Source organism: Mobula hypostoma, chromosome 2 (assembly GCF_963921235.1).
Source record: "Mobula hypostoma chromosome 2, sMobHyp1.1, whole genome shotgun sequence".
NCBI lineage: Eukaryota > Metazoa > Chordata > Chondrichthyes > Myliobatiformes > Myliobatidae > Mobula > Mobula hypostoma.
This window is the reverse complement of record NC_086098.1, coordinates 28,277,256-28,565,613: the sequence shown is the minus strand read 5'-3', so window position 1 is coordinate 28,565,613 and position 288,358 is coordinate 28,277,256. Positions and strand designations below refer to the sequence as shown.

Here is a 288,358-nt window from a genome sequence, read left to right as displayed (position 1 = left end):
CATGGCACAGGCAGCAATCCCGAGATCACTACTCTTGAAGTCCTGCTTCTCTGTTTCCTTCCTAACTCCCTGTATCCTGTTTTCAGGACCTCTTCCCTTTTTCAACCTATTTCATTATCACCAATATGTGCCACGACTTCTGGCTGCTCACCCTCCCTTTTCAGGATATTGTGGATGCGTTCAGGAACATCACAAGCCCTGGCAACTGTGAGGCAAACCACCATCCATGTTTTCTTTTCACGTCCACAGAATCGCCTATCTGTCCCCCTGACAATAGAGTCCGCTATTACTTCTGCCATGCTCTTTCATTTCCTGCCTTTCTGAGCCTCTGTGCCAGAGGCACAGCCACTGTTGTTTCTACCAGGTAGGTCATCCCCCACAAGAGTACTCAAAATGGAGTACTTATCGTTTAGAGGAGCGGCCACAAGGGTGCTCTCCACTATCTGATGTTCTCCCTTCCCTCTCCTGACAGTCACCCATTTACCCGTCTCCTGTAGCCTTGGGGTGACTACCTCCCTGTAGCCCCTGTCTATCACGGCCTCACTTTCCCTAACACGGTCTCTAAGGAGCTGCATCTCGATGCACCTGGTGCAGACATGGCCACTGGGGAGGCTGGTAGTCTCCCGGAAATCCCACATCTGATACCAAGAACAGAACACTGGCTCTGCAGACGTACCTCCTGTTCTCTGAAGAGAGAATTTAGGAAAAAAGGAATAAGGAATGAACCTACTGACTTCCCTTGCCATTCGCCTGGTCTCGCGAAGCCTCGTCGAGAGAAGGGAGGAGGCAGCCTTACCTGGGACGGGGTCCCCAGTTGTTCAGATCATGGCTCGCAGCAGATCTAGGATGGAGGCGGAGATGAGAAAGTGCAGATGCTGGAAATCCAAGCAACACACTCAATATGCTGGAGGAACTCGGCAGGTCAGGCAGCATCAGTGGAAAACAACAGTCAAACTTTTGGTCCGAGACTCTTCATCATGGACTAGTTCCTGAGGATTGGAGGGTGGCTAATGTAACCCCACTTTTTAAAAAAGGAGGGAGAGAGAAACCGGGGAATTATAGGCCGGTTAGCCTAACATCGGTGGTGGGGAAACTGCTGGAGTCAGTTATCAAGGATGTGATAACAGCACATTTGGAAAGCGGTGAAATGATCGGACAAAGTCAGCATGGATTTGTGAGAGGAAAATCATGTCTGACAAATCTCATAGAATTTTTTGAGGATGTAACTAGTAGAGTGGATAGGGGAGAACCAGTGGATGTGGTATATTTGGATTTTCAAAAGGCTTTTGACAAGGTCCCACACAGGAGATTAGTGTGCAAACTTAAAGCACACGGTATTGGGGGTAAGGTATTGGTGTGGGTGGAGAATTGGTTAGCAGACAGGAAGCAAAGAGTGGGAATAAACGGGACCTTTTCAGAATGGCAGGCGGTGACTAGTGGGGTACCGCAAGGCTCAGTGCTGGGACCCCAGTTGTTTACAATATATATTAATGACTTGGATGAGGGAATTAAATGCAGCATCTCCAAGTTTGCGGATGACACGAAGCTGGGTGGCAGTGTTAGCGGTGAGGAGGATGCTAAGAGGATGCAGGGTGACTTGGATAGGTTGGGTGAGTGGGCAAACTCATGGCAGATGCAATTTAATGTGGATAAATGTGAAGTTATCCACTTTGGTGGCAAAAATAGGAAAACAGATTATTATCTGAATGGTGGCCGATTAGGAAAAGGGGAGGTGCAACGAGACCTGGGTGTCATTATACACCAGTCATTGAAAGTGGGCATGCAGGTACAGCAGGCGGTGAAAAAGGCGAACGGTATGCTGGCATTTATAGCGAGAGGATTCGAGTACAGGAGCAGGGAGGTACTACTGCAGTTGTACAAGGCCTTGGTGAGACCACACCTGGAGTATTGTGTGCAGTTTTGGTCCCCTAATCTGAGGAAAGACATCTTTGCCATAGAGGGAGTACAAAGAAGGTTCACCAGATTGATTCCTGGGATGGCAGGTCTTTCATATGAAGAAAGACTGGATGAACTGGGCTTGTACTCGTTGGAATTTAGAAGATTGAGGGGGGATCTGATTGAAACGTATAAGATCCTAAAGGGATTGGACAGGCTAGATGCGGGAAGATTGTTCCCGATGTTGGGGAGGTCCAGAATGAGGGGTCACAGTTTGAGGATAGAGGGGAAGCCTTTTAGGACCGAGATTAGGAAAAACTTCTTCACACAGAGAGTGGTGAATCTGTGGAATTCTCTGCCACAGCAAACTGTTGAGGCCAGTTCATTGGCTATGTTTAAGAGGGAGTTAGATATGGCCCTTGTGGCTACAGGGGTCAGGGGGTATGGAGAGAAGGCTGGTACAGGGTTCTGAGTTGGATGATCAGCCATGATCATAATAAATGGCGGTGCAGGCTCGAAGGGCCGAATGGCCTACTCTTGCACCTATTTTCTATGTTTCTATGTTTCTATGTCTGGAGAGAAGGATGAGATGTTAGAGCAAGAAGGTGGGCGGTGGGGAGGAAGAAGCACAAGGTGGTAGGTGATAGGTGAAACCAGACGCGGGGAAGGGGGGGGTGCTGAAGAAAAGAGCTGGGAAGTTGAAGTTGAAGCTGGTGAGAGCGATAAAGGGCTGGAGAAGGGGGAATCTGATAAGACGACAGAAGACCATGGAAGAAAGGAAAGGGAGAGGAGCACAGAGGGAGGTAAGAAATTACAGACAGAAAGGAAAACGGGAATGGGAATGGTGAAGGTGGGGTGGGGAAGTTTGATGTTTATGCCATTAGGTTGGAGGCTACTCAGACGAAAATAAGGTTTTACTCCTCCAGCCTGAGTGTGGCCTCATTGCGGCTGTAGAGAAGGCCATGAACTGACATATCAGAATGGGAATGGGAAGTAGTATAAACATAGGTGGCCTCCAGGAGACTCTGCTTTTTCTGGCAGATGGACCATAGGTGCGCAGTGGAGCAGTCTCCCTCCCAATCTACATCGGCTCTCCCCAGTATACAAGAGGCCACACCAGGAGCACCGGACACCGTATATGACCCCAACAGACTCACAGGTGGCGTGTCGCCTCACCTGGAAGGACTGTTTGGGCCCTGAATGTTAGTGAGGGAGGAGGTGTAGGGGCAGGTGTGGCACTTGTTCTGCTTGCAAGGATAAATGCCAGGCGGGAGATCAGTGGGGAGGGTTAAATAGACAAGCAAGTCGTGCAGGGAGCAATCCCTGTGGAAAGCAGAAAACAGGGTGGAGGGAAAGATGTGCTTGGTGGTGGAAGCCCACTGGAGATGGCAGAAGTTACAGAGAATTATGTGCTGGATGCAGAGGCTACTGGGGTGTCGAGAGGATAGGGTGAGGGCAGAGGTATGCGAAATGCAGGAGATGACGATGCAGGTGCCATTGATGGTGAAGGAAGGAAGGCCCCTTTCTCTAAAGAAGGACATTTAATTTGTTTTGGAATGAAAAGCCTCATACTGAGAGCAGATGCGGCAGAGACGGAGGAAGTGAGAGAAGGGAATGGCATTTTTACAAATGTCAGGGTGGGAAGAGGTATTGTCTAGGATGGAGACAAATTTTTCGAGGGAAGTGAGAAGGATGCTCCACAGTCCCTGTCGTATACTGCGTGCATTCAAATTCAACAACTTCAGTCCTGTATTCACCCTTTTTGATTTTGTCTGACTTTTTAACGTTGCAACTCATCCTACTGACTGCAATTTTGCCCTATCAACAGCCTTTCCTCACTGCACATTGCCTCTGTTTGTAAACCAGCTACGTCACCTTCAGCACAATTATCCACCTTTCCTACGATACTTCTTGTGTTGAAATACAGGGAGCTCCAGACACTAGTTGCACCATGCTCAACCTTTTGATTCCTAACTTTGTCTGAGGTTTTACCAACCACTGCCTCCATAACCTCTCCAGTAACTATTCTGGCACTCTGGTTCCCAGCTACCTGCAATTAGTTTAAGCACTACCATGCAGCATTATCAAACCTTCCCGCTGGGATATTAGTCTCCTCCAGTTCAGGTGCAAACTGTCTCTTCCGTACAGGTCCCACATTCCCTACAAGAGAGTCCAATGATCCAAAAATCTTATGCCCTCCCTCCGACACCAAATCCTTAGCCAACTCCTTATTAAATTGTATAATCTTCCTAGTTCTGGTTTCACCAGCATGTGGCATGGGTAGTAATCCTGAGAGCACAATCCTGGAAGTCTAGCCCTTTAAGTTAACATCTAACTCCCTGAACTCCCTATGCAGAACCTCATCACTCATCCTGCCCATGTCATTGGTACCTACATGGACCATGACTTCTGGCTGTTCATCTTCCCACTTTAGAATGCTGAGGACTTGATCACTTACCCAATATTGATTTGCAAGTGGTTCAGACAATCTCCCAACAAGTATCATCTTTGCAAAGCTTTTTAATTTGGATCTTAACCACTAGTAGTCCTTTAACGTCCTTGGATGACAGAAGAATTCTGTATGATAACACAAAGTGTAGAAACCTTAGAAAAACCACAGCATAGAAACAGGCCCTTTGGCCCTTCTTGGCTGTGCCGAACCATTTTCTGTCCAGTCCCACCAACCTGCACACGGACCATATCCCTCCATACACCTCCCATCCATGTATCTGTCCAATTTATTCTTAAATGCTAAAAAAGAACCCGCATTTACCACCTCGTCTGGCAGCTCATTCCATACTCCCACCACTCTCTGTGTGAAGAAGCCCCCACTAATGTTCCCTTTAAACTTTCCCCCCCTCACCCTTAACCCATATCCTCTGGTTTTTTTCTCCCCTTGTCTCAGTGGAAAAAGCCTGCTTGCATTCACTCTGTCTATATCCATCATAATTTTATATACCTCTGTCAAATCTCCCCTCATTCTTCTACACTCCAGGGAATAAAGTCCTAACCTATTCTACCTTTCTCTGTAACTGAGTTTCTCAAGTCCCGGCAACATCCTTGTAAACCTTCTCTGCACTCTTTCAACCTTATTAATATCCTTCCTGTAATTTGGTGACCAAAGCTGAATACAATACTCCAGATTCAGCCTCACCAATGCCTTATACAACCTCATCATAACATTCCAGCTCTTATACTCGATACTTTGATTAATAAAGGCCAATGTACCAAAAGCTCTCTTTACGACCCTATCTACCTGTGACAACACTTTTAGGGAATTTGTATCTGTATTCCCAGATCCCACTGTTCTACTGCACTCCTCAGTGCCCTACCATTTACCCTGTATGTTCTACCTTGGTTTGTCCTTCCAAAGTGCAATACCTCACTCTTGTCTGTATTAAACTCCATCTGCCACTTTTCAGCCCATTTTTCCAGCTGGTCCAAATCCCTCTGCAGGCTCTGAAAACCTTCCTCACTGTCTGCTACACCTCCAATCTTTGTATCATCAGCAAATTTGCTGATCCAATTTACCAAATTATCATCCAGATCATTGATATAGATGACAAATAACAATGGACCCAGCACTGATCCCTGTGGCACACCACTAGTGACAGGCCTCCACTCTGAGAAGCAATCCTCTACTACGACTCTTTGGCTTCTTCCATTGAGCCAATGTCTAATCCAATTTACCACCTCTCCATGTATACCTAGCAACTGAATTTTCCTAACTAACCTCCCATGCAGGACCCTGTCAAAGGCCTTACTGAAGTCCATGTAGACAACATCCACTGCCTTCCCTTCATCCACTTTCCTGGTAACCTCCTTGAAAAACTCCAATAGATTGGCCAAACATGACCTACCATGCACAAAGCCATGTTGACTCTCCCTAATAAGTCCCTGTCTATCCAAATGCTTGTAGATTCTGTCTCTTAGTACTCCCTCCAATAACTTACCCATTACCGACGTCAAACTTACCGGCCTATAATTTCCCGGATTACTTTTCGATCCTTTTTTAAGCAACGGAACAACATGCACCATTCTCCAATCCTCCCGCACCTCACCCGTAGACCCCAACATTTTAAATATAATCTGCCAGGGCCCCTGCAATTTAAACACTAGTCTCCTCCTGAGGGAATACCCTGTCAGATCCTGGGGATTTATCCACTTTAATTTGCCTCAAGATTGCAAGCACCTCCTCCTTTTCAATCTGTACAATTTCCATGATCTCACTACTTATTTCCCTTATTTCCATTGACTCCATGCCAGTTTCCTTAGTAAATACAGACGCAAAAAAACCTTTTAAGATCTCCCCCAGTTCCTTTGGTTCCGCACATAGCCGACCACTCTGATCTTCAAGAAGATCAATTTTATCCCTTACAATCCTTTTACTCTTAATATACTTGTAAAAACTCTTTGGATTATCCTTCACTTTGACCGACAAGGCAACCTCATGTCTTCTTTTAGCCCTCCTGATTTCCTTCTTGAGTATTTTCTTGCACTTATTATACTCCTCAAGCACCTTATTTACTCCCTGTTTCCTATACATGTCATACAACTCCCTCTTCTTCTTTATCAGAGGTGCAATATCCCTTGAGAACCAAGGTTCCTTATTCCTATTCACTTTGCCTTTAATCCTGACAGGAACATACAAGCTCTGCACTCTCAAAATTTCTCCTTTGGAGGCTTCCCACTTACCGATCACATCCTTGCCAGAGAACAACCTGTCCCAATCCATGCTTTTTGGATCCTTTCTCATTTCTTCAAATTTGGCCTTCTTCCAGTTTAGAACCTCAACCCTAGGACTAGATCTATCTTTATCCATGATCAAGTTGAAACTAATGGTGTTATGATCACTGGAACCAAAGTGCTCCCCTACATACACTTCCATCACTTGTCCTAACTCGTTTCCTAATAGCAGATCTAATATTGCATCCTCCCTAGCTGCTACCTCTATATATTGATTTAGAAAACTTTCCTGAACACATTTTACAAACTCTAACCCATTTAGACCCCTAACAGTATGGGAGTCCCAATCAATATATGGAAAATTAAAATCCCCTACCACCACAACTTTATGTTTCCTGCAGTTGCCTGCTATCTCTCTGCAGATTTGCTCCTCCAATTCTCACAGACTAATGGGTGGTCTATAATACAACCCCACGAATGTGTCCATACCTTTCCTGTTTCTCAGCTCCACCCATAAGGGCTCAGTAGACAAGCCCTCTAATCTGTCCTGCCTGAGCACTGCTGTAACATTTTCCCTGACAAGCAATGCTACCCCCCCCCCCCCACATTCCTCTGCCTCTATCACATCTGAAACATCGGAACCCTGGAATACAATCCACGCCCTCAACTCATCTGCCTTCCCCGCAATACTCCTAGCATTGGAATATATACACCTCAGAAGATTTTTACCACCACTCACCAACCTTTCTATTTGTGGCTTTGCTTGTACTTTTAACATCATTTATTTTCACCCCAGTCCCACTGTCAGCTCTGGCACTTTGGTTCCCATCCCCCTGCAAATCTAGTTTAAAGCCTCCCCAATAGCACTAACAACACTCCCTGTAGTTCAAGTGTAACCCATCTCTCTTGTACAGGTCCCACCTGCCCCAGAAGAGGTCCCAGGGATCCTGAAATCTGAAACCCTGCCCCCTACACCAGTTCCTCAGCCACTTGTTCATCCTCCAGAGCATCCTATTCTTACCCTCACTGGCACGTAGCACAGGTAGCAATCCTGAGATTAGCACCCTCGAGGTCCTGCTTTTCAACTTCCTACCAAGCTCTCTATACTCATTCTCCAGGACCTCCTCACTCTTTCTTGCTATGTCATTGGTACCGATGTGTACCACGACATCTGGCTGGTCACCCTCCCACTTCAGAATGTCATGCAAGTGATCAGAGACATCCTTGACTCTGGCACCCGAGAGGCAACAAACCATCCTGGATTCTCTGTCATGACCACAGAACCTCCTATCTGCACCTCTAACTATCGAGTCCCCTATCACTACTGCTCTCCTCTTTTCTCCCCCTCCCTTCTGCACTGCAGAGCCAGACTCAGTGCCAGAGATCCGGCTACTGCAGCTAGTCCCAGTTAAGTCACCCCCCCCACAACAGTATCCAATGCGGTATACTTGTTGTTGAGGGGAATGGCCACAGGGGAACCCTTCTCTCCCTGCCCTTTCCCCTTCCCTCGCCTGACGGTGACCCAATTTCCTGTCCTCTGCTCCTTGATAGTAACTACCTCCCTGTAGCTACTATCTGTAATCTCCTCATTCTCCCGAATGATCCGGAGGTCATCCAGTTCCTGCTCCAGTTCCCTAACGTGGTTTGTTAGGAGCTGCAGCTGGATGCACTTCTTGCAGGTGTCGTTGTCAGGGACACCGGAGGGCTCCCTGACTTCCTACATCCTGCAAGAGGAGCATTCCAACATCCTGCCTGGCATTCTCTCTACTCTAAACAAACTGGACAAAAAACTTATCGGAACCTATCCTGGCCTCTGCCTGTTCTCGCCGAAGCCTGTTGAGCCAAAGCCATCCCACTCTGCTCCCTCCCACTCCGCTGCCCACTCACAACGCTGCCCGCTGTATATGGTGGTCTGTTTTTAAACCTTGGCGCGCTACGTCACGAGCCTGCGCAGTGCAGACCCTTCTCCCCGAGCAGTGTTTAAAAAGAAAAGACTTTTTGTACCCGATTTCTTCACTCCCTTCTTCTCAGCTGCTTGCTTCGACTGAAACAAGAACCGTTGAAAATTCCTTTTTTTAAACCTTGGCACAGTTCTAGTATTTTCTTATTGTTCCCATTCTTCTCCTTTTTATATCAAAAAGTGTCATCTACAAGTAACAAACCTTCCTCACCATGCTTGGTATTCGGCTCGGCTGCCAATCCCATCATGGTCTCTGATGACCCTCATCCATCTCTGGCATTACTGTGATTCTTTTCCGTTCCTCTCCCTTGTCTAAAACTCAAAACATTCTTGTCTTCAAGCTGTCTAATTCTGATGAAAAGTCAAAACCTGAAATATTCTCAGATTCTCCCTTCCCACAGTTACCGCATGCCCCGCTGAGAATTAACAAATCACTTTTGCTTTCTTAAAATAACCTTGACTCTGTTATGCTTTGTTAAGTGATGTAGTGAATTTTTAAGAGTGCTGGAAGCTCTCAACAGGCAAGGAAGCATTTATGGAGAGAAAAATATAATGGTTTAGGTTGAAGATTCTTCAACAGATTTCCAACATCTTTTTATTTTCACAAGCTAATTTTATATCTGCTGTCAGTGAAACATTCTGAATGATATTTATACTTTAGCTTTTAACATTGTTTCTACCATTATCTCTGTGCAATGTTCCATATGTTTATTATATCCCTAACCTGTCTAATAGTTGCATTTTCTCTTTTTCCGTGGCATGTAAGTTGTTTAACGTGATTGGCTGTTCAGTCTAGTATCGTTGGATTCCAGAGATTTCTTTGATCTAGTATCTGTAAGACCATAAGACCATAAGAAATAGAAGCAAAAGTAGGTTATTTGGCCCATTGAGTCTGCTCCACCATTCAATCATGGGCTGATACAATTCGTTCAGTCATCCCTACTCCCCTGCCTTCTCCCCATACCCTTTGATGCCCTGACTAATCAAGAACCTATCTATCTCTGCCTTAAATGCACCCAATGACTTGGCCTCTACAGCCACTCGTGGCAACGAATTCCAAAGATTTACCACCCTCTGACTAAAGTAATTTCTCCGCATCTCAGTTCTGAAAGGACGTCCTTCAATCCTGAAGTCATGGGCTCCCCAATCATGGGAAATAACTTCTGAGATACCCCCTCATTCTCCTGAACTCCGGGGAATACAGCCCAAGAGCTGCCAGATGTTCCTCATACTGTAACTCTTTCATTCCAGGAATCATTCTCATAAATCTTCTCTGAACCCTCTCCAATGTCAGTATATTCTTTCAAAAATAAGGAGCCCAAAACTGCACACAATACTCCAAGTGTGGTCTCACGAGTGCCTTACAGAGCCTCAACATCACATCCCTGCTCTTATATTCTATACCTCTAGAAATGAATGTCAACATTGCATTTGCCTTCTTCACCACCATCTCATCCTGGAGGTTAACCTTTAGAGTACCCTGCACAAGGACTCCCAAGTCCCTTCGCATCTCTGCATTTTGAATTCTCCCCTATCTAAATAATAGATGGGGGATAAATAATAATAAATGCAGCCGTTCCGAATGAATACCGTATGTGTAACTAGGGGGCCGTGCACAATCCGGATTTGATGGAGACAGCCGTGAGAAGCGCAGAGGAACATCTGGAGTAACTTCTGAAATGCCTGCTTCGCTGCCACTGCTACTGTGCGATTGAGAATCTCCAGAGACGAAGGCCCCAAATCCTCGGGTTTGCGTATCGCCTGTTGCCAGGGCTGGGGTCGAAGCGCTTGGCAGAGATGGTGTTTGGTGTTCAGTGTCGAATAGGTGGTCGGAGGCTCGGAGTTTCTCGGATGGACTCGGAGTCGGATTGTGGTTGAATGCTTCTGGGATGCTGCATCGGCAAGTTGGCGGCGCTGGAGGTTCACCGTCCGTGTGAGATGATGGGACTTTCGAGAGACTTTGAGACTTTTACTGTGCCATGGTCTGTTCTTATCAAATTATGGTATTGCTTTGCACTGTTGTAACTATATGTTATAATTATGTGGTTTTTGTTAGTTTTTAAGTCGGTTTGTCATGTGTTTTTCGTGATATCACTCTGGAAAAACATTTTATCATTTCTTAATTCATGCATTACTAAATGACAATAAAAGGGGACTGTGTGTCCTCATAATCATAATAATAGTCTGCCCGTTTATTTCTTCCACCAAAGTGCATGACCATACACTTTCCAACATCGTATTTCATTTGCCACTTCTTTGCCCATTCCCCCAAACTATCTAAGTCTCTCTGCAGGCTCTCTATTTCCTCAACACTACCCACTCCTCCACCTACCTTTGTATCATCAGCAAATTAAGCCACAAATCCATTAATCTCGTAGTCCAACTCATTGAGATACATTGTAAAAAACAGTGGTCCCAATACCGACTCCTGTGGAACTCCACTGGTAACCGGTAGCCAGCCAGAATAGGATCCCTTTATTCCCACTCTCTGTTTTCTGCCAACCAGCCAATGCTCCACCCATGCTAGTAACTCCCCTGTAATTCCATGGGCTCTTATCTTACTAAGCAGCCTCATTTGCGGCACCTTGTCAAAGGCCTTCTGAAAATCCAAATACATCACATCTACTACATCTCCTTTGTTTACCCTGCTTGTAATTTCCTCAAAAAATTGCAGTAGGTTAATCAGGCAGGATTTTCCTGTCAGGAAACCATGTTCTCTTTGGCTTATCTTGTCATGTGCCTCCAGGTCTCCTCCCTAACAATCGATTCCAACAACTTCCTAACCACTGATGTCAGGCTAACAGGTCTATAGTTTCCTTTCTGCTGCCTCCCACCCTTCCTCAATAGTGGAGTAATATTTGTAGTTTTCCAGTCATCCGGTATAATGCCGGAATCTATCGATTCTTGAAAGATCATTGTTAATGCCTCTGCAATCTCTCCAGCTACTTCCTTCAGAACCCAAGGGTGCATTCCATCAGGTCCAGGACTTTTATCCACCCTCAGTCCATTAAGCTTCCTAAGCGCCTTCTCAGTCGTATCTTTCACTGCACAAACTTCACTTCCTTGACTTTCTTGAATGTCTGGTATACTGCAGATGTCTTCCACTATGAAGACTGATGCAAAATATGCATTCAGTTCCTCTGCCATCTCTGCACTTCTGGTTACAATATCTCCAGCGTCATTTTCTATTGGTCCTATATATACCCTCAACTCTCTTTTTCCCTTATATACTTAAAAGGGGTTTTGATATTAGTCAGCAGCAACCTTTCATAATTCATCTTTTCCTTCCTAAAGACCTTCTTAGTTTCCTTCTGCAAGTTTATGAAAGCTTCCCAATCCTCCATCTTCCCACTAGCTTTGGCTTCCTTGTACGCCCTCTCTTTTGCTTTTACTTTGGCTCTGACTTCACTTGTCAGCCACAGTAGTTCCCTTCTTCCATTCGAAAATTTCTTCCTATTTCTTCCTAGTCTTGCACTTCCCTCATTTTTTGCAGAAACTCCAGCCATTGCTGCTCTGCTGTCCTTCCTGCTAGTATCCCTTTCCAGTCAACTTTGGCTAGTTCCCCTCTCATGCCATTGTAATTTCCTTTTTTCCATTGAAATACCGATACACTGGAATTTAGTTTCTTCTTCTCAAATTTCAAAGTGAACTCGATCATATTGTGATCACTGTTCCCTAAGGGTTCCTTAACCTTAACTCTCTTATCACCTCCAGATCATTGCACAACACCTGATCCAGCACAGCCGATCCCCTAGTGGGCTCAGCAACAAACTGTTCTACAAAGCCAGTCTACAAATTCTCTCTCTGGTCCATTACCAGCCTGGTTTTCCCAATCCACTTTCATGTTAAAATCCCCAACGATTATCATGACATTGCCTTTTTGACATGCCTTTTCTATCTCCTGCTGTAATTTATAATCCACATCCTGGCTGCTGTTTGGAGGCCTGTATACAACTGTCACTAGGGTCCTTTTACCCTTGCCATTTCTTAACTCAACCCATAGAGGCTCTACACCTTCTGATCCTATGTCATCCCTTTCTAATGATTTAATGTTATTTCTTATACACAGGGCCACACCATCCCCTCTGCTTACTAACCTATTCTTCTGATACACCGTATATCCTTGGATGTTAAGCTCCCAGTGGCAGCGATCCTTTAGCCAAGTTTCAGAGATGGCCACGACGTCATACTTGCCAATCTGCAGCTTATTTCAAGATCGCCCATTTTATTTCTTATGCCGCGTGCATTCAAATACAACACTTTCAGTCCAGGATTTGTTGCTTTCTGTTTTAACTGCACCATGCCTCTATTGTTCTGTAACTCATCCCACTGGTTGTGATTATGCCTCATCTCCTGCCTGTCCTTTCTATCATCTCTATTGCGTTATCTCTGATTTATTTCTGTTTTCCCCTTCCTCAGCCCTATCACTCCAGTTCCCACCCCCCTGCCAAATTAGTTTAAACCCTCCCTAACAGCTCTATTAAACCTGCCTGCTAGGATATTAGACCCCTTTGGGTTCAGGTGTAACCTATCCTTTTTGTACAGGTCATACCTCCCCCAGAAGAAGCCCAATGATCCAGAAATCTGAAGCCCTGCCCCCTACACCAGTCTCTCATCCATGCATTAATATGCCTGATCATGCTATTCTTGCGCTCATCAGCACGTGGCACAGGCAGCAATCCTGAGATTACTATCCTGGAGGTCCTGCTTTTCAGCTTCCTACCTAACTCTCTGAATTCTCTCTTCAGGGCCTCCTTCCTTTTTCTACCTATGTCATTGGTACCAACGTGTACCAAAACTTCTGGCTGTTCACTCTCTCCCTTCAGAATATTCTGGACTCGATCCAAGACGTCCCGTACCCTGGCACCTGGGAGGCAACACACCATGTGGGTATCTCTATCAGGCTGACAGAATCTCCTGTCTGTTCCCCTGACTATGGAATCCCCTATGACTACCGCATTCCTCTTCTTCTTCTCTCCCTTCTGCACTATGTAACCAGGCTCAGTGCCAGGGACCCCATCGCCGTGGTCGTCCTCTGTCAGGTCACCCCCCTCAACAGCATCCAAAACGAGATAAGAATTACTGAGGGGGATGGGCACAGCTCTTCCCATCCCTTCCCTGACAGTCACCCACCTATCTAACTCTTGCAGCCTTGGTGTGACTAACTCTTTGTAGCTCCTATCTATCTCCTGCTCATTTTCCCTATGAGCTGTAGGTCATCAAGCCACAGCTCCATATCCCTTTTTCTCAGAAGCTGCATCTCGGTGCTCCTGACACAGATGTGGCCATCTGGGAGACTGCAAGATTCCCAGGATTCCCACATCTGACACCCAAAGCAAAGTACTATCCCTCCAAAAAAATGCAAAGAAAAAAATGAAGTCCACTTACCTCGAATGAGCCAAAGCCCTACCACCCTGCCTCAGACCACTCTGTTGATGACCGTTCTGCTAGTCAGCGTCTCCCATTTTATGCCTGAATCTTCCTGCTCTTCAACTCATGATTGGTGCGCCGGTTATAGCCGCTGATAGGCCACGTACAATGGACAAACGCTCTCAAAGCTCTCTTAGTTTGTCCATGAAATTCTGCACCCTTTTTTCTCTAAACATACCTTTGCTCATTGTGGACAAAAAATTCTATTTTAACTTCATCAGTCCACAGGACTTGTTTCCAAAATGCATCAGGCTTGTTTAGATGTTCCTTTAGTATGTTAAAGGGTGCTGAATTTCATGAAAAGAACACCTCTCCAGCATTAAGCACGGGGGTGGATCGATCATGCTTCGGGCTTGTGTTGCAGCCAGTGGCACGGGGAACATTTACTGGTCGAGGAAAGAATGAATTCAATTAAGTACCAGCAAATTCTGGAAGCAAACATCACACTGTCTCTAAAAAAGCCAAAGATGAAAAGAGGATGGCTTCCACAACAGGATAATGATCCTAAACACATCTCAAAATCCACGATGGACTACCTCAAGAGGGGCGAGCTGAAGGTTTTGCCATGGCCCTCACAGTCCCCCGACCTAAAGATTATCGAGAATCTGTGGATAGACCTTGAAAGAGCAGTGCATGCAAGAGGGCCCAAGAATCTCACAGAACTAGAAGCCTTTTGCAAGGAAGAATGGGTGAAAATCCCCCAAACAAGAATTGAAAGACTCTTAGCTGGCTACAGAAAGCATTTACAAGCTGTGATACTTGCCAAAGGGGGTGTTACTAACTACTGACCACGCAGGCTGCCCAAACTTTTGCTTCGGGTCATTTTCCTTTTTTGTTATTTTGAAACTGTAAAAGATGGAAATAAAATAAGTTTTCTTGCTTAAAATATTAAATAAATGTGTCATATTTAACTTTATGCCTTTTGGAAATCAGTTCATCTTTTACTCGCTTAGCTATTCACAGTAACAGAAATTTTGACCAGGGGTGCCCAAACTTTTGCATACCACTGTATTTACTGTATATGTGCCTAAGACGTTTGCACAGTACTGTACTGTATGTCCTCTGGTGGGGACGCCAGCACCCACGGTGGTGCTGGCTAAGTTTAAAAACCTCTGCAGATTTTTCTGATCCTGTGCAAAGGCACCCCCCCTCCACAGCAGGCAATGAATGCAAGCAGTTAAGATGCCCTCCACCGTACAGCTGCAGAGATTTGCTAGTGTTTGGTGACACAGCAAATCTAATCGAACTCCTAATGAAATATTCTTCTTAATTGCATCAATATGTTAAACCCAGGATAGATCTTCAGAGATGCTGGCACCAAGGAATTTGAAGCTGCTGACCCCACCACCCCTTGATGAGGACTGGTAAATGTTGCCTCAACTTCCCCTTCTCAAGTCCACAATCAATTCCTTGGTCTCTCAGTGGTTTGAAAGTTCTTCGGAGAATGCAGTGTGAATCATCCCCCTGGTTCTGGTCTAATCTGTTTATTGTACAGGTTTGAAGTATCTTCCCTGCTTCTGTACCCTGTATTTTAATGAATCACTGGATCCCAGATTTATTATCTTTTTTTTACAAACCATGGTCTCAATGTACCCTCTTGGTTTGAAGGATTTAAGCATGTGAAGGAAATTTCCTATCCAACTGCTCCTTTAATTGCATTAGCCTTATTTTATCTTTCTAACCAGCCTTTCATGCGGTCTGAAAATGTATGTCTATTATCTCTTCAGATTATTCAATTCAGTTAGTTAAACATAATTCACTTTGAGGAAATCTACACTGCATCAGCTGTATCAGCTCATTTTGGGAATTATACAATCTTGGATGGTGCAGCTGCATCATCAAAAACCCACCAGGATTTGATCAACAACACACATCAAAGTTGCTGGTGAACGCAGCAGGCCAGACAGCATCTATAGGAAGAGGCGCAGTCGACGTTTCAGGCCGAGACCCTTAAATTTCATAATGACAGAGAGGAGGCCATTCAGCCTATCGCGTCTATGTCAGCTCTCAGAATATTCCAATCAGTCTCAGTTCCCCATTTATTTTCAGTAACCTATTCTCTCTCACGTGTTCATTGTCTCCAGCCTGATTCTCCTGCCACTTGCCCACTCTAGGGGCATTTTACAGTAGCCAATTAACCCTCCAGCAAGTCTTTGCGTTGAGGGAGGACCTGGAGAAAACCCACAGGCAAATTCCACGGAGACAGGAACTGAGTTCAGGATAGAGCCCGAATCTCTGGAGCAGGGTAGCAGTATACTGGAGTGACAATATATAGTATTTAAGAGATTTATTCACCAAGATTATAAGGACCTACCTTTATTCTATGACTTCCAACACAAAGAACAGATTTTTTTTTATGGTAACAGGCCCTCCCGGCTCAATGAGCCCACACTGCACAATTACACCCATGTGACCAATTAACCTACTAACCCTTACGCCTTTGGAATGTGGGAGGAAACCGGAGCACTCAGGGAAAGCACACACGGTCACTGGGAGATCATACAAATTCCTTATAAACAGCAGCAGAATTGAACCATGGTCACCAGCGCTGTAGTAGCGTTTTGCCAACTGCTACGTTACCGTGCTGCCCCAAGTTAATTCATATTCCAAATGGCAGAATCCAGTTCCTTCAATTTTGGAGATAACACCCTAGCTGCTTACTATGGTGGGAGAGCCTAGGACCAGAATAGAGGGGCATCCTTTTAGAACAGAGATGAGGGGGATTTCATTAGCCAGAGAGTGGTGAATCTGTGAAACTTGTTGCCCCAGATGACTGTGGAGGCCAAGTCTTTACATATATTTAAGGCAGAGGTTGATAGGTTCTTGATTGGTCAGGGGATGAAGAGAAATATGGAGAGGTTAAGAGATTGGGGCTGAGAGGGAAAATGGATCATTCATGATGAAATGGCCTAATTCTGCTCCTATAGCTTATGGTCTAACAGTGCCTGTAGGTGCAAAGATAGTGTTGCTACAAAGAGCAGGCCTTTCAGGCCTTCTCAAAGCACCTGGAGACAGGAAATGGGCATGTTCACTTTACAAAAACATCATAAGTATGTTGCTCAGGTTCATCATTCAGTGATTTTGAAACAGCTTAATCAGAACTGGCAGCTGAAGCATTCTCCTAGAATCTGAAATCGAAACAACAATTTCATGCAATTGTCTTTCATTAATTTGAAAAATGCATCATATTCCATTACAATAAAAAATAATTTTCAAATCCAAATGAAGGATGAACCTGTGAGCTGAATGTATAAAAATAAAAATGAATCATACTGCAGCGTGCCCCTGAAATCCATTTATCACACAAATACTGAACTTGAACCTGAAGAAGTTTCTGCCTTTTGTTTTATCTCCACAACTGAACTATTGCTGTTATATCCTTGGTATAAAGGATATAATATCATCTTTAGCAAAGGAGGTGAAGAAATAAATCAGCATCACACACTCTGGGGATTTACACCTGCAATCTTTGCAGATGTGGGTTTGTTTTACTTTTTAAATAACACTTCACAGTACGTACAAATAACTCATATTTTAAGAATTTGCAGAGAGAAGTACTTCTTCCCTTCATGTATGTATTGCTTTTAAAAGGAAGTTTTAATTTTATTCTTTGTAACTCATCCTTTTAAGCATAAAAGCCCTTCGCCCACAGCCTATTTGTGTAACGCATTTCATCTTTTCACCTAAACCGGTTGGACTATGATAAATGCTTCACATTATGAAGTAAAGCATGGCCCAAGAGTCCATCAATAATTACATTATAGGTGTTGCTGCCAGAGTTCTGCCAATGTTAGGTTCACCCTTCTGACAAAATAGAAGCAAAAATCATTCAAGGTAAAATAATTTAACTATTCCTTACTTACTGCCCATTACGATGCTAGTGTTTAGGGCAGCAATGAAGGTCTTTCATCTTTGTCTGTCCATACAGTTACATGCAGATATTGAAGGATTCTTCATTGCTGTTTCCATAACAATTTAGTTTTACCAGTTAGGGTTGTCACCCTGAACATGGAGGATTGGGGGCCCCACTCTTGGTCTGGCCTCTACACTTCGACCTGTTAGGCATGGGTGACCATACCAAGAACTAAAGCACAAGGCCCCGACTCCAGAACATAGCTCTCCGGATCATTGAGGCACACAGGCCTCTAAACTTTACAACAAAGTTTTGGTCATCCTGGAGGCAACTATTCTCAATAGCAATAAAGGAATTTACCTGGAATGTAGGACTGTGGAAGGAAGGGAAAAGAGGGGGATTTATAAAGCAACACACATCAAAGTTGCTGGTGAACGCAGCAGGCCAGGCAGCATCTCCAGGAAGAGGTGCAGTCGACATTTCAGGCCGAGACCCTTCGTCAGGACTAACTGAAGGAAGAGTGAGTAAGGGATTTGAAAGTTGGAGGGGGAGGGGGATATGCAAAATGATAGGAGAAGACAGGAGGGGGAGGGTTAGAGCCGAGAGCTGGACAGGTGATAGGCAAAAGGGGATACGAGAGGATCATGGGACAGGAGGTCCGGGAAGAAAGACAAGGGGGGGGGTGACCCAGAGGATGGGCAAGAGGTATATTCAGAGGGACAGAGGGAGAAAAAGGAGAGTGAGAGAAAGAATGTGTGCATAAAAATGAGTAACAGATGGGGTACGATGGGGAGGTGGGGCCTTAGCGGAAGTTAGAGAAGTCGATGTTCATGCCATCAGGTTGGAGGCTACCCAGACGGAATATAAGGTGTTGTTCCTCCAACCTGAGTGTGGCTTCATCTTTACAGTAGAGGAGGCCGTGGATAGACATGTCAGAATGGGAATGGGATGTGGAATTAAAATGTGTGGCCACTGGGAGATCCTGCTTTCTCTGGCGGACAGAGCGTAGATGTTCAGCAAAGCGGTCTCCCAGTCTGCATCGGGTCTCGCCAATATATAAAAGGCCACATCGGGAGCACCGGACGCAGTATATCACCCCAGTCGACTCACAGGTGAAGTGATGCCTCACCTGGAAGGACTGTTTGGGGCCCTGAATGGTGGTAAGGGAGGAAGTGTAAGGGCATGTGTAGCACTTGTTCCGCTTACACAGATAAGTGCCAGGAGGGAGATCAGTGGGGAGAGATGGGGGGACGAATGGACAAGGGAGTTGTGTAGGGAGCGATCCCTGCGGAATGTAGAGAGAGGGGGGCAGGGAAAGATGTGCTTAGTGGTGGGATCCCGTTGGAGGTGGCGGAAGTTACGGAGAATAATATGTTGGACCCGGAGGCTGGTGGGGTGGTAGGTGAGGACCAGGGGAACCCTATTCCTAGTGGGGTGGCGGGAGGATGGAGTGAGAGCAGACGTACGTGAAATGGGGGAGATGCGTTTAAGAGCAGAGTTGATAGTGGAGGAAGGGAAGCCCCTTTCTTTAAAAAAGGAAGACATCTCCCTCATCCTAGAATGAAAAGCCTCACCCTGAGAGCAGATGCGGCGGAGACGGAGGAATTGCGAGAATGGGATGGCGTTTTTGCAAGAGACAGGGTGAGAAGAGGAATAGTCCAGATAGCTGTGAGAGTCAGTAGGCTTATAGTAGACATCAGTGGATAAGCTGTCTCCAGAGACAGAGACAGAAAGATCTAGAAAGGGAAGGGAGGTGTCGGAAATGGACCAGGTAAACTTGAGGGCAGGGTGAAAGTTGGAGGCAAAGTTAATAAAGTCAACGAGTTCTGCATGCGTGCAGGAAGCAGCGCCAATGCAGTCGTCGATGTAGCGAAGGAAAAGTGGGGGACAGATACCAGAATAGGCACGGAACATAGATTGTTCCACAAACCCAACAAAAAGGCAGGCATAGCTAGGACCCATACGGGTGCCCAGAGCTACACCTTTAGTTTGGAGGAAGTGGGAGGAGCCAAAGGAGAAATTATTAAGAGTAAGGACCAATTCCGCTAGACGGAGCAGAGTGGTGGTAGAGGGGATTCCAGACCTAATCAGTTCCCCTGAGTGGCGCCCCACACAGACTTCCAATCTGCGCCTTGTAAGGCATGAAAATGCCTGACGCAGGCCTCTCATGGTCTGAGTCGACGTTTTCTTTCCTTCCTTGGTCTGGCTGACATTGAGAGAGAGGTTGTTGTTGTGGCACCACTCTGTCAGGTGTTCAACTTCCCTCTGAGATGCTGATTTGTCACCATATTTGATTTGGCCAACGACAATGGTGTCACCAGCAAACTTAAATATGGCATTGGAGCTGTGCTTAGCCTCACAGTCACAAGGGTAAAGCAAGCAGAGTAGAGGGCTGAGCACACAGCTTTGTGGGGCATCTGTGCTGTTGGTGATTGTGGAGGAGATGTCGTTGCCAATCTGAACTAACTGGGGTCTGCAAGTGAGGCAATCCAGGATCTCGTTACACAAGGAGGTATTGAGGGCCAGACCTTTGAGCTTATTGATTAATCTTGAAGGGATTTTAGTACCAAATGCCAAGCAGTAGTCAATGAAGAGTTTGCGGATGACACGAAGCTGGGTGGCAGTGTTAGCAGTGAGGAGGATGCTAAGAGGATGCAGGGTGACTTGGATAGGTTGGGTGAGTGGGCAAACTCATGGCAGATGCAATTTAATGTGGATAAATGTGAAGTTATCCACTTTGGTGGCAAAAATAGGAAAACAGATTATTATCTGAATGGTGGCCGATTAGGAAAAGGGGAGGTGCAACGAGAGCTGGGTGTCATTATACACCAGTCATTGAAAGTGGGTATGCAGGTACAGCAGGCGGTGAAAAAGGCGAATGGTATGCTGGCATTTATAGCGAGAGGATTCGAGTACAGGAGCAGGGAGGTACTACTGCAGTTGTACAAGGCCTTGGTGAGACCACACCTGGAGTATTGTGTGCAGTTTTGGTCCCCTAATCTGAGGAAAGACATCTTTGCCATAGAGGGAGTACAAAGAAGGTTCACCAGATTGATTCCTGGGATGGCAGGTCTTTCATATGAAGAAAGACTGGATGAACTGGGCTTGTACTCGTTGGAATTTAGAAGATTGAGGGGGGATCTGATTGAAACGTATAAGATCCTAAAGGGATTGGACAGGCTAGATGCAGGAAGATGTTCCCGATGTTGGGGAAGTCCAGAACACGGGGTCACAGTTTGAGGAGAAAGGGGAAGCCTTTTAGGACCGAGATTAGGAAAAACTTCTTCACACAGAGAGTGGTGAATCTGTGGAATTCTCTGCCACAGGAAACAGTTGAGGCCAGTTCATTGGCTATGTTTAAGAGGGAGTTAGATATGGCCCTTGTGGCTACAGGGATCAGGGGGTATGGAGGGAAGGCTGGGGCGGGGTTCTGAGTTGGATGATCAGCCATGATCATAATAAATGGCGGTGCAGGCTCGAAGGGCCGAATGGCCTACTCCTGCACCTATTTTCTATGTTTCTATGTTTCTAAGAGCATCCTGATGTATGCATCTTCACTGTCCAGATGTTCTAGAGTTGAGCGAAGAGCCAATGAAATGATATCTGCTGTGGACCTGTTGAGCCGGTAGGTAAATTGGAGTGGATCAAAGGCACTTCCTAGGCAGGAGTTGATATGTTTCATCACTACCCTCTCAAAGCACTTCATCTCAGCAGCTGCAAGGATGATAGTCACTGAGGCAGGTTACCATATTCTTCTGAGGCACCAGTATAATTGAAGCCTGCTTAAAGCAGGTGGGTACCTGAGGTGAGAAGTTAAAGATATCAATAAATACTCCAGCCAGTTGATTAGAACAGTCTTAACCACTCAGCCAAGTTAAGGATGCCCTCACGTCAGCCTCAGCGGCTATAATCACAGGGGGGCTGTGGGAGCTCGTGTAGGTGCCTCCATGTTTTGAGGGTTAAAGCAAACATAGAAGGCAGTGAGCTTGGTTTCACTTTGTTGGAGGTGATAGCGTTCAGGCCCTGTTGCAGATGTCGAGTATTCTTCAGTGATTTCAGTTTGGTCCAGAATTGCTACTTCACATGTGAGTTGGCTTTCTGGAGATCATACTTAGATCTCTTGTATTTTACTTAGTCGCCAGACCTGAGTGCCGTTGACCTGGCCTCAGCAGATTGCAGATCTCATGATTCATCCAGGGCTTCTGTTCAGGGAAGAGACTGAATGATTTTGTGGGGATGCATTCATCTACCACTGTTTTTAGAAAGACCATGAGAACTATTGTGTATCCATTCAGATCCTTTGATGAGTCCTTGAACTTGCCACAGTCCACTGACTCAAAGCAATCCCATTGCCACTCCTCTGTGACCTCCTTTGTTCCTTGTCTCTGGTGTCTTGCTCCTTAGCCTCTGCCTGTATGCAGGTAGACAATCAGATTTCCTGAAATGCTGTTTAGGGATGGAATGGTGGACATTCCTAATGATGGTTCGTATGGACTCAGTGGGTTGAGGCCTGTTTCTTGACAATAATAGGCAGCTTCACCTAAACTGAGCTCTTAGTGCCACTTGAACAGATTCAACAAAGTAGGCAAGCCTGCACCAACAGGCACAATTCTGCAGAACCCAAGATATAAGACCAGAATTAGGCATTTTGTCCATTGAGCCTGCTCCACCATTTCATTGTGGCTGATCCATTATTCTTCTCAGCCCCAATCTCCCACCTTCTCGCCATATCCCTTCATGTCCTGACCAATCAAGAATCTATCAATCTCTTCTTTAAATATACATAAAGACTTGGCCTCCATAGCTGCCTGTGCCAAAGGATTCCACAGAGTCACTACTCTCTGGCTAAAGAAATTCCTCCTCGTGTCAGTTCTAAAAGGACACCCCTCTATCATTAGACTGTGTTCCCTAGTCTTAGACTCTCCCACCATAGGAAACATCTTCTCCACCATCCACCTTATCAAGGCCTTTCACCATTCAATAAGTTTCAATGAGGTCACCCTTCGTTCTTCTGAATTCCAGTGAATACAGGCCCAAAGCTATCAAACACTCTTCATTTGTCAAGCCACTCAATTATGGAATTAATTTTGTGAATCTCTTTTGAACCCTCTCCAGTTTCAGCACATCCTTTCTAAGATAAGTGCCCAAAACTGTTCATAATACACCAAGTGAGGCCTCACCAGTGCTTTATAAAGTCTCAACGTTACATCCTTGCTCTTATATTCTGGTCCTCTTGAAATAAATACTAACATTGCATTGGCCTTCCTCACCACAGACATAACCATGCAAGTTAAACTTTAGGGAATCCAGCACAAGGACTCTCAAGTCCCTTTGCACTTCAGAATTTTGTATCTTCTCTCCATTTCGAAAGTAGTCAACCCTTTCAGTTCTTCTACCAAAGTGCATGACCATACATTTCCTGACACTGTATTCCACCTGCAATTTCTTTGGCCATTCTCCCAATCTCTCTAAAGTCCTTCTGTGGCCTCCCTACTTCCTCAAAGCTACCTGCCCCTCCACCTATCTTCACATCATCTGCAAACTCTACAACAAAGCCATCAATTCCATCATCTAAATCATTGACATATAACTTAAAAAGAGTAAGTCCCAACACAACAAATTGGAAAACCACTTGATGTAGGCAAAAGGCAGGTAACTATAGGCCACTTAGTTTAACATCTGTAGTTGGGAAAATGCTTGAAGCTATCATTAAAGAAGAAATAACGAGGCATCTGGAAAGAAATGGATCCATCAGGCAGATGCAGCATCGACTCAGCAAAGGCAGGTCCTGTTTGACAAACTTGCTGGAGTTCTTTGAGGATATAATGAGTGCAGTGGATAGAGGGGAACAGCTGGACATTATTTACTTAGATTTCCAGAAGGCATTCGATAAGATGTCACATAAAAGACTTATCCATAAGATAAGGATGCATAGAGTTGGGGGTGATGTATTAGCATGAACAAAGGATTGGTTAACTAATAGAAAGCCAAGAGTTGGTATACATGGGTGTTACTCTGGTTGACAGTCAGTGGTGAGTGGTGTGTCACAGGGGTCGGTGCTGGGCCCGCTACTGTTCACGATATACATTAACGATCTGGAAGAGGGGGCCCAGTGCAGTTTATCTAAGTTTGCTGATGATACTAAATTGAGTAGAAAAGCAAATTGTGCAGAAGATACAGAGAGTTTGCAGAGAGATATTGATAGGTTAAATGAGTGGGCAAAGGTCTGGCAGATGGAGTACAATATTGGTAAATGTGAGATCATCTACTTTGGAAAGAAAAGTGGAAGAGGAGGTTATTATTTAAATGGTAAAAAATTGCAGCATGCTGCTGTGCAGAGGGACTTGGGCGTGCTTGTTCATGAATCACAAAAGGTTGGTTTGCAGGTACAGCAGGCTGTCAAGAAGGCAAATGGGATGTTGGCCTTCATTGCTAGAGGGGTTGAATTTAATAGCAGGGAGGTTATGCTGCAACTGTACAGGGTACTGGTGAGGCCACACCTGGAGTACTGTGTGCAGTCCTGGTCTTCTTACTTGAAGAAGGAGGCAGTGCAGGGGAGGTTTACCAGGTTGATTCCAGAGATGAGGGGGTTAGACTATGAGGAGAAATTGAGTTGCCTAGGACTGTACTCGTCGAAATACAAAAGAATGAAAGGAGGTCTTATAGAAACATATAAAATGATGAAAGGGATAGAACAGATAAAGGCAAGAAATTTGTTTCCACTGATATGTGAGACTAAAACTAGGGGACATAGCCTCAAGAGTTAGGGGAGTAGATTTAGGAAGGAGATGAGGAGAAATTGCTTTTCCCAGATAGTGGTGAATCTGTGGAATTCTCTGCCCAATGAAGCAGTGGAGGCTACCTCAGTAAGTATATTTAAGACAAGGTTGGATAGATTTTTGCATAGTAGGGGAATTAAGGGTTCTGGGAAAAGGCAGGTAGGTGGAGATAAGTCCATGGCCAGGTCAGCCATGATCTTATTGAATGGTGGAACAGGCTCAACAGGCCAGATGGCCGACTCCTGCTCCTATTTCTTATACTCTCAACCATGAGCTGCTCTAAAATGCCTTCTCATAGGTGTTCTAGAAATTCCCCCTCCTGGGATCCAGGACCAACCTGATTTTCCCAATCTCCCTGCATATTGAAATCCCCCATGACAATTGTAACATTGTCCTTTTGGCATGCAGTTTCTATCTCCCGTTGTAATGTGTAGACAACATCCTTACTACTGTTTGGGGGTCTGTCTACAACTCCTACCTGGGTTTTTACACTTGCAGTTCCTTAGCTCTATCCACAATGATTCAACACCTTCTGATCCTATGTCACCTCTTTCTAGTGATTTGATTTCATTTTCCTTCCCAGATTGTGTGTGACCTGCTTATTACTAGACCATGGCTTACTCCATGCCAGTTAAAATGTTCCAGAAGTAAATGGAAGCTATCACATAGGAACAGACCCCTTATGCTTACCATTCTGTGTACACAATTACTCCCCACCTCATCAAATGGACCTACTTGCTTTGACATGCTTTGCTTCTCCATTTCTTTATCCTCATAACCAATTTAGACTTGAGCATCAAATAGTTTGTGCCGAACATATTAGTGATGGAAGTGAGTCTCAGAGCCTCTCAGTTCTCTCTCCTTGTTCTAACCTTTAACTTTGCTTCTAAGTGACTCTCATTCTAGTCACCTCAGTCAATGGATAAAGTCAACTTCTCTCTTTCTTACATAATTCCGAAACATTTCTATGCTATTATTTTACCCCACTGTAAATCTGCATTATTCTCATGTTCCTGTTCCCAAATATTTCAACTCTTTTTTTCATTTTTATATTTCCTGTCAAAGGCAATTATTACAATGAGTTTGTTTTATACCCTGTGGACTCAGTGTTTTTTACCCATTAATATATCAGCAATATGTTCTTTTGGCAAAGAAGCCTCGTGTCATCAAAGAGAGAGTTAAAACATTGACAGCCATTGCTTTATTCCCACATTCTTCAGTGTTTACTTTTCAAAATAGCTTTGCCATGGAAACATATTGAATCAAATATTAGGATTAGGATTAAACTAAAACAGAATTTAAAATGCTGTCATCAAAGTATCTTCCAGGATTTAAAATGAATGTTCTTTTGATGGTGACAGTTTCTTGAACTGAGGTAAAAGTATGAACAGATCGCCTGCTGATGGAACTGCTTAGCCACTTTGTGATCAAACCCTCAGCCTTCTGGACATGCTGTCATTTGTATCTATAGCAACCAGCAATCTATTTTTCCCAAGACAAGTTTTGTATTTAAGGATTTAGAATGATGTTGTTCTGATTCCTCTGAAAATGTGACTCACACACATATTGGGTAAAACAGGAAATCACTTCTGAGCAGAAATAATCTCAGACTTGTTCATGGTTAGGTTTGAGCAGAACTATTTTTTCTCTCTTCAACCGCCTGGTAGGACCATCATGTCTTCACTTGCATTTTCTGTTTTAACTTTAAACCCATTGCATTTAGTGCTTCTTCCTTTTACGTTTTTCATTATTTTCTTTAAGTTGTTTTTAGAAGGGACTTCTTGCACAATTTTCATCCTTCTATAGAAGCTCACAGGGTTTTTAGCTCATTCCACCCTGTATGGGATGTATTCCAAAGCTGTGTAACATATGAGAACTTGAAAATGTTGATGCCCCGCCCCCAAGTTCTTCCCGTCCCTGGTAGTCGAGGAAATGCTTTTGGGAAATACTCCACCGTTAGCTGAGACAAGTAACTGCAGCGCATTTGGTATCTGGCACACAGTGCGCCCAGCATGTACAGTGCCTTGTCGTGCATGGTGAGGAGCTGCAGTCATTCGAGCAAGTGCTGAGAATTCTGTCAAGCTCTTTCAGCCTTGCAGATGGCAGATTGTGCTCAGCGCCAGCCAATGAGACACTTGCTGTGTGATACCCAGCCACTGACCTACTCTCTGCCTGAACTACTCATTCCCCTTCAATCCACAAAATTAATTCAAACACTCCAGCTTCAAAGGAAAACTTACACAAACTAAGATAAGAATTTGAGGCACCAAGGGAACAAGCTTTGAAGAAATTTATTGGATTGAAATCTAGAAATTTGAAGCAATTTAAAACACTGTAGCATATTTAGCAACATACATCAAAGTTGCTGGTGAACGCAGCAGGCCAGGCAGCATCTATAGGAAGAAGCGCAGTCGACGTTTCAGGCCGAGACCCTTCGTCAGGACTAACTGAAGGAAGAGTGAGTAAGGGATTTGAAAGCTGGAGGGGGAGGGGGAGATGCAAAATGATAGGAGAAGACAGGAGGGGGAGGGATGGAGCCAAGAGCTGGACAGGTGATAGGCAGAAGGGGATACGAGAGGATCATGGGACAGGAGGTCCGGGAAGAAAGACGGGGGGGGGTGACCCAGAGGATGGGCAAGAGGTATATTCAGAAGGACAGAGGGAGAAAAAGGAGAGTGAGAGAAAGAATGTGTGCATAAAAATAAGTAACAGATGGGGTACGAGGGGGAGGTGGGACCTTAGCGGAAGTTAGAGAAGTCAATGTTCATGCCATCAGGTTGGAGGCTACCCAGACGGAATATAAGGTGTTGTTCCTCCAACCTGAGTGTGGCTTCATCTTTACAGTAGAGGAGGCCGTGGATAGACATGTCAGAATGGGAATGGGATGTGGAATTAAAATGTGTGGCCACTGAGAGATCCTGCTTTCTCTGGCGGACAGAGCGTAGATGTTCAGCAAAGCGGTCTCCCAGTCTGCGTCGGGTCTCACCAATATATAAAAGGCCACATCGGGAGCACCGGACGCAGTATATCACCCCAGTCGACTCACGGGTGAAGTGATGCCTCACCTGGAAGGACTGTTTGGGGCCCTGAATGGTGGTAAGGGAGGAAGTGCATGGGTAGCCTCCAACCTGATGGCATGAACATTGACTTCTCTAACTTCCGCTAGGCCCCACCTCCCCCTCGTACCCCATCTGTTACTCTTTTTAATGCACACATTCTTTCTCTCACTCTCCTTTTTCTCCCTCTGTCCCTCTGAATATACCTCTTGCCCATCCTCTGGGTCACCCGCCCCCCCGTCTTTCTTCCCGGACCTCCTGTCCCATGATCCTCTCGTATCCCCTTCTGCCTATCACCTGTCCAGCTCTTGGCTCCATCCCTCCCCCTCCTGTCTTCTCCTATCATTTTGCATCTCCCCCTCCACCTCCAGCTTTCAAATCCCTTACTCACTCTTCCTTCAGTTAGTCCTGACGAAGGGTCTCGGCCTGAAACGTCGACTGCGCTTCTTCCTATAGATGCTGCCTGGCCTGCTGCGTTCACCAGCAACTTTGATGTATGTTGCTTGAATTTCCAGCATCTGCAGAATTCCTGTTGTTAGCATATTTAGCAAACTACTAGGCAAAGTTATTTTTTCTCCACATGCAACCTCATTGTTAGTACTTGGGATTTTGGGGACATTCTGCTGCAGGAGAGTTCGTTTATCCAGTTCCAATTCATTGGAAAGGATCTGTGCTTTAAGAAACCTCTGCAAACCAAGTCTATCAAAGAGAAGGAATGTATAAAAAGAGAAAATTGTTTTTAAACCACCAAATCTTTATTAACATTGATGACCTTTACTGTTTGAAAAGCTGGTTCTTTCTGATGAATTCAACCGGGCTGATCATCATATTGCTTCAAGTAAAATTTACCAGACTGACTGAAAGTCCCAGCAACACACATAAAAGTTGTTGGTGAACGCAGCAGGCCAGGCAGCATCTCTAGGAAGAGGTGCAGTCGATATTTCAGGCCGAGACCCTTCGTCAGGACCCAGCCATGAAAGTCCCAGCCATGATTTTCTCACTGTTCCCGTTTCACGGTTTTTTCTATGTCCTTTGCTTTCCTTATTCATGGGGGGATATTACAAGGTAGAATTTCACATCTGCCAGCTTCCCACACCATGCCATACCTAAGTATGCATTGCATGCATGGAGTGCAATTGAATCTGCCTGATTTCTCAACATGCCAGTCTATTGTTACCTGTTGCGGGTAAAGTCTAGTTCATAAAAAAAATAACAGCAGCTTTCCAGTTCAGTATGAATCAATGTTACTTTGCTTCAGCACGTTTATCCTCTAAGCCCGTGTGCTTGACCCAGAGTTTCTATTTTGATAATTCAATGGCATGTCAATTCAAAACAATTAACAACAATTCAGTGTTAATGAAAGTACAGAAGCCAGGCAAACAAAATCATTGTTATAAAATCCAGAGGAAGTAAGACATGGTTATCTTGAATAATTGGCTATTTCTGTTGAAGTGAAATTTACTTTATGAACGCTAGTAATCAGAGATAATGTCTTCTTACAAAGCAAACCCAAGAGAAGTTCAAGGTCTAAAACATGAACGATAAATCCTAGTTAGGTGTAACCTGAACTAACGTCAGATTTTGCAAACATGACACTTAATCATTCCTCACAATGAACTTAGGTCAGAAATGTGATCATTTGCACTAGACTTTATACCATAAAGCCTGTATATATATACACACACACTATATTTAGTAAGAGCTTAGATATACGCTATCTCTGCAGGAAAAAAAAGGAATAATTGCAAGACAGCAAATTGAACAATATGTTTTGTTCCAATGAATAGCACTTAAAATGCTCAAGAGACTAAATCAATTGATTCAACAGCAGATGTAATTAAAGCACTCAATAAACAAAAGGAATTATGGTTCATGCTGCACTGGTAGCAAGAGATGAGAATAAAACATGCATTCTCTTAAATGCATAAGAAACATTTCCTCCACCAGTTTTGTTTGGCTTTAACAAAGTAATAGAGAAGAATTGTAAAGAAATAGCAATAGATATCATATCTATTTATTAATTGACTTTCAAAAGAGTTAACCAGAGATGTACAGTACTTTATGCTTACAGCCACGTGAATCATTTTTTTTAAACCAAGAGCATGCTGGAGGAACTTAGCAAGTCAGGCAGCATCTATGGAAATAAATGAACTGTCAACTTTTTGGGCCGAGACCTTTCTTCAGGACTCGAGAAGAAGTCCCGAAGAAGGGTCTCGACCTGGAGTGTTGGCTGTCTATTCATTTCCCTAGATGCTGCCTGACGAGCTGAGCTCCTCTAAGATTTTGTGTGTGTGCTGTTTTGGATTTCCAGCATCTGTAGAATTTCTTGTGTTTATGACTAATTGTACTCCTGTTACATTATTGTGCTCACTTTGAGAATGGCACATTTTCCTTATAAGGAGAAGTTGTGATCACAGGCATTAGATTTAAGGTTAAAAAGAGCTAGTACGGTAATTGATCATCAGTGTTGGTCACATCTATGTTTGGATAGTGTTACCACTCTTATCAACTCTAGACACAGAATGATACATTTTAATTTTTTACATCACTTGTATCTCACACCTGAAAAAATACATAAAAATAAACCAGAAATTTCTGACGAGTGTTTCAGGTGTGGCATAGATGTTGGTACCTTTTTGCATTCCACCTGGCTATGTACGAAACTGAGATCTTTTTGGATAGATCTGATCTGGGGGAGGTACTGGGGAAAATTCTGGGGATGGATTTCCCTCTAGACCCAAAATTGTTTCTTCTGGGGAACTTAGCAGTTTTGAAAGTTAACCTCCCCGGGAATAAATCCAAATTTATTAAAATTGCGTTGTCAGTGGCCAGGAAATGCATAGCAGTAACATGGAAATCCGATTCCCTTGTACATATTGATCGTTGGAATAAAGAAATGCAAAGTTGTATACCCCTTGAGAAGATTACTTACACCCTTAGGAATGGATACACTATGTTCATTGAGATTTGGCAACCATATTTGAATTACTTAAATGCCCAGATTGTTTAATTTATTTATTTTATTTTTTTTAAATTAATATATCCCTTATTATAAGCTAGTTTCTTTAACTTGCATTTTAAACTGACTCTGAGAGCTGAATGCCTACTCTTCTTTTTCTTTTTTTTCTCTTTTCTTTTCTCTTCTCTCCTTTCTTTCCTCTGTCTTTTATGTTTTTTCTCCCTCCTTTTTTCTAAATGAGGGGAAATGGTGTTGGGATAGGTTTTTTTTCTCTCGGACTTATTAATGTATTTGAATTAATTTTTTTTCCAATATGTATTAATTGCATTAATTGAGTCCTTATATTTCTTCTTTAAAAAATTAAATAAAATACATATTTAAATAAAGAGCTAGCACAGTGGATTCCCTTTATCGAGAGCAATCTGTGCTTTTACAGGTAACCCTCACATAATGGTTGTTGGGTTACAGAAATTTGCCCTCACCAAATTCACTAAATCACAACTGAAAAATTTGAGATGTGGAATGCAGTTCACCTTCACAGAATTTATTGGAAAATAAATAAATAAACACAAAATTTGAACCTGCATTCCTTGGCACATGCACAGGACGATGCATTTTGCATTAAGGAAAACCGCAAAACAGACTTTTTAAGGAATAATGTGGGGGTCCAATAATGTGGGGGTTACCTGTAGTTAATAATATATAGTCTAGGATCTTTGGAGTTTACATGTCATCTGAAATGAGAAAAACTGAAAATGATAGAATTAGAAATTAATACGTATACTGCATTTGTTAAAAACAAGTGGAAGAGCCATTCATTAGAATCAAAGCTATGCCTTAGCGTTAGAGTATCATGGACTCACCTTTTTAGTCAACAGGTTATTCAATATCTGTTCAGGAGTTCTGTTATCGCAAACAGAAAGCACTTCATTGTTTTAACAAAAAAAAATCCTTTGTAGATTATTGTTCAAATGGTTTTAAGCCCTATAAATCTATACAATAAGGGCCCAGAGTCTGTTGGTTGTCTTAAGGCAGCTGGAACTAGATCTATATAGGGTTGCCAAAACCAAGTCAGAATCATAGAACACCACAGAACAGAAACAGGCCCTTCAGCTCATCTAGCCTGGCTAGCCCATTGCTCTGCACCAAACCACAGCCCTTCCTACCTCCCCCCTCCATGTATTTATCTAAATGTCTCTTAAATCTTCAAATCAACCCCACATCCACCACTTGTGCTGGCAGCTCATTCCACACTCTCACCACCTACTTAGTGAAGAAGTTCCCCCTCATGATCCCCTTAAATATTTCACCTTTCACCCTTAACCCATGACCTCTAGTTGTAGTCTCACTCAACCTTAGTGAAAAAGCCTGCTTGCATTTACCCTATCTATATCCCTCATAATTTTGTATCCCTCTATCAGATCTCCCCTCAATCTTCAACGTTCTAGGGAATAAAGTATTCAACCTTTCCCTACAACTCAGGTCCTCAAGTCCTGACAAAATCCTTGTAAATTTTCTCTGCAGTTGTTCAATCTTTCCTGTAGGTGGGTGACCAAAACTGCACACAATGCTCCAAATTAGACTGCACAAATGTCTTACACAATTTCAACATAACATTCTGACTCCTGTACTCAATGCATTGATTTATGAAGGACAAATTTACCAGAAGCTTTCTTTATGACTGTATCTACCTGTGACGCCACTTTCAAGGAATCGTGGATCTGTATTCACAGACATCTTAGTTCTGCCGAACTCCTCAGTGCCCTACCACTCACCATGTGAGACCTACCCTCGTTGGTCCTCCTGAAGTGCAACATCTTACAATTGTCTGCATTAAATTCTATCTGCCATTTTTCAGCCCAATTTTCCATCTGGTTGAGATCCCATTGCAGGTTTTAATAGTCTTCCTCCTGGTTCACTACACTGCCAATCTAGATTTGCTGACCCAGTTTAACACATCATCACCCAGATTGTTAACATAGATGACAAACAACAATGGATCTAGCGCCAATCCTTGTGGCACACTACTAGTCACAGGCCTCCAGTCAGAGAGGCAACCCTCTGCTACCACTCTCTGACTTTTCCCATGAAGCCAGTGTCTAACCCTGATGTTGCTCAGATGTGGCTGAACACAGTGTAAACACTGATTCAGTTAGGAAAGATCTTTGTATTCTTCTCAACTATCAACAGCTCCTCCATTCCCATTCTGATTCCTTGGAAGGCCTTTAGCAAGATGCCGCACATGGGGCCTTTAAACAACATTAGAACCCATGATATGACAGGAAAGACACCAGCATGAATGGAAGATTGGCAGACTGGCAGGAGGCAAAGAGTGGGAATAAAGGGGGCCGATTCTGGTTGACTGCTGTGTTCTCCAGGGGTCGGTGTTGGGACTGCTTCTTTTCACGTTATATGTCAATGATTTTGATGATGGAATTGATGGCTTTGTGGCCAATTTTGCAGAAGATACAAAGACCAGTGGAGGGGCAGGTTGTGTTGAAGAAAAAACATGTATGCAGAAGGACTTAGACAGCAGAATGGGCAAAATGAGCAAAGAAGAGGCAGGAGAAATACAGTGTAGGGAGATGTATAGTCATGCACTTTGGTAGAAGGAATAAAGATGTAGACTATTTTCTATTTGGAGAAAATACTGAGAAATCAGAGGTGCAAAGGTACTTGGGAGTCATCGTGCAGAATTCCCTAAAGGTTTACTTGCAGGCTGAATCAGTAGAAAAGAAGGCTAATGCAATGTTAGCATTCATTTTGAGAGGACTAGAAGATAAAAGCAAACATCTAATGCTGAGACGTTATGAGGCATTGGTCATATCACACTTGGAGTATTGTGAGCAGTTTTGGTCCCCTTATCTAAGAAAATATGTGCTGGTATTGGAAAGAGGAGTTCTCAGAAATGATCCCAGGGATGTCAGGGTTAACATATGAGGAGCATTTGATGGTTCTGTGCCTGTATTCACTGGAATTTAGAAGAATGAGGTGTTATCTCATTGAAGCCTATCAATTATCACAAGGTCTAGATAGAGTGGATGTGGAGATGTTTCCTACAGTGGGGGAGTCTAGGATCGGAGATCACAGCTTCAGAATAGAGGGGCACCATGGTAGTTTAACGGTTAGCACAATGCTATACATTTCAGGGCATCCTGGAGTTCTGAGTTCAATTCCACCACCATTCCATAAGGAGTTTATACGTTCTCCCCATGGAATGTGTGGGTTTTCCGCTGGGTGCTCTAGTTTCCAAAGGCTTAGCAGTCAGCTGGTTAATTGGTCATTGTAAAATTGTCCCATGATTAGGATAAGGTTAATCGGGATTGCTGGGGCAGCACAGCTTGAAGGGCTGGAAGGGCCTACGCCATGCTGTATAACAAATAAAAATTAACAGAAATGAGGAGCAATTTCTTTAGCTAGAGGGTGGTGAATCAGTGGAATTCATTGCCACAGGTGTCTGTAGAGGCCATGTCATTGGATGCATATAAAGCAGAGGCAGATAGTTTCTTGGTTAGCCAAAGATTATGGGAAGAAGGCAGAAGAATGGGTTTGAGAGAGATAATAAGTAAGCCATGAGAGAACGGTGGAGCAGACTCGATGGGCCAAATGGCCTAATTCTGTTTCCATATCTTATGGTCTTAGATTCAATGCACCAGCTGTCCCCATTCCTCCAGCTTCTCTCACAAACAAAACCATCAGACAGTCAACTGCTATTGGCAGATCTGACTTTCAACACCTCCCCCCCCAGGAGAATGATGACAAGAACACGTTCCAGAGCAAGCTCGCTCAGTCACTACTCTGCATGTGAGATCTGACCTAATAAATTTGCTGTCTGCTTCATGTCAATTTTGGTTAGAACACAGCAGTTTTGCCTCTGCCCTGTTCCATTGTCTGCTTACCCATTAGTTTATGCCAGCCACCTTCCTATAGCATCCACACAATGATTTCTACAATCGCCTTTCCCCATTCTATTGCTTGTTTCAGCAACCATCTTCCTCCAGTGTGAAATATAGTTCTTTATTTCTCACAGCCCACTCCTCTCTATTTTGACTGAACCCAGTGTAGATTCACTACACACTTCATGGTCAATATCAGAGAATGTATACTGTGTATAACCTGAAAGTCTTACTCTTCGCAGACATCCATGAAACAGAAGAAAAACCACAAGGAATGAATGACAGAAAAACGTTAGAATCCAAAAGCTGCCTCTCCCCCCACCCCCATGCAGGAGCAGCAGTGAAGTAACAACCCTCCCCCTCCCCCTCTGTCTCCCCCCCCCACCTGTAGCCTCCGACCTGATGGCATGAACATTGACTTCTCAAACTTCCGCTAATGCCCCACCTCCCCCTCGTACCCCATCTGTTACTTATTTATATACACACATTCTTTTTCTCTCTCTCCTTTTTCTCCCTCTGTCCCTCTCACTATACCCCTTGCCCATCCTCTGGGCTCCCCCCCCCCCCGGTCTTTCTCCCGAGGCCTCCTGTCCCATGATCCTCTCGTATCCCTTTTGCCAATCACCTGTCCAGCTCTTGGCTCCATCCCTCCCCCTCCTGTCTTCTCCTATCATTTTGGATCTCCCCCTCCCCCTCCCACTTTCAAATCTCTTACTAGCTCTTCCTTCAGTTAGTCCTGACGAAGGGTCTCGGCCTGAAACGTCGACTGTACCTCTTCCTAGAGTTGCTGCCTGGCCTGTTGCATTCACCAGTAACTTTGATGTGTGTAGCATAGGTGCCCACCACTCACCAAGCAGGCAACAGCAAGCCCCCAGAGAGCCCATAATCTGCAATCCAACAAAAAAAGCTACCCAGCAGTTCAACATGCCAAGGCTCTGTCTCTCACCAAAAAAGGGAAGAAATGTCACTCTTTCCATAATGAGAGAGAGAGACTAACAGATCACAGATCATTATCTCATGCTCTTGTAACTTATTGCTATTTATTTATATCTACATTTGCACGGTTTGTTGTCTTCTGCACTCTGGTTGATCTTTCATTGATCCTGTTATACTTAATATACTATACATTTGCTGAGTATGCCTACAAGAAAATGACAGTATATGGTGACAAAAATGAACTTTGATATAAAACTTAACTTTGAACTTTGAACTTCAGTTCGTCTGGAACTTAAACTTGAGCTGCTAGTCCAAGTTGCTTGATCAGTATTTGCTGCCTAACCCTGCTGAAGTAATAAATTCTGCAAACCCGAATGGTAATTCTAGACAGCACTAAAGAGTAGTGCCTGGTTTCTGAACACTGCCATCTAAAAATGTGATGTATCCCAGGATAAAACTGATGTATTCTTCTTAAACTTATGTACATAATAAACTCAATCTAAATAAACTCAGATCTATGTTAGAGATTACATCTTCCAGGCAACAATGACTGCAGTAATCCTTTTGTAACTGGGAAGTGCCAGGATCTTGCATGTGAGTTATAAAGTAATGGCAATGCCAGTTGCCTAGGAGATGTTATTTCTAACTAGATCTTGAAGCATGTTGGTGAATGATGCAGCCAGATACACAGTGAGAGAACAGGTCCAAGACCTGTGTCCCACTTTGCTGCCATAACTACTGCAGAACTAAACATCCAACCTGAGGTCATTCCAAGAACCTGACGCAATCAGATTTCCAGGGAAAAGGCAGTTTGCATTCCTTGCCGAGTTTGTACACACATATCATGGATCTGAGCCTACTGCACAAACTGTGGGACTAACTAACCATGCACAATTTGGGTCTGATTGTAATGTGTCCACTGCGGGTAAGCAGTAAGGTAAATCATGGCACTGATTTTAGTAATGCGTACTACGCATAAGGCACACCCAATTGAATATACTGCTGTAGATACAGCACAGGACTAACTGCAGTGTTCATTTTCATTAATTAAATAGTTCATTTCATAAACAATATATACAAATAGTATTAAGGTGGCAGGGTGGAGATACGTCTCTACCAAAGGAGGTGTAAGGTGCTCCTTCCCTCCGCTAGCCTGCGGGTCACCCTTGGGCAAGGTGTAGCACCTGCTTAGCCCTCCCTTCCCTGATCAGGGTCAAGTGAGGCCATGGGAGGAAGTGCTGGATGGTTGTATGAGCAGTTGGTGCGTATCACAAGTCCGGGTTATGCAACCATTGACGCCAGGCAGACAATCACTGAAAAGTACAGATAATGGCTGGGGTCACCCGTCTTGTAAAGACACTGCCCAGAAGAAGACGATGACAAACCATTTCTATAGAAAAATTTGCGAAGAACAAGCAACGGTCATAGAAAGACCATGATTGCCCACGTCATACAACATGGCATGTAACAAATGAACATACAGCATACATATAGACAAAACTCATGCAAAGTCTGAACTGTCACCACATTACTTCAATACGAAGGATACAGACGGACAGACAGATTAGAAGGTTGGACGGTGAGATTCCTGGATTTCACTCTTACTGTATTATGGGTGTGCCTTCACTGGAAGAACGGCAGTAGTTTGAGTAAGCAGCTCAGCACCACCTTGTCAACAACACACAGGGTCGAAAAACATATATATATATAAATAAAAGGAATGTGGATTTGAGAAATGAGGAACTATAAATCAGTGACACACACAAAATGCTGGAGGAACTCAGCAAGCCAGGCAGCATCTATGGAGAAAAGTAGACAGTTGACATTTCAGGCCAAAACCCTTCATCAGGAGTGAAAAGGAAGGGGAAGAAGCCAGATTCAGAAAGTGAGGGAGGGGAAGGAGCAAAAGCTGGCGGGTGATAGGTGGGACTAGGTGAGTTGGAAGGTGACTGGGTATGGGAGGGGGGTGATGTGAGAAGTTCGGACATGATAGTTGGAAGAGGTAAAGCGCTATGAAGAAAGCAGGTGTCTGGGGTTGAGTGGGATCCAGCATCAGCCATGATGGAATGACAGAGTAGAATCAATGGGCTGAATAGCCTAATTCTGCTCTTATGTCTTATGTTCTTATTAATGGGCAGGTGTTTCCCATGATGGGGGAGTCTAGTACAAGAGGGCATGACTTAAAGATTGAAGGGCGCCCATTCAGAACAGAAAAGCCAAGAAATTTTTTTAGCCAGAGGGTGGTAAATCTATGGAATTTTTTGCCATGGGAGGCAGTGGAGACCAAGTCATTGGGTGTATTTAAGGCAGAGATTGATAGGTATCTGAGTAGCCAGGGCATCAATGGTTATGGTGAGAAGGCAGGGGAGTGGGACTAAATGGGAGAATGGATCAGCTCGTGATAAAATGGCGCAACAGACTCGATGGGCCGAATGGCTGACTTCTGCTCCTTTGTCTGATGGTCTTATGGTTTTATGGTGTACAGGTGTACCTAATACAGTAGCCATTGAGTGTGAAGGGGCAAGGGCTAAGACCAGAAGATAGAATTTTACAAAAGCCTGTAGCAAGAACTAAAATATTAAAAAGAAGGAAAATAATTAATTATGAGAAAGACTGGCAGGTAATATAAAAACAAACAGCAAGAGCTTCTATCAATAAATAAAAAGGTTAGAGTATGCGTGGGATCTCTGGAGAGTATGATTAGGAAACCAATAACAGGAAACAAGGAAATGGTAAACAAGTTAAATCAATACTTTGCATTAGTATTTAAAGCTGAGAATGCTGCAAATATGTGAAAGATTTCTCACAGACCAATTTCAAATAGTGTGGAATAACTTGGAATAATCATTATTAAGAGTGACAAGTTAAGGAAGAGATTAATGGCACTAAAGGCATACGAGCTGCCAGATCTTGATGGCCATCATCCAAATGTTTTAACGGAAGCATCTGCAGAGACAGTGGATTCACTGGTTGAGTTTTTACACAGACCACTGGGATCTCAGAATGGAAAACTCCAATCAGGATTTCATTGTTCATGAAGGGACATGAGTAATCTATGCCTGTTAGATCAGCACCCGTCACTGCTGGGAGGATGTTGGACTCCAAATTAAGGAAGAAGTATCTAGTCAGGTAGAAAATCAAACTAAGTCAACACAATTTTGTGGAAGGCAGATCACGTTTTGACAAACTTGCTGGAGTTCTTTAACTAGCAGAGTTTTTAGAGGCGATCCAAGTGAAGCGGAATATTTGGATTTTCGGATGTTTTGACAAGATGCCACACACAAGACATGTGCTGACAATATTAGGAGATGTGTGCTAGTATGGTAAAGACGGGACATCAAGCGGAAAAGAAAGAATCAGAATACAGATATGTTTTTACGTTTCAAGGATGTAACTTGTGGAGTCCCCCTGGGATTAGTTCTTGGCTGTCAATTATTGACAATTTTCATGATAGACCTAGAGAACTGGGCAGGGTAAATTGTATCAGATTTGCAGAGGATGTGAAAATAAGTGGGGAGGCATGTTGCGATGTGGAAAATTAGATTCTGAAAACACAGTAGGATAAGATAGGTTGAGTGAATAGGCGAAAATGTAGCAAATAGACTCTAATGTAGGAAAGTGTGAAGTTATGCATTTTAGCAGGAGAAATAGAAGTGCAGAATACACATCCAAAATGTTGGAGGCACTCAGCAGGTTAGGCAACATCTATGGAAGTGAATAAGCAATCACTGTTTTAGGCTGAGACCCTTCACTGGCCTGCAATGTTGACTGCTGATTCACTTCCATAGATGCTCGATAACTGCAGAGTTCCTCCAGCATTTTGTATGAGTTGCTCTGGATTTCCAGCATCTGCAGAATCTCTTGCACATAAGTGCAGACTGGATAAAGTGCAGAAGGATCTAGGTGTCCACAAGCATGAATCACAAAATATAAGCAGGCAGATGTAGCAATGATGAGGTGCAACATACTAGGTAAGTGTGGAAGGTGAGATCACTTGGGATCCTGGGTGAACTAGCCAATTGGATATGCAGTTGGCTTGGTGATAGGAGTCAGAGGGTAGTGATGGAGGATTGTTTTTCCAGTCAGAGGCCTATTGTCTGGTATGCTGCAGGTATCAGCCGTTGTTAGAAACGTAGAAAACCTACAGCGCAATACAGGCCCTTCGGCCCATAAAGCTGTGCTAAACACGTACTTTCTTTAAAAATTAGCTAGGGTTACCCATAGTCTATGTTTCTAATCTCCATGTATCTATCCAGGAGTCTCTTAAAAGACCCTATCGTATCTGCCTCCACCACCATTGCCGGCAGCCCATTCCACACATTCACCACTCTCTGCGTAAAAAACTTACCCCTGACATCTCCTCTGTACCTACTTCTAAGCACCTTAAAACTGTGCCCTCTCGTGTCAGCCTTCGCCAGTATCCCACATGGTAGCCTGGTCTGGAATCCAGGAAGAGCTAGTTTGGTAGATTTGAAATAGGCTTGAGGGTGGGAAGCAGAGGGCGATCGTTGAAGATTGGTTTTCAGTTTGGAGGCCTGTGATTAGAGGTGTGCCACAGTGGTCTGTGTTGGGGCCCTTGTCATTTGTTCTTTATAGAAATGACTTGGACGCAAATGCACAAGGCTTGATCAGCAAATTTGTGGATGATATAAAATTTGGAGGTGTTGATTGCAAAGAATATTACCGTGAATTATGGGAGGATCTTGATCAGTCAGGGAAGTGGACGGAGGAGTAACAAGTACATTTCAGGTAAATTTGATGATGACTTTTAAAGTAAAGTCATCCGTTAGTCTTGCGAGACCATGGATCTGCGCCTGGAAAGTCTTCACTCTTCAGGGCACAGGCCGGGGCCAGGTTGTATGGAAGACCAGCAGTTGCCCATGACAACAATGTTGTCCAAGGGAAGGGCAGTAGGACCCAGACAGCTTGGCACCAGTGTCGTCGCAGAGCGATTAAGTGCCTTGCTCAAGGACACAACGAACTCGAACTCACGACCTTCAGGTAGCTAGTCCAATGCCTTAACCACTTGGCCACGTGCCCACACGTGACCTTTAATACGCTCTAATCTGTAAAGGGCTGATTATTTTGTTTATATTGTGCTATATTGTTAGATCTTGTTCAATGGGAAATGGGAAATGCTGTTAGCTTTTCAGTACTAATTTATTAATTTCTTTCAATTTATAGAACACTCCAATTAATTATAGCTTCATGTCCTGGCAGGCCAGCTAAATAATTAAAACCTTATCAGAAACAGAGGGTGATAAAGATTTGAAAAACTAGTTGTTTTTATCATCATTATGTGTTTGTACACATGACAAAACACTGAAGAAGCATCCATCAAGAAAGAATTTGGTATATTCTTTGAAATACAAAGCATGCACTTTAAAAAAAAAGACTTGTCTTTATGATAGAGCCTTTGATCACTTTAGATAATCTCAAAATGCTGTAAAGTCATTGAAATGCATTTTAAATATATTTATTATTACAATGTACGAAGAATTAGGCAGCAAGGTGGCATTCAACAGACACCCACAGTTACATGATAATTTGTCAGTTTGATTAAAAATTAAATACCAATCAGCATATTCAGGAAACTTCCTAATCTTTGACAAGGTACATGTGATCTTTTGCATTTATCCTAGAGCAGATAAGGCCTCTGCTAGGTGTCTCATGAGAATGATACGGAAGTACTCGATCAATCCTGAGCTAAAATGTAAGCCTAGAACTTTAGCCTAAGCATCTGAAATTGGATTTTAGCTTACAATTTCTGACTTGAAGCAACTAAGCCACCTGCCTAGCCACAGCTGGTGCGCTGAAGGTATAGTCATAGTCACAGAATCATACTGTAGGGAACATAAATGGTGGAAATGTACATAATTCACAACCACCAACATTGAGATGGGGTTTCACCTTAAGAGTCTGGTCTGGCATGATGACGTTATTACGTAAAGATTTTTTAACGAGATTTTGTGTTTAGGGTTTTGGAGTTCTATAAAATGTGCTACGGGTTTCATTAAACATAAAAGGCCTCATTTTGTTTTACTTACAAAAACCTACATTGGTGACTCCGATGCTTCAGGACGATTCCAGAGTTATTGAACATGTCAGTCATAAGGCCATAAGACATAGGAGCAGAATTAGGCCATTCAGCCCATCGTCTGCACCACCATTCCATCATGGGTGATGCCGGATCTCACTCAACCCCATGCACCTGCCTGTCACCATATCCTTTGATGGGGATGCTCCGACTGATCAGGAAACTATCAACTTCCATCTTAAATATTCCCACGGACTTGGCTTCCATCACTGTCTGTGGCAAAGCAATACCACAGATTTACTATTCTCAGCCTAAAAAAATTCCTACCTATCTCTGTTTTAAAGGCTTGCCCCTCAATTTTGAGGCTGTGCATTCTAGTTCAGGATACCCCCACCATAGGAAACATCATCTCCACATCCACCCTATCTAGTCCTTTCAACATTCGGTAGGTTTCAATGAGATCCCCCTGCATTCTTCTAAATTCCAGTGAGCACAGGCCCAAAGCTGCTGAACACTCCTCATATGTTAACCCCTTCATTCCCAGAATCATCCTCATGAACCTCCTCTGGACTATTTCCAACGACAATACATCCTTGGGCCCAAAATACATGGGGCCCAAAACTGTAGACAATACTCCAAGTGCAGCCTGACCAGTGTCTTATAAAGCCTCAGCATTATCTCCTTGCTTTTACATTCTATTTCATTTGAAATAAATGGCAACTTTGCATTTGCCTTCCTTACCAACTCAACTTGTAAATTCACCTTCTGGGAGCCTTGCACGAGCACTGCACCTTTGATGTTTGAACCTTCTCCCCATTTAGATAATAGTCTGCACCATTTCTCCTTTTACCACAATGCATTACCTTACATTTTCCAACACTGTATTCCACCTGCCACTACTTTGCCCATTCTTCCAATTTGTCTAATTCCTGCTGCAATCGCATTGCTTCCTTGGCACTACCTTCCACTCCACCTAACTTGGTATTATCCGTAAACTTTGTACAAGGCCGTTAATTCCATTATCTAAATCATTGACAAACAATGTGAAAAGCAGCGGTCCCAATACTGACCCCTAAGAAACACCACTAGTCACCAGCAGACAACCAGAAAAGGCCCCTTTTATTCCCACTCGCTGCCTCTGCCTGTCAGCCAGTCCACTCTCCATACCAGTACCTTCCCTGTAATGCCACAGGATTTTATCTCGTTAAGCAGCCTCCTGAATGGCACCTTATCAAATGCCTTCTGACAATCCAAGTAAATAACATCCACTGCCCCTCCTTTGTCCACCCTGCTTGTTACTTCCTCAAAGAACTCAAACAGATTTGTCAGGCAAGATTTCCCTTTTAAGCAACCATGCTGATTTTGACTTATTTTATCATTAGTGTTCAAGTACCTTGAAACTTCATCCTTAATAATAGACTCCAACTCTTTCCCCACCACTGAGGTCAGGCTAACTGGTCTATAATTTTCTTTTTGTTGCATTCCTCCCTTCTGAAAGAGTGGAGTAACATTTGCAAATGCAGGCACTGTGAAACTGCTGGAGTTTTGGAAGCAAAGTGCCATCTCTTAGGCCCAGTTTGCGCTGTGAGAAATAATCACTGACAACACCAAATATTTCTATGTGGTAGCATCCCTCAGCAACTCCACAGCTGTGAGAGTGATGAGTCCACTAGAACACCCGCCTAACCACGATAAATAGCGATCGCTGAAAACTCACCTTTTACAGGCTTTAGGCCCATCAGAGTCTGATCATGCCAAACAGTTGCTCTCATTGCCACCGACTCAGCAACACCAGGCCTTTAGAGCTAACGGACCACATGCTGTCTCTCCTGGGAAATCACCATCCTTGGTTTAGTTTTAAAGAACTCTGCAGCATGTGCCTAATGAAGTTTGCATAGCATCACTAATGCACCTGTGAAGGACTATAGACAGCTTGCTAAAATAGCTGATTGTCCACACTCAGCCGGGCAGCGGTGTGTCGTTCCTCCTCCTTTCCCTCCCTCAATAAACCTGGTCGGCAATGCCTCCAGCATAAGGACACCCACTGATGCACCATCAATAACTCCAAAAGACTGGAAGTGGAGTAAATACTGAAAGGCTTTTATTAGCAGTAAAATGTGACCTCCACCATGCTGAGTATCTGCCCCTGGACTGAGAGGAGGAGCAATGGCTCAATCACCTTTATTCAGGGTTCTGTGGGAGGAGCCACAGGGGCAGTCAGCAGCGGGGCGTGTCCAGACAGGTAACCCAGTTACAACATATATATGGTTTACCACACCCATGCCTGTGAAACAGATGATGCTGGGCCTGTGTTTGTACCATGCTCGATTTGGTACAAACGCTAGGAAGTGCCAATCGTCCTGTGGCTTCAACAGTGACAGCACATCAGGACATCAGAGGTCTGTGAACATCATGGGTTCCAGCTGCCAGGGTTGTCTGCTGCTCATTACAGACACCGTTTCAGGGCGACACTTCCTGTGAATGCGTTGCCGGCACTGCCCTGTTGCTGAAGAAGGCTAAGAGTGATGAAACTTCGCAGGGGACTGCCAACGGCAGCAAGAGCCAGACTTATGGCACAGGATGGGTGAAACTCTGCTTCTGTGGGCAACGTTAAACATGCTAATTTATCCTGGCTGAAGTGACTAGACCTCTGTTTGGTGCAGATTCCCTGCGCTCCCAAGGAGTTAGTCGACTTTAAGAACTGCCAGCTTGTGGGTGTCAAGACTCTGGGTCATTACCCTGCTCCACCTGTAAGTTCCCCACGACTCTGTCAAGCGTGTACCACCGCGCGTGAGTTTACTCGCCTGCTGGATGAACTCCCAAACCTCACCAAGCCCACATTCTCCACTACGGTCACAAAACATAAGGTTGAGCACTACATTTCCCACAACGTTCTAGTCCATGCCAACGGGCCTAGACTGGACCCAGAAAAGCTGGCAACCGTGAAGGCTGAGTTGGCCAACATGAAAAGACTTGGCAGTGTACATCAGTTGAATAGCCCCTGGGCTTCACCCCTCTGTATGATCCCTAAATCGGATGGTGGTTGTTGCCATGTGGGATTACCATTGCCTTAACCAGGCCACAACCCCCGGTCGTTACCCCAGTCCCATGCACCTAGGGCTTTTTGGCACGTTTAGTTGAAAAGTTAGTTTTGTGGAAAGTCGATCTAGCTAGGGGCTACCACTAGGTGCCTGTGTGCTCAGAGGGCATTTCCAAACCAGTTGTGATTACCCCGTTTGGCCTTTTTGAGTTTCTGCACATGCCGTTACGACAGAAAAATGCAACACAGACTTTCCAACGGCTGATGACTCTGTATTAAAAGACTTCGATTTTCTTTTTGTTCACACGGTACCTCCAAATTTGAAAATGTACCTCATCTCCACACTCTTTTCGAGCGTTTACTCCAACACAACATTGAATTGGGTTTCACCTTAAGTGGCTGGACTGACGTGATGACATTATTACATAAGTACTTTTAGTGTAATTTTTGTGTTTAGGCTTTCAAGTTCAATAAAATGTGTTATGGGTTTCACTAAACATAAAACACATCACTTTGTTTTATTTGAGAAAACAAATAATACTGGATGGAAACAGGTTTTTCAGTCCAATATGTTTCTACTGATCAAGATGCAGGTGTGCAGATGTGCTAAAGGTCCAGAGATATCTGCTATAAGGATGATTTGTGGAAGTGACAATTTGAGAAATTCTCTGTATTAACGTAACAGCTGGCTTTGTTTTTGGATTTGCAGTTGTGATAAACTATTTTCAATTTGCATTTTGTGACACTGTTGCACTTTCTGATGTTCTGATTTTGAAACCACATTTGTCTTTCCATATTTGTCAGACGCCATTCAGCCTTTACGCATCAAACCTAATAAAATTATGACATGCATCAATCTAACTGGTTGCTTTCTGACTGAGATTGGTCCTGAGCCAAACTCAAAGTCTTGTCTTTTATCAATTTTGGTGCATGACAATTATGTTTTTACTCAAGTAGTATTTCTGATACGGAGGGGGAGGAGGAGGGGGAAGGGAACGTCGATTCAGACCATGAGAGGCCTGCGTCGGGCATTTTCACGCCTTACAAGGTGCAGATTGGAAGTCTGTGTGGGGCGCCACTCCTCACACAGACACCAGAGCAATGTGTGGTTAAGTGCCTTGCTCAAGGACACAAACACGCTGCCACAGCCAAGGCTCGAACTAGCGATCTTCAGATCACTAGACGCACACCTTAACCACTTGGCCACGTGCCCAACGAAGATGGTTTATAATATATATATAAAATATAAAATGTGTATATATATATATATATATATATATATAGGAATTTGAGAAAACAATTATTTGAGCAACACTCACAACACGTTGGCCTTCATCAGGTTCCGGCCCGAAACGTTGACTGATTGTTTCCACGGATGCTGCCCGACCTGCTGAGTTCCTCCAGCGTGTTGTGAGTATTGCTTTGATCCCAGCATCTGCAGATTATTTTGTGTTAACAATTATTTGACAAGCATGCATTGAGCAAAATCTTCTATATGATTTAAAAATACTTTTTCTTTTTCACAGTAGTGTGATAATCTACACAGAATTAACATTTAGAACATTTATTCATGATGAAATATAAGTTGATTATAAAATATTCTCATGATATTTTAATAAAGCTACATGAACTATTTGATTGGTATCTTCATTTCTCATTACTTTTGCATTTTTCTCCTTTTCATATTCGCTTTTTATTCTTTTGCATTTTCTCACCTTTTTTTTTACCATTGAAATCTTATTTTCCTATCTGCTTCTGATAACTTAAATTCCCTTTATTGATCTTCACAAGCACAATCTAGTTAGTTAATAATTTCATATCATCCATATGTCACCCTTGGTTGTTACTTTTGGTCCCCATTGGACACCTAGTACTCATCTGTGGCTCCAAGTAGCTGTTTGCATGCAACAGTGGCCAGACGCCAGTACACTGCTTTGACAGACTGGCTAAACCAGGTGAGGGTAGCTAGCGGGTCTCGTACCCCGGTGAGATAGGGACATACCTGTCCTAGCATGCAAAGTTAAGTCCAGTCCTATTTAGGACAGAGCGAATGAGAGCTACAGTGAGATCTAATCGCCAGGAAGGTGGTTCTGCAACACTCCCTGGTGTGTGAAGGGCACGGCAAGGCACAGAAGAAGTCATCGTCATCCACAGCAACCAGAAAAGACCCCAGTTCGTGACAACTACTCATACCACTGAATGCGGACTTCCCAGGTCAAGAGAGTGGAACTATCCCAGTGTAACAGTTTCTCCACTGACAAAACTCTCCAGCACAGGTTCCCTGTCATTGTCAGATACAACAGCCAATCACCAGTAGGATTGGTAGTGTTCTAATCTGTCCTGCCTTTCATATAAATACATAATTCATTACTTAGTTAAATAGTTGTATGCCTTTTTAACTATTTCCATTAAACTGCTGCTTAATTGGACCAAAATCTACTGGGCCAAATGTCCCATTTAACCAGAATACACTATATAGCATTCCAGCTGAGGTTTCTCTAAAGTGTAGTACAAACTGGGGTGTTTTCCAATCGTGAATAACCCTTTGATCGTATCCCAGAGCTTTATTACCTGGAAATTAGCCGATGACTACAATGACTGGTTGGTCAATCAGTTCAGGGCAGGGCAGACAACTTCAGTCAAAGATATGTGGCTAGTAAATTTGGAGCCCAAGGTGTCCAAAGTGTCAGTAGTTAGTGTAAATGTCACGGTCCCGATCGTTAATTCCTTATCTTTCTCCTGATTTCCTTTGATTGTGCCACGGTTCTGACTGCTAATTTCCCATTTGCTTCTAATTCTCTTTGATGACGGCACATCTGGTTTCCATCAAGACCTGCAGCATTAGAACCCCGGCATTACAACCACTAGTCGCCAGATCGTTGGTTTTGCCTGTGTGGTAATTAACGTTTCCCGGCCGCTTAGGACCTTGTGTTTTAAGTTTTGCTCCAGTTTCAAGGTTTACCTATGAAACTCTCTCTCTCTCTGTCAAAGCTTCGTGTCAAGGCTTTGTGTCCAGATCTCTCCCGTTTGCTGTTCAACGTTCACGTCTGCGTAAGCATCCATACTCAATCTCCGTGCCTGTGTCCTGCACTTGGGTTGGCGTCATTCGCTCATTGCAACAGAACAATCTGGCCACAATGGACCCAGCAGAAACAAATACCCTGCAACAAGCCCTCACCCAGCCAGGGCTCCCTACTGGGTCTGCACAATCAACTTCTCCAGGATGTCATGGAGAATCTCCGTTTCCTGTCTGCTAACGTAACAAAGATCAGTGACCAGGTGGATCGTGTATCCACTCATTTTACCCCATTCACTCCTGGAACTCTGTCTAGCCAGCCCAGACTGCCTGTAGTGACACCCCCTACGTGTCAGCAACACCTCCGCCAAGAGAGCAGCACGTACCTAAACCGAAGAACTACACTGGGGATTTGGGGAAGTGCCGGGCCTTCCTTCTGCAATGCCCCTTGGTGTTTGAACAGCAGTCATCCACATACTCCACGGATAAGTCAAAGATAGCTTATATCATGGGGTTGTTGCGGGGAGGTGCTTTAGCCTGGGCTACAGCTGTTTGGGATAATTAACTGGATATCTGCTCTTCCTTCCCCACCTATATCGCAGAAATGAGAAAGATCTTTGACCACCCAGTCTGTGGTAAAGACGCCGCCAAGCGTCTACTCACTCTCCATTCATGTTCACGCAGTGTTGCCGAATATTCTGTGGAGTTCCGGATGTTAGGGGCCAACTCGAGGTGGAACGATGAAGCACTCCAAGAGGTATTTCGGGATGGTTCTAGCGACATGGTGAAAGACGAGTTGGCGGCAAGAGATGACTCCGACAGCCTAGATTCCTTGATCTCCTGAGCCACCAGGTTGGACAATCGTCTAAGAGAACGCCATAGAGAAAGAACTGGTTGTCCACCACCTTTGGCCAGTCCACGGCACTCATTACTGTCTCCCACCAGCACAAGTCCCTCTTCTCCTCCTGCTCCTAGAATAGCTCCCAGCCCGGCCATTTTCACCGCCCCGGGAGAGGAACCCATGCAGCTGGGATGGAACCGTCTTTCTCCCACAGAGCGACTCTGGAGAGTGAGAGAGCGGGAGTGTCTCTATTGCGGCCAGTCTGGCCACTTCCGTGCTACCTGTCCCCTTTGGCCTAAAGGGAAGGCTCACCAGTAAAAAGGGGGACCCTGGTGAACCAGACAACATTCCCTTCCATCCCCCGAACCCAGATGCAGATCCAAGCTATTTTACGTTACAACCAACAGTCCCTGCCTCTGTCAGCTCCAGTGGACTCCAGCGCTGAGGGAAACCTTTTGGATGAAAATATAGCTTCCCCAGCCGGAATTCCTCGGGAGCTGTTGAGTACGCCTCTGGAAGCCCGGACACTGGACGGTAGACTCCTGGCCCGAGTCACTCACTGCACACTACCCGTCGCTTATTCTCTCCAGGAACCATCAGGAATTGGTGCGACTTAACCTAATTTCCTCTCCTCAAGGTCCTATAGTTCTTGGGTACCCCTGGTTAAGCGGCCATAATCCCCACATTGACTGGTCCACCGGGAAGATAGTCAGCTGGAGTCCATTCTGTCACTCCACTTGTCTACAATCGGCCCTGTCCCTTGTGAAAGTCACCGCGACCTTGTCTGCCACTGAAAACCCTGGGTTATCCAGGGTTCCAGCAGAATATCACGATCTGGGAGAAGTGTTTAGCGAACAACGTGCTCTTCCTCTGCCTCCACATCGCCCTTACGATTGTGCTATTGACCTTCTCCCCGGAGTCCCTCTGCCCACCAGTCGGCTGTATAACCTGTCCCGGCCAGAAACGGAAGCAATGGAGGCTTACCTAAATGACTCTCTCAGGGCTGGTGTTATCTGACCCTCATCTTCCCCTGTAGGCGCAGGTTTCTTCTTTGTGCGGAAGAAAGACGGCTCACTGCACCCCTGCATTGACTACCATGGCCTGAATAGCATAACCATAAAGAATAAGTATCCCCTGCCCCTTATCAACTCTGCTTTCAAGCCCCTTCACTTCTCTAAGTAGTGCCTACCACCTGGTCAGGATAAGGGAGGGAGATGAGTGGAAAACAGCTTTCAACACCCCTCTTGGTCACTTCGAATACCTGGTCATGCCTTTCGGTCTCATCAATGGCCCTGCTATCTTCCAAGCCCTGATAAGCAATGTCATTAGGGACTTCATTAACCGTTTTGTTTTTGTTTATTTGGACGACACCTTAATCTTCTCCCGCAGACTTCAGGAACACACCCACCATGTCCGTCAGGTTCTGAAGAGGCTTTCGGAGAACAAACTATTCGTTAAGGCTGAGAAGTGTGAGTTCCATGCCCGTTCCGTCAGTTTCCCGGGATACATCATTGAGAGTGGGCAGGTGAGGGCAGATCCCGAAAAGATCTGGGTGGTGGTGGAGTGGCCAAAACCCACGATACTCAAGCAACTCCAGCAATTTCTGGGGTTCACAAACTTTTATCGTCGCTTCATCAGGGATTACAGCTGGGTGGCAGCACCCCTTACTCAGCTCACCTCTCCTGCGACCCCTTTCCACTGGACCCCCAGAGCGGTCTCAGCCTTATCGGAGCTGAAGAGGCATTTCACCTCTGCTCCCATCCTGGTCCAACCCGACCCCTCTCGCCAATTCATTATGGAAGTCGATGCCTCCGACTCTGGGGTCGGAGCGGTCCTCTCCCAACGCTCCGTCCCAGACCAAAAACTCCATCCCTGTGCCTTCTTCTCTCACTGTCTATCCCCTGCCGAACGGAACTACGACGTAGGGTACCAGGAGTTACTGGCCGTCAAGTTCGCTTTGGAGGAGTGGAGGCACTGGCTGGAGGGAGTGTGACATCCATTCATTGTCTGGACAGATCACAAGAGTCTCGCATATATCCAAACCGCCAAACGCCTGAATTCCCGCCAAGCCCGTTGGGCATTATTGTTTGGCCGTTTCAGACTCACACTCACCTCTCGTCCGGGGTCCAAGAAGGGGAAGACTGATGCTCTCTCCCATCAACACATCTCTAAGGAGGGCCTTCCTAACCCCAAGACCATCCTTCCACCATCCTGTGTAGTGGCTGCCCTCACCTGGGAGATCGAATCCATAATCAAAGAGGCCCAACGGACTCAACCTGACCCAGGCAATGGACCCCCCCCAGTCGCCTCTTCGTGCCTGACTCTGTTCGGTCTCAGGGTCTCCAGTGGGGGCACACTTCTCGTTTCGCCTGCCATCCCACAATCGATCGAACTCTGTCCCTTCTGAAGAGACATTTCTGGTGGCCCTCCATGGACGCTGACGCCCGTTCCTTCGTCTCTGCCTGTTCTGTTTGCGCCTGTGGAAAAGCCTCCCACTGACCACCTGCTGGGTTGGTTCGTCCCCTACCTGTCCCTAGGCGCCCTTGGTCTCACACTGCGCTGGATTTCGTTACGGGACTACCCCCTTCACATGGGAACACTGCTGTACTCACCATGGTGGACCGTTTCTCCAAAGTTGTGTGCTTCGTAGCCCTTTCCAAACTCCCTACAGTGCGAGACAGCTGACCCCCTTGTCCAACACATCTTCCACCTTCGTGGTATTCACTCTGACATTATTTCTGACCAGGGCCCCCAGTTCATCTCTCAAGTCTGGAGATCCTTTTGTCAAGCCCTTGGATCCTCAGTAAACCTGTCTTCCGGCTTCCATCCGCAGACTAATGGTCAAACAGAATGAGCAAACCAGGATTGGAAGCAGCACCGTGCTGCATAACCGCCAACAACCCGTCATCCTGGAGCACCCATCTCCGTTGGGTAGAGTATGCCCACAACTCCCTGGTCAGCACTGCCACCGGAATGTCATCTTTTGAACGCTTCCTTCGTTACCAACCCCCTCTGTTTCCTGCACATGGAGATGACATTGCTGTGCCTTCTGTTCAGGCCCATCTCTGCCGGTGCTGCAATGTCTGGAAGGATGCACGCACAGCCCTGCTCCGCTCAGCCGACCGCAACCGGAGGATTGCCGATCGTCGTCGAATTCCTGCACCAAATTATCAGCCTAGGCAGAAGGTTTGGCTCTCGTCAAAAGACATTGCCCTCTCAAGAATGAACCCAAGAAACTTGCCCCTTGCTACCTGGGACCACTCGAGATTGAGAGTGTCATCAACCCCTCGGTGGTCAGACTCCAACTGCCCGGATCCATGCTCATTCATCCCACGTTCCATGTCTCCCAAATGAAACCTGTATCTGTCACCCAGCATACACTATCCGGCAAATACTGGATGTGTGCCGCTGAGGCAGGAACCTCCAGTACCTGCTCGATTGGGAAGGATATGGCCCGGAGGAACGTTCCTGGATTCCCCGCTCCTTCATCGGGGACCCCTCCCTCATCCATGATTTCCATCGAGACAATCCGGACAAGCCTGGTTGTTTAGATATCCCTTTGCAAACTTCTGATGCTGAATTTTGTAGTGAGGATGCAGGAAAGGTTTTCTTCTGATGACTCTTCCTTGAAGGTCATATTTGTGCAGGTGTCACTGCACAGTAGAACAGTACACCACCACTCCAGAGTCTGCTAAATCTTCCTGAAGGTCTTTTGCAGTCAAACAGGGGTTTTGATTTGCCTTTCTAGCAATCCTATGAGCAGTTCTCTTGGAAAGTTTTCTTGGTCTTCCAGACCTCAACTTGACCTCCACCGTTCCTGTTAACTGCCATTTCTTAATTACATTATGAACTGAGGAAACGGCTACCTGAAAACGCTCTGCTATCTTCTTATAGCCTTCTCCTGCTTTGTGGGAATCATTTATTTTAATTTTCAGAGTGCTAGGCAGCTGCTTAGAGGAGCCCACGGCTGCTGATTGTTGGGACAAGTTTTGAGGAGTCAGGGTATTTATAAAGCTTTGAAATTTGCATCACCTGACCTTTCCTAACAATCATTGTGAACAAGCCAGAGCCCTAACAAGCTAATTAAGGTCTGAGTCCTCGGTAAAAGTTATCTGAGAGCTCAAATCTCTTGGGGTGCCCAAACTTTTGCATGGTGCTTCTTTCCTTTTTTTCATTTTAAAACTGTACAAAATAGAAATAATACACTAATCTTGCTTAAAATGTTGAAATGAATGTTTCATCTTTAATTTTACAACTTTTGGAGATCAGTTCATCTTCTACTCACTTAATTATTCATAGTAACAGAAATTTTGACCAGGGGTGCGCAAACGTTTGCATGCTGCTGTACTGTGTTCAAAACGTATGGCTCTTCTTTAACATCCTCTGCAAGTCTAGTGTCTTAGGTGTTTGCATCATTTAAATTTGGATGCATCCTAAGCTTCACGAGGAGGTTCCCAGTACTGAATACAGTGGTTGTTTCCTTGGTGTAACATGTTCAAATGTGTCTCTATGTGCGATCGCAAATTTATGTATGACTCCGTGCATGATTGTTAATGTGTCTGTGTATGTTGGTAGCTTCCCCTCTCTCTCTCTGTCTATTAGAAAGTATAGTATAGTAAAGCCTGATAGTAAAACTTCAGGTTGCAAATCCTGAGCCAAATCCCAAACCAGCATGGAATATTAGCTCTATTCCCTTTGGACTTACACAGAACCCCAGCTCCAGTGCTCTCTTCTGACTCACAGGGGCCCAATTCCCACACTCCCTTTCCACTTAATGAGGCCCTGCTTCCAGTGCCCCCTTTAAACCAGGGGATCTCAAACGGAGGTCCCTGGATTGGTTCCAGGGAGTCTATAAATCTTGTTATTTAATGCATTAATAAAGAAGCACATATACTATATCACAAATTTGTTTTTTTTAGTATTTTGATACCTGTGCTTGAACGTAATTGGTTTCTTTTGTAATCCTAGGTATTTTATTATATATATTTAAATACTTTATTTTGAAAATGAGTCCGTAGGCCACTTGGAATATCAGAAGGGTCCATGGCATAAAAAGATTGAGAATCCCAGCTTTAAACTCCCAGATTTTCATTCCCCTGCTTCCTTGAAACTTGCCAGGTCCTTGTTTCTGCACTTCATTTAAACTTATCCAGTTTAATGAGACATTTATCATTCTACAGTGTAATCTAAAATTAAAACTGAATTCGCAGTGTATTAGAGCATAGCATTTGTATGAGTAACAGCTGATAGTCCAGGAAATCTGCTAGTTTGGTACCATGAAAGTTCTGAGTGTGCTGGATTTTCTTGTCTCCCACATCATCAGAGATTAAGGTTTATTTGAGAAGGACTCAGAATGTTTTACCCAGCGTTTCATGATCTGTGAAAGACTCCAGAATCTTTTTTAATAAAATGCATTTTTTTCTCCTGTGACACCACTGCAGGATTCCCAGTGAAGGTCCAGATCATTTCTCATTGAATTCTGTCAACTAGATGATGGTCCATCTGGAAACCCCACTCCTCCTTGTCCTGAAATTCTTGACTTGGAAATTCACATTTCAGTTCACTTATAATGCTTTTACTAACTAAACCTTCTTCTACTTTGCTTTATTAAACTGTGATATTTTGAATTTAATAGGAAAATTAAAATCAATTTCTTTGATCTAACGTATTCTAACAAAATGCAACTGAGGTAATTTGAATGAAATCATCATTTATTTGCAATTTTATCAAAGAATATATTTTATTCATTGGATATTTAAATATATTACGGTGTAGAATCAAGTAGATTTATATTAAAGGTAATTTGATAAACAGAACATGAACATATAATACTCAGCCATTCAATGTGTTTTACTGCATAACTTGTTTATACAGATTCAGGGTTTCCATAGAGATCATATTCTCTTAAAGTGAATGTTGTTCATCATTTCCTGAGTAGTACCAACGACTGAAATCTGTCAGCAGTGGTTTATAGCAATGGTATTAACTGTAGAGAAGACAATAAGTTACTTGGATTTGGTAACGTTCAAAACAGTACCATGTGTTCAACGTAAGTCAGTGTTGGATTCTGATGTTAATCCTAGGTTCCTTCAGAAGTCAGGAAAGAGGCACAAAACGGTTTCTTCACAATCATTTTATTAAGCGGTGATAGAACCAAGGAACCAGGAGCAGAAGTTAGTAGCAGAAGGCTTAAAGACAAAAAAAGACAAAAATGTTAAGATGGCATCCAGTGTGGAACAGCTATTTTTATATTACAGAGATAACAAAAACTCCATTCAAATATGTAGATAAGTATCAACCAATGAGAAAGCACATTCAAATAACGCAGAACAAATAAGCTACCAGAGCTTTTCAGAATTTTACTTTGTATAACCACTAGAGGCTTATTAAACGGTTTATATATAAGAACTACTTAAAATACATGGAGATAATTAGTTGTTAAATTACAAAGAAAATGACAATTGAACAGTCTAATCTAAGAATTAAACAGTCAGATTCAACAAGTTCAGTTGAAGAAAATGATAGTAACACAGAAGGACAAAATAGTCCACCCACACAGATCCTTGCTTCTGTTTTAATAATATTGTAAACAAATCCACAGAAAGAAATGCAGTCTGACATTCAATTTTCTCTTTTGCATTTGAAAAATTATTGAAGAATAGTGTATATAAACTCAACTTCATTTGGCTAGTGGTCACAGAATTTACTTCCCAAGTGGTAATTATTTTCCATTAGCCAGTTTCTAATTTTTTTAACTGAAGGCTTACTTCAACTCAAAATTAATGTTTTCAGTAGACTGAACCAAAAAAAAATTATATAAATAAATCTTGAGTAATATCCTGATTAAGATTTTTACTGTTATATAGTAGGTATTTCATTTTAGCAGTTCTGTAAGAGCAGTCTGGTCTGCTTTCAGCCTGTTTGGGTTTGAGCTGAGATAAGAGGCTCTGTTGTTCATCTTACAAATGTGGTGTCAGCTAATCAGGATGGTGGAATTGGGAGAAGGTTCTAGAGAATACTGGGTGGGACAAGGTCTTTTTTGGCGGGAGCCGGGGGAACCCGGGAGGGAAGATGGCTGAGGGTGTCATCCCTGTTTCACAAGGTACTTTGTGCAGATGAATAGCTTCAAGGAGGAAGGACCGATACTCCCCTGGGAGACCGATGCTCCCACTTTCAAATCTCTTGCTAGCTCTTCTTTCAGTTAGTCCTGACGAAGGGTCTCGGCCCGAAACGTCGACTGTACCTCTTCCTAGAGATGCTGCCTGGCCTGCTGCATTCACCAGCAACTTTTGTGTGTGTTGCTCCCCTGGGAGAGCCCAATTGTTGGAGATGGATTTTCAGCAACATTCAGAAGGTGTTGTGTGCTTTCATGACTACCGAGGGTTCAGTGCGTGAGCTACTGACAACTTCAAGATGAGCTCCAACTTATATGCACATTTGACTGTTTAATTATAATGGGTCTTTTTTGTTTTTTTCCTTTCTTTTCTTTAATAACTCTTTGGTTAAGTTAACGTTCATAAATTTACTTTCTTTATAATTGTATGCAGTGTACTCGCTGTTATTTCTTGCCAACGGGCAATTATGGGGGCGGGGGGCAGTATATCACACAACAGTCACACAAACCAGGGTTTGGGTGGGCAAGACCTCCCAAACACATGGGTTTGGTGGGATCAAAGTTGTATACACCTTCGAATTAAGGAGCTGAGAAAGATGGTTTCCTCGCTGCAGAGTCCAGTGGCTGTTAGCTAGGGGCGAGACAGCTGCATTTCCAGAGACACCCAGTAATAAGGGGTTTCACTTGAAATCCATTTTAAAACTGAAGTTTAGAAAATAATACTTTGGATAAGCTAAATTCTGAAGGTTATTGAACATTTGTTTGTTAATTATTATTGTATGTGCTTAATCCTTCTTCAAATAATATGATTAATTGTGTTTAATTTGTCTCATAATAATGTGATTAATTTTGTTACAAACTATGAGAGTATTTTACAGATGTTAACACAAAATACTCTGCAGATGCTGGGGTCAAAGCAATACTCACAACACGCTGGAGGAACTCAGCAAGTCAGGCAGCATCCGTGGAAACGATCAGTCAACGTTTTGGGCCGGAACCCATCGTCAGGACTGAAGAGGGAAGGGGCAGAGGCCCTGTAAAGAAGGTGGGGGGAGGGTGGGAAGGAGAAGGCTGGTAAGTTCCAGGTGAAAAACCAGTAAAGGGAAAGATCAGGGGGTGGGGAGGGGAAGCAGGGAGGTGATAGGCAGAAAAGGTGAAGAAGGAATAGGGGAAAACACAATGGGTAGGAGAAGGAGGCGGAACCATGAGGGAGGTGATAGGCAGCTGGGGGAGGGGGCAGAGTGAAATAGGGACAGGGGAAGGGAGGAAGACGGAATTACCAGAAGTTGGAGAATTCAGTGTTCATACCAAGGGGCTGGAGACTACCTAGACGGTATATGAGGTGTTGCTCCTCCAACCTGAGTTCACAGATGTTTCTAGACTTACATCTTCTAGATAGCTCTACACTGAATTTTCAATAATATTAATGTTCAACAGTATATACAGCATTGAGAGCATAATATTTGTAACATAAATGCCAGTTCATTCTAAGAAATCATACAGCCGGAAGCCAACAACCCAGTCAATTGGCATCTGAGAATAGATGGAAATACAAACGTTGTATTTCGGAGAAAACTGTTTGACAGAGCTGAAAAATGAAAGGTGTTGGAGCAGCTTAACAGGTTGGAGTCCGCGGAATAGAATTGGCAGAAGCGATGCAATGCTGAAAATTCATGAGGGTAATAAAAATACAGAGAGCTGTGGCCATGAGTACATCACCAAAAGTCGGGGATAAAAACAAAGTCAATAGCTAGCTGATGATATGGTATTTTCTGCTGAAAATTTTGCAGACGTTTTGTAGACATGGAGCAAAAAAAGGTGCTGACAGGTGGAAAGAAAGTCTGAAGAGCTGAAAACACTGGCATAATATCACAGAATTGTTATGCCACAGAAATGGGCCATTCATGCTGGTTCTGTGAACAACAATCATTTCTATCCTCTTTCCCATAGCACTGGAAGTTATTTTCCCTTAAGTAGTCATCTAATTCTCTTTAGAAAAACCTTGTACTAATTTCAATATTTGAAGATGAAGTCCTTCATGCCTGAAACCATTTCAGTCAACATCTGCAGATTCAAGAACCAATATGTCCTACTTAAAGTGTGGTGACCAATTGTGGGTGAAGTCCTTCAGTTGTATTCCAACTGGTGTTCAAATATCCTCACTATTGTAACAGCAATGAAGCCCAGATGTTCTTTAGCAGCTCTGGCTACCTCCAACCATTTATGTACAAGTATAACCAGGTGTATTTGTACTTACGTATAGTTTGCTTTTGCCTCTGTTGTCTTGCTTTACTGGCTTTCATTCCTTCTTCCAAAAGTGAAGTTTCCTGCAGATTGTGGAGGTACTTACTGTAGTTCTATCAGAATGATTTAGGCAAGAGCTGAATGATTTCAAAAATCTATAATATGGCATATTGGAGAAGGAGGGAAATGATGACTCTTTTGCAAAGCTTCTTTCTGCTGTTTAACACCAGACTCTCCAGGCATGCTTAACACATGGGTAGCTCAAGACCAACTTGGCGGTGCTAGTGTTAAATCATTGTTGCATGAGGAATAATGTTATGGATTTCCTGTTAGGCACAGTATCAATGTGTGAGAGACAATTTTATGTCCTCCTATCTCAATTTGCAGTCCGTACTTATGATGAAAATATGCATATGTGATTCCATAAGACCATACGACCATAAGATAAAGAAGCAGAATTAGGCTACTTGGCCCATCGAGTCTGCTCCATTTTTTTTGATTCATACAAGAAACATTAATAAACATTTTAAATGGTCAAACAATGAACATTATGAAGCCCAGTTTCATCATCATTCTGGCTGTTGATTTGAAGCGGATTTCAAATAACTATTCAAATACATTTTTTGTTCCATCTTTTCTACAAGTTAATTTCATTCTGAGAGCACAAGGAAGAATGACAAATTAAGCAACACCTGAGGTCTGACACACTGAGCACAAAAGCAAAAAGCCACGTTTCACAGAAATAGGAAAATTCAAAATGAATAAAAGCATTGGTGAAGGATTTCTTGCAGCAATTCTTTTAACAGCTGGAGGATAATATGCAATTCTATGTTTCACGTTTGTTTTAAAATAAATACACATATTTTTCTGATGACTATGAAGGCAATCTGGATGATTTTGGACCTTGATATTCTTTCAAGTACCAACACTGATTTAAAGGCTTCAGTTTTTAAAATCTAACTTACTTCTGAAGCTGAGGAAGCAAAGGGGTACAATGGAAAACAGGCAAAGGGGCCACGATTTCAATGGGCAAAAGAAACAGTAAAATCTGCAGATACACTCTAACATCACAATGTGGAAACATTTCCAAGTTATCTCATTTTATATATATTTTCTAAAAGGTGTTACGTTTTAAATGGAAACTTATCTCAATTAAGCCCACTCTGCATTGACCTTGGTTTGCTCAAGCAAAGCTTAACTTACTGTGTTTCTCGTTAGACTATCAGAGGGCAAGATAAAAGAGTCAGTGGTAGAGCTGTTCACTGGTTGCAGATGTAACTGGATGGAGATGGATTTAATCTACAATGGGCTTTTATTAGTGTAGCTCAAAACCAGGCTGAAAATTGCTCTTCTAACTTGCAGCCTAAGAAAGACCTTTTGATGCCTTGATCTGTCAGAACATGTGACCACGTCCACTAATAACTTCAAGGATTTCAGGCCAGTTACATGAATAGATTTATTGTCAAACCAAAATAACCTTTTACGTAAAATGCAGATCAGTAAACTATTTAAGATTGATACATGTTAGAGTCTTCTCATGATCTAATTTCTTCCAATAAGGAAAATGGAATGTTAAAGATGGTCTTTTTTAAAATGCAAACTTAGAAATCAGGTTTTTGTAAAGTGAACCCCCATCCTCCCAAAATTTTTCACTGATATGCAGGGCTTCGGTTAATTAACGTTAATGCTGAGGGAATCAATGCTGTCAAGTACTGAGACATCTTGATTTCCCACTCTCAGACCATATCTATTTACAGCTATAACTCCCTCCACTCAGAATGAGATTCCTATTTTACTTCAGACATTAGAAGATATTCCTAGGTGTGCGTATTGGATTGGGAGTTTGGGAATCGGAAGCTGGATATTGTAGATGGTTCACTATGGTGGAGGGAATGAATGTTTACAAAGGTGGAAAAGGATGCCAATTAAGTGGGTTGCTTTTTCCCACTGACGTCAAACATCGCTGGAGCTTTGCTGGAGCTGCCTTCCATCAGAGAGATGTGGAAAGTTATTCCATTGTGTTTCTGTCATGCTTTGTAGGATAGGCTCTTACAACGGGTGTGGAGGGACAAGAGGTAAAGAAGTCCACTGCCTAACCTCTATTTGTAAACCTATTGCTTCTGATTTGTCCAACTGAATTTCAGGTCATTTGTGACCCCTGGCAAACTGCTGCTGAGGCATGGTACTGATAGTGTATGTCAAGGGAAGGTTTTATATGATTAATTTATTAGCGAAGTACATATATGTTACCATATACTACCTTGAAATTCACTTTCTTGCAGGCATTTACTGGAAAAAGAAAGAAGTACAATAGAATTTGTACTTCTATAGAATACAATAGAATGTCTCCCATCCACTACATAATGTACTGGGTGGGCACAGGAGTACATGCAGCCAGAGACTCATTCCACCGAGATGCAACACAGAGTGTCATAGGAAGTCATTCCTGTCTGTGGCCATCAAACTTTACAACTCCTCCCTTGGAGGGTCAGACACCCTGAGCCAATAGGCTGGTCCTGGACTTATTTCCATCTGGCATAATTTACATAGTATTATTTAATTATTTATGGTTTTATATTGCTATATCTATACTCTATTCTTGGTTGGTGCAACTGTAACGAAAACCAATTTCCCTCGGTATGACTATGATTATGAATTTAGAGAGATGTACATTACCAGAAAAAGACTGTCAAACAATCAATGTGCAAAAGAAGACAAAGTGTGGAAATAACAAAACTATAATAGCACTGAGAACCTGAATTGTAAAGGGTCCTTGAAAATAAGTCTTCAGGTCACAGAATCAGATCGGAGTGGTGGTAATTGAAGTTATCCTCATCGGTTCGGGAGCCTGATCGTTACAGGATAGCAACTGTTCCTGAACTTGGTTGTGACCTAAGCCTTCTGTACCCCAAGTAATACTGACCCAAGCCCCCTGTACCTTGTAATATCGACCTAAGCCTTCTGTACCGCATGCACAATGATACTAGCGAGAGAGGGCATGACCTGGGTGGTGGCTGTCATTGATGACAGATGCTGCTTTCATACGGCAGAGCTCCATGCACTCAATGGTAGGGAGGGCTTTAGGACTTTGCCTGTGACGGACTGGGCTGTATCCATCGCTTTCCAGAGCCTTGTCCTTTCCTGGGCAACTGTTGTTTCCATACCAAGCTGAGATGCAACAGTTAGGATAGTCACTGCTTGCCAGCTTTGTGACACGCTACTGTGTGACAAAGTAGACAATCCCCAAATGGCATCTAGGTCCCACTTCATGTAAGTATGTGCTGTTTCACTGGGGATATAACCTCATGAAATTATTAGCAAACATCTATACTTCTCTTCTAATTACAGAAGGTCACTGATGACACAGTTGAAGATAACTGAGCATAAGCATGTTACATTGATCAAAAAGGGCTGAGATGTTTGGGCTTATGCAGCAATAGCCACCCTTCTCACATGGCATCGGACTCCAGATATTGCAGTGTATTTTTTTTTTTACTTGATGCTTATTGACTTCAGTTTTACCAGGTGAAGGTAAACCTGAAGGGTTTTTCCAAGTATACTAAGAGTAAAAGGATAGTAGGGGACAAAATTGGTCCCCTAGAAGATCAGAGTGGTCGTCTATGTGTGGAGTCTCACGAGATGGGGGAGATCTTAAAAGTTCTTTTGCATCACTATTTATTCAGGAAACTGGCATAGCGTATATGGAAGGAAGGGGAACAAGCAGTAGTGTCATGGAACATATAGAGATTAAAGAGGAGGAGGTGCTTGCTGCCTTACAGCGAATAAAGGTAAATAAATCCCCCAGGCCTGACATGATGTTTCCTCGGACCTTGAGAGAGACTAGTGTATTGCAGGGGCCCTGGCAGAAATATTTAAAATGTCCTTAGCCACGGGTGCGGTGCCGGAGGATTGAAGGGTAGCTCATGTTGTTCCGTTGTTTAAAAAAGGCTCCAAAGGTAAACCAGGTAATTACAGGCCGGTAAGCCTGACATCAGTAGTAGGTAAATTATTGGAAGGTGTTCTGAGAGATCGGATATACAAGTATTTGGACAGTCAAGGGCTGATTAAGGATAGTCAGCATGGCTTTGTGCGTGGTAGATTATGTTTAATGAATCTTGTAGAGTTTTTCGAGGAGGTTACCAAAAAAGATGAAGGAAAGGCTGTGGATGTTGTCTACATGGACTTTACTAAGGCCTTTGACAAGGTCCCACATGGAAGGTTAGTTCAGAGGGTTCAGACACTAGGTATCCATGGAGAGGGTGTAAACTGGATTTGAAATTGGCTGTGTGGGAGAAGACAGAGAGTGGTAGTGGATGATTGCTTATCAGACTGGAGGCCTGTGACTAGTGGTGTGCCTCAGGGCTCTGTGCTGGGACCATTGTTGCTTGTTGTCTATATCAATGATCTAGATGATAATGTGGTAAATTGGATCAGCAAGTTTGCTGATGACACTAAGATTGGAGGCGTTGTTGTAGACAGCGAGCAAGGCTTTCAAAGCTTGCAGAGGGATCTGGACTAACTGGAAAAATGGGACAGAAAATGGCAGATGGAATTTAATGCAGACAAGTGTGAGGTGTTGCTTTTTGGAAGGACAAATCAAGGTAGGACATACACAGTAAATGGTAGGGCACTGAGGAATGCAGAGGAACAAAGGGATCTGGGAGTTCAGATACATAATTCCCTGAAAGTGGCATCACAGTTAGACAGGGTTGTAAAGAAGGCTTTTGGCATCCTGGCATTCATAAATCAAAGTATTGAGTATAGGAGCTGGGATGTTATGGGGAGGTTGTATAAGACATTGGCGAGGCCAAATTTGCAGTATTATGTGCAGTTCTGGTCACCTAACTATAGGAAGGATATCAGTAAGATTGAAAGAGTGCCGAGAAGATTTACTAGGATGTTGCCGGGTCTTCAGGAGTTGAGTTAGAGGGAAAGATTGGACAGGTTAGGACTTTATTCCTTGGAGTGTAGAAGAATGAGGGGAGATTTGATAGAGGTTTACAAAATTATGATGGGTATAGACAGAGCAAATGCAAGTGGGCTCCTTCCACTTAGATTAGGAGAGATAAATACGAGAGGACATGGCTTTAGGGTGAAAGGGGAAAGGTTTAGGGGGAACATTAGGGGGAACTTCACTCAGAGAGTGGTGGGAGTGTGAAACGAGCTGCCATCTGATGTGGTAAATGCGGGCTCACTCTTAAGTTTTTTAAGAATACATTGGGTAGGTACATGGATGGGAGAGGTCTGGAGGTTTATGGACTGGGTGCAGGTCAATGGGACTAGCGGAATAAAGTTTCGGCACAGACTAGAAGGGCCGAATGGCCTGTTTTTTGTGCTGTAGTGCTGTATGGTTCTATGGTACTTGATATCACAGTTGGTCAAGAACTGCCTTAATGCCACAGGGCAATCATTCTCACCTCAACTCTGGAATTCTGCCCATTTGCTAATGTTTACAACAGAGCTGTGATCCGGTCTTGAGGCAAGAGGTCTGTCACAGCCTGAAGTTGGTATCGGTTATCAGTGAGTATATACTGCCACATAGCACTGTTCAGAAAACCATCCGTCGTGATAATCAAGAGAAGACCACTTGAGTAGTAATTAGGCAGTTTTGATGTGTCTTACTTCCTGTGGGCAGGAATGTGGACAATTTTCCACATTGCCAGGTAAATATTGTTAGAGTGAATTTCTTTGGGTAGATGATTTGTTTACACTTAAGTGACTTTGGCCACCAGACTTCTATTTGACAAGTACTGTGGATTGAGTCCACAACAATGCGCTTCCTAAAAGGGTGTGAATACCAGATGCTTCTGGTGCCGTAGTTTGACCTGATGCTGTAGTTTTGAAGACAGTATTATCTATACATTATAAATATCAATTGTCTTCTATGTTAACATGGGAAATGTCAAATAAATGTATTGTAGACTTAACTTACATTCCTAAAGGCTGTGGATACCAACCCAGACATGTTGGCGTCGGAAGGAAAGGATGGTGTGATATTTTGTATGTAGCTTCTATAGGAAGCATTGTCTATGCATTGTCTATAACTTTTTAAGTAGTGATTGCCTTTGTGTTTAGCATATAAATATCGAGCCCACATTGGGCTAGCAGACCTTTCTCCTGAAACCGTTTCCGTCCGTATGAGGCCTGCTTGTTGTGGCGAATAAAGAAGCTGTTTTGTATCTACCAGTGACTCTGTCTCTCCCGTGATTTCATCCACACTACAACAAATATAGTTTTTGTAGCTGTACTGGAAAACTTGACAAGCATTACTGCTAGTGCCAGAGCACAACTTCAATACTGCAGATGGGGTATTCTTGGCTGCCACTGTGGCACCCAGTATTCTCAATCATTTTAAGATATCACGTGCAGAGGACCAGACTGGCTATAGTCTAGATTCTGTAGCAATGGGAGCCCAAGATGGATAATCCAATTCTGGCTAAAGATAGCTGCAACCCTTTCAGTTTTGAGTCCATTATTAAGATTGAGGTTTAGAGGTACTTGAAGGCACATGATAAAATAGGTCAAAGTCAGCATGATTTCCTAAAAGGGAAATCTTGCCTGACACATCTGTTGGAATTATTTGAGGAAATAACAGGCAGGATAGACAAAGGAGAGTTGGATGTTGTTTATTTGGAGTTTCAAAAGGCCTTGATAAGTTGCCACACATGAAGCTGCTAAACTAGAGCTCATGATATTTCATGGATGTACTATATGTACTAGGATGGACAGAAGACTGGCTGACTGCAGAAACCAAAAGAGTGGGAATAAATTAGACTGTCATGACTGCCAATGTTCTGCAAGGGTTGGTGTTTGGTCTACGACTTTTCACATTATGTAAAAGAATTGATAGTTGAGTAGCCAAGTTTGCAGATGATACAAAGATAGGTGGACGGACAGGAGTGTTGAGGAAGCAGGGAGTCTGCAGAAGGACTTGTACAGATTAGGAAAATGGGCAAAGAAGTGCCAGGTGGAATATAGTGAAGAGAAGTGTATGCTCATGCACTTTAGAAGGGGTAAAGTCATAAACTATTTTCTAAATGTGGAGCAATTTCAAAAACCAGAGTTGCAAAGGCACTTGGGAGTCCTAGTGCAGTATTTCTTAAAGGTTAACTTGCAAGTTGAGGTGGTAGTAAGGAAGGCAAATGCATTGTTACCATTCATTTCCAGACGACTAGAATATAAAAGCAAGGATGTAATGATGATCAGTGTAGACAGGTTAGTACGTCACAATTAGAAAGTGGTTTCCTTTCCTATGTTTGACAGGGTTTCTAACATTTATCTACAACTTTCTGACTGCATATCACAGAGCCACCATTTCCCGTGTGCAGGAAAAATTAAGACTCTGTGAGAATTCATTTGTCAGGCAGTTACTTGATGCGCTCATGGATAATTCTAATTTTAGATATTCATGAGAATTTTGTAGAATCAAATGCCCTTTGTCCAAATCCAACACTGGGAAGTGGATGCAAAATGGCCTGGCTGGCTTCATCTTTTATATTTAGTTGTACTAATACTGGTATAATTATACTTGTTTACCATTTCAAAGACAGAAGACCAATCACTTGGGCTTGGACCTGAAGTCACATAATAAAGGCTCATTTGCATGTATGTGCCAGATCTCCTTCTCTATATGCATTATTGAACCACAGAGATTTCCTACTGAAACAATCTCCTTATTTTAGATTATTTCATTAACTAAATGCAGATCCCCCAGCTCCTCTGTGGGATTTCAAGAGATTCCCTGGAATGAGTCCCAATTTCCTAAATTGTTACACTAGTAACAAATGACTGTTTTACTAACCTTGCTTCTTTTGAAACTTAACTCAATATGAACTCTATCTTATCTAAAATTCGTTTCCTCATGCCCTATGCCACACTAAGAATTATACTTCTGTTTTTCTGGGAACTACAATTACAATGCTCTGTCTTCCCAATATGGTCATCTGATTCTCTGCCTCCACAATCTTTTCTAGCCTTTCTCCCAAATTTACAATGCTATGAATTCACCTCTTTGCTCCCCCATTGATGACAGTGTGTTCACAGCACTGTACATTTTAATTCCAGAAGTCAGCAAATCCAGAGGTAGAAGCCCAAAGACTGAAGACTGCAGCCAGCAAGTCTGGAGATAGAGGCCTCAACGTTGAAGCACCTGGGTCAGCTTATCTGGAGGTCAGAGGCTCGATGTCTATGAGTCCGGGCCAAGGTCTACGAGATTGAGAGTCTGTGGTTAAGGACTGGAGGCCGCCTGACCTGGTGACCTGGGGCTGAAGGGTGAATGAGTGTGAGTGGGTGGGTGTGTGGGAAAGGGACTCGTTTCCCTGCTATTGTCCTGCAAGTTTGTTGTTGTCATTGCTGCTTGTTTTGTTCTGCTAAACACTGTGGGCATGCAACGCCCTCTACCTTGCTGAGGGCAGGCAACAACTCCCTGATACCTCCTCATACCTATTCCTTGAAGAGGACCCCACTCTGGATGAACAGAAAACTGCCTCTGACATCAGCACTGATCTCATTAATTCTGGAGAACTCCCATCCACTGCCACCAAACTCATAGTTCCCATACCCTGCACTGCCCACTTCTAGCTCCTACCCAAGATCCAAGACCCTGACTGTCCCACTGTGTCTGCCTGTTTCTGCCCCACTGAACTCGACTCCATTCTATCCCCCTTGGCTCAGTCCTTTCCCACCTATACTCACGACACTTCTCATGCACTCTATCTCCTCACTTTCATTTCCCTGGCCCTGACCACCTAATTACTACCATGGATGTTCATGCCCTATACTCTTCTATCCCCTATCAAGAAGGCCTTAAAGCATTCTGCTACTTTCTCAATTGAAGGACCAACCAGTTCCCCTCCACCACCACCCTCCTCCGTCTTGCAGACCTGGACCTCACCCTCAACGATTTTTCCTTTGGCTCCTCCTACTTTCTCCAGGCTCAAGGGGCAGCCATGGGCACCTGCATGGTCCACAGCTATGCCTGCCTTTTCATTGGCTACGTAGAGCAGTCCATGTTCCAAGCCTTCCCCGGAAATGCTCCCAGCTCTTCCTCCGCTACATTGACAACTACATTGGTGCTGCTTCATGCACCCATGCTGAGCTCGTCAATTTAATTAACTTTGTCTGTAACTTCCACCCTGCCCTTAAATTCACTTGGTCCATTTCTGACACCTCCCTCTGCTTTCTCAATCTACCTCCATCTCTGGAGACAAATTGTCAACCAACATCCTTTGAAAATCTACAGATTCTCAGAGTTATCGTGACCATTCCTCTTTCCACTCGATCTCCTGTAAAAATGCTATTCCATTTTCTCAGTTCCTTTGTCTCCATCACTTCTGTACCCAGGATGTGGCTTTCCTTTCCAGGACATCAGAGATATCCTTCCTTTTCAAAGAACAGTGTTTCCCTTCATCCACCATTGATGCTTCCCTCACCCGCATCTCCTCACTTCCTGAATGTCTATGCTCATCCCATCTTCCCACCACCTTAACAGTGATAGAGTTTATCTTGTCCTTCCCTACCACCTATGAGCCTCCACAGCCAACACATCATCCTCCACAACTTCTGTCATCTCCAAAGGGATTCTACCACCCAACATACTTTTACCTCCCTCCCTCTCTGCTTTCAACAGGAATTGCTCTCTCTGTGATTCCCTTGTCCATTTGTCCCTCCCCACTACTCTCCCTCCTGGCACTTCTCCCTGCAAGCAGCCAAAGTGCTGCACCTACACATTCACCTCCATTCAGGGCCCCAAACAGTCCTTCCAGGTGAGGCAACACTTCACCTGTAAATCTGCTGGGTTCATCTATTGTGTCCAGTGCTCCTGATGTGGCCTTCTCTACATTGGTGAGACCCATCGTAAATTATGGGACTGCGTCATTGAGCATCTTTGCTCCATCTGCCAAAAGCCCTCCGGACCCTCTCCTCCTTCCCTTTCACCTGTCGTCCATTCTCTTCTCCCATCTGATTCCTTCCTCTCCAGCCCTTTAACTTTCATACCCACCTGGCTTCACCTATGACTTGCTAGATCTCTCCCTTTCCCTTACCTTTTTATTCTGTAGTCTTCCCCCTTCCTCTGCAGTTGTGATGAAGGGGCTCGTCCTGAAATGTTGACTGTTTATTCCTTTTTACAGATGGTGCCTGGCCTGCTGAGTTCCACAAACATTTTTTTGTGTGTTGCTTTGGATTTCCAGCATTTGCAGAATTTCTCTTGTTTACATAATGTTGGCACCTGGTTGTTTGGCAACACTTGCAGCTGCCCCCAGCATATCCATTGTTGGTTGTTAATATAAATGACAAATTTCACTGTATGTTTCAATGTACCCATGATAAATAAATCTAAATCTGAATTAATTTTACTCATTTGACCTTCTGGTTTGCCCCTTCTCAGTTCTGTCACAAAAGCCATTTCAATACCTAACGGTATGATCATTCCTCTAATAAATTTTCCTAATTCTCATTTTATATCCTTTCTTTCCATGAAAACCAAATAGGGATGCTTTGCTTTGTTAAAGATATTATGTTGCTTATCTGTTGAGTTACTCTACCAGCGGGCTGAATGAGTCGTACAAATCATTTCCCAACACTTTCAATAGAAATCCAGTATTTATTTGAACAAACAAATTGTTGATTTCTGATTCTGTCATTTAAATATGCACATTTAATTTTAAACAATGAAGTTTGGAACATAACACTTATACGTATCGCAAAGGGAACAATATAAAGGCAAAGTGAATACAGTAGATTAGTCACATCGGGTTGGTGAGAGCAGACTGTGAAAAACTAGAACTAAATAATGCACCGTTAAACAAGACACCAAAATTACCATCTCAATATCAAATGCTGGAGTAGAATCAATTCTGTATGTACATTGAAACATTTTACATGAAATAACAAATCAAATGGTAAATATCTTCTCATATTTTAAAACAAGTAAATTATGTTACGTATTTTGCTTAAAAATTATTCAGGCACATTTTGTGAAAATTGAGCAAATTACTTGAAAACAAAATGATAAATAAAACCATAGTAAGGTTTATTTTAAATCAATTTGTAATCATACTTGATAAAAAAATTATAACTGATATCAATAAGCACATCACAAACCATACAGTAACTTTTATCTCACTGTAGCTGTAAGAATTTAACCACTAATGTGTTCTTTCTTGGTACTAATTCGAATCACTTCATATACAACACAAAAAAGTCTTTAAATTTAGTGATATAATCTGAAAACATACGCTATGAATTCAACAATGAAAAAACTATAAAAAGAGTGAAAAATATATGAGAACATGTTTGAATAATTATTTTGTTAATACAAGAATTCTCTTCACATCTATTAAAATCTGCCATGTGCATTTTATTCAAACAGATGTCTATTGTGCCTCTCTGCACCCTGAAATGTTCAGCTGGCTTACTTTGACCAGTGTCATTCCCAAATATCAAGAAATCTAAAAAAACCCAGCAGATTTATGCATTTTTCTCAGGTTCTTTATGCCATTATTTCTTTGGCTTAAGTAAATTAACTTTACAGTGCTTGTAGAAAAGAACTTAGTGAAAATAAATGAATATGAATCACATTGCTTTAAACAACTTGCCAAATCTAGTATCTGAATTACTTATACACTCAAAATAATACCAGAAATTACTTGTAAAAGCCTTTCTGACTGCTGACTGTGAAACATAAACTCACGCAGTGCTGCTCCTCAGAAGTGAAAATGACATTCAAAGGCCCATTGGAATACATCCTTGCTTAAATTCAGACAGTAGTTTAATCCTATTTTCTTGTTAGTTAGCAGCAGAGTGATTTAGGCTAATGACAATTTTAATATTAGTCAACATTTATAATTGCTTAAAATCAACATGTGAAATATAGTATATACTGGACCTGAAGTCACATGAAGGTAAGATTGCATATAGGTGTCAGATCTTCTTTCATAAATGGATCAGTGAACCACAAATGTTTCCTACTGATCATATAGTAGGAAATCATTTCTGTTAAATCGGTCTCCTTCAGTTTTTTGGTGTTTTCTTTCTCGTGGCCAGTTGGCAGGTGAGTGATTTGTTAATTCTGTGTGTGTGTGCATGTGTGTGTTGGGGGGGGGGTGTTGAGAGCTTTGATGCTACTGTCGCTGTTCTCTTCTGCAAGTGAGCGGATCAGGGATTGTTATTGTCACTGTTTTTTTCTGTGGGGGTTGGGGATTTGTTGCTATTGTTGCTTTTTTCCTGCAGGGGAGAAGTTGGGGCATATTGGGGTTTGCGAGCTTTGTTTTCCTTTTTCATGCCGGGGTGGGGTGTGAGTTGGTGTGTTTTCTTTGAACAACTCCCATGGTCTTTCTATATTTCATGGCTATCTGAAGAAGATGAATATCAGTATTGTATTGTACATGCATATTGTGACAATAAAATGAACTTTGAATAATTGTAAAATGAATGTTAAGATAGGATAAAAGATGATTCAGTGAAAATGAATTATGTTTGTTAATGAAATAATTTAAATATTGCCCCATAATGGATAAAAATCTAAGATTCTAGTTGAGTCACAGAAGGCAGACATCAGTTTTGTATTTGGTAATTGCATAGTCTTGAAAGGGCTGTTCTGCTTCAGTTTTGAATTCTTTGCTTTTATTTTATTTAGAGATACAGCACAGTGCCCAGTTACACCCGAATGACCAATTGACCTACGAACACGTACATCCTTGGAACGTGAGAGGAAACTGGAGCAAGCAGAAGAAACCCACATGGTAATAGAGAAAATGTACGAACTCCTGACAGACAGTGGCAGAACTGTATCTGGGTCACTGGTGCTGTAATAGCGTTATGCTAACTGCTAGGCCGCCATGTTTACCATATTTAACTTTTATTGAGATACAGCACGGAATAGCCCCTTCCAGCCCCTTGAGCCACGCTGCCAGTATTCCCCTGATTTAGACCTAGCCCAGTCACTGGACAACTTACAATGACCAGCCAACCTAACAACTAGTAGGTATTTGGGCCGTGGGAGAAAACTGGGGCACCGGAGGAAAGTCACATGGTCACAGGGAGAACCTACAAACTCATTACAGGCAGTGGCAGGAATTGAAACTGGGTCGCTGGTACTGTAAAGCGCTGTGCTAACCACTACGCAATTGAGGAAATGCCAACCGCACAAATACACGGGAGGCAAATGTTTCATATAGTCTTGAGTGGTAAAAATCATCTGTGATTCATTGCTGGGAATTTAATTTAGTCGACCATGGACCAGTAAAATCAGGCAGATTATATTTAAGTCATATTATCCGAGTAAAAACTTCAGACCTATTGATTAGTCCCAAATTAGCAATGCAAATTAGTCTGAAGCAAATGCAAATTAAATAAATATTCTTCAGAACAACCCTTTCCAAATATCTATGTAGGTGTAATTTATTTAGGTCAAACCAACTAAAAGCTGTTTTTCTCAGTTGATTTCTTACTGACAACAGTAAACTAATCAATGCCTGGCCAGAGATAGAAATTGAAGCATTCAATTTAATAATGTTTAGAAAAAAAGTAAAAGCAGTTTATATGTAGATAGATATACATGTCATCTATCTATATATGATATAAAGGAAATCAAAATTGATTCCAAACCATAATATTACATCCTGACTGAATTTTCAATAAAGCAATACTTAACTTTATACCTTCTAATTGAAGTAGTTTATGTTCAAAGTAATGATTATAAGAAACATGTTTAATATTAGGTGAACTCGATCCTCAATTTCCTCTGAGGATTTATTACTGTACTTTTTTCCATTTTACAAGTCATAAGAATCAATATTGACTGTTCTATCCTCCTGCTTATCACCGCTTCATTGCATTGTTTTTTACAGCTATTTCACTCCGTATTCTCATTTGTGTCCCTGGATGCGACAATACTTCTTTTATCTGATTAAGTTTGCACTGTACTGCAATGGTCTCTTTCTGCAGAGCATTCCTAATTACGTCTGAATCGTGTTTTTTTCCTGAAGAAGAAAAGATAGAAATGTGTTTCATTTAACAAAAGCTGATTTAATTCTAAAATTTATTCAAACTAAAAAATAAACAAAGTGTAGAGTTTTTCAACTGCACAACCATAATTATAAATAAATATGTAATATGCCCGTGTCCTAGAAGGTTCAGCTTACATGTAACAATTTTAAAATCTACATAGCTTATTCCAATAATTCAATCAGTTTTATTTGCAATCAGTTTAGATATATTCTATTTTATTGTGTTTTACTGTTTCTGTTACATCAATAATAAAAATAATTGTAAAATTAAATCAATGAAAATGGTGCCTTGAAGAAAAATCAAATCAACATTTATAGATACTTGAGGCCCTTTTATCACATTTGACATCCAGACACAAGCATTGAACAAAAGACCATTCTTTCCTTCGGTTGTTGCGTTGGAAAACCCCGGATGAATAAATTGTGAAGGTCTTGATTGTTCGTCATTTTGATTTATTATTTCTTCCTCAGCTTTTTCATCCTTGGAGCACTGAACATTTGATACAATGATCATGTGTATTCATTAAAGTTCTCTCCGCTGACGTTAAACACTTATTTTAAAATGTAACATTTTCACTTCTTGTTGCCATTGTTTGGGTCAGTGTCCGTAACACATTTTGAGCTGATGTTCTGCCCATTTGTGTTCTGTTTTGTTTTAGATTGTGTTTCCTCTAGATACTGTTGTACAGCCTTAATCACAGCAGTCTCCACTAGACGCTTACTCAGACTGACCAGTTCCTCCTCATCAGGTTCACTCTCATTCTTTTCTCCTACACACCACAACAAACAAAACAGATCAGGTGTCACCTTCTCATATAACACACCAAATCTTTACCACATTCAGTTGTCAACAACTTGCTTTTATATAGCACTTTTAAAGTGGAGAAGCATCCTAAAGTGCTTCATGGAAGTTTAAGATCATTCTATAATTCTGAAACCGTTTATATAGTCAACTTTCAGTTGAACAGTTTGCTTATTTTTCTCCGTGATCTATATTTCATGAGAGTCTGCTCAGATTTTTAGGTTTTTCCTTTTTAAAGCAAAAATCCCCAAAAGGACCTAATTTAATTCTCACCATGGTTGTGTTGAGACACACCAGTAATAAGGAATGTAATTCTTATTTTTTCAACCTCTAATGTTAATAGGGTCATGAATAATATTTCTCAACCCAACCACTAACAAACACTGACTCTTCAACCAATGGAAAAGATGAATTTATCTGGAATGATTTAAGTCACGGCTCCAGGTGGTAAAGGACATTGCATAATTTACTGTGCACTTCAAAATTTTCACCAATATCAATCAGCATGCTTGATTCAACATTCTCTACTGATGAGCGTATACCAGTCAATTTGACTAACATAGAAAACAAAGACTTATTGGGAAGCAACTTAAGAGACTGAGATCAATGATATGAGTTTACACCAAAGGTATACTAAAACGCTGGACCCTTTTTATTTTAATTAACAGGATTAAATGGACCATCATTCGCACCCTGAAAAGAGAGAACGGGGCGGGGGGAGAGGGGGGAAGAAAATCACAACTTTTTCAGTGATCTTGGTTGCAACTCGATGAAGAGTTAGCTGGTGAATGATCCGTACTTCAAAATCCTTTCCCCTTATGAAAGATAAAACAAGTTATTCTTGATGCTAGGTAGTCCAGATGTCACTTTCTGCATATTTACAAATACCATATTATTCAAACACAAAAATAAAACCTCTATTTTTTGGTTACTTGGGAAACAGAACACAAATGACTATAGAGATCAATTGCACAATTACGCCACAATAATTTCATCAAATTCTAAACCGGAGATGAAAACAGGATTGCTACTTCCCGGAATGTGTCTAGAAAACCAAATAGCTTTCTCTTTAATTAAAGTGGATCAGACATTAAGAGCAAGATTACCAAATAGGCAGTCGTTTTCTTAATGTACTGTAATGGCTTCAGACAAATAAGTACACAATTCTTCACTACAATGCAGTGCTGAAATACACACTACAACACAAAATGCAGTTTCTACAGGAGTTCAGTGATGGCCCAAGTGTACAGGGAGAGACACAGAGACGGAATGAACAGTTAATTGGGTTTTAATAAGAACTGTACAGAACAAAGAAAAATAATAAACAACACACACAAAATGCTAGAGGAACTCAGTAGGCCAGGCAGCACCTATGGAAAAGAGTACAGTCGACGTTTCGGGCCAAGACCCTGGTTTTAGCCTGAAGTGTCAACTGTACTCTTTTCCATGGATGCTGCCTGGCCTGCTGAGTTCCTCCAGCATTTTGTGTGTGTTGCATCTGATCTTGGTGTTGATTTTTTGAGTTAAGACAAGGAATTACATATTTAAGGTTATCCAAAAATATTTAAGCTTTTCACAGTCAATACCTCATGGAATTAAAGGAAGACTAACGGCATAATTTGAAAGCAGTCATAGATTTGCACAGCACACCACATTCACGCCACCTTTTTGTCCATCTGCATTAATCTCATTGGCTTGTAATGCAATTACCAGCAGGAGATAAAGAGAATTCATTTACTCAAATTGACTGGACGGGACTAATAGTACTGCAAATGGATTTGCGTTTGGGCTGGGGAGCCACATATCTAACTTTGTAAAGAAAAATTAGCTGAGTTAGGAGTGTAGAATTACAAAGAAATTTAATAAATGAAAGGTTAGTACACTAAAAGCAAATATATTTCTTTAAAGTGGAAAGGACAGTAAAATTGAAACTTAGCTGCCTTTTATTTGTTGTTTGTTGTCATCTATGGTCTTGCTCCTTCATTGATCCTGCTTATGGTTACTATTCTATAGATTTGCTGAGTACACCCACAGGAAAACGAATCTCTGAGTATTTATGTACTCTGAAAATAAATTTTACTTTGAACTTTATTGTATAGATGTTGAGAGTGGCTGAAGGGTGAAGGGAGGATGAGAGATCACCTGACTGCTTGGGGAGGAGACAGCTGGGGTCCAATGGGAGATCATGAAGCAGTGTCAAGGGAGGGGCGTGGTAGATTGCATGAATTGACTGGAATGGCTTGGATGTTTGTGGGACCATTTTAGAAACAGCATTGGCAAACCCACAGAATGTAGATATGCAATTTACTTTTTCTACAGATCTCCCAGATCATTGCTACAGTTTTAATGCCATGTTATTCCAGAAGTACCTAACAAACTGTGTGCCCAGGATAAAATTATTCAAGTTCCACTGTAATTGGAAATGGTTCTCAGAAAATAAATCCATATCACCAGTAACATCTTTTCCTGCTGTGATAATCAAGAAAGCACATCAGTGTATGTACTTTTTAACGTGCCTGAAAAGGATTAGCTTGTCATGATCATGAGGATCTTCTCGGATTTTCACAGATGCACAACAGCAAGTAGCCTGACAGGTTGCACCTTAGCCCCAGCTCTGCTGTTGACCACCTAAACCTGCAGAGAGTGGTGAACACTGCCCAGTCCATCACAGGCTTGGCCCATTGCTCCTTTTATAGTCGATATTCGCAGTGCGTTACTTCAGGAAGATGAGTAGAATTACATACAAAATGCTGGAGAGACTCAGCAGGTCAGGCAACATCTATGGAAATGAATAAACAGTTGACGTGTTGGGCCAAGACCCTTCTTCAGGACTGGAAACGAAGGAGATGATGACACAATAAAAAGGTGGGGTAGGGGAAGGAGTTCAAGCTAGAAGGCGATAGATGAAACCCAGTGTGCGGCGGAGGGGGGGAATGATTTAAGCTGTGAGGAGATAAGGGCTGGAGAAGGAGAAATCTGATAGGAGAGGAGAGTGGATCATAGGAAAAGGGAAGAAGGAGGGTCATCAGAGAGAGGTAATAGGCAGGTGACGGAAGAGGTAAGAGGCCAGAGTGGGGAACAGAAGAAGGAGAAAGGGGGAGGGGAAAATTACCAGTAGTTGGAGAAATCGATGTTCAGGTAGAGGCTACCTAGATGGAGCATGAAGTGTTGCTCCTCCAGCCTAAGAGTCACCTCATCCTGCTAGAAGAGGTGGTATTGACCAACATGTTGGAACGGGAAAGGAGATGGGAATTGAAATGTTTGGTGTCTGGGAAATTCCGCTTTGTGTGGATGAAGCTAAGGTGCTTGACAAAATGATCCCCAATCTACATAGGGTCTCACCAATGTAGAGGAGGCGAGTAGTATCATCAAGGATGCCTGCCACCATGGGTATTCTCTTTTCTCTCTTCTCGAAAGCCCGGGTGTTGTGACTTAATTCTCCACTGCTATCAGACTTCTCCACTGCCATGTTCTCAAATCCTTGGTTCTAACTCTTCATAGTTGTCACTTAAGCATTTCTTTTTGCACCATTCCAGAGTGTTGTGCTTGTTGCTGTATTTATTGTTGTATTTAGTATCACTATGCATACTGTTTACTCTGTGACATTACACAAGCAAGGATTATTATTGCACTCTGGTGAATATGATAGTAAACTGATTTGGATCTGAACCTGAATGAAATCATCCTATTCAAGACTCTCATAGTTGGATTGAAACAGTGACTACTGACAGGAAATGTCTGGTCACTATCACGTTTCATTCTGGGAAAACATGATGCTGAATGTAATTAAACATCCCAATATATGCCTCCTGGTTAACGTGCAGAATTTAAGGTACAATATACAGTATGTTGAATCACACAGGGATAAACCATATGTAAATATATTCTGCATATACAGTGGCACGCAAAAGTTTGGGCACCCTGGGTCCAAAATTTCTGTTATTGTGAATAGCTAAGTGAGTAAAAGATGACCTGTTTTCCAAAAGGCATAAAGTTAAAGGTGACACATTTCTTTAATACCTTAAGCTAGACTACCTTTTTTTAATTTCCATCTTCTACAGTTTCAAAATAACAAAAAAGGAAAAGGGCCCGAAGCAAAAGTTTGGGCACCCTGCATGGTCAGTACTTCATAACACCCCCTTTGGCAAGTATCACAGCTTGTAAACGTTTTCTGTAGCCAGCTAAGAGTCTTTCAATTCTTGTTTGGGAGATTTTCGCCCATTCTTCCTTGCAAAAGGCTTCTAGTTCTGTGAGATTCTTGGGCCCTCTTGCATGCACTGCTCTTTTGAGGTCTATCCACAGATTTTCGATGATGTTTAGGTCAGGAGACTGTGAGGGCCATGGCAAAACCTTCAGCTTGCGTCTCTTGAGGTCGTCCATTGTGGATTTTGAGGTGTGTTTAGGATCATTATCCTGTTGTAGAAGCCATCCTCTTTTCGTCTTCAGCTTTTCTGCAGACGGTGTGATGTTTGCTTCCAGAATTTGCTGGTATTTAATTGAATTCATTCTTCCCTCTACCAGTGAAAAGTTCCCCGTGCCACTGGTTGCAACACAAGCCCAAAGTATGATCGATCCACCCCTGTGCTTAACAGTTGGAGAGGTGTTTTTCTCATGAAATTCTGCACCCTTTTTTCTCCAAACATACCTTTGCTCATTGCGGTCAAAAAGTTCTATTTTAACTTCATCAGTCCACAGGACTTGTTTCCAAAATGCATCAGGCTTGTTTAGATGTTCCTTTGCGAACTTCTGACGCTGAATTTTGTGGTGAGGACGCAGGAAAGGTTTTCTTCTGATGACTCTTCCATAAAGGTCATATTTGTGCAGGTGTCGCTGCACAGTAGAACAGTGCACCACCATTCCAGAGTCTGCTAAATCTTCCTGAAGGTCTTTTGCAGTCAAACGGGGGTTTTGATTTGCCTTTCTAGCAGTTCTCTCAGAAAGTTTTCCTGGTCTTCCAGACCTCAACTTGACCTCCACCATTCCTGTTAACTGCCATTTCTTAATTACATTACGAACCGAGGAAACGGCCATCTGTAAACGCTTTGCTATCTTCTTAAAGCCTTCTCCTGCTTTGTGGGCATCAATTATTTTAATTTTCAGAGTGCTATGCAGCTGCTTAGAGGAGCCCATGGCTGCTGATTGTTGGGACAAGGTTTAAGGAGTCAGGGTACTTATAGCTTTGAATTTTGCATCACCTGGCCTTTCCTAATGATGACTATGAACAAGCCATAGCCCTAACAAGCTAATTAAGGTCTGAAACCTTGGTAAAAGTTATTTGAGAGCTCAAATCTCTAGGGGTGCCCAAACTTCTGCGTGGTGCTCTTTTCCTTTTTTTCACTCTAAAATTGTACAAAACAAAAATAATACACTGATCTTGCTTAAAATGTTGAAAAGAATGTTTCACCTTTAACTTTATGACTTTTGGAGATCAGTTCATCTTCCACTGACTTAACTATTCACAGTAACAGATAGCTTGCCTCAATAAATGCATCAAAACTTTTTGTGTCAACTATTCACTGAGGATGCAAATTCCATATTCTTACCACTGCTTAGATACCACAAAATTCTTCTGAGTTCTCTTCGGTACCAGCCACCTCTAGTTTCCTATGACTGGAAAAACTTTGTATCCATTGCAACAAAACTTTGCATAATTTCGTCGACCTATGCATTCGTTTCTCAAGAGAAAACCATCCGTTCATTATTTCCTGATATGTTCAGTCACGTTTTTGATTTAATCTACATAAATGTTCTCCATTTCCTCTGTCCTCATTATAACATGGTGATCAGTATTCCAAAGATGGCCAAAATGCAACATAAAGGAAGATGGCTTTGTGCCTTAATCCATGAAGCATTCATAATAAGATACATCTACCAATGGTACCAAAGCTACAAGAACAAATTCTGAGAACATGTTTGGGAAATCTGCCTAGAGACGAATAGGTACGAAGTGTTACAATTACAGAGACATAGCTGCAAGGGGATCGAGGATCGAGGCAGGGAACATCATATTCAAGGATTTCTGCTTTTTGAGGAGGAGAGGTTGGAAGGTAGAGATAGAAGAATAACATTGTCAAAAGGATCCAGAATCAACTTTATTCACCATATATTGTACAATTATATGTATTAGGAATTTGCATGTACAGCACCGATAAGAAGCATTCACGCCCCTTGGAAGTTTTCACGTTTTATTGTTTTACAACATTGAATCACAGGGGATTTAAGTTAGCTTTTTGACACTGATCAACAGAGAAAGACACTGTTGTGTCAAAGTGAAAATGGATCTTTACAAAGTGACCTAAATTAATTATAAATATAAAACACAAAATAATTGATTGCATAAGTATTCACCCCCTTTAATATGACACACTAAATCTTCAGTGGTGCAGACAATTGGTTTTAGAAGTCTCATAATTCATTAAATGGACACCTGTGTGCAGTCGAGCTGTATCAATCGATTGCAGTAAAAATACACATGTATCTGGAAGGTCCAACTGCTGGTGAGTCAGTATCCTAGCATGAAGACAAAAAACACCAAGCAACTCCACACAAAGGTTATTGAAAACCACAAGTCAGGAGATGGATACAAGAAAATTTCTAAGTCACTGAATATCTCTTGGGAGTACAATTAACTCAATCGTCAAGAAATGGAAAGAATATGGCACAGCAGAGCAGGCCGCCCTCAAAAACTGCGTGACCGTGCTACAAGGGGACTAGTGAGAGAGGCCACTAAGAGACCTATGACAACTCTGGAGGAGTTACAAGATTCAGTGGCTGAGATGGGAGAGACTATGCATACAATAACTGTTGCCTGGCTGCTTCACCAGTCACGGCTTTATGGGAGAGTGGCTAAGAGAAGGCCACTATTGGAAAAAAAAACTCACATGAAATCTCAGCTAGAGTTTGCCAGAAGGCATGTGGGATGCTCTGAAGGCAGCTAGAAGGAAGTTCTATGGTCTGATAAACCAAAACTGAGCTTTTTGGCCATCAGACTAAACGCTATGTTTCGCGTAAGCCAAACACCGCACATTACCAAAAGCACACATCCCTACCATGAAACATGGTGGTGGCTGTATCATGCTGTGGGATGCTCACTGCAGCAGGCTCTGGAAGGCTTGTGAAGGTAGAGGGTAAAATGAATGCAGCAAAATACAGAGAAATCCTGGAGGAAAACCTGAAGCAATCTGCAAGAGATTTGGGAGAAGATTTGTTTCCCAGCAAGACAATGACCGTAAGCATAAAGCCAAAGCTATACAGGAATGGCTTAAAAACAATAAAGTTATTGGCCTGGAGTGGCCAGTCAGAGTCCACCTCAATCTAATTGAGACTTTGTAGCTAGACTTGAAAAGGGCTGTCCACTTACAATTCCCATACAATCTGACAGAGTTTGAGCAGTTTTGAGAAGAAGAATAGGGAAAAATCGCAGTGACCAGATGTGCAAAGCTGATAGAGACCTACCCACACAGACATAAGGCTATAATTGCTGTCAAAAGTACATCTACTAAATACTGACTAGAAGGGGGTGAATACTTATGTAATCAATTATTTTGTGTTTTATATTTGTAATTAATTTAGTCACTTTGTAGAGATCTGTTTTCACTTTGACACGAAAAAGCCTTTTTCTATTGATCAGTGTCAAAAAGCCAAATTAAATCCACTGCGATTCAGTGTTGTAAAGCAATAAATCATGAAAACTTTCAAGGGGAGGGAGGGAATGAATACTTTTTATAGGCACTGTACATGTATATGGTGAATAAAGTTGAAGAAGACATTGTTCATATGCATACGTTCGAATACTGTTCATAGACTTCAGTTCAGCATTCAACACAACCATTCCTCAGAAACTGATTGGAAAGCTGAGCCTACTGGGCCTGAACACCTCCCTCTGCAACTGGATCCTAGACTTCCTGACTGGGAGACCTCAGTCAGTCCAGATTGGAAGCAGCATCTCCAACACCATCACACTGAGCACGGGGGCCCCCAGGGCTGTGTGCTCAGTCCACTGCTGTTCACTCTGCTGACCCACGACTGTGCCGCAACACACAGTTCGAACCACATCATCAAGTTTGCCGATGTCACGACCGTGGTGGGTCTCATCAGCAAGAATGACGAGTCAGCATACAGAGAGCAGGTGCAGCGGCTAACGGACTGGTACAGAGCCAACAACCTGTCTCTGAATGTCAACAAAACAAAAGAGATAGTTGTTGACTTCAGGACGACACGGAGCAACCACTCAACATCGACGACTCCTCCGTAGAGATCATTAAGAGCACCAAATTTCTTGCTGTTCACCTGGTGGAGAATGTAAGCTGGTCCATCAACACCAGCTCCATAGCAAAGAAAGCCCAGCAGCATCTCTACTTGCAGCGAAGGCTGAGAAAAGTCCATCTCCCACCCCCATCCTCACCACATTCTACAGAGGTTGTATTGAGAGCATCCTGAGCAACTGCATCACTGCCTGCTTCGGAAATTGCACCATCTCGGATCACAAGACCCTGCAGCGGATAGTGAGGTCAGCTGAGAAGATCATCGGGGTCTCTCTTCCCGCCATTACAGATATTTACACCACATGCTGCATCCGTAAAGCAAACAGCATTATGAAGGACCCCATGCACCCCTCATACAAACTCTTCTCCCTCCTGCCATCTGGCAAAAGGCACTGAAGCATTCGGGTTCTCATGACCAGACTATGTAACAGTTTCTTCCCCCAAGCCATCAGACTCCTCAATACCCAGAGCCTGGACTGACACCAACCTACTGCCCTCTACTGTGCCTATTGTCTTGTTTATTATTTATTGTAATGCCTGCACTGTTTTGTCCACTTTATGCGGTCCTGGGTAGGTCTGTAGTCTAGTGTAGTTTTTGTGTTGTTTTACGTAGTTCAATGTAGTTTTTGTATTGTTTCATGTAGAACCATGGTCCTGAAAAACACTGTCTCATTTTTACTGTGTACTGTACCAGCAGTTATGGTCGAAATGACAATAAAAAGTGACTTGACTTGTTAGGAAGAGTGTAGAGACTCCCTACGACTAGCCACAGAGTAGGAAAGAGCAGTGCAATAATTGTGAGAAGCTTGAAAGTCTACCAGCTGGGAAAGGGTAATTAAATGAATGAATTAATGCTATGGAGCCATCATAGATATGAGATTCTAGATGCTGGACATACACACACGCACACACACACACACACACACGCACACAAAATGCTGGAGGAACTCAGCAAGTCTGGTAGCATCTATGGGGTGAATAAAGAGTCGACGTTTCAGACTGAGACTCTTCATCATGACTGGAAAGGTGGGGAAAGCAGCAGCCTGAATAAGAAACTCGGGGGAGAGACGGAGTACAAGCTGACAGGTGATAGATGAAACCAGGTGACGGAAGAGATTGAAATAAGGATCTATGTGGAAGAGGTAAAGGTTTGAAGAAGGAGGAGTCCAACAGGACAGGACAGTGGACCATGGAAGAAAGGGAAGGAGGAGGAGAACCAGAGAGAGGTGATGGCCAGAAGAAGGGAAGAGAAGGAGTGAGAGGGTAACCAGAATGGGGATAGAAAAGGCGAGGGGTAGTAATTACTAAAAGCTGGAGAAATTGATGTTCATGCCATAAGGATGGAGGCTACTCTGGTGAGTTTGGCCTCATTGTGGCAGCAGAGGAAGTCTTAGGCAGACATGTTGGAATGGAAATGGGAAGCCAAATGAAAATGGGTACTTCAAAAGTCAAAGTTCAATGTAAACTTATCAAAGGACAAATATATCACCATATACTAATCTGAGACTTATTTTTTGTGGACATCTACTGTAAGTACAAAGAAACACAATAGAGTCAATTAAGACTGCACACACACAGAGGGACAAACAACCAATGTGCAAACGAGAACAAATGTTGCAAATGCAAACAAAAAAACCAAAAAGTAATAATAAATAAGTGACTAATAAATATTGAGAACATGAGTTGTCAAGTCCTTGAAAGCAAGTCCATAGTGTGTGATACCAGTTTAGTGTTGGGGTGAGTGAAGTTATCACCTCTGGTTCAAGAATTGAATTGGATTGACTTTATTACTTACATCCTTCATATACATGGAGAGTACAAATCTTTACGTTGCGCCTCCATCTAAATGTGCAATGTACAATTTATAGTAATTTATTATACAAACATAAATAGTATGTACAACAGGATAGTCAATATACACACGTTTGTAACATAGAAATACAGTTGTGTCAGCATGAGTTAATCAGTCTGATGGCCTGGTGGAAGAAGCTGTCCCAGAGCCTGTTGGTCCCGGCTTTTATGCTGTGATACCGTTTCCGGAATGATAGCAGCTGGAACAGTTTGTGGTTGGGGTGACTCAGGTCCCCAGTGATCCTTCGGGCCCTTTTTACTCACCTGTCTTTGTAAATGTCCTGAATAGTGGGGAGTTCACATCTACAGATGCGCTGGGCTGTCCACACCACTCTCTGCAGAGTCCTGTGGTTGAGGAAAGTACAGGCCTGGATGGCGGGGGTCCCTGATGATGGATGCTACTTTCCTGCAACAGAGCACCTTGTAGATGTTTTCAATGGAAAGGAGGGTTATACCGTGATGGACTGGGCCGTATCTAGTACTTTTTGTTGGCTTTTCCTTTCCAGGCCATGAGGGTTTCCATCCCAGGAAGTGATGCAACCAGTCAGTATACTCTCCACTGTGCATCTATAGAAGTCTGTCAAAGTTTTAGATGACTTGCCGAATCTTTGCAAATGTACAGGAATATAGAGGCTCTGGTACGTCTTTAATTGTAATTGCATTTACATGTGGGACCCAGGACGAATTCTCAGAAATGATAATACCGAGGAATTTAAAGTTGCTGACTCTGTCCACCTCTGATTCCCTGATAAGGACTGGCTCACGGATCTCTGGTTGGTTTCCTTCTCCTGTAGTCAATAATCAGCTCTTTGGTTTTGCTGACACTGAGTGAGAGGTTGTTGTGGTACCACTCAAACAGATTTTCAATCTCTTCTCATATGCTGATTCATCACCATCTTTGATTCAGCCAAAGACAGTGGTGTCATCAGCAAACTTAAACATGGCATTGAAGCTGTGCTTAGCCTCACAGTCATAAGTGTAAAACGAGTAGAGCAGGGAACTAAGCATGCAGCACTGTGGTGCACGTGTTGAAGGTGATTATGGAGGAGATGTTGTTGTCAATCCACACTGACTGGGGTCTGCAAGTGAGGAATTGAAGATCCAGTTGCACAAGGAGGCACTTTGGCCTAGGTTTTAGAGCTTATTGATTAGCTTTGAGGGGATGACAGTGTTGAAAGTCGAGCTGCAATCGATGAGGAGCATCCTGATGTACGCATCTTCACTGTCTGAGGATCTAGCATTGAGTGAAGAGGCATCGAAATAGTATCTGCAGTTGACCTGTTGTGACGGTAGGCAAAAAGTAAACTAAGCGACATACGTGACAACAAGGTTTAGTTCCCAGATGAGCTCAATGCCTTTTATGCTCACTTTGACTGATAAAGTATGGAGGCACCTTCATGAAATCCAACAGCCCTGTTATTTCAGTCTCTGAGGTTGGCGTGAGAGCGTCCTTCAGGAGGTTGAAACCATGGCAAGCATCTGGCGCAGATGGGTTATCTGGCTGAATACTGAAGACCTGTGCTGAGAGCTGGCTGGAGTATTCTCTGATATCTTTAAGCCACTCCTTAGGCAGTAGTTGATATGTTTCATCAACAAAGTCTCAAAACACTTCATCACAGTGGATATAGGTGTTACTGGATGATAGTAACCATGTTCTTCTTGGGTATGATTGAAGCCTGTTTGAAGCTGCTGGGGACCACATACTGCTGAAGTGAGAGCTTAAAGATATCAGAGAATACTCCAGCCAGCTCTCAGCACAGGTCTTCAGTATTCAGCCAGATACCCCATCTGCACCAGATGCTTGCCGTGGTTTCAACCTCCTGAAGGACGCTCTCACACCAACCTCAGAGACTGAAATAACAGGGCTGTTGGATTTCATGAAGGTGCCTCCATACTTTATCAGTCAAAGTGAGCATAAAAGGCATTGAGCTCATCTGGGAACTAAACCTTGTTGTCACGTATGTCGCTTAGTTTACTTTGTAGGAGGTGAGAGCATTCAAATCCTGCCACAGCCATCGAGCACCCTTTTGTGATTCAATTTAGTCCAGAATTGCCACTTTCTATGTGAATTGGCTTTCCAGTAGTCATTCCTGGACCTCCTGTCACCAGACCTGAACGCCACTGGCCCTCAGCAGACTGCAGATTTCTTGGTTCATCCAGGATTTCTGGGTAGGATAGACTCTGAATGATTTTGTGGAGACATTCTGATCCACAACTGTCTTTATAAAGTCCATGATCACTGTGGCATATTCATTCAGATCCTCTGATAAATTCTTGAACATAGCTCAGCTTTTCCATACACTGGGAGGTCCTACCTTTTGTGACAGACAGAGCGAAGGTGCTCGTCAAAATGGTCCCCCAATCTGTGCCAGGTCTCACAGATGTATAAAAGGCCACACGAGGAACACCAGGTACAACAGATTACTCCAACAGATTGACAGATGAAGTGTTGCCTAATGTGGAAGTACTGTTTTGGCTCTGACCAAATTGAGCCAACTGGGGAACAGGCTAAAATAAAAACAGAAAATGCTGGAAATATTCAGCAGGTCAGCCTATATCTATGGGAAGCAAAACCCTTTGACAGAACAAGGAACAGACTTTCTTGGATCTGGTGATGAGGGCATCAGATCCTTTATGAAGCAGTGTTCACGTTAAGACAGAGAAACTTGGGTTTGAAACGACTGTGCTTAACTTAAATAAAATGGCATTACAGTGGAACAAGGATACAGTTGGTTAACATGGACCATGCCAACAGATTAGTAGGAAAACCACCACAGCAGATATTTAGAACACAGAACATTAAACAGTACAGTGCAGCACAGGAACAGCCAACCATGTCAATAAAACTAATCTCATCCTCACACACATGATCTATATCCCTCCATTTTCTGCCCTTCTTAATTCTTCTTACATGTTACCATTGTATTTGCCTGCACCTACTAGCACATTTGTGGCTTCTACCATCCTGCATAATAAACTTGCCTTGCAATCTCCATTATACTTTCCCCATCTGTGTCCTCTTGTAGTTGACACTTTCATGATGGGAAATTGATTCTGACAACTCCTCTCATAATTTTATATACTCCCACGGGTTGCCTCTCAGTCTCCAATGTTCCAGGAAAAAAAACAATCTAAGATCCTCAACTCTCCTTTAATACACTCTAATCCAGGCAACATCCTGGTGAATGTAAAGTGACAGCGAACATTGCATTCAATCTATAGACTGCACAATTTCAGAAAAATTGGTTACATAATCAGAAATTCAACACTTGTTACATCTTTTGAGCAATGAACTTTGAGAGAGCACCCTTGAAATAAAAGCCACAGGACATCCTGCATGCATTTGAGAGGAGGGCCAGTGCCTTACATTCATGTCTCATCCAAATGCAGCATTACTGACAGTCCTCTTTCAGTGCACTGCTCTGAGTAACAATATATTTGCAGGGTTACATGGGAATAAAACAAAAAGGAATGGACTGAGAGGAGTAGTCTGTCTAGATGAGGGAGGATTATCTCAATGTGCCAAATAGCCTCCTTCAGTGCTGTTAATAAGCATGTGACCATATAGACACTGATGAGCAAGAGCATGTCACAATGGTGGGGGATTGTCATAATAGAACACATTACAGGCAAGAAGGATTTTCTGGTGAACTACAATATTTATTTTGCACCTTTAGCGAATGACATCATCCAAGCCACCTCACAGAAATGCAATCAAACAAAGTGTGACTCTGAATCATACATTAGAATGGCTGAAAGAAAACTTAGGAAAAGAGGTAGGTTTTAAGTGCATTGAAACAGAAAGAAGTAGAGAGATTTAGGGAACTATTTCATCATTGAAGTCAGGTGTCCATAAAGAGGGGGAACAAAAAAAAACAGGATAAGTAAAAAATTATCTTTGGCAAATAACTCAGATGGCTAAAAGGTTATAAATTACAGATGTGGTGAAACTGGGTGGATAGAACCATCGATGATTTTAAAAGCAAAGATGAAAATGTTAAAATTAAGATGAAGGTTGACTGATGAAAGTTAAAATAAGTAATTGGGAACACAGGAGAGGCTGATAGGAGGTAGCGCAAGTGGGATAAACTCAAGTTCATCCTACAGAACTGGTTTGAATTGGTGGTCTGGACTGTATTCAGGGATTCAGCTTCAAACCTGGATGAGTATGCTGCAGTTGTTGCCGACTTCAATAAAACCTGTGTGGATGAGTGTGTGCCTCCAAAGATTTGCCGTACTTTCCCAAATCAAAAGCCATGGAGGAACCAGGAGATATGTCGTCTGCTGAAGCCTAGATCTGTGACATTCAAGTCTGGCAACCCAGGATTGTACCAGAAAACCAGGTATGACTTGTGGAGGGCTATTTCAAGGGCGAAGAGACAATTCTGAATGAGGTTGGAGGCGACCTCGGATGCATGACAACTCTGGCGGGGTTTGCAAGACATTATTTCCTACAAAGCGAAACCCAATAGCATGAATGGCAGCGACGCTTCGCTACGAGATGAACTCAATGCCTTCTATACCCGCATTGAAAGGGAGAACACAACTACAGCTGCAAAGATCCCTGCTGCACCCGGTGACCCTGTGATCTCTGTCTCAGAGACCAATGTTAGGCTGTCTTTAAAGAGAGTGAACCCTCATAAGGAGGAAGGCCCCGAAAAAGGCTCTGAAACTTGTGCCAACCAACTGGCAGGAATATTCAAGGGCATTTTCAACCTCTCACTGCTACTGGCAGAAGTTCCCACTTGCTTCAAAAAGGCAACAGTTATACTAGTGCCTAAGAATTGAAGTAAATTGAATTGACTTTATCTCTTACATATCCTTCACATATATGAGTAAAAATCTTTACATTACATCTCCATCTAAATGTGCAATATGCAAACATAGTAATTTATTATTTATAATAAATAGAACAGTCAGTGTAATATAACTTTCAAATCAGCATGGGTTCATCAGTCTGATGGCCTGGTGGAAGAAGCTTCCCTCTGCCTGTTGGTACCACTTCCCAGATGACAGCAACTGGAATAGATTGTGGTTGAGGTGACCTGGATCCCCAATGATCCTATGGGCCCTTTTTACACACCTGTCCTTGTAAATGTCCTGAATCATGGGAAGTTCACAACTACAGATACTCTGGGCTGTCCACACCACTCTCTGCAGAGTTCTGCGATTAAGGGAGGTACAGTTCCCATACCAGGCAGTGATGCAGCCAGTCAGATTACTCTCAATTGAGCCCCTGTAGAAAGTTCTTAGGACATGGGGGCCCGTACCAAACTTCCTCAACCGGCTGAAGAATAATATGAGCTGCCTTAATGACAATCGTTCAGTCGCACTCACATCTACAGTGATGAAATGCTTTGAGAAGTTGGTCACGACTAGACTGAACTCCTGTCTCAGCAAGAACCTGGACCCATTGCAATTTGCCTATTGCCACAATAGATTAACGGCAGACGCAATCTCAATGGCTCTTCACATGGCCTTAGACCACCCGGACAACACAAACACCTATGTCAGTATGCTGTTCAATTAGATCCTCTGCAACTGGATCCTCGACTTCCTAACCGGAAGACCACAACCTGTGTGGACTGGTGATAATATCTCCTCCTCGCAGATGATCAACACTGGTGCACCTCAGGGGTGTGTGCCTAACCCACTGCTCTGCTCTCTCTATACCCATGATTGTGTGGCTAGGCACAGCTCAAATACCATCTATAAATTTGTTGATGATACAACCATTGCTGGTAGAGTCTCAGATGGAGACGGGAGGGCGTACCGGAGTGATTTACAGTAAGACGAAAGAGCTGATTGTGGACTTCAGGAAGGGTAAGATGAGGGAACACATACCAATCCTCATAGAGGGATCAGAAGTAGAGAGAGTGAGCAGTTTCAAGTTCCTGGGTGTCAAGATCTCTGAGGACCTAACCTGGTCCCAACATATTGATGCAACTATAAAGAAGGCAAGACAGTGACTACATTAGGAGTTTGAAGAGATTCAGTATGTAAACAAAAACACTTAAAAAAACTTCTATAGGTAGACTGTGGAGAGCATTCTGACAGGCTGCATCAATGTCTGGTATGGGGGAGTTACTGCCTGGGACCGAAAGAAGCTGCAGAGAGTCGTAAATTTAGTTGGCTCCATCTTGGGTACTAGCCTACAAAGTACCCAGGACATCTTCAGGAAGCAGTGTCTCAGAAAGGCAGCTTCCATTATTAAGGACCTCCAGCACCCAGGGCATGCCCTTTTCTCACTGTTACCATCAGGTAGGAGATACAGAAGCCTGAAGGCTCACACTGAGCGATTCAGGAACAGCTTCTTCCCTTCTGCCATCCGATTCCTAAATGGACATCGAAACCGTGAACACTACCTCATTTTTTAAATAAATATTATTTCTGTTTTTGCATAATTTTTAATCTATTCAACATGGATATACTGTAATTGATTTATTTATTATTGTTCTATATTATGTATTGCATTGAACTGCTGCTGCTGTTAACAAGTTTCACGATACATGCCAGTGATAATAAACCTGATTCTGATTCTGAGTTCATGAAGCACAAGTGCATAATTCTCCCAATGGCAAAGGTGCCATTCTGAGTGCTTTCTAGCCTGGAGTACATCACGGAAGTTGAGTCAAGGAAATTAGCAGCAAGTGCAGTATTTTTTATTCACTGGAAGTAAAACCTGCAGCTCTACTGACTACTGAATGAAAATTCCAAATCATGAGCATAATAAGGTTTTTGATAAGGCTTATTGAGAAAGTAAGGAGGCATGGGATCCAAGGGGACATTGCTTTGCGGATCCAGAACTGGCTTGCCCACAGAAGGCAAAGAGTGGTTGTAGACGGGTCATATTCTGTATGGAGGTCGGTGACCAGCGGAGTGCCTCAGGGATCTGTTCTGGAAGCCCTCCTCTTTGTGATTTTTATAAATGATCTGGATGAGGAAGTACAGGGATGGGTTAGTAAATCTGCAGATGACACAAATGTTGGAGGTGTTGTGGATAGTGTAGAGACCTGTCAGAGGTTACAGCAGGACATTGATAGAATGCAAAACTGGGCTGAGAGTAGCAGATGGAGTTCAACCCAAATAAATGTGAAGTGCGAACACGAGGAAATCTGCAGATGCTGGAATTTCAAGCAACACACATAAAAGTTGCTGGTGAACGCAGCAGGCCAGGCAGCATCTCTAGGAAGAGGTACAGTCGACGTTTTGGGCCGAGACCCTTCGTCGGGACTAACTGAAAGAAGAGCTAGTAAGAGATTTGAAAGTGGGAGGGGGAGGGAGAGATCCGAAATGATAGGAGAAGACAGGAGAGGGAGGGATGGAGCCAAGAGCTGGACAGTTGATTGGCAAAAGGGATATGAGAGGATCATGGAACAGGAGGCCCAGGGAGAAAGAAAAGGGGGGGGGAAAGCCCAGAGGATGGGCAAGGGGTATAGTCAGAGGGACAGAGGGAGAAAAAAGAGAGAGAGAAAGAAAGAATGTGTGTATATAAGTAAATAACGGATGGGGTACGAGGGGGAGGTGGGGCATTAGCGGAAGTTTGAGAAGTCAATGTTCATGCCATCAGGTTGGAGGCTACCCAGACGGAATATAAGATGTTGTTCCTCCAACCTGAGTGTGGCTTCTTCTTTATAGTAGAGGAGGGCGTGGATAGACACGTCAGAATGGGAATGGGACGTGGAATTAAAAGGTGTGGCCACTGGGAGATCCTGCTTTTTCTGGCGGACAGAGCGTAGGTGTTCAGTGAAACGATCTCCCAGTCTGTGTCGGGTCTCGCCAACATATAGAAGGCCACATCGGGAGCACCGGACGCAGTATATCACCCCAGCCAACTCACAGGTGAAGTGTCGCCTCACCTGGAAGGACTGTCTGGGGCCCTGAATGGTGATGAAGGAGGAAGTGTAAGGGCATGTGTAGCACTTGTTCCGCTTACAAGGATAAGTGCCAGGAGGGAGATCGGTGAGAAGGGATGGGGGGACGAATGGCGCTCTTGGCTCCATCCCTCCCCCTCCTGTCTTCTCCTATCATTTCGGATCTCCCCCTCCCCCTCCCACTTTCAAATCTCTTACTAGTTCTTCCTTCAGTTAGTCCTGACGAAGGGTCTCGGCCCGAAACGTCGACTGTACCTCTTCCTAGAGATGTTGCCTGGCCTGCTGCGTTCACCAGCAACTTTTAAATGTGAAGTGGTCAATTTTGGTCAAGTATGATGGCAGAATATAGTATTAATGGTAAGACTCTTGGCAATGTGGAGGCTCAGAGGGATCTTGGGGTCCGAGTCCACAGGACACTCAAAGCAGCTGCACAGGTTGACTCTGTGGTTAAGAAGGCGTACGGTGTATTGGCCTTCATCAATCATGGAATTGAGTTAAGGAGCCGAGAGGTAATGTTGCAGCTATATAGGACCCTGGTCAGACCCCACTTGAAGTACTGTGCTCAGTTCTGGTCGACTCACTACAGGAAGGATGTGGAAACCACAGAAAGGGTGCAGAGGATATTTACAAGGATGTTGCCTGGATTGGGGAGCATGCCTTATGAAAGCAGGTTGAGTGAACTTGGCCTTTTCTCCTTGGAGCGACTGAGGATGAGAGGTGACCTGATAGAGGTATATAAGATGATGAGAGGCATTGATCATGTGGGTAGTCAGAGGCTTTTTCCCAGGGCTGAAATGGTTGCCACAAGAGGACTCAGGTTTAAGGTGCTGGGGAGTAGGTACAGAGGAGATGTCAGGGGTAGGTTTTTTACTCAGAGAGTGGTGAGTGTGTGGAATGGGCTGCCGGCAATGGTGGTGGAGGCGGATACGATCGGGTCTTTTAAGAGACTTTTGGATAGGTACATGGAGCTTAGAAAAATAGAGGGCTATGGGTAAGCCTAGTAATTTCTAAGGTAGGGACATGTTTGGCACAACTTTGTGGGCCAAAGGGCCTGTATTGTGCTGTAGGTTTTCTATGTTTCTATAAATTTGTAATTTATTTACTTATTCATTTACTTAGAGATAAAGCACAGAACAGACCAGTCTTGCCCAATGAACTGCACTGCCCAACAACGCACCTGTTTAACCCCTAGCCTAATCGCAGGACAATTTAGAAGGACCAATCAATCTACTAACCTGTATTTCTTTGGACTGTGGGAGGAAACCCACACGTTAATGGGGAGGACATAGAAAGTCTTTACTGACGACGCCAGAATTAAACTCTGAACTCTGACACTCTGAGCTGTAATAGCGTCTGGCTAACTGTAATTCTACCATGGCATTCCAGGTTACCATATAACATATAACCATATAACAATTACAGCACGGAAACATGCCATCTTGGCCATTCTAGTCCATGCCGAACTCTTACTCTCACCTAGTCCCACCGACCTACACTCGGCCCATAACTCTCCATTCCTTTCCTGTCCATATATCTATCCAATTTAACTTTGAATGACAACATCGAACCTGCCTCAACCACTTCTGCTGGAAGCTCATTTCACACAGCCACCACTCTCTGAGTAAAGAAGTTCCCCCTCATGTTACCCCTAAACTTTTGCCCCTTACCTCTCAACTCATGTCCTCATGTCCTCTAATCTCCCCCATTCTCAATGGAAAAAGCCTATCCACGTCAACTCTATCTATCCCCCTCATAATTTTAAACACCTCTATCAAGTCCCCCCTCAACCTTCTACGCTCCAAAGAATACAGACCTAACTTGTTCAACCTTTCTCTGTAACTTACAAGATGAAACCCAGGTAAAATTTTAGTAAATCTCCTCTGTACTCTCTCAATTTTATTGACATCTTTCCTATAATTCAGTGACCAGATCTGTACACAATACTCCAAATTTGGCCTTACCAATGCCTTAATACAATTTCAACATTACATCCCAACTCCTATACTCAATGCTCTGATTAATAAAGGCCAGCATACCAAAAGCTTTCTTCACCACCCTATTCACATGAGATTCCACCTTCAGGGAACTATGCACCATTATTCCTAGATCACTCTGTGCTACTGCATTCTTCAATGCCCTACCATTTATCATGTATGTCCTATTTTGATTAGTCCTACCAAAATGTAGCACCTCACATTTATCAGCACTAAACTCCATCTGCCATCTTTCAGCCCACTCTTCTAAATGGCCTAAATCTCTCTGCAAGCTTTGAAAACCTACTTCATTATCCACAACGCCACCTATCTTAGTATCATCTGCAAACTTATTAGTCCAATTTACCATCCCATCATCCAGATCATTAATATATATGACAAACAACATTAGACCCAGTAAAGATCCCTGAGGCACACCGCTACACACCGTTCTCCAATCTGACACACAGTTATCCACCACTACTCTCTGGCGTCTCCCATCCAGCCACTGCTGAATCCATTTTACTACTTCGATATTAACGCCTAACGATTGAACCTTCCTAACTAACCTTCTGTGTGGAACCTTGTCAAAGGCCTTACTGAAGTCCATATAGACAACATCCACCGCTTTACCCTTGTCAACTTTCCTAGTACACCTCATCAAAAAATTCAATAAGCTTTGTCAAACATGACCTTCCACGCACAAGTCCATATTGACTGTTCCTAATCAGACCCTGTCTATCCAGATAATTATATATACCATCTCTAAGAATACTTTCCATCAACTTACCCACCACCGACGTCAAATTCACAGGCCGATAATTGCTAGGTTTACTCTTAGAACCCTTTTTAAGCAATGGAACAACATGAGCAACGCGCCAATCCTCCGGCAGCATCCCTGTTTCTAATGACATCTGAAATATTTCTGTCAGAGCCCCTGCTATTTCCAAATTAACTTCCCTCAAGGTCCCAGGGAATATCCTGTCAAGTCCCGGAGACTTATTCACTTTTATATTCCTTAAAAGCACCAGTACTTCTTCTTCCTTAATCGTCATACTTTCTATAACTACCCTTCTTGTTTCCTTTCCCTTACACAATTCAATATCCTTCTCCTTAGTGAATACGGAAGAAAAGAAATTGTTTAAAATCTCCCCCATCTCTTTCGGCTCCGCACATAGCCATCCACTCTGATTCTCTAAGGGACCAATTTTATCCCTCACTATCCTTTTGCTATTAATGTAACTGTAGAAACCTTTGGATTTATTTTCACCTTACACAGCTAAAGCAGCCTCGTATCTTCTTTTAGCTTTTCTAATTTCTTTCTTAAGATTCTTTTTACATTCTTTAAATTCCTTGAGCACCTCATTAACTCCAGGCTGCCTATATTTATTGTAGATTCCTCTCTTTTTCCAAACCAAGTTTCCAATATCCCTTGAAAACCACGGCTCTCTCAAACTTTTAACCTTAAATTTTTAAACTTTTACGCCCGACAAGAGAAAGAAAATCCCAGATTTAATTTATGGATGCTGCAACTGATATCATCTTGTTATAGGCTGACAGCAGAAAATCACACAGGTGTTTTCTTCTCATAAAAATTCAGCCATCATTGGTGTAATGTACGTTTTGTATTTAAATACATGGATATGATATATGTTGGTGGAATTCAGAGGAAACAGTGAGAGATGAGGAAGTATTAATTTAGTGGCTGAGAATTTCAAATTCATTAGGTCTTGCTGAATCTAATAGCAAGATGCAGTTAATATTTTGGAATGTTTTTCCTCGTTATTGTTTACCGGATTGAAAGGACAACTATTGAGAGGCAAACCTTTGGCAACAGAGAGAGGTGTTGATTGCAGTTCGTAGGGGGTGGGGGAAGGGCAATGAGATCCAAAGAGATAGTGGATCAGAAGAGGACAATGATAAGAATAAGGGGTGAGGAGTAGGGAAGGGAAAATGAAAAGATTAGAAGATTCAATGGAGATGTGCCTAGAGATTGGGGAAGGAAGAAGCACTTGCAGAGGGTAGGCAAGGAGAAGAAGATTCATAAAATGGAGGACAGTGGGAAAGGGCCATAGGGAAAAGTGTAAGCTGGAAATGACACATTGGAAAGAGAGTAGACATGGATGCCAATGGATTACAATGCTTTATTGCTGGAGTGACTAGCAAGGAGCATGCAGGTTATGGTTTCTCTTGGGCTAGAAAAAAATACTCGACGAGCATTTACCCTCCATCTGAGGATCTGTGCCTTCCCGCAGGTTCTGGGTTTCCTGGGACATTGGAAACTAGGCCAGCCAACACTAAACTAGAATATAGTTAAGGTAACACACACAAAATGCTGGTGGAACGCAGCAGGCCAGGCAGCATCTATAGGAAGAAGAACAGTTGACGTTTCGGGCCAAGACCCTTCGTCAGGACTCACAAAGTCCTGTGTTGGCACGTGGCCAAGTGGTTAAGGCGTTCGTCTGGTGATCTAAAGGTCGCTGGTTCGAACCTTGGTTGAGGCAGCATGTTGTGTCCTTGAGCAAGGCACTTAACCACACATTGCTCTGCAACAACACCGGTGCCAAGCTGTATGGGTCCTAATGCCCTTCCCTTGGACAAATCAGTGGCGTGGAGAGGGGAGACGCAGCACGGGCAACTGCTGGTCTTCCATACAACCTTACCCAGGCCTGCACCCTGGAAACCTTCCGAGGCGCAATTCCATGGTCTCATGAGACCAACGGATGCCTATATAAAGATAAAGAAGTCTGTTGAAACTCTGTGTCTCAGCTCACATATTAACATAATATACCACATATTAACATCTGCAGATTATTTTGTGTTAACATATCCTGGTCTGTTTTTGAAAGCAGATGAGAATACAGCTAAAATGATCTGAAACCAATTTGCTCACTCAATAATGAAAAGTCTATAAAAAGGAGTGAAAAGTGTCAGTGTGTGTCTGACTGGCATTAATGAATTCTATCGTATCAGACTATTTAGGGTGGAAATCTTATTTTTCAATGTGCCCTGCTTTACGATACCAAATGATGTCGACATTTAAATTTATTTCACCATAATTCTTTGGAATGACTATAATGATATGGTGTCTTTGTATCTATTTCAAAATCTCTTCCTGTCATCAATCCCCCAGTCTCAAAACCACAAACTAGATTATCACCACGGCAATACTATTTTTTTTTAACTTGGATATTTTCTTTACTTTTAGAAAGCTGAAAGACATCTATTTTGTGTCAGATATTATTAGTTAGAGCAGGGTAAAGATCAAAAGAAAAATGCTTAAATTTTTACAAAAAAATGGTTAAAAATAGACATGAATTCACTGACAAAAAGAAAGTCAAATCACGGCGAAACTGCACGCTGATTATTCTTGACAGCAAATGAACATGTATTTCTTTAAATCACCAAAAAAGCTTTGTCACAAGGAAGAAATGGAAACATGCAAATATGTCACATGCCTGTTTCCAAAATCAGAAAACTGGTAGGTGAGAATAAGAGAACATAAAACACAAAAGAACCATCAGTCCATTTTACAAGTAATCTACGTTAAAATTTTCTATCGATAATCTTCATTCTACCCCTTTGTCACAGGATTAGCTTAAAGATACTGTACATATTCCCTACTTCCTAATTCAGTGCTATAACTCCACTATTTCATATCTAGTATTAACTTCTGAATCATCCTTTTGCTTATTGTTAACAGAACTACAATTACCTTCACAAACAAGAGAAAATCTGCAGATGCTGGAAATCCAAGCAACACACACAAAATGTTGGAGGTACTCAGCAGGCCAGGTAACATCTATGGAAAAGAGTAAACAGTCGACTGTACTCTTTTCCACAGATGCTGCCTGGCCTGCTGAGTTCCTCCAGCATTTTGTGTGCGTTGCTACAATTAGTGCAGTGAAAATTACAACTGAGAAGGTGCTCAGAAAGCTTAAAGGTCTGAGGGTGGATAAATCTCCTGGGCCTGATGAAGTGCACCCTCGGGTTCCGAAGAAAGTAGCTAGAGAGATTGTGGAGGCATTAATGATGATCTTTCAAGAATTGATAGATCCTGGTATTGTATCAGATGACTGGAAAATTGCAAATGTTACTCCACTATTTACGAAGGGTGGGAGGCAGCAGAAAGGAAACTATAGGTCGGATCTCCCCCTCCCCCTCCCACTTTCAAATCTCTTACTAGCTCTTCTTTCAGTTAGTCCTGACGAAGGATCTCGGCCCGAAACGTCAACTGTACCTCTTCCTAGAGATGCTGCCTGACCTGCTGCGTTCACCAGCAACTTTTTTGTGTGTTGCTATAGACCTGTTAGCCTGACTTCAGTGGTTGGAAAGTTGTTGGAATTGATTGTTAGGGATGAGATTATGGAATACCTAGAGGCATATGACAAGATAGGACAAAGCCAGCATGGTTTCCTGAAACAAAAATCCTGCATGATAATCCTACTGCAATTCTTTGAGGAAATTACAAGCAGGGTAGACAAAGGAGATGCAGTAGACGTGGTGTCCTTGGATTTTCAGAAGGCCTTTGACAAGATGCCGCACATGAGGCTACTCAGCAAGGTAAGAGCCCATGGAATTACAGGGAAGTTACTAGCATGGGTGAAGCATTGGCTGGTCAGCAGAAAACAGACAGTGGGAATAAAGGGATCCTATTCCGGCTGGATGCCGGTTACTAGTGGGGTTCCACAGGGGTGGGTTTTGGGCCCACTGCTTTTTACGATGTATGTCAATGATTTAGACTATGGAATTAATGGATTTGTGGCTAAATTTGCCAATGAAACAAAGATAGGTGGAGGTGCGGGTAGTGTTGAGGAAACAGAGAGCCTGCAGAAAGACTTAGATATTTAGGGGAATGGACAAAGAAGTGGCAAATGAAATAATGTTGGGAAGTGTATGGTCACGCACTTTGGTGGAAGAAATAAACGGACAGACTATTATTTAGATGTGGAGAGAATTCAAAATGCAGAGGTGCAAAGGGACTTGGGAGTCCTTGTAAAAGATATCCTAAAGGTTAACCTCCAGGTTGAGTCGGTTGTGAAGAAGGCGAATGCAATGTTGGCTTTAATTTCTAGAGGTATAGAATAGAAGAGCAGGGGTGTGATGTTGAGGATATATAAGGCACTTGTGAGACCACACTTGGAGTATTGTGTACAGTTTTGGGCTCCTTGTTTTAGAAAGGATATACTGACATTGGAAATGGTTCAGAGAAGATTCATGAGAATTATTCCAGAAATGAGGAACGTCTGGCAGCTCTTGGGCTGTATTCCCTGGTGCTCAGAAGAATGAGGGAGGTTCTCATAGAAACATTCCGCGTGTTAAAAGGCCTGAACAGATTAAATATGGCAAAGTTATTTCCCATGGTAGGGGACTCAAGGACAAGAGGGCACAACTTCAGGATTGAAGGACGTCCTTTTAGAATTGAGATGTGGAGAAATTACTTTAGTCAGAGGGTGGTAAATCTGTGGAATTTGTTGCCACAAGTAGCCGTAGAGGCCAAGTCATTGGGTGTATTTAAGGCAGAGACAGATAGTTTCTTGATAGCCAGGGCATCAAAGGGTATGGGGTGAAAGCATGGGAGTGGGGATGACTGGAAAAATTGGATCAGTCCATGACTGAATGGTGGAACAGACTTGATGCTCCTATATCTTATGGTCTTATGGACTATTCTGAGGCAATACCCTCTGGTCTTAGACTCCCCCACTATAAGAAACACCTTCTCCACATCCACTCTATCTAGGCCTTTCAACATTTTGATAGGTTTCAAAGAGATCCCTCCTCATTCTTCTAAACTCCAGCAAGTACTGGCCTAGAGCCATCAAACACTCTTCATAAAAAATGGTTACACAAACCTTGGGGAGTGACAAACCCCATGATTAGAAAACAGAAACAAATTCCATGTAAAGCAGTATATCCCTCACTTCATTGCAAGTGTTTCAGCTGCAGGTCTTATTCCAAGCAGTTAATAATACTTGCTGTCCTGCAGAACATGGGTAACCTAGATTCCACTGTCATAGGCAGTTGTGCAAAACCTTGATTTATGTATTAAAGAGTAACACACAGAGAAATTGCTGGAGGAACTGAGCAGGTCAGGCAGCATCTTTGGAAGTAAACAGTCAACAATTCAGGACCTGAAGAAGGGTTTTGGCCAGAAATGTTGTCTGTTTATTTCTTTCCATGGATGCTGCCTGACCTGCTGAGTTCCTCCAGGTATGTGTTACTCTAGATTTTCAGTGTCTGCAGTCTCTCTCAGGTTGAGAAAGATAAAGCTTTATTGATTATTTAGTAAGGGATAATCATGGGGAACATTCACAATGGCCATAGGATTGACTTCAACGGCACAAAACTACTGTGCCATGCCAACGGCTTTTGGGACTGGCTGGTGAAGGAAGCCATTGAATAAAACTAGAGGAGAAGAATTTCAACAAAGACGAAGGTCTCGCTCTAAGTAAGATCTGGAATTTGATTGATTGATTGGGACAGCAGAAACCTGATCGGATAGGGACTAACCAATCAGGAGGGATGGATGATAGAGGTATAAATGCCACTGGACTAGGTGTGCCCAGGCATCATCCCTGATGAAGATGGCAGAGATTGTCATGAAAACCTTGGTGAAAATCGATACCTGTGTCTGGCTCGAAGCCCAAGAAGAGTTTATTCACCACACAATGAAGTTACTTGAAAAATCAATGATATCGAGAAAAGTTTTAACATAAGTTAAATGGCTTTAGTGTTTGCTAACTTTGAGTAATCTATTACTTTCTGTCTTATGTATAAAAAAAATTGAATACAATTGGAATGGGATGAAGTGACTGAACAAGAAATGATAAACTGTAAGATTGTTACACTACAGCCACAACAGCAGACAGCAAATGTGTAATGTTCCTTGAAACATATCACAGCGTGTCTAGCAAATAATTAATTTCTCAATTACTTCAAAACATACCGTTGGATTGGTGCATTACATTGATGTTCGAGGTTTGAGTGTTTTATCATTCCATTGTTGAACTGTAGGGCAGCTACATGATCAGAAATTCTAACCTTTGAATAAGAAGATAAACTGAAGTGGTGTGTTCTCAGTTTAATGTGAGTTTGAAGATTTTATTGTGTTGCTTCAAGAATAACAAAAAGCCTTAGAAAGGAAGGAGAGCGTAGTGACATGGTATCATGACTATAATCTTTCCCTCAATGTCAGCAAAGCAAACGAGCTGGTCATTGATTTCAGAAAGGGAGACAGTGCACATGCTCCTGTTTATGTCAGCAGTGCTGATGCTGAGGGGATTGAGAACTTCATTAACAATAGCCTGTCCTGGTCTACACACATTAACACCATGGCTAAGAAACCTCACTAGTGCCATTGCTACTTCAGAATGCTAAAGGAATTTGGCATGTTCCCTCTAGGCCTCACGAATTCTTACTGATGTATAACAGGGAGAATCCTATCCAGACACATCAAAACCTGGTATTCCAATTACTCTGCCCACAACCACAAGAAACTGCAGTGACTTATGGACACAGTTCAGCACGTCATGAAGCCTTCCCTCGATGGACTTCTTACTGCCTTGGTAAAGCAACCAAGTTACTCAATCTCCCCTTCAACACTGAACATTGCCCTCAGCCCCTGCTATTGTGGAGAAGGTACAAAAATCTAAAAGCACGGACTACCAGGTGCAAGGACAGTGTAGGAGCTATTTTCTGTCTGTCTATGTGTTATACGTTTATAATGGGTAGTTTGTCACGTGGATTGGAGCGTGGTAGAAGTGAAGAGTATAGTTACGTACTCATGCTTTGTCTTAGGTCAGTTTAGTTTAGAGCAGGGGGTAAGTTGGGGGACTGTTTTTTTTTTGGTGACCTCTATCGTCTAAGTGTTAATTTCTCTATTACGCTAAGATCGTTTAAATATACTTAAGTATGCTTAGACTGCTCACTTCATTATATCATTAGTTTTTGTTTCATTCATTTTTTTTCTCGTTACAAGATTGTTCATTTTTGCTGGTCTCTTCATAAAGGATCGAACGTACTTTCTCCAACTTAGAACTTCGTTATTCTTGGATTGCGTCACACAGTGTCAACCCCCGCGCTTAGTCTCTGAGGGGTTTTGGTTTGTTTGCGAGTAACCGCTACAGACAATTTCTTTCTGTTATAAGCCCCATAAGAACTGTTGACCTCACAATCTACTTTGGTATGACCTTGCTCCTTATTGTCTACATGCAGTGCACTTTCTATGTACTGTAACACTCCTCTGCACTGTTACTGTTTTACCTCGTAATACCTCAATGCACCGTTGTAATGGATTGAACTGTATGAATGGTATAAACGACAAGTTTTTTGCTATGTCTAGGCACAAGACATTAATAAGCTGACTTACTAATTTTCCTGTTAACTTGAGCAACATTATTTGTAACCAAAGCCACCAAAGAAATGCTGCTCATTTATTTCATCGTTGTTTCTGAGACACTGAGTGCAGAATGGTTATTTCAAGATTAGTTTGCGTGAATTCATTTCATCTATATCAGTACAATAAGGTGTGTAGCTATTTTAAATAGAATTGAGAACCCTTCTATAACGTGAGGTACCTGACATTTCCAAACTGAAGTTGGAAATCTACAGAATTGCTGATCTTAATCTTCTACTTGTGATCGGTGAAGGGTCTCACCAGCTGTAAAGACTTGGAAAATCTACTTTGAAAATACTTTTAAAGGGATCTAACATTGTCATTTATAGGGACTGAACATTGCACAGAGCATTGAGTCATTATTTTAATAGATAATAAAGCAGTCTTTTAATGACTGCCTTTTAGATTTTCCAACTTATCATACAATAATGTTAACTTTATTTCCATAGAATATTGTTCCTTACAAAATAGGCTTTGCTAGTTCAAACTATAGCTTTAGCCTTTTGGGGGGAAAAATTGGCATACATTTGAAAGCATCTTCCATTAGTGGATTACATTAAATCAACATGGATTATTGGCTCGCAAAGTAAAATATTCCCGCTTTTCCTCTTTATAGGCACAATAGAATCACATCTCCTTGACTGTTCCCAAGAATTAATTCATTGTTTTATTTTATCTGTGCTCTTATTAAAACATTCCTTTCTATAAATAGGCAGAGCAGTCCAAGCAACAAAACTGTAAAATAGGAAGATGCATTTGGCACAGAAAGCCTGCTCTGCTAAGTAGCCTGGTGCTGTAAACAGCCTTTCCCCCAGTATATTTAAGTCCGTATGTTTTAAATTACAATATGAAGCATAGATAGATACTTTATTGATCCCAAAGGAAGTAACATTTCATAATAATTTCAAGTGCACAGATATACAAAATGTACAAATATTAGAAGAGAAGTAAGAAAGAATAAAAGATGTTACTTCAAACAGTCTAACAGGAGCGGGGGGTCATCACTTCCCCAGCTATAGGTTGACTCATTATAGAGCCTAATGGCCGAGGGTAATGATCTCATACCGCGCTCTTTGGAGCAGCACAGTTGTCTTAGTCTATTATTAAAAGTGCTCCTCTGTTCAGCCAAGGTGGCATGCAGAGGATGAGAAACATTGTCCAGAATTGCCAGGATTTTCCGTAGGGTCTTTGTTCTACCGCAGCCTCCAGTGAGTCCAGTTTGACTCTTATAACAGAGCCACCCTTTCTAATCTGTTCATCAACCCGTGTTGATGCCATTGTCCCAGCACGCCAGCGCATAGAAGATTGTACCAGTGACAACAGACATATGAAGGAGAGGTCTGCATACTCCAAAGGGCCTCAGTCTCCTCAGGAAGTAGTGGCAACTCTGACGCTTCTTGTACACAGCCTCTGTGTTGGTGCTCCACTCAAGTCAGATTGCCCCCAGTTCTTATAATTCTACCCTTCAAATAAAGACAAACATGATTTTTTTGTGAAAAGAATTTAGAACAGTGCCATGTTCTAAAGACTACACTTGGAGTATTGTGTGCAGTTTTGGGCTCCTGATTTTAGAAAGGATATACTGACATACGAAAGGGTTCAGAGTAGACTCACGAGAATGATTCCAGGAATGAAAGGGTTACCGTATGAGGAATATCTGGCAGTTGTTGGGCTGTATTCCCTGGAGTTCAGGAGAATGAGGGGGGATCTCGTAGAAACATACCGAATGTTAAAAGGCCTGTGAACAGATTAGATATGGCAAAGTTATTTCCCATGGCAGGGGAGACCAGGACAAGAGGGCACGACTTCAGTATTGAAGGACATCCATTTAGAACAGAGATGCGGAGAAATTACTTTAGTCAGAGGGTAATAAATCTGTGAAATTTATTGCCACAAGCGGCTGTGGAGGTCAAGTCATTGGGTGCCCTTAAGGCAGAAATAGATAGATTCTTGATTAGCACGGGCATCAAAGGGTATGGGGAGAAGGCAGGGGAGTGGGGATGACTCGAAGAATTGGATCAGCCCATGTTTGGTGGAGCAGATTCAATGGGCTGAATGGCCTACTTATGCTTATGCTATCTTATGCTTATGTTTTTGTGCATGATGGATTCAATTTCAGTGTATAGGAAAATTGAGAGCCTATTGCTCATCCTTACTTTTCTTATGGATCCTTTAGTCTCTGCTGTAACAATTCACCAATGAACCACTGAATGACACTTCCAGAATTTCCTGCTTTCTTAAGCCACAACCTCCTGCTTCGCAACTATCAAATCTGCGCCCTGCTTCCACAGTTTAGATGTTCACTTTCATGCCAACAGCTCCAATAGCTTTATTTTCCCCTCTACCCTTCCAAACCTCACTAGCAACCAAACTTTCAATCCACCAAACATCTGCCTCTCTCCCCCAGCAAACAGCCTTCCTGGAATTTACAGATCGTCCACTGTATTTTACACAGCCTGGGATTGGCCACATTATTTATACATTCTGAATTGCAGAAAGGTATAAATAGAAGACTTTATCAGAGTGTCCTGCTGAATTTCCCACTGGTGAGACAGCAGTTACTTTTCAGGCTACTCACTTCATTTAGCCAGATCTAACATAGAGAGAGGCTTTGAGGAAAGAGAAGCAGAATAAACGGTGTAAAGACAGTAAGGTAGAAGGGCTGAAGTGTGTGTACCTCAATGCAAGAAGCATCAGGAACAAAGGTGATGAACGGAGAGCTTGGATACATACATGGAATTATGATGTAGTGGCCATTACAGAGACTTGGCTGGCACCAGGGCAGGAATGGATTCTCAATATTCCTGGATTTCAGTGCTTTAAAAGGGATAGAGAGGGGGGAAAGGGGAGGAGGGGTGGCATTACAGGTCAAGGATACTATTACAGCTACAGAAAGGGTGGGTAATGGGGCAGGATCCTCCTTTGAGTCATTATGGGTGGAAGTCAGGAACAGGAAGGGAGCAGTTACTCTATTGGGGGTATCCTGTAGGCCCCCTGGTAGCAGCAGAGATACAGAGGAGCAGACTGGGAGGAAGATTTTGGAAAGGTGCAAAAATAACAGGGTTGTTATCATGGGTGACTTTAACTTCCCTAATATTGATTGGCACCTGATTAGTTCCAAGGGTTTAGATGGGGCAGAGTTTGTTAAGTGTGTCCAGGACGGATTCCTGTCACAGTATGTGGACAGGCCGACTAGGGGGAATGCCGTACTAGATCTAGTACTAGGTAATGAACCGGGTCAGGTCACAGATCTCTCAGTGGGTGAGCATCTGGGGGACAGTGACCACTGCTCCCTGGCCTTTAGCATTATCATGGAAAAGGATAGAATCAGAGAGGACAGGAAAATTTTTAATTGGGGACGGGCAAATTATGAAGCTATAAGGTGTGAATTGGGATGATGATTTTGCAGAGAAATGTACTATGGACATGTGGTCGATGTTTAGAGATCTCCTGCGGGATGTTAGGGATAAACTTGTTCCGGTGAGGAAGATAAAGAATGGTAGGGTGAAAGAACCATGGGTGACAAGTGAGGTGGAAAATCTAGTCAGGTGGAAGAAGGCAGCATACATGAGGTTTAGGAAGCCAGGATCAGATGGGTCTTTTGCGGAATATAGGGAAGCAAGAAAGGAGCTTAAGAAAGGGCTGAGAGGAGCAAGAAGGGGGCATGAGAAGGCCTTGGTGAGTAGGGTAAAGGAAAACCCCAAGGCATTCTTCAATTATATGAAGAAAAAAAGGATGACAGGAGTGAAGGTAGGACCGATTAGAGATAAAGGTGGGAAGATCTGCCTGGAGGCTGTGGAAGTGAGCAAGGTCCTCAATGAATACTTCTCTTCGGTATTCACCAATGAGAGGGAATTTGATGATGGTGAGGACAATATGAGTGAGGTTGATGTTCTAGAACATGTTGATATTAAGGGAGAGGAGGTGTTGGAGTTGTTAAAATACATTAGGACGGGTAAGACCCCGGGCCCTGACGGAATATTCTCCAGGCTGCTCCACGAGGCAAGGGAAGAGATTGCTGAGCCTCTGGCTAGGATCTTTATGTCCTCGTTGTCCACGGGAATGGTACCGGAGGATTGGAGGGAGGCGAATGTTGTCCCCTTGTTCAAAAAAGGTAGTAGGGATAGTCCGGGTAATTATAGACCAGTGAGCCTTATGTCAGTGGTGGGAAAGCTGTTGGAAAAGATTCTTAGAGATAGGATCTATGGGCATTTAGAGAATCATGGTCTGATAAGGGACAGTCAGCATGGCTTTGTGAAGGGCAGATCGTGTCTAACAAGCCTGATAGAGTTCTTTGAGGAGATGACCAGGCATATAGATGAGGGATGTGATCTGTATGGATTTTAGTAAGGCATTTGACAAGGCTCCACACGGTAGGCTTATTCAGAAAGTCGGAAGGCATGGGATCCAGGGAAGTTTGGCCAGGTGGATTCAGAATTGGCTTGCCTGCAGAAGGCAGAGGGTCGTGGTGGAGGGAGTACATTCAGACTGGAGGATTGTGACTAGTGGTGTCCCACAAGGATCTGTTCTGGGACCTCTACTTTTCATGATTTTTATTAAGGACCTGGATGTGAGGGTAGAAGGGTGGGTTGGCAAGTTTGCAGACGACACAAAGGTTGGTGGTGTTGTGGATAGTGTAGAGGATTGTCAAAGATTGCAGAGAGACATTGATAGGATGCAGAAGTGGACTGAGAAGTGGCAGATGGAGTTCAACCTGGAGAAGTGTGAGGTGGTACTCTTTGGAAGGACAAACTCCAAGGCAGAGTATAAAGTAAGTGGCAGGATACTTGGTAGCGTGAAGGAGCAGAGGGATCTGGGGGTACATGATCACAGATCCCTGCAAGTTGCCTCACAGGTGGATAGGGTAGTTAAGAAAGCTTATGGGGTGTTAGGTTTCATAAGTCGAGGGATAGAGTTTAAGAGTCGCGATGTAATGATGCAGCTCTATAAAACTCTAGCTCGGCCACACTTGGAGTACTGTGTCCAGTTCTGGTCGCCTCACTGTCGGAAGGATGTGGAAGCATTGGAAAGGGTACAGAGGAGATTTACCAGGATGCGGCTTGGTTTCGAGAGTATGGATTATGATCAGAGATTAAGGGAGCTAGGGCTTTACTCTTTGGAGAGAAGGAGGATGAGAGGAGACATGATAGAGGTGTACAAGATAATAAGAGGAATAGGTAGAGTGGATAGCCAGGGTACCACTGCTCAATACAAGAGGACATGGCTTTAAGGTAAGGGGTGGGAAGTTCAAGGGGGATATTAGAGGAAGGTTTTTTACTCAGAGAGTGGTTGGTGTGTGGAATACACTGCCTGAGTCAGTGGTGGAGGCAGATACACTAGTGAAGTTTAAGAGACTGCTAGACAGGTATACGGAAGAATTTAAGGTGGTGGCTTATATGGGTGGCAGGGTTTGAGGGTTGGCACAACATTGTGGGCTGAAGGGTCTGTACTGTGCTGTACTATTCTATGTTCTATGTTCATTTAACAGTTTTTTAGGAAATAATTTTTAAAAAGACAAAGGAAAAGGAAGTTTTGTATCAGATAACTGTTGGAGCTGAGAAAAGGAGATAGGCTGGAGTAATGGTGTCAGACCAGGCTTGCAAATTCCATTTGCCGTCTACAGCTGCCTTCTTTCACATGACCTGTCAGCCTAACTGTCAATGGGTCTTTTCGCAAGTTACCAAGATTCACTGGCAGCCAGTCAGCCATAGTTGGCAGGAACTGAGACTCTTCCCACAGACAGCTCCAATAGATAATCTGACAGCTTAGACTATAAAAACAAGGATCGAATGTGGAGGCTTTATAAAGCACTGTTGAGGCCTCACTTGGAGTATTGTGAGCAGTTTTGGGCCCCTTATCTAAGTAAGAATGTGCTGTCTTTGGAGAGGTTCAAAGAAGGTTCACAAAAATAATTCTGAGATTGAAAAAATTGAGTCAAATTTTTTTAAAAAAATGTTTCATTGTTTGTTCTGAACCCAATAAGGTTGAGCAGCGACCTTACTGTTTATTATATGATTATGAGTGGCGTAGACTGGGTACACAGTTCATCCTTTTCCTAAGGTAGAAGAATCTAAAATGGTAAACTTGTGAATTGGTTTATTATTGTCACATGCACTAAGGTACAATGAAAAACTTGTCTTATGTACCCTCCATACATATTAACTCATTGCAAAGGTGCATTGAGGTAGTACAACATAAAACAATAAGAGTGCAGAATAAAGTGTTATAGTAACAGAGAAAGTGCACAGCAGGTAGACAATAAGGTGCAAAGTCCTAATAAGGTAGATGGTGACATCAAGAGGCCATCTTATCATTCCAGGAACCATTCAATAGTCTTATAACAGTGGAGCAAAAGCTGTACTTGCACCTGGTTGTCTGTGCTTTTAGGCTTTTGTAACGTTTGCCTAATGGAAAAGGGGTGAGATATTTGAATATGTTGGCTGCTTTACCAATGTAGCAAGAAGTATATAGTCAAAAGCCCATGGAGGGGAGGCTGGTTTGTGTGATGGATTGAGCTGTTATCACAACTCTCTGCAGTTTATTGCAGTCAAATGTATAATGTATAGGTGTAAACTGAGAGGGGAAAGATTTAAAGGGGATCTGAGAAGCAAGTTTTTCACTCAGAGGTAATGGGTATACACTCCGTGGTCAATTTATTATGTTCTTCCTATACCTAATCATGTGGCCATTGAGTGAATGCTCGTGCTCCTCCAGTTCAAAGCTCAACGCACAACACATTGAAAAGATCTTCTCCACACCACTGCTGCAGTGCATGGTTATTTGAGTTACTGTTGCCTTCTGTCAGCTTGAACCAGTCTGACCAGTCTCCTCTGACCTCTCTCATTTACAAGGCATTTTTGCCCACAGAACAGCTACTCACGGATGTGTTTTTTGGTTTTTTTGCACCATTCTCTGTAAACTCTAGACATTATTGTGCATGAAACTCCCAGGAGATCAGCAGTTTCTGAGATACTCAAACCACCCTGCCTGGCAACAACGGTCATTCCACGGTCACTTACATCACATTTCTTTCCCGTTCTAATGTTTGGTCTGAACAGATCTATGGACCAGAACTCCATGCTTTATGCACTGAGATGCTGCCACATGATTGGCTGATTAGATATTTGCAGAGCAGGTGTATCGGTGGACATGGTGTATGAAATGACCTGCTAGAGGAGGTATGGAGGCAGATGCAATTAAAAGTCATTTGGATAGTGAACGGTTTGGAATGATATGGGACAAATGCAGCAAAATGAAATTAGTCTGGGCATGGATTAATTGGGTCAAAAGGCTCGTTTCTATGGTGTAGAAATCTATGAATCTATGAAGTTGAGAAAGAAATGAACCTCTTATATGAGGAAGCTTTTATAAAAAGCAACTAGTTGAACATCCAGTGGGTAACTTCAAAATCGGATGTATGTAGCACTTGAAAAGAACATTCAAGAATAAGCAAACAACAGGAATACTACAGATGCTGGAAATTCAAGCAACACACATAAAAGTTGCTGGTGAACGCAGCAGGCCAGGCAGCATCTCTAGGAAGAGGTGCAGTCGACGTTTCAGGCTGAGACCCTTCAGTCCTGATGAAGGGTCTCAGCCTGAAACGTCGACTGCACCTCTTCCTAGAGATGCTGCCTGGCCTGCTGCGTTCACCAGCAACTTTGATGTGTGTTGATTCAAGAATAAGTACAGTTTAGTATTACTTAGTGTTCCAGGAAAATTTGAGGGATCCTTCATTGGTTATAACACCCTTCTCTTACAGAAATACTGATTCGAATCCATCCTTGCAACAAATGATAGTCTTAATACCAGTCCACAACTGGGGTGCCAAACTATATGCATATTTGTTTTATTCGATATTCATGCCAGAACGTGTACGCCTGTTTTTGTTTTTGGTGTTAAACTTGTATTTTACCAATGGCACATTCTAAATGTTGTGCAGTGGCATAAGAAATTACCTGTTACAGGCATTATACTATAAGCAGTTAGAAGAAACTGATCATACAGCATTGCCATATTCCTGTAATTTGTTTTATTTTGCAATGGGAAGTCTCACATTCACTGCCTTTACAAGCTTCACTCAGGAACTTATCTCCTACTAATTTTCACCACAACCATCGCAACCCGAGCGTCTGTCTGATTTTCCAGATAAAGAATACCTGAACAAAATTACAACCATAGATATTTGGATTTTATTAAACAGCAGCATCAGTCACATTTACTTCCTAGGCTGGTATGAAATAGTATTGATATTCTTTCTTTCTTTAAAAATAAATGTACTGCAGGTTTTCACCATAGAACTAAAAATAACTCTCTCTCTCTCTCTAAACGAAATGCACCGATGCTTCAATGCTGCATCAGTTTTCCTTTGCTGTTCACTAAATATGGTACAGCAGTACCTATGCTGGACACTAATATTTAATTATAGTAGTGGGCAACTAGTCCATCTCAGCACCTGAGTGGGGGGAGAAAAACAGTTGTCTTCTATATCCTCACCTGTGCATTTTTAAAAATACGATCATTACACATACCAGGACATCCAGGCTACAGCATTCGCAGGACTCACAACTGAATTTGTCCCATTGCCCTGTGCATTCACTCAACCAACGATAATAATACAATGAAGAACTGCATCTGAACCATCACCTACCAGTCTTATCCTTACAGAATCGAAAGCAGCACAGTTGGCCCATGGCACCCTGCAGTTTTCACGATGTTCCCTCAGCACTCCAAGCCACTGAACAAAGATCTGCACAGCTTTGGAGAAAAGCTTTTCTCTGTTTTCACAGGGTGGGGGGGAACTTAAGGCAGTGGCTTGCAAAGAGCTCCACCACCCTGTCAGGCTCACTCATGGAATGGTTTTACGATTGACAGGAGACTGGCCATCCTCCTCTCTCTCTCTCTCTCTCTTCCCCACCTCTCCCACTTGCTCTCTGTCTCTCCCTAGTCCCACCTTCATGCCAAATATGGTCTCCTTATTAATGATGCAATCTCTCAGTAATTAATTCAAAACTGTGGCACACAGTAAGTAAATGCATAGTAAGTTTCTCTTTAACACAGTGAAAATTAAACAGTTTGCTGCCAGGATTAGTAATTCAACTGAAATTGAAAGAAGGTTAACTCCTCACTTGCCAGGAATAACTCCTCCCTTTCAACATTCAATGTAACAGTTCTGCAAAATAGCAAGTAAGCAAATATCTAATGCACTATAAATAACTGAGGGAATAATGGATGTATTTTGCTGGGCTTTCTCACCTTAACACTCTTTCCTTGAAGGTAGCAGATTCCTAAATTCTAGCTCTAAGAAATTCTGCTTTGTTGTTTGCATGGACTGGAGTAGCACTGCTATCTTGTTTGTTCTAAGCAATGACAATAATGTTCTATTCTATTTCATTCTACAGTACTTTGCTCTGCATAGGTATCTCTATGGTTTCTCACCAGGTATACTAGTACCAGGAGAGCCATTCTATACAAATATTGTGAGAAGGATCTACTCAGATGACATTGGTGGGTTTGCATTCAGGATGACAACAAAGGCAGATATAGAGGGACCAACTAGAGGGGATGCAATATTGGATCTCCTGTTAGGAAACGAATTAGGGCAAGTGACAGAAGTCTGTGTAGGGGAGCACTTTGGTTCCAGTGATCATAACACCATTTGTTTCAATTTGATCATGGACGAGGATAGATCTGGTCCTAGGGTTGAGGTTCTGAACTGGAAGAAGGCCAAATTTGAAGAAATGAGAAAGGATCTAAAAAGCGTGGATTGGGACAGGTTGTTCTCTGGCAAAGATGTGATTGGTAGGTGGGAAGCCTTCAAAGGGGAAATTTTGAGAGTGCAGAGTTTGTATGTTCCTGTCAGGATTAAAGGCAAATTGAATAGGAATAAGGAACCTTGGTTCTCAAGGGATATTGCAACTCTGATAAAGAAGAAGAGGGAGTTGTATGAAATGTATAGGAAACAGGGGGTAAATCAGATGCTTGAGGAGTATAAGTGCAAGAAAATACTTAAGAAAGAAATCAGGAGGGCTAAAAGAAGACATGAGGTTGCCTTGGCAGTCAAAATGAAGGATAATTCAAAGAGTTTTTACAAGTATATTAAGAGAAAAAGGATTGTAAGGGATAAAATTGGTCCTCTTGAAGATCAGAGTGGTCAGCTTTGTGCGGAACCAAAGGAAATGGGGGAGATCTTCAATAGGTTTTTTGCGTCTGTATTTACTAAGGAAGCTGGCATGAAATCTATGGAATTGAGGGAATCAAGTAGTGAGACAATGGAAACTGTACAGATTGAAAAGGAGGAGGTGCTTGCTGTCTTGAGGAAAATTAAAGTGGATAAATCCCCGGGACCTGACAGAGTGTTCCCTCGGACCTTGAAGGAGACTAGGGTTGAAATTGCGGGGGCCCTGGCAGAAATATTTAAAATGTCGCTGCCTACGGATGAAGTGCCGGAGGATTGGAGAGTGGCTCATGTTGTTCCATCGTTTAAAAAAGGATCAAAAAGTAATCCGGGAAATTATAGGCCGGTGAGTTTAACGTCAGTAGTAGGTAAGTTATTGGAGGGAGTACTAAGAGACAGAATCTACAAGCATTTGGATAGACAGGGGCTTATTAGGGAGAGTCAACATGGCTTTGTGCGTGGTAGGTCATGTTTGACCAATCTGTTGGAGTTTTTCGAGGAGGTTACCAGGAAAGTGGATGAAGGGAAGGCAGTGGATATTGTCTACATGGGCTTCAGTAAGGCCTTTGACAAGGTCCCGCATGGGAGGTTAGTTAGGAAAATTCAGTCGCTAGGTATACATGGAGAGGTGGTAAATTGGATTAGACATTGGCTCGATGGAAGAAGCCAGAGAGTGGTGGTAGAGAATTGCTTCTCTGAGTGGAGGCCTGTGACTAGTGGTGTGCCACAGGGATCAGTGCTGGGTCCATTGTTATTTGTCATCTATATCAATGATCTGGATGATAATGTGGTAAATTGGATCAGCAAGTTTGCTGATGATACAAAGATTGGAGGTGTAGTAGACAGTGAAGGTGGTTTTCAGAGCCTGCAGAGGGACTTGGACCAGCTGGAAAAATGGGCTGAAAAATGGCAGATGGAGTTTAATACAGACAAGTGTGAGGTATTGCACGTTGGAAGGACAAACCAACGTAGAACATACAGGGTTAATGGTAAGGCACTGAAGAGTGCAGTGGAACAGAGGGATCTGGGAATACAGATACAAAATTCCCTAAAAGTGTTGTCACAGGTAGATAGGGTCGTAAAGAGAGCTTTTGGTACATTGGCCTTTATTAATCGAAGTATTGAGTATAAGAGCTGGAATGTTATGATGAGGTTGTATAAGGCATTGGTGAGGCCGAATCTGGAGTATTGTGTTCAGTTTTGGTCACCAAATTACAGGAAGGATATAAATAAGGTTGAAAGAGTGCAGAGAAGGTTTACAAGGATGTTGCCGGGACTTGAGAAACTCAGTTACAGAGAAAGGTTGAATAGGTTGGGACTTTATTCCCTGGAGCGTAGAAGAATGAGGGGAGATTTGATAGAGGTATATAAAATTATGATGGATATAGACAGAGTGAATGCAAGCAGGCTTTTTACACTGAGGCAAGGGGAGAAAAAAAACCAGAGGACATGGGTTAAGGGTGAGGGGGGAAAAGTTTAAAGGGAACATTAGCGGGGGCTTCTTCACACAGAGAGTGGTGGGAGTATGGAATGAGCTGCCAGACGAGGTGGTAAATGCGGATTCTTTTTTAACATTTAAGAATAAATTAGACAGATACATGGATGGGAGGTGTATGGAGGGATATGGTCCATGTGCAGGTCAGTGGGACTAGGCAGAAAATGGTTCGGCACAGCCAAGAAGGGCCAAAGGGCCTGTTTCTGTGCTGTAGTTTCTATGGTTCTAGATAGATTCTATGTGTAGGAGAAACATGGAGCAAAATAAAACGGAGTAGAGCAGATCTGAAGACCTTCTGACATTTTACAGTAACAACTGCCCTGGCTACAAGCGTATACTAATTGTAAAATTTGTCGACCAATGCACTGCCAATTCCTTGTTTTACAAAACATTGGCTTTTATCTCTTCTCTTGAGAGAAATGGTGCAGAACTATCTTTGAGACATCATCTACCAGACTTACCTCCACACAGGCAGAATGGACTGATTAGCTTCTTTCTGAGCAGTGGGATTCTATTTAAAGAAATGAAAACAGCAAGGCTGCTACTTGGTACTTGGCACTTACAATCCTTTGCTGACATTTCTTCCCTACTCCCAATGTTGGCAGGCTGAAGAAACCTTGAACCAGGAAAACATTTAGTCCATCAGATCATATCAGAAGGGTTGTACGTTAGCAGAAGGGTGCCTAGGTTGTGTTTAACATGGTTTAAAGTTAATGCTGGATTACATCATCAATAAGGAGACCATATTTGGCGGGGAGGTGGGAAAGAGGATGTCAGACATAAGGACAGCAAGAGAGAAGGAGGATGGGTGCTTTACTTGAAGAGTTCTAAAATGATAACTGGATTAAACACATCCCATTGTTAAGTGGAAGCTGATATGGTTAAAATCTTGCTTCCCAGATTCAGCAAAATTGAAAATTACTTTTTCTCAAAGGTGTTTCATAGTTCCAGTATCCTTAAGGAATCAAAACACCTAGATTTCCCCCAACTGTTTACCAAAAACAATAATGTATCACTAGGTAGTGTAGTTCCAGTGTTGCAGACTTCTAGAGCTCCGCGTGTGAAACTGGCTATGGGCACTGGCACAACATTAGTTTAAAGTTCATGTAAATGTATTATCAAAGTACATACATGTCATCATATACGGTCCTGAGACTTTGTTTTCTAGTGGGCATACATAGTAAATCCAAGCAGCACAACAGAATGAAAAAAGATCACCCCCAACAGGGTGGAGGAACAACCATTGTGCAAAAGACAACAATCTGTGCAAATACAAAGAAATAATAATAATAAATAAATAAGCAATAAATATCGAGAACATGAAACGAAGAATCCTTGAAAGTGAATCCATAGGTTGTGGGAATAGTTCAGTGATGGGACTAATGAAGTTGAGTGAAGTTATTCCACTAATTCAAGAGCCTGATGGTTGAGGGATAATAATCGTTCCTCACCTTGGTGCTGTGCATCCTGAGGATGCTGCACCTGCCTTCTGATTGCAGCAGTGAGAAGCAAGGGTGGCCTGGATGATGGATTGTTGTTGTAGCACCACTTAGCCAGATGTTCAATCTCCCTATACAGTGGCATACAAAAGTTTGGGCACCCCGATCAAAATTTCTGTTACTGTGAATAGTTAAGTGACTAGAAGATGAACTGATCTCCAAAAGTCATAAAGTTAAAGATGAAACATTCTTTTCAACATTTTAAGCAAGATTAGTGTATTATTTTTGTTTTGTACATTTTAGAGTGAAAAAAAGGAAAAGAGCACTATGCAAAAGTTTGGGCACCCCAAGAGATTTGAGCTCTCAGGTAACTTTTACCAAGGTCTCCGACCTTAATTAGCTTGTTAGAGCTATTGCTTGTTCACAGTCATCGTTAGGAAAGGCCAAGTGATGCACATTTCGAAGCTTTATAAATACCCTGACTCCTCAAACCTTGTCCCAACAATCAGCGGCCATGGGCTCCTTAAAGCAGCTGCCTAGCACTCTGAAAATTAAAATAAATGATGCCCACAAAGCAGGAGAAGGATATAAGAAGATAGCAAAGCGTTTTCAGCTAGCAGTTTTCTCAGTTCGTAATCTAATTGAGAAATGGCAGTTAACAGGAACGGTGGAGGTCAAGTTGAGGTCTGGAAGACCAAGAAAACTTTCCGAAAGAACTGCTCGTAGGATTGCTAGAAAGGCAAATCAAAACCCCCGTTTGACTGCAAAAGACCTTCAGGAAGATTTAGCAGACTCTGGAATGGTGGTGCACTGTTCTACTGTGCAGCGACACCAGCACAAATATGATCTTCATGGAAGAGTCATCAGAAGAAAACCTTTTCTGTGTCCCCACCACAAAATTCAGCGTCAGAAGTTTGCAAAGGAACATCTAAACAAGCCTGATGCATTCTGGAAACAAGTCCTGTGGACTGATGAGGTTAAAATAGAACTTTTTGGCCGCAATGAGCAACGGTATGTCTGGAGAAAAAAGGGTGCAGAATTTCATGAAAAGAACACCTCTACAACTGTAAAGCACGGGGGTGGATCAATCATGCTTTGGGCTTGTGTTGCAACCAGTGGCATGGGGAACACTTCACTGGTAGAGGGAAGAATGAATTCAATTAAATACCAGCAAATTCTGGAAGCAAACATCACACCGTCTGTAAAAAAACTGAAGATGAAAAGAGGATGGCTTCTACAACAGGATAATGATCCTAAACACACCTCAAAATCCACAATGGACTACCTCAAGAGGGGCAAGCTGAAGGTTTCGCCATGGCCCTCACAGTCCCCCGACCTAAACATCATCGAAAATCTGTGGATTGACCTCAAAAGAGCGGTGCATGTAAGACAGCCCAAGAATCTCACAGAACTAGAAGCCTTTTGCAAGGAAGAATGGGCGAAAATCCCCCAAGCAAGAATTGAAAGACTCCTAGCTGGCTACAGAAAGCATTTACAAACTGTGATACTTGCCAAAGGGGGTGTTACTAAGTGCTGCCATGCAGGGTGCCCAAACCTTTGCTTCGGGCCCTTTTCCTTTTTTGTTATTTTGAAACTGTAAAAGATGGAAATAAAAAAGTAATCTTGCTTAAGATATTAAAAAAATGTGTCATCTTTAACTTTATACCTTTTGGAAATCAGGTCATCTTTTACTCGCTTAACTATTCACAGTAACAGAAATTTTGACCGGGGTGCCCAAACTTTTGCATACCACTGTATGCCGATTTATCACCACCTTTGATTTGGCCAATGACAGTGGTGTCATCAGCAAACTTAAATATGGCATTGCAGCTGTGCTTAGCCTCACAGTCACAAGCATAAAGTGAGTAGAGCCTGCAGTCTTGTGGTGCAGCTGTGCTGATGGAGATTGCGGAGACGTTTTTGCCTATCCAAACTGACTGAGGTCTTCAAATGAGGAAACCAAACATCCAATTGCACAAGGAGGTATTGAGGACAAGGCCTTGAAGCTTACCCATTAGTTTTGAGGGGATGATAGTATTGAATGCTGAGCGGTAGTTGATGAAGAGCATCCTGATGTGTGCACCTTTGCTGTCCAGATGTTCCAAGGTCGAATGATGAGCCAAAGAAATGTCATTTGCTATGGACCTATTGGAGTGGATCCAAGTCACTTCTCAGGCAGAGGTTGATATGTTTCATTACTGACCTCTCAAAGCATTTCATCACAGCGGGTGCAGGCGCTACTGGACGATAGTCATTGAGGGAGATTAGTACATTATTAGGCACCGGTTCAGAAACTAAAATCACAGTGGGAGTTTGTGAAAGTTCCTCCATGGTTTGATGGTTAAAGTGAGCACAGAAGGCATTGAGCTCATTTGTGAGTGAAGCCTTTGTCACGTATGTCACTTGACTTCACTTTGTATGAGGAGATAGCATTCAAGCCCTGACACAACTGTCGAGCATCCTTCAGTGATTCAAGTTTAGTCGGGACTTGCCACTTCGCCCACGAAATAGCTTTTCAGCTATAATATCTGGACCACTTGTATCTTAGCTAGACCTGACTGCCATTGATCAGGCTCTCAGCAAGTTGCAGATCTCATGGTTCATCCAGGGCTCCTGTTGAGGGAAGACCATGAACAATTTTGTGGGGACATGATTGTCTACAATTAAGTTTATAACGTCCATGACAAGTGTGGTGTATTCATTCAAATCCTCTGATGAGTCCTAGAACAAGGCCCAGTCCACCAACTCAAAGCAATCTCGTAGGCACTCCTTAACCACCTCTTTGTTAGAACCATAGAACACTACAGTACAGAAAACATGTCATTCGGCCCTTCTAATCTGTGCCAAAACATTATTCCGCTAGTCCCATTGACCTGCATCCAGTCCATAACCCTCTAGACCTCTCCCATCCATGCACCTATCCAATTTATTCTTAAAACTTAAGAGTGAGCCCGCATTTACCACGTCAGATGGCAGCTCGTTCCACACTCACACCACTCTCTGAGTGAAGAAGTTCCCCCTAATGTGCCCCCTAGACCTTTCCCCTTTCCCCCCAAAGCCATGTCCTCTCGTATTTATCTCTGGAAACTGCCTGTATACAGGTAAGAGAACAGCCAAATGATCAGATTTCCCAAAATGTGGTCTCGGGTTGAACGGCTGACATTCCTAATTGTAGTATAGCAGTTATCAAATGTACTGGGACCTCTGGTGCTGCAGATTATACGTTGATGATAATTGGACAGAAAATGCTTCAAAGAGGCCTGTTTAAAGTCCCCAGCAATAATTTGAAAGGTGTCGAGGTATGCATTTTCTTGTTTGCCAGTGGCAGCATTCAATTCTTTGTGTGTCTGTTTAACATCTGCCTTTGGCAGTATGTAAACCGTAGTCACGATCACAGAGGGGAATTCTCTTGGTAACTAGAATGGTTAGATGCTCCAGGTCGGGGAAACAAGATTGTGACAAGACAGCTGTATCCAAGCACCACAAAGAGTTATCATGAAACACAGATCCCCACATTTTGCCTTCTCCAAATCAGCAGTCTGATCCATCCTGTGTACTGAGAAGCCCTCAATCTTACCGACATATCTAGTGTGTCCGGGGTGACCCATGTCTCCATGAAACACAAAACACGGCAATTTCTCATTTCTCTCCGATATACCCTTCTTGACCTTGGGTCCTCAATCTTGCTCTTCAGTGACTACATTCATTAACAAGATGTTGGGTAGAGGAACTTTCATTCCCCTGCATTTCAGTGTAGCTTAGAGTCCTCCCTTCCTCCCTCTCTTATATCGATGGTAGAGTACCTTTGTCCGCTTAAAGCTGCTGTACTTACATGCTGGAGAGTTAAGTCTGCCAAGTCCTTCAGAAGACTGTGAAATCACTAGTTCATTAAGATGGTTCAAAAGTATGTTACTTAAACAGAAATTACAGGCTGCAGATTGTAGTGAGAGCAGTTTAGAAGTATATTTCTAAGTTTTGTAAGCTGCCTGCAACACGTCGCCATGGTTCACCAGTGCCATCTTGCCAGTGCATCCTGGGAAAAGAAAATTCAGCAAGGTATAAAACAGCCAGTCTTGCTACGTATTTCAGCAAGGATCCAAGGTCATCCCCATTGCACTTAAATTATTCCTAGGATCAGAGATAGAGAAAATAGGAGCAGAAGTAGGCCATTCGATCTTCAAGACTGCTCCATGATTCAATATGATCACAGCTGACCTTCTAAATTCAGTGCCCTGGTTCGGCATGCTCCCCATATCCCTTGACATCCTAGTCCTTAGAACAACTTCTGATATCATCTTGATCTTGCTTAAGGACTTTAGCTGCAATTACTTTCATTTCTCTCCATGAGAATAATGTTCTCCTTGAATGGGCTACCAGCAACAGTGGTGGAGGTAGATACGATAGGGTCTTTTAAGAGACTTCTGGATAGGTACATGCAGCTCAGAAAAATAGAGGGCTATAGGTAAGCCTAGTAATTTCTAAGGTAGGGACATGTTCGGCACAACTTTGTGAGCCGAAGGGCCTGTATTGTGCTGTAGGCTTTCTATGTTCCAATGTTTCTAAATAAGTCCTAACTGGTTTCCTCCTTATCCTTGTCTTCCCATGATCCTGGATTCTCCTGCCACAGGGGAATATGCCGAACATGTATCTAATCATTTTAGACCTGTAAGAATTCTGTAGATGTATATGGGATCCCCTCTCATTCATCTAAACTCTAATGAATATAAGCCTAATTAAACCAATTTTTATTTACGTATCACTCCTGCCATCCCAGGATTCAGTGTTCATTACATCATCAAAAGTTCCAGTATACTTGTGAAGCATGATCTCTCTTTCACAGATCCACATTGACTTTGTCTGATCCTATCAATCTCTAAGCACTCGACTTATTTTATAACAAACTCCAACATTTAGTCATAGAAACGTACAGCACAGAAATGGGCCACCCAGTTCACGCCAAAGCACATAGACTGCCTACTCACATTGACCTTTACTGGGACAATAGCGCTCCATATCCCTATCATCCATGTACCTATCCAAACTTCCCATAAACGCTGAAATCAAGCTTGCATACACCACTTGCGCTGACAGCTCATTCCACACTTTTACGACCCTCTGAGTGAAGAAGTTTCCCTTCATGGTCCCCTTAAACTTTTCAGCTTTCATCCTTAACCCATGACCTCTGGCTGTAGACCCACCTAACCTCAGTGGAAAAAGCCTGCTTGCATTTACCCTATTAATACCATTCATAATTTTGTATCCCTCTATCAAAGTTCCCCTCAATCTTCTACATTCGAAGGAATAAAGTCCAAACTGACTCAATTTTTCCTTATAACTCAGGTCCTCTAGACCCAGCGACATCCTTGTAAATTTTACTCAACTCACCCATGTTTTAATCCCTTTTGTCTTTATTAAGTCAGTTCACCTTCATATTCATTTTATTATCACACGTAATCAAAACATACAATGAAATGCATTGTTTGCATGAACAACTAACATAACCTAAGGATGACACACACAACACGCTGGAGGAACTCAGCAGGTGGGGCAGCATCCGTGGAAACGAACAGTCAACGTTTTGGGCTGAGTCCCTTCATCAGGACTGAAGAAGGTCGGGGGGAGGGTGGGAAGGAGAAGGCTGGTAGGTGTCAGGTGAAAAACCAGTAAGGGGAAAGATCAAGGGGTGGGGGAGGGGAAGTAGGGAGGGGATAGGCAGGAAAGGTGAAGATGGAATAGGGGAAAGCACAATGGGTAGCAGAAGGAGGTGGAACCATGAGGGAGGTGATAGGCAGCTGGAGGAGGGGGCAGAGTGAAACTGGGATGGGGGAAGGGAGGGGTTTCTCTTCTGCCGTCATCAATGATGCCCTCACCCGCATCTCCTCCATTTCCCGCACTTCAGCCCTCACCACAACAGGGACAGAGTTCTCCTTGTCCTCACCTACCACCCCACCAGCCTCTGGATCCAGCACATTATCCTCTGCAACTTCTGCCACCTTCAACAGGACCCCACCACTAAGCACATCTTTCCCTCTCCGCTTTCTGCAGGGATCATTCCCTCCGCGACTCCCTGGTCCGCACGTTCCTCCCCCCACAGATCTCCCACCCGGCACTTATCCCTGCCAGCGTAAGTGCTACACCTGTCCCTACACCTCCCCTCTCACCACCATTCAGGGCCCCAAACAGTCCTTCCAGGTCATAGTCATACTTTATTGATCCCGAGGGAAATTGGGTTTCGTTACAGTTGCACCAACCAAGAATAGAGTATAGATATAGCAATATAAAACCATAAATAATTAAATAATAATATGTAAATTATGTCAGGAAATAAGTCCAGGACCAGTCTATTGGCTCAGAGTGTCTGACCCTCCAAGGGAGGAGTTGTAAAGTTTGATGGCCACAGGCAGGAATGACTTCCTATGACGCTCAGTGTTGCATCTCGGTGGAATGAGTCTCCGGCTGAATGTACTCCTGTGCCCAACCAGTACATTATGTAGTGGATGGGAGATATTGTCCAAGGTGGCATGCAACTTGGACAGCATCCTCTTTTCAGACACCACTGTCAGAGAGTCCAGTTCCATCCCCACATCACTGGCCTTACGATTGAGTTTGTTGATTCCGTTGGTGTCTGCTACCCTCAGCCTGCTGCTCCAGCACACAACAGCAAACATGATAGCACTGGCCACCACAGACTCGTAGGTGAGGCAACACTTCACTTGTGAGTCTGTTGGGGTCATCTATTGCATCTGGTGCTCCTGGTGCGGCCTCCTCTACATTGGTGAGACCCCACGCAGATTGGGGGACCGCTTTGTCGAGCACCTCCACTCCGTCCGCCACAACAGACAGGATCTCCTGGTTGCCACCCACTTCAACTCTGCTTCACGTTCCCATTCGGACATGTCCATACATGGCCTCCTCTACTGTCATGATGAGGCCAAACTCAGGTTGGAGGAGTAACACCTCACATACCGTCTGGGTAGTCTCCAGCCCCTTGGTATGAACATAGAATTCTCCAACTTCCGGTAATTCCCAGTGGTGGGGTCCTGTTGAAGGTGGCGGAAGTTGCGGAGGATAATGTGCTGGATCCGGTGGCTAGTGAGGTGGTAGGTGAGGACAAGGGGAACTCTGTCCCTGTTGTGGTGGTGGGAGGATGGGGTGAGGGCCGAAGTGCGGGAAATGGAGGAGATGCGGGTGAGGGCATCATTGATGACGGCAGAAGAGAAACCCCTCCTTTCCCCCATCCCAGTTTCACTCTGCCCCCTCCTCCAGCTACCTATCACCTCCCTCATGGTTCAGCCTCCTTCTACCACCCATTGTGCTTTCCCTTATTCCTTCTTCACCTTTCCTGCCTATCCCCTCCCTGCTTCCCCTCCCCCACCCCTTTATCTTTCCCCTTACCGATTTTTCACCTGGCACCTACCAGCCTTCTCTTTCCCACCCTCCCCCCACCTTCTTTATAGGGCTCCTGCCCCCTCCCTCTTCAGTCCTGATGAAGGGTCTCAGCCCGAAACGTTGACTGTTCGTTTCCACGGATGCTGCCCCACCTGCTGAGTTCCTCCAGTGTGTTGTGCGTGTTGCTTTGACCCCAGCATCTGCAGAATATTTTGTGTTTACAACCTAAGGATATGCAGGGGATAACCTGCAAGCGTCACCACACATACCAGCACCAAAATAGCATGCCCACAATGCTTGCTAGAACACTACAAGCAACAAAACAACAGCAAGAAGCCTCGCTCCTCCCTCCCACCATGCACACAGAGAGACCTCCAAATCTGGGAACAGGCTGTTTCCACATTTCTGCCTCCAGCAGTCTTCGAATTCACAAACCTTGGGCTATGACTTCCCCAGTGGACTCACAGTGAGCTCCGGGTTATTACAGAAAGCGGTTCTGTATAAGTTGTTGATAATGTATGCATATAAAGTTTTCTTGTTAAATTCCTGCGTTTTATTTAATAAACATGGGGAACACTATAGAACAATGCAGGACTCCGATTTTTTTTGATATAGTTAAGATTATTTAGACAAGATATTGATCTAGAAATTCTTCCCACAGCAATACACAACGGATTTTAATCTAAAATTCAATTGTTAAAACATATGGGGCCTTTCCTGTATACATTAAGCAGCTTCCAAAATTTCTTGACCCTGTGTTTGACGTACATGGAGGCTGCCAGGCAGGTGAAGCGACATCACTTGCACATAATGCATTTTCCCATCTGAGCTTCTACTTTAAGTCAAGCCTCCTTCTGCAGTTTTTAATCACAATCTGTGACTGGGACTCTCTGTTAAAATATGCAAGAGGAATTTTACTGCACATGATAGAAAGCACGTAAGCTGGAAGAATGCAGAGTCCATGCCTGCTTTTGGTGCGTGTTCTTTTAGGAAATATTTAAAAATCTAGTCTTAGGAATAATTGATGTACCAATGGTATCTGTTACTTGATTTTAAGTATGAAAGTAAAATGAGGGAGTGAAGGGTTAGATTGGTCTTGGAGTAGGTTACAGAGCTGGCACAACATTGGGGGCTGAAAGGCCTGTACTGCGCTGTGCTGTTTTATATTTTATAAATCAGGATGCAGTTTGCAATTTCTGTACAAAAGCTGTCCATGCTTTATAAACTCTTGATTTATGAAGCTTACAATGACAAAGTTTCTAGCAGCAATAGCCAATTTTGTAATTTTTTAAACAAAAATCTGCATTCTGTGCTCTTGAGTAAATCTCAACAATCATCCCCTGAAGGCTCCAGCTCCAGCTCTCAAGTGTTGCTGCCTCTCTAGGTGGCCAAAAGGGAGCTACTTTCCAAATAATGGTGGCGATCTTGTTTGCGTTTTTAGAAAGGATGGGTGATTCAAGCTAATCAAGAATCTTAAGAGTTCCTATTTGGCCAGAAGAGGATACGTAAAACCAGCAAGAACACAGTTGCTTATTGACTGCCAATTACTGCAGGTAATGGAATTTAACAGGAAAGAAAAGTTGAACATGGAACCAAAGAAGGCAGGCGGGAAGAAGTAAACAATGGGAGGGAGGTTCTGAGTGGGATGAGAGAGTATGGGTGATGGGCAGATGCGGGGTGGATGGAGGAGAGGAAACACACAGGGTGATCAGGGGTTGTGTGTGTGTGTGTGTGTGTGTGTGTGTGTGTGTGCATGTGTGAAGAAGAGAGGGGAAAAGGACAAGAGGGCAAGCTGATTAACAGAAATTAGAGATTTTCATACAACCTGGTTGTCGACCAGCCAGACAGAATATGATGAATATAAGGTTCCTCCAGTTTGCATTTGGCCTCAACACTGGCCGGAGGGGGGTGGCAGGACATGCACGTCGGTAGCAGAATGAGGAGGGAAATTAAAATGGCTTGCGATCAGAAGCTCCAGATGGCCATGATGAATGGTGTTAATTTTAAAACGATTTTGTTGTACTCAAGGACCCAACTCCAAAAATTTCTGCCAATCCTTTTATCCTTTTGGCAGAAATTAAGAGTTTATTAGGAGTTGGCTCCTCGAGTACAACAACCTCTTCATATGAACAGTCCTCCAACATCCCAACACTGTCCAGTCCAGGCAGAATCCTTTCCTGTTCTGAGACCTGTACCTACCAAGATTTAACCTGAGAAAAGCGAATTGGACATCTTCCACAGAATCCCTTGATCGACTTATTGATACCACACCACCAGAACCTGATCATTATAATGAATTTGTCCGACTAATCTGGAAAGTAGCGCAGCAGAACATACCTAGAGGTTGCAGAACCAAATATATTCAGGGATTGACTAGTGATATCAAGCAAAGTTATGATGAGTATGTCAACTTATACGACCAAGACCCGTTTGGTCAAGACACAATTGAAATGTGAGAGTCAGTTCTGACCCTACTGAGCCAAGAGAGACAACAGAGTTAGTAGGAACTGATAGAAAACACAGATATGACCAAGAACAGTAAGAAGGCATGGGCAACTGTTTGGAAACTCAACTCAGACAATAGACCACCACAGAGAATTGCTGCCATAATACCCAATCAGGTTGCCCACCGACTTATACTAAATGGTCCACCAAATAACAAGGATCGGAGGCAAAGGTAAAAGCAACCTTGATGGAGTCAGCTCTCTCAAACGGGAAAAACAGCTTCCCACCTCTCACCCTAGAAGAATTAAAGGATGAAGTATCACAGCTAAAATCCAACAAAGCTGCTGGTATAGATGGGATTCTTAATGAATTCCTTAAACATCTTGGACCTAAAGCACTCCACTGGCTTCTGTCCCTTTTTAACTGTTGGCTATGTTACTGGGTCTTGGGTACACTGGCTGCTGAGGTATCTAAAATGGCTTCTTTGTATGTTACTTAAAATGGCTTTTCTGTAATAATAACTGTGATGTAAGGAGTTCTCTCTCTCCCTGCTTGTTTGGGTTATATTATTGATAAGGGAGAGAACGAACCAATGAGTGTACATGTTATTCTTTTTGTGGGTGATATTCTGTCCCATATGGCTGGGAACCGTGTGGTTGGGGCCGGTTTTTCGAGAGGAGAACCGAAGAGGAAGGACATGCTGGACGCTCTCTGGTCGACCACTGTGGTTGGTCCCAGGCAGTGGGTCGAGGGGGTCAGAGGAAATCGAATGGTGGAAAGAAAACCCCATTAATTGAGCTCCAATGGTTGTGCACGAAAGTGGTTGAACTCTTGGCACCTCTTACTTTCCTTTCATATTATATCTCTATTAATTACATAGTTCCAGTAAGATCTATAAATTGTAATCTGTAAATCGTACATTGTGTGCTGTCTGATATTTGCTGTGCAAGTTTGAACCAGGGTGCATTACACAGCAACTACGTAAAACGTGAGACACGGTTTGGCAGGCGGACGGGGTTTCCCCTAGATAGCCCTAAGCGTTACACCTAATATCATTAAAAATACCTAAAAAATGGAGAAGAGCCAAAGTTGTTGCTCTCCTAAAACCCAATAAAGACTCCAACATTCCTAAAAATTACAGATCAATTTCCTTGCTCTGCACCCTCTATAAACTCTACAAGAGACTCATACTGAAAAGAATATCCCCCTTAGTCGAAGATCTTCTAACACCAGACCAAGCTGAGTTCAGGCCAGGCCGCTCTTGCTGCGGTCAAGTCCTGAACTTAACCCAGTATACTGAGGATGGCTTTGATATGCGACAAATCACAGGGGCAGTATTCGTTAACTTAACAGCAGCATACGACACTGAATCACAGAGGCCTTCTACTGAAATAATCTAAAATATTAAAGAACGAAACCACAGTCAAAGTAATAAGAAGCCTCCTAGAAAATCGCAGATTTTATGTAGAAATGAATGGAATTAAGAGTAGGTGGCGTCCAAGAAGAACAGACTACCACAGGGATAAGTCCTGGCACCTCTACTACAAACGTGTATTTAATGTTTACACAAATGACTAACCAACCTTTCCTAACACACGCAGGTTTATCTACGCAGACGACCTATGCATAGCAACACAAGCTAACTCCTTCCAAGAAGTTGAAGTACGGCTTACACAGTCCTCGAAGCAATGAAGCAGTATTATGAAAAATGGTCTCTGAACCCAAATCCATCAAAAACTCAAGTGTGTGCATTCCACCTGAGGAATCGAGAAGCAGCTCGGAAACTCAAGATCTTCTGGTGTGGGAAGGAGCTCGAACACCATTCGACTCCAATTTACCTGGGCATGACACTGGATAGGACGCTCTCATTTGCCACCCATATCCAAAACCTCCGAGGAAAAGGTGGTTCTCACAATTCTCTCTTGAAAAAATTAGTAGACACGAAATGGGGAGCTAATGCCCACACACTTAGATCAACTGCCCTAGCACTCCGCTATGCACCTGCAGAATACTGTGTACCTGTGTGGGGCAGATCAGCCCATGCGAAGAAAATAGACCCGTTGCCTAATGAAGCCTGCCGAATAATCACAGGCACACTGCGCCCCACACCTACTAACATCACTTACAGACTTGCAGGCATTGCTCCCCTAGAGATCTGAAGACACACTACAACAAAAATTGAAAAAGGTCAACAGAACTCGGATCCACGGCACCCACTACATCATCATGTGCCAGTTTCCAACCACCTAAGATCAAGGAAAAGCTTTGCTACAGTGGAGGAACTACCATAGGGAATATCCCCCCAAACAGCAACAAACAGAAGCCAGAACCCCACCAAACAATACAGTGCAAGACCCACAGAAATGTTACCAGACGGGGCACTGCTTGACAGACGGAAGTGGTGCACTTTCAACAGAGCGAGAGCGGGAGTTTGTAGGACGGGAGACAACATGGTGAAGTGGGGTTTAAAGACCAGCGAATCCTGTGAGTGTGGTGAAAGGGTGCAGAACATTGACCCTGTTCTGCGCAACTGCCCACTCTCACCTGATTTAGCTGACACTGACCTGCTCAGCATCAAACAAACAACACTAGAGTGGCTGGCTGTCTGGTGCGACAAGCTATGATGATGATTTCTGCCAATAAAGCAATACTACCTGATCAGGTGGTATTATATGCCCTGCATAGTTGATGCAAGAATTGATGTAGATTCTTTCTGCTAATTGTTTGGTCAAAGAGAGTCCTTGGATGTCATAATCTCTGGTTCACGTGGTTAGCTTCTAGCAGCCTCGTCCTAGAACAATATGCACCTTAATGAGGTTTATGTGCCCTAATTTATTCACCCATGGGATGTTGATGCCACTAACATTGGTATTTATAGTCCATCTCTGAGTTGTCAAGGGAAGACTCAAGAACGTTAGTCAATCTGGAGTCAAATATAGGTCAGCGCAGATAAGGAAGGCAGATTTACTCCCCTGAAGGACACTAATAAACCAAGTGTATTTTTTATAATTCTGTAGTTTCAGGGTCACCAGTACCAATGCTAATTTTTACCGTTAATTCCAGATCTTTTATTTGATGAATTAAAATGTTTCTGTTACCCAACATTTATTGAACTCCTGCTCATCAAGACATCCGAAATTAAAAATATAAGCTAACCTTGGAATGGATGACAAGAAAATTACTGGCCTACTCAGTATTAGAACATAGAATAGTACAGCACATGGCCCTTCAGCCCATGATATTGTGCTGACATTTTAGTTTAGTCCAAGATCAATCTAATCCTACCCTCCCACAGAGCCCTCCATTGTTTTTTCATCCATGTGCCTTTTTAAGAGTGTCTTAAATGTCCCTAATATACCTACTTCGGCCACAGCCCCAGCAGTGTGTTCCATGCACTCACTGCTCTGTGTTAAAAACCTGCCTCTAACATCCCCCTAAATTTTCCTTCAATCACTTTAAATGTATGTCCTCTTGCTCTGGGGAAAAAAGTTATCTGTACTCTATCAATGCCTGTCATCCTCTACCAAGTCACGTTTCATCTTCCTTCGATCGAAAGAGGAAAATCCTAACTCACTCAACCTATCCTCATATGACATGCTCTCTAGTTCAGTCAGAGTTCTGGTAAATCTCTGCTGCACCCTCTCTAAAGCTTCCACAAGGCAATCAGAACTGAATACAATACTCCAAGTAAGTTCAAAGTTCAAAGTAAATTTATTATCAAAGTACATATATGTTACCAAATACAACCCTGAGATTCATTTTCTTGTAGACATACTCAGTAAATTATAGAATAATAACCATAATGGAATCAATAAAAGACCACCCAACGTGGGTGTTCAACCAGTATGCAAATGACAACAATCTGTGCAAACTATGTGTGTGGTCTAAACACAATTTTATAGAGCAGCAACATAACCTCATAGTCCTTGAACTCAATCCCCTGACTAATGAAGGCCAACACACCATACGCCTTTTTGACCATCCTATTAATCTGCACAGCAGCTTTATTTAACGTTTAGTTAATTGTTTAATGGTAACCAGTATGGTGATTGTATTTGTCCGTTTCTAACTGTGTTTCTAACCTAGGCTCACTTTGTTGAAAGTTCTTTAATGAAAGCTTATCTGTGTGGAAGGGGTGTAAACAGAGGGAGAACAGAAGAAAAAGGGAAAAAATGATAAGACATGAGATACAGAACACCATGGTTATGGAGATCTGAAATAAAAGAAACATCTGGAAGTTGTAGGGAAACACTGACATCACATGACTTTACACTGGAACTAATATAAGCTAGAAAGGTTACTTGCTGGATTCAGTGTTGAGTCTTGAAGACTACAGTGTGTGTGTATGTATACACACACACACACACACACACACACAGATAGATAGATAGATAGATAAATAGTTAGGGTGCCTAAGACTCTTGCACAGTACTGTATTTTTCAATGTGGAGCGGAAAGCAAGTTTGTAAATTTGGCAGGAGCAATGGATGTCGGGAATGGCAAGGGTGGAGTGCTGTGGGAGGGGTGTGGGACAGTTGGCAGAGAAGGAGTTTTGGGATGGGGAGGAGGGTGACATGGGTGCAGACACACCCAACTCTGAAACACCAGGCAAGGTCATTTGATTCCAATCAATTGGCTTATTGATCATTAGAGAATGTCTCTCTCATGCTTCCCGCTTCCTCCCCTCTCCCATTCCGTTTTCTCAACCATGCTCTCTCCATGCCCCCTTCACACTCTCAGGCCACAACAGAGACCCACATCAGAATCAGGTTTATCATCACCCACATATGTCATGAAATTTGTTTTGTTTTGCAGCAGTAGCACAGTGCAATACATAAAATTACTACAGTACTGTGCAAATGTCTTTTATATATATATACACACACACACGCATGCCTAAGATGTCTGCATACTACTGCATATTTGGTGATAGTAAGTTACACAACTTTCTAGTTTAAAAAAAACTGGAAATAATCACTATTCAAATAAGAAAGATTTCTTGTTTTGGATATTATTTGGACAGATAAATCTTTGTTGGTCAGTATAAAGGAACAAATCAATTATCAGATGTTATTAGAAGGTGCTGACTAGTCAGCGTTGTTAGTTATTTTGTTTCTTCTTTGTGGCATTTTGCATATTAAAGCCCTTTGCATTTACTCTTAATTACTCACTGTTAGCTTGAACTTTGAGCACAATTAACCATGTACAGTTCATGTTGGCTAGCCTATGACTTTAGCACCTGATTTTAATATATTAAGTAGCAGAAATCCTTTCTAATTGAAAGGCATTTTGTACTGGGTAGAATTTTGGAAGTAACAAATTATTTCGTATATGGCAAGTAGAGTAGGGTGTAGTGAAGGGGGATCAATAGAAAATTATAAAATGTTTTTAAAAAATGCTTTGTTAGCTTGTGGGTGGTTGATACCAGCTTTTGTATGTTTTTGGCCAAACCCAATTTTATCCTTCTTCATGGTGTTACAAATCCTAAGTCAAAGTAGGATAGAGGCCAGACTAAGAGTGGTCCGCTGGTCCTCCAGGGTCAGGGGTTCAACTCATGGCCAACAATCAGACTGGTCAAAATAAATGTTATGGAAAAAACAATGAAGAATCCTTCTGTATCTGTATGTGACCAAAGACAGACAGAGATGGAGGACCTTCACTGCTGCCCTAGATGCCAGCGGTGTTACAAGTCATGGAGTCACAACACTAACTGGCAGAAACTGGTAAGCGAACATTATTGAAAGTAGAACTAATAAAAGTGAGACTATCTTTCCAAAACTGCAGACATTCATTCCGAGTCTGTTACCCCTTCTGTTATCTACTCACATTGAACTGGACAATTTTCAACAGTACTAGGATATTTGTACCTGGCTATCATTGGCTCATACTCAACAACACATCTCTAGTTTTAACTCAAAGCAACTAAGCTTCTGAAGTTATCACGGTGTGCACTGATAAATGACTGAATGCAGGTGCGGAGGAGCGACACCCTCCCATGTTGAGATAGAAACAAGATTTTATTCAACTGAACTTCGATGGCTTGACCAAGCGCTACAATGAGACCAGTCATTCTCGAAACACACATAAGGACCAGCACTAATTGGGAGGCTGCTTAAATAATCACAGTACACTGACAATCCGTGCCAGTCAAAATAAACTTGACAAGTTTAAACAGAAAGTGTAAGGGCTTAATGACTCTGGATAAGACAACAATTAACAAATATAGATGCAAGGATGACAGAAGTGATGCTTAACGCATAACCTTCAAGCTCAGAGGTCCAAAGGGAAAATCTCACAACTGAATCAAGACTTTTACATTATTTACAGTTAGGGTGGCAAAACTATGAAGCTTAAATAACTGATTTGTTATGTTTTTGTTATGATTCCAGACCTAATCAGTTCCCCTCTACCACCACTCTGCTCCGTCTAGCGGAATTAGTCCTTACTCTTAATAATTTCTCCTTTTGCTCCTCCCATTTCCTCCAAACTAAAGGTGTAGCTATGGGCACCCGTATGGGTCCTAGCTATGCCTGCCTTTTTGTTGGGTTTGTGGAACAATCTATGTTCCGTGCCTATTCTGGTATCTGTCCCCCACTTTTCCTTCGCTACATCGACGACTGCATTGGCGCTGCTTCCTGCACGCATGCAGAACTCGTTGACTTTATTAACTTTGCCTCCAACTTTCACCCTGCCCTCAAGTTTACCTGGTCCATTTCCGACACCTCCCTCCCCTTTCTAGATCTTTCTGTCTCTGCCTCTGGAGACAGCTTATCCACTGATGTCTACTATAAGCCTACTGACTCTCACAGCTATCTGGACTATTCCTCTTCTCACCCTATCTCTTGCAAAAACGCCATCCCCTTCTCGCAATTCCTCCGTCTCCGCCGCATCTGCACTCAGGATGAGGCTTTTCATTCTAGGACGAGGGAGATGTCTTCATTTTTTAAAGAAAGGGGCTTCCCTTCCTCCACTATCAACTCTGCTCTTAAACGCATCTCCCCCATTTCACGTACATCTGCTCTCACTCCATCCTCCCACCACCCCATTAGGAATAGGGTTCCCCTGGTCCTCACCTACCACCCCACCAGCCTCCGGGTCCAACATATTATTCTCCGTAACTTCCGCCACCTCCAACGGGATCCCACCACTAAGCACATCTTTCCCTCCCCCTCCCTGCATTCCGCAGGGATCGCTCCCTACACAACTCCCTTGTCCATTCGTCCCCCCATCTCTCCCCACTGATCTCCCTCCTGGCACTTATCTGTGTAAGCGGAACAAGTGCTACACATGCCCTTACACTTCCTCCCTTACCACCATTCAGGGCCCCAAACAGTCCTTCCAGGTGAGGCATCACTTCACCTGTGAGTCGACTGGGGTGATATACTGCGTCCGGTGCTCCCGATGTGGCCTTTTATATATTGGCGAGACCCGACGCAGACTGGGAGACCGCTTTGCTGAACATCTACGCTCTGTCCGCCAGAGAAAGCAGGATCTCCCAGTGGCCACACATTTTAATTCCACATCCCATTCCCATTCTGACATGTCTATCCACGGCTTCCTCTACTGTAAAGATGAAGCCACACTCAGGTTGGAGGAACAACACCTTATATTCCGTCTGGGTAGCCTCCAACCTGATGGCATGAACATTGACTTCTCTAACTTCCGCTAGGCCCCACCTCCCCCTCGTACCCCAGCTGTTACTCATTTTTATGCACACATTCTTTCTCTCACTCTCCTTTTTCTCCCTCTGTCCCTCTGAATATACCTCTTGCCCATCCTCTGGGTCACCCCCCCCCCGTCTTTCTTCCCGGACCTCCTGTCCCATGATCCTCTCGTATCCCCTTTTGCCTATCACCTGTCCAGCTCTCGGCTCTATCCCTCCCCCTCCTGTCTTCTCCTATCATTTTGCATCTCCCCCTCCCCCTCCAGCTTTCAAATCCCTTACTCACTCTTCCTTCAGTTAGTCCTGACGAAGGGTCTCGGCCTGAAACGTCGACTGCGCCTCTTCCTATAGAAGCTGCCTGGCCTGCTGCGTTCACCAGCAACTTTGATGTGTGTTGTTATGTTTTATGCTGTTTTATTCTTATAATATTCACAAGGCACCACATTGAACCTGATTTTTTAGTAGATGAGCTGAGGTGTTCTTGAGAATTCAAATAAAATAAATCGAAAGAAAATCATTTCAGTTATACTGTTGTTTCCATGGAGATGGATTTTATCTGAAGTTATTCGTACAGCAATTCTTTAACATCTATCTCTGTGGACTATCTGAACAACAAGATAGTCTTGTTAAGATAAGGAGTTTGGTAATACAGTGGATTCCAGTTACATTGGGATAAATCAAGACCTCTACATTCTGGCCCAATTAGGGACTGGACCAATTAAGTGGCTGCCCCAATTCACCAATGATTCATGGAAACAGTTAAAAAGGCACATAAAAAAGACAAACAACTGCTTAACTGAGTAAAAAATTAAGTACTTAAATGAAACACAGAACAAATTAGAACACTACCAAATTAGAACATATCCAACGATGACAGGAATCTGTGCAGGAGAGTTGTTAAAGTGGCTCAGTTATTGCACTGGGGCAGTTCCACTCTCTTGACCTCAGAAGTCAAGGTCCAGTGGTACAAGCAGTCATCACATCTGGGGTCTTCCTTGGTTGCAGTGGATGACCATGACTTCTGTTGAGCCTTGTCAATGCCCTTCACTCTCCACAGGGTGTTGCAGAGTTCCTTTCCTGGCTGTTGGATCTCAGCATAGATCTCATCCGCCCAGCCCGCCGGAGCTGACTTCACATACGAGTACAGGCATGTCCCAATCTCACCGAGGTATGAGACCCGCCAGCTACTCTCACCTGGATTTAGTCCGCCTGTCGAAGGGATAAGGGGTGTACCAGGGTGTGGCCACTGTCGCATGCATACAGTTTCTTGGAGCCACATGTGACAGCTGAATGTCCAGTGGGGATCAAAGGTAACATTCAAGATGACTGTTAATACCGTCAAATCTTCATAGTTCCCAACTTGTTGAAGTAACAAAATTGTTTTATTTTTAATCACAGTCGTTTCTGGCATTTTCAACCGTGAATGCTTGAAAGGTGGAGTGAGCAAGACAATTCTCAAAGGTTCAAAGGTTTATTTTATTGTCAAAGTATAAATGTAGAATACAACTCTGATATTTGTCTTCTCCAGACAACCACGAAATACAGAAAGACCATGGGTGTTGTTCAAAGAGAAGTAATCAACTCCCCCCCAACCATCACGAATAAGAAAAAGAAACAAAACTCACAAACCCCAAAATCTGACACCCCCCTCCCCTGCAGAAAAAAACCAGCCACAATAGCAACAAATCCCCAACAACTGCCCAGCAGAAAAGAAACAGAGACAATAACAATCCCCAACTCCCTCACCTGCAAAAAAAAGACAGCAACAATAACATCAAAACCCCCTCTCGCACACAAAAATCTAACAGCTCACCCACCTGCCAATCAGCCACATGAAAAATGCAAAAAAACTAAAGGAGACCACTATAAAGTACAGTCCAATAATCATATAAATCCCAGAATATTGAAAACATCTTTCCATCAGCATACAAGGAGCACGACTACAGCGCCAGATCTGAACACCGCCCACCAGGCTGCTGACCATTGTTACCCAGGTTGCCTCCGTTCAGAGCAATCGCTGACTGGGTCTGAATGCCACCAAGCTGCCCGCTGACTGTCGTTACCCTGGAGGCCTCCATTGGGAGCGATCACCGACCAGGTTCAAACGTCACCGACCAGGCTGCTGACTGTCATTCCCCGGTGGCCTCCGTTGGGAGCGATCACCGACCAGGTTCAAACGTCACCGACCAGGCTGCTGACTGTCATTCTCCAGTGGCCTCCGTTGGGAGCGATCGTTGACCGGGTCCAAATGTCACCGACCCGGCTGCTGACCGTTGTTGCCCCAGTAGCCTCCATTGAGAACGATCGTTGACCAGGTCTGAAGGTCACCAACCTGGCTGCTGACTGTCGTTCCCCGGTGGCCTCCATTGGCAGCGATCGCCGACCGGGTCTGAAGGTCACCAACCCGGCTACTGACCGTCGTTCCCCGGTGGCCTCCACTGGGAGCAATCACTGACCGGGTCCGAACGCCACTGACCAGGCTGCTGACTGTCGTTACCCCGGTGGCCTCCATTGGGAGCGATCGCTGACCGGGTCCGAAGGTCACCGACCCGGCTGCTGACTGTCATTCTCCAGTGGCCTCCATTGGGAGCGATTGCTGACCGGGTCCGAAGGTCACCGACCCGGCTGCTGACTGTCGTTCCCTGGTGGCCTCCATTGGGAGTGATCGCTGACTGGGTCTGAAGGTCACCAACCTGGCTGCTGACCATTGTTGCGCAGTGGCCTCCACTGGGAGCGATCACTGACCGGGTCCGAATGCCACTGACCAGGCTGCTGACCGTCGTTACCCCGGTGGCCTCCATTGGGAGCGATCACTGACCGGGTCCGAAGGTCACCGACCCGGCTGCTGACCGTCGTTCCCCGGTGGCCTCCATTGGGAGCGATCACTGACCGGGTCCAAACGCCACTGACCTGGGTCCAACCTCCGCCAAATTCTGAATTGTCTTACTGCTTATTTCTTGCCAACTATCAGTGACAAAAGCACTTCTTTTTGAACACAGACCCACAATTGATGCTATTTAAAAACAGTTCACTCTAAGCATGGTGTAGCGTCTAATGGCCACACAAGCGAATGTGACAATAGTGTAAACACCCATGAGCAAACCACAATTAGCAGAGCGACCACATGCGCAAACGTCAATAATCATGCTTAAATAAGTATAATCATATGAACATACTAGGTAATTATCAACAAGGCAAGGACAGCAGGAAAGACCAGGGACAGGGACAGTTAGGGTATTACACCTGAGTGAGTTTTGGCGAGAAGCTGGATAGCTACTGAAAAGCTTCAGAGGTAATGTGTAGTCCAAGTGGTGATGGACTTGTTCTGTCTCCCTGATGGTAATCTATTGAATAGGTGACTGCTAGGTTGGATGATAAGTGACACCATCCTTAATGAGAAGATCATTCAATTCCCTGAAGTGCCTGAGTGATGGATAACACCTCAGTCCAGTCTGGACTTTTCATCAGCTGAAAAATATTCTATTGCATTAACACATAGATGGAAGATACCTAAACCATAGCTACGATTCCTTCTTCCTGTGGACCACTACTCTTTTCTTGTGCTTTCAGAAGTCCAAGCAGATGCTAGAAGGGAAATGGTTTCTCGCTGAAAGGCCTGAAGGATGCTGTCCAGGAAAAGTACAACTCAAAGCTTCAGACCATCAAGATGCTATGGAGGAACCTACTGGAATGCCTGAAATATATGTTGGACGCCTTGATTGCCCTGGAGGAGTGCTTCAATACACACCTAATCTTAGAGTGTCAAGAAGGGTGCTGATCTTTTACATCACCATGCAAGATCTGTGCGACTAGCATTTAAACGCAGTCTGGGGATTGGAGCTTTAACTTCCTGATACACTTGAAATGGAAGATGAGAAGTGGGGATACACAGCTGATCAACAACCAGGAGCACAGTTTTAGTTTGCAATGTGTTTGACTCAGCAGACACATTGCTTCATCTGTGTCAAGCATTTTACCATGTATTCAAAAGGTAAATCTGCGAGGAGGTTCAGAACATTTTCCTGATCTGATGATAAACATAAGCCAGAGGACCCCCATCCGAAGAAGCTCTCAATCTAAAACAATAAGGTCATAAGACCATAAAATATAGGAACAGAATTAGGCCATTTGGCCCATCGAGTCTACTCTATCACTTCATCATGGCTGATCCATTTTTCCTCTCAGCTCCAATCTCCCGCCTTCTCTCCATATCCCTTCATGCTCTGGCCAATTATGAACCTACCAACCTGTGCCTTAAATATACATACAGACCGGGCCTCCCCAGCTGCCTGTGGCAATGAATTCCACAGATTCAGCACTCTCTGGCTAAAGAAATACCTCCTCATCTCTGTTCCTAAAAGACACCCCTCTATTCTGAAGCAAACAGTCCTCCATATGTCAGCTAACCATTGCCATGCGCAGCAGGAAAGAATTTCTAGAGCACGTGGAGGAGTGGAAGGAGTTCTGCAAAATCCTCAATCACTTTGTGCAAGTGATTCACTTTAATTAGTAAGGATATAAAATTATATTTCCATACATCATATCTGATTTGCATACTTCCATTTCCCCAAAAAAGTAATTAAGTGAAATATAAGGTAATTTATTATCTCAAAAATTTTATGGCACTCAAATTCTTGTCAGATGGATCAAACTCTTGCTAACTTAGTTGAACTTGCTACTTATATTCAAGTACTTTGTCACATATAAAATCCTATTGTTTCCACAAATATTCTTTTAATAAATATCTGAAAGAAAACCACAAAGAGCCTGAAAACTGCAGAAAGAGATACTGAAAAGAATAAATACATTAAGGTTAAAAGAATAAGAAATATAAGCATAATCAATCCTCGCTGATTTGATTTGATGCAAACAGTGAACTTTAATGCATCCACCATTCAGGGCCCCAAACAGTCCTTCCAGGTGAGGCATCACTTCACCTGTGAGTCGACTGGGGTGATATACTGCGTCCGGTGCTCCCGATGTGGCCTTTTATATATTGGTGAGACCCGACGCAGACTGGGAGACCGCTTTGCTGAACATCTACGCTCTGTCCGCCAGAGAAAGCAGGATCTCCCAGTGGCCACACATATTAATTCCACATCCCATTCCCATTCTGACATGTCTATCCACGGCCTCCTCTACTGTAAAGATGAAGCCACACTCAGGTTGGAGGAACAACACCTTATATTCCGTCTGGGTAGCCTCCAACCTGATGGCATGAACATCGACTTCTCTAACTTCCACTAAGGCCCCACCTCCCCCTCGTACCCCATCTGTTACTCATTTTTATGCACACATTCTTTCTCTCACTCTCCTTTTTCTCCCTCTGTCCCTCTGAATATACCTCTTGCCCATCCTCTGGGTCACCCCCCCCCTTGTCTTTCTTCCCGGACCTCCTGTCCCATGATCCTCTCTTATCCCCTTTTGCCTATCACCTGTCCAGCTCTCGGCTCTATCCCTCCCCCTCCTGTCTTCTCCTATCATTTTGCATCTCCCCCTCCCCCTCCAGCTTTCAAATCCCTTACTCACTCTTCCTTCAGTTAGTCCTGACGAAGGGTCTCGGCCTGAAACGTCGACTGCGCCTCTTCCTATAGATGCTGCCTGGCCTGCTGCGTTCACCAGCAACTTTGATGTATGTAACTTTAATGCATGCTTTGATATTTCGATGTATATGTGACAAATAAAGCTAATCTTTGAAAATAAGAGTGAAGTGGACCAAATCGCCCTGAAGTCTGTTTCACCATTTAATTAGATCAAGGTTGATCACATCTTATCCTCATCCTGACTTAGCTGCCTGTTCCACATAAACAGACAGTTCAGAAATCTCAGCTTTAAATATATGCTTTAAATAAATGATGTTGCCTGTACTGATCTGAGGTAGAAAATACCAAAGATTCGTGACCATTAAAAGAAGAAACTCCCAATCATTCCTTTCTGAAATGGGCAACTCCTTATTGTGAAACTATGTCCTACTAGTGAGGGATTCCCACATAGAGAAGTTCTCTCAATGTTGTACCGTTAATACTGATATACTGTCATGGCAATGGTTAGCTAATGTCAAACAGCATAAACTTCTAACAGTTCTGAATCAGGTTTTATTCCTTATGCTATTTACCTGAGGCTGATGCAAGAACTAAATCTATAATTCTTTACTAAGCAAAAATTAAATGCAACAACATGACCCCAAATTCATGAACATTTGCGCACATTACTGAAGGTAAGATATTGTGTATGTGCCAGCCTGCTCAAGTTGCACAGGAAGCAAATGAGACCACAAAGGAATGCTATTCAGGGCACACTTGTTTAGCACATTAAAGGCTACCCAAAAACCCTACCCTGTCAAGGACTTGTTCTCCTCCTCTTTCAAACAAATTGAGATTCCCCCCATCCTTATAGATTTAGCTTTCACATAATTTATCTCACCCACGCTTGTTCTTTTATTAATGGAACACTAATAATTCAATTTGAGAATATCAGCTATAATTAAATGATTTCTCTTTGTCTAACTTGCGAGAAGTCAATCAAGCAGGAATTATGCCAACCAAAAAGAAATATCTAAGCTGCAGGGTTGGTAACTACAGGAGACAAAGCTCCAAAGCGAACCACATTGCACCGCAGTAATACATTTTATCTTTTACACAAAAGCTGTTAATTGGCCTAAGGATTTACAAACTAAATTGAATATCAATTCCAAGATATACTCATACTAAGCCAGCTGACCTGTTCTATCCTTTAGAGTTTAAGATTAAGTGCTGCTATGTGCATAAAAACTTCAAAGTGAGCATGAACATCTATTATCGTTATGGTTGTCGCTTCACATGACAGAAGTGAAGGATAAGAAAGTTTACTTTGATTATCAAAAGCCTTCTTGTGGTGTGAAGGATTCCTTAAACAGTAGCTTGTATTTTTTTAATGAAATGTCTGTAAGGAAAGCTCGATACGTTAAATTATGTACTTCTCGGCTATTGAGAATTGCACTCCATCAAGAAAATAGAAGGCCACTGAGTAGGGAAATGATTCACTGTTGCTATTATCAGTATGCGGCTCACAATCAAGACAGCTGGCTAATTTATACTTAGCTCAGAGTTAACTTGCTGGCAAAATTTGCTGGTGCCATAATGAATTATTCTTTACTGAACGCTGCTTTTAAATGTGCTTTTAAACATCTCACCTAGACTCCCAAAGCAGTAAAAATACAGCCAATATTAAATCTTCGATAAAACATGCAAATTATCTTCTAGTGGAATTCTTTTATTATAAATATTAATATAATGTAAAACTACAGTTAAATTATGTATATAGCAAAAATATCCTCGACAGATATATCACTTTACATTCAAAATATGTGGAGGAAGTTGAACAAAAATGTGAAAATGTAAATCTGCTCCTTGTGTTTCTTTGGCTCTAATCCAGAACATCACCCCAGAAACTGCTAAGGAGTTTCTGCTGGTTGAGCTGAAAACTACATCAGATAAGATGTTGTGAGGCACCATATGCTTTACATAAACATATCCCGCAAGGTATCAACATGTACACATTGCATTTTCCCCTGAGTTCTGCAGTGATCTTTCTCTCCCTCCGTCACTCAAATTTCTACAGATGTACCCTGAAGAGCATTGAAACTGTTTGCAACACCCTCTCGTATGGACAGGCCACGGCAGAGGATTTGGAAAAAGCTGCAGAAAGTTGTAAAATTAGCCAGCTCGTCACAGGTTTTGAGAATATCTTCAAAGGCAATGCATCAAAAAGGCATCATTAAGGACCACCTTCACCCCGGATATTTGACAATAGACATAGACAATAGGTGCAGGAGTAGGCCATTCAGCCCTTCGAACCAGCACCACCATTCACTGTGATCATGGCTGATCATCCACAATCAGTACCCTTTTCCTGCCTTCTCCCCATATCCCTTCACTCCGCTATCTTTACGAGCTCTATCTAACTCTTTCTTGAAAGAATCCACAGAATTGGCCTCCACTGCCTTCTGAGGCAGAGCATTCCACAGAACCACAACCCTCTGTGTGTAAAGTTTTTCCTCAACTCCGTTCTAAATTGTCTACCCCTTATTCTTAAACTGTGGCCTCTGGTTCTAGACTCCCCCAACATCGGGAACATGTTCCCTGCCTCTAGCATGTCCAATCCCTTAATAATCTTATCTGTTTCAATTTATTTGCTCATGAGAAAAAGACATGCTTTCTTCTCTTTGCTACCATCAAGGAGAAGGTACAGAGCCTGAAGCCACACACTCAACCTTTCAGGAACAAAGTCAAAGTAAAAATTTATTATCAGAGTACATACATGTCACCACATACAACCCTGAGATTCTTTTCCTGCAGGCATACTCAGCAAATATATAGAATAGTAACTGTAAACAGGATCAATGGACAACAAACTGAGCAAATGCAGATATAAATAAATAGCAATAAATAATGAGCATGAACTAACAAGATAAAAGTGTCCTTAAATAGGTGTAGTTATCCTCTTTTGTTCAAGAGCTTGATGGTTGAGGGGTAGTAACTGCTCTTGAAACTGATGGTATGAGTCATGAGGCTCTTGTACCTTCTACCTGATGGCAGCAGCAAGAAAAGATCATGGCCTGGTGGTGAGGATCTTTTATGACGGATGCTGCTTTCCTATGGCAACGTTTCATGCAGATGTGCTCAATGGTTGAGAGGGCTTTACCGGTGATGTACTGGGCTGAATCCACTACCTTTTGTAGGATTTTCCACTCAAAGGCCTTGGTGTTCCCATTCCAGGTGGTAATGCAGCATCTTCCCCTCTGCCATCAGATTTCTGAATGGACAATGAACTCAACAATACTTCCTCACTATTTTTTCCCTCTATTTTTGAACTACTTATTTATTTTTTTAATATATACATCCTATTTTAATTTATAGTTTTTATTTCTACATACGGCAATGTACTACTGCTGCAACAGGACAAATTTCATGACATATGCTGCTGGAGATATTAAGCCTTTCCCTCTCCCTCTCTCTGTACTTTTCAATATGGCAACGGTCCACCCTCATTGTTGCTGAGTTGCTGCGATGCTGCATTGTTTGTTGGTGTGTATTTAATATTCCAGTAATATTGTAAATATATTGTTGGATTAAGAATTCTTGTTCAATTAAATGATTCACTATGAGTTATATGCAAAATACATGAACTGCATACATCACGATGCTCCTAAGTGATAAGTGTGCACCTCACTTAAAGTAAAGAATAAACTAAGACTTGCCTCTCTCAGCTCTCTTGTATTTGTTTGAATTAGTTTAATGTTGCCGGGTTACAAAACATAATATTTGTGAACATGACCTTTTCATATATGTAACTTAAAAGAACTGATTTTTTTTCAGACAGCATTAGTTGCCTTCTATCAGTGGCCCAGTTCAATAGCCCTAATTCAACAACCAACCCATTTAATCTTCTGAGCCCATTTGGGAAAAACAAGTTCCTAGCATAATATCCTATATGCCAAAGAGTAATGGAACAGGATAATTTGCACTTCTATTACGCGTATTTCAAAATGAGAAATGTATAATTCAGAATAAAAGGACAAAATCATTAACTGACAAAAGGTTTATTATTAATGTATTTTTTGATATACTGTATTAAAGTAAAAAGAATGTTATGCGTCTAGTGCCCTCTCATGGTAGAACAACATTTGTGAGCATTTCTGGTCACGGGTTGTTGCTAAGATGGAGGTCAACTATATTGCCAACTTGTCAGCAGCAAAGAAATACTCTCGTAATATTACTCACCACAAAACAAAAAATGTGACAGGGAGGACTCCATTTAAAGAAAGAATAGCAACCAGAGGCAGTATAATATGTCAAAAGATACTCTATAAATGGAGACTAGGAGTTACAATAGACTTTTATTTAGGGGAAAAGGTAATAAAATTGATTAATAATTACAAATTCAAACCTTAAAATTGAAGTCAAAACCCTTGAAACTCGATCTCTATCAGAAACGCTGGGCAACTTCCGTTCACAGCAAACAATTGTGGCAGGTTAGTTGGCCAGTGTAAATAGCCAAATCCTGTTGGTGAATGCGAGAATCTAGGGGGAGTTGAGGAGAAAGTTGGGACAATAAAAATGGAACTAATGTAAGATTAATGTAAGGTGGTCAATGGTTTGTGTGTACTTGAACCTTTTTCTGTGCTGTACCTCTATGACTCTGAGATCTGGACTTCTGTCTGGCTAATGGTCTCAGTGCTTACCCTACAATAAATCACTTGTATTGATTGTTTTAGTTTTACAGTGCACGCCAGAGACACAAGCCCAGACAACAAATAGTGAGTCATGCCAATGAAGGTTGGACTTTATATACGTGTAGGGTGATGGTGGAATAAATCCTCATGAAGACAGTATTTGCGACTGCACTTCTCAGAAAAAAGTAATATAATCAAATGCTCCCAGCAGGAACAAGAAGATTTTCTTTTTTTTTAAAGAAAGCACTGTATAAATAATACTCTTGCTAAAAATGAGGAACAGAAGCCAAACAACCATAAAAACAATAAAGAACACAAGATCAAAGATCATATAACAACATACATCAAAGTTGCTGGTGAACGCAGCAGGCCAAGCAGCATCTATAGGAAGAGGCGCAGTCGACGTTTCAGGCCGAGACCCTTCGTGACGAAGGGTCTCGGCCTGAAACGTCGACTGCGCCTCTTCCTATAGATGCTGCTTGGCCTGCTGCGTTCACCAGCAACTTTGATGTGTGTTGCTTGAATTTCCAGCATCTGCAGAATTCCTGTTGTTTGCGATCAAAGATCATATGGTAGGAGGCAGCAAAGGCTGTAAATCACAAATTCCCTGGCTCCTTTTGGGGTAAAAAATGAGCTCTTTAGTAACGAGGGCCTAGTCTTAGTACTCGATCTGCTGCGGTAAGTGAGATAGCTGCAGACTGGTATTAATAATACATTATATACCTAAACATAAGAAAGTCTGCAGATGCTGAAAATCCAAAGAAACACACACAAAATGCTGAAAGAACTGAGGTAGCATTTATGGAAATGAATAGACAGACACAATTTCAGGCCGAGACCCTTCTTCAGGACTGAGAAGTAAGGGCAAAGATGCCAGAATGAAAAGTGGTGGGGGTGGGGGGGGGGGGAGAGGCCAGCTGGAAGGTGATAGGTGAAGCCAGATGGGTGGGAAAGGTCATCTAGATACCCTCTTCTCTCCAAAGACCTGCCTGTTCCTGTCTTGAGCAGGGTGCCAATTTTGCAGATTAAATCTTAAAAACCTTGCAGGTTTCATGGCAATATTTCTGAATGTTTGATGTTTTTCCTTCTGAATGCTATTTTCAGACAGAGTAGCAAGATAAGGCTTGATAGAGACAAGGTCCATCGAAGCACTGGTTACATCATTGTCAGCCTGTGATTGTAAGGACTTGTACATTATAAGGGCTGTGAAAGGAGCTGTTGACTACTGGATAGGTACACATTCTTAAATTTGTTATGAATATCCAGTCATCTCTGGTACGTCATTCTAACAAAATGAAAGTCACATCACTACTGGCTAACTCACAGAGCAGATCAATGAATACACAAACAACTCTTCCTGCTATCTGATACCGTCTAGAAGTGTCTTGCACCACAAACCAGAATGGGTCTCTAAATCTGCAAAAGTCTGTTGTTTTTTACTTAACCTGTCAATCATGCGAGCTTATTTCTTGTCAGCAGATGCAGTAGGGAGAGGAGGAAGAAGAATGTAAAGGAGGAATTGAGGGAGCATTTGAGGAGGACAACCACAAGTCAAATAATTAGTCAACACACATCAAAGTTGCTGGTGAATGCAGCAAGCCAGGCAGCATCTCTAGGAAGAGGTACAGTCGGTGTTTCAGGCCGAGACCCTTCGTCAGGACTAACTGAAGGAAGAGCTAGTAAGAGATTTGAAAGTGGGAGGGGGAGGGGGAGATCCAAAATGATAGGAGAAGACAGGAGGGGGAGGGATAGAGCCAAGAGCCGGACAGGTTATTGGGGACATGAGAGGATCATGGGACAGGAGGCCCAGGAAGAAGGAAAAGGGGGGGGAACCCAGAGGATGGGCAAGGGGTATAGTCAGAGGGACAGAGGGAGAAAAAGGAGAGTGAGAGAAAGAATGTGTGTATAAAAATAAATAACTGATGGGGTACGAGGGGGAGGTGGGGCATTAGCGGAAGTTAGAGAAGTCAATGTTCACGCCATCAGGTTGGAGGCAACCCAGACAGAATATAAGGTGTTGTTCCTCCAACCTGAGTGTGGCTTCATCTTTACAGTAGAAGAGGCCGTGGATACACATGTCAGAATGGAATGGGATGTGGAATTAAAATGTGTGCATTCTCTACTCTATTCCCTACTCTGGCCTTTCACCTCCTCTTACCTGGGTCCCTTCCTCCTTTCTCCTATTGTCTGCTATCCTATCAGATTCCTTCTTTCCCACCCACCTGGCTTCACCTATCACCCTCAAGCCAGCCTTCCTCCTCTTTCCTCCCCCCCACCAACCTTTTCATTCTGGAGTCTTCTCCCTTCCTTTCCAATCCTGAAAAAGGGTCTTGGCCTGAAACGTCGACTGTTTATTCATTTCCACAGATGCTGCCTGACCTGCTGAGTTCATCCAGCATTTTGTGTGTGTTACTTGCGAAGTTGAAACTGCCAGTTTAGATAGATCTGTCCACAAGGTGTAAATTGGAGACGCTAATGCTTTTTGACATTTCACCACAATTTTCATTGTGTTCATTTTCATTAGGTTGGCTGCACCATCTGTCTCTTCTGTGTCAGAACTCACATATGATTTTATCCTCTTGGTAGCTGGCATTTGGCTGGCCATTGCCCTGCTATATTTGTGGCCACTCCTACCCATCTCTCCCCATGTATATATCAACCTGTAGATTAATCCCCACAGGTTATGAAAAGTCTGTACTTGTGTTGTTGGATCAGAATGAGTGACAAAATTGGTGACAAAACCTTTGTTCGCTTCCTGCTGAGCTGTCACCCAGCCAGTGGAACTTCAAGGGAAGAATCTAAATGAGGCATAAGATTACTGAACTCCCTCATCTCTCCAATTTATGACACTTATCAAGATGCATCTGCTGCCTTCACATTTAACTAGTTTACCTGTTGGCAAAAACTATGACACTTCCAACTTGGTTCCTGTACTCACATTACTCATTTGCACAACCAGACTTAAACCAGTGATCCAAACCCAGAGCAACAGAGCCTCACATCACAGCAAAATTAAACATTCCACAATTTGAGAGTCAAAAATTGTTAGTCTTTTAGTTTCCCTTATGTTTTTAACATGACATCGTTCATTTCCTTATTGGCTTCTTTATTTATTTAACGAGAAGAAAAGGGCATTTCCTCTCAGTTTCACAGAAACACAGAAAATAGGGGCAGGAGTAGGCCATTTGGCCCTTCAAGCCTGCACCGCCATTCAGTACGATCATGGCTGATCATCCAACTCAGAGCCCTGTACCTGCCTTACCTCCATATCCCCGATCTCTTTAGCCACAAGGGCCATATCTAACTCCCTCTTAAATATAGCCAATGAACTGGCCTCAACTGTTTCCTGTGGCAGAGAATTCCACAAATTCACCACTCTCTGTGTAAAGAAGTTCTTCCTAATCTTGGTCCTAAAAGGTTGCCCCTTTATCCTCAAACTGTGACCCCTCGTTCTGGACTTCCCCAACATTGGGAACAATCTTCCTACCTCTAGCCTGTCCAATCCCTTTAGGATTTTATACGTTTCAATAAGATCCCCCCTCAATCTTCTAAATTCCAACGAGTATGAGCCTAGTCGATCCAGTCTTTCATCATATTAAAGTCCTGCCATCCCAGGAATCAATCTGGTGAACCTTCTTTGTACTCCCTCTATGGCAAGAATGTCTTTCCTCAGATTAGGGGACCAAAACTGCACACAATACTCCAGGTGTGGTCTCACCAAGGCCCTGTACAACTGCAGTAGTACCTCCCTGCTCCTGTACTCGAATCCTCTTGCTATGAATGCCAGCATACCATTCACCTTTTTCACCACCTGCAGTACCTGCATGCCCACTTTCAATGACTGGTGTATAACGACACCCAGGTCTTGTTGCACCTCCCCTTTTCCTAATTGGCCACCGTTCAGATAACAATCTGTTTTCCTATTTTTGCCACCAAAGTGGATAACCTCACACTTATCCACATTAAATTGCATCTGCCATGAATTTGCCCACTCACCTAACCTATCCAAGTCACCCTGCATCCTCCTCACAGCTAACACTGCCGCCCAGCTTCGTGTCATCTGCAAACTTGGAGATGCTGCATTTAATTCCCTCATCTAAGTCATTAATATATATTGTAAACAACTGGGGTCCCAGCACGGAGCCTTGCAGTACCCCACTAGTCACTGCCTGCCATTCTGAAAAGGTCCCGTTTATTCCCACTCTTTACTTTCTGTCTGCCAACCAATTCTCTATCCACATCAATACCTTACCCCCAATACCGTGTGCTTTAAGTTTGCACACTAATCTCCCGTGTGGGACCTTGTCAAAAGCCTTTTGAAAATCCAAATATACCACATCCACTGGTTCTCCCCTATCCACTCTACTAGTTACATCCTCAAAAAATTCTATGAGATTCGTCAGACATGATTTTCCTTTCACAAATCCATGCTGACTTTGTCCGATGATTTCACCGCTTTCCAAATGTGCTGTTATCACATCCTTGATAACTGACTCTAGCATTTTCCCCACTGCCAATGTTAGGCTAACCGGTCTATAATTCTCTCCCACCTTTTTTAAAAAGCGGGGTTACATTAGCCACACTCCAATCCTCAGGAACTAGTCCAGAATCTAACGAGTTTTGAAAAATTATCATTAATGCATCCACTATTTCTTGGGCTACTTCCTTAAGCACTCTGGGATGCAGACCATCTGGCCCTGGGGATTTATCTGTCTTTAATCCCTTCAATTTACCTAACACCACTTCCCTACTAACATGTATTTCCCTCAGTTCCTCCATCTCACTAGACCCTCTGTCCCCTACTATTTCCGGAAGATTATTTATGTCCTCCTTAGTGAAAACAAAACAAAGTAGTTATTCAATTGGTCTGCCATGTCCTTGCTCCCCATAATCAATTCACCTGTTTCTGTCTGTAGGGGACCTACGTTTGTCTTAACCATCTTTTTCTTTTCCCATATCTATAAAAGCTTTTACAGTCAGTTTTTATGTTCCCTGCCAGTTTTCTCTCATAATCTTTTTTCCTTTTCCTAATTAAGCCCTTTGTCCTCCTGTACTGGACTCTGAATTTCTCCCAGTCCTCAGGTGAGCCACTTTTTCTGGCAAATTTGTATGTTTCTTCTTTGGAATTGATACTATTCCTAATTTCCCTTGTCAGCCACGGGTGCACTACCTTTCCTGATTTATTCTTTTGCCAAACTGGGATGAACAATTGTTGTAGTTCATCCATGCAATCCTTAAATGCTTGCTATTGCATATCCACCGTCAATCCTTTAAGTATCATTTGCCAGTCTATCTTAGCTAATTCACATCTCATACCTTCAAAGTTACCCTTCTTTAAGTTCAGAACCTTTGTTTCTGAATTAACTATGTCACTCTCCATCTTAATGAAGAATTCCACCATATGATGGTCATTCTTACCCAAGGGGCCTCTCACGACAAGATTGCTAATTAACCCTTCTTCATTGCTCAATATCCAGTCCAGAATGGCCTGCTGTCTAGTTGGTTCCTTGACATGTTGGTTCAAAAAACCATCCCGCATACATTCCAAGAAATCCTCTTCCTCAGCACCCTTACCAATTTGGTTCACCCAATCTATATGTAGATTGAAATCACCCATTATAACTGCTGTTCCTTTATTGCACGCATTTCTAATTTCCTGTTTAATGCCATCCCCAACCTCACTACTACTGTTAGGTGGCCTGTACACAACTCCAGCGTTTTCTGCCCCTTAGTGTTATGCAGCTCTACCCATATCGATTCCACATCCTCCCGGCTAATGTCCTACCTTTCTATTGCGTTAATCTCCTCTCGAACCAGCAATGCTACCCCACCTCCTTTTCTTTCATGTCTGTCCCTTCTGAATATTGAATATCCCTGAATGTTGAGTTCCCATCCTTGGTCACCCTGGAGCCATGTCTCTGCTCCCAACTATATTATATTCATTAATAACAATCTGCACTTTTAATCCATCCACCTTGTTACGAATGCTCCTTGCATTGACACACAAAGCCTTCAGGCTCGCTTTTACAACACTCTTAGCCCTTATACAATTATGTTGAAAAGTGGCCCTGTTTGATTTTTGCCCTGGATTTGCCAGCCTGCCACTTTTACTTTTCACCTTACTACTTTTTGCTTCTACCCTCACTTTACACCCCTCTGTCTCTCTGCAATTGTTCCCATCCCCCTGTTGTGAACTAACCTCCTCTCTCCTAGTCTCTTTAATTTGATTCCCACCCCCCAACCATTCTAGTTTAAAGTCACCTCAGTAGCCCTCGCAAATCTCCCTGCCAAGATATTGGTCCCCCTAGGATTCAAGTGTAACCCATCCTTTTTGTACAGGTCACACCTGCGCCAAAGGAGGTCCCAATGATCCAAAAACTTGAATCTCTGCCCCCTGCTCCAATCCCTCAGCCACGCATTTATCCTCCACCTCATTGCGTTCCTACTCTCACTGTCGCGTAGCACAGGCAGTAATCCCGAGATTACTACCTTTGCGGTCCTTTTTCTCAACTCCTTTCCTAGCTCCCTATATTCTCCTTTCAGGACCTCTTCCCTTTTCCTACCTATGTCATTGGTACCTATATGTACCACGACCTCTGGCTCCTCACCCTCCCACTTCAGGATATCTTGGACGCGATCAGAAATATCCCGGACCCTGGCACCACGGAGGCAAACTACCATCCGGGTCTCTGGACTGCATCCACAGAATCGCCTATCTGACCCCCTTACTATCAAGTCCCCTATTACAACTGCCCTCCTCTTCCTTTCCCTACCCTTCTAAGCTACAGGGCTGGACTCTGTGCTGGAGGCACGGCCATTGTCGCTTCCCCCAGGTAAGCTGTCCCCCCCCAACAGTACTCAAACAGGAGTACCTATTGTCAAGGGGCACAGCCACCGGGGTACTCTCTATTACCTGACTCTTCCCCTTCCCCCTCCTAACCGTGACCCACTGGTCTGCCTCCCATGGCCCCGGTGTGACCACCTGCCTGTAACTCCTCTCTATCAACTCCTCACTCTCCCTGACCAGACAAAAGTCATCGAGCTGCAGCTCCAGTTCCCTAACGCGGTCCCTTAGGAGCTGCACCTCGGCGCACCTGGCGCAGAAGTGGATGTCCAGGAGGCTGTGAGACTCCAGGACCTCCCACATCCAGCAGCGAGAACAACAAACTGCCCTCACACTCATACTGCTCCTCTCCTCAAATAACAACAAAAAATGAATGCCAAACTCTCTTTGCCTTGCCCGTTTCCGCCTAAGCCCGTTGAGCTGAAGCCCTTAAGCCTTCACTCTGCTCCCGGCTCACTCCGCCGCCCGCAAACTCCGCTGCTCGCTGTATGAGGTTGTGTTCCTTTTAAATCTTCCGCGCTTCACTGCCCGACGTCACACGCCTGCGCAGTCCCGCCTCTCTGAACACCGATGGAAAAAAACCGAAAAAATCAAAAATGGCTTCCTCCGCACTCCCGCTCCGATTCTCAGACATCCTTCTCCGAATTTCAAGTGCTTTAAATACAGATGATTTTTAATCAATTCATTACAGGTTTCCACTACTTTCCTTAATTTTCTCCATTGATTGTTAGAAGCCGAATTATCATTGGAATTTTATTCCTTGGCTTGACAGAAGCAAAAAAAACTAGACAAAACTAAAAGCACATAAATAAATATTCCTTCTGAAAGCGTTGTTTCTGATCAGTAGGCTGTTGCTGACAAGAGTGAACAGATGCCAATATTTCTACACTGCACTGGGCCAGGTTGTGATGGAACAAGCTAATGTTTGGACTCTCTGCTTGAGGTATCTGCCTGTATTTATCTTTTCCAGATTTCAAAGCCTGCAAGCAGGTGCCTTCTCCTGCGGTCTCAGCCCCAAGACAATCTGATAACCTTTGACAGCTTTCCGCTGCCAAAGGCTTCTGAACTACTTATATGACCAGTGGTGTGCCTCAGGGATCTGTTTCAGGACCTTCTCTTCGTGATTTTTATAAATGACCTGGATGAGGAAGTGGAGGGATGGGTTAGTAAATTTGCTGATGACACAAAGGTTGGGGGTGTTGTGGGTAGTGTGGAGGGCTGTCAGAGGTTACAGCTGGACATTGACAGAATGCAAAACTGGGCTGAGAAGTGGCAGATGGAGTTCAACCCAGATAAGTATGAAGTAGTTCATTTTGGTAGGTCAAATATGATGGCAGAATATAGTATTAATGGTAAGGCTCTTGGCAGTGTGAAGGATCAGAGGGATCTTGGGGTCTGAGTCCCTAGGACGCTCAAAGCAGCTGCGAGATTGTGGGATTAAATTTAGGAGCCAAGAGGTAATGTTGCAGCTATTTAGGACCCTGGGCAGACCCCACTTGGAGTACGGTGCTCAGTTCTGGTCACCTCACTACAGGAAGGATATGGAAACCATAGAAAGGGTGCCGAGGAGATTTACAAGGATGTTACCTGGATTGGGGAGCATGCCTTATGAAAACAGGTTGAGTGAACTTGGCCTTTTCTCCTTGGAGCGACGGAGGATGAGAGGTGACCTGATAGAGGTGTATAAGATGATGAGAGGCATTGATCGTGTGGATAGTCAGAGGCTTTTTCCCAGGGCTGAAATGGTTGCCACAAGAGGACTCAGGTTTAAGGTGCTGGGGAGTAGGTACAGAGGAGATGTCATGGGTAAGTTTTTTACTCAGAGAGTGGTGAGTGTGTGGAATGGGCTCCCGGCAATGGTGGTGGAGGTGGATACGATAGGGCCTTTTAAGAGACTTTTGGATAGGTACATGGAGCTTAGAAAAATAGAGGGCTATGGGTAAGTCTAGTAATTTCTAAGGAAGGAACATGTTCAGCACAACTTTGTGGGCCGAAGGACCTGTATTGTGCTGTAGGTTTTCTATGTTTCTATGTCTCTCGTGGTAACGGAAACCATGAGGACAGCTCACCTGTCATATCATGATAGGGCTTAACTGCAAGATAGCTCAGACTAAACTTGCACCAATTGTATCTGCAATAGTCATAGATGCAATGATAGATCTTGATACAAGCTCCCTGCTGTTTCCACATACCTATGGTAAAGTAAATTCATTTTACCATTTAATAGTGTACCCTAATAACCACTTCTTTAGTCCAGCCTTTCTCAACTTTTTCGCCCTGGAGGAACCCTTGAAATAATTTTCAGGTCTCAGGGAACCCCTGCATAAAAATTATTATATCTACAGCTCATGGTGCATTAGCGTGATCAGCAAGTTGTAGATATAATAATTCAAAAATAGTTGTCAATGCTCTTTTGAGTGGAGAGTGTATGCTTAGCCAACCATTTTTGCAAAAAAAAACAGGTAGTTAAGCTTTGTTTACCCTTTTGAAATTAATCCCTTTGTTTCTCTTCCATAAATTAAAAAAAACATAATAAATTTCTGTTAAATAACTGGCTTAAGCCAAAATGGGAATTAATTTTTCAAAAGGTAGGCTCGGTAGATTTAATTTAAATAAAGGTTGTAAATTGATTTTAATCAATGCTATTTACAACATGAAAATTTATTGAAGATGTTGAATAGTAAAGTTACTAAAAACCACAAGCCAAAGCAATATGAATAAAAATACAGCCTAAAGCACAATTTTGTACAAGACTCTGAAAAAATATTTTCTTACTAAGTGACACGACCAGGCTCAAATATAGGCCTACCATGTGAAACCTGTGCTTGTTTTTTGCTGCACAAATACTCAATTCTGGGTCAAACTTGAGATAAGCACACACATTTCAACTTCAACTAAATGAGACAATTTCTATCCTTGCTCTTGATGCTTGTTAAACTAGAAAAAGCTTGCTCACACCTGTAAGAAGTTGAAAACTGCAGCAAAGTGTTTGTTGCTTTCCTGTGAATTGCATGATACTCTGCTTTCACAGAAATCCAGAACTTGCCTAGGGGCAGGTCAGTAAATCTCATCTTGAGTGCACGATCAGACTGCAGTTCACTAAGTTCTTCCTTTTCTCTCAAAATCAAGTTCTCAGGCTGAGCAGAAGGTTCAGAGAAGGGGTCTTTCACCCAGTCATGCACTTGTTTTGAAAGGGAGGTAAATACTGTTTGCTTTTGTTCTACAGTTCTTCCAGGTGGCTTTCAGTAAGACTCATGACTTTCTGATATCATTCATCACTCTCAAGCCCAAGCAGCAGTGGAAACATTAGATTTCCTTTTGCAACATGATTTTTCCAAAGATTCAGTTTCCTTTTAAATCCAAGAATCTTGTCACTTGAAATCAAAACATTTTCTCCAGGGCCTTGCTCGTTCAACTGGTTCATATGATGAAAAATGCCTGCCAAGTAGGCTAGTTTCAGCAGCCATTCATCATCTTCAAAGCACTCAGCAAAATCTAGCCTACCATTTTCTTGAAAGTACTCCTGCAATTCACCTTTCAGCTCAAACACCCTATTGAGAACTCTTCCTCTGCTAAGCCACCGGATTTCTGCATGTCGCAGAAGATTGGTGTGTTTTTTGTACAGGTTTTCACACAGTTTTTTAAATATTCTCGAGTGAACAGGTCTTTGTTTAATAAAGTTCCCCTTTCAGCTCAAACACCCTGTTGAGAACTCTTCCTCTGCTAAGCCACCAGATTGGTGTATGTCGCAAGAGATCGGTCTGCTCTTTGTCCAGGTTTTCACACAGTTTTTAAACATTCTCAAGTGAACTGGTCTTTGTTTAATAAAGTTAACCATTTTTGTAGCATCATCCAGAACTTTTTGCATTTCATCTGCAAGAGTTTTGGACATCAGCACCTCTCTGTGAGGAAAGCAGTGTGTTGTGACAATGCAAACACGAGGAATTCTGCAGATGCTGGAAATTCAAGCAACACACATCAAAGTTGCTGGTGAACACAATAGGCCAGGCAGCACTTCTAGGAAGAGGTACAGTCAACATTTCAGGCCGAGACCCTTTGTCCTGACGAAGGGTTTTGGCCTGAAACGTTGACTGTACCTCTTCCTAGAGATGCTGCCTGGCCTGCTGAGTTCACCAGCAACTTTGATGTGTGTTGTGACAATGTCAGGACTTTCTTTTTTTTAACAAGAGAAACAAAACCTCTCATGGAGCCAACCATTGATGGGGCACCATCAGTGCAGAAGTCAACACAGTTCCTCCAAGACAGTCCTTTTGCTTCCAGATATGAAAACAAAATTCTTTCTTACAAGAGACCCATGTGCGGAGGGGGGACAGACTACGTTTTTTTAAATTCTGGAAGGGACAACAGTTTCATTCGAACTCCAATGCTAAGATTCGAGGCGTCTCTATTTTTATAGATTCCTCAGTTACTTTTATACAACATGATATTATTTCTGATCCGAATGGTAGATTTCTATTGGTTAGTGGTTTACTATTTAATGAAAAAGTAGTTTTGGTTAATGTTTATGCTCCTAATATGGACTGTCCGGAATTTTATAAATCATTATTTAATCAGTTTCCGAATTTGAATGAGTTTTCATTGATCTGGGGCAGAGATCTTAATACCTGTTTGTCTCCAGCTTTGGACCGTTCGGCTCCTTTACGGACCTTACCTAATAAATCTGCAACTTTGATTAATTCATTCCTTTCTGATTCTGGGTCGACGGACATTTGGCGTTTTTTGCATCCTCAGGAAAAAGATTTTTCTTTTTTTTCACATGCTCATCATTCCTATTCAAGAATTGATTATTTCTTTATTGATTCTCGTCTTATTTCCTCAGTGATTAAATGTGATTATGACTCTATAAACATTTCGGATCATGCTCCACTTAAGCTTTCTATTAAAATTCTGGCCAATATACAAAATAATAGACAATGGCGTTTTAATTCGCTGTTGCTTCAGGACTTGGACTTTGTTAACTTTATGAATGAACAGATTGATCTTTTTTCTGTTAACACTCTTTGGGACACTTTTAAAGCTTATATTCGTGGTCAGATTATCTCGTATTCTGCTGCTTTGAGGAAGAAGCAGAAGCAGGAGGAGTTGGTAATTGTGGACAAGATTAAGGAAATTGATAAGAAATATGTTATAGCTCCTTCTGAGTTATATAAACAAAGAACTGAACTTCAAATGGAACACAGTTTATTACTCTCGTCCTCGATTGTAAACCAATTAAAGAAAACAAGAAGTGAATTTTATGTACACAGTGACAAAATTGGAAAACTGTTGGCTAATCAATTGAAGTCTAATTATGCTAAATCTCAAATTAATCAGATTTATAACCAAAATGATCGACTGATACTTGATCATGTGGGGATTAATCAAATCTTCTGTGATTTTTACTCTTCCTTATATCAATCAGAGTCTCCTCGAGATTCTAAATTTATGAATGATTTTTTAGATAATTTAGACTTCCTTGAGATTTCACAGGATATGTCTTCTATGTTAGATACTCCCATTACCATGGATGAGATTAAGAATGTTATTTTCTCTATGAATTTGGGGAAAGCTCCTGGCCCTGATGGGATTACCGTAGAATTTTATAAATGTTTTGCTCCTTCATTAATCCCTTGGCTCTGTAGGGTTTTTGAGGCTTCATTGAAACTTGGTAAACTTCCTGAATCTTTTAATAGAGCGTCAATTTCTTTAATATTAAAGAAGGATAAAGATCCTGCTCAATGTGCATCTTATAGACCAATATCTATATTAAATGTTGATTCTAAAGTTTTTTCTACGTTATTAGCAAATAGATTAGAAAAAGTACTTCCCTCTATTATTTCGGAAGACCAAACGGGTTTTATTAAAGGTCGTTACTCTTTTTATAATATTCGTACACTGTTAAATATCGTTTATACTCCCTCACAAAATGTTCCTGAGTGTGTTATCTCTTTAGATGCCGAGAAAGCTTTTGATAGAGTAGAATGGCCTTATTTATTTAAGGTGCTTGAAATGTTTAATTTTAGCTCGAAATTTATATCCTGGATTAAACTGTTATATTATTCTCCTGTGGCCTCGGTCCGTATTAACTCTTTAAGTTCACTTTTTTTCCCTCTTTTTCGAGGTACTCGACAAGGTTGTCCTCTTAGTCCCTTATTATTTGATATTGCATTAGAACCTCTTGCAATTGCTATTCGAGAATCTCCAAATATTACTGGGATAACTCGGGGTTTAAAGTCCCATAAATTATCACTCTATGCTGATGATTTACTTTTATATATTTCTAATCCTCAAAAATCCATCCCGGCTGTTTTAGAGTTATTAGCACAATTTGGTCTTTTTTCAGGTTATAAATTAAATCTTAGTAAGAGTGAACTCTTTCCGATTAATAAACAACTTCCCTTATATTATAAATTTCCATTTCAATTGATTAATAATTATTTTTCATATCTTGGGATTAAAATTACTTGTAAATACAAAGATTTATTTAAGATTAACTTTTTGCCCTTAATTGACCATATTATTCAACTTTCATCTAAATGGTTTCCTTTATATTTAACTTTGATTGGTCATATTAATGCAGTTAAGATGTTTTCTCTGCCAAAATTTTTATATATATTTCAGGCATTACCGATTTTTGTTCCAAAATCTTTTTTTGATAAAGTTGACTCAAAAATTTCTTCATTTATTTGGCAGAATAAAAATCCGAGACTGGGTAAAATACATTTACAGAAAGCTAAGAGAGATGGAGGTTTAGCATTACCCAACTTTAGATTTTATTATTGGGCAATTAATATTCGACGTATGAAATTCTGGTTACTTGACCAGGATATACTATCCATTCCTAAATGGGTAGCATTGGAATTACAATCTGTTCAGGGTTATACACTTGACTCTATTTTAGGTTCCTCTCTTCCTTTTGATTTGAAACACCTTAAACAGGTGTCTAACCCGATAGTTAAATATACCTTACGTATTTGGTTTCAATTCAGAAAATTTTTTGATCTTAATCAATTTGGGTTAGCGATTCCTATTTTAGGTAACATTTTTTCCTCCCTCTTTTACGGATCGTGCTTTTCAAATTTGGAAGACTAAGGGTATTTCACAGTTTTTGGATTTATTTTTAGATGGTTCCCTTATGTCTTTTGAACAATTATCTAATAAATATAACTTATCAAGAATACATTTTTTTAGATATCTACAAGTTAGAAATTTCCTAAGTACTATACTTTCTTCCTTTCCAATGCTTCCTCCTACATACATTTTAGATACTATAATTAACCTTAATCCATGTCAGAAAGGTGCATCGGCTATGATTTATAATATTATTATGAAACTTAGGAAAGCTCCATTTGATAAGATTAGGGTAGATTGGGAACAGGAATTGGGGTTTACCATTTCCGTGGATGACTGGGGGCAGATTTTACAATTAGTCAATACTTCCTCTATCTGTGCTAAACATTCCCTAATTCAATTTAAGGTTGTTCATAGAGCACATATGTCCAAAGATAAGTTAGCGCGCTTTTATTCTCATATTAATCCTTTTTGTGATAGATGTCCGGGGCAGATAGCCTCTTTAACTCATATGTTTTGGTCTTGCCCTACTTTGGAAACTTTTTGGAGAGACATTTTTAATATTATCTCCAAGGTATTGAATATAGATATCTCTCCTCACCCTATTACTGCTATCTTTGGACTACCTAAAATTTCCAGTAATCTTTCCCCTTCAGCCCGTAGAATGATTGCATTTCTTACTTTAATGGCGAAAAGATGTATCTTACAACATTGGAAAGAGCTTAATGCTCCAACTACCTTTTTTTGGTTTTCTCAGACAATATTATGCTTGAATCTGGAGAAAATTAGAAGCAATCTTTATGACTCCTCTTTTAAATTTGAACAGACTTGGAGACCTTTTATTCAATATTTTCATTTAATGTAATATATACCCTTCTTGTTTTTTTTTACTGTTTTTAATGGAGGTCGGGATTGAGGACGTGATTTTAAGTTTAACTCTGTTTGGTTTCAAGTTAGCTCATTGCTTTGCTTTTTAGTTAGTTGCACGGTGGGTTTTTTTGGGGGGGGGTTTCCTTTTCTCTATTGATATATATATAAAATTAGTATAGTATTATGTTACCTTGGTATGTTATGTTTAAATTACATTGTTTGTAGTTTTTTTTGTATTAATATCTTCTGTAATTTTATTATATTCTAACAGTGTATTAGTGTCTATATGGCTTACCTTTTTGTATACTTATTTAATAAAAAGATTTAAAAAGAAAAAGAAAAACAAAACATTAACTATATCTTGGCCTTTGCTTATTTCAGGCAGCTCTTTGCAACAGAAAAAGTTTTCTTGAATTTCTCCATCATTTATAAATCTTACAAATGCTACAACCTGAACATTTATTGGTGAATTGTGTTCACTCATCAACTACGATAGAGAAGCTGTTGTTTTTCAGTTTAACACACAAAACCTCTTCAGCATCATGTGACATGTCATCAATACGTCAACTTATCATACTGCTTGAGAGTGAAACAATTTCAATTTCTCATACTGCATCTTGTCCTAGCAATTTACCCACTATAATTTTACATGCTGGCAATTATTAGGTTCTCACCAACTGTGCGACTTTTCTTTTTTGTGGGTTATAAGTTATCTGCTGCTACATAATTTGCTTCTTGAACTCTTTTACTGACTGTGACTTTATTAACAAAAGCTTTGCTGTTTGTTTTGAGATTCTAACAGCCAACTAAAATAATAAGCACTTTTACATGTCACATGGCTGTGATTTGTATTTAATTTTCAATTTTGCTGGAACCATTGCTGCATTTAAGTTGTTTGCTGCAGACTAGGCACCATGGAATAGGACAACATGGATAACCAGTCCATGTAAAACCCATAGATAAGTAGTTTTCACTGTAATGATGGACTTTTTTTGTGTCTGCTGTTGCACTGGTGCAGTGAAATGACTCAGAAGATTGTAATTCTTCATCAATAACCTCATCAGAATTGTCTCCTAGGCATAGGCTGAGAATCCTCCTCTTCCATCTCACAACTCCTCTTCAAAAATCACCACATTGGACCATCTTTAAAATGAAAATTTCCATCCAATTTTCAACTTCACTAGTGGAGTTAACAGGCACACCAATTGTGAGTTGGAGAGCTACAACACAGCAGGCAGCGCACAGGTCTGGAAGTAAAGTTTAAAAGGGAGAACTTCAAGGGAACTCGGCTATAACAGGCGCACAAGTTGTGTTCTGGAGAGCAGGGAAGGTTCCAGCATAAAAAGGAGACATTGCCTAGTGGAGCGGTCATCGTTGGAGTGGTCTGAGGCAGAGTGGTAGGCTCATTCGGGCTTCGGCAAGTGGGTAAGTGGATTTAATTTTTCCTTGCATTTTTTGAAGAATAGAGAGCATGCTTGTAGGGTTAGTACTTTGCTCTGGGTGTCAGATGTGGGAATCCTGGGAATCTCCCAGATGGCCACCTCTGCACCAGGTGCACTGAGATGCAGCTCCTGAGAGACCGTGTTAGGGATATGGAGCTGTGGCTTGTTGACCTACAGCTTATTAGGGAAAGTGATCAGGAGATAAATAGGAGCTACAGGGAGTTAGTCACCCTGAGGCTGCAGGTGTTAGATAAGCGGGTGACGGTCAGGGAAGGGAAGGGAAGAGCTCAGATAGTAGAGAGAACCCTTGTGGCCATCCCCCTCAGTAATTGTTATCTTATTTTGGATGCTATTGAGGGGGTGACCTGACAGAGGACGACCACAGCGATCGGGTCTCTGGCACTAAGCCTGGTTCCGTGGTGCAGAAGGTAAAGAGGAAGATGAGGAATGCGGTAGTCACAGGGGATTCCATAGCAAGGGGAACAGACAGGAGGTTCTGTCAGTCTGATAGAGGTACCCGCATTGTGTGTTGCCTCCCAGGTGCTAGGGTACAGGATGTCTCGGATCGGATGCAGAGTATTCTGAAGGGAGAGGGTGAACAGCCAGAAGTCTTGGTATGCGTTGGTAGCAATTGGCAGAAAAAGGGAGGAGGTCCTGAAGAGAGAATTCAGAGAGTTAGGTAGGAAGCTGAAAAGCAGGACCTCCAGGGTAGCAATCTCAATCTCTAGGATTGCCGCCTGTGCCACATGCTAACAAGTGCAAGAACAGCAAGATCAGGCATATTAAAGTGTGGCTGAAAGACTGGTGTACAGGGCAGGGCTTCAGATTACTGGATCATTGAGGCCTCTTCTGGGGGAGGTACAACCTGTACAAAAAGGGTAGGTTAACACCTGAACCCAAAGGGGTCCAATATCCTAGCAGGCAGATTTAATAGAGCTGTTAGGGAGGGTTTAAATTAATTTTGCAGGGTGATGGGAACTGGAGTGATAGGGCTGAGGAAGGGGAAAACAGAAATAAATCAAAAATGGCATGCAACAGAGATGATAGAAAGGACAGGCAGGAGATGAGGCATAATCACAGACAGAGGGATGTGTTACAGGGCAATAGAGGCATGGTGCAGTTAAACCAGAAAGTAACAAATACTGGACTGAAAGTGTTATATTTGAATACATGCAACATAAGAAATAAAATGGACGATCTTGAAATTCAGCTACAGATTGGCAAGTATGACATTGTGGCCATCTCTGAAACTTGGCTAAAGGGTGGCTGCCACTGGGAACTGAATATATTAGAAAAATAGGTTAGTAGGCAGAAGGGGTAGTGTGTCCCTGTGTATAAGAAGTAATATTAAATCATTAGAAAGGGATGACATAGGATCGGAAAGTGGAGAGTCTCTATGGGTTGAGTTAAGAAATGGCAAGGGTAAAAGGACCCTAGTGACAGTTGTATATAGGCCTCCAAACAGCAGCCAGGATGTGGATTACAAATTACAGCAGGAGATAGAAAAGGCATGTGAGAAAGGCAATATCATGATAATCGTTGGGGACTTTAACATGAAAGTGGATTGAGAAACCAGACCAGTACTGGACTTCAAGAGAGAGAATCTATAGAATGTCTAAGGGATGGCTTTTTAGAACAGCTTGTTGTGGAGCCCACTAGGGAATCAGCTGTGCTGGATCGGGTGTTGTGCAATGATCCGGAGGTGATAAGAGAGCTTAAGGTTAAGGAACATTTAGATCAATGGGATCTCTTCTGGAGAAGGAGGAACCTGTACAGATTGGATGGGTTGCACCTGAACTCGAGGGGGAGCAATATCCTTGCAGGTAGGTTTGCTAGCATGGTTCGGGAGGGTTTAAACTAATTTGCGAGGGGGATGGGACCCAGAGCGATAGAGCAGTGAAAGAAGTACACGGAGTAAAGCCAGATCTAACACACAGAGAGGCTTTGCAAGAAGCATCAGGAACAAAGGTGATGAACTGAGAGCTTGGATACATACATGGAATTATGATGTAGTGGCCATTACAGAGACTTGGCTGGCACCAGGGCAGGAATGGATTCTCAATATTCCTGGATTTCAGTGCTTTAAAAGGGATAGAGAGGGCGGAAAAAGGGGAGGAGGGGTGGCATTACTGGTCAGGGATACTATTACAGCTACAGAAGGGGTGGGTAATGTAGCAGGTCCTCTTTTGAGTCAATATGGGTGGAAGTCAGGAACAGGAAGGGAGCAGTTACTCTACTGGGGGTATTCCATAGGCCCCCTGGTAGCAGCAGAGATACAGAGGAGCAGATTGGGAGGCAGATTTTGGAAAGATCAAAAATAACAGGGTTGTTATCATGGGTGACTTCAACTTCCCTAATATTGATTGGCACCTGATTAGTTCCAACGGTTTAGATGGGGCAGAGTTTGTTAAGTGTGTCCAAGATGGATTCCTGTCACAGTATGTGGACAGGCCGACCAGGGGGAATGCCATACTAGATCTAGTACTAGGTAATGAACCGGGTCAGGTCACAGATCTCTCAGTGGGTGAGCATCTGGGGGACAGTGACCACCGCTCCCTGGCCTTTATAATTATCATGGAAAAGGCTAGAATCAAAGAGGACAGGAAAATTTTTAATTGGGGAAAGGCAAATTATGAGACTATAAGGCTAGAACTTGCGGGTGTGAACTGGGATGATGTTTTCGCAGGGAAATGTACTATGGACATGTGGTCGATGTTTAGAGATCTCTTGCGGGATGTTAGGGATAAATTTGTCCCGGTGAGGAAGATAAAGAATGGTAGGGTGAAGGAACCATGGGTGACAAGTGAGGTGGAAAATCTAGTCAGGTGGAAGAAGGCAGCATACATGAGGTTTAGGAAGCAAGGATCAGATGGGTCTATTGAGGAATATAGGGAAGCAAGAAAGGAGCTTAAGAAGGGGCTGAGAAGAGCAAGAAGGGGGCATAAGAAGGCCTTGGCAAGTAGGGTAAAGGAAAACCCCAAGGCATTCTTCAATTATGTGAAGAAAAAAAGGATGACAGGAGTGAAGGTAGGACCGATTAGAGATAAAGGTGGGAAGATGTGCCTGGAGGCTATGGAAGTGAGCGAGGTCCTCAATGAATACTTCTCTTCGGTATTCACCAATGAGAGGGAACTTGATGATGGTGAGGACAATATGAGTGAGGTTGATGTTCTGGAGCATGTTGATATTAAGGGAGAGGAGGTGTTGGAGTTGTTAAAATACATTAGGACAGATAAGTCCCTGGGGCCTGACGGAATATTCCCCAGGCTGCTCCACAAGGCGAGAGAAGAGATTGCTGAGCCTCTGGCTAGGATCTTTATGTCCTCGTTGTCCACGGGAAAGGTACAGGAGGATTGAAGGGAGGTGAATGTTGTTCCCTTGTTCAAAAAAGGTAGTAGGGATAGTCCGGGTAATTATAGACCAGTGAGCCTTACGTCTGTGGTGGGAAAGCTGTTGGAAAAGATTCTTAGAGATAGGATCTATAGGCATTTACAGAATCATGGTCTGATCAGGGACAGTCAGCATGGCTTTGTGAAGAGCAGATCGTGTCTAACAAGCCTGATAGAGTTCTTTGAGGAGGTGACCAGGCATATAGATGAGGGTAGTGCAGTGGATGTGATCTATATGGATTTTAGTAAGGCATCTGACAAGGTTCCACACGGTAGGCTTATTCAGAAAGTTAGAAGGCATGGGATCCAGGGAAGTTTGGCCAGGTGGATTCAGAATTGGCTTGCCTGCAGAAGGCAGAGGGTGGTGGTGGAGGGAGTACATTCAGATTGGAGGATTGTGACTAGTGGTGTCCCACAAGAATCTGTTCTGGGACCTCTACTTTTTATTAACGACCTGGATGTGGGGGTAGAAGGGTGGGTTGGCAAGTTTGCAGACGACACAAAGGTTGGTGGTGTTGTCGATAGTGTAGAGGATTGTCAAAGATTGCAGAGAGACATTGATAGGATGCAGAAGTGGGCTGAGAAGTGGCAGATGGAATTCAACCCAGAGAAGTGTGAGGTGGTACACTTTGGAAGGACAAACTCCAAGGCAGAGTACAAAGTAAATGGCAGGATACTTGGTAGTGTGGAGGAGCAGAGGGATCTCGGGGTACATGTCCACAGGTCCCTGAAAGTTGCCTCACAGGTGGATAGGGTAGTTAAGAAAGCTTATGGGGTGTTAGCTTTCATAAGTCGAGGGATAGAGTTTAAGAGTCGCGATGTAATGATGCAGTTCTATAAAACTCTGGTTAGGCCACACTTAGAGTACTGTGTACAGTTCTGGTCACCTCACTATAGGAATGATGTGGAAGCATTGGAAAGGGTACAGAGGAGATTTACCAGGATGCTGCCTGGTTTAGAAATTATGCATTATGATCAGAGATTAAGGGAGCTAGGGCTTTACTCTTTGGAGAGAAGGAGGATGAGAGGAGACATGATAGAGGTGTACAAGATATTAAGAGGAATAGATAGAGTGGACAGCCAGCGCCTCTTCCCCAGGGCACCACTGCTCAATACAAGAGGACATGGCTTTAAGGTAAGGGGTCGGAAGTTCAAGGGGGATATTAGAGGAAGGTTTTTTACTCAGAGAGTGGTTGGTGCGTGAAATGCACTGCCTGAGTCAGTGGTGGAGGCAGATACACTAGTGAAGTTTAAGAGACTACTAGACAGGTATATGGAGGAATCTAAGGTGGGGGCTTATATGGGAGGCAGGGTTTGAGGGTCGGCACAACATTGTGGGCCGAAGGGCCTGTACTGTGCTGTACTATTCTATGTTCTATGTCTATCCCAGCATGTGAAGACAAACTCCGGCGGATTGAGCGGATGAGACCAATGGAAGATCCAATGGTCAAGAAGGCGGATCTGCAAGCGTCGTGGAACGTGTAGAGCAGGACAAGACACAGAAGACGTCCTGATCATCCACTGCGCCTAGTCCCATCTCCAGCCGTCTAGACTCTGTCTTGCCACTGGATCCAGATGGGAATTGGGAAGAGAGAGTGAGGCTGACGCTGCGCAACTCTCCCTCACTTAAATCCAAATCACGCGCTAATCTCGACACCATCATTATGGTGTTGAGGTCCTCATCGACGTCAACGATGGACGAACAACAACTGATGTTCTATGTTCTATAACCCATAGGGAACAGTGATCACAATATGATCGAGTTCACTTTGAAGTTTGAGAAGGAGAAACTAAAATGCAATGTGTCGCTATTTCGGTGGAATAAAGGAAATTACAATGGCATGAGAGAGGAACTGGCCAAAGTTGACTGGAAAGGGACACTAGCAGGAAGGACAGCAGAGCAGCAACAGCTGGAATTTCTGAGAAAAATGAGGGAAGTGCAAGACACATTTATTCTAAATAAGAAGAAACTTTCGAATGAAAGAAGGACAATAATGTGGCTGACAAGTGAAGTCAGAGCCAAGTAAAAGAGCAGGCATACAAGGAAGCCAAAACTAGTGAGAAGATCGAAGACTGGGAAGCTTTTAAAAACTTGCAGAAGGAAACTACGAAGGTCATTAGGAAGGAAAAGATGAATTATGACAGGAAGTTGGCGACTAATATCAAAGAAGATACTAAAAGCTTTTTGAAGTATATAAAGGGTAAAAGAGAGTTGAGGGCAGATATAGGACCAATAGAAAATGACACTGGAGATATTGTAATAAGAGCCGCAGAGATGGCAGAGGAACTGAATGCATATTTTGCATCAGCCTTCACAGTGAAAGACATCTGCAGTATACCGGACATTCAAGGGTGCCAGGGAAGTGAAGTATGTGCCGTGAAAATTACGACTGAGAAGGTGCTCAGGAAGATTAATGGACTGAGGGTGGATAAATCTCCTGGACCTGATGGAACGCACTATCGGGTTCTGAGGGAAGAAGCTGGAGAGATTGTGGAGGCATTAACAATGATCTTTCAAGAATTGATAAATTCTAGCATTGTACCGGATAACTGGAAAATTGCAAATGTTACTCCGCTATTTAAGAAGGGTGGGAGGCAGCAGAAAGGAAACTATAGACCTGTTAGCTTGACATCAGTGGTTGGGAAGTTGTCAGAATTGATTGTTAGGGATGAGATTACGGAGTACCAGGAGGCACATGACAAGATAGGCCAAAGCCAGCATAATTTCCTGAAAGGAAAATCCTGCCTGACTAACCTACTGCGATCTTTTGAGGAAATTACAAGCAGGGTAGACAAAGTGCTGCATATAAGGCTGCTTAGCAAGATAAGACCCCATGGGATTACAGGGAAGTTACTAGCATGGGTGGAGCATTGGCTGATCGGCAGAAACAGAGAGTGGAAATAAAGGGATCCTATTCTGGCTGATCCTATTCTGTGGAGTTCCACAAGGGTCAGTGTTGGGACCACTGAATTTTATGATGTATGTCAATGACTTGGACCATGCGATTAATGGATTTGTGGCTAAATTTGCCAATGATACAAAGATAGGCGGAGGAATTAGTAGTGTTGAGAAAATAGAGAGCCTGCAGAGAGACTTAGATAGTTTCGGGGAATGAGCAAAGAAGTGGCAAATGAAATAATGTTGGAAAGTGTATGGTCATGTACTTTAGTGGAAGTAATAAATGGACGGACTATTATTTAGATGGGGAGAGAACTCAAAATGCAGAGGTGCAACGGGACTTGGGAGTCCTTGTGCAAGATACTCCAGGTTGAGTTGGTTGTGAAGAAGGCGAATGCAATGTTGGCATTCATTTCTAAAGGTATAGAATATAACAGCAGCTATGTGATGTTGAGGCTCTATAAGGCACTTGTGAGACCACACTTGGAGTATTGTGTGCAGTTTTGGGCTCCTTATTTTAGAAAGAATATACTGATCTTCGAGAAGGTTCAGAGAAGATTCCCGAGAATGATTCCAGGACTGAAAAGGTTACCGTATGAGGAACGTCTGGCAGCTCTTGAGCAGTATTCCCTGGAAATCAGCAGAATGAGGGGGGATCTCATCGAAAGATTTCAAATGTTAAAAGGCCTGAACAGATCAGACATGGCAAAGTTATTTCCCATGGTAGGGGAGTCTCGGACAAGAGGGCACGACTTCAGGATTGAAGGACGTCCATTTAGAACAGAGATGCAGAGAAATTACTTTAGTCAGAGGGTAGTAGATCTGTCCTGGTGCCGTAAAACCAGTGTTTCGGGTAGATGGAACTCATCAGCCTGGGAAGGCAGTCCATCTAGGAGAGGGAAAACTCTGATTTCAAACCTCCGCTGCCTTGTGGCCATACCCACTCATGGGAAAGGCTTCGGGAGTAAACCCTGAGGATAAATCCAGAGCTGGAGTCCCTAAGGCAGTCCGACATTGCCTTCAACCTTGTTCTGGCAACTCCTGCGACAACACTGGCGTCAAGCTGTATCGGCCCTTGCCCTTCCCTTGGACAACATCGGTGTCATGGAGAGTGGAGACCTGCTGCATGGCCAACTGCTGGTCTTCCATACAACCTTGCCCAGGCCTGCACCCTAGAGAATCCAGGCGCGGATCCATGGTCTCGCGAGACTAACGGTTGCAGCCACCACCAGTAAACCTGTGGAATTTGTTGACATGAGCGGCTGTGGAGGACAAGTTATTGGGTGTATTTAAGGCAGAGATAGATAGGTTCTTGATTAGCCAGGGCATCAAAGGTTATGGGGAGAAGGCAGGGGAGTGGGGATGACTGGAGGAATTGGATCAGCCCATGATTGAATGATGGAGCAGACTCGATGGGCTGAATGGCCTACTTCTGCTCCTATATCTTATGGTCTGGAGTTTGTTCACTCCCATAAGTCTGTCGGCAGCCCACAAGGGGAAGTTGGGGGAGAAGTAATTTGGAAGGGAGAGTACTCAACCAAATAAACATAATCCTACAGCACACTGCCATGCTTGACTGGGAGACCTCTAATGAGATTGATAACGGGCTGCTCAGTCACTGCCCACGCCTGCGAGTTCTAGCATCGCGCATTGCACCAACTTCAAAACATGATGTTTATTTTTTTAAATCACAATCTCTTGCAGAACACTTAGCGACCTCTCATGGAACCCCAGTTGAGAAACCTTGCTTTAGACAGTCATATAACTGTGTAGATCTATTAAATAATTTCTAATTAGTTTACATCAGCTCCATCATGGGCACTAGCCTCAGTAGTATCCAGGACAACTTCAAGGAGATGTATATATTTACCGTAACTCAGTTTTTTTTCCCCTCTCTATTATCATGTATTGCATTGTAATGCTGCTGCAAAGTGAACAAATTTCACAGCATATGCCGGAGGTATTAAACCTGATGCTCAATTCTTAATCCTTCATTTTAAATTGATGACATGTTGTATTCCACGCCATAATGACACATCATTTGTGATTTATGTTTTTTCTCTGAAGCAAAAAATTGGATTATGTAGACTAGAAGATGCCTGGCAGACCACAGTAAACATCAAGGTGCCTGTCAATTAGGATTTGAACAGCATTTGCTTAAAAAAAAACATGCACAACATTGTTTCAATTTTGGCAGTTTTTACAGTGATCTGCTCCAGTTAAAGCTGCAATGCAGTTTGCCCAATACAACATGGAACAGTCCCGTGTACAGACAGGCCTTCCAGCCCACAATGTCTGTGCAGAGAACAATGCCAATTTAAACTGCATCTCTACCTGCAAATACTCCTTATCCCTCCATCCCCTGCCTCTTCATGTGTCCAAATGCTTTTTAAATAATGCAATCATATCTATTTCCACCTCTTCCCCCGGCAGCAAGTTTCAGGCTATGTACTCTTATGTAAAAAAAAACTTACCCCCTCGACTTCCTTTAAACTTTCCCCCTCACATCTTAAAGTTATGCATTCTACTATTTAACATTTCCAGTCTTGGAAAAAGACATCAAACCTATCTATACCTTTGATTTTATACATTTTGATCAAAATGATCCTTAGCCTCCAACACTAGGTGCACCTTCCCAACTGGATCAAAAAATATTTTGATTACCAAACTTCTATGTATTTGAGGGAGGACACCTACTATCCAGCTGAGGGGTGGTATCTCCTCAAACTCTTCTCAACAATATTCTCTTTATGTAATGATGTATTTACAGAAAAAAAACATTTCTACACACACACCCATAATTTTGTATAGCGTTCATACCTCGTCTACGTTCTGAGGTGAAACCATGTCTTATTGAAGCCTCTGTTGCTTTATTCACCGGTACCTTGCATTTATATTTGTGATCTTAGTTTGTTGTTTACTGAGACTTTTTTCTCAATACTACGTTGCTAAGGCTTGTACTGTGCCACTCCTCACTTCCTTGTCTAATATTTTCCTTCATGCTCATTTCCTCAGTTTTTATATCGTGTTGAACTCTTTACCCAGTTCTAGTTTATTTCATTTTTATTGACGTCTACTTATTCTTGAAGCCTTTCTGTATCTCAGCTTCATTTCACTTTCCATTGACTTTTCTCTTCTTTCTCAATCTTTGTGCATCAGTCAGCAGCTCATGATCTCTATTCTATTCCTTGTTCCTTTCTTCGATGGTGGTAGATCTTGTACCATTACTCCCACAGCCTTCAAGCACCACTGTTATTCCGTTATATCTGAGCATTCTCCAGATACTCCTTTGGCATCTTGATCACCCTTCCATTATTCTAAATATCAAATATAAATTGCTATTTCCATTTTTATTATGCTCCAAATATTGACCATTGCAACCTATGGTGTGAGAACAGTCAGTTCTCCACTCTGGTACATTTCCAGATATACAATCAGTGGCCACTTTATTAGGTATCCACTTGTTAATGCAAATACCCAATCAACCAATCGTGGCCGCAACTCAATGCATAAAGGCATGCAGACATGGTCAAGAGGCTCATTTGTTGTTCAGACTAAACATCAGAATGGGGAAGGAATGTGATCTCAGTGACTTTGTCTGTGGAATGATTGTTGATGCCAGCTGGAGTGGTTTGAGTATCACAGAAACTGCTGATCTCCTGGGATTTTCATACACAACAGGCTCCATACTTAAAGAGTATAGTGTAAAAACCAAAAAAACACCCAGTGAGTGGCAGTTCTGTGGGCAAAAACACCTTGTTAATGAGAGAAGTCAGAGGAGAATCACCAGCCTAGTTCATGCTGACAAGAAGACAAATATAACTCAAACAACAGTTGGTTGCAGAAGAGCATCTCTAAATGCACAACACATCAAACCTTGAAGTGGATGGGCTACAGCAGAAGACCACGAACATAGACTTCGTGCCCACTTTATTAGGTACAGGAGGCACAGAATGAAATGGACACTGAGTGTATGTGTTTCCTTTACCATCAATATATCCATTAGGAGATCTGTGCCACTCAGTAAAATGATAAAGTTAAAATGTGCCAGTGATCAGAGAGTTCCTTTGTGATTTCGACATTCGGTTCAGTGGTTCCCCAAAGGAAACTAAAATCACAAATAAAGCCTTGTAAGATTGAGAAATCTGAAAACTATTCAATTATTGAGCAATTCCAAATAGACCACTTCTCAACAGGCCAGCTCATAGCCTGGGTATATCTCATTTATGTGGGTGCATTAAACCACAGCAGCAATGCCTCATAAGTAGACAAATTACAGGAATTCAGGTGCTATTTACTACAAACAATTGCAATATATTATATGATTTGCATATTTACATTGGCTAAGGATATTCAAATGAAAAATCTAGACCAGAAAGAAATGTGTAACACAAGCAAGCTTAACAAGTTTTACCTGATCACCCTTAACCTGTTTGGCCTTATCAGAACAATGTCACTTAAAACTTTGCTGTGCCAACATTTTCCTCTTACTTTGTAAGACCTGATTGTATATTTGGTCTTAGTTTTAGGTCATTGTATGAACTAGTTGATATCAAAACCTAAACAACACACACAAAATGCTGGAGGAATACAACAGACCGGGCAGCATCAGGTCCTGATGAAGGGTCTCTGCCTGAAACGTTGACTGTTTACTCTTTTCCGTGTATGCTGCCTGACCTGCTGAGATCCTCCAGTATTTTGTGTGTATTACTTTGTATCATCTGCAGATTTTCTCATGTTTGTAATATCAAAACCTAGTTATATAACTTGATGCTCATATTAATCAGAAATATACAATCATAGATCTTTCAGCCATTCTGTAAATCAATAAGCTACAACGTAAATAACTAAAAATTAAGCAGGGAGAAAAAACCAAAAACAAAACAACAAATACAGAAGCATTTTGTACTTCATTGGAGAGTGTACTGCTCCTTTCTTTACTACAAATGACCACCAATCCAGCCACATATTTCAGTAGTTTCAAAAGGTTTGTTGAATTTTACAGTGCCTGGGGGATGACAGGGGATGGACAATTCTGTTATTTTAACAGACATCTTAATTCAAGCCAGTAGCTGGCTGGAGAGTGCAAAAAAAAGAATCAGAGACTTCAGAATCAAGGCTTACAGGACGTGAGAAGGTATTGATCTTTTCAAAGGAACACATGGAAAAGAATTGGTAGCAGTGGCTTCTGTGCCTTGTAAAATTTCTGCTTTCTACAATATTAATTAAAGACATTGACGATGTATTGAGGAGGTCATTCGTAACTTACTGTAGAAAATTACAGGACAACAGCCTGACTTTCCACACGACCTTTCAAGGAAAGATTAAGATATTTATACTTGTACCAGGGCCCGGTTAACAACTCATCATCCTCTCATTCAAACAGTGTTTTTTCTGGAAAAACTTTAATATTTAATATAAACAAGTACAAATGTTCAAATATCTTGGTTATGAGATAATATTTAATTAAAATATTGCTTTACTACAATTTGGATAAGCATCTTGGTCCATTGCAATTATATCCATAAAAGACAGCTTGATTGCAGATACAAATGAAGAGAAAGAACTATGTAAGTGCCATGGGATCACATAATAAAAGAACAAAGAAAGCAGCCATTCAATTCTTTATACTGGGTCAAATGTTTTATGTTAAGGCCCCAGCTGCCACTCTAGTTTCCAATTCAACAGAACAATTGCTCCAAGATGACTTCAAACTTAATTAATGAAACTGAATTAATAAAAGCAATGAAAAAGGAATTCCTCAACCTTTTCCAGTGCAGTTCATCACTTTTCCCAGTGGTGAACTGAAGCCCCATTCTCTTAACATTAAGACCACCAAAGAGTCTTTGTCAAATGGCTTTGTGAAAGGCAGGTCATGCCTTACAAGGCTGATTGAATTTTTTGAGGATGTACTGAACACGGCTGATGGAGGTAGAGCAGTAGACGTAGTGTATATAGATTTCAGTAAGACATTTGATAAGGTACCCCATGCAAGGCTTATTGAGAAAGTAAGGAGGCATGGGATCCAAAGGGACATTGCTTTGTGGATCCAGAACTGGCTTGCCCACAGAAGGCAAAGAGTAGTCGTAGACGGGTCATATTCTGCATGGAGGTCAGTGACCAGTGGTGTGCCTCAGGGATCTGTTCTGGAACCGCTTCTCTTCATAACTTTTATAAATGACCTGGACAAGGAAGTGGAGGGATGGGTTAGTAAATTTGCTGATGACACAAAGGTTGGGGGTGTTGTGGACAGTGTGGAGGGCTACAGCGGGACATCGATAGGATGCAAAACTGGGCTGAGAAGTGGTAGATAGAGTTCAACACAGATAAGTGTGAGGTGGTTCATTTTGGTAGGTCAAATATGATGGCAGAATATAGTATTAATGGTAAGACTCTTGGCAGTGTGGAGGATTACAGGGATCTTGGGGTCCAAGTCCATAGGACACTCAAAGCTGCTACACAGGTTGACTCAGTGGTTAAGAAGGCATATGGTGTATTGGGCTTCATCAATTGTGGGATTGAGTTTAAGAGCCAAGAGGTAATTTTACAGCTATATAGGACCCTGCTCAGACCCCACGGAGTACTCTGCTCAGTTCTGGTCACCTCACTACAGGAAGGATGTAGAAACCATAGAAAGGGTGCAGAGGAGATCTACAAGGATGTTGACTGGATTGGGGAACATACCTTATGAGAATAGGTCGAGTGAACTTGGCTTTTTCTCCTTGGAGCGACGGAGGATGAGAGGTGACCTGATAGAGGTGTCTAAGATGATGAAAGGCATTGATCATGTGGATAGTCAGAGGCTTTTTTCCAGAGCTGAAGTGGCTAACATGAGAGGGCACAGTTTTAAGGCACTTGGAAGTAGGTACAGAGGAGATGTCAGGGATAGGTTTCTTTTATGTAGAGAGTGGTGAGTGCATGGAATGGGCTGCCAGCGATGGGGGTGGAGGCAGATACGACAGGGTCTTTTAAGAGACTTCTGGATAGGTACATGGAGCTTAGAAAAATAAAGGGCTATGGTTAACCCTAGGTGATTTCTAAACTAAGTACGTATTCAGCACAGCATTGTGGGCCGAAGGGCCTGTACTGTGTATAGGTTTTCTATGAGTTATGGTAAAACTTAGCTAAAAATAAATCAAGGGTAACTCTGCAGATTCACAACTACCACAAAGAAAGATGATTATAATTGCTGACAACTAATTATCAGAACTCCAGCACACAACAGCAGCACGTACTCAGTGTCCTAGTACCAATTATTTTCAGTTTCTCCAAAAGAAACATACAGATGTATAGCATAAACATGTGATAATGAACTTAGAGCATGGATCAGTACATGGAATTATGATGGTGTGGCCATTACAAAGACTTGGTTGAGAGACGGACAGGAATTGGTCCATAATGCCTCAGGGTTTTGAGGTTTTAGAAAAGATAGAGAGGGAGGTAAAAGAGGTGATGCAGTTTCAGTGTGATCAGGCACAAATCACAGCTGCACTTAAAGGGGACATAATGGAGGGGTCAGACACCGATACAAAAGATGTGGGTGAAGTCTTTAATGAGTACTTTACATGACTATTTACCAAGGAGAAGGGCATGGAGGATAAGGAGATCAGTGGCAAGAGCATTAATATGCCAGGGCATTTCGAGGTAAAGGAGGAAGTGTTGGGTCTCTTAAAGAGAATTAAGATAAGTTCCCAGGGCCTGACGGGCTAACACCCCAGGTTATTGAGAGAAGCAAGTGGAGAGATTGCTGGTGGCTTGGCCAATATCTTCATGTCCTCTCTAGCCATAGGCAAGGTCCCAGAAATTAGCGAGTAGCTAATATTATTCCATTATTCAAAAAGAGAACCAAGGATAATCCTGGAAACTATAGATTGCTGAGTTTCAATTCGGTGTTAGAGTCATCACTGAACTCTTAGAGACAAGATTTATCAACATTTGGAAAATTATGGCCTAATTAGGGAGAGCCAACGTGGCTTGTACAGGGCAGGTCGAGTCTTACTAATTTGAGCTTTTTGATTGATGAAAGTATCGCTGTGGATGTTGTTTACATGGAGTTTGGTAAGACATCTGAAACAAAGTCCCTCACGGGGGACTCATTCAGAAGATTAAGATACATGGGATTCCTGGTAAATTGGTTGCTTGGATTCAGAACTAGCTTGCCTAAAGAAGACAGAGGGTAGTTTTTGAAGGGACTTATTCTAGATGGGGGTCTGTGATTAGAGATGTTCCACAGGGATCTGTACTGGGACCACCGCTGTTTGTGATGTACATAAATGACCTGGACGAAAATGTGCAGTACTGTGCAAAGGTCTTAGGGGGCCTATTGGTATGTACAGTACCTAGGACTTTTGCACAGTACTGTATTTGTCAATGTGGCGCGGAGAGCAAGTTTGTAAATCTGGCAGGAGCAAAAGACATTGGGAATGGCAAGGTGGGTACACTGGTTAAAATAGGAAGGTGGTTGGGAATCAGCAATAAAAGTGCTTAGTTTTGTATTAGCTCAGTAGTATTAAGTGTTAATTGGTTACTGGAAAGCCATAATATACAGTGCTGTGTTAGAGTCATAGGCACCCTAGATATATACAGTACATGTGTCTAAGACTTTTGCATGATGGGTGGGTTCGTAAGTTTGCAGATGAGACGAAGATTGGTGGTATTGTGGATAGCGTAGAAGACTGGAATAGAATACAATAGGATATAAATCAGTTGCAGATATGGCAGAGGGATAGTAGATAGAGTTTAACCGGCTGAATGTGAAGTGTTGCATCTTGGTCATACCAGACAGTGATGCAACCATTTAGAATGCTCTCCACGGTAGATTTGTAGAAATTTGCAAGAGACTTTGGTGACATGCCTAGTCCCCTCAAACTTATAATGAAATATAGTGACTGTCATGCCTTCTTTGTAATTGCATCAATATGTTGGGTGCAGGATAGGACTCCAAAGATGCTGACACCCAGGAGTTTGAAACTGCTCACCCTTTCCACTGCTGATCTCTCGATGAGGACTGGTGTGTGTTCCCTCGACTTCTCCTTCTGGAAGTCCACAATCAGTTCCTTGGCCTCACTGACACTGAGTACAAGGATGTTGTTTCGACATCAGTCAAACAACTCTTCTATCACACTCCTGTACACCCTCTCATGTGAGAGTTGAGGTAAGGCAAGAGTTAAAGACAACATTCAGGTAAGGATGACTATGGTGACTCACACAGGAAAGACCTTTGAGGTGAGACTGTTGGAGCCACCCCTGCTTATTACAGACGAGATGGGCAAGGATGACTGCTGCAATGTGTTTTCAACCAGATGAGAGGGAACTCTGAAGAGAGACCTTTTCTAGAAAGATCTTTGAAGAACATAGCTTCCCTTTACGTAGCTGTGGGTGCCAGAGGCAGATGAGATAGGAATAATATCAGTATAGAAAACACACCCAACAACTTACGCACAATTGCTTTACTAACTTCAAAGTAGCATCGGTTGTCAGCTTCTTGTTTCTATTGACTTTTAACACTTCCTTTGTGAATGGTGATTGATCTTGCAGGTAAGGAATTCAAAAATACACAATTTACTAAATAGTCAATATCTGTAACTGGTAAGCCAATTCTGCATAAAAATAGTCATTTTTTGTCATGGCTTCAGAACAGTGTGGTGACAGGGGTCATGCTGTTCTCCTTGGGCACAAGTAAAATAAAATGTGGTTAAGCTGTAAGAGTGTGCTCTGAGTCCAATTACAATACTGTGCAGAAGTCCAAGGCACATATATATATATAATATGGCCTTTTGCAGGTACTGCATTTGTCAATGTGGAGCAGGGAGCGAGTTTGTAAATCTGGTGGAAGCAAAGGATGCTGGAAATGACACGGGTGCAGCACCATGGGAGGGCTGTGGGGCAGGTAGCAGAGAAGGAGTGCTGGGGTGGGAGGTGGCAAAGGTGCAGACACACCCAGCCCTGAGACACCAGGCAAGGTCATACGATTCCAAACAATTGGTTTATTGATCATTACAGAATGTCTCTCTGGTGATTTTTGCTCCCTCTCTCCCTTCCCCTTTTCCCACCCATGATTCCCCTCTCCGTGCTCCCTTTCCACTCTCAGTCCACAATAGAGACCCATAGCAGAATCAGGTTTATCATCACTCACATATGTCAAAAATATTAAAATACAAAGAGCTATTAGAATTTATTGAGAAACAAAGGGTAACTAATAAGGACTTTCGTATGATTACAATGAAAAATTTTAATTCTAATTCAGATTCAGGGAAGCAAAACAGCTCAAGTATTAAAGTCAATGAACATCTAGGAATATTTACTGAATCAATATTTTAACATTATTAAGATAGCAGAGCCATGCTGGATTTAATAATGCTTAAGTAATCTGAATCAATTCACTATCTCACTTTAACACACACCTTGCAAATTAAAACTAAGTAATCTTGAAGAAAGAAAATTACATACCAGAACTTAAATACAGTAAACTAGTTTAAGTGTTAAAGAGAAAACTAATAGACAGAGCAAGTATTCAAACAAGGAACATTCCACCACACAAAGCCAATACTTAGCTCTAACAGATAAAGATTTTCCTTGTGTAATTAAGCAACTTGCAAGGAATATAAAAGCTAACAGCAGAGTGTATTGGAAGAAATACACTGATACGATATTAATGGCCAGCAAAGAAACAGCAAGCTTGTTAAATGAGTAATGTTTATTTACAGTGGAGGATGTATATCACTAGTAGGAGACCCAAAAGTAGATTCAGTACAAAATAGGAGCTGGGATAAACATTTTTCAGAATCTGATAGTTCCCACTCCCGAATTTTAAAGGAAATTGGTGAGGAAGTACAGGATATGTTATTAATTACTCATCAGCTACAGCTGGGTGCTCTAGCGAGGAAATGGCAAGGAAGATCTTTAAGGAGTAATACAACATTAGTGAAGTTCATAAATACATACATTATGGGGGCCTGCAATGTAAACAACTTGCTAATGCTCACTCTGCTCGCTCCCAATGACCAAAGGAAAAGTCGGTGATCTCTTCTAACTCACATGTATCATTTTCAATTCTTTCTTTGGAGAATTTTCAATTAAAATGGAAAAATAAGAACTGCTTCAAGAGGTGACCTGCTCCACTTCCCCCCCTTCCCCCACCAATTTCCTTGCTGAAGTTTTCCATCTACTTAAGTGCACACATGGTTCACATTCTGTGAATGCAGACCAATCATGGTGGGAAATGCTAAAATTAATCACATTCCTAATGAATTTCACTACAAAACCACTCATCCTTGTCATCGTGTCTTAGGAGTGCCTTGAGGCAATCTCGCAGGATCGAGGATGATATGCTTCCACTTTGGCTTTCTGGGTCCCAAGATGACTGATGAAGCCAATGTCGGAACAGCAGAATCTTCCACAGATGGGGCAGAAGGTAGCTGAAAAGGCTGGTCGTTGGGTAGTTCAACTTGCTTCTCTTCCACTTCTCCTCTCTAGAAGGTGTACCCATTGCTTGCTCTGTAAACTGGCCATGTTGTGCCTCACTAGGTGCAGCAATATCAGTGCCATAAGCTGTGATTTAGACCTGTCAAGCTGGGACTGTCCATCATCCTTGTCCAGGTTTCAAACTCCATAATATTGAGCAGAAATTGTTGGTCACATCATCTACCACATGGCTTTCCCAAGCCAAGGTCTTCATTCAAAAATTCTGGAGATCGTACTCCACTATATGTGTATTAATACTCACACATAAAGGTAGGCATGCACGCTGGTGTCACTGGCATACACACAAATGGTCTCCCACTGAGGAGGTAGGAATAATACTAGGCAACAGGTATGCATGTTGAGTTGCTGGAAGGGTCAGCTGTAGACGTTCAGTATACGGAGTTGTAGTCTGAGTAATGCATATGATGAAGCTGAAGGCATTTCAAACTGTTGGAGCTCTGACCTTCATATAGCTACTCAGCTCATGGAAGGTACTTTGCAGCTCCTGCCAACTCCTCTTCACTGTGGTCTTACATCCACTGATCCCTTGGTGCAAAGGTCCACTTCTCCAATTCATCCTCAATGTCTGTGAAACAGGAGGAATGCTTTCTGCTCTCCACAGCTTCCATCCACCATGGCCATAATTAACTCAGCAGCACACAATACATCCACCACTGCTGTGACAAAGTGGACCATCCTTTAAGGGACTGGAGAACTGAGATGATTTAGTTTTGCAAGGTTCTGGCAGGTGTATTAAAAACAACAGAAAACAAATGAACATGCAGATGCTGTTATCCAGAACAAAAACAGAAGTACTGGAAATAGTAAGCTGACCTAAAATACGAATTGGGTTCTCTTTCCAAAGTGGACTCGCTCATTTTTTCCACTAAATACAACATTTTGTTCCACTAAATACAACATCTAATGGTTAGGATATTAGCTGTTTTATATATAAGGAAGCTTAAGAAATGTTGGCAATACAAATAAAACTGCATTATAATTCAATACCAGGTTGCAACAGCATGAAGGTTTATCTTGCAGAACTGGGAGACTGAATTTCTTGCTATTGATGTACTATAGCTTTGTGCCAGTAGGTGGCGCACACAACCTATTTATAACTTCCCAATAAAGTAGCAACATGTGCTTTTAATTTTCATTTCAATGAATAAAGCAAAAGTGAAGAAGTGGAGGTGAAGCAATTCAAAAGTGATGTAACTAGCTAACATTAAGTTCAAGTTTTAAAAACTCGTAAACTCAGGTTCTCCACCTGAAAATCATAGTCTGGAATACATTGCAATGGGGATCTCCAGTTGTCACTCACACCTTCTCACCAATCCACTACTGGTTGTAGAACATTGCAATTCTAATTTTACCCTGACTATTCTGAACTTCATGGTTTTATTAAGACCACACTGAATAAACTGAGCGCTTTGGTATGAGTATGGCCAGAGCAAAATGGGAGAAGTAAATAATCTCAGATTTTCCCCTAAATTATTCACAGGAGGGTCCAGAGCAATACATATATCATTAAAAGACAATCCTGTTGCAATGGAGTACATTAATGAGATCCTTCAACCCATTTTGAATACTAAATTAGGCTGCAATTTCAAATCTGAACTTAATTCAATGCAATAAATCTAAACTGTGAGGGAAGACACCAGAAAATGAACACAGAATTTACCTCAAGGGAACATTTGATCCACATTTGACTTCAAACCCACAGTGTTAAAATTCTGAAGGCAAATAAGGTCAGGCACTGAATAAGAGATTCTGCAGATGCTGGAAATCCAGCCTAACACACACACAGAAAATGCTGGAGGAACTTAGCAGTCAAACAGTATGTATGGAGGGGAATAAACAGTTCAGGCCAAGACCGTTTATCGAAGAAACCAATTTAAGTCAGTTCACCATTCAACAAAATCAGCTAATTTGTGGGCTTGACTGCATACCACAATCTCTACACTATATACCTTAATATCTTTGAATAACCAAAATCTATCAATTACAAATCTCAATTTAGCTACTCCATCAATTGCTGTTTGTAAATGAGAATTCCAAATTTCTACTGATGTCAAACTATAGTTTTTAAACTACTGCCCCTCATTGTAAACTCCAAATCAGCAGAAATATTTCCTCCCAATGATCTTTATCAGTCCCATTACATAAATTTTAATTAAACATTTTTAGTGCCAACTGTCATTAGTTTTTAGTCCTAGATTCACAGAATCGTAAAGCATAGAAATAGGCCCTTTGGCCCACTTTGTGTCTATGGCAACTAATGCGTCTATCTATACTAATTGTGCTTGCTTGCATCAGTTCCATATCCCTCTATGCTCTGCTCATTCAAATACTGTGCGATGCCCTTTAAATGTTTCCGGCAGGAAATACTTGAAAAAATATGCAGTGGCTTTCAATTCTGAGTAATGATAGCAGGTACACAGTGAGTTTGCGACTGAAACTTAATTTTTACTTCACATAACTGCCGTCATAAAGGGCAATTAATTCTATCATAATGACAGTCCCAGCCTTGCTGTATAAATCCTCATCCATTTCTAATTCTAATTAAGCAAATGCTTTTGTAATATCCCTCATTCTCCAGTAAATCTCTGTCCCTCTTCATTTAGGCTAAGCTATCAACTTTTGCAGACATCTATTCTCTCTGGCTTTCTAATACCTCAGATTTAAAGTGTTCACGTCTGAATCTCTAATACATTTTAACCCTCCCTTTCATTATGACACCTTCCTGAGCAGTACGTTTAATTACATCACCCAGAATTAATTCAAAGATCCTAGCTCCATCATTCTGTTCTCTGACCCTACCAACAGCAGCTGTAACTTAGGCTATAGAGACTCCATAATCTTCACAACTCTCTTCAGACTTACCTTTGGCTTAAGATAATTCTTAGATTTTAGGCCATAAGACCACCATGCACAGGAGCAAAATCAGGCCATTCGACCAATCAAGTCTGCTCTGCCATTCCATCATGGCTGATTTATTATTCTACTCAACCCCATTCTCCTGCCTTCTCCTCGTAACCTATGACGCCCTGACTAATCAAGAACCTATCAATCTTCACCCTAAATATACCCAATGATTTGGCCTGCACAGCCATCCATGCCAATGAATTCCACAGATTCACCACCCTCTGGCTGAAGAAAAGTTTCCTCATCTCTGTTCTAAATGGACGTCCCTCAATTCTGAGGCTGTGCCTTCCGGTCCTAGGATCCTCCACTATAGGAATCAACCTCTCCACATCCACTCTGTCTAGGCCTTTCATTTTCGATTGGTTTCAATGACATCCTGCCTTATTCTTCTAAACTCCAATGAGTTCAGGCCCAGAGCTATCAAACGCTTCATATATGTTAACCCTTTCATTCCTGAAATCATTCTTGTGAACCTTCTCTGGACCCTCTCCAATGTCAGCACATCTTTTCATAGATAATTTTAAGCTACCTTTGTGTTAATCTTTGGTTAGTCCACAAATTGGACTACTAAGAATGCTTTAGTCAGACAGTAACGAGTCCTGTCTGCTCACTTCCCCTCTGCAACACCACTGTCATGAATTTATCACAGCAGCTTGCCAAATTTTGCTCACCATCTTTCCACAAGGGGACTACTGTGTAGCACAAAGAAACCACAGCAGTGGTACGAAGCAGTGTGCTGCCAAGTGAACTCATTGCCAGCAACAGTGCAACTTCCTGCTTGATTCATAAGATAGTTGAACTTGAATAAGATTATTTTGTGAGTCAAATGCCACCCTTTCAGCCCAGATTCTTAAGAATGTGTACATATATTATTAATTGTATTATGTATGCATAATACTTTATTTCCAATACATTTTATCTGCCTATGATTAAAAAAAAAGATTTTTTTGTTTGAGAAGCATGCTCATTGGAAACTATTACTCCTTTGTTACACTTGCGTGATGAACTACCAGCACGACAAGGAGATATTTAATCAGAATTCTCAGATACCTTAACAGACTGCTAATTAATTTGAACAACTGGCCTTGAAGTAAAGATTTTTTCCCCTGGCTGAATTAATACATTTGGATCAGGAAATAATCTGGGGATGTCCCAAAGGCACACAATTTTAAGTGAAGTCCACTTAAGTTGTAATTTCAATATAGAAAAAGGTGATAGTCACCATTCACGCAACAAAGCTCCATTAATAGCAATCAAATCAAGAGACCAGGTAACCTGCTTTAAGCAATAGTTAAGAAATCAATGTTGATTAGCATTTTTTGCATTACGGTCTTTTGACTTTGGCTTGTAAGAAGACATAAGACATAGGAGCAGAATTAGGCCATTCAGCCCATCAAGTCTGCTCTGCTATTCCATCATGGCTGATCCCAGATCCTACTCAACCCCATACACCTGCCTTTTCGCCATATCCTTTGATGCCCTGACCGATCAGGAAACTATTAACTTCTGCCTTAAATAAACCCACGGATTTGGCTTCCACCGCAGTCTGTGGCAGAGCATTCCACAGATTTACTACCCTCTGGCTAAAAAAATTCCTCCTTACCTCTGTTCTGAAGTGTCGCCCTTCAATTTTGAGGCTGTGCCCTCTAATTCTGGATACCTCCACCACAGGACACATCCTCTCCACATCCACCCTACAACTATCTTCCTATCGTTTGCAAACTTTGCAACAAAGCCATCTATTCCATCATCTAAACCAGTGAGATATAACATAAGAAGAATCAGTCCCAACACAAAACCCTGTTAACACCACTAGTCGCCGGCAGCCAATCAGAAAAGGCTCCCTTTATTCCCACTCATTGTCTCCTGCCAATCAGCCACTGCTTTATCCATGCTAGAATCTTTCCTGTAATACCATGGGCTCATAGCTTGTTAAGCAGCCTCATGTGTGGCACCTTATCAAAGGCCTTCTGAAAATCTAAGTGCACAACATCAAGTGATTCTCCCTTGTCTATCCTGTGTGCTATTTCTTCAAAGAATTCCAATAGATTTGTCAGGCAAGATTTTTCCTTGAGGAAACCATGCTGACTACGGCCTATTTTATCGTGTACCGCCAAGTACCTCGAAATCACATCCTTAACAATTGACTCCAACATCTTTCCAACACTGAGGTCAGACTAACTGGCCTGTAATTTCCTTTCTTCTGCCTCTCTCCCTTCTTGAAGAGTGGAATGACATTTGTAATTTTTCCAGTCTTCTGGAACCATTGCAGAATCTAGTGATTCTTGAAAGATCATTACTCATGTCTCCACTATCTCCTTAGCAACCTTTTTCAGAACCCTGGGGTGTAGTCCATCTGGTCCAGGTGACTTATGTAACTTCAGACCTTTCAGTTTCCCAAGAACCTCTGCTCCAGTAATGGTAATTTCACACACTTCATGACCCCTGACACCTGGAACTTCCACCGTACTGCTAACGTCTTCCACAGTGAAGACTGATGTAAAATACTTATTCAACTCATCTGCCATTTCCTTGTCCCCTATTACTACCTTTCCAGCATTGTTTTCCAGCAGTCCGATATCCACTCTCACCTCTCTTTTACACTTTATGTACCTGTTGTGGACAGAGAGCGGGAAGGAGGCAGGGTGAGGGGAATTATGGTTGGGAAAAGGGGCAGGGAGCTGGAAGCACCAGAGAGACATTCTGTAATGATCAATAAACTAATTGCTTGGAATCAAATTATCTTGCCTTGTTCCTCAGGGCTGGCCGCACACATGGCACCCATGCCACCCCACTCCCCCCACCCCTGGCATGCCTTCTCTGCCACCTGCCCCACAACACTCCCACGGTGCTCCACCCTTGCCATTCCCAGCATCCTTTTCTCCTGCCAGATTTACAAACTCGCTCTCCACTCCACTTTGACAATGACAGTATAGTGCAAAAGTCTTGAGCACTCTGGCTATATATACATACGTGACTTTCGCACAGTACTGTATACCCTCACCCTTTTCAACATCGTTTGGTCCTGCCAGATTTACAAACTCCACTCCATTTTGACAAATACAGTACCGTGAATTTGGGCTCACAACCCTTCAGCTTTTAAGCATGGTTCACCTTAAGATTAGATTTTATAATTTGTATAATAGCACAGGAGATTCCAGAGTAAAGAATAAATACTGTCATAACTTCACATTAAGTAACTGCAATCAAACGTACTTACCCACAGCAAGTGTGGTCTCGCAGTGATAGTATCCATTTGGTTGCTTCTTCTTCAGCATGGAGCAAAGTTGTAGGCAAGTCACAATCTCATCACCAAAATAATGATTTTTAAAATTTTTATACAGTTCTGGAGAAATCTTCTTAATTCCCTATGGGTAGTAAACAAAGAAACTACTGTTATTATATTTCTGATCATTTTGGGTAACAGCATTACTTTCAATATTTTATTATCTGAAAGTTAATAAAATTGAATTGATATAATTCCAAATAAAAATGCAATATTTTGTTAACATGAATAGATTGTAATCCACTACTGTTAATTCAAGATCGAAGGTATATAATATACAGTATATTGACTGTGAGAGTTTACAACCAAACTTCAGACCGGATAATACTGTATCTGTAAGGCGTTTGTACGTTCTCCCCGTGTCTGCGCAGGTTTTCTCTAACGTACAGGTTGTTGTAGTGTGGATGAAATCACCAGAGAGACACAAGTTACAGTTAATAAGTTGTGAGCTTGCTGTGTTGGTGCTGGAAGCACGGCTACACTTAGAAACATAGAAAATCTACAGCACAATACAGGCCCTTCGGCCCACAAAGCTGTGCCGAACATGTCCTTATCTTAGAAATTACCCAGGGTTACCCATAGTGGTCTATTTTCTGAGCTCCATCTATCTGTCCAGGAGTCTCTTAAAAGACCCTATCATTTCCAACTCCGCCGCCGGCAGCCCATTCCACGCACTCACCACTCTCTGCATAAAAACCTTACCCCTAACACCTCTTCCGTATCTACTTCCAAACACCTGAAAACTCTGCCCTCTCGTGCGAGCCACTTCAGCCCTGGGAAAAAGCCTCTGACTATCCACATGATCAATGCCTCTCATCATCTTATACACCTCTGTCAGGTCACCTCTCATCCTCCGTCGCTCCAAGCAGCAAAGGCAGAGTTCACTCAACCTATTCTCATAAGGCATGCTCCCCAATCCAGGCAACATCCTTGTAAATCTCCTCTGCACCTTTTCTATGGTTTCTACATTCTTCCTGTAGTGAGGCGACCAGAACTGAGCACAGTACTCCGAGTGGGGTCTGACCATGGTCCTATATAGCTGCAACATTACCTCTCGGCTCCTAAACTCCATCCCACGAATGATGAAGGCCAATGCACTGTATGCTTTCTTAACCACAGAGTCAACTTGCGCAGCAGCTTTGAGTGTCCTATGGACTCGGACCCCGAGGTCCCTCTGACCCTCCACTTGCGGGCTGCCGCCAGCACGTCCTTGGACTGTATTGATCATTGATGTAAGTGGAGCATTTCACTGTGCATTTTGGTGTACACGTGACAAACAAAGCTAATCTTTATCATTATCATTGATATTCTATTAAACATGCAGGAAAACTCACAGCCAGCTTCATTTGCCATGATCAAAAGGTGACCCTCTGTAAGAAATAGTTTATAATTGTTCTTCTTTTGTCCCTCCGATTTGGTTTGCTAATTTACTTCTAGCTACTAGATCTCATTGCTTACTAATAAGTTCACAGCTGTCATTGATTACTTATTATCGAGTTGTTAAGCAATTAACCTTCATCATCAGGTTAGCTATTATAATCACTTGTATGTTTATCCATTCATCAAAAGCATTTTTATGAGTCAAAAGAATTTTAACAAATATTTGAATCTATCTTTCATGAGGACGACGAGAAGCATTGTCATTTTACTCAGCTCCTTGCGTACCGTATTGTGATCAATAAAACCGCCTTCAAGCTAAAACTACAGCAGGACTGGAGTCTACCGATCTGCCTAGCTTAAGGAAACATGGAAGGTTTTGAGCAAGGGCAGAATAGTTCTACTGCAGACAAATAAGAAGCATCTTTTTTTTGTTACCGGATAATATATAAGCCTGAATTCTGCTGCCAGTCACAAAGCAACAGCATTTAATATTCACCTTGCTTACAACTGCCCACAAGTGAATTTTGTGTTTTTTCAGCAAGGGTTGAAAATTGCATGTTAGAATGGGAGAAACATCTGTAAACAGGGAAAGCAATAGCTCTTCAATTAGTCAGAAAAAAATCACAATGACACAGATTCCAACCAGGTAGAATAAACCAGGAAATACAAATTACATCTAAATACTGTGAAAGAAATAAGATTGCCTATGGAATTGGGTGAGAGAGATAACACAATCAAATATTGCATCCTAAAAAAGGTTTTACCTTTTTAAAATTCTGCAGTATTACTGCAGCAATATCAGGAATATGGACTTTAACATGTATTTTTCAGTGGTCATTACCTCTATACCATGAAAAAAAATCAGGCTGGAACTCATAAACCTAACCACGAGTTATCTTTAGACTTAGATTTGAGAGATATGGCACAGGAATGGGAACCGGTCCTTCCAGTGCAACAAGCCCACGCAGCCCAATACACCGATGTGACCAATTAACCTATCAACCCATACATCTTTGGAAGTGGGATGAACTGCAACCAGAGGAAACTCATGGCATCACAGGTACAAACTCCTTACAGACAGCAATAGAATAGAACACCTGGTCCAGGCACTATAATAGCATCACACTAACTGCTATTACATGGCCTCAAGATTCAGGGGAGTGGATTTAGGACGGAAATGAGGAGGAACTGCTTTTCCCAGAGAGTGGTGAATCTATGGAATTCTCTGCCCAATGAAGCAGTGCAGGCTACCTCAGTAAATATTTTTAAGACAAGATTTTTGCATAGTAGGGGAATTAAGGGTTAAGGGAGATGAGTCCATGGCCAGATCAGCCATGATCTTATTGAATGGCGGAGCAGGCTCAACGGGCCAGATGGCCGACTCCTGCTCCTATTTCTTATATTCTTATGCTACACTACTGTGCAGCCCAATCTTTAGCGAACATTGGCTAACTTCATATCCTGCAACTGTCTCCCAAGCTGCTTCCATGTATGTAATGGAGACAGTTGATGCTGAGTTGTCTCACAGAGGTTGCATCACCTGGACTCTCGAGGGCAGCTCCTGAGGCTTCTTCACCCCTGCATCAATTTCCTGCTGCAAAGACATTGGACGTGCTTTTTAAATGTATTTGATTATCAAGCATGTTCTAAAGCAGTTCAAAACATAAATAATGTTAAAAAAATAAAAATTAAAAAGACCTGTTGCAAATTATTTTTAACATTCATTAGTCGGGGTCAAGCATGGATGTTGTGTCCCAGTTGGCTGCATTGTGGTGCATGCTATCAGTCGATACATAAGCCAGGGCAGTATGATATGGAGGGCAAGCTGTTGCCCATGCAGCAGGCATCCCCCTCTTCAAACAACTGATGAATTCAAAGGAACGGCAGAGACTAATACAGTTTGGCACCCGCAGCATCACATGAGTTGCCAGTCAGTGTTGAACTCATCCAGATATTTCCTCAGGATTTACCCCCAAAGCCTTCCCCATGAGTAGGTAGAGCCGCAAGGCAGTGAAGGTTTGAAATCAGAGTTTTCCTTCTCATAGATGAGCTGCTAACCACAGCTCATGAGCCCCATCTGACCAGAGCTAAAAACATTACGATTTTAAAAATGATGCATAAAGGTTATCTGCACCTAAATATACCAACATATGGGGCCCTGCAAAGTGCATCTGGCATCTCAGAAGCCATTTTCTCTCATTGCCTGAGCCTATTGCTGAGTACACTGACAGAAGAGCAGATCAGTTACACAGGAGTGTGGCATCCAGACCATCTCCAACTTCTGTGCCGCATTGCACAGTCAGAGCAGCAGGCCCATGAACAGCACCTCACTGGCAGTTTTCTATCAAACCAATGGGAAAAACTACATTCATGTTGCGCCAATGGTTTGAGTGTGCAGTCTAACAGTGAGAAACACTGGCAGCAGCTTCAGTAAATCCCTGACATCAATATCTGCAACTCCACTATTGATTTGGCGAGTTTACAGACATTGTTGTAAGATTTATTTTTTAGTAACTTTACTCTCCATGGGCTGCATTATGCTGGACCCAACCTACAGCCTAGACTCCTTGCTCAGGGTGACTACTAACGAGGACTTTCCTTGTCCTTCTGCAAACAGCTGACCAACGGGCAAAACTCGGATCACTGAAGTTTAGCAACAATCTGTTTAATTTGACCACTTTGCACTAGTCGACTCCTTTCGTCCTAATTGTATTTTCTTGGAAAAATTATTTATAATTTATGTTTAATGAATGTTTTTCTTGTGAATGCCACCCATATGATGCTACATTATGTGCTTCGATGCACATAGCATCGTATAAGATTCGGATGGTACAGTAGTATAGTGGTTAGCACAACACTTTACAGTACAGGCGACCCAGATTCATTTCCCGACGCTGTCTGTAAGGAGTTTGTACGTTCTCCCCGTGACCATGTGGGTTCCCTCTGGGAGCTCCAGTTTCTTCCCACGGTCCAAAGACCGTTAGTAGGCTAACTGGCTATTGTAAATTGTCCTGTGATTAGGCTAGTGTTAAATCAGGAACTGCTGTGCAGCGTGGCTCGAAGGGCTGGATGAAGCTGTTCTGTGCTGTATCAATCAATCAATGCTGCTGCAAGTGCATTTTTCATTTCACCTGTGCAGACATACATTTATTTGTGCATATGACAATAAATTCTACTTTGACTTTGCCATGCTGGCTCTCTGCATTAACTGTCAAACCTTGAGGAAGACTGGGCAACGCTCAACAAGAAAGTCTCAGACACCCTGCTGAGACTACACTTCTGAATGCCCTGGTAGATCACCAGTCTTTAGGATGCTTAGAAAAACAATTCAAATACATCGAAATATTATTTGAAAAAATAGAAACAGCAAATGAAAAGTGCTCTAAAATAGTAAGTAATATTCAAAACTTTATAATAAATTACACAGAAATAAAGTAATTCCTCCGGAACATCTGTTGTGCTATAGTTCCCAAGCAGATTTTGGATTGTAAAGAGGGAGACAGAGTTTAAAAGAAGCGAGCGGGGGCAGTCGGAACATTTTGCATGCCAAATTCGCACGGAGAATTGGATTGTGCATAATTAGGCACTTGACAAGAGCCAATAAAAAGAAGTTAGGTCTATGTATGAGTGTTGGGATGGGGAGCTGAGGCTTTGGCTCATCAAGGATTCAGCAAGGAGAGTCGTAGGCCATAGGTAGATACTTTTCATTATTCTTTTCTTCCTAATCACACATTTAGAGTAAATGAGATTCCTTACTATAGTACAGCTGTGGTTGAGTGTGTTGGGGCCCCTGCTGCTGCAGGTTATATGCTGATGATAATTAGGCAGAGATTTCTTCAAACAAGCCTGATTGAAGTTTCTTGTTTGGTGATGGCAGCATTCAATATCTTGACTGCCTGATTAACATCGGCTTTTGACGGTATGTAAACTACGGTCAGGATCACGGAAGAGAACTCTCTTGATAAGTACAAAGGTCCGCACTTAATCATTAGGTGTTCCAAATTGGGGGTAACAAGTGTGTGACAAAACACCATGTCCAAGTACCCCAAAGGCTCAGCAAATTTGTGGATGACACCAAGATGGGTGGTGTAGTGGACAGCAAGGAAGACTATCAAAGCTTGCAGCAGGATCAGGACCAGCTGGAAAACTGGGCTGAAAAGTGGCAGATAGGATTTAGTGCAGACAAGTGCGAGGCGTTGCACTCTGGGAGGATCAACCAGGGTAGGCCTTACACAGTGAGCGGTAGGGCATTAAGGAGTACAGTTGAACAATGGGATCTGCGAATACAGATCCATAATTCCTTGAACGTGGCATCACAGGTAGATAGGGTCGTAAAGAAAGCTTTTGGCACATTGGCCTTCATAAATCAATGTAATGAGTACAGGAGTTGGGATGTTATGTTGAAGTTGTAAACGAGACCTAATTTGGAGTATAGTGTGCAGTTTGGTCACCTGTGTTCCTACAGGAAAGATGTAAATATGATCGAAAGAGTGCAGAGAAAATTTACAAGGATGTTGCTGGGACTTGAGGACCTTAGTTATAGGGAAAGTTTGTGTGGGTTAGGATCTTATTGCCTAGGCGTGCAGAAGATTGAGGGGAGATTTGATAGATGTATACAAAATAATGAGGAGTATAGATAGAGGGAAATGCACGCAGGCTTTTTCCACTGAGATTGGGTGAGACTGCAACTAGAGGTCATGGGTTAAGGGTGAAAGGTGTAATGTTTAAGGGGAACACCTTCACTCAGAGGGAGGTGACAATGTGGAATGAGTTGCCAGAGCAAGTGGTGGATGCGGGTTTGATTTCAACATCTAAGAGTAATGTGGATAGGCACTTGGATGGGAGAGGTATGGAGGGGTTATGGTCCAGGAGCAGGGTGATGGAACTAGGCAGATTAATGGTTCGGCATGGACTAGATGGACCAAAGAGTCCACTTCTATGACTCTATGACTGCAGATCCCGCTTGTCATAAACTGAAAGATGGGATGTAGTGCATGTGTGCAGCCATCTCATTTGCAGCTTATTTCAGATTTTAAGCTTGGCCAACTATGCGTGGATTCAAGACAAGCCGTGTTCCAAATGGCTAATAATTGACCTACTATTACTGCATTCCAGGTTATCTTGGAAAATAAGTAATCTTATTTCCACCAAAAATCATTAAGGCATAATAAAATAACAAAGAACATTATTACATAGATAAACATGTCACCTGAAGCAAAACTAGCAAGGTATAAAATACTTTTAGAATGAGTTCACATAAATAAAATAAGTAATTAGGAAGATAAATGGCATGTTGATTCTTATTACAAGAGGATTTTTAAGTGCAAGAATAAATTTGTCCTGCTGCAATTAAATACAGTCTTAGAATAAGTGGTAGGACATAAAAATCTAAAGCAAAATTTCTTCACAGACAGGAGTAAACCCTGGGGAATTTTCTACTCATGTGCAGCACAATCATTAAGTTCATTCAAAACAGAGATCAATAGATACAGGAAATTCTGCAGATGCTGGGAATCTTGAACAATTCTGACCATTGTAAATAGTGAAGACCCTGCTGCAGGGAGAGTGACTGCCCGGGCTTGTTTAAAGCGCCTCCTCTCGGTAGCTGTATGGATTCCGTCAATCTTGGGATCTAGGGATCTTCTCCGCAAAGCAACCCCAACAAAATTGTAGGGAAAAAGCACCCACCAACAATAGATGGACATTTGATGATGATTATGAGGACACACAGTCCCTTTTTATTGTCATTTAGTAATGCACGCATTATGATAAAAATGTTTTTCCAGAATGACATCACAAAAAACACATGACAAACCAACTTAAAAACTAACAAAAACCACATAATTATAACATATAGTTACAACAGTGCAAAGCAATACTGTAATTTGATAAGAACAGACCATGGCACAGTAAAAGTCTCAAAGTCTCTCGAAAGTCCCATCATCTCACGCAGACGTTGAACCTCCAGCGCCACTAACTTGCCGATGCAGCATCCCAGAAGCATCCGACCACACTCCGACTCCATCCGAAAACTCCGAGCCTCCAACCAGCTCTCCGATACCAAGCACTGAGCACCATCTCTGCCGAGTGCTTTGACCCTGGCCCTGGCAACAGGCGATACGCAAAGTCGAGGATTTAGGGCCTTCGTCTCCAGAGTTTCTTGATCGCACAGTAGCAGCGGCAGCGAAGCAGGCATTTCAGAAGTTACTCCAGCTGTTCCTCTGCGCTTCACGGCTGTGGCCCCATCAAATCCGGATTGTGCACGGCACCCCTAGTTACACATATTGATATTCAATCGGAACGTCCGACCGCGCTGCGTCACGCCGCCATCTTCTCCTCCCTCCCATCCATTTTTAACTTTACTAAAGCTTTTGATTTCATCGCTAGGGAAAACCAGTAAGGTTGCAGCGCATGTGAACACAGCAGCCTCTCACAGGCCAAACAAAGGTGCACTTCTCTTTGTAAAATCTGTTTTTTACGATTCAAAGACAATTTCACTCCAAGAACATCGAGTACTGCGGGCTACTCCATCAGTGATCGGAGTAGCTGGAATGGTGTCGGCGGCGAAGTGTCGAAGAGGAGAGGAGAGGAGAAGATGGCAGCGCGACGCAGCTTGCAGCAGCCACTCTGGTGGTGATGTCTGTTATTTGTCAAGTAGGGTGCCGTGCACAATCCTGATTTGATGGAGACGGACGTGAGAGCATGGAGGAACATCTGGTGAAACTTCTGAAATGCCTGCTTCGCTGTTGCTGCTACTGTGTGGTCCGAAATCTCCGGAGGGGAGGCCCCAAGTCCTCGGCTTTGCTTGATGCTCGACGGCCGGGGCAGGGTCGAAGCGCACGGCAGAGGATGGTGCTCGGTGCTCGGTGTCGAAGGGCTGGTCGGGGGCTCGAAGTTTTCGGATGGACTCAGAGTCCGCTGAGGTTAGGTGCTTCCAATGGTGCTGCATCGGCAAGTTTGCGGCGCTTGGAGGTTCATGGCACGGAGAGTTTCTTCCTTCTGCCGTCTGCGTGAGATGATGAGGCTATCGGGACTTTGAGACTTTTTTTTACCATGCCCATGGTCTGCTCTTTATCAAATTACAGTATTGCTTGCATTGTTGTAACTATATGTTATAATTATGTGATTTTGTCAGCTTCAGTCTTGGTTTGTCCTGTGTTTCTTGTGATGCATGCATGCATTTCTAAATGACAATAAACAAGGACTGAGTGTCCTCATAATCTAAAAAAAAAGTTATCAGCCGAAATGTCAAAAGGGGTCGGCTAAGTGTCAACAGAGCTGGTCAAGATATCAGAGTAGCTGGTCGGGATACTGGAGGAGCCCGCCAATGTGTCGGAGGATCCTGCTTGGGTTCAGAGGAGCTGACCTGGCTGCAGACCATGTTGCCACCCGCTACTTGGAAGCATCGGAGTTGGTGCAGTATAACCATGGGAGATTGTCTCGGACACTTCACTTGCGATGGCAAGAGTCTGTTGGACAGTGATCACACAAGTTACTGCAGGCCTGCTACCCTTGTCTGGTGGAGGAACAGTCAACACGCAAGCTGTGTAGCCTCAGTTGTAGCAAGAACGAGGCCTCAAGTGTCGGGCTTGCCTGCTGCTGCAGATTAGGCTAGATTAGATTCAACTGTATTGTCATTGTGCCAAGTACAGATACAAAGCCAATGAAATGCAGTTAGCATCTAACCAGAAATGCAAAGAATAGTGTTATTTACAAAATAACTGTGAATAAAAAGTAAGTGCTACAGCACACAAATATAAAAGTACTGAGACAGTACAATATGGATGCAATACTGCTTAGCGCTGTGATGTGAGGTTCAGCAGGGTCACAGCCTCAGGGAAGAAGCTCTTCCCGTGTCAGCTGGAGCGGGAGCGGAGGCTCCTGTAGCGCCTACCAGATGGGAGGAGAGTAAAAAGTCCATGGTTAGGGTGAGATGCCTCCTTGATAATGCCTTTCGCCCTGCCCAGGCAGCGTTTATGGTAGGTGTTCTCAATGGTGGGCAATTGGGTGCTGATAATCCGCTGGGCTGTTTTCACCACACACTGGAGTGCTTTGTGGTCTGATACGGGACAATTGCCATACCACACTGAGATGCAGTTGGTGAGTATGCTCTCAATGGTACAGATCAGGTTGATAGGTGTGGAAGCACTACAGCGTGGCTGAGCTTGGCTAGGGCCTGGCATCACCCATTGGTGCTGCCCTCCTACGTTGGAGCAGTGGAATGGCAGGTTAGAATGACAGTCTGTACACTGCTGGGAGACTGCCTCATCGATTGCTAGACATTGTTGCTCAAGGTCTTGGACTATATATGTTTTTTTTTGAGTGAATATGCTTCTTTGCTCGATATTTTTAATTACGTTACTCGCTATTTTTGAATGTTTTGCACCTTGGCATCAGAGGAACACTGTCTCGTTCAGCTGTATCTACGTATGGTTGGAATGATAATTAAACTTGATTTGGTTTGATTTGATTGATCTGATTTGACCCTCCTCAAATTCAACAGACCACAGAAATTCATCTCCACTGTATGTTTGCTCCACAACAGCATGTAAGGTATGGCACAAACCAACACATTTACAAAACACCAATTCCAGTGAAGATTGATGTCAAGTAAGGCTGCACTATTGTTCCAGTAGTTTTTTCTATCTTTTTTGCCACAGCACCTTACCTGCAGTAAACACCTCATGGGAAAGGAGCTAAATCTTCAAATTTTTTGAGATTATTCAATGTATGACAACTATACTCCAGTATGGATTTCAGCCGATCTTCAGTCATTGAGATGCAGTAAGCAGACGATGCTTACAATCGCTCAAATTTATAGGATGAGCTGCAAAACACTTGTTCAGAAAAGCATACAGAAGGATGAGCTTTATACTCACCATCTGCAAGATAAAGGACTTGTGTCAACTGCAGCACACTGTTCTCTGACAATAAAGATTCATAGCAAAGCCCTGGAATACGGAAGACAGAAAACCAGAGCACACTGTGCAGACCCTTCAGCACGATGTTGTACAAACTTTTAACTGACTGCAAGATTAATCTAACCCTTCTCTTCGATGTAGCCCTCCAGTTTTCCTTCATTCCTGTGCCCAAGTAAGAGTCTCTTAAACATCTCTGGTGTATCTATCTCTACCACCACACTCTACTCTCTATGTAAAAAAAAACCTACACCCTCCCCCCTCTAATACTTTCCTCCAATCACCAACCTCTTGGAAATGGTGGACCACTTCTGAAAGGTGATTATTGACAAAATTCATCACTGCCTTCATTGCATCTGCATGGCCTTTGAGGGAAACATACTTTCCTGCGTACTCTCTATCAAAAACCTTCAGCACCCTCCCGTCACCCCACTTGGGCCATGGTTCTTCTTGTCCCAACCCACCACCCCACCAACCTCTGCATCTAGCACATAATTTTATGTAACTTCAGCCATCTCCAACGGGATCCCACCAAACACATCTTTCCCACCCCCCCCGCTTTCTGCTTTCCGCAGGGATCCCTCCCTAAGCAACTCCCTTGTCCATTCCTTCCCCCCTCCCCACCCCCATTGATCTCCCTCCTGGCACTTACCCTTGCAAGCGGAACAAGTGCTACACCTGCCCCTACACCTCCTCCATCACTACCATTCAGGACCTTCCAGGTGAGGCAACATTTCACTTGTGAGTCTGTTGGGGTCATATATTGTATCTGTTGCTCCTGTTGCGGCCTCCTGTATATCGGGGACAGCCAACGCAGGCTGGGTGACTGCTTCTTCAAGCACCTACACTCTGTCCACCAGAAAAAGAGGGATCTCCCAGTGGCCACCCATTTTAATTCCACTTCCCATTCCCATTCTGACATGTGGTCTGGGTCTCCTCTACTACCATGATGAGGCCACACTCAGACTGGAGAAGCAACACCTTATATTCTATCTGGTTAGCCTCCAACCCGATGGCATAAACATCAATTTCTTGAACTTCTGGTAATGCCCTCCTCCCGCTTTACCATTACCATTCCCCATTCCCTCTCACCTCCTCTCCTTACCTGCCCATCACCTCCCTCTGGTGTTCCTCCCCCCTTTTTTTCCTTCCATGGATTTCTGTCCTCTCCTATTAGATTCCCCCATCTCCAGCCCTGTATCTCTCTCACCAATCAACTTTCCAGGTCTTTACTTCACCCCTCCCTGCTTCCAGGTTTCACCTACCATCTAGTGTTTCTTTCTCCCCTCCCCCCCCCCACCTTCTAACTCTGACTCCTCATTTTTTTTCCTCCTGTCCTGATGAAGGGTCTTGGCCCAAAACGTCAACTGTACTCTTTTACATGAATAGTACCTTATGACCTGCTGAGTTCCTCCAGCATTTTGTATGTGTTGCTTGGATTTCCAGTGTATGCAGGTTTTCTCTTGATTATCATTTTAAAGGTCTCAATTAAGTCACGGTTCAAACTTCTTTATTCAAGAAATGAAACATAGTCTTTTCATTTTCTTTGTTAATACAGAAACCCTCACATTTCTAGTATAATATTCATAAATTCTCTGTATCCTCTCCAGTGCCTCCTTTTTTTCATATAAAAAGTGGTTGCATACAATAGTGTCCTAACCAAGGTTCAATGATGCTTGACATTTGCACAAGTATATGTATGCACGGATGGTATCAGAAAGGATCTGTCATGTGTGGATTGCAACAAGTTGTTTTCTGGCAAAGGTGTCCTCGATAAGTGGGAAGCCTTCAAAAGTGAAATTTTGAGAGTAGCGCTTGTATGTTCCTGTCAGAATTATAGACAAGGATAACAGGTTTGGGTAACCTTGGTTTTCAAGATATTGAGGCCCTGTTTAAAAGGAAGAAGGAGGTGCATAGCAAGTTTAGGAAGGACGGAGCATATCAGGTATTTGAGGAGTAAAAGATATGCAAGAAAACACTTAAGCAGGAAATCAGGAGGGCTTAAAGAAGACACAAGGTTACTCTTAACAGACAAGGTGAAGGAGAATCTCCAGGGCTTCTACAGATAATATTAAGAGCAAAAGGATAGCAAGAAACAAAATTGGTCCTCTGGAAAATTAGACTGGTCATTCATGGATGGAGCCAAAAAAAATGGGAGAGATCTTAAATGGATTTTTTTTGCATCTGTATCTACTCAGGAGATGAACACAGAGTCGATAGAAGTAAGGCAAAGCAGCAGTGAGGTCATGGACCATATACAGATTACAGAGTTGCTCTCACCAGCTGAGTTCTCCAGTCTGTCCTGATGGAACACTGCCATGACATTTTCCATGAATATTTATTTATTTATATTTATTGACATTCTGCGTGGAGTAGGCCCTTCTGGCCTTTCGAGTCACGCTGTCTCAGCAACCCGATTTAACCCTAGCCTAATCACAGAACAATTTACAAAGACAAATTAACCTACCAACCCGTATGTCTTTGGACTGTGGGAGGAAATTGGCGCACCTGGAGGAAACACATGCGGTTACAAGGAGAAGATACAAACTCCTTACAGGCAGCGTCAGGAATTGAACCCGGGGTGCTGTTACTGTAAAGCATTGTGCTACCCCTCCTCCATTAATCCCTCATGCTCTGTCACATCTGAAACAATGGAACCCAGAATACTGAGCTGCCAGTCCTGCCCCCTCCTGTAACCAAGTCTCACTAATGGCAACAGCATCATAATTCCAGGTGTTGATCATGCCCTGAGCTCATCCACCTTTCCTACGATACTTCTTGCATTGAAATATACACAGCTTGGGACAGTAGTCACACCGTGCTCAACCTTTTGATTCCTGACTTTGTCTGAGGTCCTACCAATATCTGCCTCCACAACCCCTCCACTAGCTGGTCTGGTACTCTGGATCCCATCCACCTGCAACTCTAGTTTAAACCCCACCATGCAACATTAACAAACCTTCCTGCTACAATATTAGTCTCCTTCCAGTTCAGGTGCAAACCATCCCTTCTGTACAGGTCCCACCTTCTCTGGAAGAGAGTCCAACAATCCAAAAATCTTAGGCCATCCCTCTTACACCAACTCCTTAGCCACATACTAAACTGTACAACCTTCCTAGTTCCAGCCTCACTAGCACATGGTATGGGTAGCAATGCTGAGATCACAACCCTGGCGGTCCTGCCCTTTAACTTAGCACCCAACTCCCCGAACTCCCTATGCAGAACCTTGTCATTCGCCCGACCTGTGTCATTGGTACTTACATGGACCACGACCCCTGGCTGTTCACAATCCCTTTTAAGAACGTTGAGGACTCAATTCGAGATATCCCAGGCCCTGGCAGCCAGGAGGCAATATACCATCCGGGAATCTCGTCCTCACCTATAGAACCTCCTGTCTGTTCCCCTAACTAACGAATCCCCTATAACCACCACATGCCTCCTTTCCCCCTTCCCTTCTGAGTTACAGAGCTAGACTCAGTACCAGAGATCCACCACTGTAACTTTCCTCTTTCAGGTCAACCCCTCCTCCCCCAACAGTATCCAAGATGATATACCTGTTGTGGAGTTGTTGAGGGGGATAGCCCCAGGGATTCTCTGCCCTGGCTCCTTAACCCTATTCCCCTTCCTGACTGTCTCCTAGTTTCCTGTGTCCTGCACCTTGGGTGTATCTATCTCTCTATATGTCCTATCTATCACCCACTCAGCCTCCCAAATTATCCGGAGTTCATCCAGTTCCAGCTCCAGCTCCTTAATATGGATTGTTAGAAGCTGCAGCTGGATACACTTCTCGCAGATGTAGTCATCAGGGACACTGGAGGTCTCCTTGCCTTCCCGCATCCCACTAGAAACATTTCACTATCCTACCTGGCATCTCTACTGTCCCAGCTGAACAGATATAAAGAAGGGAAGGGAAAAAAATTTTAAACTAGAGCTTTTCTTTTCTTTGCTTTCTCTGGCTAAAGCTTCGAAGAGCTGAAGTCTCCAGATCACCAGTCTGACTCTGTCCACTCAGATAGCGTCGGCTGTACTTGCCCCTACATTCCTTTAATTTGCCCTTGCTAATCAATCCCAAACATGTATTGGTCGCTGGTCAAAGCCCTTTAAGGTGCAGTGACACGTTGCTCCCTTTTTCTACTCAGGCAGTGAACCTGAGTGAAATTCCCTCCTCTCAACCTTCTGATGTCCGTATGGTCACTGGTCAAAGCTCTATTACGCTGCCACAACCCGCTGCTGCCTTTTCCTCCTCAGGCAGTGGACCTGAGCGAAAATCCCTCCTCCTAAACTTCCAATGTTTGGATTGGTTGCTGGTCAAAGCTTTATTACGCTGCCATAATCCGTTGCTCCCTTTTTTGACTCAGGCAGTGGACCTGAGTGAAATCCCCTCCTCACAAACTTCATTTCAATCTTGGGCATGTTACGGATGTGGGTTTCATTCTTTCGACCTAACAACAAGCGGGCAAGCCTCAAACTGATTTATTTACTTATGGCAAAGTGAGAGAAAATCAGTAGTACAATAAAATCAAACAAACACTCAGTAGACAATTTATTAGGTACCTCCTAAAGGTATGTTCATGATATTCTGTTGCTGCAGTCCATCCACTTCAAGATTGGAAGTGCTGTGCATTCAGAGATTCTCTTTTGCACACCATTGTTGTAACGCATAGTTACATGAGCTACTGTCACATTCCTATTAGCTTGAACCAATCTGGCCATTCTCCTCTGACCTCTCTCACTAACAAGGTACTTTTGCCCACAGAACTGCCGTTCACTGGATGTCTTTTTGTTTCTCGCACTGTTCTCCGTGAACTCTAGAGACTTTTGTGCACGAAAATCCCAGGAGATCAAAGTCACTTCGATCACATTTGTTCCCTATTTTGATACATGGCCTGATTAGATATTTGCATTAACAAGCAAATGCCAGTTGTACCTAATAGAGTGGCCACAGAGTGTATATTGTTGTGAAACTGAAGAGAAGACCAGCAGGTTTCCAACAGAAAAATGGTGGTATTACCTAGGAAAATGAGGCCATTATTAATAAAAATAGACCGAGTTTTTTTAAGCATGTCAGATGTTGGTACCTCTAATAAGCAGCACAATTCTTCTCCATTACCGAGAGCATTCAAAGGATTTATAAATACCATTCATATTAACACCATGTCAAACTCAATAAAATGCGATGATTTGTTTTCAACACAGTCACACTAGAAAAAAATGTGACATGCTACTTGCAATTTTAGAATTTATCTTTGATGTATGCATCATACGGCCAGACATGTCATGCTAAATTACTTGTACCCAGGAGCAATGACAGACTGAGAGCTGTTGAATGCTTACAATTTTTTTTCCAATATATTCCACGTACTTTTAATATATACCGTATATATTCCATACATTTTTCCCAATGAGAGCAGAATTTTTGTTTTAAATGTAGTGAAATATTATAAGTTGGGAGTGCCTAAACTGCCAGAGTGGTGAAAGCAGATTCAAAGGAAAGTTAGAAAAGAAAAATGAATAAAAAGGAAACATTTGCATGGTGAGAGGACAAGAGTAAGGGAGCATGATTAACTGGGCTGCTCTTCCACAAAACCAACACAGGTCAAACTAACGTCGGGTTAAATGGTGACACATCATGGAGGGACTAAAACTTTTTGATCTGTGTGCACAGGGATATGAAGGGTTAAATGGTGGCCCCACCTACTAAATGATTCTGTGAGTCACAAATTTACCAATAACAAATGAATTAACTTCAATTTCAAGTTCCGCGTGTCAATATCTCTGAGGACCTAAGCTGGCCCCAACATATCGATGCAGCTCTAAAGAAGGCAAGACAGCAGCTACATTTTATTAAGAGTTTGAGGAGATTTGGCACGTCACCTACAACATTTGCAATTTTCTACAGATGTACTGTGGAGAGCATTCTAACAAGATACATCACTATCTGGTATGGGGTTGGCGGGGGGGAGGGGGCTACTGCACAGGAAAAGGGTAAGCTGCAGGAAGTTGTAAAATTAATCAGCTCTATCATGGACACTAGCCTCCATGGTATCCAAGACATCTTCAAGGAGCAGTGCCTCAAAAAGTTGGCGTCCATCATTAAGCACCCCCATCACCCAGGACATGCCCTCTTCTCATTGTTACCATCAGGAGGAAGGTACAGAAACCCAAAGACAAACACTCAGTGATTCAGAAACAGCAACTTTCCCTCTGCCATCCAATTTGTGAACGGACATTGAACTGATGAACACTCCTCATTCCTTTTTACTTCTGTTTTTGCACAACTTATTTAACATAAATTTCTATCCCTAACATCCTTGGCATATTGCATTAAAGGGGTGGAGCATGGCTTGCTAGAATGGTAAGGAGAGGGTAAACAGTTCTTCAGCACATTCTGGTTAAGTCCATGACCAACCTAAAAGGTGTAAGGGGAAATATTCGCTTTGCTGGAATTCCATTCAGATTAGTACTAATAGACCCAAGAAAAAGCTGCTTGCTGATAGAAGACAAAAAACTCACTGAAGTTTCCAAGAGCAAAAGTAATCAATATTGGGATCACTGTCTCATTAGCTCCAGGATCAATACTGAAAATTTTTCTGAATTTTTCTTTTCTTCTTTCTGAGCAATAGGACCCCATCAAAGGGGTGAGATGATTCTCTGATTTCAGCTTCCTCAGTTGGACAGAAGATGCTAATGTAACAGTTCAGGCCTAATCAACTGTCATAATTATTTAAAATGACTGCGATTTGGACAGCATCAACAACAGCCCTAAGCAACTTCAAACAGATATATTTAACATTTCATGGGCACCAGAATCCTGTTCTCTCTTGAGGATATATGCTAAAACAATGTATTCTGGTGCTCTTGGCAGAAGCCTGGTACAGCACACAGCTGACGTTACCACTGCCTATGTCAAGCCTGCTTTGTGCAGAGATGTGCTCCCAGCATGGAAGACATGACAGCCAAACTTGCAATACGAACTACATTTAGCGATCAATTTTATGCCATAGTTCAATCCTCCCATGCATAAGAAGCAGGCCCCTTGGCAAAATGTTTAACAAGTTCTGTTCTTTGTTCATCACCACACATTTCAATACCACACAGTGCTATTCATATAAAATTAATACATCAGTGTTCTAGCTGACAATATTAACTCAGCTACTCATGGATAGGCAACTACTGAGATTTGATATCATACATTTATTTCTCATTTCATTTCACTTCAAATGTATACAGAGCAAAGTATGTGTCTCTATTTCTTGATTTACAATGGCTTGATACATGAATTTTCTCTATAACGGCATTGATCTTCTCAAGGACCATAATTTTAATATACAGAGCTCTTTTTTACTGTAAGGAACAGCTTACCAGTCCCATAGGCATATACTGCACAAAACTGCCCTGAGTGTATTCAATTGATGAAATATTTTTCAGGGATTCATTTTTCTATCAGTCATGGAGTAGTTGTTTATCTTTCTCAGTGTTGAGGATGACTTCCACTCAGGTTCTGTGCTTCCAGAGTCCTTTAGCAACAATGGGTCATTGGCCTTTGTGTTTTTCCCCCAGTGGGCACATTTATCTTTACAATTCTGTGATACCAATGGACCGCGAGACCTGGCTGCTATAGTCAACCCTGTAGCCCCTACTCTGCTGCACCCAAAGCTGCCAAACTGGCATTAGGACTATTTTTAAAACTGTCTGATAATCTGATGTTATCTGTGGTTGACGGGTCTTACTCTGGCTGTGGAGGTCTGTGACCAGTGGTGTTCTGCAGGGATCTATTTTGGGAACTTTGCTGTTTGTGACATATAAAAATGATTTAGTTGAAAATTTGAATGAGTGGATTGGTACCTTTGGAGATGGCATGAAGATTGGTGGTATTATGGCAAGTGTAGAAGACTGGCAAAAGGATACATCAGAATAGAGATCAGTTGCAGATATGGGTGGGGGGTGCCGGTGAGAGAAATGGTAGATGTTGTTTACTCTAGGCAAGTGTAAGCTGCTGCACTTAAGGAAGATCAAATGTAAAAAGGGTGAAGACAAAGCTAATGACAGAATCCTTAGTGCGTTGGTGTACAGTGCAGAGGCATTTTGGGATCCAAGTCCATAGCTGGCTGAGATTAACCGCACAAGCTGATAAAGCGATACAGGCGGCATATAGCATGGCAACACACATAAAAGTTGCTGGTGAATACAGCAGGCCAGGCAGCATCTCTAGGAAGAGGTACAGTCGACGTTTCCAGCCGAGCCCCTTCGTCAGGACTAACTGAAAGAAGAGATAGCATGATGGCATGAACATTGACTTCTCTAACTTCCGTTAATACCCCACCTCCCCTTCGTACACCATCCGTTATTTATTTATTTAGTATTACTATATATATTATTTTTTTCCTCTCTCTCTCCTTTTTTCTCCCTCTGTCCCTCTCACTATACTCCTTGCCCACCCTCTGGGCTTCCTCCCTCCCTCTTTGTTTCTCCCTAGGCTTCCCGTCCCATGATCCTCTCATATCCCTTTTGCCAATCAGCTTTCCAGCTCTTAGCTCCAACCCTCCCCCTCCTATCTTCTCCTATCATTTCGGATCTCCCCCTCCCTTTCCCACTTCCAAATCTCTTACTATCGCTTCTTTCAGTTAGTCCTGACGAAGGGTCTTGCCCCGAAACGTCGACTGTACCTCTTCCTATAGATGCTGCCTGGCCTGCTGCGTTCACCAGCAATTTTTTATGTGTGTTGCCTGAAATTCCAGCATCTGCAGATTTCCTCGTGTTTGCAGGCATATAGCACACTTGCCCTTAGTAGGAATTTACATTTCAGCTTTATAAAACTAGTTGGACGTATCAGGGTACTGCATTCAATTCTGGCTGCCCCAATATTGGAATGATGTGGTGGCTATACAAAGGACGCTGAAGAGATTTACCAGAATTCTGCCTGGATTAGAGGGCATCAAGTTCAAAGTATTTTATTATCAAAGTAAGTATAAAGTCTACACCCTCACCTTGGAAAGTCTGATCACCAGGCTGTACTGCTACTCCCTGAGTATAGGCAGAGACTGAATACTGCAGCACCAGTAGTGAGGACCAGGAAGGTCTGGACAAGGGAAGCACAGGCGTGCTTACAGGACTGCTTTGAATCAGTGGACTGGCCTAAATTCAGGAAGTCATTTTCAAATCTGGATGAGTATGCCATAATTGTAACCAACTTCATTAAAACCTGTGTGGATGAGTGTGTGTCTACCAAAACTTGCTGTACATTCCCAAACCAAAAGCCGTCATGTACTGAGAGATAGATCTGTGGCATTTAAGCCTAGTGACCCAGGTCTGTACAAGAAAACCAGGTATGACTTGCAGAGGGCTGTTTCGAGAGCAAAGAAACAATTCCAAGTGAGGTTGGAGGTGACATTGGCTGCACGTCATCTCTGGCAAGGTTTGCAAGGACATTACTTCGTACAAAATGAAACCCAATAGCATGAATGCAACACACATCAAAGTTGCTGGTGAACGCAGCAGGCCAGGCAGCATCTCTAGGAAGAGGTACAGTCGACGTTTGAGGCCGAGACCCTTCGTCAGGACTAACTGAAAGAAGAGCTAGTAAGAGATATGAAAGTTGGAGGGGGAGGGGGAGATCCAAAATGATAGGAGAAGACAGGAGGGGGAGGGATGGAGCCAAGAGCTGGACAGGTGATTGGCAAAAGGGATATGAGAGGATCATGGGACAGGAGGTCCGGGAAGAAAGACAAGGAGGTGGGGGGGGACTCAGAGGATGGGCAAGGGGTATAGTCAGAGGGACAGAGGGAGAAAAAGGAGAGTGACAGAAAGAATGTGTGTGTAAAAATAAATAATGGATGGGGTACGAGGGGGAGGTGGGGCATTAGCGGAAGTTAGAGAAGTCAATGTTCACGCCATCAGGTTGGAGGCGACCCAGACAGAATATAAGGTGTTGTTCCTCCAACCTGAGTGTGGCTTCATCTTTACAGTAGAGGAGGCCGTGGATAGACATGTCAGAATGGGAATGGGATGTGGAATTAAAATGTGTGGCCACTGGGAGATCCTGCTTTCTCTGGCGAACAGAGCGTAAGTGTTCAGCAAAGCGGTCTCCCAGTCTGCGTCGGGTCTCGCCAATATATAAAAGGCCACATCGGGAGCACCGGACACAGTATATCACCCCAGCCGACTCACAGGTGAAGTGTCACCTCACCTGGATAAGCTGTCTCCAGAGATAGAGACAGAAAGATCTAGAAAGGGGAGGGAGGTGTCGGAAATGGACCAGGTAAACTTGCGGGCAGGGTGAAAGTTGGAGGCAAAGTTAATAAAGTCAACGAGCTCAGCATGCCTGCAGGAAGCAGCGCCAATGCAGTCGTCGATGTAGCGAAGACTATTCCTCTTCTCACCCTGTCTCTTGCAAAAATGCCATCCCCTTCTCGCAATTCCTCCGTCTCCGCCGTATCTGCTCTCAGGATGAGGCTTTTCATTCCAGGACGAGGGAGATGTCCTCCTTTTTTAAAGAAAGGGGCTTCCCTTCCTCCACCATTAACTCTGCTCTCAAACGCATCTCCCCCATTTCACGCACATCTGCTCTCACTCCATCCTCCTGCCACCCCACTAGGAATAGGGTTCCCCTGGTCCTCACCTACCATCCCACCAGCCTCTGGGTCCAACATATTATCCTCCGTAACTTCCGCCACCTCCAACGGGATCCCACCACTAAGCACATCTTTCCCTCCCCCCCCCCCTGCTTTCCGCAGGGATCGCTCCCTACACAACTCCCTTGTCCATTCGTCCCCCGCATCCCTCCCCACTGATCTCCCTCCTGGCACCCATCCTTGTAAGCGGAACAAGTGCTACACATGCCCTTACACTTCCTCCCTTACCAGCATTCAGGGCCCCAGACAGTCCTTCCAGGTGAGGCGACACTTTTCACCTGTGATTTGGCTGGGGTGATATACTGCGTCCGGTGCTCCCTATGTGGCCTTCTATACATTGGCGAGACCCGACGCAGACTGGGAGACCGCTTTGCTGAACACTTACGCTCTGTCCGCCAGAGAAAGCAGGATCTCCCAGTGGCCACACATTTTAATTCCACATCCCATTCCCATTCTGATATGTCTATCCATAGCCTCCTCTACTGTAAAGATGAAGCCACACTCAGGTTGGAGGAACAACACCTTATATTCCGTCTGGGTAGCCTCCAACCTGATGGCATGAACGTTGACTTCTCTAACTTCCGCTAATGCCCCACCTCCCCCTCGTACCCCATCCATTACTTATTTTTACACACACATTCTTGCCCATCCTCTATGTTCCACCACCCCCCCCCCCGTCTTTCTCCCAGGGCCTCCTGTCCCATGAGCCTCTCATATCCCTCTTGCCAATCACCTGTCCAGCTCTCGGCTCTATCCCTCCCCCTCCTGTCTTCTCCTATCATTTTGGATCTCCCCCTCCCCCTCCCACTTCCAAATCCCTTACTCACTCTTCCTTCAGTTAGTCCTGACGAAGGGTCTCGGCCTGAAATGTCGACTGTACCTCTTCCTAGAGATGCTGCCTGGCCTGCTGCGTTCACCAGCAACTTTGATGTGTGTTGCTTGAATTTCCAGCATCTGCAGAATTCCTGTTGTTTGCCCAATAGCATGAATGCCAGCTATGCTTAACTACCAGATAAGCCTTCTATGCCCATTTAAAAATGGAGGATATAACTACAGCTGTGAAGATCCCTGCTGCACCTGGTGAGCCTGTGATCTCTGTTTTGGAGGCCGATGTTAGTCTGTCCTTAAGGAGGGTGAATCCTCGCAAGGCAGCAGACCACAATGGAGTACCTGGTAAGGCTCTGAAAACTTGTGCTACCAACTGGCGGGAGTATTCAAGGGCATTTTCAACCTCTCACTGCTGCAGGTGGAAGTTCCCACCTGCTTCAAAAAGGCAACAATTAGCCCAGTGCCTAAGAAGAGTAGTGTGAGCTGCCTTAATTGCTATCGCCCAGTAGCACTCATATCTACAGTGATGAATTATTTTGAGAGGTTGGTCGTAGCTAGAATGAACTCCTACCTCAGCAAGGACCTGGACCCACTGCAATTTGCCAATCGCCACAATAGGTCTACAGTATGGCAGACACAATCTCAGTGGCTCTTCACACGGCCTTAGATCACCTGGACAATACAACCTTGTACTTAATGTGCTTGCCCCTGCTGCATTGCATGGCAAATCCAGTAGCAGAGATCTCACTCACTGCCATCAGATCTCCAGCTGGTCTCTTATCTATGCTTTTCAACACATCAGTGTGGAAGTCAGAGATGAACCAACTTGGGCAACACAATAGTGCAGCTAGTTGGAATACTGCTGCTCAGCATCAGAAACCAGATGTTGTTTGTGTGGCGTTTGTACATTCTTCCTTGTAGGTCTCCTCCAATCAACTCCCAGATTCCAAAGACATACAGGTCAGTATGGTTAACCCACCAGTGTATATCACCCTTTGTCTATTGATGAGTATGTGGGAATTATAGCAAAAAGCAAGATTAAGAGCTGTCGTCATTGGAGACTCTATAGTCAGGGGAGCAGGCAGGAGATTTTGTGGACGTGTGAAGGACACCTGCATGGTTTGTTGCCTCCCGGGTGCCAGAGTCCGGGATGTCTCTAACCGGGTGCACGACATCCTGGTACGAGAGGGAAAGCAACCAGAGGTCATGATACATGTTGGTACCAATGACAGAGGCAGGAAGAGGGATGAAGTCCTTAAGTGTGAGTTTTGGGAACTAGGCAGAAGGCTGAAGAACAGGACCTCAAGGGTGGCGTTCTCAGGATTGCTGCCAGCGCTACGTGACAGTGATGGTAAGAACTGGAGGAGATGCCAGTTGAATGCGTGGCTGAGGAGTTGGTGCAGGGAGCAGGGTTTTAGATTTTTGGATTATTGGGATCTCTTCTGGGGAAGGTGGGACCTGTACAGATTGGATGGGTTGCACCTGAACTCGAGGGGGAGCAATATCCTTGCAGGTAGGTTTGCTAGCATGGTTCGGGAGGGTTTAAACTAATTTGCGAGGGGGATGGGACCCCGAGCGATAGAGCAGTGAAAGAAGTGCATGGAGTAAAGCCAGATCTAACATACAGAGAGGCTTTGAGGAAAGAGAAGCAGAATGAACTGTGTAAAGGTAGTAAGGTAGAAGGGTTAAAGTGCGTGTACTTCAATGCAAGAAGCATCAGGAACAAAGGTGATGAACTGAGAGCTTGGATACATACATGGAATTATGATGTAGTGGCCATTACAGAGACTTGGCTGGCACCAGGGCAGGCATGGATTCTCAATATTCCTGGATTTCATTGCTTTAAAAGGGATAGAGAGGGCGGAAAAGGGGGAGGAGGGGTGGCATTACTGGTCACGGATACTATTACAGCTACAGAAAGGGTGGGTAGTGTAGCAGGATCCTCTTTTGAGTCAGTATGGGCGGAAGTCAGGAACAGGAAGGGAGCAGTTACTCTATTGGGGGTATTCTGTAGGCCCCCTGGTAGCAGCAGAGATACAGAAGAGCAAATTGGGGGGCAGATTTTGGAAAGGTGCAAAAATAACAGGGTTGTTATCATGGGTGACTTCAACTTCCCTAATATTGATTGGCACCTGATTAGTTCCAAGGGTTTAGATGGGGCAGAGTTTGTTAAGTGTGTCCAGGACGGATTCCTGTCACAGTATGTGGACAGAACAACTAGGGGGAATGCCATACTAGATCTAGTACTAGGTAATGAACCGGGTCAGGTCGGGAAAAGGATAGAATCAGAGAGGACAGGAAAATTTTTAATTGGGGAAGGGCAAATTATGAGGCTACAAGGCTAGAAATTGCGGGCGTGAATTGCGATGACTTTTTGCAGGGAAATGTACTACAGGCATGTGGTCGATGATTAGGGATCTCTTGTAGGATGTTGGGGATAAATTTGTCCTGGTGAGGAAGATAAAGAATGGTAGGGTGAAGGAACCATGGGTGACAAGTGAGGTGGAAAATCTAGTCAGGTGGAAGAAGGCAGCATACAAGAAGGTTTAGGAAGCCAGGATCAGATGGGTCTATTGAGGATTATAAGGAAGCAAGAAAGGAGCTTAAGAAGGGGCTGAGAAGAGCAAGAAGGGGGCATGAGAAGGCCTTGGCGAGTAGGGTAAAGGAAAACCCCAAGGCATTCTTCAATTATGTGAAGAACAAAAGGATGACAGGAGTGAAGGTAGGACCGATTAGAGATAAAGGTGGGAAGATGTGCCTGGAGGCTGTGGAAGTGAGCGAGGTCCTCAATGAGTATTTCTCTTCGGAATTCACTAATGAGAGGGAACTTGATGATGGTGAGGACAATATGAGTGAGGTTGATGTTCTGGAGCATATTGATATTAAGGGAGAGGAGGTGTTGGAGTTGTTAAAATACATTAGGACAGATAAGTCCCTGGGGCCTGCCGGAATATTCCCCAGGCTGCTCCATGAGGCGAGGGAAGAGATTGCTGAGCCTCTGGCTAGGATTTTTATGTCCTCGTTGTCCGCGGGAATGGTACCGGAGGATTGGAAGGAGGCGAATGTTGTCCCCTTGTTCAAAAAAGGTAGTAGGGATAGTCCGGGTAATTATAGACCAGTGAGCCTTATGTCTGTGGTGGGAAAGCTGTTGGAAAAGATTCTTAGAGATAGGACCTATGGGCATTTAGAGAATCATGGCCTGATCAGGGACAGTCAGCATGGCTTTGTGAAGGGCAGATCGTGTCTAACGAGCCTGATAAGAGTTCTTTGAGGAGGTGACCAGGCATATAGATGAGGATAGTGCAGTGGACGTGATCTATATGGATTTTAGTAAGGCACTTGACAAGGTTCCACATGGTAGGCTTATTCAGAAAGTCAGAAAGCATTGGATACAGGGAAGTTTGGCCAGGTGGATTCAGAATTGGCTTGCTTGCAGAAGGCAGAGGGTCATGGCGGAGGGAGTACATTCGGATTGGAGGATTGTGACTAGTGGTGTCCCACAAGGATCTGTTCTGGGACCTCTACTTTTCGTGATTTTTATTAACGACCTGGATGTTGGGGTAGAAGGGTGTGCTGGCAAGTTTGCAGACAACACAAAGGTTGGTGGTGTTGTAGATAGTGTAGAGGATTGTCAAAGATTGCAGAGAGACATTGGTAGGATGCAGAAGTGGGCTGAGAAGTGGCAGATGGAGTTCAACACGGAGAAATGTGAGGTGGTACACTTTCGAAAGACAAACTCCAAGGCAGAGTACAAAGTAAATGGCAGGATACTTGGTAGTGTGGAGGAGCAGAGGGATCTGGGGGTACATGCCCACAGATCCCTGAAAGTTGCCTTACAGGTTGATAGGGTCGTTAAGAAAGCTTATGGGGTGTTAGCTTTCATAAGTCGGGGGATAGTGCTTAAGAGTCGCGATATAATGATGCAGCTCTATAAAACTCTAGTTAGGCCACACTTGGAGTACTGTGTCCAGTTCTGGTGGCCTCACTATAGGAAGGAGGTGGAAGCATTAGAAAGGGTACAGAGGAGATTTACCAGGATGCTGCCTGGTTTAGAGAGTATGCATTATGATCAGAGATTAACGGAGCTAGGGCTTTACTCTTTGGAGAGAAGGAGGATGAGAGGAGACATGATAGAGGTATACAAGATATTAAGAGGAATAGATAGAGTGGACAGCCAGCGCCTCTTCCCCAGGGCACACTGCTCAATACAAGAGGACATGGCTTTAAGGTAAGGGGTGGGAAGTTCAAGGGGGATATTAGAGGAAGGTTTTTTACTCATAGAGAGTGGTTGGTGCGTGGAATACACTGCCTGAGTCAGTGGTGGAGGTAGATACGCTCGTGAAGTTTAAGAGACTACTAGACAGGTATATGGAGGAATTTAAGTTGGGGGGTTATATGGTAGGCAGGGTTTGAGGGTCGGCACAACTTTGTGGGCTGAACGGCCTGTAATGTGCTGTACTATTCTATGTTCTATGTTCTTAATACAGGATTAGTGTAAATGAGTCAGTGGGCCGAAAGGACCTTATCACTGCATAAGTCAATGAAGGGGCTGAGGTTTCTCACAGCTGAAACAAAAATTGTCACTTCCTTAGTTATTTTCGATACAGTAATTGTTTCTGGCAGAAAAGTTTATGGACTGAATAAATAAATATTAAGTTCTACATGTTAAAACTGGGATTGCAGTAATTTTCTGAATTTTTCAGTCACATAAATTTACTAAGTACAAAGAAAGTTGTGACCTTAACCTTCTCTAATTACATCTCTTGGAAGCTTCCTGAGACATTCGTTAATGTTAAAGGCATAATTTTCTTGTATGCTTTAACTTGCCCTTAAATAATGATAGTATCACAGCACAGAGATTGTGAATTACTAGTATTATTAAATGGATGAGAACATATACAAAATCTTTAACAATGCTCACCACTAGGATTTGTATTTTATTTATGAACTATGAAGGTATGTTGAAAGGAATCCAGTAACTGCAGCCATTTCTATTCAATAAAAGGGTGAATGTTGTTCCAAATACAGAAAGCGTTGATGCAGCATAGTCTTCACCATGAATTTAATGATATTTAACAAGAATGTCCCAGCACACTTCAATGGCTTAATTGCATTAATGAGAAAAAGACAACAGAGTAAAAATTAAATACAACATATTAATTACCAGAACAATGACGCCTCTAGGTGTAAAATACTGCAGATTGGTGGTGCATCTGACTCAGATATGAGCTCAGCCTTCACAACATTCACTTCTTCCCTCACTAACGACACCATAATTATAGGATCATTTACCAGGGTACGTCAATATACTTCCATAAAACTGCTTTTCAAAGAGTCACTCATTGCTGAAAGAACAAACTTATACTTTGACAATTAATAGAAAAAATGGGTTTACATGCCTAATGTTCACTCATTAGACAATGGAGAGGACATGTGTATCAGTGACGCTGCCTCCACCCAAGTACTTCTCAGGTCCTTCTCATTTACATTATTTATTAAAATATTTCATGGGCTGTACTTTATGACATGATGCAATTTAACTAGGTCCTAGCTACAACATCACGTTTTATTAAATTTGATTCAATGATTTTACACTGTTGAAATGAATGTATCAGATTGCATTGTTTCTGCAATTTCTTACCCTAGCTGTGGTAATGAAACTTGACAGGGATAAGGTAATACTGAATATCGGCCAAATATTTTCGTCCTAACTTCATTTATGAATATTAATTGGTATAATAATATATATTGTAATGCACAGTCAGGCATATCATCCAGCATGCAATGTTTCTGCTCAACGGCATTCTATAAATCTTGGAAGCCAGAAAATTAACTAGTTAAGGTTGAATAAGCACTGCATTACATAATAAGAGACAGGAGCAGAATTAGGCCATTTGACCCATCAAGTCTGCTCTGCCATTTCATCACGTGTAATCTATTTTACCTCTCAGCCCCAATTTCCTGCCCTCTCCCCGTATCCCATCATGCCCTGGCTAATCAAGAATCTATCAACTTCTGCCTTAAATATTTCCAATGATTTGGCTTCCACAGCCAGCTGTGGGAATGAATTCCACAGATTCACCACTCACTGGCTGAAGAAGGTCTTCCTCATCTCCGTTCTAAAAGGACGCCCATCTATTCTGGGGCTTTGTCCCTTGGTCCTAGATTCCTCCACCATAGGAAACATCTTCTCCACATTCATTCTATCGAGGCCTTTCAACATTCAATAGGTTTCAATGAGGTCATCCTTCATTCTTAAAAATTCCAGTGAGAACAGTCCACAGCAGTCTGATCTGAATAGGTTCTTTCACTGAAAAGACGAAACTATTATTTCTTCTACAACCAACAGCAAAAGTTAAGCTTGTCTAAGTTTTAGCCTTACCTTCTTTTTTTCCAATCTAGCATATCCATGTTTGTGGAAAAATGTAAAATCAAAATTCCAAAATCAAGGGTGAAATGGCTATGTCCACGTACAGGTACTTAAGCTTAATAATTAAGATCACAATTAATTCACAATGTGCCTACGAGTTATTAAGATACAATTTTAGGAATGGCTCTACAAAACTGGATATTGAATATAAAGAGAATTACATGATGCTATTTACATTTTACATGACACTATTCTGGCTGACGTTCAGGAAGCCATAGTACAGATTAAGAAGTAGTATTTTATTATCACAGTACCAACAAGAGCAAGACACACCCAAGTTGAACTTGGGACATTGAGCATACACTACTCACATGAATATTAGTAAAGTCAGTTTACTACTCAAAATGCATCTTAGCACTGATGTGTATTACCAAATAGGAGGCTTTATGCGTTTTTTAATAACATTATAATCAACATTTAATTGCATACAAACTATATACATGTTTACTTTCTGTTGCCTCATTAAGAGCAGTAACATTCAGATTCCCACATTAAAAAAAATCACATTTGGTTCCTAGTGGTATGGCTTGGATAGAGCATGAGAATTGAGATGTCACCACTTTTTTCAATGTTAGTATCAAAATTACTTTGTTTCTCATTTAGATAATACTTTCCCAACATTTCCAGCTCAGACATTTTCTGGATTTGTATCCTGAGTGAGAAATGCTACATTCATATTCCAGCATTCATTCAAATGTGTATTAGAATTACTACTCCAAAATAATGCATCAATGTTGCAGGTTAGATGTCGGTTTACCTTTTGCTCTATGATAGGATATGATGAAAATCTTTCTTAATTATATATTACGTAGGTGTCACAAAAAGATGTGCAGGTATCCAGAACCCAGTATGTGCATTAGTACAAATTCTCATTTACTTAGATTTTCCTCTCACATCTAGTTCAAGAAGAAACATTGCTCCTAATTCAACTTACTAGATTGCTTATTCTTGATACAATTGTGATTGTTATAAAGCAATATACATATTACTAACCTCTATTACAATGATACACAAAAAAGAAATAATTCCTGCACTGTTAAAGTCATTTTCTATATATCCAGCAACATAAGACTCATCTTCAGCAAAGACCACTATCTTACCTGTCTCTTCGTACTTCCTATTTCACACAACACAAAAGACAAGGGTAAAAGAACAAGCCTTCTAACATGACAAAGAAAAATATTACTACGAACCAATACACCTCTTAAATGCAGCACTCATGAAATTTCTGTGCAGCAACATCAGCATTAACATCACAGCAACTCCAAATAATTTTTCTTGATATTGGCTTACTTATATACTTGCTTATGATTCAATGGAAACGCGATCTGACCTGATGATGCAGCTTCGGTGCCCTTGATAGTTTCATAAAGGTTAAGTGAGGTTTAAAAGCTCTGCTGTCTGCAATCAAAATGCCATTTGCCTGGAATCTTTGCCTTATAGTCTCTGTGGAGTAAACGGATAAGATTTAGTTCACTCTGGAAAAAATAGATAATTGATATATATCCAAACGTGGCATATAGCTGGAGCATTACAAAATGAAGAAACAATCAATAGTTTCAGAGAGAATCATATCCATTACACAGAAGAATGTCATTCAGTTGAAATGTATATTATCCTCTATATGTTCAATTATTGGAATTCTTTTTAGAAAGTCATTCAGTACAAAATCTAATTTGTAATCCACATAAGTATTTTGATAAGAAAATGGCTGATTTTTACCACAAAACTTTTTAATCACCAGAAAATTTAAAATAACACACACAAAATAACAGAGGAACTCAGCAGGCCAGGCAGCATCAATGGAAAAGAGTACAACCGATGTTTTGGGCTGAGACCCTTCATCAGGACTGGAGAAAAAAAGATGAGGGATCAGAGTAAGAAGGTGGGGGAGGAGGGGAGGAAGAAAGACAAGGTGATAGGTGAAATCGGGAGGGGGTGTTAACACCCAAGTAAAGAGCTGGGAAGTTGATAGGTGGAAGAGATAGCTGGAGAAGAGGGAATCTGACAGGAGAGGAGAGAAGGCCATGGAAGAAAGAAAAAGGGGGAGGAGCACCAGAGGGAGGTGATGGGCAGGTAAGAAGGTGAGAAAGGAAAAAATGGGAATGGGGAATGGTGGCGGAGAAGTGGGGGCATTACCAGAAGATCAGGAAATCGATGTTATTTAAATTTAAATTTAAAATTAATATTAAATGAATATTTGACTTAATGGATGTTCTGTTTATATAAAAGATTTTCTTAAACAGAGCTCATTTTTGAGAAACTGTAACCATCTTAACCAAATTAGACATCTTAACATTTTTCAGGTTCACAAGCTCTGCTTGATTTAAAAATAAATCAATGCATTAAGCAGCTACATCAAGTAAACACGAAACGGAGTAGTTCATTAGTAGGCTAACCATTTCATCTTTCAGGCAATGATTAAATATTCCCCTTGTTAATGAGATGAAAATCAAATGAGATTCATCATAGTGGGAATATGTGTACAGCACACTGTATAATACAGGTTTGACGTTTGACAGAAGTTGATGAGAAAGCAAAATATCACAATAGAACCCCTTTGGAGCTGGAAACTCGGGAGCATTATTGGAATTAAATTATTATTTTTACTTTACTATCAGATAATTTAATCTGCTTAATGTATTGTACAAAAATGACAGGGAGAAATATACATAGACTGATAAAAAATTTTCAAGTTTTGGTATCTACTGTCTGTTGATCAAAGGTTTTGTCTGTTTATGAATGTTTACTCCAAATGACCAAGTGAATTTAAGTGCAATATCTGCAAAGGACTACTGTGTATAGTGTGCTAGAAACACAAGAAGACAATAGATAATGTTCTCAGCTCTTGGTTTACACCCAAGAAATGCAAAAATAATGCAAAACAGATTGAACTTCTTTACAGAATTTTACAATTTATGTCTTTCCTTGAAACCACTATTTATCTCTCTCAGCCTGAAATTTATTTCCCTCCGCAGATGTTAACTAATGTGCTGGGTTCCTCCAATAGATCATTTTTGCATTTATATTTCAGTTGTGCATTTAGAGTAAATGCGACCTGGGATCCATGGATCCCTCGGCTAATAGCATAAAAACGGTTGAAACCCGTGGTTTAAAGTCAAACTATTACTTGAAAACTGACAGTTAGTGTAATTTTTAGTCTGTATGAATATTATTTTATTTTATATATTACCACAAGATTTTCTATAGCCAGTCGTATTCAGACAAACTAGTAACAGCATTGATATGGGTCATCTTACAATTATATCAGAACTAAATTTAGACAAGGGCAAGAGATCATGTTAAATTGCGTCACAACCAGCTTTACAAGGAGAATTGAAAAAGAAATGCCAACTACTAAAATTAGACAACTTCATGTGATAATAAGTCAATGCTAAAATATCAATATCAAACTAATAAATATCAGTTACATTCCATAATTATTAATAAAAAATATATATTTCTGTCTGGAAAAGAGATACAGTAAATGGCTTTCCTTTCTTGCCATCATACTAAATGATGACATCTGCCTTAGGATCTGTAAGAGTAATGATGACATCTGCCTTAAGATCTGTAAGAGTAATATTGTTAATATTCTGTTATAAGACCATAAGACAGAGGAGCAGAATTAGGCCATTTGGCCCATTGAATAGGCTCCACCTTTCCATTATGGCTGATCCTTTTTGACCCTGCTCAGCCCCACTCCCCAGCATCCACCCGATAACCTTTGATGCCATGTCCAGTCAGGAACCTATGAAGCTCTGCCTTAAATATACCTAACGACCCAGCCTCCACAGCTGCCTGCGATAATTAATTTCTCAAGTTCACCACCACCTGGCCAAAGAAACGTCTCCACATCTGTCTTAAATGGATGCCCTTCTATCCATAGGGCTGTGCCCTCTTGTCGTGGACTCCCCCACCATGGGAAACATCCTACTCTGTCTAGGCCTTTCAATATTTGATAGGTTTCAATGAGATCCCCCTTCATAATTCTAAATTCCAGCGAGTACAGACCCAGAGCTATCAAACATTCCTCATATGATAACTCTTTCATTCTCCAAATCATCCTTGTGAACCTCCTCTGAACTCTCTCCAATGCCAGCACATCTTTTCTTAGATGAGGTATCCAAAACTGTTCACAATATTCAAGGTGAGGCCTCACCAGTGACCTTATAAAACCTCAGCATCACATCCTTGCTCTTGTATTCTAGACCTCTTGAAATGAATGCTAACATTGAATTTGCCTTCCTCACCACTGACTCTACCTGCAAGTTAACGTTTAAGGCACTCTCAAGTTTGCATCTCAGATTTTTGGATTTTCTCCCCGTTTAGAAAATAGTCTGCACATTTATTTCTACTACCAAAATACATGGCTATGCATTTTCTAACATCATCTTTCATTTGCCACTCTTTTGCCCAATCTCCTAATCTGTCAAAGTCCTTCTACAGCCTACTTGTTTCCTCAACACTACCCGCCCCTCCACCAAATCTTTGTGTCATCTGCAAACTTAGCAACAAAGCCATCTATTCCATCATCTGAATCATTGATACATAGCATAAAACGAAGCAGTCCCAACACTGACCCCTGTGGAACGCAAGTCATTGCCAGCCAACCAGAAAAGGATCCTTTTATTCCCACTCGCTGCCTCCTACCAATCAGCCAATGTTCTAACCATGCCAGTAACTTTCCTGTAATGCCATGGGCTCTTAACTTGGTAAACAGCCTCATGTGTGGCACCTTGAGAGGGCAGACTGCCTTTTGATTGCTTGGGGATCGCTCTGCTACGGAGAGGGAAAGGGCTGCCACTGTGCCCAGAAAGTGTTACCCAGGCTTAGTGCTTTTTTCAGACCTAAGTTTTTTATATTCTGCATTTTTCACCCGACCTTTCTCATATTTTTGTGTGCGGGGGAGGGGGATTTGGGGGTCGATGTGCCTGTTCCATTTTTGTTCATTATTTTGTGAGGGGAGGAGGGATTTGGGGGTTGACAATCGCGCTGCTGTTCTCTTCTTTCTTGGTTTCGTGGTTATATGGAGAAGAAGAATTTCGGAGTTGTATACTTTGATAATAAATGAACCTTTGAACCTTTGAATTAATTCAGCAAATCAGCATTCTATGAACAACATAGGAACCGTTTCCACTTTAGATCAGTATTGGGTGGACATGCACCTTTCTACCATGTTATTTTGATAGCCCAGAGCCTGCCTGCTTCTATTAGTAATACCAGTAATGTCTGACCCACAATGTTTGTTAAAGTCATGTTTAAAGTGTACTAAACACTTAGCTATAGCTGAGCAGTTAAGGTTGGAGTGACCTCGAAGTCTTGTGGAAGAACTAGATACCCAAAAAGCATGGCCCAGATTCTAAACTAGTGAATACGTCCATCACTTTGACTCGCATTTCCTTGCATCACAAATTGTTCTCTAACGAACTTAAAATTATATAATAACTATCAATCAATTCATCATAAGGATTAACAAGAGGAAACATAAATGAATTGAAAAATGTTAAAAGCATCTTAAAAATTTAATAAGAAGCATTTAAATTTAATTAAGAGTTGTAAGATGCTTTAGGATTTCTAAATTCATTTTATGTTTCCTCTAAACATGCATCATGTTTTGAGTGTCTCTGAAAGATTTTTCATGTTTTGACAGTCAACAAAGCCAGGTACTATGGACTATCCCAGCTGCTGAAGTGTTTTGGTGACCAGGGTTTGTTCTGTCACTTCCACCCTCAGCAACACCACTCATATCAACCAAAGCAGCATATATCAAAATGATCCACAATCTTTCAGAGTAAATTTATTATCAAATAGGTAACAAACACGAAAAAGTCTGCAGATGCTGTAAATCTAAAGCAACACACACAAAATGCTGGAGGAACTCAGCAGGAAATGAATAAACAGTTGACATTTCAGGCTGAGACCCTTCCTCGGGACCTGGAGAAGGGTCTCGGCTCGAAACATCAACTGTTAACTGTTTTCTACAAATGCTACCTAACCTGCTGAGTTCCTCCAGCATTTTGTGTGCGCTGCGATAAGTAGATAGGATCTAAAAGTTTGTAGAGAAATAAGATCACCGTTTCTTGTTTCCCACTCAGCAAACCACAATCGCTTACATTCTGGAGAATCATAGCAATTAATCATGAATTACCTTACCCTACCTAGTTGGCCAAGAAAGAACTGTGCAGCCAAATCCCTCTTCTCAGCTCTTAAATCGTGTCCTTGTTTACAACATATCAAGTTGCTCATCCAGATATTCAAATAAATAGATTCAATCTCTAAATCTCTTTCAGGCAAACATTTTAATCATGGCCCCGACATTTTAATCAAACTCTCAATATACATCACAAAAAGCACAGGACTTGGTATTGAGACTTCAAGTCATTGAAATATCTGTCAACTCTAATCATTATTTTCTAGACATTAAGTAGTAATTCAAATCTACTTTGGCTAAATTAGATTTTGGTCTGGTGAAAAAAAAACAATCTTTCTGAATCTGAACCCTGGTCTTTCTTCGCCCTTTTCAATAAATATGTTAAATCTGATTGAAACATTATCACTGTTAACGAAAATGCACTAAACTAGTTTCAGTTTCCCTTCAGCTTCTCAGTTCTTTCCCCCAAACTAAGCACCTTCCTTGATAGGGCTGCTATGTACTCACCAAAGAATTCTGCACCTCCTTTACCACTCACACTGATACTACATCAGTTAACTTCACCAGTTAGTGTTAAGTGATGGAATCCCGTTATTAATTATTTATTGTTCTAGCATTCATTAGAAATGTTCCACACCGTTTTATAGTTTGAGGGTCTACAATATATCATCCAAAATTACACTTCATTTTATCATCGCCTTCAGTGTTTTGATACATGTAACCAAGATCCATGATATATTTTAGTTATCTGCTCCATGGGTACAGCCTAAACTACTCACTCTCTCAATCTCCAACATCAATATTCCTGGGAGGTCTATAAAGGCATTCTGGAATTTTCAAAAATGATTATTTTAATTTTTTTAGTATCAGCAAAATAAGTCATTTGTTTAAAATATTCAGCTGGCAGTCAGGAAATATCAGCATGTGTGTGTCAGCTTCTATTAAGATCCATCTTCACTGGGCAATGGTTCCATATCCGACCTCTGGCTCTGTCTGGCCTCAGTAAGTATTCCATGTCTAGTTTAATCCTGAGTTAACTTTTACAAAACTGCAATAAACTGTTTGAGAATTCATCCACTTCACTGAAACATAGAAACACAGAAAACTTACAGCACAACACAGGCCCTTCGGCCCACAAAGTAGTGCCGAACATGTCCCTACCTTAGAAATTACTAAACTTCCCCGTAGCCCTCTATTTTGCTAAGCTCCATGTACCTATCCAAAAGTCTCTTAAACGAGCCTATCGTATCCGCCTCCACCACAGTTGCCGGCAGCCCATTCCACGCACTCACCACTCTCAGTGTAAAAGATTTAACCATAGAAACCATACCATAGAAACTACAGCACAGAAACAGGCCTTTTGGCCCTTCTTGGCTGTGCCGAACCATTTTCTGCCTAGTCCCACTGACCTGCACACGGACCATATCCCTCCATACACCTCCCATCCATGTATCTGTCCAATTTATTCTTAAATGATAAAAAACAACCCGCATTTACCACCTCGTCTGGCAGCTCATTCCATACTCCCACCACTCTCTGTGTGAAGAAGCCCCCCCTAATGTTCCCTTTAAACTTTCCCCCCTCACCCTAAACCCATGTCCTCTGGTTTTTATCTCCCCTTGCCTCAGTGGAAAAAGCCTGCTTGCATTCACTCTATCTATACCCATCATAATTTTATATACCTCTATCAAATCTCCCCTCATTCTTCTACGCTCCAGGGAATAAAGTCCCAACCTATTCAACCTTTCTCTGTAACTGAGTTTCTCAAGTCCCGGCAACATCCTTGTAAACCTTCTCTGCACTCTTTCAACTTTATTTATATCCTTCCTGTAAATTGGTGACCAAAACTGAACACAATACTCCAGATTCGGCCTCACCAATGCCTTATACAACCTCATCATAACATTCCAGCTCTTATACTCAATACTTTAATTAATAAAGGCCAATGTACCAAAAGCTCTCTTTACGACCCTATCTACCTGTGACGCCACTTTTAGGGAATTTTGTATCTGTATTCCCAGATCCCTCTGTTCCACTGCACTCCTCAGTGCCTTACCATTAATCCTGTATGTTCTACAGTGGTTTGTCCTTCCAATGTGCAATACCTCACACTTGTCAGTATTAAACTCCATCTGCCATTTTTCAGCCCATTTTTCCAGCTGGTCCAAGTCCCTCTGCAGGCTCTGAAAACCTTCCTCACTGTCTACTACACTTCCAATCTTTGTATCATCAGCAAACTTGCTGATCCAATTTACCACATTATCATCCAGATCATTGATATAGATGACAAATAACAATGGACCCAGCACTGATCCCTGTGGCACACCACTAGCCACAGGCCTCCACTCAGAGAAGCAATTCTCTACCACCACTCTCTGGCTTCTTCCATCGAGCCAATGTCTAATCCAATTTACCACCTCTCCATGTATACCTAGCGACTGAATTTTCCTAACTAACCTCCTATGCGGGACCTTGTCAAAGGCCTTACTGAAGTCCAGTAGACAATATCCACTGCCTTCCCTTCATCCATTTTCCTGGTAACCTCCTCGAAAAACTCCAACAGATTGGTCAAACATGACCTACCATGCACAAAGCCCTGTTGACTCTCCCTAATAAGTCCCAGTCTATCCAAATGCTTGTGGATTCTGTCTCTTAGTACTCCCTCCAATAACTTACCTACTACCGACGTTAAACTTACTGGCCTATAATTTCCCGGATTACTTTTCGATCCTTTTTTAAACAACGGAACAACATGAGCCATTCTCCAATCCTCCGGCACCTCACCTGTAGATAGCGACATTTTAAATATTTCAGCCAGGGCCCCTGCAATTTCAACACTAGTCTCCTTCAAGGTCCGAGGGAACACCCTGTCAGGTCCCGGGGATTTATCCACTTTAATTTTCCTCAAGACAGCAAGGACCTCCTCCTTTTCGATCTGTACAGTTTCCATGATCTCACTACTTGTTTCCCTTAATTCCATAGACTTCATGCCAGTTTCCTTAGTAAACACAGACGCAAAAAACCTATTTAAGATCTCCCCCATTTCCTTTGGTTCCGCACATAGCCGACCACTCTGATCTTCAAGAGGACCAATTTTATCCCTTACAATCCTTTTGCTCTTAATATACCTGCAAAAGCTCTTTGGATTATCCTTCACTTTGACTGCCAAGGCAACCTCATGTATTCTTTTAGCCCTCCTGATTTCTTTCTTAAGTATTTTCTTGCACTTCTTATACTCCTCAAGCACCTTATTTACTCCCTGCTTCCTATACATGTCATACAACTCCCTCTTCTTCCTTATCAGAGTTGCAATATCCCTTGAGAACCAAGGTTCCTTATTCCTATTCACCTTGCCTTTAATCCTGACAGGAACATACAAATTCTGCACTCTCAAAAGTTCTGCTTTGAAGGCTTCCCACCTACCGATCACATCCATGCCAGAGAACAACCTGTCCCAATCCACGATTTTTAGATCCTTTCTCATTTCTTCAAATTTGGCCTTCTTCCAGTTAAGAACCTCAACCCTAGGACCAGATCTATCCTTGTCCATGATCAAGTTGAAACTAATGGTGTTATGATCACTGGAACCAAAGTGCTTCCCTACACAGACTTCTGTCACTTGTCCTAACTCATTTCCTAACAGGAGATCCAATATTGCATCCCCTCTAGTTGGTCCTTCTATATATTGATTTAGAAAACTTTCCTGAACACATTTTACAAACTCTAAACCATCTAGACCCCTAACAGTATGGGAGACCCAATCAATATATGGAAAATTAAAATCCCCTATCACCACAACTTTATGTTTCCTGCAGTTGCCTGCTATCTCTCTGCAGATTTGCACTTCCAATTCTCTTTGACTATTGGGTGGTCTGTAATACAATCCCACTAATGTGGCCATACCTTTCCTGTTTCTCAGCTCCACCCACAAGGACTCAGTAGACAAGCCCTCTAATCTGTCCTGCCTGAGCACTGTTGTAATATTTTCCCTAACAAGCAATGCCACTCTCCCACCTTTCATTCCTCTGCCTCGATCACATCTGAAACATCAGAACCCTGGAATATTAAGCTGCTAATCCTGCCCCTCCTGTAGCCAAGTTTCACTAATTGCTACAACGTCATAATTCCACGTGTCAATCCACGCCCTCAACTCATCCGCCTTCCCCGCAATACTCCTAGCATTGAAATATATACACCTCAGAAGATTTTTACCACCACTCACAACCTTTCTATTAGTGGATTTGCTTGAACTTTTAATTTTCACCCCAGCCACACTGTCAGCTCTGGTACTGTGGTTCCCATCCCCCTGCAAATATAGTTTAAAGCCCCCCCAATAGCTTTAACAAACCTCCCTGAAAGGATATTGGTCCCCCTGTAGTTCAAGTGTAACCCGTCTCTCTTGTACAGGTCCCACCTGCCCCAGAAGAGGTCCCAATTATCCTGAAATCTGAAATCCTGCTTCCTACACCAGTTCCTCAGCTACTTGTTCATCCTCCAGAGCATCCTATTCCTACCTTCACTGGCACGTAGCACAGGTAGCAATCCTGAGATTACCAACCTCGAGGTCCTGCTTTTCAACTTCCTACCAAGCTCTCTATACTCACTCTCCAGGACCTCCTCACTTTTCCTTGCTATGTCATCGGTACCGATGTGCACCACGACATCTGGCTGATCACCCTCCCACTTCAGAATGTCACACAATCGATCAGAGACATCCTTGACCCTGGCACCTGGGAGGCAACAAACCATCCTGGATTCTCTGTCACAACCACAGAACCTCCTGTCTGCACCTCTAACTATCGAGTCCCCTATCACTACCGCTCTCCTCTTTCTCCCCCCTCCCTTCTGCACTGCGGAGTCAGACCCAGTGCCAGAGATCCAGCTACTGCAGCTAGTCCCAGGTAAGTCATTCCCCCCAGCAGTATCCAATGCGGTATACTTGTTGTTGAGGGGAATGGCTACAGGGGAACCCTGCTCTGCCTGCCCTTTCCCCTTCCCTCGCCTGACAGTGACCCAATTTCCTGTCCTCTGCTCCTTTGGCGTAACTACCTCCCTGTAGTTACGATCTATAATCTCCTCATTCTCCCAAATGATCCGGAGGTCATCCAGCTCCTGCTCCAGTTCCCTAACGTGGTTTGTTAGGAGCTGCAGCTGGATGCACTTCCTGCAGGTGACGTTGTCAGGGACATCAGAGGACTCCCTGACTTCCCACATCCTGCAAGAGGAGCATTCCAACATCCTGCCTGACATCTCCTCTGTACCTTCTCCCCAGCACCTTAAACCTGTGTCCTCTTGTGGCAACCATTTCAGCCCTGGGAAATAGCCTCTGACATCAATGCCTCTCATCATCTTATACACCTCTATCAGGTCACCTCTCATCCCCTGTCGCTCCAAGGGGAAAAGGCCAAGTTCACTCAACCTGTTTTCATAAGGCATGCTCCCCAATCCGGGCAACATCCTTGTAAATCTCCTCTGCACCTTTTCTATGCTTTCCATATCCTTCCTGTAGTGAGGCGACCAGAACTGAGCACAGTACTCCAAGTGGGGTCTGAACAGGGTCCTATATAGCTGCAACATTACCTCTCAGCTCCTAAATTCAATTCCACAATTGATGAAGGCCAATACACCATATGCCTTCTTAACCAGAGTCAACCTGCACAGCTGCCTTGGGTGTCCCATGGACTCGGACCGCAAGATCCCTCTGATCCTCCACACTGCCAATAGTCTTACCATTATTACCATATTCTGCCATCATATTTGACCTACCAAAATGAACCACTTATCTGGGTTGAACTCCATCTGCCACTTCTCGGCCCAGTTTTGCATCCTATCAATGTCCCACTGTAACCTCTAATAGCCCTCCACACTATCCACACCACCTCCAAACTTTGTGTCATCAGCAAACTTACTAACCCATCCCTCCACGTCCTCACCCAAGTCATTTATAAAAATCACGAAGAGTGAGGGTCAGTTTCACAAGAAATGGCATTGAGCAAATAAAAGCAACACTTAAAAATCGTAATGACCCCCCCCCCTTCTGTGGGAAAATATTAAAATCTCATCATTTCTCAACCTTAATATGGGGAATATATTCCTAAACATCTGGTGATAGGTACAAAATGCTGAATGGAAAGAAATGTCTGTCTTGAAAAACTACATAAAAAGTCATATAAATGTGGGAATAACATTCAGAAATTAATTCATTTGGAAAACAGTTATTAAAAACATCCCAAGTTCTAAGGACATTTGGCAAGATGTATTCCCAAATACTTGCAGAATTCTGATATTTTTATATGGTATAACGATCTAAAATACTTGTGGATACAAATCCCAATCGAGCCACTTACCAGTAATTTGGACTAGAGTACTCAGATGTTCATTTTGAATTAACTGTGCAAATACTACTTCTCCTCTGAAATCTGCAATCCCATCAAATCCTAAGGCCAGCTGTGTTCCAAGTAGGATTTCCTGCACTGGCTCCTTGCATTCTTCAATTGTACTCACTGCTCTGCCAGAAAGAAAATCAAACAACTCCCATAAATAAAGGAACAGATTTGAGCTCTAACTTCTCTGCTCAATCAAATTAAAAGCTCACATTTTGGCAAAATATATTTTATGCATTAAAAATGCCTGTTACTCTAAATGCTTACAAAATATACTGGACAATTCTGAATGTTGGCAAAGAAAATCCTCCTGGGAGGGGGGGAGAAGATGGCAGCGCAACGGCAGCGTGCACAGCCAGTTCGGTGATGATGTCTGTTATCTGTCAAGTAGGGGACCGTGCGCAATTCTGATTCAATGGAGACAGACGTGAGAGCACAGCGGAACATCTGGAAAACTTCTGAAATGCCCGCTTCGCTGCCGCTGCTGCTGTGTGGTAAACCGGAATCTCTAGAGCCGAAGGCCCTGAAATCCTCGGCTTTGCGTGTTTCAGCAGCCAGGGAGAGATCGAAGGTGCTCGGCAGAGGATGGCGCTCGGGAGGCTGTATCGGAGAGGCTGGTCAGAAGCTCGAAGTTTTTGGATGGATGGACTCAGTCAGCTGGGGTCAGGTGCTTCCAAGGTATCGGTAAGTTGACGGTGCCTGGAGGTTTATGGCAGGGAGTTTCTCCCGTTTGCCGCCTGCTATCAGGGACTCAGGAGTCGATCGACTCGGGACTTTGAGAGCGTTTTTTTACTGAGCCCATGGTCTGTTCTTTATCAAATTACGGTATTGCTTTGCACTGCTGTAACTATATGTTATAATTACGTGGTTCTGTCAGTGTTAGTCTTTGGTCTGTACTGTTTTCTGTGCTATCACTCCGGAGAAACATTGTATCATTTCTTAATGCATGTATGCATTTCTAAATGACAATAAAAGAGGACTGAGTGTTCTCGTAATCTAAATAGTGTCTGAAATATTGAACATTACTGAAGAGCAATTTGCAACTTCAAAGAAAAGAAAAGGGTTAAGTACCACCTATTAGATGTTAAATCTTTTTGATCTAATAGGTCAGGAAGGATATAACTGCATGCCAAACTATGCTTAAGTTTGCAAGAGGCAACCATCATAAAAATTAAAGTAAGAAAAGGAAATAAGAAATGGAAAATCAGCAATCAATTTGCAACTTCAAAGAGAAGAAAAGGGTTAAGTACCACCTAGTAGATGTTAATTTTTTTTGATTTAATAGGTCAGGAAGGATATAACTGCATGCTAAACTATGCTTAAGTTTGCAAGAGGCAACCATCATAAAAATTAAAGTAGGAAAAGGAAATAAGAAATGGAAAATCAGCAATCAATGTTTTTAAATCTTAGAAATATCAAAAGATATGGGGTAAGACAGGAAAAGGATCTTCAAGTGGAAGATGGACCATGATTTGTTGAACTGTGGAGTAAACGCGGGGCCAAATTGGTCTATTCCTGCTGATAATTCATACATTCTAATGTAACATATATTCCAAAGAAAAAAATAGATAAAATGTATATTGAGAAGTCTGGAGCTATAAATAATTCAGGGCAAAGAATGCAGGTTAATGACTCAATCACAATTTAAAAACAGCTATAGTTGCCAGTTTGGTATTCATTGCAAGGAAGTTTTTTTTTAAAAGAAACACTCACTTGTTCACCTCCACATCACTTGCCAAATATGTCACAAGAATGGTGATATGAAGACAGGAAATTGGTATCACGGCCTTGGAAAGTCTTTCATCTGCTTGTACTACAAGGTCTTGCACTGCCTTGATGCCACCTACAATCTTAAATGATTAGAAAAATTAGAAAAGCATTCCGGATACATTTCAAATAAAATTTTCCAACAACAATCTAAGATAGAAAATCTAGCACCTAGTTACCCACTCAGAAACTTTAGTTTCAATGCAGGTTTCATCAGTTATAGGAGGCATGGTATCATAGCTGTTGATCCTGATGTAGACAGCTGCCTGTGCAGAGTTTGCCTATTCTTTCTATGGCATTGTAGAGCCTGCTTCCATTTACAGTTCACATACCCTCAGTGGCCACTTTACTAAGTACACCTACTCGTTAATGCAAGTATCTACTCAGCAAATCATGTGGCACTGCAACTCAATGCATAAAGGCACGCAGACATGGTCAAAAGGTTCAGTTGTTGTTCAGACCAAATGTCAGAATGGAGAAGAAATGTGATCTAAGTAACTTTGACCTTGGAATGGTTGTCGACGCCATATGGGGTGGTTTGAGTATCTCAGAAACTGCTGATCTCCTGGGCTTTTCACACACAACAGGCTCTTAGAGTTTACAGAGAATGGCACAAAAAACAAAAAACAAAGTCTAGTGGGTGGCAGTTCTGTGGGTGAAAATGCTTTGTTAATACAAGAAGCTGGAGGACATAAGCCAGACTGGTTCAAACTGAATGGAAGGCAACAGTAACTCAAATAATCACGCATTACTACAGCGGAGAAGAGCATCTCTGAACACACAACACGTTGAACCTTGAAGTGGATGTGCTACAGCAGAAGACCATGAACATACACTCAGTGGCCACTGAATGTACAGGTGTCCCCCGCTTTTCGAACGTTCGTTTTACGAAACCTTACTGTTACGAAAGACCTACATTAGTACCCTGTTTTCGCTCTCAGAAGGTGTTTTCACTGTTATGAAAACAAAAGCAGCGTGCGATAAAAGGCAGCACGCACCCCAAGCAGCGGCTCTCCCCCGGATTTGGAACGGCATTGCTTCAACACGAGCCTGTGAGCAGCCGTTTGCAAGATGAGTTCTATGGTATCAGAAAAGCCTGAAAGAGCTCGGAAGAGTGTTACACAGCGTAAAACTAGACATAATTAAGCATTTCGATCGTGGTGAACGAAGTAAGGACAAAGTGAGTTTGGCTTGTGGAAGCTGACGAATATGATGATGAAGAGGTTTTGGCATTCCATCACCAAGAACTGACAGATGAAGAGCTGATGCAATTGGAAGAAAAAAGGATAACAATCAAAACCGAATGAGTAATGATAAAGTATGACTTTAATTTTGAAAGGGTATGTCGGTTTAGGGATATTTGCAGGATGGTTTGAGTCCTTAGAAAGAACTGTGTGATAGAAAAATGCACGAGGCTCAGCAGTCAAGCAAGCCTTCCACATCAGCCACAGCAGACGACGAACCTCGACCTTCGACATCGAGGCTGGCAGTCATAGGAGAAGATGAGCTGCCTGCTCTAATGGAAACAGACGACGAGATGACACCCCAGTGTCCCACCACCCCAACCCCCAGGCCACAGACAGATACCGATTCGCAGAGAATGCAACGGTAGCCGGGAGGCACACAGCACATCTTTAAGAAAAAAGCCGAAATAAACATGCTAATTAATTAGGTGCCGCCGACACGTAATTGTCAGCCCAGATCAGAGACGATGTGATCGGAAATCGGCACGGATCTGGGCCGACAATTATGTGTCGGGCGGCACCTAATTAATTAGCAGGTTTATTTTGGCCTTTTTCTTAAAGATGTGCTGTGTGCCTCCCGGCTACCGCTGGACCCCTACATGCTTCGCAGCAATGTATTAGTCGGCGGCCTGGAGGGTGGGGGCCACTACACCACCCCAACTGCGACAACTCAGTCTAATACACCATCATCAGTGTGCTCAGCGCTGCCTTCCCGATTCCCATAAGTGATACTACACTGTACATTATTTCTGCTTTATATCGGCCGTGTATTTTACGTGTTATTTGGTATGATTTGGCAGCTTCATAGCTTAAAGGTTACTGGAGAGCGCTTGCGCCGTGTTTTTGCCAACAGCGCTTGCGTTAGATTTTCTGCCGATGGCGCTTGCATGAGATTTTCGCTCCGGAGAACAGTGCAGTAATGATTGTGGAAAAGTATTTCTACTTTATATAGGTTGTGTATTTATCATATCATTCCTGCTTTTACTATATGTTACTGTTATTTTAGGTTTTATGTGTTATTTGGCATGATTTGGTAGGTTATTTTTTTGGTCTGCGAATGCTCACAATATTTTCCCATATAAATAAATGGTAATTGCTTCTTCACTTTACGGCATTTCGGCTTACGAACCATTTCATAGGAACGCTCTACCTTCGGATGGCGGGGGAAACCTGTATGTGCCGGTAGACTAATTACCCAAGTGTAGGTAAGTGGCAATAGAACCAGAGGGGAATGAAAGAAGCTTATGAGATAGAATAAGCTGTGAGGCTACAGGAGAAACGCTGTAGGGGATCAGGACTGATGGGTTTGCTCTGGTGAGAGCTGATGTGGATCTGATAGGCTTTTAACAGCCTCTTCTGAGCTGCAATATACAAGTAAATACTGCAGAGAAAACTGCAAGGAAACTCAAGCTGAAGCAAGAACAAAAGGTTTCTTCACATCAGTGTTAAAAGACATCTTAGCCATTCCAAAAATTGAAATAATAGTCTGTAATTATTCACTTTCAACTTCCACAATGCCAACGTCCACAGTCAGTAATTATTCACTTACTAATGCCTTCCTACTCCTTTGAAAAGCTATGTTTCCTTTCCCATTCCAAATCAGAATCCACTTATTTATCTGACGATAATGCAACGTCTTAGCCAAAGTTACATAAACAGCTTATAAAAACATTGAAAAATAACCTTGGTTCAAATGTAGCTAAATTTTATAACTGAAGTTACAATATACAGCTACTACTACGTATATTACAATGTTTGTACATATTTGGAGCAAATTTTATATGAGAAGTTCACCAGATTGATTCCTGGGAAGAGAGGACTGCACTTCGAGTAGAATAGCCTTGAAAATCCTAACAGTAGCTATTGAGGGGCTGCTTCCACTAGATCAGGGGCTCCCAAACTTTTTTATGTCATGGACCCTTACCATTTACCAAGGGGTCCATGGACCCCAGGTTGGGAACCTCTATTCTAAGTGAAAAGACTAAAGATGTTGATCATTATTTATCCAGTTAGGACATGAAAGAAACAGATCCTGATATCAGGAGAAAGACAAAGTATGACATGAAAGAACACAGGCTAACCTGAAATTACTCATCAACAAAAGGAGAAGGGTCCAATGATTTGAAATATTCAATACTACTTGCCCAAAGGAAGCTACCCGAGTTGATGAAGACCAATCTCAGCCAAGGACAAAGCTGCAATAATTGCTCAAGGTTGATTAAACAATCCTATAATCCTATATATGGTTTCCCCATGTCAGCTTTTGTCTTTCACCTCACACATCCCCCCAACCCCCCCAGCTCTGCTTTGAAAAATGTAAACCATCCAGTTTCGAGGAAGAATCACTGCCCCGAAATGTTAATTGTTTTCTTTCTCCACAGGTGCTGCTTGACTGGTTGATTTTATAAGAGTCACAGAAAACTACAGCACAGAAGCAAGCCCTGCAGTCCATCTAGCCCATGCAGTATCATTTAAACAGCTTAATTGCACTGACCTACACTCGGACCATAGCCCTCCATAGCCCAAACAAGGGAAAATCTTCAGATGCCAGAAATCCAAGCAACACACACAAAATGCTGGAGGAACTCGGCCCGGAACATCGACTGTACTCTTTTCCATAGATGCTGCCTGGCCTGCTGAGTTCCTCCAGCATTTTGTGCATGTTGCCCCCCAATAGCCCTCCCATCCATGTACCAATTCAAACTTCTCTTAAACGTTGAAATCAAAATCATATCCACTACTTGCACTGGCAACTCGTTCCACTCTCTGTGAAGAAGTTTTCCCCTCACGTTCCCCTTGAATGTTTTGCCTTTCATTCTCACCCAGCCTCGGTGGAAAAAGCCCGCTTGCCTATTTATACCTTGCATAATTTTGTATACCTCTATCAAATCTCCCCTCAACTTCTAAGTTCTAGTGAATAAAGTTCTAGACTGTTCAATCATTCCTTATAGCTCAGGACCTCCAGTCCTGGCAAGATCCTTATAGATTTTCTCTGTATTCTTTCTCCCAGCTTTTCTGATTTTGTTTCAGGATAGAGTCCTCGGGTTGACCATTTCAGCTGTGTCATCTGTGGCATTCTTTCCATCACAGAATGGGGAAATGAATTGCTGATTGTATAATGTTCAACTCTATTCTCAACACCACAGTAAATAAAGCAGTCCACACCTACAGCTGTTAAGTGAGAAATAAAATGCCTGTCACATGTGCCAGTGTGACAGAGTATCTGGCCACCCAATGTTGACATTCAGTTACATGACATAACCAACATCCTAACATCACCACTTACCAGAAACTTGGCTGGATCAGACACGTAAAAAAAACTCCAGCTTGCTCCATTATTCTAGTGGATCATAGCTTACCATCAAGTCTGTTCCCACTAGTTTCTGACTGCCCTGTAATCCAGACATCAGCCTACCTCACTCTTAATATATTCAGTGACTCTGCCAAGCTGAGGGCAAGTAACTAATCTTTTAAACCTACTGAGCTTTTCAATAGTCTGTCAGTATGAAGGAATTCTTTCTATTTGCCCGGAAGAGGAAATCAAGGGATATTACAATGTCCCCTGGCCAGGGTGTGTTGGGAATGAGAAGGGAATATAGCAGTTTAGCCTTGTTGTTGAATGGTGGAACAGGAGTGAGAGGCCATGTAGCTTTCCATGGTATTTCTCATCTTTTTGTGTTCATGATAAGAACAAAACTATTTTTGATATCTACACAATCTGGCCTCTAGAAGATGCTAGCTAATAATCACTTGCTATGTGATCAGAATGAGGACTCTTAAGTACAATAAGCATCTTTCAACTGGAACAAATGTAAAGCATTCAGACATGCAATTTCACACTGTGATTTCATTGGATTAATTATTGCACTTTAAAAATTAAATAAATAATTGCAAAATATTGGATGTAGCTCTATCTCCCATTGAGCATGTCTGAGGGCAATTAGAAAAAATAAATGTATTATGTTTCCAGTTGAAAAGTTTGCTAAATTAACACAGCATACAATTAAAATTTTGGACTTTGCTGTAGGTTCTGTCAGATGGCTTAAGGCTCAATTGGTTTGAGAAATAACTTCCTGCAAGACCAACATTCTGTTTCTCAGTTTTTCATAGCATTACATGGATTATTACAGGATGTAAGGACTTGAATACGATGGCAAATTTCTTCTAAAACAACTCAAATATATTTATTGTGTAAATGGCAATTATTCAAATCAAACTTGGACTGCTGGCTTTTGCTTATATTAAGGCAGTTTATTTCAGTTGAGGCTGTTACTGAGTGTGGTTTAGCAGAGCAAACAGCATGTTACATAATTCCCCTTTAACATTCAATTATTATTCAACAACCCTTGCTGAAACTGTGCTCTGTTAGTAACAAGTACTTTAGTTAGGTCTACTCATGACAAATGAGCCCTTAAGTAATTCAATGGGGACTTCACCACCAGCATAATGCCTTTGGCAGGGGAGTAAGATAAAATGGAAACTAAAGAAAAACAAAAGAAACAACCAAATTAACGAAAAGTTGTCAGTTTAAAAAAAATAAATTATCACCCACGCACACCTTTTTCAAAATAAAGTGCTTTTCTCCCGTAATCTACTATTCTTTATATCCCCGTTCTAACTTGGAGATCAGCCAATCTGTTCCTAGACCTCCTATCACTTTGCAAACTGCAAGAGAAGATAAACGAGCAAAGGCTGTTTATCACACAGGATCTCCCTCAGTAACATTACATTCAGGGAATCATAAATAGAAACCTATATCCTAGAACCGTAAGACGCAAATGGAATACCTAAAGAATGCCCAAATTCTAGTTCCGTAGTTTTATTCCCCTAAAATCAAGTCCCAATGCTGTTCCAGATGTTCATTTTTAAGAATATCCAAAGTTCCCTTAATTTCAGTCTGGCTATGGGCTTGATAGTGCTTATCAACATAAAACTCCATCTCCTTAGTCTTTTCGTGCCATTGCCTACTTTTCAGGACATAGCTTCCTTTAAGTTTCAACCCTTAGTTGCTATATAATTCTTTCCTCTACTGAATGAGATGTTGTTCTGCCAAATTCAATGGGACATTATTTGCCAATTGAGCAAGCACTGAAACTCCGAATCAGAATTAGATTTATTGTCACTGGCATGTGTTGTGAAATTTGTTAACTTAGCAGCAGCAGTACAATGCATAATATGAAAATATAGAAAAAATAAGTAAATCTGATACAGTATATTAAATAGATTAAAAATAGTGCAAAAACAGAAATAATATACAGTATATATTTTTAAGAGGTGGTGTTCATGGGTTCAATGTCCATTTAGGAATTGTTTGGCAGAGGGGAAGAAACTGTTCCTGAATCGTTGAGTGTGTGCCTTCAAGCTTCTGTACCTCCATCCTGATGGTAACAATGAGAAGGGGACACGTCCTGAGTGAGGGAAATCTTTCATGATGGACGCTGCCTTTTGAGGTACCGCTCCTTGAGACTAGTACCCATGATTAAGCTAATTTTGCAACTCTTTGCAGCTTACTTCGATCCTGTGTAGTCGCCCACCCATACTAGACGGTGATGCAGCTAGTCAGAACGCTGCAGGAATTTTCAAGTGTTTTAGGTGACATACAAAACCTCTCAAACTCCGAATGAATTATAGCTGCTGTCTTGCCTTCTTTATAGCTGCATCAATATGTTAGGACCAGGTTAGGTCCTCGGAGATATCAATGCTGCAATTAAAAGGCACACAGTAACCTGCAAGGCAATAATGACAGAATAGTATTTTATTTTATGGTTCTATTACTATTTATTATTTATGATGCAACTGTAACGAAAACCAATTTCCCCCTGGGATCAATAAAGTATGACTATGACTATTTATATTTTTAGAGGAGTAGATAACGATCTAAATGTTAGAGATACATTTAGTTGATTTTTTTCAAAGGGGTGATAGGGAACATTTTGTATCTACTTGACAGGAGTGGCAGACTCTGCTTATCATCTCAAAGACAGAACTTTCAACCTCCCTTGGCACTAAATTTGGAAAGTCAGCTTGGAATTTTTTATACACATCTTTAGAGTGGGACTACTGAATATGAAACGAGAATACTGCAGTGGAGTTAAGGTAGACATGAGGCTTTCGAGACTGAGTAACATTAACTTAGCAGAGACTAAATTGGTAAACAGGCCTTTTGTTCCACCATGTCTCTATTAACTACAATGCCAATCCAATCAGATCTACTTGCACTTAGTTTGTATTTCTTTATCGCCTGCATATTCATGTGCCTGTCTAATGACCTACAAATACATATCTGCTTCTGTCACATCACCTAACAGCGGAAAGAGGTAGAAGCACTTTCTGCTCCTAGGCACCTTCTACTCTCAGTAAAAATGCTTGTCTGACAACTCTGCTTTAAACTTTCACACTCCCACCATAAACCCATGACCCTAATACCTGAGCAACAGACACAAAACACTGGAGGAACTCAGCAGGCCAAGCAGCATCTATGGAAAAAAGTACAGTCGACGTTTCGGGCCGAGACCCTTCGGGAGGACTGGAGAAAAAATGCTGAGGAGATTTGAAAGGTGGGGGTAGGGGAGAGAGTAACGCCAGGTGATAGGTGAAGCTTGGAGGGAGAAAGATGAAGCAAGGAGCTAGGAAGTTGATTGATGAAAGAGATAGAAGGCCATGGAAAAAAGAAGAAGGGGGGGTGTGGGGGGAAGGAGCACCAGAGGGAAGCAATGGGCAGGCAAGGAGATAAAAAGAGAGGGAAAGTGGGTGGGAAATGGTGAAGGGGGGGTGGAGGCATTACTAGAAGTTTGAGAAGTCGATGTTCATGCCATCAGGTTGGAGGCTACCCAAACAGAATATAAGGTGTTGTTCCTCTCCAACCTAAGTGTGTCCTTATCACGACAGTGGATGGACATATCGGAATGGGAATGGGAAGTGGAATTAAAATGGGTGGCCACTTGGAGATCCCACTTGTTCTGGCGGACGAAGTGTAGATGCTAGGCAAAGTAGTCTCCCAATCTACGTCGGGTCTCACCAATATACAATGCCTCCACCCCACCTCCCCCCCCCCACTTACCATTTCCCATTCCCTTTCCCTCTCTCATGTTATCTCCTTGCCAGCCCATCGCCTCCCTCTGGTGCTCCTCCCACCTCCCCCTTCTTCTTTCTTCTATGGCCTTCTGTCTCTTTCACCAATCAACTTCCTAGCTCTTTGCTTCATCTCTCTCCCTCCAAGTTTCACCTATTGCCTGGTATTTCTCTCTCCCCTCCACCCACCCTTCAAATCTACATATCAGCTTTTTTCTCCAGTCCTGCTGAAGGGTTTTGGCCCAAAACATCAACTGTACTTTTTTTCATTGATGCTGCCTGACCTGCTGAGTTCCTCCAGCACTTAGTGCAAGTTGCTCGGATTTCCAGCATCTTCAGAATCTCTTGTGTTTATCATTCGACAGGCACATGAATATGCAGGGATAAGGAAATATAAACCAACCGCAAATAGATCTGATTGGATTGGCATCCTAGTTGTACAGACATGGTGGAACAAAGGGCCTGTTTACCAATTTAGTCACAGTGCTAAATTAATCTCTTGTGCGGACTATTATCTAAATGAGGAGAAAGTTCAAACATTAGAGATGCAGAGGGGCTTAGGAGCCCTCGTGCAAGACTCACAGAAGGTTAATTTACAGATTGAGTCTGTGGTAAAGAAGGAAAATGCAATGTTGGCATTTATTTCATGGGGAATAGAATATAAAAGCAAGGAGATAATGCTGAAACAAACAAGAGAAAATCTGCAGATGCTGGAAATCCAAGCAACACACACAAAATGCTGGAGAAACTCAGCAGGCCAGGTAGCATCTATGGAAAAAAGTACAGTCAATGTTTCAGTCCTGTCGAAGGGTCTCATCCCGTAACGTCGACTGTACTTTTTTCCCATAGATGCTGCCTGGTCTGCTGAGTTCCTCCAGCATTTTGTATGTGTTGCTGAGAGAATGCTGAGCCTTTATACGACGCTAGTCAGGCCGTACTTAAGAGTACTGTCAACAGTTTTAGGCCCCATATCTCACAAAGGATGTGTCATCATTGGACAGTCCACAGGAGGTTCAAGAGGATGATTCCGGGAATTAAGGGGTTAACATATGAGAAGCGTTTGGCGCCTTTGGGGCTGTACTCACTGGGATTTAGAAGAACGCGGGGGGATCTCATCGAAACCTACTGAATGGTGAAAGGACAAGATAGGGTGGATGTGGAGAGGGTGCTTCCTATGGTGGGGGTATCCAGAACTAGAAGGCACTGCCTCAAAGTTGAAGGGCGACCCTTTGGAACAGAGGTAAGGAGGAACTTTTTAAGCCAGTGGTAAATCTGTGGAATGCTCTGCCACAGACTGCGGTGGAGGCCAAGTCCGTGGGCATACTTAAGGCCAAAGTTGATTGTTTCCTGATCAGTCAGGGCATCAAAGGATATGGCGAGAAGGCAGTGGGGTCTGGAATCAGTCATGATGGAATGGCAGAGCAGACTCAATAGGCTGAATGGCATAATTCTGCTCCTATGTTTTATGGTCTTAATATTGAAAGGATAATTTTAGCGTTACATAAGATCTCCAACATTTTTGTGATTACCATATTTATGTGCAATACATTGATTTTTCTGAAATTCGAAAGGAAATTGAGGGTGACCTTTCATTTTTGTGGGGCTACTTCAAAATACATTGAGATACGTCATTACTCTCAACTTACAGTTTATGAATTTCTTGGCACAGATTGCTTTTGTTCTTTTGCATATTAATAACAGCAGGAATTTTAAGCCATTGTAATATCCCTGGAAAACTTTGATTTGGCATTGCACCTTGTGACAAAGTGATTAAATATATAGGTGACCCAGTATTTACATGGTTAGTAAATCTTGACTGCATTTTTGTAAACTGTTTCAATAGCTTCAGCGGCCTTCCTGTCTTTTCTATTGCAATCAAATCTTGTCAGGTCTAATGATTCCTCCATTACAATTTCTTTTGGTCCAGGAATAGCTGAAAATTCCGATTGTAGAACCACAAACATGCTGTTCAAGAAAGCCATCACGGATGCATTCTATGAAAACCTTCCTCAAGGCTGCCCTGACCAACTTGATTCACCCAATCTATGTACAAGTTAAAGTCCCCCACAATAACTTCTGTTCCGTTCTTACATGCCTCAGATATTTCTCTGTTTATTGCCTGTGCCACTGTAATGTTATTATTCAGTGACTGAGAGATAACTCCCACCAGTGATTTCTTCCCTTTACTATTCCTAATCTCTACCCAGATGGATTCAACAGTCTGCTCCTTCGATCTTATATCGTCTCTCACTATCGCCCTGATCTCATCTTTAATTAAGAATGCTAACCAACCTCCCTGACCTTCCTACCTATCATTCCATATTTCCTGCTAACCTTGGATATTTAATTCCCAGTCCTCTCCACCCTGCAACCACGTTTCTGTAATGGCCAATAAATCATACCCCTTTGTACTGACTTGTGCCACAAGTTCACTGTTCACTGTTTCAAATACTACAGGTATTCAGATAGAGTGCCCTTATACTCATTGTACTTTTAAAATCTAGTAATCTTTGTCTCTTTTGTACTTGACTTTTCTGCACTCCATCTTTACTTTTCTCTTTTTTCTCTTTTTCTTTGTCTTTACTGTCACTTTATTTTTTTGCTTTATTCATACTTCTCCAATCTGTTGAACCACCCCCCTACTATTTAGTTTAAAGCCCTAGTTATGCAATTTGCTAGGGTCCAGGTCCCATCACAATTCAGGTGGAGCCCATCCCACTGGTACAGCTCCCACCTTCCCCAATACTGGTGCCAATTTCCCATGAATTCAAACCCACTTGTCCCACACCAATCCTTGAGCCCACATTTTACTCTCGAATCTTCTTGACCCTATGCCAATTTACACGCAGCTCGGGTAGTAATCCAGAGATAATCACCTTTTTGATTCTGTTTTTTAATTTAGTCCATAGCTGCTCAAATTCCCTCAGCAGACTCTTTCCTCATTCTACCTATATCTTATGTACCCACATGGACCACGACAACTGGATGTTTCCCCTCCCACTACAAATTCCTCTGCTGGTCAGATAAGATGTCCTGAACCCAGGCACCAGGCAGGCAACACAGCCTTTGGGATGCTTTATCCCCACGACAGAGAACTCTATTCATTCCCCTGATTATACTATCCCCAATTACCATGACATTTTTCTTCTTTCCCCTCTGTTGAATGGATCCCTGAACTACAGTGCCACAGTTAGGTTGCTCATCCTTCCTACAGCCCCCACTCTCATACACACAGGGAACAAGAATCTCAGACCTGTTGGACACGCTCAAGGACTGAGGCTCATCCAGCACTAGCTGCCTCACATGCAGTCACACCCTCTGGTCACCTCACTATAGGAAGGATGTGAAAACCATAGATAGGGTGCAGAGGAGATTTACAAGGATATTGCCTGGATTGGGGAGTGTGCCTTATGAGAATAGGTTGAGTGAACTCAGCCTTTTTTCCTTGGAGCGACCGAGGATGAGAGGTGACCTGACAGAGGTGTATAAGATGATGAGAGGCATTGATCGTGTGAATAGCGAGAGGCCTTTTCCCAGGGCTGAAATGGCTAACATGAGAGGGCACAGTTTTAAGGTGCTTGGAAGTAGGCACAGAGGAGATGTCAGAGGTAAGTGTGTTTTTTTTTCACACAGATAGCGCTGAGTACGCGGAATGGGCTGCCAGCGACGGTGGTGGAGGTGGATACAATAAGGTCTCTTAAGGGACTCCTGGACAGGTACATGGAGCTCAGAAAAATAGAAGGCTATGGTGTAACCCTAGGAAAGTTCTAAGGTAAGGACATGTTCAGCACAGCTTTGTGGGCTGAAGGGCCTGTATTGTGCTGTAGGTTTTCTAGACCATCGCTGCGTCTTTTTCCCTCAGACCAGTTGTTTGCTAACAAAGACTTCCCTTCCTTATTTCTTCATTTCAGCTTCAAGGGCAAAACACTTCTCAAAGCAGTCGACTTTTTGTTGGAGTGTGTGGCATCATTAAGGCATTAAGACACGCTTCTCTCAACAATTGATTGTTTTACCTGTTTTTTCTTTGAGATATACTTGCACCTCAGCTTTTCTCCCTTCATAATGATTGTTGGCATTTCTCTGGAATCTTCTCATTGCACCAGATTGGTAAAGGTTTATGCAACACTCACAACATGCTGGAGGAACTCAGCAGGTTGGGCAGCATCCGTGGAAAAGATCAGTCAACGCTTCAGGCCAGAACCCTTCGTCAGGACCGAAACGTTGACTGATCTTTTCCACGGATGCTGCCCGACCTGCTGAGTTCCTCCAGCGTGTTGTGAGTGTTGCTTTGACCCCAGCATCTGCAGATTATTTTGTGTTTGGTAAAGGTTTATGGAGCTTCAGTCCCCATTACCTATTGATATGCTGTCTTGTTCTCATCTCCTGTTCTTAGTTTTCTGTGATGGTGTACTTACATCTTCAAGGATAGACTATGACAGCGATGATTAGCTAGGCTTTCACTCATAGTCATAGTCATACTTTATTGATCCAGGGGGAAATTGGTTTTCGTTACAGTTGCACCATAAATAATTAAATAGTAATATGTAAATTATGCCAGGAAATAAGTCCAGGATCAGCCTATTGGCTCAGGGCGTCTGACCCCCCAAGGGAGGAGTTGTAAAGTTTGATGGCCACAGGCAGGAATGACTTCCTATGACGTTCTCTCTTTATTTGTCCGTGCATATTAAATTTGATTATACTTCACTCTATTTCCTTTTCCTTGTTCCTGTTTCTATTTCTGTCTTTAAACCACATCGATTGCCAAGACAAGCTGCTCATCCCACCTTTCATCAAGATGCCAAACACTCAATTATCAGATTTTTTTCAGGAATACATAATACAAATACTTTCATAGTCCTGGGTATGACTCTGAACTGCAACCGGTGATGAGGCTCTGATTGCGGACTTTCAGAGCTTTGGGGAAAGGGGAGTTACCCCTTAGTCATTCATTGCTCCCAGGGCCACTCTGACCCAGAACAGTAGCACCTGCAAGGGTTCCTGCTCAGGATTCAAGCGAAGGCAAACGACAGATATAAGCATATAACCATTACAGCATGGAAACAGGCCAGCTCGGCCCTTCTAGTCCGTGCCAAACGCTACTCTCACCTAGTCCCACCGACCTGCACTCAGCGCATAACCCTCCATTCCTTTCCTGTCCATATATCTATCCAATTTAACTTTAAACGACAACATTGAACCTGCCATATATGTCAGTTATAATAAAGCAGATTCTGATCCTGATTCTAAGACGGTCAGCTTGTGTTTTGGTGTGTTGATTGGAACAGGGAAGTGCAGATGGAGTGGATGCGAGTTACTGGTGGGAAGAGGAAGCAGACAGCTTATCAGGGAGGCCTCACAGTGAGTCTCACTTCATTAGAACACGGGACATAGACCAGTACAGCACAGGAACAGCCCCTACTGACTCACAATGTTGTGCAACACCAATTAAATTAGGAAGTAAATGGCTAACTAATCTCTACTGCCTGCACTCCAGCACCACTTTCCCATATTTGCATTGGGCATTTCTCTGAATTACAATCATTGTTACTGGAAACTTACTTCAGTCTTTGTTTGATGTGACTTCCTTACAAAGGATTAAAATATTGAATAGATCAATATGACAGAAAGAAGCCATTGAAATTTAAAATAAATACTTTTTTTGCATAGGGAGGTTCTGGAAGGGAGTTCAGGGAGTTAGGTGCTAAGTTAACGGGCAGGACCTCCAAGGTTGTGATCTCAGGATTACTACAGATCCGGCAGGTTCAGTAACTGAACTTATGTCAGAGAAGGCGGATGAGCTAGGACCCCAAATGTCAATGGTTATAGTACAGGTGGATGAACATTTGGGAAGAGAAATGGCGATTTCTTTAGTTCGCCCAATGGAAGGCAATAGCAAACCACCGCTAAAAGCTTATGTCAAAAAGCCAAAGAAGAATAGTTAAACCAGGAATGTGAGCAAATAGAAAGAATCCCTATTACTGATCCAAAAAGGGTACATCAACAAATCAAGAATATCACTGGTAAAAAGCTCCTCTGTTCTTCAGGTGGATGTTTGAAAGCAAAGCACGGTACTATGTTTGTATTATGGAAAATGATGAGATTATGAACAGATGGACTGAATATATTCAGGAATTGTTTGAAGACAATCAAGGCAAAAAAACACAAATTAAGAAAAACATTGAAGGTCCAAGTATTTTAAAATCTGAAGTTCGTAATGCAATAAATAAGATGCAGAAAAGAAAGGCAGCAGGTACTGATGAATTAGCAACAGAACCAATTATCGCCCTTGAAGATTATGGAATTGAAAAACTTACTGATTTAATCAATGACATTTATGAAATTGGAATAATACCATAAGAGATGAAAAAAATCAGTATTTATCATTCTTCCTAAGAAACCTGGAGCAACAGAATGTGAATTACATAAGACCATAAGTTTAATGAGTCATATCACCAAGATACTTATAAGAACTTTGACGACAAGAGCTAAAAGTAAGATACAAGCTAAAATAGGTAAAGAACAATGTGGTTTTATGAAAGACAAAGGTACAAGAAACGCAATATTATAGAACATAGAATAGTACAGCACAGTACAGGCCCTTCGGCCCACAATGTTGTGCTGACCCTCAAACCCTGCCTCCCATATAAGCCCCCACCTTAGATTCCTCCATATACCTGTCTAGTAGTCTCTTAAACTTCACTAGTGTATCTGCCTCCACCACTGACTCAGGCAGTGCATTCCACGCACCAACCACTCTCTAGTAAAAAACCTTCCTCTAATATCCCCTTTGAACTTCCCGCCCCTTACCTTAAACCCATGTCCTCTTGTATTGAGCAGTGGTACCCTGGCTATCCACTCTACCTATTCCTCTTATTATCTTGTACACCTCTATCATGTCTCCTCTCATCCTCCTTCTCTCCAAAGAGTAAAGCCCTAGCTCCCTTAATCTCTGATCATAATCCATACTCTCTAAACCAGGCAGCATCCTGGTAAATCTCCTCTGTACCCTTTCCAATGCTTCCACATCCTTCCAATAGTGAGGTGACCAGAAGTGGACATAGTACTCCAAATGTGGCCTAACCAGAGTTTTATAGAGCTGCATCATTACATCGCGACTCTTAAACTCTATCCTTTGACTTATGAAACCTAACACCCCATAAGCTTTCTTAACTACCCTATCTACCTGTAAAGCAACTTTCAGGGATCTGTGTACATGTACCACAAGATCCCTCTGCTCCTCCACACTACCAAGTATCTTGCCATATACTTTGTACTCTGCCTTGGAGCTTGTCCTTCTAAAGTGCATCACCTCACACTTCTCTGGGTTGAACTCCATCTGCTACTTCTCAGCCCACTTCTGCATCCTATCAATGTCTCTCTGCAATCTTCCACAATCCTCTACACTATCTACAACACCACCAACCCTTGTGTCATCTGCCAACTTGCCAACCCACCCTTCTACTCCCCATATCCAGGTCGTTAATAAAAATCACGAAAAGTTGAGGTCCCAGAACCGATCCTTGTGGGACACCACTAGTCACAACCCTCCAATCCGCATGTACTCCCTCCACCACGACCCTCTGCCTTCTGCAGGCAAGCCATTCCTGAATCCACCTGGCCAAACTTCCCTGGATCCCATGCCTTCTGACTTTCTGAATAAGCCTACCGTGTGGAACCTTGTCAAATGCCTTACTAAAATCCATGTAGATCACATCCGCTGCACTACAGAGTCATAGTCATAGTCATACTTTATTGATCCCGGGGGAAATTAGTTTCGTTACAGTTGCATCATAAATAATAAACAGTAATAAAACCATAACTAGTTAAATAGTAATATGTAAATTATGCCAGTAAATTATTAAATAAGTCCAGGACCAGCCTACTGGCTCAGGGTGTCTGACCCTCCAAGAGAGGAGTTGTAAAGTTTGATGGCCACAGGCAGGAATGATTTCCTATGACGCTCTGTTTTGCAGCTCGGTGGAATGAGTCTCTGGCTGAACGTACTCCTGTGCCCACCCAGTACATTATGTAGTGGATGGGAGACATTGTCGATTATGGCATGCAACTTAGACAGCACCCTCTTTTCAGACACCACCGTGAGAGAGTCCAGTTCCATCCCCACAACATCACTGGCCTACCCACATCTATATGCCTGGTCATCCCCTCAAAGAACTCTATCAGGCTTGTTAGACATGATCTGCCCTTCACAAAGCCATGCTGACTGTCCCTGATCAGACCATGATTCTCTAAATGCCCATAGATCCTTATCTCTAAGAATCTTTTCCAACAGCTTTCCCACCACAGACGTAAGGCTCACTGGTCTATAATTACCCGGACTATCCCTACTACCTTTTTTGAACAAGGGGACAACATTCGCCTCCCTCCAATCCTCCGGTACCATTCCCGTAGACAACGAGGACATAAATATCCTAGCCAGAGGCATGGCAATCTCTTCCCTCGCCTCGTGGAGCAGCCTGGGGAATATTCTGTCAGGCCTCGGGGACTTATCCATCCTAATGTATTTTAACAACTCCAACACCTCCTCTCCCTTAATATCAACATGCTCCAGAACATCAACCTTACTCATATTGTCCTCACCATCATCAAGTTCCCTCTCATTGGTGAATACCGAAGAGAAGTATTCATTGAGGACCTTGCTCACTTCCACAGCCTCCAGGCACATCTTCCCACCTTTATCTCTAATTGGTCCTACCTTCACTCCTGTCATCTTTTTCTTCACATAATTGAAGAATGCTTTGGGGTTTTCCTTTACCCTACTCACCAAGGCCTTCCCATGCCTTCTTGCTCTTCTCAGCCCCCTCTTAAGCTCCTTTCTTGCTTCCCTATATTCCTCAATAGACCCATCTGATCCTTGCTTCCTAAACCTCATGTATGCTGCCTTCTTCCACCTGACTAGATTTTCCGCCTCACTTGTCACCCATGGTTCCTTCACCCTACCATTCTTTATCTTCCTCACCGGGACAAATTTATCCCTAACATCCTGCAAGGGATCCCTCAACATCGACCACATGCCTATAGTACATTTCCCTGCAAAAACACCATCCCAATTCACACCCGCAAGTTCCAGCCTTATAGCCTCATAATTTGCCCTTCCCCAATTAAAAATTTTCCTGTCCTCTCTGATTCTATCCTTTTCCATGATAATGCTAAAGGCCAGGGAGCAGTGGTCACTGTCCCCCAGATGCTCACCCACTGAGAGATCTGTGACCTGACCCGGTTCATTACCTAATACTAGATCTAGTATGGGAATCCCCCTAGTCGGCCTGTCAACAAACCGTGACAGGAATCCGTCCTGGACACACTTAACAAACTCTGCCCCGTCCAAACCCATAAGCTTTGAGCTTCGATGCTCCAGAAGACACAATACATCATTAAAGACCCCTCACATCCTCTCCATGAACTGTTTGTTCTTCTGCCATCAGGCAAACGTTACAGGAGCATCAAAACTAAAACCACAATACTACTAAACAGCTTCCTCCCACAGGCCGTCAGACTGCTAAATAGCTGCTCTACATGACTCTGCTTTGGACACTTTTAACTTGCACAGGACACTTATAACTTGATTTTAACTGACATGTGGCTGTTGTGTTTTACTATCGATTGTTAAGTTTATTACTTAGTGTTGCGTTTGTTATGTTATGATTGCACTGCTCCTGAGAAACACTGTCTCATTCTGCCCTGCAGAGCTGATGTACGGTTAGAATGTCAATAGTTTGAATCTTGAATGATAAGAATATTGATGTTAAGGATACTATCAGAACGAGCTATTCAAGTGCAAAAAGATTTGTTTGTTTGTTTTATCGACTACATAAAAGCATTTGATAAAGTGAAACACAGTAAGTTATTTGAACTATTACAGGAAACTCTAGATCTGGATTCAAAAGACCTCTGCCTAATCAGAAATCTGTACGGGGAACAAACTGCCGCTGTAAGAATAGATGGAGAAGTGAGGCAGTTTACGAAAATCAAGAGAGGCAAGGGTGTGTTTTCTCCCCTGTTTTATTTAATGTGTACAGTGAAACAATATTACAAAAAATAAGAGACATCTTGGGAATCAAAGTTGGCAGTAAGAACATCAATAATTTCAGATATGCAGATGACAGCGTGTTAATTGCAAGTACGGAGGAAGAACTACAAAACTTAATTGATATAATTGTTGAAGAAAGTGCAAATATGGGTCTATCTATCAATTGCAAAAAGACAGAATGTATGGTGATATCCAAAAAGAAGAAGAATCCTATCTGCAGGCTGAGAATAAACAGGGAAGACAAAACAATTACAGAACTTTTACTTCTGGTCATAGCATATCTGTAGAATCCCTCAGGATTCTCCTTCACCTTGTCTGCTAGAGCAACTTCATGCCTTCATTTAGCCTTCCTGATTTCTTAAGGACATCTGTGTATCTTTGAAATGGGAAGAGAGGTACAGGTAGAAATCTATGCTTTGCCAGGAATCCAATATTTTTAATAGCATGAATCATTATCTTGTCTGTATTGATTTTAAAACATGCAATATGCAAAACATGATTGAAAACAGAATTTGTCCATTTGATTTTGATTAATAGCCCAACATTACACCAAAATGAGTTTGACAAGCTGGGAAAACTTTTTTTTAAATTGGTACACGTTTATGATATTAAAACAGCTTTGAAATTGGTCAAAAAGATCTCCCATTAGAGTTTGATATTAAAAGCACTAACATTAGTAACTTCTGAAACCCTGAAATTAGCAGTACGTTTACTGTGATTATTAAAATTCTTATCCCAGATGTTAGAGTGGATTTCTTTTTGGATAGATGATTTGTTTACACTTAAATGACTTTGGCCATCAGACTTGTATTTTAACTGTTTGACAAAGAACTGTGGATTGAGTCCACCACAATGGGCTTCCTAAAAGGTGTAAATACCAGATGCTTCTGGTGCCTGATGCTGTAGTTTCGAAGACCGTCTTGACTATACATTATAAATATTAATTGTCTTCTATGTTAGCACGTAAAATGCCAAATAAATGTATTGTGGATTGAACTAAAGGCTGTGGATACCAACACAGACATGCTGGCATCAGAAGGAAAGGATGAAATCTGAAGGTGTGATGTTTGTATGTAACTTCAAAAGGAAGCATTGTCTGTAACTTTTTAAGTGGCGATTGCCTTTGTGTTTAGCATATAAATATCGAGCCCACATTTTAGCTAGCAGACCTTTCTGCGGAAAGCGTTTCGGTATGTAGATACCTGCTGTACCTTGCTGTGTCGAATAAAGAAGCTGCTTTGTATCTACCAGTGACTCTGTCTCTCCGGTAATTTCATCCACGCTACAACACCAGAGAACAAAATATATCCTAACAGAACTCATTAAAGAGGATGTAATAAGTAAAAATGTGCATGTCAGAAGTAGTTGTACACAAATCCCTAAAATAACAGGATTACATGGAACCAAAGCAGACTATTCTTGATCATTTGACCAATCCCAAAATTTGAAAATGTCATGTGTTGTTCTGTGCCTCACTTTTATCATTCACATGATGTGGTTACTGTGTATTGTTCTCTTTGAAGTGAATATAAATGTATTTGTGAATTTTATAATCACCTTTTGATAAGGATTTGCTTTAAAATTAAACCCTCTGGTGGAAAACAAATAAACATCCATTCTCAACTCTATACAACGAAACATGCGGAAAGTCGAGACTACTGACTTTGTGATCTTAAACGTCCTGTGTATCTTTTGTAAAACAAATCAGTTATGATATAAAATTATTACCTTTGGGTTGGTTATTGGAATAGATACAAAGTAATTTGGATGAACTTTTTTTTTCTTTATTTGACCCGCGTCTTCATCAGTCTCACCACCTAAAGTACGCTTTCTCTTTTTCTTTGAATTCTTTACAGGGGCTTTAGTGACTGAAAACAAAAATCAAAAGGGAAACACAAAGTCAATTTCAAAGTGTATTTGCTTCAACATCAATTGTAAGGATTTAAGCCATAATTTACCACAACAGGGGTTTCCAACCTGGTATCCACAGACTCCTTGGTTAACGACAGGGGTCCATGGCATAAGAAAGTTAGGAACCCCTGTATTACAATTTATTCCATAGAACATATGTAACAGAATCCTCTGATGTATAATTAAACTTGAGTATCACCGGTTAATTGAAAACTACACACAGATCCCGCTTAGTACTGAGAAAGGGTTCGTTGGAGGTGGGGCGCTATGTAAATCAGCACTATAACACTACATTATAACACTACAATATATGATCTATTATTTTATGTATACTCAGTAATTTGTGTAGTAACAAACACATAAATAGGCCTAACCTGTACATCAGTGGAGCAGCAACATATCGCAACAGCAGTGGTTACACCTTAGAGGGGGAACAAGGCTGTGGGTCCTCCTCTAACTTTGGCTTCTTCTTCAAGTAGGCGTCAAGATTTGGCTGCCTTTCCTAGTTTCCTCTCATGAAGCAGCTCTTGGTAGCAGAACTCATGTCGAAAACACGTCTCTTTGCCTTACTGCTTCCTCCTGAGCTTGTCTTCAATGTCAATGTCAGTCAGGGTCATTATCGACGAACTGGCCCATGATTTGTGTGATTGTGGTGACGGTGGTGCAGAGGAATTTTGTGGTGAGGTTTCTTGCTGGTGTTTCCTCTTCTCCATCCATGTCCTCAGATTCACCCAGGATGTGCTGCCGTGCTAATTCTCAAAGCTCTTCATTATTTAGGCTCTCACCATGTGAATGCAATAACTCTTCAACATCACCATCATTAACATCCTCTAATCCCACTTCAATGGCCAGTTCAACCATGATTGGATGACTAGTTCTGCCTGAAATCCTCAGATGTCATTGCATGCTTCTGACTATAGCTTTTTCCACACTCCATTCATGCAGTTTGAAGTTACTTCATCCCAGGCTGCTCTAATATTGTCTACAGCTTTCATGACATTGTAGTTTTTTCCAAAATTGCTTGATGGATTATTGCCTGATGGATTGTTTGTCTTGACCTATCATTTCCTCTACAAGTTGCTTGAGTATGCAATGAAGGCAGTAGACTTCAAAATGTGATAATACTCCGTGATCCATTGGATGAAGTAATGAAGTGGTATTGGGTGCAAGGTAAACCACTTCTACAGGAATGCAGGTCCAAAGCATGTCAGGATTCTCAGGGTGGCTTGGGGCATTATCCAGCACCAACAATGCTTTAGGTTCAAGGTCATGCTCCTCACAATACTGCTACTGCTTCACTACTGGACAAAAATGCGAAACAAACCAAATTTGGAAAACATCAATGGTCACCCAGGCTTTCTTGTTTGATTTCCAAATCACTAATAGACTTGACTTTAAAATGCCTTTCACTGCTCGTAGCATTTCAGAGTGATACACAATCATCAGCTTTAACTTAAAGTCGCCTTTAGCATTGCCCTCTGGCAAGAGAGTTAACCAGTCCTTTGCAGCATTGAACCCAGATGCACGTTTCTCTTCTCAGGAGATAAAAGTACGAGAAGGCATTCTTTTCCAAAATAGGCCCGTTTCATCCACATTGAAGACAAGCTCAGGAGGATAATCATCCTTTTTGATTATGGCCTTCAGTGTTGTAGGAAAATACAGGACTGCCTTGCTGTCTGCACTAGGCGCTTCACCTGAGATATGTATGCTATGGAGTTTACTGGGCTATTTAAATCTATCAAACCAACCTCTGCTGCCTGGGAGTGTTACTGACGTATCTTCTTCTTGAACTTGATGGAAGATGCTTCTTGTCTTTTCCATTATTACCAGCTGGCTTAGAGGCATGTTTCTTTGTGTTTGGTCATCCGATTTTCAATTTTTTCAAACAAATGGCTCCTTGAACGAGTCAACTTCGTAGGTGATAATTTTGAGGTTATCATTGCAGAAGCCTTTATCTTGTCTGCATTTTTTATAATTGCTCTGATTGTTGATGTAGCCAATTTCAAAGGGGCACCAATATCAACCTGACGCTCACCAGCTTCCAAACGCCATATCACTTAGTTTCATATCCATGCTAAAGCTTTTTCTAGACATCTTAGATGTACCACCCCCACTGGAAGTTGCAGGCTGTTTTCCAGACATTATGGGTGAAAGAAATGGAATAAATTGGTGAGAGAGCAAGAAAGTTTACACACGTGGGGGAGAAAGAGTGTGAGCTAATACGTTTCTGACTATGAGTTGCTCAGGGCGCACGTAAAGCGCTCTCATTGGCTGATTGAATGTGTACTGTAATGGCAGCTGCACTGGAGAAGTTTTAAGTGTTGTTTGGAATGAATTTTTGTCATTTGGAAAAATTTCAATAAAGAATTGAATAACCGCATTGCAATAAATCGGTGCTATGCAGGGTAACATCAATACGAGGTCTGAGTGTATCTAAGAATGTATAGTAATAGAAACATCTCTTTTACACAATTTTAGATGAATGAGTCAAACAGCGAAGCAAGATTGGATAGAAGGGGAATGAGAGGAATGGAGTACTTTATTTGTAGCTGCTGCTTGACTTTCTGGGTACTACCAGCATTTTTGGGGTTTTTTTGGTCTATTTACTTAACGCTCTGATCATTCATTTCATTTCTGCCTATGTGGTCACAAGAGGCAGTGGAGCGGCTAAAGGATTGCTTCGAGTCGGTGGACTGGGCCATATTCAAGGACACATCTGCAGATCTGAATGATCACACAATGGTTGTCACGGATTTTATAAATAATGTCATAGAGGAGTGTGTCCCCACAAAATCATTCTGAGTCTTCCCCAACCAGAAGCCACGGATGAACTATGAGATCTGCAATCTTCTGAGGGCCAGATCAGAGGCATGGAAGTCTGGTGACCAAGGAAGTTACGAGAAATCCAGATACAATGAGGATGATTCCGAGAATGAAGAGGTTAACATACGAGTAGCTTTTGGCAGCAGTGCGCCTGTACTTACTTGAATTTAAAAGAATGTGTGGGGATTTCATTGAAAGCTACCGAATGTTGAAAGGACTAGATAGGGCGAATGTGGAGAGGATGTTTCCTATGGTGGGGATATCCAGAACTAGAGGGCACAGCCTCAAAATTGAGAGGTGACCCTTTAGAACAGAGGTAAGAGGAGGAACTTTTGTTAGCCAGAGAGTAGTGAATCTGTGGAATGCTCTGCCACAGACTGCAGTGGAGGCCAAGTCCATGGGTATATCTAAGGCGGAAGTTAATCATTTCCTGATCGGTCAGGGCAACAAAGGATATGGTGGGAAGGCAGGTGTATGGGGTTGAGTGGGATCCGGGATCAGTCATGATGGAATAGCAGAGCAGAATCGATGGGCTGAATAGCCTAATTCTGCTCCTATGTCTTTGTGGTCTTATGCCATATTGATGTTTGCTGATAACACCACAGTCACAAGCCCAATTAAAGATGGTGGCAAATCAGCACATAGGAGGGAGATTGCAAATCTGGCTAAGTGGTCAGAGCAACAATCTCTCACTCAACGCCAGCAAGACCAAGGATCTGATTATTGACTTCAGGTGGTGGGACCAGAGGGTCAGCAACCTTAAATTCCTTGGTGTTATCATTTCAGAGGACCTGTCCTGGGCCCAGCACTTAAGTGCAATTATGAAGAAAGCACAACAGCACCTCTACTTCCTTAGGAGTTTGCAAAGATACGGCATGACGTCTCAAACACGAATGCCCTTGAACAGAAAATCCTACAAAAAGTAGTGGATATGGCCCACAATAGATGACCCCAACAGACTCACAAGTGAAGGACTGGAAGGACTGTTTGGGGCCCTGAATGGTGGCAAGAGAGGAGGTGTAGGGACAGGTGTAGCACTTGCGCTTACAGGGATAAGTGCCGGGTGGGAGATCTGTGGGGAGGGGCGTGTGGACCAGGGAGTCGCGGAGGGACTGATCCCTGCGGAAAGCGGAGAGGGGTGGAGAGAGAAAGATGTGTTTAGTGGTGGGGTCCTGTTGAAGGTGGCAGAAGTTGCAGAGGATAATGTGCTGGATCCAGAGGCTAGTGTGGTGGTAGGTGAGGACAAGGGGAACTCTGTCCCTGTTGTGGTGGCGGGAGGATGGGGTGAGGGCCGAAGTGCAGGAAATGGAGGAGATGTGGGCGAGGGCATCATTGATGATGGCAGAAGGGAAACCACGATCCTTAAAGAAAGAGGACATTTGAGATGTCCTGGAACGGAAAGCCTCATCCTGGGAGCAGATGTTGCGGAGACGGAGGAACTGGGAATAGGGAATGGCATTTTTGCATGTGGCAGGGTGAGAAGAGGTATAGCGAGGTAGTTATGAGAGTCAGTGGGCTTGTAGAAGATGTCAGTGGACAGTCTGTCTCCAGAGATGGAGACCGAGAGATCAAGAAAGGGGAGAGAAGCGTCCGAGATAGACCAAGTGAATTTTGAGGGTTGGGTGGAAGTTTGAAGTAAAGTCAATGAAATTGACGACCTCAGCATGGGTGCAGGAAGCAGCACCAATGTAGTCGTCAATGTACCAAAGGAAAAGTTGGTGAGCAGTACCAGAATAGGTTTGGAGTACAGACTGTTCCACATAACCAACGAAGAGGCAGGCATAGCTGGGGCCCATGCGAGTTCCCATAGCTACACCCTTAGTCTGAAGAAAGTGGGAAGAGCCAAAGGAGAAGTTATTAAATGTGAGTACCAGTTCCGCCAACCGGAGGAGGGTAGTGGTGGTGGGGAACTGGTGAGGTCTATTATCCAGAAAGTAGCAGAGGGCTTTGAGGCCTTCTTGGTGGGGAATGGAGGTGTATAAGGATTGGACATCCATAGTGAAAATGAAGCGGTCGGGACCGGGGAACTGTAAGTTATTGAAGTGTAAACGTAACTTTGCTGGATCAAATAACAACAGCACAAAAAGATTGTTACTTATCTTTTCACCCATATATTTCTTCGAGCTCAGCCGGCGAGTGAACTTGGACCCGACATCAGGGAGAGACCCTTTCTCATCTCCCCGGCGGTTCTACAAGTTCACTGCCCGATGTCAGAATTGTCAGAAGTTATATGGCCACCGATACAAAAGAATAATCAGTTTGATAACCATTCCGGTCAAGTCAATGGACTATTGACACAGAGAACAATCAGTTTGATAACTATTCCGGCCAAGTCAATGGATAAGTACAATCAATTTGTTAGACACTCTTGCCACCTTAATTAAAGAAAAGAATGTCCTACCTGGTTTGTTGGAGCCACAACTTAATTACAAAGATAAGAACATCCGTCAAATTTGTGCTTTAATTAAGAAAGGAATGTTCTGTCTAATTTCCATCAGGTACTGCTTTTTGTCAAAATCAAAAGGTATGAAATGCCCAGAGACATCTAATGTGGATCTGGGCGAACTTTAACCCTTATCTTGCTCCAAAGAAAGCAGCTGTAAGACATTATTCAAACACACTGCAGTCACAGACATAATCAGTACTGAATCCGTTGTTTACAGGAATCTTGAGAATCCCCCATTCCCTTAAACTTTATCAGAAGAGGTGGAGGGCATGGGATGTATCCCGGATGTAGGTGGGGAGGGACTGAACTATGGGTGACAAAATGGAGTCCAGGTAGGCAGATACAAGTTTGGTGGGACAGGAGCAGGCAGAAACTATGGGTCTACCGGGACAGTCAGGCTTGTGGCTCTTGGGGAGGAGGTAAAACCGAGCGGTACGTGGTGTGGGAATTATGAGTTCAGCGGCTGAGGATGGAAGGTCTCTGGAGTTGATAAGGGTGGTGATGGTGCGGGAGACAATGGTTTGATGTTTTTTGGTGGGGTCCTGTTCCAGGGGTAAGTAAGAGGAGGTGTCAGAGAGCTGTCGTTTGGCCTCAGTGAGGTAGAGGTCCATCCGCCAGACTACTACGGCACCACCTTTGTCAGCGGGTTTGATGGTGAGGTTGGGATTAGTGTGGAGAGAGTGGAGGGCAGTGCGTTCAGAGGGAGTGAGGTTGGAACAGGAGAGAGGAGTGGTGAAGTTGAGATGGTTGATGTCTTGGCGACAGTAGGAGATGAAAAGATCGACTGCTGGTAGAAGGTCTAGGCGGGGTGTCCAGGAGGAGGAGGAGGGTTGAAGACAGGAGAAGGGGTCATCAGTAGGAGGAAGGGAATCCTTGCCAAAGAATTAGGCTTGGAAACGTAAGTGACAGAAGAAGAGTTCAGCATCATGGCGGGCACGGAACTCACTGAGGTGTGGACGGAGGGGGACAAAAGAGAGACCCTTGCTAAGGACAGAACGTTCTGCCTCAGAGAGGGAAAAGTCAGAGGGGATGGTGAAGACACGGCAAGGGTTAGGGCTCGGGTCAGAGGAGGGTGAAGAGTGGGAGGTCTCAGGAGGGACAGGGGTGTTGGGATATTCAGAGAGAGTGGGGTTAGGGGAGGACGAGGGATCAGAGAAATGGAGGGGCAATGAGGGGTAGAGGGAAGGTTGGGAGTCACAGGAAGGAAAGAGGGTAGTGGGAGAATCAGACGGGCGGTAGGACCCAGCGGCAGTAAGAGAGGTCCTGGTCTGGAGAGGGTCGGGACCTCAGTCCGAGCTGGATCCGGAGCTGGGAGTAGCGGAGCCTGTAGCCTGCAGGGCCCCAGAACTGAGGTCGGAGTCGGAGGCAAGTTAGTCCATGGCCCGCCGGGGGCTGCTGCCCATGTCCGGGAGGCGGTGGTTCCAGTCGGGGTCAGAGTCAGAGGCGGAAGGGTCTTCGGCCTGCCGAAGGCCTGAGAAGTCGAGGTCCGAGGGGGTCAGGGTCCGGCTGGAGCCGGTCGCCGCCATGGGCTCCAGGTGGACGAGCTTGTGGTTCTTCTTGGACGCGAGGAAGGAGAAGAAACGGCGATTGGAGGTGTGAAACTGGCGGAGAATGAAGTGTAGGAGAGGTCCATGGCAGACGGTGGAGAGCGTGGCCCGGAGTGGTGGCAGAGAGAGAGACAGGGCCCGTAGGTATCTTCGCATGGCAGCAAGCGTGGTGCGGAGAATCCAGCGGGAGCAGCCGTCAATGAAACGGAGGTACCTGGGATCCTCGCTGGGCCTGAACTGGGAGGCCTGGAACCGGAGCAGAAATCTCTGCAGTAACAGGTGGCGGTGGAGACACGTTCCCAGGAAGGAGACGTGGCTGTGGTAGCGGGTCACATCTTATGAGTAATAAATGCAGAAAATCAGATAATTGCAAAGGGTTCACAAACTTTTTCTTGCAACTGTAAACCACATTTTTCCTGCCTTCTTAAGTTGGGTCATAATAAAACTGAATCTCTTGACCATGTCTGCATGCTCTTATGCATTGAGTTGCTGCCATGTGATTAGCTGATAAGATATATGCATGAAAGAACAGATTAATAGGTGTACCTAATAAAGTGTCCACTGAGAGTATACACACCTTGTATGTCAACAGAGGAACGGGTTTTGAACACTAGAGAACTGAACAGGTATTATTAGCAAATCTATTTTTCAAAACAGGCATTAGCTTCCCACAGGTTGACATGAACGTTGATAAGTAGAACAACACTCCTGTTTTCCAAACCAACATTCCTCACTCAGCTAACAGTACCAAAACAGATTAATGTGACTAAAAGTGAAAGAAGTAATTGAAGAATTCCACCTGAGAGTTTGATTCACATTTGCATTCCATCCCATTTTATTCAGCACATTGACAAAATATGACTAGAAGTTAGTGTAAGCAATGGCATAAGTGATTCAGAATGCTTGTGTACTTGTCTAAGATCGCATGATTTACAACAGCTTGAGGTTAATCCTTCCAAGTGAGCAATCCCATAAGTCACAATTATTCTCCTCTTATTTCTCTGCAGCCCTACATTTTATTCCCCACTCATCGACTCCCTCCTCCCTTTTGATTATTTTGTAGTTGTCACTAAGGGACAATTTATGATGGCCAATTAATTGGTTTCGGAATGTGGGAGAAAACCAGAGCAGTCAGCAGGAATGAACACATTGAAAGGGATAATGTGCAAAATCCACTTTGACTGCACCTGAAGTTAGGATTGAACTTGAGACCCTAGAACTAAATGCTACACCTCTATGCTATTTGTCCTCTGGGCTAATAAAAATATAACTTGCATTTGTTTAACGCTATTCATGATCTTCCACTTACATAAAGCAACATATTCAGTAGAGATCTGTACAAAACAAAAGGATTCCATTCCTTCATAACAATTATTGGATGGAGCTTCCAGAGACGGATTAATGAAATTTTATTTCTGTGGCCAGTCTAGATTTCTTCTGCAGTCAAAATGTCCACAACTAGAAATCATAGGTTGTGCATGTGACTCTGAACAATCACATATGTACAAATTAATTTTGGCACATTGCTCACCAGTGAGCTGAATCCACCCCAAATGGAAAAGGTCCAGATTCAGAATAATGGAAGCTTCAAAGGCTGGCTTAATGTGCAATTACTTGAAGCAGCTCTGGAATATAAAACAAGCATTTGTGTAACTAATTAACTGGGGCGGCATGCAGTAATGAGATCAGATCCAAAGTACTGAATGCGTAAGAATTTACTTTAATTGATGATGTACTTAAAGTCTATTTCCAGAACTTCTATCTGTTTTTTTTTAATATATGTAACCTCATTTTGGATTAGATAATGACTTCTAAATAATATTTCATGTCTATGCACATCAATTTCTTCAAGAATGCATAAATGCATTTTAGAGGCAGCTCTACAAACATGAGGAAGAAGCTGAATGATATGTGTTCCAGCCATATGTCCTACTTAATGCAAATTCAGATCCACTTGCTTGTTTGCCTCAAAGCAACCAATTATAAATTATTAACACATAAAAAAGACATAAATGCTATTACTGTTGCTGAAAAATTATAATTTTTCTCCAAGCTATTTGTGAAAATATAGACAGACAAAGGCGGGGATTTTGTGAGAAGTGCATTGATGCACTGAATTTTAAACGTAGAGTATCCACCTATTTGTGAAAATATAGACAGACATTGATGCACTGAATTTCAAATGTAGAGTATCCACCATATTATGCAAGCAACTGAGTTCAACTGTCTACCCTAATGTGTCCCTTCAATGCAGAATACAGATAAATACTAAGCTCAAAACTTACAACCATATTCTTCCCGTATCTCTGCATTTGGAAATGGGAGTTCAGCCAGAAGACTGCTGACTTCTTTCTCTTCAGCCGATTTATTTTTCTTCCTCTTTTTTACCTTTGGCCTCTTCCTTTTATCATCTGCTGTTTGTGTCCCATCAGGGACATCTGTACAAAAAAAAGAACAATAAAAATAATTTGAGATAGATATTATTTAGTGAGATTATTTCAGTAATCAGTCTGATTGAATGAGTAGCTGGAAAAGAGTGAAAAGACATTGTCACCCAGAAAGCTAATCGATTATAATGAATAAGAGAAAATTTGCAGACGCTGGAAATCCAAGCAACACACAGAAAATGCTGGAGGAACTTGACAGGCCGGGCAGCATTGATGGAAAAGAGTACAGATGACGTTTCGGGCCGAGACCCTTCAGCAGGACTGGAGAACAAAAGATGAGGAGTAGAGTTAAAAGGTGGGGAGGAGGAGAAGGAGAAGGAGAGGGAGAAACACACGGTGATAGGTGAAACCAGGTGGGGGAATGGTGAAGTGAAGAGCTGGGATGTTGATTGGTGAAAGAGATACAGGGCTGGAGAAGGGGGAATCTAATAGGAGAGGACAGAACACCATGGAAGAAAGAGAAGGAGGGAGGAGCACCAGAGGGAGACAATGGGCAGGCAAAGAGAGATAAGGTGAGGGAGGAAAAAGGGGATGGGGAATGGTGAGGGAGGGGGGTAGCCATTACTAGAGGTTCAAGAAATTGAAGTTCATGCCATCAATTTGGAGGCTACCCAGCCGGAATATAAGTTGTTGTCCCTCCAACCTGAGTGAGGCCTCGACAATAGAGGAGGACATGGATACACATATTCCAATGGGAATGGAAATGGGAAGAGAAATTAAAATAGGTGGCCACTGGAAGATCCCACTTCTTCTGGCGGACAGAGCGTAGGTGCTCAGCGAAGCAGTCTCCCAATCTACGTCAGGTCTCACCGATATACAGGCGGCCACACTGGGAGCACCAGACACAATATATGACCCCAACAGACTCACAGGTGGAAGGTCTGTTTGGGGCCCTGAATGGTAGTGAGGGAAGAGGTGTAGGGGCAGGTGTAGCACTTGTTCCGCTTGCAAGGAGGGAGATTAGTGGGGAGGGACAAATGTATAAGGGAGTCGTGTAGGGAGCGATCCCTGCAGAAAGCAAAAAGTGGGGAGGAGGGAAAGATGTGCTTGGTGGCAGGATCCTATGGGAGATGGCAGAAGTTGTGGAGAATTATGCGTTGGACGTGGAGGCTGCTGGGGTGGTAGGTGAGGACAAGAGGAACCCTATCCCTGGTAGGGTGGTGGGAGGATGGGGTGAGAGCACACATGTATGAAATGGAAGAAATGTGGTTGAGGGCAGCGTTGATGGTGGAGGAAGGGAAGCCCCTTTCTTTGAAGGAGGAGGACAACTCCTTCGTTCTGAAATGAAAAGCCTCATCCTGAGAGCAGATGAAGTGCAGACGGAGGAATTGAGAGAAGGGATAGCATTTTTACAAGTAACAGGGTGGGAAGAGGTATAATCCAAGTAGCTGTGAGAGTCCGTGGGTTTATATAGTCCAGGTAGCTGTGCGAGTCCTTGGGTTCATATATAAACCAGGTAGTTGTGAAGTGATATGATGAGGTGATTCATCCAGAAACAGGCCCTTCTGCCTACCAAGTCCATGCTAACCTTTATGACTATCTGTTCTAATTCCACTTGTCTGTAACCTTCTGTTTTACCTACTTAAGTGTCTCAGAAATGTATTCAATCTCTGTAAAAAAAAAATTTCCTCAAATCCTGTTCAATGATCCTTTTTATCACCTTAAACCTATGCCCTCTGTTTATGAACCCCTATCATGGTATTGAGGTACCCTTTATACAAAGGTGTCCTCAAGAAGCCTACAACCTTATCATAGTTTGGAACCTTGTGTACCTCATGACCCAGAGAGCTATGTTGGCTGGAGTTAGGGCTTGTAGGGTCACCCATGCCAAACAGGTCAAAGGGTAGAGGCCAGACTAAGAGTGGCCCACCTCTTTATACACCATTCTCAGATTATCCCTCAGTTTCCTTTGCTCTAGAGGGGAAAAAAAACACACATACAATCTCTCCTGCAGATTTATCAATCTTTATGAATTCCATAACCTCCAACACCTACTCCATATTATAGTGACATGCACCAGGTCATCGACATACCCCTCCCTGAGCTCAATATCTTCCAAGTTATTATCCCTGGTGAATACAAATGAGAACCATTCATGTAGGACCTCGCCCACATCATCTATCTCCATACCTAAATAGATAGATAGATAGATATACTTTATTGATCCCAAGGGAAATTGGGTTTCATTACAGCTGCACCAACCAAGAATAGAGCATAAATATAGCAATACAAAAACCACAAACAATCAAACAACAATATGCAAACTATGCCGAATGGAAATAAGTCCAGGACCAGCCTATTGGCTCAGGGTGTCTGACCCTCCATGGGAGGAGCTGCAAAGTTCGATGGCCACAGGCAGGAACAACCTCCCATGACGCCCAGTGTTGTATTTCGGTGGAATATGGCCGGAGTCCAACAGCAAAAAGTTCAATATCCGGACTACAAACACGTTCCTCGATCATAATATGACCAGGATTGCACCATCCGTTGTTAACCAGAACAGCAAGCCCCCAACTCCTTTACGCTTACCGCTCTCAGTCCATACCTTTAGTCCATAAGGGAACCTGCTCTATCCTTGATTACCTTTTTGTTTCTGATCTATTTCAAGATTCAAGACTGCTTATTGATATTCTTCAGTATACAAGTGTAAAGGAGAGCAAAATGATTGTTACTCCAGATCTAAAGGAGCATAAGAAAAGCCACGTAAGCAGAAAGAGCACAATAAGTATACATAAATACATAAGTTAGCTTATGTATTGTATATACATAAAGTGACAGTATAAAAGGTGACTCTGACAGGACATGGCAAAGTTGTGCTGTTTAGGGGTGTGATGGGGTAGATTAACGGGTGGAGGTGTTGATCAGCCTGACAGTTTGGGATTTACAGAAATGTTCTGGAATTCTAATTCTTACTTGTCAAGGATATTTCATGGCCCCTTTTTGCCCTCCTAATTCATTTCTTTCCGACACCTTCTATGAGATTCATTCAATTCAGTTGCCTATACATGTATTAAATTTCCTTTTTGGTTCTTCAATATCTTTTGTCATCAAAGGTTCTGTAATCATAACACCTTTGCCTTTTATTCTTATTGGAACATGCTGACCCCAAACTCCTACAAACTCTCTCTTTTAAAAGTCTCCCACATCAGATATTGTTTTATCTACAAACATCTCCTCTCAGTCAATTTTCACCAGGTCCTCTCTTAAGCTATTGAAGTCAACCTTTACACAATTTAGGACCTTGACTTCAGGATTAAACCTACCCCTTTTCATAACTAGCTTAAAACTATCACCGTAGTGTTCCCCCACTTCCACCAGCTGCTCAGTTTCAGTTCTTAAGAAAACGCTGAACATTGCACCAAATCTAGTAGGACGCTATATTTTGTCTCATAAAACTCCCTTGTACTTAACAAATTCGACATCCAAGTTTCTTACATTAAAGCAATCCCAGTCTATATTGGGAAAGTTAAAATTCCTCTCGACATTAACTTACTGCTATTATCACCTCACCAGACTATCCCCTCCAAGAAGTTCAAGTACCTGAAATTCTAGTTGGGTTATTCTATTCTAAGAACTAAACTGCAGAAGGCTGGTAAATAAAGCACTCTGTGGAGGATCAGCGAATTACTGAAAGCATTTTCTTGAGTTCAGTTTAAATGTGGATCATCTTGCTGTCATTCCAACATCAACATTTATGTCATAATTGTTGTAAATTCAATGAGGACAGTAAAATGGTGGAACTGCTCTACATTGTGTATTTACTTAGTCACGCTGAAGTGAATTCAAAAGTACCAATTCTGAAAAGAGTATTTTTTACAGATCACACATCACAGATAATATCTGCTTACTTTGTAAAGAGTATTTCAATGATTCATGTTTTACATTGCTTACATTCCTGTTTTCAGTACAATTGTCATAGGCAATAAGACCATAAAAGATATTTCTGGCATGGATAAAGCAGTGGCTGACTGGCAGGAGGCAAAGAGTGGGAATAAAGGGAGCCTTTTCTGTTTGGCTGCCAGTGACTAGTGGTGTTCCACAGGGGTCTGTGTTGGGACCAATTCTTCTTACATTCTATGTCAATGATTTGGATGATGGAATTGATGGCATGTTTGCAAAGTTTGCAGATGATAAGAAGACAGGTGGAAGGGTAGGTAGTTTTAAGGAAGTAGAAAGGCTACAGAAGGACTTTAGACAGATTAGGAGAATGGGCAAAGAAATGGCAGCTGGTATACAGTGTCGGGAAGTGTATGGTCATGCACTTTGGTAGGAAAAAGGATAGGGTTGACTATTTTCTAAATGGAGAGAAAATAGAAATACCTGAGGACCAGAATATAAAAGCAAGGATGCAATGTTGAGACTTTATAAAGCATTGGTGAGGCCTTACTTGGTGTATTGGGAGCAGTTTTGGGCCCCTTATCTTAGGAAAGATGTGCTGAAACTGGAGAGGGTTCAAAGGAGGTTTATGAAAATTAAATGGCCTGTCATATGAACAGCGTATGATGGCTCTGGGCCTGTTTTCGCTGTAATGTAGAGGAATGAGTGGTGATCTCAGTAAAATGTATCAAATGGTGAAAGGCCTTTATAGAGTGGGAAGAAGGTGTTTCCCGTGGTGGGAGAGTCTAACACCAGAAGCCACAGCTTCAGAATAGAGAGGCGTCCTTTTAGAATAGAGATGAAGGAATTTCTTTAGTCAGAAAGTGGTAAATCTGGGGAATTTGTTGCCACAGACAGCTGTAGAGGCCAAGTCTTTATGCATATTTAAAGCAGAGGTTGATAGATTCTTGATTGGTCAAAGCATAAGGGATACAGGGGGAGGCAGGAGATTGAGGCACAGAGGAAAAATGGATCAGCCATGATGAAATGGCGGAGCAGACTCAATGGGCCAAATGGCCTAATTCTGCTCCCATATCTTATGGTCTTATGTAGAATTAGGCCATTTGGCACATCGAGTCTGCTCTACCATTTCATCATGGCTGATCCATTTCCCTCTCAGCAGCTTTGAATCCTCTCCAATATCGGCACATCCTTTCTAAGATAAGGGGCCCAAAACTGCTTACAATACTCCAAGTGAGGCTTTACCAGTGCCTTATAAAAGCCTCAACATTACATCCTTGCTTTTATATTCTAGTCCACTAACATTGCATTTGCCTTCCTCACCACCAACTCAACCTGCAAATTAACCTTCAGGAAATTCTGCACAAGGACTCCCAAATCCTTTTAGAAACATAGAAACATAGAAAATAGGTGCAGGAGTAGGCCATTCGGCCCTTCGAGCCTGCACCGCCATTTATTATGATCATGGCTCATCATCCAACTCAGAACCCTGCACCAGCCTTCCCTCCATACCCTCTGATCCCCCTAGCCACAAGGGCCATATCTAACTCCCTCTTAAATATAGTCAATAAACTGGCCTCAACTGTTTCCTGTGGCAGAGAATTCCACAGATTCACCACTCTCTGTGTAAAGAAGTTTTTCCTAATCTCAGTCCTAAAAGGCTTTGCCTTTATCCTCAAACCGTGACCCCTTGTTCTGGACTTCCCCAACATCGGGAACAATCTTCCTGCATCTAGCCTGTCCAATCCCTTTAGGATTTTATACGTTTCAGTCAGATCCACCCTCAATCTTCTAAATTCCAACGAGTACAAGCCTAGTTCATCCAGTCTTTCTTCATATGAAAGTCCTGCCATCCCAGGAATCAATCTGGTGAACCTTCTTTGTACTCCCTCTATGGCAAGGATGTCTTTCCTCAGATTAGGGGACCAAAACTGCACACAATACTCCAGGTGTGGTCTCACCAAGGCCTTGTACAACTGCAGTAGTACCTCCCTGCTCCTGCACTCGAATCCTCTTGCTATAAATGCCAGCATACCATTCGCCTTTTTCACCGCCTGCTGTACCTGCATGCCCACTTTCAATGACTGGTGTATAATGACACACAGGTCTCGTTGCACCTCCCCTTTTCCTAATCGGCCACCATTCAGATAATAATCTGTTTTCCTATTTTTGCCACCAAAGTGGATAACTTCACATTTATCCACATTAAATTGCATCTGCCATGAACTTGCCCACTCACCCAACCTATCCAAGTCACCCTGCATTCTCTTAGCATCCTCCTCACAGCTAACACTGCCGCCCAGCTTCGTGTCATCCGCAAACTTGGAGATGCTGCATTTAATTCCCTCATCCAAGTCATTAATATATATTGTAAACAACTGGGGTCCCAGCACTGAGCCTTGCGGTACCCCACTAGTCACTGCCTGCCATTCTGAAAAGGTCCCGTTTATTCCCACTCTTTGCTTCCTGTCTGCTAACCAATTCTCTATCCACATCAATACCTTACCCCCAATACCGTGTGCTTTAAGTTTGCACACTAATCTCCTGTGTGGGACCTTGTCAAAAGCCTTTTGAAAATCCAAATATACCACATCCACTGGTTCTCCCCTATCCACTCTATTAGTTTTGCACTTCAGACTTTTGAGATTTTTCTCCATTTAGGAAATAGTCAATTGCAAAATGTCTCTGTTTTGAAGCCCAACTCCCACTGTTGTCATGACGTTATTGAAATAAGAGAACCAGAATCAGATTTATTATCACTAACATATGCCAAGAAATTTGTTGTTTTCCATTAATCTCAGACATAAAAGCAGATATGCATAGATGTAATCTTATCCCCTTTTTGAGTTTAAATTCAAGGATAAATACTATAAAAATGAATATTCTTCCTCGGTTATTGTATCTTTTCCGTACTTTACCGGTGGAGGTGGATGATAATCAATTCAGGGAATGGGACAAATGGATTTCCCGCTTCATTTGGCAAGGAAAGAAACCTAGAATTCGATATAACACCTTACAGTTAGGGAAGGAAGGAGGAGGTATGGTTCTTCCTTGCCTGAGAAATTATTTTTATGCCTCACAGATAACCCCTCTGTTATATTGGTGTAATAGGGAATATAAGGCTAGATGGAAGGAAATAGAATTTGGATTAGTTGACAGTTTTCCTCTACAGGCCTCAATAGCTGACAAAGGATTGATGGCCCAGTTGGAAAAATTTAAAAACAGTTGGATAAATCTTACATTAAAAGTATGGCAGAAGGTGGTTAATTCATGTGGAATTAATAACATGTTAAAAGTCTTCAGATGGTGTGCATATGATACCGAATTCCTTCCCAACAGAGGAGATAAAAGATTTGAGCTATGGATAAAGAAAGGTCTTACAACCTACCTCTCATTTATAGATAAAAGAGTATTACAAAGTTTCCAAATCCTGCAGGACAAACATGGCCTAGAACACAATGACTTTTTTACGTACCTTCAAGTACGAAACTATGTTAACCAGAGTTGTAGATATACAGACCTATCAACAGTAGAATTAGAATTTTTCAAGATTCTGAATTCGGCTTGCAGTTCAATACCTAGTAAATCAGTTTCTCGATTAAATAATGCACTCTCCCATGCTAAAAATGTAAACACACTGTATATTAAAGAGAAGTGGGAGAAAGAAGCGGGGTTGGTACTTTCAGAGGAGGCTTGGGGGAAAATCTGCAGCTTTCAATGGTCCTCGACTAATTCTTTGACTTGGAGAGAACATTGTTGGAAAAACATTATAAGATACTTCAAGACCCCATATCAGGAAAAATATAAAGATACAAATGTGACGTGTTGGAGAAGGTGCGGCTCCAAGGAGGCAAATCATTTTCATATTTTCTGGGATTGCCCTAAATTAAGTCTATATTGGGAAGGTATTCATAGAACATTAGTTAAGGTACTTAGGTCCCAGATACCTCTGAACTTTGAGACGCTCTATTTGGGGCATGTATTGTTTCTTGAACAGAAGGAATATATAAAGTTGCTGCAGGCCCTCTTAGCGGCAAGTAAGAAATCAATCACTAGAAAGTGGCTAAATCCAATACCACCTACATTAGAAGATTGGCACAAAATTATCTTGGAAATATTTAAAATGGAAAAGTTGACTTACTCCCTGAGAATTCAAAAAGAAAAATTTCATCAAATCTGGAATAAATGGATTGCATATATAACCCCAATGCGAGCAGACTTTAGATGACTCTCCTAATGATTTATACTGCTCTTCTCATCAACACAGTAATATTGCTAACGTAAGCACCCCTAGTCTAAATGTCTTTTTTTTTTGTTTTCTTTTGGAAAATAGAGAATTAACACAAGTAAAGGGAAAAATTTGGGAAAGGGATAAAAAATGATAAAATTAGTAAATAAGTATATAGGGATTGGATAATTATGTCTGGGGGCAGGAGCAAGCATGAACAAATTAGGATATAAACACCTATAATGGTTGTTACATAGGCTTATATACAACATTTTGGACAGGTAGATATGGTCCAAAAGAGATATATGGAAACTATTATTACTATTTTTCTTAACAACTAATACCATTACTTAGCCTAATAGATTAGAATTACCACAGTACATAATTATCTATTTAAGTGTCTAATTTCCTTTTATATCATCTCAATGTGTACTGAAGAATGTATAAATAATTAGTTTTATACATATAAAAAAATGGAAAAGGTTATATGTGTGAAAAAATTACATGATATTCGTGAATTCCTTATCCAAATAAAAATAAAATTTAAAAAAAAAGAAATTTGTTGTTTTATGGCAACAATACAGTGCAAGTCAAAAAAAATTAGTATAACGTGCAGTAAACAAATAAATAGTGCAAAAGAGGAATATTGTTCATGGACCGTTCAGAAATTTGATGGCCGAGGGGAAGAAGCTCTTCCTAGAACATGGAGTGTCAGTGCTCAGGCTACCATACCTCCTCCCTGATGGCAGTAATGAGAAGATGGCATGTCCTGGTTGTGAGTGTCCTTAATGAGGGATGCCCCTGTTTTGAGGCACCATCTTAGAAAGATTTCCTCAAAATCCTCAAAATCTGAGATGTCCTTGAATACCTATGCCCATGACGAAGCTGGCTGAGTTTACAACCTCGGCCGCCTATTGCAATCTTACCCATTGGAGCCTCCAAACCAGACAGTGCTATAAACAGTCAGAAAGCTCTCCACCGTACGTCTATAGAAAGTTGTTATTCATACCAAATCTCCTTAAACTCCTAATGAATTTTAGCCACAGGCATGCCTTCTTCATGATTGCATCAATATGGTGGGCCCAGGATAGATTCTCTGAGATGTTAGTGCCCAGGAACTTGAAAATGCACACCTTGTCCAATGCTAAACCCTCAGTGAGGATTGGTGTATGTTTTCCTGACTTCCTCTTCCTGCAGTCCATCATCAATTCCCTTAATGTTTTGCTGATGTTGAGTGCAAAGTTGTAGTTGAAACACCATTCAAACACCTGAACCACTGATCTGTCTTGCAATCTGCAGGTGCTGAAAATCCAAAGCAACACACACAAAGTGCTGGAGGAACTCAGCAGGTCAGGCAGCATCAATTGGACAGAGTAAACAGTTGATGTTTTGGGCCGAGACCCTGTCCTGATGAAGGGTCTCTTCTCGAAACCTCAAATATTTACTCTTTTCTAAAGATACTGCCTAACCTGCTGAGTTCTCCTAGCGTTTTGTGTGATCTGTCTTGCTCCAGTACACCTCCTCATTGCCATCCAAGATTCTGCCAATGACAGTGGTGTCACTGCTGAATTTATAGATGACATTTGAACTGTGCCTAGCCACACTGTCGTGAGTGTAGAGGCGGTAGAGCTGTGGGCTAAGCACACATCACTGAGGTACGATTGTCAGTGACGTGATGTTATTACCAATCTTCACCGATTGTCTTCTCCTGTTGAGGAAGTCCAAGAATCCAGTTGCGGAGAGAGGTACAGAGGCACAGATTTTGAAACTTGTTGATAAATACTGAAGGTAAGATGCTGTTGAATGATGAGTAGAATCAATAAACAGCTGCTGTTTTGTAGATGTTGCTTATGTCCAGGTGCTCCAAAGCTACCTGGAGAAATAGTGAGACTGTCCACTGTAGATTTGTTGTGGCGGTAGACATATTGCAGCGGGTCCAGGTCCTCGCTCAGGCAAGAGTTGATTTTGATCATGATCAATCTCTCAGAACCTTCATCACAGTAGATGTGAGTGCTACCAGGTCATAGTCATTGAAGCAGATCACCCTGCTCTTCCTGGGCACCTATTTGATGCTCTTTTGAAGCAGATGGGAACCTCTGACATCAGCAGGTTGAAGATGTCCTTGAGCACTCTCGCCAGTTGGTCAGTACAGGTTTTCAGTGCCCTGCCAGGTACACCATCAGTGACCGAAGCCTTGTGAAATAGAAGATAACCGTATGTTTTCCCAATGTCAAAACCAGCATTTATCCCTGAACCTAAATCACTGAAAAAAAGTTATCTGCCTTATTCCTGTTTTATCAGTAACTATAAACTGGTAGCCAAGTTTGCCTGTAGTAAAGTATTATATCACTGTTGGATGCTTTGAGACTTGCCAAATTTGAGGAGGCACAATAAAAATACAGTTCATTGCTTATTGGAAATGGACACATTTTATCTACATTCCTATTGGTTACAGAATTACACACTCCAAACCATAAATATAATAGATTTGCTTCCTCCAATGCTGGTACAAAACTAAACTAAACCAGAAAAACAACTAAATCTTGTGAATGTGTTAAAAATCCATCTAAATTTTTAATAATTTAAGTTTTCAATTTTGTAAAAAAAAATTAAAGCTTTGCATGAAGATTAAAGCAAATTTGCATAAATCTATAGGCTTAAATCATTATGCTCAGTTTGCAGCAGCATTACTATCATAAACACCGAAATGTTAAAGTTCAGATACAACATCCTCAGCCATATGCTTTGTTTAAAAGTGTTAATTTTATCATTGATTAATTATGAATTCTGTTCACCAAGACTGGAAATATTTTCTCACCACAAGTTGTGTTTGAAGTGAAATTGAAATTAGTGTTTATGTGATAAAATTGCATCCTGCCAACCCAAACCATTACATATAATAAACTCAATGGTTGCTACTAATTGAACATAGAACATAGAATACTACAGCACAGTCCAGGCCCTTCGGCCCACAATGTTGTGCCAACCCTCAAATCCTGCCTCCCATATAAGCCCCCACCTTAGATTCCTCCATATACCTGTCTAGTAGTCTCTTAAACTTCACTAGTGTATCTGCCTCCACCACTGACTCAGGCAGTGCATTCCACGCACCAACCACTCTCTGAATGAAAAACCTTCCTCTAATATTCCCCTTGAACTTCCCACCCCTTACCTTAAAGCTATGTCCTCTTGTATTGAGCAGTGGTTCCCTGGGGAAGAGGCACTGGCTATCCACTCTATCTATTCCTCTTATTATCTTGTACACCTCTGTCATGTCTCCTCTCATTCTCCTTCTCTCCAAAGAGTAAAGCCCTAGCTCCCTTAATCTCTGATCATAATGCATACTCTCTAAACCAGGCAGCATCCTGGTAAATCTCCTCTGTACCCTTTCCAATGCTTCCACATCCTTCCTATAGTGAGGTGACCAGAACTGGACACAGTACTCCAAGTGTGGCCTAACCAGAGTTTTATAGAGCTGCATCATTACATCTCGACTCTTAAACGCTATCCCTCGACTTATGAAAGCTAACACCCCATAAGCTTTCTTAACTACCCTATCCACCTGTGAGGCAACTTTCAGGGATCTGTGGACATGTACCCCGAGATCCCTCTGCTCCTCCACACTACCAAGTATCCTGCCATTTACTTTGTACTCTGCCTTGGAGTTTGTCCTTCCAAAGTGTACCACCTCACACTTCTCCAGGTTGAACTCCATCTGCATCTTCTCAGCCCACTTCTGCATCCTATCAATATCGCTCTGCAATCTTTGACAATCCTCTACACTATCTACAACACCACCAACCTTTGTGTCATCTGCAAACTTGCCAACCCACCCTTCTACCCCCACATCCAGGTCGTTAATAAAAATCACGAAAAGTAGAGGTCCCAGAACAGATCCTTGTGGGAAACCACTAGTCACAATCCTCCAATTTGAATGTACTCCCTCCACCACCACCCTCTGCCTTCTGCAGGCAAGCCAATTCTGAATCCACCTGGCCAAACTTCCCTGGATCCCATGCCTTCTAACTTTCTGAATAAGCCTACCATGTGGAACCTTGTCAAATGCCTTACTAAAATCCATATAGATCACATCCACTCCACTACCCTCATCTATATGCCTGGTCACCTCCTCAAAGAACTCTATCAGGCTTGTTAGACACGATCTGCCCTTCACAAAGCCATGCTGACTGTCCCTGATCAGACCATGATTCTCCAAATGCCTATAGATCCCATCTCTAAGAATCTTTTCCAACAGCTTTCCCACCACAGATGTAAGGCTCACTGGTCTATAATTACCCGGACTATCCTTACTACCTTTTTTGAACAAGGGAACAACATTCGCATCCCTCCAATCCTCCGGTACCATTCCCGTAGACAATGAGGACATAAAGATCCTAGCTGAGGCTCAGCAATCTCTTCTCTCGCCTCGTGGAGCAGCCTGGGGAATATTCCGTCATGCCCTGGGGACTTATCTGTCCTAATGTATTTTAACAACTCTAACACCTCCTCTCCCTTAATGTCAACATGCTCCGGAACATCAACCTCACTCATATTGTTCTCACCATCATCAAGTTCCCTCTCATTGGTGAATACCGAAGAGAAGTATTCATTGAGGACCTCGCTCACTTCCACAGCCTCCAGGCACATCTTTCTACCTTTATCTCTAATCGGTCCTACCTTCACTCCTGTCATCCTTTTTTCCTTCACATAACTGAAGAATGCCTTGGAGTTTTCCTTTACTCTACTCGCCAAGGCCTTCTCATGCCCCCTTCTTGCTCTTCTCAGCCCCTTCTTAAGCTCCTTTCTTGCTTCCCTACATTCCTCAATAGACCCATCTGATCCTTGCTTCCTAAACCTCATGTATGCTGCCTTCTTCCACCTGACTAGATTTTCCACCTCACTTGTCACTCATGGTTCCTTCACCCTACCATTCTTTATCTTCCTCACCAGGACAAATTTATCCCTTACATCCCGCAAGAGATCTCTAAACATCGACCACATGTCCATAGTACATTTCCCTGAAAAAACACCATCCCAATTCACACCCGCAAGTTCTAGCCTTATAGCCTCATAATTTGCCCTTCCCCAATTAAAAATTTTCCTGTCCTCTCTGATTCTATCCTTTTCCATGATAATGCTAAAGGCCAGGGAGCGGTGGTCACTGTCCCCCAGATGCTCACCCACTGAGAGATCTCTGACCTGACCTGGTTCATTACCTAGTACTAGATCTAGTATGGCATTCCCCCTAGTCGGCCTGTCAACATACTGTGACAGGAATCCATCCTGGACACACTTAACAAACTCTGCCCCATCTAAACCCTTGGAACTAATCAGGTGCCAATCAATATTAGGGAAGTTAAAGTCACCCATGATAACAACCCTGTTACTTTTGCACCTTTCCAAAATCTGCCTCCCAAATTGGGTTTCTGGAATGCAATTTGAGTGTTCTTTTTAGAGAAGAAGTGATTTTTTTTCTCTACGAGTCAAAACTTTTAAATATTGTGCTTGAATAATGCATGGAGTTTACACAAATCTGCACTGCAGTGCTTCTTTCTTTGAAATTCAGTGAAATGTACTGGAGCAAAGGTAAAAACAAAGTTATTATGCATGTATTTGAACTGTGGAAAATCATTGCAATATGATAGTATTTAAAGAGCATATTTTTAACTTTACAGCACAGAACCAGGCCCTTCAACCCATTAGTATGTGCCGAACCAAGATGAGTCCTTTCATTACTAACCAAGATATTTTGACCTGTGCCAAATGCCTCTTACTCAAGGGACTATTTTAAAGTCTCTATCGGTCATTTCGAAAAGCATAGAGCATACTGATTGAAATTTCCTTTTGTCTTGAATGGATGAACCTTTTTAACAATGATTCATATAGTCATCTCTTTGTTTTGGTATAAAACCCTGACTGATAAAATGTGACAGATGTACAGATGGGACTGCTTACTAATAATCATTTAACCAGATTATATTTACATGAGCATTTGTTTGGATCCCCTCCGTGTTTTTATTTGCTAGGTCACGTATGGCTATTAAACATTGTGTGAACACCAGCAGTTTGTGTTTGCTACAATTTAATGGAAATATAGGATTAAAGAAAAAACCTTCATACAGAGAAGCATATTTCTTCCAGGAAACGAACGATTACTCGTCTCCTGTGTGCAATGCATGATTAGCAGCTATACCTGACTGGAGGCCAAAATGTGACATAGAGGATTGTATACTTCAGAGTGATTCTATCACAAACTGGCTAATCCTCTCAGCCTAATAGAGAAAAAAAGAAATGAAGAACTTACATGTATGATTTCAATTCCAAAGTGTCTTACATTCAATAAAATAATTTAGCACTTTTTCAGTCACTTTTGTGATGCAGAAACTCCACAAACAGCAATATTATTAATAGCAGATATTCTGTTTGATTCCCTACTTAGTGTGATCCGAGGACACAGCCTCAGAATAGAGGGGTGTCCTCTTAGAACGGCAATGAGGAGAAATTTCTTAACCCAGAGAGTGGTCAATCTGTGGAACTCTTTGCCACAGGCAGCTGTGGAAGCCAAGTCTTTATATATATTTAAGGTAGAGGTTGATAGATTCTTGATTGGTTAGTGCATGAAGCAATATGAGGAGAAGGCAGGAGATTGGGACTGAGAGGGAAAATGGGTCAGCCATAATGAAATGATGGAGCAGACTCGATGGGCCAAAAGGCCAAGTTCTGCTCCTATATCTTACGATGCTCCAGCTGAATTGTGTATGTGTAATATCTTTATTTCAGCTCAGAATCTTTCTTACAAAACAACACAATAGCTGCAGTACTCAAAACTTCAGGCAATTTTTGTTTGCACATACTCTTTCCTAACACCATTCAGCTCAGTAAACCTCTATTGTGGTCAACATGCTAATCAGCAGAAGACCAAATTCACACTCTTTGGGTTTGAGCATTCCATGCAACACACTGAAGCCCTCCAGGAAGAACAATATTCCCGGCACATCCCGTGTCTTGCTTTTGCCATATGGCAGAGTAGGAGCCTTCCAGCGAGAAAAAAAATCTCACTGAGCTAATTCCTTCTAGCAGCTTTTCTTGTATTTATCAAGCTCCCTTGATTACTGGCTAGCTGTAGCAAATGCATCTGCAGAGTTTAAATCAATTCCTAATTAATGTACCAACAATGTAATCCTTTGTTTTTCACTTGTTAATGAGAATTGTAAACGCTTTCTCTGGCAGGGTACTGAGCTACTGGATGAGCAGGATAAGACACAATCAGCAGAACTTTGGACGAGCTAATATTAATCAAGGCAAGCCAAGAAAATATTGGTATAATAATTCAATTTCTCAGACACCAGTGATGGAAATGTTCCAATAACAATGGAATAGGTTAGATAGAAACACTCTGAACAATCAAAAATACTCAGAATCAAAATCAGGTTTAATATCACTGGCGTATGTCATGAAATTTGTTGTCTTTGTGGCAGCAGTACAATGCAATACATAATAATAGAGAAGAAAAACTCTTTTCTATTGTATATGCATATACATATACTTAATATACATATACTTTATGTATATGTATATTAAGTAGTTAAGCTACTAGTGCAAAATTTTAAACTTAAAGGAAGTAGTAAGGTAGCATTCATTGGTTCAGTCTCCACTCAGAAAACTGATGGCGGGGGGAAGGAGCTATTCCAGGATCATTGACCGTCTGCCCTCAGGCTCCTACACCTCCTCCCTGATAGGTAGCAATGAGAACAAGGCATGTCCTGGGTGATGTTGCATGCTGCTTTTTTGAGGCATCTCTCCTTGAAAACGTCCTGGGTAATAGGGAGGCTGGAGCCCATGATGGAGCTGACTAAGATTACAAGTCTCTGCAGCTTAAGTTGATCCTGTCCAGTCGTCGTGCCCCTCCCCACCACCACCACCACCACCACCAGACGGTGACGCAGCCAGTTAGAATGCTCTCATGGTACATCTGTAGAAATTTGAGAGTCTCTTTGGTGATATACAAAATGTCCTCAAATTCCTAATGGAATATAGCCGCTGTCTTTGGTGAAATGCATAAAAAATGAGCCAGGCGTACAGCTCAGTCATACAGAGCACCAGTGGTAACTTTCATGCGGATGGTTTAATTCATTAGGATAATGCAACACAGTGGTTAACTTATAGGACTGATATCCAAAGGCTTAAACATTAACTGTTTCTCTCTCCACAGATACTGCCAGGTCTGCTGAATGTTTCTGGCATCTTCTGTTTTGGATTCACCACTTCATACTTCCCTCTCTACATAACCTGCTCCAGCCCTATAGCCAAGTTCAAAAAAACACAACTAATGTGTCTACAGTAAACTCTCACAGACACAAATATAATAGTCAACACTATCAGTATTCCCCAGCTGTGATATTTTGAGCATTGTCACTCCATTCCTTAAGCTACCTGGGCCCTATCCTCTGGAACTCTCTCCCAAAACCCCTTGATCAATTTTTTTTCAGGACTTAACTTCTAACATATTTTTATTAGCTTCCCCTGAAATCAAATGTAGTATCATGTCACCTTTTTGATAATAATCCTCTGAAGCACCTTGGAAAAAAATTGATATGTCAAAGTTTGGACATAAATAGAAATAACTATTGATGCATTTGTCTATGTCGTTCTCTTGTAAATAACTGGCCAGCTTTGCAATGTAATTTGGCTCTCTGAAAATACAACACTTTTTTCCCAATTTAGATTAAAGAGACATTGCCCCTGTCCATTCACACTCCCTTTCCTTAATTCAGATAGCATGCTACTATCCTCACCATTGAAAACCAATGACTGATGCAATGGATGTCCAGGCTTAATATACACCCATGTTTTTCTCTCTCCAACAAACTGCATCAGGTGCAGCACAGTGGAGTGAGAACTGTTGTTGCACAGTCCCAGTGACCCAGGTTTAATCCTCATCCTGCCCTCAGGTGTTGTCCTTGTAGAGACTCCCAGTGAATGCATAAGTTTCCTTCCACACCTCAATGTCATGCAGACTGATAGGTTCGTTGGCTATTAATTGAGCCTAGAGGTGGTGGATAGTACACGAGTCTGGAGATAACTGATTGACACAGTCAGGCCAACCATGGCACTAACATGGTTAGATCCCAGGATCGACCCTCATCTCTTCAAGACTTGCTCCTCCATGTACCGATCCAAGTGCTTCTTAAATGGTACTATTGTACCTGCCTCCACCAATTACTCTGGCAGCCCGTTTATATACTCACCGCCCTCTGTGTGAAAAAATTACCCCTCAATTCCTGCATCGATGTCCATAGACTAAGATGATTTGTCTCCAATAGTGACAATCACTTTCTTTCGCACGAGCTATCATCAACTTAACAGAATAACTTCTTCCCGATTCAGTTTGGTAGAACCCAAAATGAGCTCTGGGGAAGCGGAGTACTGATGAGCAAGGTAGGATATATGTTGCTTTTAATGGAGAGCACATTCCACTTTGCTGGGCTGCTCGAATTACTCGTCAGAGGAGCAGCTGGTTGTGGCACGTGTCAGGATGCTGTTAGGCCCTCTTTCATTCACTGTCTATCATGCAAGCAAATACTAAGAAAGTGTGTGCTAAACACTTCCAAGTATCCTACCATTTACTTTGTACTCTGCCTTGGCGTTTGTCCTTCCAAAGTGTACCACCTCACACTTCTCCGGGTTGAATTCCATCTGCCACTTCTCAGCCCACTTCTGCATCTTACCAATGTCTCTTTGCAATCTTCGACAATCCTCTACACTATCCACAACACCACCAACCTTTGTGTCGTTTGCAGACTTGCCAACCCACCCTTCTACCCCCACATCCAGGTTGTTAATAAAAATCACGAAAAGTAGAGGTCCCAGAACAGATCCTTGTGGGACACCACTAGTCACAACCCTCCAATCCGAATGTACTCCTTCCACCACGACCCTTTGCTTTCTGCAGGCAAGCCAATTCTGAATCCACCTGGCCAAACTTCCCTGGATCCCATGCCTTCTGACCTTCTGAATAAGCCTACCATGTGGAACCTTGTCAAATGCCTTATTAAAATCCATGTAGATCACATCCACTGCACTACCCACATCTATATGCCTGGTCACCCCCTCAAAGAACTCTATCAGGCTTGTTAAGACACGATCTGCCCTTCACAAAGCCATGCTGAAGGTCCCCGATCAGACCATGATTCTCGAAATGCCCATTGATCCTGTCGCTAAGAATCTTGTCCAACACCTTTCCCACCACAGTCGCAAGGTTCACTGGTCTATAATTACCCAGGCTATGCTTACTACCTTTTTTGAACAAGGGGACAACATTCGCCTCCTTCCAATCCTCCGGTACCATTCCCGTGGACAATGAGGACAATAAGATCCTAGCCAGAGGCTCAGCAATCTCATCCCGCTCGTCTCGTGGAGCAGCCTGGGGAATATTCCGTCAGGCCCTGGGGACTTATCCGTCCTAATGTATTTTAACAACTCCAACATCTACTCTCCCTTAATATCAACATGCTCCAGAACATCAACCTCACTCATATTGTCCTCAACGTCATCAAGTTCCCTCTCATTGGTGAATACCGAAGAGAAGAATTCATTGAGGGCCTCGCTCACTTCCACAGCCTCCAGGCACATCTTCCCAAATTATCTCTACTCAGTCCTACCTTCACTCCTGTCATCCTTTTGTTCTTCACATAATTAAAGAATGCCTTGGGGTTTCCCCTTTCCCTACTTGCCAAGGCCTTCTCATGCCCCCTTCTTGCTCTCCTCAGCCCCTTCTTAAGCTCCTTTCTTGCTACCCTATATTCCTCAATAGACCCATCTGATCCTTGCTTCCTAAACCTCATGTATGCTGCCTTCTTCCACCTGACTAGATTTTCCACCTCACTTGTCACCCATGGTTCCTTCATCCTACCATTCTTTATCTTCCTCACCGGGACAAATTTATCCCTAACACCCTGCAAGAGATTCCTAAACATCGACCGCATGTTCATAGTACATTTCCCTGCAAAAACATGATCCTAATTCACACCCGCAATTTCTAGCCTTATAGCCTCATAATTTGCCCTTCCCCAATTAAAAATTTTCCTGTCCTATCCTATTCCATGATAATGCTAAAGGCCAGGGAGTAGTGGTCAATGTCCCCCAGATGCTCACCTACTGAGAGATCTCTGACCTGACCCGGTTCATTGCCTAGTACTAGATCTAGTATGGCATTCCCCCTAGTCGGCCTGTCAACATACTGTGACAGGAATCCATCCTGGACACACTTAACAAACTCTGCCCCATCTAAACCGTTGGAACTAATCAGGTGCCCATCAATATTAGGGAAGTTAAAGTCACCCATGATAACAACCCTGTTATTTTTGCACCTTTCCAAAATCTGCCTCCCAATCTGCTCCTCGGTATCTCTGTTGCCACCAGGTGGCCTATAGAATACCCCCAGTAGAGTAACTGCTCCCTTCCTGTTCCTAACTTCCACCCATACTGACTCAAAAGAGGATCCTGCTACATTACCCACCCTTTCTGTAGCTGTAATAGTATCCCTGACCTATAATGCCACCCCTCCTCCCCTTTTCCCCCCTCTCTATCCCTTTTAAAGCACTAAAATCCAGGAATATTGAGAATCCATTCCTGCCCTGGTGCCAGCCAAGTCTCTGTAATGGCCACTACATCATAATTCCATGTATGTATCCAAGCTCTCAGATCCCGATGCTTCTTGTATTGAAGTACACGCACTTTAGCCCTTCTACCTTACTACCTTTACACTCTTTATTCTGCTTCTCTTTCCTCAAAGCCTCTCTATATGTTAGATCTGGCTTTACTCCATGCATTTCTTCCACTGCTCTATCACTCCGAGTCCCATCCCCCTTGCAAATTAGTTTAAACCTTCCCGAACAATGCTAGCAAACCTACCTGCAAGGCTATTCCTCCCCCTTGAGTTCAGGTGCAATCTATCCAATCTGTACAGGTCCCATCTTTCCCAGAAGAGATCCCAATGATCCAAAAATCTGAAACCCTGCCCCCTGCGCCACCTCCTCAGCCACGCATTCAATTGCCATCTCCTCCAATTCTTACCATCACTGTCACATAGCACTGGTAGCAATCCTGAGAACGCCACCCTTGAGGTCCTGTTCTTCAGCCTTCTGCCTAGTTCCCGAAACTCACACTTCAGGGCCTCATCCCTCTTCCTGCCTATGTTGTTGGTGCCAACATGTATCACGACTTCTGGTTGCTTTCCCTCTCGTACCAGGATGTCATGCACCTGGTCAGAGACATCCCAGACCCTGACACCTGGGAGGCAACAAACCATGTGGGTGTCCTTCTCACGTCCACAAAATCTCCTGTCTGCTCTTAAACAAGAAGCCCTCCATGCCCACGGTCTGACTCTACAACAGTGAGTCTGACCTTCAGCTAATTGTCAACAAATTTGCCGAAGTCCTATTTCAACCTGCTCCTGGGCCAGCTGCTACCAGCCCCTCTATCACTATCGAGGGATCAAGACTGAGAACAATGTAAGAATTTAAGTACCTCAGCGGTGTCATTTGTAGTGATGGCTCACTAGAAGGAGAAATCAGTGCCAGGATTTGCAAGGCCGGCCAGAGATTTGGTCGAATGCGATCGTGTGTGTTGAACCAGCACAAAATCTGTCTGTCCACAAAACTAAAGGTGTACGAAGCTGTTGTCCTCAGCAGTCTCCTGAATGGCTGCGAAACCTGGACTGTATATTTAAGGCACCTCAAAATGCTAGAGCGGAGTGCACAAGACCGATCCTTGGTTCGAACCACTCACAACAACCCAGTGGACTGACACCGAGCAGTACGAATTACTGCCGGAAAAAGAAGGAAAGCAATAACAGCGGCTCCATTTCCATATCCAGCAGTTTTCACGTTCCTATTGCGGACGTCTTTGTTGGACTCATCAGCCACCTACCAACACTCAACAGAACTGCACAAATCTAACCATCATCATCGCATACAAGAGACAACCAATCAAGTCCTCACTATCAATAACACCTCCTAATTACATGCTATCTGCGAACGTGAGAGAGGTTAGATTGCAAGAAGATAAACGGGGAATGTGTGTGCTCTGAGAGCAGGCATAGGCCAAATGGTCTCCTACCGTGCCATAAGAAGATATGAGAGAGAAGCTTCATATATGAACACAGTTTTAATGTTGTACCAAAGGAAGCATCACTGGCAATACCAGCATTTATTACCTATTCCTAATTCCCCCTGTGAAAATGCTGATAAACGAGCCAAGATGGGGCTGGCAAGTCACAGCAACATTTTGCAGAGTTAACAAAACTGCTAATAATTCTACTAAACATACTTTTCCTCCATTACCATCACTGCAATCCACAGCCTGTAATTTCCCTTTAGGAGATGTGCCTTTGAACCATCTGTATAACCTGGCGTTTCAAATCATCAGTACGAAACTGGACTCTCAAAAATGCAGGTATGGCCACAGCGGGCATTGCTGGAGCGGACTCTGGGGCAAATTCAAACTTCGGGCTGGATCAACATGGTGGGGCGTGGGCCCAAAAGCAAAAAGCAAACCAACGTTTAGCCAGTTTAAGCACCTAGCCCAATTAAAAAGATTAAGGCATCGAGGCCAAACGTGAAGGATGAACTGATGTCCAGCTCACCACTCTGTGACACATTATTCACCTCAGCACTGACTCTGCAGCCATTGGCATTCACTTCAGCTCAGAACTGACTCTGTGGTTGAGGGGTGCAGGCAGCCATTGGGTTCCTGGATCAGCTACAGCATTGAGCAGGCTCCGTGGCTGTGAATTCATGTTCAGGGACTCTACCGTTCATGTTCAGTGTATTATTTGTTTACTTTTTTATCGTTTGCACAATTTGTTCTCTTTTCTTACACTGGATGTTTGATGTCTTTGTGGTGTGGAGTTTTTCATGAATTCTATTGTGTTTGTTTTGTGGCTGCCTGCAAGATGAATCTCAAGGCATGCATACTTTGAACTTACTTGCAGCTCTGTATGTACAGTGGCATGCAAAAGTTTGGGCACCCTGGTCAAAATTTCTGTTACTGTGAATAGTTAAGTGAGTAGATGAACTGATCTCCAAAAGTCATAAAGTTAAAGTTTAAACATTCTTTTCAACATTTTAAGCAAGATTAGTGTATTATTCCTGTTTTGTAAAATTTTAGAGTGGAAAAAAAGGAAAGGAGCACCATGCAAAAGTTTAGGCACCCCAAGAGATTTGAGCTCTCAGTTAACTTTTACCAAAGCCTCCGACCTTAATTAGCTTGTTAGGGCTCTGGCTTGTTCACAGTCATCGTTAGGAAAGGCCAAGTGATGCAAATTTCAAAGCCTTATAAATACCCTGACTCCTCAAACCTTGTCCCAACAATCAGCAGCCATGGGCTCCTCTAAGCAGCTGCCTAGCACTCTGAAAATTAAAATAAATGATGCCCACAAAGCAGGAGAAGGCTATAAGAAGATAGCAAAGTGTTTTCAGGTAGCTGTTTCCTCAGTTCGTAATGTGATTAAGAAATGGCAGTTAACAGGAACGGTGGAGGTGAAGTTCAGGTCTGGAAGACCAAGAAAATTTTCCGAGAGAACTGCTCATAGGATTGCTAAAAAGGCAAATCAAAACCCCCGTTTGACTGCAAAAGACCTTCAGGAAGATTTAGCAGACTCTGGAGTGGTGGTGTACTGTTCTACTGTGCAGCGACACCTGCACAAATATGACCTTCATGGAAGAGTCATCAAAAGGAAACCTTTCCTGCGTCCTCACCACAAAATTCAGCGTCAGAAGTTTGCAAAGTAACATCTAAACAAGCCTGATGCATTTTGGAAGCAAGTCCTGTGGACTGTTGAAGTTAAAATAGAACTTTTTGGTTGCAATGAGCAAAGGTATGTTTGGAGAAAAAAGCGTGCAGAACTTCATGAAAAGAACACCTCTCCAACTGTTAAGCATAGGGGTGGATCGATCATGCTTTGGGCTTGTGTTGCAGCCAGTGGCACAGGGAACACTTCACTGGTAGAGGGAATAATGAATTCAATTAAATACCAGCAAATTCTGGAAGCAAACATCACACCGTCTGTAAAATAGCTGAAGATGAAAAGAGGATGGCTTCTACAACAGGATAATGATCCTAAACACACCTCAAAATCCACAATGGACTACCTCAAGAGGCGTAAGCTGAAGGTTTTGCCATGGCCCTCACAGACCCCCGACCTAAACATCATCGAAAATCTGTGGATAGACCTCAAAAGAGCAGTGCATGCAAGAATGACCAAGAATCTCACAGAATTAGAAGCCTTTTGCAAGGAAGAATGGGCGAAAATTCCCCAAACAAGAATTGAAAGACTCTTTGCTGGCTACAGAAAGCATTTGCAAACTGTGATACCGCTAAAGGGGGTGTTACTAAGTACTGACCATGCAGGGTGCCCAAACTTTTGCTTCGGGCCCTTTTCCTTTTTTGTTATTTTGAAACTGTAAAACATGGAAATAAAAAAGTAATCTTGCTTAAAATATTAAAGAAATGCATCATCTTTAACTTTATGTCTTTTGGAAATCACGTCATCTTTTACTCGTCATCTTTTACTCACCGTAACAGAAATTTTGACCAGGGGTGCCCAAACTTTTGCATGCCACTGTAGATCCACCACTATATATTTTAGGTAGCAAGGTACAAGGTTTTGACCCAAAATCAGAATAATTTCTGATATGGCACAGTGAAATAGCAGTTAGCATGGCACTTTGCACTGCCAACAACCCAGGTTCAATTCCCGCTGCTGTCCGTAAGGAGTTTATCTATTGTCCCGTGACCCCATGAGTTTCCTCGGGGTGCTCTGGTTTCCTCCCACATTCCAAGGACCTATTGGTTGGTAAATTGTGGGTATGCTACATTGATGTCAGAAGCATGGCGACACTTGCAGGCTGTCCCCAGCACATGCTTGGACTGTGTTGGCCGTTGACGCAAACATTGTATGTTTCAAAGTACAGGTGACACATAAAGCTAACCTTTATAAAGCTAATTTTCCAAGCCAGGGAAACCTGGAAGTGGTAAAATTCACATATGCTTACTAATGAGATGAAGCAATGTCCTTTTCTAATTCCTACTGGTGGAGAGCACTCTAACTAGTTGCATCACAGTCTGGTATGGGACGGCTACTGCATAAGATCGAAATAAGCTGCAGAGAGTTGTAAACTTAGTCAGCTCCATTGTGGGCACTAACCTCTGTAGTATCCAGGACATCTTCAAGGAGTGATGTTTCAAAAAGGTGGCATCCATCATTAAGGAGCCCATCACCCAGGACATGCCCTCTTCTCATTGTTACTATCAAGAAGGAGGTACAGAAGCCTGAAGGCACACACTCAATGATACAGAAACAGTTTTTTCTTCTCTACCATCAGATTTCTGAATGGACAATGAACCTATGAACACTACCTCATTATTCCTTTTTTTTTGCACTATTTATTTTGTAACTTATAGTAATTTTATGTCTTTGCACTATACTACTGTGCAAGAATCTTCCAATGAGGATGACTATCCAATCACGCGTGAAGAAGTTGAAGCCGCAATACAATCACTGAAGTGCAGGAAGTCAGCAGGAGTTGACATCATCCCTGCTGAAGCATGGAGGAGAGGCCACGATAGACATGCTTACCACCATCTGCAATAAGATCTGGCAGACAGGTGAACGGCCGACACCTTGGCCTCAGTCGCTGATCACTGTGCTTCCCAAGAAAGGCAATCTCCAACTTTGCCAGAATTACCGTACCATCAGTTTCATCAGCCATGTAAGCAAGGTAATGCTCAGAATCATCTTGAACAGACTGAGGCCTCAGGCAGAAGACGTCATTGCCAAGGAACAAGCAGGCTTCCATAAGGACAGAAGCACCACTGAGCAGATTTTCAGCCTCTGTGAGAAACACCTTCAGCACCAGAGAGAGTTCTACCACATCTTCATAGACTTCAAGAAGGCATTTTACAGAGTCTGGCATGAAAAAATTCAACATGGGGCAGAAGCTGATTCATACAATCCACCAGCTTTACGCCAAGGCAACCAGTACAGTACTCGCTCAAGGCCCCACTGGGGAATGGTTCCATACCTCTGTAGGAGTCCATCAGGGCTGCCTCCTCTCCCCCACTTTCTTCAACGTCTTTCTGGAACGAATCATGAGTGTTGCCCTTGAAGATCATGTGGGCAGAGTCAGCATCAGAGGGAGGAACATCACAAACCTAAGATGTGCTGATGACATTGATGGACTTGCAGGAAAAGAGAACAAACTGGCTAACCTGGTCAGCCATCTTGACAGAGCCTCCACAAAGTTTGGAATGGAAATAAGTGCCAAGTAAACCAAGCTCACGGCAAATGCCAACGGTACCATCACAACAGACATCTCAGTCCATGGTCAGAAACTTAAGACAGTGCAGCAGTTCAAATACCTGGGGGTAATCATCAATGATGAAGGATCAAGACCAGAAGTCCTGGCAAGAACCGCACAGATAATGACTGCACTATCCAAGCTCAAGACAATATGGAGGGACAGCAACATCACCATGAAGTACAAGATCAGATTCCTGCGTGCATTGGTAGTCTCCATCTTCCTGTATGCATGTGAGACATGGACCCTCACAGCAGAGCTACAGAGGAAGATACAGGCTTTTGAAATGAGGTGCTATTGCAACATCTTGGGAGAGGTAGACAGAGGAAAAGATGGACGGACAACATTAAAGAATGGACAGGGAAAACATTTGCGGTGACCCAGGCTCTGGCACACAACCGCAACAGATGGAAGAGACTGGTGCAAAGCTTGTCATGACGGTGCCCCAATGACTCCACCAGGAGTTAAGGGAGCAAGGAAGGAAGGAAGGAAGGAAGGACTATACTGCTGCCACAAATCAACAAAGTTCATGTTGTATAAGACAGTTATAATAAACATATTCTCATAATGAAAAGGTAACTTGTGTGAAATGAACACTATTCTCTATTTATCAACACCTTCCTTAAAGTTGTTTTGCTGTTACACTCCAATTATTAGAGAACTCCCCCAATCTGAATTAATGCTGGCAAGGGTATTAACAAAACAACTAAAATACTTTGAAGAATTCCTGCATCGATGTCCATAGACTAAGATGATTTGTCTCCAACAGTGACAATCACTTTCTTTCGCACGAGCTATCATCAACTTAACAGAATAACTTCTTCCCGATTCAGTTTGGTAGAACCCAAAATGAGCTCTGGGAAAGTGGGGTACTGATGAGCAAGGTAGGATATGTGTTGCTTTTAATGGAGAGCACATTCCGCTTTGCTGGGCTGCTCGAATTACTTGTCAGAGGAGCAGTTGGTTGTGGCATGTGTCAGGATGCTGTTAGGCCCTCTCTCCTTCACTGTCCATCATGCAAGCAAATACTAAGAAAGTGTGTGCTAAACTGAATCGAGAATGGCAGCTACTATGATGTTAACAATGACAGGAACCCTAAAGAGTTGGTCTACTTTCCAGTCATCAGTTCCACCCCTACTGTGTATGTTTTATTTTCCCCTAACTGCACATGGCAGCTGGGTTTCCTCCGGTCACAGTTCAAGGACGTGCCAGTTGGTAGTCACTGTTAATGGCCCTGTGATTAGGCCAGGGTTAAATCGGGGATTGCTGGGTGGCATGGCTCAAAGGGCTGGAAGGGGCTATTCCATGCCGTATTTCTAATTTCTAAAATTTGATCTCGGTTGCCCTGTTTATAGTGTACTGATTCTGTTGTTTAATAAGCATTACCTCAGTCTCTTTAACTCAGTATTACTTAATTAATGAAATTGTAGCAATGCTTATCTATTTCTAAACTCCAACCCTCTTGCAATAAAGGCCAAGAGGCTTTTTACCTTCCTAGCCATTTGCTACATTTCACTACTAAATATTTCCAATTTATGCCCAAGGAACTGTGTATTTCTGCAACTTTTCTCTTTAGTCTACATTAGAATACTCCTAGTGAGATGCAAATCTCACAACTTTCTACATTTGCTGCATTTTCACCTGTTTCACACTCAACCTCAGAAACAAAAATAATATGATGGAAATACTCAGGCACCGTATGTTGATGGAGATGGAGTTACCATTTCAGGTTGATGAAAGCTGAACTGTTTCTTTCTGCTGATATTAACTCATCCCCTTTCTTTATTTTACAGTTATTTTTAAATTATTGCATACTTCTGCAGAGACTAAGTCAGAATCAGGTGTTAACACTGACTGAACTTCTTCAATACTTCACTGGCAGCACTCCATACTCATGCAGCAATTGTTTACAGGTACTTGGCATCATTGTTCTGGACAAAAACAATGAGCCTGAGATCTTTAAGCAAAAATTTAATGCACACATTAAAATGGTACAATCCACAGATTTTATCTTATTGTAACTGATGTTATAAATATTAATTCCATAATTTTAAAAGTTATTGAAGTCACAGACATTTTTCAGAAGGCAGTTTGGATTATAGACTGGTTTCAACTGTGGAAGAGTGAAATGTTTCACACTGGAGACAGTTAACAAAATATTTACATGGGAATTTTCAATAGTAAACATTTGCAGATAAAGTAACTGAAATAAAATTGTGGGGAGGACATTATGTCATTATATACGACTATTAATATAAAAAGAATTACAAAATAATTTAAAACGAACAATACCACTATTTCAGTCAGAAATTGCAGATTCAAATCTAGAGTCATTTGTTCTTGACAATACATTAGATCTATTTTACCTTGTACTACCTCTGACTCATAAGCAACAAGCTCAGAAAATAATCTGATACTTAGTATATTAAATGCTGGCTAACATACAGTCTGTGCTTTAAAGTGCAGAAAATCTCACCAGTTATTTTACAATCCTATTTTAGTGCCTTTATGCACGTGATTATAAAAGATTAAGATTAGAAAACTTCCAAATCAGTAACAGCCAAGGATAGGTATTTCAAGAAATATACTTCGTGCTATTCTCACCATTTCCCAGAAGTTCAGCGGTATTTATATCCGAAAATAACCGGTGTATGTTCGCTGACGAATCTTCTGCAGAGACTAAGTCAGAGTCAGATGTAAACACTGACTGAACTTCTTCAATACTTTGCTGGTCGCACTCCATGCTCATGCTGCAATGATCTTCATCCAGAGTCTTTCCTTTCGATGTCTCCATGCTCCCAGCGGATTCTGCTGCAATACTCCTGTTTGTTTCGCGCGGTTTTAACACAGTTGCTACAAACTCTTCTTGAAGTGAAACAGAATGGCGTTTTAAAAAGTTTAAATGATTAGAAATATAGATATTTCGTAAATGATTCCTGGATTTGCATTTACTGAGTGATTCTCTTCTTGTGACAGGTCGCGATAATGCAACACGAGAATCTGAGCTTTCACCAAAACATTTGAAACCCCGTTGCCCCACAAATAGACTGCAAGGTATCCAGGCTGAGGGTTTCAAGGGCGCTGACCTTTCACCTTGTAAATCTGCCAAATTTATTGCGAAACGCTCGCGCCCTAAAGTCAGGTGCAAACTCCTGCGGCTGTGAGTTACGAAGGCAACGCAGCATGTATAACTCGGCCACCTCCTCCCGGTCTCCCGTAGCGACAACAGATCGGAAAGGCGCCTCAATGTTCTGCTGGTGTCCAGGTCCTCCCTCTGGCATTTTGCAAACAGCCGGGTTAAGTGGAACCGTGCGGGCATTGAGGGGTAGGGACGTTCTGCGGCCTCGTTTACCCCCCGGGGTTGCGCGGCTCGATCCCGGTTAAGTTCTCCGGGCCTGGCACCTCCAGCTCAAGCAGTGGGCCCGCATTCGGGGTTCCGCTGGCACAGCCGGCGGGAGGGTACGGTGGCTCGCAGGGACTGGCGCATGCTCCCGCCTGTCCCACTGAGCTGACGTGAGAAGACTGTCGTGGGGGGCAACGTTTTGTGCTCGAGTACCGCTGTCCTCCTCCACTTTCCAGTTTCCAGTTTCAGTGGGCCAGAGCCAGTGGTGTCGTCCCGAGCGATCGTGCTGCAAAGTAAGGAAAGGGGCAAATGACTGGTCCTCATGTTTCAGGACTTGCTTTCAGTCCATTGCCGCGATACCTGCTGAGGTGACGGACTGTACCTCCGCTGGACAAGAGGTGCTTCAGGGCGGGACAAGAGGGAAGTTTGGAGATGGTTCATTGCATTTGCATTGGGCACCCCACGGAGGGACACCGTGCTATCCTTAATGCTGGTTCCTCATCACGAGGAGTAATTGCATACAGTATTAAGATGTAGGAGACCCTGCTTTATCTACTGTATGATAGCAACAGTGGACGACCTGTATTTTTCCCCACACTTTATTTTTTTCTATCCACTCACCTAGCTCGTCAACAATTAGAACCAGGTTTATTATCACTGAATTATACAGTGAAAATTTTTGTTTAGCAGTGACGGTACGGTGCAAAGAGATTTTTTTTAAATGCTATAAATTTCAAAATAAATACAAAAAGAAGGAATAATAAGGTCGTGTTCATGGACCATTTAGAAATTGAACAGCAGAGAAGAGGCTGGTTTTCAGGCTCCTGTACCTCCTCCCTGATGGCGGTGACAGGAGGGCATGCCTCCGATGGTGTGAGCCCTTCCTGATGGATGCTTTCAAAGATGTTCTCGTTGGTTGTGCTTGTGATGGAATTGGCTGAGTCGACAACCTTCTGCAGCCTCTTGTGACCCTGTACATTGGAGCCTCCACGCCAGGCAGTGATGCAACTAGCCAGAAAACTCTCACGTACATCTATAGAAATTTGCTAGAGTCTTTGGAAACATACCAAATCTCTTGAAACTCCTAATAAAGTATAGCTGCTGATCTGCCTTCCTCATGATTGTATGAATGTGCTGGACCCAGGAACTTGATAGAGCCTCTGAGATGTTGATGCCCAGCAACTTGAAACTGTTCTCACTTTTCAGAATCAGGTTTATTATCAACAGCATGTGTTGTGAAATTTGTTAATTTAGCAGCAGCAGTTCAATGCAAGACATGATAATATAGAAAGAAAATAAGTAAATAAATTACTGTAATTGTATATTGGATAGATGTGAATTAGTGTTCTTGGGTTCAATGTCCATTTAGGGATTGTATGGCAGAGGGGAAGAGCTGTTCCTGAATCGCTGAGTGTGTGCCTTCAGGCTCCTGTACCTCCTTCCTGATGGTAACAATGAGTAGAGGGCATGCCCTGGGTGATGAGGGTCCTTAATAATGGGAGTCACCCTTCTGAGGCACTGCTCCTTGAAGATGTCATGGGTACTATGGAGGCTACTTCCCAAGATACAGCTGACTAATTTTATGACTTTCTATAGCTTCTTTCAGTCCATAAGATATTGGAGCACCTCAGTTCTAAATGGACGTCCTTCAATCCTGAAGTCATGCCCTGTGCAGTAGTCTCCCCCCACCCCCCTGCCCATACCAAACAGTGATGCAGCCTGTCAGAATGCTCTCCACGCTACTTTTATAAAAGTCTTCTAGTGTTTTAGTTGACAAACTAAATCTCTTTAAACTCCTAATGAAATATAATTGCTCTCTTGCCTTGATGTAGCTACTTCGATATGTTGGGACCAGGTTAGGTCCTCAAAGATCTTGACACCCAGGAACTTGAAATTGCTCACTCTCTCCATTTCTAATCCCTCTACGAGGATCGGTTTGTGTTTCCTTGTCTTACCCTTTGTTAAGTCCACAGTCAGTTCTTTCATCTCACTGACATTGGGTGCAAGGTCACCACCCAACCAGCTGGTATATCTTTTCATGACTGACCTCAATGAGGAGGAGAAGGACTGTTGTTTTGTGGTAGACGAATTGCAGTGGGTCGAGTTGTCTGCGAGGCTGAAGTTGATGTGTGCCATAACCAGCCTCTCGAAGCACATCACCATGACGGTCTCAGTTTACTGGGGATGAGGTTGAGGGAACAGAAGGAAATTCGAATTGTATGCAAATACTAATTTCATTTTGCAATTAATGTTATTAAATGCTGTTATTTGTAATTATCATGCAGTGGATGAATGGCTGATTCATTTGCAGTTAAGTGGAATAATTTAATTAAAGCTTTAAGTTTCATCTGTCTCACACAAAGACTCAGTGAGCTTTTGATGTATTTAATGAGCTCTATCAGCATGATAACATCTGTTATCCAATATCTCTTATAATTTTAAATTCTGACGGCTGATAAATATTCTCCCTACTTCCCCTTCCTGAAGTTCACAATTAGTTCCTTGATTGTGGTAAATAAACTCTTGAAGCCCCTTTGCATTCTATTCCTTTCACAAAGATACTAATTTTGAATTTCTCTATCCCAGTAGGCCACAGAGTTGCTTAAGTCACTTGATTTCATTAAAAATGGCTACCGATAGATTTCTGAATATCAAGTAAATCAAGGTATATGGGATAGAGCAGGGAAAAGTTATTGAGGTGGTCGTCCATCCATGTTGCAATGTGCTGAAGAAAGTTTATAGGTTTTCTAGACCACTACCTCGAATGTGCTGGTTGTCTCATAAGGAGAGGTTGGAAATACTAAGTTTGTGTCTGTGGAGATTGTTGGAAAAGAATTTACAAGAAAGTTCTGGAAAAAGCTGCAGGAGTTGTAGACTAAGTCAACCCCATCATGGGGCACTAGACTCCCCACCGTCAAGGAAATCTTCAAAAGATGGCATCCATCACGAAGGAGCCGCACCATCCACAACAGGCCCTCTTCTCATTACTTCCATCAGGGAGGAGGTACAGAAGCCTGAAGGTACACACTCAATGTTTTAGGAATAGCTTCTTCCCCTCTGCCATCATATTTCTGAGTGGTCCATGAAACCATGAGCACTACCTCACTATTTTGCTCTTTTTTTTGCACTGTTTGTTTGTTTGTTTATTTATTTATTTTCCTGTTGCATATTTTGTATATTGCTGCCACAAAACAACACAGTTACCAACATAATGTCAGTGATAGTAAACTCCATTCTGATTCTGAAAGATGGAGGGAGGATTTGATTTGAAATACAAAAAGTCCTGAGTATTCTTTAGAGTGGACGTAGAGAGGATGCTTCAGAAATTGGAGTCATTGCTGAAAATTATTGAATTATCCTTTAAAACATAAGATATAGGTGCAGAAGTAGGCCATTCAGCCTATCGATGAAAACAGATGAAGCATTTTTTTTCAGTTATGTGTCTTTGGATTTCTCTTCCACAAAAGCCAGTTAAAATAGTCTATTTAAATATTTGTAAGGCACGGGTAGGGGTACAGTGGCTCACTGTTAATACCAAGGATTTTAAAGCTCTTAACCACTGTTCCCTAGTGAGTATTGGCTCATGGATCCAATTTCCCATAAGTTACAATGGCCAGATAACTTTTTTTTGTAGAGTGAAAAGCTCGTTCTGTCTAATCCAGGCAGCATCTTGGTAAACCTTTCCTGTAAGCTTTCTCCACAGCCTTTCTATAATGAGGTGACCAGAACTGCACACACTGCTTCAAGTGCAGCCTACTGCATCATGGCTTTCTTAGTCATACTCATTGCCTGATCAATGAAGGCAAGCACACTGCACACTGCCTTTACCACCTTACCTAGTTGTGGAGCCACTTTTAGGGAGCTATGTTCTTTCACCCCAGGATCAATGCTGTTAATAGTCTTGCCATTAAATGCATCTTTTTCCTTTACATTTGACATTTACACTTGCTCAGATTAAAATTCTGTATGTCATTTTTCTGCCTATATCTGTAAATTGTACAGTATATTATGTTGTATTGTTTAATAACTTTCTTTACTGTCTACAATTCTACCAATATTTGTGTCATCTGTATCTTGAGTGGCAGAGGACTGAGTAACATTGGGTTTCACAATGTGAAAACTAACAATAGACAAGGAGTATGGCTTACACCTGAATAAATGGCAAATTAATTAAAATGGAATTGGATGTTGGCTCAGCTGTTTCAGTCACTCCACAAAATGAGTTTGAATGGCATTTCAAAGATACTGAGCTGAAGCCTGTCGCTATCGAGCTAAGAACTTACACTAGAAAAAAGATAACTTCTGGAAATGACTTTCATAACAGTGAAATATAGCAACCAACAAGCCACTTTGGGATTGCAAGTGGTAAAACAGGAGGGCCAGCATTGTGGCAACATGATTGGTTGAGATATCTACAACTTGATTGGAGATCCATCATGTCACATCCCCTGCAAGAGAGTCAACTGAAGGCGAACAAAGGAAGGTACTAGGTGATGCCACAGCTGTGTTCGAGGATGGCTTTGGAAAACTCAAACATATCAAGGGTAATAAAGTGTTAAATGAAAATACCACACCAAAGTTTTACAAAGCCTGTCCAGTTCCTTATACCATCCGTGGTAAAGTAGCCATTGAACTAGATCACATGGAGGCTGAAGGATCTATTTCTGCCTTAAATACACCCAATGACTTGGCCTCCACAGCCGGTTGTGGCAACAAATTCCACAGATTTATCACCCACTGACTAAAGTAATTTCTCTGTATCTCTGTTCTAAATGGACATCCTTCAATCCTGAAGTCGTGCCCGCTTGTCCTAGTTTAAACCCTCCCTAATAGCTCTATTAAATCTGCCTGCTAGGATATTAGATGCCTTTGGGTTCAGGTGTAACCCGTCCTTTTTGTACAGGTTGTACCTCCCCCGAAGATGCCCTAATGATCCAGGGACCCAAAACCCTGGCCCCTACACCAGTCTCTCATCCACGCATTAATATGCCTGATCATGCTATTCTTGCGCTCATTAGTACTTGGCCCAGACAGCATTCCAGAGATTACTACCCTGGAGGTCCTGCTTTTCAGCTTCCTGCCCAATTCTCTGAATTCTCTCTTCAGGACCTCCTCCCTTTTTCTGCCTATGTCATTGGTACCAACATGTACCAAGACTTCTGACTGTCCACCCTCTCCCTTCAGAATACTCTGCACCCGATCTGAGACATACCGTAGTCTGGCACTTGGGAGGCAACACACCATCCAGGTATCTATATCAGGCAGACAGAACCTCCTGTGTGTTCCCCTCCCTATAGAATCCCCTATGCCTACCAAATTCCTCATCTTCTTCTCTTCCTTCTGCACCATGGAACCAGGCTCAGTGCCAGTGACCCGATCGCTGGGGTCGTCCTCTGTCAGGTCACCCCCCTCAACAGCATTCAAAATGAGATGACAATTACTGAGGGGGGTGGCCACAGGAGTTCTCTCTACTATCTGAGCTCTTTCCTTCCCTTCCCAGACAGCAGCAGTATAATGAAATATATGATAAATATAGAGGAAAAAAACTGAATTACAGTAAATATAAAATCTATTAATAGTTAAGTTGAAATAAGAAGTGCAAGAAAAAAAGTAGTGAGGTAGTGTTCATGGGTTCAATGTC

General features: G+C 42.6%; 1 protein-coding gene across 2 annotated transcripts; it reads right to left on the bottom strand.

The window, feature by feature from the left end:
- Positions 1 to 68,371: 68,371 nt before the first annotated feature.
- On the bottom strand, positions 68,372 to 285,019 carry LOC134338696 (A-kinase anchor protein 7). 2 transcript variants are annotated; one of them, XM_063034748.1, is made up of 8 exons: positions 281,979 to 285,019; positions 253,788 to 253,940; positions 244,504 to 244,643; positions 224,359 to 224,495; positions 222,610 to 222,770; positions 211,442 to 211,554; positions 181,856 to 182,003; positions 68,372 to 71,725 (listed from the first exon to the last, which is right to left on the bottom strand). In XM_063034748.1, the coding sequence occupies exons 1-8, from the start codon at positions 282,691 to 282,693 to the stop codon at positions 71,565 to 71,567; spliced, it is 1,728 nt and encodes a 575-aa protein (XP_062890818.1). In that variant the 5' UTR covers positions 282,694 to 285,019; the 3' UTR covers positions 68,372 to 71,564. The 2 variants fall into 2 exon arrangements, with proteins under 2 accessions (XP_062890818.1, XP_062890809.1); XM_063034739.1 differs by lacking the exon at positions 68,372 to 71,725 and adding an exon at positions 71,757 to 72,522 and having other exon boundaries at positions 281,979 to 285,013.
- Positions 285,020 to 288,358: the final 3,339 nt, after the last annotated feature.

What these genes read in the sequence shown, in the direction of transcription:
- LOC134338696 (XM_063034739.1), bottom strand. Translation starts at nt 282,693, where the DNA reads ATGCCCGCACGGTTCCACTTAACCCGGCTGTTTGCAAAATGCCAGAGG. An exon ending in AGTGATGTGGAGGTGAACAA is followed by an intron (nt 222,771 to 224,358) that starts GTGAGTGTTTCT and finishes TCTTTCTGGCAG; the next exon opens with AGCAGTGAGTACAATTGAAG. An exon ending in CGAGACCACACTTGCTGTGG is followed by an intron (nt 72,523 to 181,855) that starts GTAAGTACGTTT and finishes TGTGGTGTGTAG; the next exon opens with GAGAAAAGAATGAGAGTGAA.